General features: G+C 40.5%; 1 protein-coding gene across 5 annotated transcripts; it reads right to left on the bottom strand.

Moving 5' to 3' along the window:
* Positions 1-111,095: 111,095 nt before the first annotated feature.
* On the bottom strand, positions 111,096-286,995 carry LOC131139827 (MAM domain-containing glycosylphosphatidylinositol anchor protein 1). Of its 5 annotated transcripts, none has more exons than XM_058089733.1 (18): positions 286,534-286,995; positions 285,300-285,389; positions 238,366-238,505; positions 211,657-211,831; positions 173,210-173,406; positions 171,006-171,138; positions 165,517-165,786; positions 163,022-163,351; positions 162,117-162,416; positions 157,581-157,847; positions 156,336-156,484; positions 148,645-148,825; positions 145,822-145,845; positions 138,435-138,587; positions 138,183-138,344; positions 132,274-132,404; positions 114,821-114,938; positions 111,096-111,381 (listed from the first exon to the last, which is right to left on the bottom strand). In XM_058089733.1, exons 2-18 carry the CDS (start codon positions 285,364-285,366, stop codon positions 111,296-111,298), a joined length of 2,883 nt encoding a protein of 960 aa, XP_057945716.1. In that variant the 5' UTR covers positions 285,367-285,389; positions 286,534-286,995; the 3' UTR covers positions 111,096-111,295. The 5 variants fall into 5 exon arrangements, with proteins under 5 accessions (XP_057945716.1, XP_057945719.1, XP_057945718.1 ...); XM_058089736.1 differs by having other exon boundaries at positions 114,830-114,938; XM_058089735.1 differs by having other exon boundaries at positions 163,025-163,351.
* Between the last annotated feature and the right edge of the window lie 1,363 nt (positions 286,996-288,358).

The raw sequence follows: 288,358 nt of genomic DNA, 5'->3' as shown, positions 1-288,358 counted from the left end.
AATAAATCAGTCAATCAGTAATAAATAAGTAAAATAATAATAAAACAGCAAATAAGAAAAACATAAGAAACCACATACAGTTGGTAGAGAAATTATTTTTTTCAGATTCAAATGTACAGTATTAACAGTTATTTAACCTTTAACATGAACATTAATGAAACTTAATAATTTTACCCAATTAGCAAGTTAGCATCGTACTCAGTTCCATCTGGGAGCAACGTCGTAACTTTAACAACATGTTTGATGAGATGCTTTATCTTGACGTGTATTTTTGTTTTATTCCAAATCATTTCCTGCATTTATTTGTATCCAGCGTCATAAGCCTTTAGCTTCATTGCTAATCCAAAGCAAAACAGGGCGGGGTAACAGGGTAGGGTAACAGTATGGGCGGGGCAAAATCATGTTGATTGTGTCCGGTGTGCACACAGCTTTAAGCTGTCATTTCAAGATTAAAACTTTGGTATCAAGGTGGGGGCCTCAAACTAGCGGCCCGCGGGGCAAATGCGGCCCGCAGGCCGTGAGTTTGAGACCCCTGATTTTTTGAGAAAGGTCACGCTTGTAAGACACGGTGAGACACAAACAAACGTTCCTGTCACAGTTTTTCAGTTTTGACATTCCTGTGCTGCTCAATCCTGGATAGACGCTATTTGGCAATGGTTCCTTCATGCTGGATCGCTCCCCTTTTGATGCCTGTACAAACACCGCAGCTGTGACAGCGGCCTCCAAAAGCTTTGATGCAATTAGCCAACAAAGTGTGAAGCAGAAATCCTTTGTAGCTGTACTGAACACACAAAAAAAGAGTGATATCACAAAAGGATGCAGGGATGAGTTGACAACGGCCAAGGCTCGGTCCCCCCGGGAGCTGCTGCGAATATTTTTTTTTAACTATTGAGTACACGTTTAGAATGACACATGCAGTGGAAAACATTCCTTTTTCATGCCAAATACCTCAAAATCATTTATGCTCATGTATTGCGACTCACATAGCAGCACAATGAAAAGCAACACATTACAAATATAAGACCATCACTATGACCTGATGTCAATCACATGACTCTATTACTATGTCTATCCGCAGATTTGTATAGATATCGTATGTTTTCTTCAGCGACGCATATATCAGCAAGCAGGATGAATTATTCCGGGACATGACAATATGCCAACAATGTAACTCTGTTGGGAATGGAACATTTTCCACTTTGTTCTGGATGGGTACTGAAACGTATCTCTTCTTATCTATAACAGAGAGATAACACTCACAAGACCTTTCACTTGGAACAAAGACATTAAATAAATCTCTCTCTCTCTCTCTCTCTCTCGCTCTTACACACACACACACACACACACACACACACTTTCATTATGAGTCTCCCTTCTGTTTGCTGGCTGAGACACCCAGCCAAGATTAGCAGAAAGTAGATCAAACCAGTATACATCAACAAACAGTTAATTGGAACTTTCCTGATTATTGGGACCACATCCACAGCAGGAATATGACGACAAGGAACCCAGTTTCACTTTAGAGACAGCTTGGACTTTGCTAGACCTTGACTGGTGGGCTGAACTTTCTCTCCAGGGTTGACATTTCAATTGTTTGTATCTACGTCCTTTAATAATAGAGTGTAAACTTTACTTCAGAGCATTGTTTCACAGCTGGTATTATACAAGGTCCTAAAAGGGACGAGTCCTAATGAGTTTAATGTACTCCCTCCATACTTTTATCCTGTGATACTAGCATTTTAGCTGATCGGGTTTTAGATCCAAATTAGACATGATAAACAAAATAGGACAGCACAGTGATGGAGTGGTTAGCACGTTGGCCACACAGTCAGGAAATCAGGAAGACCTGGGTTTGATTCTTCGTTTGCATGTGTATGTGTGTCGGGTACAGAATTATATCCTTCGCAAAGTGCGCACCGATGTCTGCTGTCATTCATACTATATTTTTGACTTTCGCAGATTCATTTATCACTGTTTTTCCACATTCTTAAAATGTGTTCAAACTATGCATATTTTAGCTAATTTGATGTGTTCACTGTTGGTGGCTTGTTTCTCTCGTGATGTTTGAACGTCCTGAAAGACGAGAGTATATTGATTTTGTGTAAGAACTGTGTTTGTGTAATTATAATACACATGTACCGATGTAGGCTGCACGGTAGGCGAGTGGTTAGCATGCAGGCCACACAGCGAGGAGACCTGTGTTTGATGTTTGTACTCCGGTTTCCTCCCACATTCCAAAAACATGCTAGGTTAATTAGCGACTCCAAATTGTCCATAGGTATGAATGTGAGTGTGAATGGTTGTTTGTCTATATGTGCCCTGTGATTGGATGGCCACCAATCCAGGGTGTACCTCTTGCCTGAAGTTAGCTGGGATTGGCTCCAGCATACCCGCAACCCCATTGAGGATAAGCGGCATAGAAAACGGAAGGATGGACTCAAAGCTAAGCTTATTAAACGTGTCAAAGCATATTTCTCTCAAATATTGTTCATAAATATTAGCCTGGCCCTAATAAAAGGCCACTCCAAAATGCTCAATTTTACTGTACTGGGTCAGTTTATGTAATTTTTGGTTTTGTAGAACTGCACTGTATCATACTGAAAGCTAGTTCTGATATTTTGATCCAATCATTTAACTGAATAAAGTAACAGAAATTGTAGTCCACTGAGACAATTTGCTTAATTACTTCAATGTTCACCTTTAATCAGGAGGTTGTGTTATAAATCAGTAAAAGTTGCTAAAAAGTGAAATTGTATCAATCACTATTTCTTGAAAAGGTCAGAGCTATTCTGTCGAGTTTGTGAGTTTCATCCACATTAACACGGGAATAATTTCCAACTGGGATGATTTAAATGTCGGCATTGTCACAACAAAACAGAAAGAGTCTGTCTCTACCAAAATGTTAGCCAGTGATCAATAATGTTCAAATACTATGCCAGTCTTGTTTTTTCCTGTTGTCATCCTCCAAATGACCGTGGTGTAAATAATGGAGGAACATTTGGAGGTTTTGGTTTCTGTGGTTATTACCAACTTGATTCGCTGTTGCAGATCACCATCGACTGGGACAACTGTCATAGTTAATTTGACAGCAAAAACAGACACAATAGGAAAGAAGAAGAAGAAGAAGGAGTCTGATGGGCATTACAAACGAGAGGAAGCAGGAGACGGGAGTACGCTGAGGGAGGATGGCGTAAAGCGAGTAGAAAAAAAAACAGCGGGATAAGAGTGTTTGGTGAGCTAATTCCCAGATATCGACACTGCTTTGATTAGTAACTGGAGGGAAGCTTTTAATGATGGGTGTTCTTTAATCAAAAAAAAAAAAATCCTAACATAACACTGCCCACCCCGGCTGTCTGTTATGCAATCAGCGGCGATAATGAACCTGCTGTTCTCCTTCAGACTGTGAAGTTAATAGCTTAGACGAGTGTGTTCAGATATTAAAGTAATTTACTACCTTTAGCTGTCCTATCACTGCAGATTAAAACTTTAGTGATCCTTGTACAGCAAGACTAGCTCGGCTACCAGGGTATAATTCTTTTTTTTTTTTTTTTTTTTGCAGAGTGCTGATCTTGCCAGTGTGGAGAGACGACACAGGTGAGCAGTGAGACCTGGAGGGACAAACACATTAAAGCTCCGTGCATAGGAGGAAGTATGTGACGTGAGGGTTCGTCTTTGTGGTCTCCAGTGCTCTCATTAGGAGGCAGCCATGGCATCTTAGACACCCCCCCCCCCCATTTCCCAAGTGATGGAGAGCAGCTAATTGGAGGTCTATCCTGCACATCATGTCTGGTCAGTGGAACTCAGCTTGCAGTGGTTATGAGGGAGAGGGCAGAATGTACAGCTTTAAAAGAATGTTACACACCGATGGGGGTGATTGGGAAATTAATCAGTGTCGATAGCGTGGAATCAATTGTTGATTTATCATGGAGTGCGCTACTTGACCGCAACCAGCAGAGGCGCTGTTGATTCAAGGAGTACTCGCCAATCGTATCGTGTCTGAGCCTAAAGCACAGTACATTTGGCTAGTGTGAGTTACTCTACTGCACCCAGGAGCAGCATATGTCATCTCATTTAGTACAACTAGGAGACCAGAGTTCAATTCCACCCTCGGCATCAAAAACATGCTAGGTTAATTGGCGACTCCAAATTGTCCATAGGTATGATGTGAGTGTGAATGGTTGTTTGTCTATATGTGCCCTGTGATTGGCTGGCGACCAGTCCAGGGCGTACCCCGCCTCTCGATCGAGGACAGCTGGGATAGGCTCCAGCACCACTAGCACCTCCCTTGTGAGGAAAAGCGGTAGAAAATGAATGTTTTTGGAATGTGGGAGGAAACCGGAGTCCTCTGAGAAAACCCACGCATGCACAGGGAGAACATGCAAACTCCACACAGAGATGGCCGAGGGTGGACTTGAACCCTGGTCTCCTAGCTGTGAGGTCTGCGCGCTAACCACTCGACCGCCGAGCCGCCGACCAACTTCCAAATTGATCAAAAAAATTCGGAAGAAACTTGGAGAGGAGCCAGTTGAGGTGGTTTGGACATCTGGTAAGGATTCCTCCCTGGGGTGTTCTGGGCATATCCGCCCAGTGGGAGGCCTTGGGGAAGACCCAGGTCATGTTGAAGAGACTTTGTCTCTCAACTGGTCTGGGAATGTCCGGGAGAACTGGATGAAGTAGCTGGGGAGAAGGAAGTCTGGGTTTCCCTGCTCAGTCTGCTGCCCCCGTTTATTCCCTGGGCTAAGCAGAAGATGGATATTTTTTAAGAGAAAAAATCTGACACAAAAATTTCCAATATCAGTCAAATAAAAACTGGTAGATTACAATCAAAATAGGTATAATTTTACGTTTGATGACTCTATTTCATTGGTTATTATTGTCTTAGAATTAGCATCATAGCCCCTAATCTCCGTTTGCTATCTTGCTGCCAACCTCTAAGACACCAGAGAGTTTTCGTGTTACAGCTACTGGTGTGTGGGAATGACAGGAAGAAAAGTTTTGCCGTTGTTTGCTTGTATAAACAAAAACCAAACAAATGGTTAATCCATGAATAATTGAAAATGTGATAATTTGTTGATTTTATGAGTGGAATACTTGTTTTCTTGCCTTCTTCATCCAAAACGTCTATTCCTTCCCAATGTATTGAGCTAACAGAGGGAGAGAAGACTGGTTAATTCTGCCTCCCAACCCTGGTCAATACACAGGCTTTCCGTGTGAGGATATTTGATTAGATCTCAATACTCTCGTCTCTCTATTGCCTCCACTCCAAAAAACGATTTCATTTGGCCGCCGAGTGTTTGTGTGCGCTGGGGTTAGTCTTCAAAGATTAGAGTGCCGTTGGTGTTTTCATCGATTGTGACACTAAACTGCCCATTTACCAGAGCACATTTCTTACATCTTGTTCTCCCTCCCCAATTGCCAATGAATCAAAAGTGTCAGCGGGAAGAAAATAGAGCTCATTAGCTGAGCTTTCCAAGGAACCCCTCGCTCAAACATCTGACAGGCCAGCTGTGATCGATAGCTGTCTCTCTGGGCTCCGTGTGCCGCTTGCTTGAGCTGGTGACTAATCGGAGCGTCGCTGGGCTTCCAAATAGATCCACTCACTCTAACTGTCCTCAGAGATGTTCGACTTTAGCACCAACTGAGCATGTTTTGTTAAATCCTCTCGTTTTTTTTAATTTTTTTTTTACAATAAAACACAACAACCTGTTTGTCCAAATTGTAATGACATAGTGTCCAATCGGTTGATTAATGAGGGTGTCTTCTATTTGAACCCGATGCAGTCGAAACATATGAAAGTGTCATGTGATGAAGATTGTACCATTCTGACAACATGGGTGTACCCACGGCTGATGCTGAGTATATATTTTTACAAAGAATAACAGCATTATTGGGGCGGCACGGTGGTCAAGTGGTTAGCGCGCAGACCTCACAGCTAGGAGACCAGAGTTCAATTCCACACTCGGCCATCTCTGTGTGGAGTTTGCATGTTCTCCCCGTGGTTTGCTCCGTGGACTCCGTTTCCTCCCATATTCCAAAAACATGCTAGGTTAATTTGCAACTCCAAATTGTCCATAGGTATGAATGTGAGTGTGAATGGTTGTTTGTCTATATGTGCCCTGTGACCAGTCCAGGGTGTACCCCGCCTCTCGCCTGAAGACAGCTGGGATAGGCTAAAATTTTACTTTATTTTTGTTTTATTGTACAATGGTTGAATTCTCTTTTGCTTGTGTATGATTGAAAAGGACGGGACGGGTGGTTAGCACGCAGGCCTCACAGCTAGGAGACCAGAGTTCAATTCCACCAAATTCCGCCCAAAGACAGCTGGGATAGGCTCCAGCACCCCCGAGACCCTCGTGAGGAAAAGCGGTAGAAAATGAATGAATGAATGAACAGCATTATTTCATACAAATCAGGCTAATTTGTCTTAAATAATTAAAAACGACAACAGAAGACCAGATGATAGTGACCATGCATTAATGAAATCAGCCACTTCAGTTGCACCAACCAAAGGTGAGCGTGAGGATAACCATCAACACGGGCTGACTTATTGGCTAATAATGGCTAAAATGTCATCCAAAGTGTGGAAGTATTTTGAAAAGGTTAAAGATGACTCCATAAAAGTGAAGTGAAACTTGCGTCAGCAACAACCAAAAATAGTAAGGCTATTACACCAACCTAATTTTATATCCCGATGTGCATTTTTCAGATGTGTGATATGCCCATTTGTGTTTCAATTGTCCTCATTTTGTTTTCTGTGCCACTAAACAAATTAATATACCGATATCAGAGTTTTAGCTTTTTACTTTGAGGTGGAAAAAGTTGCAAATGAGACCTGCTTATTAGCAATGCCCTAAAAAAAAACATATGACACTCAACTATGGACAAAATGTAACTAAGCAGATTTGACTTTTGAAATCCTTATTCAGGACATCACGATTGCGCAATCAGGAGTTGACAAAATCCATAGAGACGTTATCCCGTCCCTAAAAAAATTTAATCTGACATTTGACCTCTGGTACCTCATCCGGGGACTCCGTTTCCTCCCACATTCCAAAAACATGCTAGGTTGATTGGTGACTCCAAATTGTCCATAGGTATGAATGTGAGTGTGAATGGTTGTTTGTCTATATGTGCCCTGTGATTGGCTGGCGACCAGTCCAGGGGGGACCCCGCCTCTCGCCCAAAGACAGCTGGAATAGGCGAAAATTGTACTTTATTTTTGTTTTATTGTACAGTGGTTGAATTCTCTTTTGCTCGTGTATGATTGGAAAGGACGGGACGGGTGGTTAGCGCGCAGGCCGCACAGCTAGGAGACCAGAGTTCAATTCCACCCTCGGTCATCTCTGTGTGGAGTTTGCATGTTCTCCCCGTGCATGCGTGGGTTTTCTCCGGGTACTCCGGTTTCCTCCCACATTCCAAAAACATGCTAGGTTAATTGGCGACTCCAAATTGTCCATAGGTATGAATGTGAGTGTGAATGGTTGTTTGTCTATATGTGCCCTGTGATTGGCTGGTGACCAGTCCAGGGTGTACCCCGCCTCTTGCCCACAGACAGCTGGGATAGGCTCCAGCACGGCTGTGATGCTCGTGAGGAAAAGCGGTAGAAAATAAATAAATGAATGAATGAGCTCTCACAAGAAAAAACCTTGGTGACCCTAAATATAGCTCGTAGTACATTTCAACATTTACACTGTATATATGTGATCGGTATCAGCCGATTTCACTCATGGATGACCGGGATCTCTATCGGCAGCATAAAACCCTGATCGGAATATCCCTAACGAAAACATATTCTTATCACAGCAAATCAAATCACCTACAGTGTGAATCGGGGATTGTAAGCCTATGCAGTGAATGATTCAGTGTTGCAGCAACCTCAAGGTCATCCACTGAATGAAAACTGCAGACTTCCTCTAAGGCATCATTCAAAGTCCGGCCAGAGAGCAGGAAGAGATATGTCTTCATTAGTTATTTATTTGATTCCCCCATGACATCTCTCACCACGGGAGACCGGTCCAGACAGGGAGTTGAATGACTAATACAAAACTGTTTCTACATCTAGGAATGAATAGAAACAAGTCTGGTTGAAATGTTTCAAGTTTTCATACTCATTGTGATCAAATTTCTAGTAAAAACAAATGTATTCTATACTTTCAATACTTTCATGAAACTCCCACACATTACAATAAGATCTAATATGAGTGTTGTATTAACATAATGTTGTTATATAAATAATAATGCACAGTTTAAATATGTAGATGTCACTAGTAACACACACCAAACCTGATTGCCAGGCACTATAATGATAATAACAATAATAATAATCATCATCATAATAATAATACTAATAACACCAACCACTGTTGTGGCCATATGCCACCTACGTCACTTCCTGTCCACACATCCGGAAGACATTTATTGACACACACATGAGGACTTATTTTCTCTGATTATATCTCCAATATTTGGAAATGTAAGTGTAAATGTGACTATAGGGGTGTTATTTCATGTCTAGAGAGCTCTCATAATGGTCACAATTGTATTTTTGTGACCATTACAAAAATAACAGATATGAATGTGAGTGTGAATGGTTGTTTGTCTATATGATTGGCTGGCGACCAGTCCAGGGTGTACCCCACCTCTCGCCCGAAGACAGCTGGGATAGGCTCCAGCACCCCCGTGACCCTCATGAGGATAAGCGGTAGAAAATGAATGAATGAATGAATAATAACAATTACATTAGTTGAATACTTTGAGTCCAAGTCCCTAATCAGAAATGTCAAAAGTCCAAATTGAGTTGCAAGTCGACTCCAAAGTCATCAAAATTATGACCCGAGTCCACATTGCATGACTGTAGTTGACGTCTCTGCTGTATCCTAAGACACACTCCCATCTAACCTGCACATCTTCACCGGGCAAGGTTCTCCACCCCACCCCACACCACCCCACCACACCACACCAAACAGTAGGCAGGGAAAAGAGGAGAAGAAGTGCTTCAGGTTCCTCTTATGTCCTGCTGGGTTGACCTCAGAGAGAGTCCCGCTGGGCTCCGGGCTCGAAATTAGCCGTGGCTCACTCTGAAGCCCCTGTTTAATATGCTCCTGAGGTATGGCGAGGAGGAGAGGGAGGAAACACAGAGAGGAATGATCAGTCATAAGAAGAAGAAGAGAAGGTGGATGAGACATGTCATGCTCAGTGTGTGTTTGCTCCGATGGAAGATGGAAACAAGCAATCACAAAGACGATATATGCAGAGACAAAGAAGAGGAATAAAGCAAAGATAATACGTGTGTGTGTGTGTGTGTGTGTGTGTGTGTGTGTGTGTGAGGGAGCGAGCGAGACGGGGGAGAATTAAGAGCAAACTTCAAGGTCTATCCTGAGTTGGCGGCTGCAGCGCCAGAGGACCTGAGCAGAATAGCCTTGGCATCGCTTCCTCGGCCAATTAATGTGAAGCTGTCTGGGTCCAGGGAAGCTATTAGACTGTGCAAGAGAAAAACACATTAAAAGGGAAGGAAGAAAGTTCACCGCTGCCTCATCACAGTGGTGCCTTTATGTAAAGATCCTTGTTTTTCTTGACTGAATAATAGTCACCGACCCCCCCACCCCCCACCCTCCCCCCTACGCTCCACTCACCCTTGTTTCAAAGCCTGTGGATGTGGGCAGAGCATCTTGGCTTTATTAACCATCTCACTAGAGACAGGACAAGCAGCCGCCTTTATTAAAGGATGCCACCCAAGTGGAAAGGAGTGAGTGTGGAGATTCAAATTGAGGCAGACAAGAACACACTGAGGCCGTCGCCTTGCTTAGTTAGATGAGAGGAAGAATTTGTGTTGATGTTAATCAAACAAGCAACTGTTTTTCTTGTTTAATAAGCAGAACTTGCGCTCACACGGAACTGTTTACACACACTGCCCAGGATAATTGAGTGTGTGAGAGTGTGGGGCTTGTGTGTGTGTGTGTGTGTCTGTGTTTGCGTTCATGGGGTAAATATGATGCAGATGTGCATGCAATTACGATGTAGACACACTCCTCTGGACTCAGTCAAAGTACAAATTAGAAGGAAAGGATACACCATCCATCTCCATATAAGCTTTAAATTGATTCTCTCAAACGTTATCACAATAAACATGATGGGAACATTCATTCATTCATTTTCTACCGCTTTTCCTCACGAGGGTCGCGGGGGTGCTGGAGCCTATCCCAGCTGTCTTCGGGCGAGAGGCGGGGTACACCCTGGACTGGTCGCCAGCCAATCACAGGGCACATTTAGACAAACAACCATTCACACTCACATTCATACCTATGGACAATTTGGAGTCTCCAATTAACCTAGCATGTTTTTGGAATGTGGGAGGAAACCGGAGTACCCGGAGAAAACCCACGCATGCACGGGGAGAACATGCAAACTCCACACAGAGAGGGTGGAATTGAACTCTGGTCTCCTAGCTGTGAGGCCTGCACGCTAACCACCCTCCACCGTGCAGGCCTTTTCAATCATACACAAACAAAAGGAATTCTGTACAATAAAACTAAAATAAAGTAAAATTATTGCCTATCCCAGCTGTCTTTGGGAAAGAGGCGGGGTACACCCTGGACTGGTCGCCAGCCAATCACAGGGCACATATAGACAAACAACCATTCACACTCACATTCATACCTATGGACAATTTGGAGTCGCCAATTAACCTAGCATGTTTTTAGAATGTGGGAGGAAACCGGAGTACCCGGAGAAAACCCACGCATGCACGGGGAGAACATGCAAACTCCACACAGAGATGGCCGAGGGTGGAATTGAACCCCGGTCTCCTAGCTGTGAGGTCTGCGCACAAACCACTAGACCTCCGTGCCGCCCTAGGAAGAAGCAAAGCTTATTAAATCCTACCGCTCCATCTGGTACTTTTACAATCAGTAACTGTTACATTTGTTCACTTCCTGCTTTCCTAATATAGTTTAAGGTTTTTTTTTTTAATTTTTTATAAACACAACAAGTGTTCCGTTTGCACTTCAATCTTGGTAAGACATGATCCCGTACCAGCTGGAAACACCATCTTGTTATGGGTTACCAACTTCATAGCTACTGGATCCGCATTGAAACGAAAAACTGGCCGACCTCGCACCGTCAGATCTGATTTAATTTTTAAAACATAATGAAACAGAATGGAATTATATGTACTTTTCGAAAATTAAAAACACTTTTTGTTTCTTTACTTTATTTGCCTTTTATTTAACCTACAAATGTCAGATCATTTTGCCTGACCCTGTATAAGGTATTCAGAAAATGCATTGGAATACAAGTTGTGATATGTAGTATTCTACACTGGTCAGTAGGTTTTTGTATATCTATATTGTTATTTATTTTTAGAATCTTATTTATACTACTATATTGACTAATACTATAGGGGTGTTGTTTTATCTCTGGAGGACTGAAATAACATGAAAGAATTTAAGTCAATAAAATTCCAATACAAAATTCACTTATCATGATTGGATGTGGAACCAATTAACCACGATAAACAAGGAGTTACTATACATAGACAGTATACCAGATAAGGTACCAACACCCCCCCACCCCTTCCAGTACTTGTATTGGCCTTATTAACCGTTTCATTCCGACCAAACTCTTTATTGTGCGATAAAGCGTCAATGTAATAAAGCAGCATTTAGAAAGAAATAGCTGTGGATAATGACCACTCTAATCTAGAGCGCTCGTATCATTCCCATCTGTCTCCACTTTGCTGGACCCAGCTTCCCACAGCAGATTGGCTATGGCACTTTGCTCTGATCTCGGATAGTTCTCCACTAATTTTTTATTATTTTATTTTTTTTAGACATGATACCAACTGATAAGGTGGACAGCTGTCTTTTACTGCTTTTCACACCCAGATCTTTTTTTTTGGCAATTTTCCTCTCTGACTTGTCTTATCTGGTCGCTATAGCTTGCGGGGTCTTAAGAGAGATTTGAGCTTCAGGTGAATTACCGTATTTTCTGGACTATAAGTTGCTCCGGAGTATTAGTTGCACAAGGCCAAAAATGCATAATTAAGTAGAAAAAAACATACATAAGTTGCACTGGAGTACAAGTCACATTTTTTGCAGGTAATTTATTTTAACTACTTGACCAAAACAGACATTACGTCCTCTTGGAAGGCAAGTTCTAACAATAAAAGAATAGAGAACAGACTGAATAGGTGTAAGATATGCTAACACAATGGTTATTCAGCTACACAAAAAATAAAAATGAACAGAAAAGGTGTCCAGTGTTTATGTAACATAAACAGTTTTTTCATTTATAAGTCGCTCTGGAGTATAAGTCGCAGGAACAGCCAACCTATGAAAAAAAGTGTGACTTTTAGTCCGGAAAATATGGTATATTCCCACAGTCTTGTTCATTTTGCCTTTTTCAAAAACAAATATTGGTCCAAAAATATTTTATTTAATAGAGGCATTTAGTTGTGTAAGCCCTGTTGACAAGGTGGAGGTATTATTATGAACTGTCAGCCTAAGGAGAAGCGGTGATTAAGGCCTGTGTTGAATCTGACCTCATTGTAATGTGTTCTCCTGCATCATAGAGTAGGTATAGTGGTAAGGAGCTGTCGGTGCTATAAAAAGATGCATTACATACTTCCACACGTCTGTGATACTATAAGTACAATATGTCTCCATCGTGATCTTTTAACCTGTGGCTATATGGAGCAGGAAATGCAGACTGGCTTCTGAAGAACACAGACATGAGCAGACTCAAGAACCGTATCCTCAAGGAACGCTTGTTTTTTTTTTGGATGAGTCACAACAGGGTTGATGCTACATCATTTTCCTTGCAGGTACAAAACATATAGTGGGGTATGAGGAAGTGACAATTATTCGAATAGCAATTGTGACCCGCCGAGAGTCAAGGCTTGGGTTTGATGGTGATAGAATGAACAAGCCAAGGTCCAAACCAATAGCATGTTGTTTCTTATCGTTCAGGGGCCTCATTTATAAAACGTTGCGCAGAAATCATACTAAAAGTACTAAAGTACTAAAAATTTCCACATTTGCGCAGGACACACCCACATTTTACCATGAATGGTCAATGCAAAGTACCTCATGAATGCTGCGGCCATATTTAATGAGCATAGGTTGCATTTCGCTGGGTTCTTTTTCATGCTGTGTCATCTAAATTCTGCATCTATGGAAGTGCCCAAATATTCAATAAATATATGATAAGATGGTTTGCTGCAAGGAAACAAAATGAAAAAGTAACATACCAAAAAGGGCAAAAAATTGTTTACAAATTTATATTTATAAGCATGTATGTGGTCATATTGAAATGTTTGCCTACATTGGGCGTGACGTGGACTGCCTCTAGGTGGCTTCATGTTATGCCTGAACTTAAGCCAAATTCAAAATGTTTTATAAACGGAACTGGATTTGTCTTTCGGTAAAGTTTCAATAGAGCTGAGGAAAGCAATATGAAATGATGGATGAAATTTATTGCACAGGAAATGAAAACAAACTCAATAGAGCTTTTTATCAGTGTGTGTGTGTGTGTGTGTGTGTGTGGTTGTGGTGCTGCTTTGCAAAGCTGTATATCTGAAGGAGAATTTACCAACCTAATAAAAACTTGAATGGCCATAAATGGACAATGGGACTTCCATCCAGGACTACCTTTATGAAATTCCATATTGACCCAATTATAAAACTGTATTTCTGTCTTGAAAAAGTTTTAAAAAATACCTTTTGTTTAATATTTCCGGCCTTGAGATTTATAAATGCAAATGAGCTGATGGCACCAACTTCTCCTCATGTGTGTCAGAGTTTATCTTCCTGTCACTCACACACCTGGACACCATTGACTTGGAGAAATGTAGCTGCAACACAGACATAGTGTCTCAAAGGGTTTAGCAAGTTATCAACCAACAGAGGAGGAGTTATGGTGCTAATTTTAAGATAAGCTAAGATATTTGAAATCCGTTTTATGACTACTTGGGATGTCCCGATCTGATCTTCAGGATCTGAATTCTTTCCCTTTTCTGTGCATTCTAGTGTGGGAAAATAGGTTTATATCAGCTAGCTAGCAACGGATGTAATGGGAAATATTTATTTTGATGCTAAAGCCCTCACAAAAAAACCTAAAAAAAAATACCAAGAGTATTCCATTTACATAACTGACTTGTATATTAACCAAGCTAGCAGCTAACGTGAAAAAATATTTTTATGTCGCGGACTGACACGACGCGTCGCTAATCGCTAGTCTCAACATCATTCACAGACGGAAGAGCGGATTTCGCGACAAAGACTAAACAAGATGCTTGTTTTCCATCAGCATTTTAAGTCAAGATTAAGATATGCCTTTATTCGTCCCTCAGTGGGGAAATTTGTAAATTTGAAAAAAAAAATTACCTGAGGACTGGGGCACACATATTGTGCTGGAAGACACAGCCATCCCAAGGACAGCAGACATGGTAAGTGTTGTAGCACTAGCACAAGTATGTGTATTGATGCACCTAAAAAAAGTTTCTGTAGTGTTTTAAATCATCAAAATACGGCACAATACTGTAACTATTACAAGTGTGTCCCAATGACAGCATTGTAAGCTAGCTCGAATTAACTGTTTTTCTCGTATTATAAGGCACAGAAAAGGGAAAGAAACATGTTCATGTTTCACACAAGGATTGGGAATGATAGGATCAATCCTATCCAATTTGATCAATCAAGTTGATCAAATTGGCTTGGAAGCAAAAAAAAAAATATTGTACTCGTTTCATTGACATAATTTATAAAAAAGATGGGTGGTCTGTTATTGGAGTTCAGGTTACATATGAGACATTGGTCGGTTGGTAGATGTCTAACGTTTTTATTATTTGCGCTCGTAGGTAAAGCGAGGCCATGAGGGTACGAGAGCAAGGCCCATCCCAATGAAGCATGATAATAACTTTGTTGTTCGGTGGTCCTGGGCCCGGCTGGCACAGGCGTATCGGTCATTTGTGTTGCCAAACATGCGGCGTCCCCACTATGCAGACGTACGTGTGGCATCAGGCCATCATATTGAAAGTCATCATCTCCTCTTCTGAGGTCATGGTCCTGTGCCACATATCGATGTATTAATCCTTGTAGGTTGAAAGCGAGTAGCAGCAGTATTTTGGTCGGGTTACTGTCAGGTCAGGGAAATGTAGTTGTGATGTCTGCCTAGGAAATGAACAGGCATATGGTGAATGACCTAAATTTGAACGTTGGAACTTGAACATTATAAATACTGCACCCATTTGGCTGTGCCTTTACTTTAACACAGGGGTCTCAAACACCCGGCCCGCGGGCCAAATGTGGCCCGCAGGACACTACTTTGAGGCCTCCACCTTGATATGAAAGTTTAATGTTAGTGCGGCCCACGCAAGTTTGATATGGATGCTGTATGGTATCATGTACCCAGAAAAAATTATTACGTTTAATTAATGTTCATGTTAAAGGTTAAATAACTGTTAATAGTTATCCTCCCTATCCGTGTGGAAGTGGTAAGTTTTTGGCTATTTAAGTTTAAAGGAAATAACTTGAAGGCTACCGTTTAGGTCGCTAGCTCTCTAGTTTGCGAGTTAGCATGTGTCTCAAGACCCTGCAGTTGCGCAATATGTTGTAAATAAAAAAATTATAAATGTGACTATAGTTGTGTTTTGTCATGTCTACAGGGCTCTAATAATGCTTTGTTCATTTTAATCTGAAAAAAATAATTTGTCTACCCACCAACTATATGTGGTTTCTTGAGTTTTTATTATTTGCCGTTTTATTATTATTATTATATTTATTTATTACTGATTGATTGATTTTCTTTATTCTTGATTTGTTTATTTATTTTTCATCTTATTTTGTGCAGAAAAATAAAAATTAAGATATTTGATAACAATGGAATGTTTTATCAGAGCTTTTATTGTAGAAAATCGGAACCAAAGCACTGAAAAAGTTTTTATATTTTTCTGTTTTTAATAAATGTGTTTTTTTGCGGCCCAGCCTTGCCCAGACCCTAGCTCCAGTGGACCCCAGGTAAATTGAGTTTGAGACCCCTGCTTTAGCATGTTCAACTTGTACATGTATGTGCATTAAAGAGGAATAATCCGCACACTTTCACACACAAAAATATATTTACTTTCAGTCTGCTCCTGCAAAGAGTGGTCCAGATGGCCCATTCAAAAAAAAAAAAAAAGTCTGGCAGTCGCATCTGTAGCCAGCAGGCCAGATGGAGAGAGGCACATACTTTATATGGGTTGAGCCATAAGAAGAAGTTAGAAGAACACACCAAACAACACACAACTAAAAGTGAGTGACAAGCTCACAACATTTAGTCGTGTTTGCATTTCCCCATATTGTTGGAACCATAAACATGGCCTCAAGTTGAGAGTGTATGTACTTTAAATCTTCAGTATCTTGTGGAGATCACTTTGTATGAGTTCAATACACCGGTAATTATTATACATATCTCAATCTCATATTTGCAGGCATAAAAATGGCTATAGGAATTAATCACCAGGGAACAACAGGGAAAGCAGGATCAAGTTGCAGGAATGCAGTGTTCTCATTTTGCATGTAAAAGGTTCTAAAGCGTAGATGAGCGTGGAACAATAGAACTGACCTAGTGTGAGTGACTTGCCAGCAATGTATGTACTTCTTACTACTTTACTCCTTGTACAAATACACAGTGTGTATGAATTTGCAAGAGATACCCCAAAGGTAAAATATACAGCAACACCCACATGGTGGATGAATGTAGACCTAAAAAAGTTTAGACATGTCGGATGACTTTGTGTTTGAGGTCACAAGGCTTTGCTGCAGTCATGGCTTAGAGATGATAGTTATAGCATAGAAGCGTGCTCCAGAGTGGGAGGCTGGTGGAGGGTCTCATATGCGCAATCTTTAGATATTTACACCTGCGGCGGCATGTATAATGAGCCTCACGTCCCAGAATTCTATAGCCACAAAGCCACGTATACATGGACCCAAATATTCCAATTGCATTTGGTTTATTTGCTCAAATGGAGAAGAATATAACCTTTGTATACGCCTCATTCCGAAAGAAAAATGCCAATCCGAATGAATTTATAATCGGAAACACAGGGGTGGAATATTCCTTTCCCCAATCCGATTGAGGTATCTTGTACCCGCTCAAACGGAAAGTTGTCAGGGTGCGTTCTTCTTCGTCGTCTTCTTCTGTTGTTTATTGGCGGTTGGCAAGCAGCTTTCGGTGTGCATTACCACAATCTGTGGAACATTAATTATAAAATTGAAATGACAATATGACGTAACACGCAGCTCGAGCCGTTCTTCAGTTTTAAAAATGGAGGCAAGCTATCGGCACTAGACTGCTGTGGAAAGTTTGTTTTTGATCCGAACTAAATTTCAAGACTGGACGAATGAAAAACTGGCAATACGGAGTTATTCCAACAAGTGAAAAAAAAACTCAGGGAAGTCGGTATCAAGTGATGTTGATGTTTACGCTTTACTGCGCATGCCCCATTGACTATTCTGTTTGATTATAGCAGCGCATGTAGACAAGAGATTGGAATATTATTTTCCATGGATACCATTGTTTTCGGAAAGGTCATTCGGAAAGATTCCGAATGGAATGGAAAAACTCCTCATGTAAACGTGGCTATTGTTTTCAGAAAAGTCATTTGGAAAGATTCCATTCGGAAAGACGATAAACTCCTCATGTAAACGTGGCTATTGTTTTCGGAAAAGTCATTCGGAAAGATTCCATCCAGAAAGAGGAAAAACTCCTCATGTAAACGTGGCTATTGTTTTTGGAAAAGTCATTCGGAAAGATTCTATTCGGAAAGAGAAAAACTCCTCATGTAAATGTGGTTATTGTTTTCGGAAAAGTAATTCGGAAAGTTTCCATTCGGAAAGAAGAAAAACTTCTTGTGTAAACGTGGCTATTGTTTTCGGAAAAGTCATTCAGAAAGATTCCATTCGGAAAGACGAAAAACTCCTCATGTAAACGTGGCTATTGTTTTCGGAAAAGTCATTCAGAAAGATTCCATTCGGAAAGAGGAAAAACTCCTCATGTAAATGTGGCTATTGTTTTCGGAAAAGTCATTCGGAAAGATTACATTCGGAAAGAGAAAAACTTCTCATGTAAATGTGGCTATTGTTTTCGGAAAAGTCATTCGGAAAGATTACATTCGGAAAGAGAAAAACTTCTCATGTAAATGTGGCTATTGTTTTTGGAATATAGTCATTCGGAAAGATTCCATTCGGAAAGACGAAAAACTCGTCATGTAAACGTGGCTATTGTTTTCGGAAAAGTCATTCGGAAAGATTCCATTCAGAAAGAGGAAAAACTCCTCATGTAAACGTGGCTATTGTTTTTGGAATAGTCATTCGGAAAGATTCCATTCGGAAAGAGAAAAACTCCTCATGTAAACGTGGCTATTGTTTTCGGAAAAGTCATTCGGAAAGATTCCATTCGGAAAGAGAAAAACTTCTCATGTAAACTCGGCTAGTGAAGTAGAGTCGGCAATTCCAATATCACTGATCATATCAACATCATATTGTTGTCTTCCATCTGCGTCTGTGCCTGTCATCGGTCATGATGCCCTCTTCTAAAAAGTACCACATAGACTGCGTATGAGACTACAATGGAGGGGCGATGTGATCCCTCCATGATCTGTTTTTGTCTGTCTTCACTCTAAAAAGTGTCAAGCCTTGACTTTTTTATGCCATGATAATATCCTCCAGATGGTGTAACAACATCTTCTAGCACCTTGTGCTAATGAATTCAAGCTGTCTTACAAACACCCGTCGAGCAGTTCATCAGCTCTGGTCAGTAGCTGTGGGTCAGTGCTGCCGCAAATAGGCAGGGTGCTGAAGCATGAACACACATCCCTGTGTGTGCTCTGTTTCTCTAGTGATAAAAGCTGAAAGCTATACTGCAAAACACCTTCATATTCGTACACCTTCACATTCTCAGGGCATTGACTCCATCGCAACCAGACTGTTTTTGGTTCTCATGCAAGCAGGCTTCATCAGTTCACCCTCATGACTGGGATATGACAGTTCTAGGTACGCCCCAACAAACAATGGTTTCATTTTTATGTTGTGCAAAATGACAGTCATTAAGATTGACTGAAGTAAGGACACTGCCGGCCAATGACAGTCGGTTTAGTGGTATCACTCTTGTTTGTATTCCAATCATTTGTAACAATGGTCATGGACGTGGCTGTGTTGTGTTTATTTGTCAAATGCTAAATTATTGAACCTTCTCGGAAGGGATGAAAGTGCAGCATCGTTTGTGGGAGATAGGTGGTGTTGCAGATCTCTCGTAGATGACTTCTCTCACTTTTTTTTCAAACCATCTGTCTTTTCTTTCCAGGATATCTAAATTTTTGCCCTCAAAAGAGTTCTCTTTGTCTTTGAGGCACAGTTAGACTGCGGAGTCATGACCTGAAGAGTTGGCTTGTCTGTGCTGTGACAAGTGTTTCCTCAGATTTAACCACGGAGCAATGGCTTACAGGAAATGTGTGTTCAGGTTTGAGGGAAAGCTAGCTTGCCTAAAGAGTTGCAGATTCCCGGGTAGCAAGAGAAAAATATGGGACTGTCTATCTGACTGACTATCCGCCCAACTATTGCTTGCTCTTCAAAGGATTTAGTCATTTTTGATCAACTCCTATACAAAAAAAACTAAAAAGTGGGGTTCGCAGTAATCCTGAAGTCCTCAGGACTGCTTGGGAATGTGACCAATCACAACAGACTGGGCGTGTCCGGAGGTGGACAATGGGTGAAATAAATTAAAACAGTTTTGGAAATCCAAGGAATCTGTGTGGGTTATTGTGTGTCACTGCTCTATAGTTACAAAGGGCCAAAAATGAGCATAACAGGTCAGTTTATAAAATGTTTTGATCCAATATGTGGCCTAAAATAACACTGCATGAAAAAAAACAATGTTGTAATAATAAATTACAGTGAACTACAGTATACTCCCCAGGTGTGTTTGCTTAAGAGGCTATTGAGGCTGCAGGCTACCTCAGCAAACCCCCGGAATGAGGATGGACAGCAACTCTAAATGTGCAGTGGGATGCATCCAAGAGGTGCAGACTGTGTAGTTTCGGTCTTTATATGGTACTTAGTTTTACATTATTAAAATTTTATATAAGTCTTTACAGAGTCTTTACAGAGTTGCTTTTATTATACACATGTTTCATTCTTTTAATACTTCACATGTTAATTTGCTAAACCTCCATTTCAGTTAAGTCTAATTTAATAAAGAAAACTGCCCAAACCCCGCTCGGGTCTGCTTTATTCTGTCCTCTGTGAGTAGTAAATCCCGTGGTGACATGATGCGTGTGTGCATGCTGACAAGGCATTAGGGAGCATTGCCAACCTAGCCTTCGATGTGAAAGCATTATGCAGGATTTCTTGTGTCCTGCTGAATGCAGGTGGGATGTGGGACCTACTTATTACAACCCAGATGTGCCTGTAATCCATCACTGTCTCCCCACTGCCCCCCATTGTACTCTTGAGGATGTCTGGAGCATGGCCCCCCCCAAGTGTGTGCGCACTTCAGCTATCTCATTTTTTTGCCGAAGCGTGCGTGGTAGCAGTCAATTCTTCTTTATGCGCATGTACTGTATTTGTGGACAGTTTGGAGTTCAAACATTTTCTGTAATAATATGTCTCAAATGTCAAATAAAATGCCTTGAGACTCCACTTCTTCGAGCTTATTAAATCCAGCAGTAAGTCTACCCAGTGACATATGGCAAGGCACTGACTCCTTTGCCGTCTTTAAAAAAAAAATGTCAATACAGTTTGTTCATTCAGAGGATAACCAAAACTAAAGAGAACAGTCAGGACTCGAGCAGCAGCATTCTGGACATACTACGGCTGTTTTACAGCTCTTTTATAGAGTGCGGTGAGAAGGCATGTTATAGTGTCTAGCCTGGTGGAGCCAAAGATTAGTCTCCCTAAATCTGGCTTAGAGACTATTCCCTTGACTTTGGCAATGCTTTTAATGTGGTGAAGAGCTGACTTCATTGATTTGATGTGGCTGTTCTGGGTCCATTATTACTCCAGATTTCTAACCTGATGATTAGGTTTCAGGGAGGTGAGCAATACCACTTTCTCTTTGTTTCTGTGCCCCAAACTTCAGGTGTGACACAAGTTAAACTTTTTGCAATGTGTGTGTTGCTTTACATCTGATGTAAAAGCAATGCCGCCTTTCAGAAAAAGTACATCATACTAACAGTTACATATGGTGGTGGTAGTGTGACATTCTGGGCCTGTTTTGCTGATTCAGGATCTGGAAGACTTGCTGTGAACCATGAATTACCTAAAAAATGCTACCAAAAAAATCTTAAAGCAGGATTTCCAGCCATGTGTTTGTTGCCACAAGCTGAAACCAAATTTGGTTCCGCACAAGGACAACAATGATTACGTTCATTCATTTTCTACCGCAATCCTCATGAGGGTCGCGGGGGTGCTGCAGCCTATCCCAGCTGTCTTCGGGCGAAAGGCGGGGTACACCCTGGACTGGTCGCCAGCCAATCACAGGGCACATATAGACAAACAACCATTCACACTCACATTCATACCTATGGATAATTTGGAGTTGCGAATTAACCTAGCATGTTTTTGGAATGTGGGAGGAAACCGGAGTACCTGGAGAAAACCCACACATGCACGGGCCGAGATGGCCGAGGGTGGGATTGAACTCCGGTCTCCTAGCTGTGAGGTCTGCGGAGTGCAGAAACTTACAGCCAGATAAAGACGTCTGCTCCTCTGTGACATCACAAAGGGGCGGTTTTACCACGCCTTTTGACACTGAGTGTTTTGAGCCATCCCATACTTTTTTCGGGCTCACTTCCAAATGCGCAAACCTCATTATCTGAAACATTGGCATCATTTAACACAAGAATACAACATTCTAACAACATTTATAGGTCAGAAAAGTGTAAAAAGCACAATAGGTCCTCTTTAAGATACTGCTGATATTGCTGATAATTGTTTACAATGAACACCTGTAGTTCATTTATTTCCTGCATCATAAAGCTATGAAGGTAATTCACATGTTAGTCAAGCACCTTGTCGCGGTCAATTCCTCCACTTCTGTGTACAGATGGTGAGCGGGCCCGTGGCTCATTATTCAAACTGCTCATTATTTACTCATTATGTGTCACTTTTCTTCCCCACACAACAAAAATAGATGATCTGTTTTGGTTGTCGTGCTAAGTAAGACCTAGAGCTTCGGAAAAATCTGCTTCAAATCAAGACGACCTTGTTAAAACTTCACCCGCGGAGATAAATTCAGCTGCACTCGAGACCTCTCAGGCTTTGACAGCCCTGGCGTCAATATTCTCAGGTTTCACTGTACATGAGAGGTGCTCGCTTCCTCCTCCCTTATCGATTGTGCTTCTAAAAGCCATAATCCTGTCTTCAAACGCCTCTCCGTCAGCTCGAGTGCTGCTAAAGAACAACAGGCAATTAGAGCGTCGAGTTAAGACAGCTTTTATATGCCACCGCCGTCCCCTCACTGCGGGCCTCTGGAGAGTGAGTAATGCAGTTTGGTGGATGTCGCGCCCACACAAGCCCCTCTCCCTGACACTCAGGCTGATTTAAGAGGACCATTAAAAGTAATCTTTGGCCCCCGCTGATCCAACTTGCCTTGCAATATTGCGGCGCGGCTTGCTTAAAGGTCCAGGCATGTTTTGATTGAGCCCACCTGATATAAGGCCACTTGAATGCTGAGTGGCTTGACAACAAGGTGTCAACGTGATCGAAACAATGTTCTAAGCAACACAACACAATTAAGCTCTTGGTTGAGTCTTGTCTTAACAAATAGCTTTAGGGTTCTTTGTGATTTAGGCTCCCGCCCGATCGATACTCAGATGTGCCAGTGGATTGCCTACCGCTGCCGCCCGAGCTAATGAGCAAGTAGTTACGTAGAAGCAGGGATCAATTTCATGGCACTTAAACCCCTTGCTGATATGCCGCTGGTTTTTCCTACATGGTTCAGTTGAAATCGGACGATGCCTAATTATTCCTCTGCCACTCCACTCGGACCGAGTCTGGCAATAATTGTCTGATCAATAAATCCTGTGTCAACTGCTAAGAAAGCAGGAAGCATAAAGAAGAAACAGAATGCTGCAAAACTCCGTCAGCGCACTTCCTCCTGGGGCTCATCTGTTACTGAATCAATAGAAACGATGACAGCAAACGACAACAGGCAATGTCATCTTTTATCCCAACCACCAAAGGAGCCCAGGTGGGCCAGCTGGAAGCTAACCATAGTGGACTTCTGGTTATAGCTGACCTGCCAAAAGTCCTCAACGTGCCTGGATAATGGGAAGTTGAGCGAGGGGTAAGGGTTCTGGATGGACTTTGTTCGCAGTGAAAGCGCTAGGAGCAGCAGATTGTGTCTCTGGTGGAACGGCTCAGCTGGAGCAATGCTGATGTCGGACAAAATCCAGCACGTTCTGATCACATCGTTTTTGCAAGTAGAATGTGAATCACTTTTTTTTACTTGTAGTGGAACAAGGGATCCATATATCCATCCATTTTTCTCATCTTTTACGGGGTCATGGGAAAAGCTGCAGACTATTTTAACTGACTTTGGGCCTGAGAAGAAAAACACCTCAGACTGATCATCTGTCAATAACATAGCCAACGCATAGAGAGACATACACCTCCCATGTTGACCCGAATATACATAAAACAGCATTTTTTCCATCTTATATTCAGGTCAACTAGACATTCATTCATTCATTTTCTACCGCTTATACTCACGAGGGTCGCGGGGGATGCTGGAGCCTATCCCAGCTGTCTTCGGGCGAGAGCCAGGGTACACACTGGACTGGTCGCCAGCCAATCACAGGGAACATATAGACAAACAACCATTCGCACTCACATTCATACCTATGGACAATTTGGAGTCGCCAATTAACCTAGCATGTTTTTGGAATGTGGGAGGAAACCGGAGTACCCGGAGAAAACCCACGCATGCACGGGGAGAACATGCAAACTCCACACAGAGATGGCCGAGGATGGAATTGAACCCTGGTCTCCTAGCTGTGAGGTCTGCGCGCTAACCACTCGACCGCCGTGCAGCCGTCAATTAGACATACAAAAAAAAAAAAATAGTCGATAGCGATTGGAATCGACCATCATTCAACATGGCATTTGTTGTTTATATGTTGTGTACATTCTGTCATGTGCTGCTTAAATCTGCGTGCAATTGTTGAAATGCTCACACCTCCCACCCCAAACATTCACATATCAGGCTTCTCGGTTGAGTCACTCTCATTGTCTACATTGCACACCTTTTTATATGAAATTAAACACAGCAGGCTGACCTTTTCAGAAATTCCAGTGGCTTGTTCATGCATCCAACATGCTGGCAAGAAAAAGAAAATGTAAAAATCTGAAATTATCTATCTGCATACATCATTCTCGGTTGAATTATCACATTGTGGGGATGTAGACATCAAAATACAAATGGATAACTAATAAAAATGTATAATGTTCATGAGATAAGACTATGCACAAGATTGTGTCCATGAGACCAGATTAAAATTGGGTGTACCCCACCTCTCACCCAAAGACAGTTGGGATAGGCTCCAGCATATCCATGACCCTAGTGAGGATAAGCGGCATAAAAAATGGATGGATTGGCTCACTAGAAAAGATATTTCTTACAGTATGCTTCAAGTATATTTCTGTCAGTTCTAATCGGATGCGATTTTAATTTGTTGTCTTTATGTGTTTATGTTGTGTTGTCGTTTTGTTTGCCTATTATTAGCTTCAAGATCCTAAATCATAACAACAGTGTCCTTGTTCCATACCTATAAGTAATTTCAAAATCCTATCAGACAATGAATGTCATTAAAAGAACTTTCCACAGTTCATTTAAGGACTAACAAAGTGCACTTCCTTTATGTTCAAACTAATTCGATGAAAGTATAAAGTATGTAAATCGACCGCTGAACAATCGATTAAAATACAGATACTTAAGTAAGAATACATATTTCCACTCGGATTTGTCCACCCACTGCCACACTTTATGCAGACTTTAAAAGTAAACCTGCAGTAATGGAGAAAAATGGCTGAATGGACACCATTAAAGTCATCACTGTCAGGCACCCTGGCAGGAATTAACACATTTCCAGGGACATTAATATGCAGCTTGTTACTAATAATTAAGGTCATCCAGCTTCATGCCAGCAGGCTAGTCCACAAATCTTACTTACTTTGCTTGATACAGCCCCCAGTGGGATGGTGGCAGAGCTGAGTCAGAGTATATTGCTGACCAATTACCGGCCCATCCCACCTTCATAAGCCATCCTCGGCTTCAGAGTGAGTGTTTAAATGTGCAAGACATGGACTATCCAAAGTATTATGTCTTAAGTTACTCCTGGCAGGAAGGAATAGCCTACAGATAGGGTTCTCAGTAATATCATATATCACTCAACTTCAACAATATGCTTTCTTACCAGTTGGCGTTAAATGTAGAAAACACAAGCTTACAAGGTAGTACTACAACACCTATAACAAACTACAATGTGTCTCTGTTGGATGGGTTGGAAACAATGGTATCCATGGAAAGGAATATTCCAATCTCTGGTCTAAATGCGCCGCTATAATCAAACAGAATAGTCAATGGGGCATGCGTAGTAAAGCGTAAACATCAACATCACGTTTTTCTTTCACATAACTCCGTATTTCCGATTTGCGTTCGTCCAGTCTTGAAATTGAGTTTGGATCAAAAACAAGCTTTCCGCAGCAGTCCAGTGCCGATTGCTCGCCTCCATTTTTAAAACTGAAGAACATCTCGAGTTACGTCATATCTGAGTATGCACTGAAAGAACACATCCGGGATAAATTTCAACAGGAAAAGCTCAATCTTGCAAATATTTTATAATTAAACTCGGGACATGTTTTATATAGATATATATATATTTTCTTTTTAAAGAAAAACTGGACTTAGATTCTGTTCCGCAGATGGCGGTAATGCCCACTGAAAGTTGCTTGCCAACCGCCAATAAACAACAGAAGAAGAAAAACACAACAAAGAAGAACGCACACTTACAACTTTCCGTTTGATACCTCAATCGGATTGGGGAAAGGAATATTCCACCCCTGTGAATCTGATTATAAATTCATTTGGATTGGCACTTTTCTTTCATAATGAGGTGTATAAAAGGTTAAATATTTCCGTTTGAGCAAATAAACCGAATGAAATTGGAATATTTGGGTCCATGTATACGTGGCTAATGCGTCTCTATTAGATACGATGTTCCACTAATTGTGCTTGTCATGTATTGATTATATACTGAATGCTGAATATGCATGAGAATGTTCACTATTTTGGTAGACCTTTATGTATATGGAAACTGATCATTTTGTCCAAAACATGGACATTTGCCGGTTTGTTTTTAGAAGCACTAGTGTAATATGCACACAATACCATATCCATCAAAACGTCCAACCATCCGCATGGTTGGGCGTTCCTGGAACACTTTCACCAGGGAGGAGTCCAAAGTAGATTTCCAAGCCACTTCAACTGACTCCTCTCTACGATGGGTCTGTCTACATTTACATCTGTCACTACCCAAAGCCTGTGGCCATAGGTGAAGGTATGCCTGTGCATATTCTCATTCATCCATGCTAAAGAGGGTGATATCATCCAAAATGACCGTCGTTGGTTGGAAGAGGTCTCTTGTATCCTAATGAGGTCCGTCATTTCACACCACCTCCTCCTTTAGAGAATAAATACTTGGGATCCTACATCAACTCCTCCTACTAAAGCTGTCCTATCTCTTCTGACTAGTGTTTTTTTTGAATGCTCTGCATGGATGTAGGTAGGAACGTACATAAAGCGGTAAATTGAAAGGTTCACCATAACAGCCAGATACTGCACTGACCAGCCTTCTGTTATGAATGGAACATTTTCCTCTGTGTGTTAGATAAATACTGCAACATGCTTGTGCTGATGGCCTCACAGCTAGGAGACCCGGGTTCAATTCCACTCTCGGCCATCTCTGTGTGGAGTTTGCATGTTCTAAAAGAATCCGGGTGGACTTTCATATTCATATATATCAGGGGTCTCAAACTCAATTTACCTGGGGGCCACTGGAGCTAGGGTCTGGGCAAGGCTGGGCCACATCAGGTTTCCCCCCCCAAAAAACGCATTTATTAAAAACAGAAAAATATACAAACTTTTTCATTGCTTTGGTTCCGATTTTCTACAAGAAAAGCTCTGATAAAACATTGCACTGTTCTCAAATATCTTAATTTTTATTTTTCTGCACAAAATAAGATGAAAAATAAATAAACAAATCAAGAATAAAGAAAATCAATCAATCAGTAATATATAAATAAATATAATAATAATAATAAAACGGCAAATATTAAAAATTTAGGAAACCACATATAGTGGGTTTATTAAAATTAACAAAGCATTATTAGAGCCCTGTAGACATGACAAAACACGACTATAGTCACATTTATACTTTTTTATTTACAACATATTGCGCAACTGCAGGGTCTTGAGACACATGCTAACTCGCAAACTAGAGAGCTAGCGACCTAAACGGTAGCCTTCAAGTTATTTCCTTTAAACTCAAATAGCCCAAAACTTACCACTTCCACACGGATAGGGAGGATAACTATTAACAGTTATTTAACCTTTAACATGAACATTAATCAAACGTAATAATTTTTTCTGGGTACATGATACCATACAGCATCCATATCAAACTTGTGCGGGCCGCACTAACATTAAACTTTCATATCAAGGCGGGGGCCTCAAACTAGTGTCCTGCGGGTGTTTGAGACCCCTGATATATATATTATGTTGCCCTTTCAATTCAGGGCTATAAGGAGAGGATTGTGTGTCGTGCTAGGCTAATAATATACCATCACACATAGTGTGAAGAGGAAGAGGAGGGCAGCATTGTAAGAGATTTTAAGAGTGTAAAAAGTGAGATCTGATCTGAGAAAAGTGGACGAAGGCTGAGATAGCAACCAAAAGAAATGATGTCCACCCATGCACTCATCTAATGGGAGACACAAATGGATCTACCTTTTATCCCAACGATGCACATGGCCATCCATAAAGGCTTGTCTAAGCGAAGTGGGGAGCTTACACACACACACACACACACACACACACACACACACACACACACACAGGGATACATACAGGCGGCAAACTCATTTATGCTGCTGTTTATTACGATTATGGCCAGATGAGCCACGGCGAACGTGATTTGGGTCGCCTCCCGTTTCTTTGACGCCCCTCATCATTGTCTGAGGCTCAGGTGTTTACCGGGCCCTCGCTTGGCAGGAGGCGCTGACACGCTTTCCTTCTCTGTCTTGTCTCATTTTCGCACGGTCGCACTCCTTTTGTTTCTTTTATCACTTACTGCATTCGCTTCAGTGGTCTCAGTCATCGTTACCTCGGGAAGGTACTGTTTAGAGTGTTTGTTACCTTGCAGGATTACACAAAAACTACACATTTAATTTCCATAAATCTCATGTACCACATGTATTCAGGTCTGGATTGATGAATGGTTGCACAATACGACAAAAAAACGTGATGGTCCACGAATCAGCCTGTATGTCACATACCCAAACTGTCCAGAATCAAAACATCTTTTCTTCTCCACCGTGAACCAAGATGTAGCCGACTAATTAGCAAACATGAAATTCATTTTTATATTTTCTTTATAGTTAGGCCTTGGCAGAGGTCTGCCCTCTCCTGTGTGCTATTGTGGTTTGATCAAGTTTTTGTTTACAGATCTATCCACTTTATAGGCTTATTCATGCACTTTCAAAAGGAGGTTGGGGTGGGGGTGGGAGGTGTTTCCAGAACATTTAATGATCCCAGCAACTGTTTTTTCCTGTGGTTTAATGACTCCCTGGCGTATTTTTATCACTCCGCTTAACATCATAGGCCTAATTTTAGGTGTAGCGCTTATCAGAACTCAGCTAACGGATCATTTTGGGTGCCCATTATTTTAAAACACCAATTACTGTGTGTGATAATTACCTTAATGGACAATTAAGAGAGAATAACTTTATCATGGGATAATTAGAGAATGACTGTGGCTAATAGAGGGGGAAAGCAGTTCCTTGAGGCGCTACAAAGCAGTACATTTCAAAGTGTGCTTCAAAGGGTATGACCGCTTTAAATTGGGGACATATGCATGGACACAGAACTGTGCAACTTCCTCGAGTTATTATTGTTGTGTACTGTTAGAGGAAGTTGTGACAATAACACCTAGCATAGAATAGCATGGAGTAGTTAGTTAACATTATTATTGCAACTTGCAGTCATTTCGTGACATACAAAGAAACAAATGTACTTATTTATTGGATATAAATAAATCACTGTCAATTTAACGCTCAAATATTTTTATTTATATCAACTTAAAAATTTGTAAATGGACTTTCACTTATATGATTTTTCTACCTTCAATACCGTCACAGTAGTACGGAGGATCGAACCAGCAACCTTCTGGTTGGGAGACCACCACTCCACCACCTGAAACATGCATTACTTATTATTACTATTATTATTATTATTATTACTATTACTACTTAAACATTATCCATTACTTATTAACCCTGATTTGTCTTAAATCATTCATTCATTCATTTTCTACCACTTATCCTCACGAGGGTCGCGGGGGTGCTGGAGCCTATCCCAGCTGTCTTCGGGCAAGAGGCGGGGTACACCCTGGACTGGTCGCCAGCCAATCACAGGGCACATATAGACAAACAACCATTCACACTCACATTCATACCTATGGACAATTTGGAGTCTAGGCTAATTAACTTAGCATGTTTTGGAATGTGGGAGGAAACCGGAGTACCCGGAGAAAACCCACGCATGCACGGGGAGAACATGCAAACTCCACACAGAGATGGCCGAGGGTGGAATCGAACTCGGGTCTCCCAGCTGTGCTAACCACTCGGCTGCCGTGCAGCCGTCTCAAATCATTATTTTACTTATTGTTCCTGATGCACAATATATTTTTTTCCAAATCGATACCAATAACGTTCTGCTTCTCAAGTCTTGATCGACTTGACTTGATTTGACCAACTGTACCTGTTGATTTGTCCTTATCAAATATGACACTACTACTACTGCTATCACTATTATCAGGAGAACCAAGAGTATCAGGAATATAGAGTGGAGCGAGTCCGTAGTTGTAGCCATGCAAACTGCACTATATTCGGACACATGTTCTGAGCAGCCGGTGTGCCTCTAAGGAGGTCAGTAGAACTGGTGGTATAGAGCGGAAGGAGCCACCTAGTGTGGCCGAGCAAGGTGCACTGCATTCGGGCACATGCTCCGAGCAGCTCCTGTAATGCCACTGAGGTCTCTCAAAAAAAGGAGCGCTTGATTAGTACTGATAATCTGGCCTTGTTGGAGCTTTTTTTTTTATTATTGGATACCCGAGATATTTTTTATATTATTGACCCAATATGTGTTACTTATTAATTTTATATCTGTCCATCTCTCTCATCAATTCGGGTCATAATAATGTTATGTTGTGTGTAAGTGAGTAAGCTTCGTCCAGGTGGAAGCTTTGACATCCAAACAGGTCTGCTTGAGGGGGTCAACTTCCACCCACCTCCACATCAACACTGCTGCACTTTGCTGGTTTTGTTACAGGTCAGTAAAACTGCCAATGGCTGTTTACCAAATATTTATACAAAATATTTTATTGCATATGCACGTTCTCCCCGTGCATGCGTGGGTTTTCTCCGGTTTTCCTCCCACATTCCAAAAACATGCTAGGTTAATTGGCGACTCCAAATTGTCCATAGGTATGAATGTGAGTGTGAATGGTTGTTTGTCTATATGTGCCCTGTGATTGGCTGGTGACCAGTCCAGGGTGTACCCCGCCTCTCGCCCGAAGACAGCTGGGATAGGCTCCAGCACCCCCTGCGACCCTCGTGAGGAAAAGCGGTAGAAAATGAATGAATTCATTTTATTGCATAATTTTTTGATCCATGCTGATTAGTTGCCAACTTTTTTGCTTTATGTGCCTGGACTTTTCTCCTCAGCTGTATTTGTTATGATGGGTAAGACAGTGGAGCTTTCTCTCCTTATTTGAGTTTTTCTTGACGATAATTACATTTGTCACCTGTTCTCTGAATTTTCAACTTTTACAGCTCCTGTCCTCCTCACCTCCTTCATCCTCCATTTTTACCCGCTTCTCACCCATCTCCAGTCATCTGATCCACTCCCGGTCTGTTTATTTGTGTTTACTCTCTGTCTCCTCTTTTTCTGCTTATCTTCACACTCTCCATCTTCACTCTTTCTCCCACCCTCAACCATTTCTCCCTTCTCATCCCCACTGCACTGCTTCCCCGGCACCTTTGGGAGCAGGTGGTAGAGGATGACGCTCAGCTTTGATTGCTGCTTGGCTGCGGGCATTCCCGGGGCAGAGTAGCTGCGCTGCTTCAGTCTGCTGGATGTACTGGTAAATAATCCCGACTGGGGAGAGAACAGAGAAGATCTGGAGGGGAGAAGGAAGAAGAGGCAGGGAGAGGGTGCACATGTGGAAGATGTTTCTGATTGCGAGTACTTTGTAGTATTCTTTTGTAATGTGACACCTGTTTTTGATTAGATTGGTCATGAAAGTGAGATGCAACATGAACAACCTCATAAAAGTACCTACAATATAAGAATGTTGTTAATTTTCAGTTAGCAGTACACAGTGGTAACGGTAAATTGCATTGACTGGCCACAACACTGGGTACTCTTGCACAGTTACACAAAGCGGCATCAAACATTCTGCATGTATGGCTGAATAAGCGTGGTAAAATATTACACTCCTCTCAATACTGTGCAGTATTTATGGTAAATAGTCTTTCACTTGCATAGCGCTTTTCCACCTCCAAGTGCTCAAAACGTTTACATTTACCTTCTGATGATGCAGCATCCGGAACAATTGGGGTTTCAGTATCTTGCCCAAGGATATTTAGACATGATCATGGGGGGACGTATGATCGAACCTGCAACCTTCAGGTTGGGAGACCGAGCCACGCCGCCCACAAATTGCACCCTGCAAACTTGTTTAATAATGTACGCGTTGCATTTAGCAGGACAGCGAGCACGATCGGGCATCAGTCACTGACATTTTTTTTTTTCTGTCGACTTGCTTCGGCTGGTTTGGATGGTGATATAAAACCAGTTGAAAAACTGCTTGTAGTACTGGACATGGTAAAAAATACAGTCAACAAGTCTGACATATAATTTCCATGTTTTCTTGAATGACCAACTTCACACAGGTCATTAAAAATAATGAAAGAATAAATTCTCAAGAATCAATAACATACATAACGCATACACAGTATATATATAGCTGAATAATAATATATATAGCAAACTCAATCCATGTCAATTTCAGACTTAAAATAATGTAATTATTCAAGCCCCACCCATTTCCGAGTACAAATACGGATACAGATAATGTAGATGGGTGAACAGATACTAAACAGATAATGACATACACACACACATACAAATATTCAGGTGCAATATATATATATATGTAAATGTATGTGTGTGTATAAAACTCAATTATACACATTAAATAATACTTGGGGCCAGAAGACAATTGGCATTGGTAATAATTAGAAGGATTTTTAGGAATTCCAGTCACACAAAGCAATTACTCTCCGAGGTCCCAAAAGTGAGTCCATAGTCTTAAGGTAGTTGCAGCCCACCCCCCTCCTCCGTAGAGACTATTGTGCGCCAAGTATAATTTGCACTGCTCACACTGATATGATATAAAAGATATAAAATATACATCATACACACATGAGGGCGAGCCTGATTAACATTTCAAATGTGATTAGCTTGCCCTTTTTAAATACTTAATAAGAGTGCAAACCCTAATTTGGAATAGAGCTCTCATGGCATAATGTCATTTTTATTAGGCATTCGTTTTACACATCAATTAAGTGGATCCAGATTGGTGTAAGTTGGAAACATGCAGTACACTTTTGGAAGACATTGTCAACTGTAAAGACGGATCCTAGTTTTGATCCTAGCCTAAAGTTATATCTACAGTATTTAACCATGTAAGTTACTGGGCTAGCTGTTTCTTTTTTGTAGTCCTTCTGTTGATAAGTTAGAAATTAAAATATTTCCAGAATGAAGAGAGCAATGTTTTAATAAGAGTGGGTGATCGAACATTCAATAACAAATACATACTTTATGTGTTATGTGATAATTCAACAAAGAGCAACAAGATGCAATTAAATTAAAATCAATAATTTGCTTCCACGTATTTAGTTTCCAGCAACCCGTTCACATTCTGACTCTAAGTGGCTTTTTTGTTTGTTTGTTGATGCCCATATTTTTTTCTGTGATGGAGCGTCCTGCATTTCCCCATCTGTTGTGCAGCTCAGTTTCCTCCGGATTTTTTGTCTATGAATAAGACATGTTCAAATAAACACACCACAACAAAGAACATGATAATACTCCATATCCGCTAACAATTCATTTTAGAGTATAATTATCCATTCGTTAGTATCCTCACGAGGGTCGTGGGCAGGCTGGAGCCTATCCCAGCTGTCTTCAGGAGAGAGGCGGTGTACACCCTTGACTGGTCGCCAGCCAATCACAGGGTACATATAGACAAACAACCATTCACACTCACATTCATACCTATGGACAATTTGGAGTCGCCAATTAACCTAGCATGTTTTTGGAATGTGGGAGGAAACCGGAGTCCCCGTAGGGTGGAATCGAACTCGGGTCTCCTAGCTGTGGGGCCTGCGCGCTAACCACCTGCCGCCGTGCAGTTGATTGCAATAAATTGTCATTTAAAAAAAAATGTATTCTCTGCTTAAAGGTAATGTCTTACCTCATCCATTCATCCATTTTTCTCCGCTTATCCGGGTCCGGGTCGCGGGGGCAGCAGTCTCAGTAGGGAAGCCCAGACTTCCCGGTCCCCGGACACCAAGGCGTTCCCAGGCCAGCTGTGAGACATAATCCCTTCAGCTTGTCCTAAGTCTGCCCCGGGGCCTTTTCCCGATGGGCATGCCTGGAAGGCGTCCGGGCCATGTCCCAAGAACCAGATTTGGCCGCCGAAGACCAGGTCACCCAGGCACCCGCCCTTGACCGCCACCCAACACACAATGCACCGGACCCTTATACTTGCCCCTGTAGGTGGTGGGTCTACGAGGGGGAGATCCCTTGTGGTTTCATTGCGCTGGGCCCGGCCGGGCCCCACGGGTGAAGGCCCGACCACCAGGCGCTCGCCTGCAAGCCCCTACCTTGGGCCTGGCTCTAGGATGAGGCGCCGGTATCCCACATCCGGGCGAGGTACGGTTCCTCCTCTTGGTTTTAGTCATAAGGGTCTTATGAATCACTCTTAGTCTGTCCCGTCACCTCGGATTTGTTTGCCTTGGGAGACCCTACCGGGGGCATATAGCCCCAGACAACATAGCTCCTCGGATCAGTCGGGCACTCAAACCCCTCCATTAAGATAAGGTGGTGATTCACGTATGTCTTACCCCTACTTTTCTATAAACAACATTGTTATGCATCGTAAAGCCACTATACATTTGGCTAACCCCGTCTGTATGTTTATTAAAGGCATTCATTACAGTCTAAATATAATTTGGAAGTGACAACTTACGGTTCTGCTACATTGGTTGATGCATTAAGTAGCAGCATAATTACAGAAGCCTTGTCAGAGTTTGTTTCGGACGATGAAATAATGTGATGAAACATACTGTACCTTATATTTCCAGATAATATACTGAACAAATGATCTGCCTGGATACACCCTGACCTTGGCCTGGATGACTAAAAAAAAAAAAAAAAAAAGTCATGCTGCTATTTTCACAGCGTGCTCCTCGTGGATATTTCTGTCCCGCCAGAATTCACTACATTCCACAGGCATCACCTCAATTACAGGACCTGCTGGCCCTGAGAAAAGTAAACCTGAGCCACAAGTGAAAAGTGTCATCAGATGAGCTGCAGCTGACATCTCATCAGCTCACACAAACTTCAACTATGCCGCTCGCAGACAGAAAAGGTCATCAGCACCCAGAGGTTTCTCACAAGCTAACACATTCACTCCCACGCTTCTGTCCCCTCTATACCACTCTTATTTTATTTGGTAAAATGTTCAAATCAGGCCATAACACAAGGAGCTCATAGTTTACCAAATGTTGCCAGGTTGCATTTTGTCAAGTATGAAATACGAATCACAGGGAGCTCAAACACTAAATTGTACTCAACACTTGACATTTTAGAATGCCCTACATTTAACTGCCTTTTGGGAAGCGAGTACCCAAGTTGTTTTTGGTAAATAACACTCTGAAATCACTGCATGCTTCAACTGGTCCAAAGCATCAGATTGTCCAAAATAGTTCTTGAGTGAATATGCCGTCCATATTGATAAATGGTAGACTGAATTGTTTCTCTGCACACCAAACTGGCGATAAGGACCCATGACTCAACCTGTGTCACTGTTAGAATAAATGTACATACAATTATTATAATGTTAGTTATCACTCTTATATCCATTTGCTTAGACAATAGAAAGTGTTTGAATGTGCTGAAGAGGGAATGTTCCCGTGACCCTGATCAGAGACCCCCAAGCGACCCCCGGGTCCTGGAGGTGCCTGGATGCGCCAACAGCAACCCTGCAGATGTTCATGTTAATCCTGGTAGAATGTGTCAAGATAAGAACTCATTCATTCATTCATTCATTGGACTAGTCGCCAGCCAATCACAGGGCACATATAGACAAACAACCATTCACACTCACATTCATACCTATGGACAATTTGGAGTCGCCAATTAACCTAGCATGTTTTTGGAATGTGGGAGGAACCGGAGTACCCGGAAAAAACCCACGCATGCACGAGGAGAACATGCAAACGCCACACAGAGATGGCCGAGGGTGGGATTGAACTCGGGTCTCCTAGCTGTGTCTGGTCTGCGCGCTAGCCACTTGACCGCCGTGCCGCCCAAGATAAGAACTCATAAAACAATAAAAGTAATTACTCTCACATATACACACACACATAGACAAACAAATACAGCTTGTGCAACTGCCCCCCCCCCCCCCTCTTAGAGTTCCATGACCATGTAGTAGGGACCCCCGAAAAAGAGAATAAAAAGAGAGGAGTGTGAACTGCATATTCAGAGTGTAGCGGCATGTCACTGGGTATGTGGTTTCACTCTCCTTGCTGCGAGTAACTTTGAATATTGTTATCTGTCCCTTCTGTATTTCTGTATTTAATTGTTTTTACAAGTGTCAAAAGGAGTTTGAACCTCACAGTCACAGGTGCTCTTTTGGTACACCTGGATCTTTTACCGTACAGGTTTATTAGACCCAGGTTGCCTACTGTTCTCGCCACTTTCATCATCAGGAACCTCTGCTGATGTCAGCTAATGGCCTGCAACGTCACTATACTATATGTGTGCTGTTAAGCCAAGATCTTGTTTGGTTGTAGGCTTTTACGTTTTACAAGAAAATGATAAATGCTCTGTTAATCCTTTCCAAAGAGTATAACATGGAGCCAATATTGAGGTATTGGTCAAAATTTCCATCTCCATTAGGAGACCTGTCATTGTAAAGTCGACAGCAGATGGGTTTATGAGACAGTGGTGAGTAGTATGTAGTTCCTTTATGAGTTTACTGTCTTCAGTCGTTTTTTTTTTTTTTTTTTTTACCATTTTGCAAAAGCTTGACTGTTTATCCGGAGTAATACATTAAAAACATGTTTTCACTGTCAAAATGTGGGAGTTAGCCTCGTTTAGTTCCTTCTATGCTATAGTTCCTGTTTCCATGCCCTTATTTTGTCACCACTTCCTTTGTTGTTCTTTTCTGTTCCCTGGCTGTGTTTGAAACCGCATCCTTCCTACTACTTATACTAACTCTTTGAGTATGCAGTGTGTCTACACTGGTAGTATGTGATTTTTGAGTATGCGAGAAGTTCCCTGATGCATACTGCATTCGCCAGAAATGCATTGTGGGTTATCATGTAGTACGCTGTAGTGTACTGAACGCTTTGCATACTGTCTGATGGATTGGGTATGCAATATGGAGTGTGGATAGTATTGGCATTGGAAGTATGTTGTAGTAAGTATGCGGTTTCGAACACAGCCCCTTACTCGTTTCACGCACCTGCCTCTAATTTTCTGTTCTTTATTTAGCTCAGGTGTGCGCTGCTTCCTTTGTCGGTTCATTTGTTGCCGTTATCCTGCTCTCTGCATCCTGGGGTCGCAAGGCGCCACTGACAAGCGCCACCGTGATATTCATAACACATTGTCTTATCACAGATGAAACAATGCCAGGCATAGTAACTATAATTAACCAATATATTACTATATTGTATGTGACCGTATTTAAAAACATACTTGCAAGTGATTAATCGGAATTAATTAATTTGAGTGAAATCTTTAATCATTTGATCGCTGTAATGCATATTTAAATTTTCATTTTTTACTCAATCAATCCTTGTTTTAGATTGAAAAATAGACTTAAATGGGTGAATTTCATAGCAAGTCATCTGACAACAACGCTGAAAAAAATTTATTGCTGTCAATGCTTTGTTGAAAACACAAAAGGTTATGATTTGGGATAAATTACTAAGGTTTTTTATTTATTTATAATTATCTTAGGTTACAGTTCTCATGTTATTGACAGATGTCATTTTCCTGTCATTTTGCATTTCAGTTATGCTGCCTAATTCTTCCAAAATATACATACACAATAAGCTATATACTTCAACAAACCAAGACAGATCGTGAAATGTATTTATTATGGATTTGCGTAAAAAAACGCATCTACTTGGAGTGACCACTAAAAACTTCATTCCATCTACGTCAGATCTATCCGTGTGCTAAATCACACTACAGTAATAACAATATTAAATAACGAGCATTGGCATTCCGCAGCTCAGCTCATACGTTTTGATTTACAGATGAAAAGAAAGGCATACATAAAATTGTCTTCAATCACAGCTCACTTAATTAAGTAGACATTTTTCAAAAAGGGAATTAGCATAAAATGAACAGCTATGAACGAGTAAATCACAGACTTAAAACATAGTAGCCAAGGAAATGGCGAGGACTCTCATCACTTTATTATTTTCAACAAACCTGTTATTGTTGTTGCCAAATGAAGTGATATGTGATTATGTGCATTCACAATTGTTTATGGATGAGCAGTAATATAAAAATTATGACTACAATGTCAAATTTGGGTCAACTACTCTGGAGAAGTTAGTTTATAAATTTATAGTCCATAGACTTATAGACTCTCACACCTTGTGAGTACATTTGATGATGAGCGCAAAGCAATAATAATAATGATATGGTCATTTTTGGCATATTTTCTTATCCATTTAAAGCTGATTGATTCGTAGATGTACCCCCTCCATTCCGCCCCCATCCCATGTCCTCTTTTCACTCTCGCAAATTTTGCAAAGTCGTGCAGCCGGTGGTGTAGCGTCTTTCAGCCTTGAGCGTACAAATGTCACCTCTCCTTCAGCAATGTCACATTGTTTGTTTACTTTGTTCATGTGGATTGCCAATGGCCTGTGGTTTGGCAACCAACCACTCGGGGAGCCTTTAGATGAAGACAAAACAATGTTTTTGCATTATAAATGATTTTCCAGAAATGTTTTTATATAATAAATCCAAGGATGAAGTCAAAATTACAAACAAGGCGGAAGTACCAAACAAGGATGTGAGACTGTACGGCTACACAAATGAACTAAGGTAGATGGTGGTAGACCAAAACAGACCAAAGGTAGACCAAAACAAAGTTAACATAAATGATACTGGGACGAGACCACAGCGTGTTACACCTAGAGAGGTAATAAGTTACGTCACTACTATACTAGAGATTATCACATACTACAGTATTAATTGGCCCTGTACCCTAGAAACCGCCCATGAATGATACGGTAAAAGGCCGAAATGATACTGTGCCAAAGCCCAGGGCAGTGATACTGATAAAATATAGAGTTTAACCATGTCCAGTATCAGCCCCCGTAGCTGTCCACTCAGAGCGCGCTGCTCTGGTATCGTGCCCGTGAAACAACCAATCAGAGAACAGCGCACAAGTGCTTAGTGCCTCGTGCTTCTCCAGTCACCAAAAAACCCAAACTTGATTAATGGAACTTTAATTGTCAGACATTGACTGTTGATAAAATATTATTGTTGAAATATTTTTGCAACTATTGTGTTTACACTGTTTAGAAATAATAATTTATAATAAACTGAAAATTTTCTGGAAACAAAATGGTCTTTTGATTAAATAGTACGTGATAATAAGCTCATGATTAAATTTAAATGATTGGATGAGCAAGGGAAGGGAGGAGTGCTTCGGCATCTGCAGCATCTGAAAAAAAAGTTATACCCCAAAGTATTAGATTCTTCTATATGGATTCTTTCCATTTGGCCGTATGTCCGGCAGAGCCAGAGCTGCACCGCACAAAGCTAGTGTGAACCAACAACAGGGATTTCCTGGCGGAACCAAATATATCCCGAAAGGGAAAATTCTGGACATATTAAAATGGACATTTTATGCTTTTACTGCTAATGATGCTAGCTTAGCAAACAAAAAAATATGTAAGGTTCAGCGACATTTTCAGAACAAGCAATAGTTCTCTCTGCAAGGACAGTCAAGGTCAAGACCAATAAAATGGCATCAAACATCACCGGTATGCATGAAAGGACTATCAAGTCGGTCTTCACATTAAAAGCACTGTGAATTACATCTTGTGTGACTGCAATGAAGAAGTAGCTTCCATCAACATACGTACCAGCCTCAAGTTTGTTTTCTAGAGATGAGATTATTATTATTTTTTTGGATGTGTGGGTAACAGCCAGTGGGCTAGCATGAGTTAAATTGGTATTGAATAAATATGAGCATGAACACTCAACACACACATAATAACAAAGATCACCTTTGTGCATTCACACCGAGAACCAGCAGGGTTAAAGAATGGGAACAATATAAGTCTATTTGTAGCAGCATTGGAGAAATGTTCATTTTTTTTCCCCGAGCACACAACCTTGGTCTAAATGTGTAAAAACTGTGTTCTTTTCAACACTATATTATTTTTCCACAAAAATAATATTTATTTCCAAAATGGATATGCATTTAAATAAAATATAATGTAGTTATTTATTCAAATTTGTCTTTTTTTTTTTTTTTTTACAAAATCATTGTTCCTGAAGTTTTCCATGGACTGGTACGGACATGCAGCCCAGTGGTTGGAGAACCCCGATGTAAACAATGCACAAGCATGCACTCTGCACTTTTATTGAGACTATTTGTCTTTACTAGAAGAGGGGGCAAACTGGCTCTTTTGATCGTAAAGGTTGCCAACCCCCGGTCTAGAAGTTGAATAGGACGATACAATCCTGTGGTTTTTTGTAGCCATTGTGGAGGTTAAAGGTGATCTATTATGCTTTTTCCACTTTTCTGACCAATAAATGTAGATAGAATGTTGCATTCTTGTGTCAAAGTTTCAGATAATGAGGTTTGTGCATTTGGAAGTCAGCCCTAAAAGAAGTTTAGGATGGCTCAAAACTCTCGGTTGTGATGTCACAGAGGGGTGAACTTCCTTACAAATCATAGGAAATCCAGCTGGAATAGGTGTGGGTTATTGTAACTGCTCTATAGGAGTCCTCAACTCAATACAGAGGGTCCAAAAATGAGCATAACAGGTCCCTTTTAAAAATGGCTGGACTTGTCAATCGACTGGAGATGTGCCATGTGGTACCACCCCGCACTGGAAATACGGCAATCTGAAACCAAAAGCGAACGTGATGAACCCAGTCAATACACACTTATCGGCAGGAACAATCAACTGAAAATCTGACCTAATTTTTTTGATCCAAATTTACAAACAAACTTTCTCCTGAACACCAGATCACTTGCTTTGAAGTTTTTGTAAACCGTAAAAGGGACGTGTTATCCAAACCGGCCCCGCCGGCTATCTCCAGGGGAGAGGGCAGTTTGCTAAGTAGTAAACCTGTGTTCTGTCAGGTGTCATTAAGGTCCAGTGGGACTCTGAGGGGAGCTGTCACGGCGAGGAGTAATGGATGTCTTCTTCACTGATTGCTAGCAGGGATGGACTCAGCACAAACACCAAATTAGATGTGACATCTTGATGGAGTCAATGCAGGAGACACAGCTGGTCACCAGAGTTAGATGGAGGATGGGAAGGCATGAGAAGTAGAAAAAAAAAATACAAGGAGCAAGTAGATAAAGGCAAATGGAATCCAAATAAAGAGGAACACTTAAACCCTTGCAAATGGCTAGCTGGTGCCTGTCACGGCTAACTTTGGGACTTTCACCATGGACTGGTTGCCAGTCAATCACATATAGATAAAAAACGACACGAATTTAGAGTCTCCATTTAAACTAACATGCATGTCTTTGGACTGTAAGGGGAAACTAGAGCCCAGAGTGAACCATTCATTCATTCATTTTCTACCGCTTATCCTCACGAGGGTTGCGGGGGGTTCTGGATCCCAGCTGTCTTTGCGCGAGAGGTGGGGTACACCCTGGACTGGTCACCAGCCAATCACAGGGCACATATATACAAACAACCATTCACACTCACATTCATACCTATGGACAATTTGGAGTCGCCAATTAACCTAGCATGTTTTTGGAATGTGGGAGGAAACCGGAGTACCCGGAGGATGGAATCGAACTCGGGTCTCCAAGCTGTGGGGCATGCGCATTAACCACCCTCCGCCGTGCAGTCGATTGCAATAAATTGTCATTTAAAAAAAAATGTATACCTATGGACAATTTGGAGTCGCCAGTTAACCTAGCATGTTTTTGGAATGTGGGAGGAAACCGAAGCACCCGGAGAAAACCCACACGTGCACGGCGAGAACGTGCAAATTCCACAGAGAGATGGACGATGGTGGAATTGAACTCGGGTCTCCTAGCTGTGAGGCCTGCGCGCTAACCACTCTATCCCCCAGAGTGAACCAATACAGGAGAATCCAGGGATATCCTGAAGTACCCTGGGTAGACTTCCACTGTGATGCCCAACATTATCTTGATTTGCTCCGTCTGGCTTTGCAAGGTAATGGTCCTCGTAAAGAGTTTTGACATCATTCCAACAAAGAAAAGACGGGAAAAATGACTGTTCAATCAGGTTCATTACACATGAATATCACTGGTACCGATACTGCGGGCAAAGGAGTTCCGTGCCTCGACAACATCACACAGCAACGACATCAACACCCTCAGATCACCTCGGATGAATCTGGAAATCACTGTGTCAGTCACCGGCCTCTGTAATGAGTGATGATTACAGGAGCTGACGTTGTGAAACAAATCAGATTTCAGACCAATTAAAAATGAATTGTTCAAAATGGGTGTTGACCCATACTGAATTGGTTGATTGGTGATCTTATTAAGCTCGTTTCTCAGCAACAAGAGAAGGCGACTCGCTGTCACTGAGATAGAGAGAGGATATAAACTTGGCAGCCGGTGGTGGTGTCTTCTGGAGCTGCAATATGTGGAGTACGATACTGGGACACCTGGCCATTACACCTACAGTAAGTGAAACTAATTGGTTATTAGTAGTGAACGAGTGCAGTGAACCCCTACAGCTGTGAATTTCTTAATGGTAGATTGTCCCCGATGATTGACCATTGACTAGTCCAGGGTGTGAGTCGACGTCAGCTGGGTTAATTGCCAGTTTTTGTTATTCTGAACCAGAATAAGCAGGATAAAATGAATGGATGTACCTTTCACAATTGCCCTTTGAACGAGTGGTGCCCAATCCGAAGTACGGTGTAGTCCACAACTCGCATAGGCTCCAGCTCACTGATGACCCTGAGCAGGATGGATGCAGTCCCTTGTACGGTTGCCCTGTGAGTGCATGGCGACCTTTCATTCTGGACTAGGTCCCCAGTTGACCATGACCAGGGTTGTCTACAAGATTTTGGAGTGTATCTTTGGGAATTATTGTCTGTTGATCAAAATTTGGGAATAATAGTAGGTATAATAGTTTCCATCTACCAGAGACAGGGAATTACCTTTAAATTATTTTTGAATTATTTGCTACAATGAGGTTGAAGTTATGTTGGTACAATGTGTAAAGGTAAACTCACCTTTATCTTTCGGTTGATCATATTTGACCCTATATTTCAGTATGTGGAATCAAACCATGGAATGGATTGAGTAAGGAACTCAAACAATGCACAACGATGTTTGCTAAATACAAGGATGAAGAGTCTTGAACCAGTCATGATGTGCTATACATATCACTATATTGACACTTACTATGGTACCCATTATGTCATTGTATTGTATGTGCTTTGGTACGTGACAAAAAAAAAAAATAATAAAAAAAAAACTTAAACTATATTAGGAAAGCAGGAAGTGAACAAATGTAACAGTTACTGATTATAAAAACACCAGATGGAGGGGTAGGATTTAATAAGCTTTGCTTCTTCCTACTCCTTTTGGACATGTGGAACTGTGAACTGATTATGGGATGCACTCAATTGTAATCTGATGCATGTTCAAATGAAATAAAACCATTACCATTACTGTTACCATATTATGGAATCCTGAGCAAATAATCACCCGCTATCTTGGACTGCACTTTAATTGGCCATTAAGTGGCCGCGGCCTTCATTAGTAGCATAGCTTTAATCGTTAGGAAGAAATGAGGAGATCTGAATTGAACAGAGGACAAAAAGAGGAAAGCTGGCTTGAAAAATCAGTGGATTCGAACAGAAATGGTCAAAATTATGATGGATGAAGCTCGCAGTGCATGTGCTCCTATGTCCTAGTGACATTTTCAAGTCCAGGGAGAGCGGCATGGTTGTCTTATGTTATATAGCAAGACCATGCTGTGAAACCTTGATCATTCTGTAACAATGTGTTGGAAAGAAAAATGTAACTCAAAGAAAAACGTCATAGTTAGATGTGTAATTGTTACTAAATTCAACCGCAAATTACATGCATTTTTTTAATTTGAAATTGTCTTTCTTTATTCATGATGACAGAAGTGAAAGGAAGTCTAACAATAGGTTATGACATTCATGAAAGACAAGGACAAAGGACATGACCATATCCCTTGGGAATGCTTTTAACGCACTTCCAAGGTTGTCTGCTCTCCTTTCAAGGAGCGCAGAGTGGAAACAAGGCCTGACAGCATCATTTGCCCGGCGGAACCTACATCAGACTGTTTCTTCTCAAGGAAGCGCGGGGGCCATTAAAAATGGATAGATCAATACATAAGAATACACGCACCTCTGGCTGTCTTTTTTCATGCAAAGACCAAGAGCACTGAAGAATACATTGTTGGAAAAAAGAAAAGCACAGCAGAAGTTAGAGCAAATGTTGATAAATACACTCCTGATCCAAATTTCAAGACCAGTTGAAAAGTTGCAAGAATTTACGTAGAATGCGAGAAGTGGAAGACAAAGTGGAATAGCCTGTTCATCGGCTCATCAAAATAGCCAGGCGGGCGTTGTGAACTGTAATGTTGTCCTGTTAAAAAAAAAACCCAGTCATTACCACACAGAGAAGGACCTTAAGTGGTGAGGGATGGCCCCTGCAATATCTCCACATAGCCATCTGCTGTTTCGATGCCCCGCCACAATCTGAAGTGCCATTGTTCCATTGACAGAATAAGCACCCAATATCATATTTTTTTTTGAAGATACAGTTGCACATGGAAACATGATGAAACTTATTTTTTGTGTTTCCTGGTATGTATTATTCTGGTCAATAGGCATCAATAATGACACACAATAATGAGACATTACCTTACACTATACTACCTTAACAGAATCAGACTCGCCTTTATTGTCATTGAATTGCATACAAAGAAATTTGTGTGCAACTCCACATTCTGTAGAAAGTAAAAATAAAATAAAAACAATAAAACAAATAAAAATAAGGAATAAGAATATAAATAAAAAAGTGGCAGATGCTGTTCAGAATAAATATAAGTATATGTAACCTATAACCTAAAACAATAACCTATACAGTAAACAAAATGTAGCATTGTACATGAATTTCACTTTGAATGAATGAATCTTATTGCACATAAATCCTGTATTGCACATTTTTAAGCTTATTGCACATAATAGTGAGATGTGTGTTTTAGTAGTGCAGTATTGATCATTTATGATTGTTCATTGCAGTGATGGCTTTGGGAAAGAAGCTGTCTCTGAGTGTGTTTGTCCATGGCATGTTCGACATGATGTGAAAAAAGTTTTTGCTCCAATTCCGTGTGGAAGTGGTATTTTTTTTTTTTTTGGGCTTCTTAAGTTTAGAAGAAATAAATTCAAGGCTAACTGGTTTTGGTGTACAATGTGGTGTAAAGAATGAATAACAGGAGTGTAAAGGTGACTATAGGCATGTTAATTCATGTCTACAGAAAGTCAAAAACATTTTTTTATGCACTAACTACGAAAATATATACTACGAAAAATAATTCATTAACATTGAACGCAATCAGGTCTGGCACCAATTATCTGTTGAACAAAATTTTAAGACCAGTTGAAAAATGACAAGAATGAACATTTTGCACTGCTGCATTGTTGAACTGCAAAAGCAAGGCCTCTCGAAGCGCCATTGTTGCTCAGGTTGGACGAAGTAAGACAGTTATTTGAAACTTCTTAAATATCCTGAGGGTTATGAAGCAAAAAAAGTCAAGTGGTAGACCACAAAAAATGTCACTGGCCCTTAGCCGGAGAATCTGTTATCTGGCTATCTTTGGTGCCGAGTGCAGTCCAATAATAAGAGAAGGGTTCTTTGTCTCCTTCAACGCGACAAAATTGCCCGTTTGCAATTTGCACGAGGGCACCAACGTTTCATTTTCTTGTGAGGAAAAAATGGAACCTTGACAGTCCTGGTGGCTTCTAGAAGTTCTGTGTATTACTCTACAATAATGTTGACTACAATTATACAATAGAAGTACCGTAGACTTAAACAATGATGATCTCTTCTTGGGAAAAAACGAACTTGAGCGTTTCAATATGAATTATGCCAATTTGTAGTGCCAGCCTGTGGATGGCATTTTTACATTTTTATTGCCTTATGCATATTATTCGTACAGTTCATGCATATATTGCCCTGAATTAATAGTCAGCAAAAGATCAATTATCATATCAGTCCTAAAGCCTGCTGGGAATTTTCATCATCAGTATATGTGACCACTGATGGCCCTCCAATAATAATAATAATAATTCATAATCACCTCTCCCAATCTTTTTTTTTTTTTTTGCATATGGCTGTGGTGAACTTTGACTGAGTTTAAAGTACTTTAAATATTAATTGCAAACATGTTCAGTCTCAACTAGTTTGCCGTCTCAAGAAGACAACCTGACCTTAGCTATGGGAAACTGGGCTACATCCACGCTAAGGCACAACTCTTCCAGGCATCAATATTGTGCTAAATATTCAATAGATGTACTCTACTTTCATCTCAGCAATGAAGTGAGGAAAGTAATTGATAATGGTTGTGTTTTTTTTTTTGCTGTTAAAATGCTTCATTCACCTTTTACAAATGCTGCAAGATTAAAGTGAGACGTAAATATTTTTGGCAGGACATATTGTGCTGTTGCCTCCAAAACTTGAAAGGATGAGATCAAGGATGCACGCTCTCATAAAAGCAACCTGAGAGCTTTGACAGGGATTGCATCATCAACAGCAAAAGTGATCAAAGTAGTTGGAGGAGAAAAAAAAACTTGGATATGCCGTGATACTGTACAACAAAGTCTTGGTCAATGGAAAATTCATTCATTCATTCATTTTCTACCACTTATCCTCACAAGGGCCGCGGGTGTGCTGGAGCCTATCCCAGCTGTCTTCGAGTGAGAGGCGGGGTACACCCTGGATGGCCGAGGGTGGAATTGAACTCGGGTCTCCTAGCTGTGAGGCCTGCGTGCTAACCACAAGTCCTAAATATCTACCTCCTACTGTAAACATAGACAATATATCCATCCATCCATTTTCTATATGGGTATTTTCTATAGGGTATGCTGGAGCCTATCCCAGCTGTCTTCAAGCGAGAGGCGGGGTACACCCTGGACTGGTCGCCAGCCAATCACAGGGCACATATGGACAAACAACCATTCACACTCACATTCATAATGAAGGTATTTGCTCAATTTTGCGAAAGATAAAAGCTAAAACAAAAACATAGTCTCAGAAATACAGACAAAAGTAAGATTCACAAAAAAGGACTAACATGACAACTGACAGTTAAGGTGGAAACATCGGGGCCGTATATGACAGCTTGCTTTGCAACAAAAGAAAAGCAGAATGTTCCAGACGCCTTGATGCCCCTGCGAACAAAGGAAAAGATGCCTTGATGCCCTTGCGAACAAACCAAAGCAGAAACACCATGAAAGAAGCAGTTCAAGCAAGGGCAGTGGCAGAAGCTGATTGGTCCAGGACTTCAGCCTCTTACACACTCTTCAGTGTATAAACGGCCGCGCAGGGAAAGGAAGGGTGCTTTATTGCAGCTGCTCTGTAATATGACCCGCTTACATGTAGGCATACAGGTACTGCAGATAAGCCTCCACACCTCCTGAGGTGTTCCAGACCTAGGACCGCTTTGAAGCTGAGCGGTACAGTATATTGATTCAAATGTGCTTGTCAATCATTTTTTTCTCGAGCATCTGTCATACAAGTGTTAAAAATTTTAACTGGGCCGGCGCCAGTTGGTGCCAGTTCGCGCCAATCACATAATCTTTGGTGCGAACTGGCGCCGGCCCAGTGAACTCCTTGCATCATTGGTGCAACTTGGCTCGCGCCATTACATTCCAGTGGAATCCAATAGGCAGATTGTTTGTGACATTTGGTTCCACTTGGTGGACACTTGGCACCGAGTGGCACATCAAGCAATTTAGAAAATTTTCTTGCCACCAAACTCAATTTTTGTCGGCGTTACGGGCCACCACGAGCCAGTTGGGAGGCAGTTTGAGCCACTGCACACCACTCGGCATCTTATTGGTGACACTAGGCACCACAGCAAATTGCATTGGTGCGAACTGGCACAAACTGGCACCGGCCCAGTGGACTCTTAGCATTAATAGCAGAATGCAAAAATTATTTACAAACTAGAAAATTGCATGATTGTGTGTCTGCTTAAGTCATATAACTGCAATATTACTACACAAAGGCAAAAGAAAAAGCAAAAAATTATATCATGTGTGACGGATTTTGTGCGATATTTGCAGTACTCCCCTGAAATGTTTGCCAAATATCAAATTGCATAACTTCATGAGTTCAAAATAGTAACTACTGAAGAAAGTTAGTAACAGAAAATGAACAAATAAAACCTAGTACATGTTTCGGCCTCACTTGTCCAACATTTACTGCAGATTGTCTTTATCTTCATAAGGAGTTTTTGAAAGTGCCTTCAGCTACTGTTGTGATGTGGTGTTTTATAAGTACAATATAATGATAGGTGAGAGCTGGTGTGCAGTTTTACCTTCAGTATTTCAACACTGACCTTCTCAAGCTGTTTTGTGTCACGCCTCAGGGTAGAAAAACTTTTTTAAGCCCTTTATTTGTCTCTCACCTTAGTTGAAAGGTGAACGTTTAGGTAGTGAAACACAGGCTGTATTGTGTCTGGGCTCTTGACTTGTTTTTACGACTTTGATTCCCCACTTAGTCAGTGTTTTGACAACTTGCTAAAGGGTGATTATTGCAACGCACTAGTACACACTACAGCTATGACAATGACAAAGCTACCGCCATTATCCCAACCTTCAAGACATGACAGTGAGCTTCGATAGCTTTGATTCTGAGCATACATTTTCTGTCAAAGACGATACTTTACTTTGACTGATATGCAATTCATATGGTGTGGGGGTGTCAATGTGCATATTGTGAGTGATGCAAGGCGCCTGCAAGAAGTGCCTCAAGTCTTGAGCTTGCACAAACATGCACAAACATCACCACCCACCATAGGATTAGTAATATGATAGGAAAACTTAAATGTGCGTCAAAGCAAGACTGTCAGGTCAGCTTTGTGCTCAGTTAAGATTACTCAACTCTATATGAGGTATGCCGCCCCTGGCTGTGTATCAGTGTGTTCACACTAAGAACACGTTCTTGACTTTAGGTGTGAAGTGGACCCAGGCACGAAGTTGGCAATACATACTTAATACATACAATACATTCATTCATTCATTTTTTAATGCTTATCCTCATGAGGGTCGCGGGGGTGCTGGAGCCTATCCCAGCTGTCTTCGGGCGAGAGGCGGGGTACACCCTGGACTGGTGGCCAGCCAATCATAGGGCACATAGTACCCAGAGAAAACCCACACAGAGATGGCCGACGGTGGAATTGGGTCTCTTAGCTGTGAGGCCTAACCACTCGTCTACCATGCAGCTTCACATATAATACATACAAGTCCCAAATATCTACCTCCTACTGTAAACATAGATAATATATCCATCCATCTATTTTCTATATGGGTATTTTCTATTCTATTTTATGGTATGCTGGAGCCTATCCCAGCTGTCTTCGGGCGAGAGGCGGGGTACACCCTGGACTGGTCGCCAGCCAATCACAGCGCACACATAGACAAGCAACCATTCACTCACATTCATACCTATGAACAATTTGGAGCGGGGAATTGAACCCAGGTCTCCAAGCTGTGTAGCCTTCTCTCTCATATGATAAATTCTAGGAGTCACAAGTAAGTACATGTAAGTAAGTACTGTTGACTTTTTTTTTTTACTACATGATAACTTTATTTGAGTTAGTTTATCCTTAATATGAATAATAAAGTCACTTACTTACTGTTTATCCTTAATATGAATAATAAAGTCACTTACTTACTGTTCACCACTTGGGGGCAACAGTGAACCAGAAGGGGAGTTTGATGTCAACTGACATCTAAAAGGTGACTTTATGACGTGGTTAACACACCCCCACTCTATAGATTTATACATACAAGCTAGTAGGTGGCACCGAATGACTTATCCCAAAACAGGTCAGAGCTTTTCTTCATGTCACTCACACACACAAAGCAACCTGGGTGGATCGTGTGATGCAAAAAAAAGTCTCAAAGGTTATTGGTAAGTTAGCAAATAGCAGAGGAGTTATGATGCTAGGTGATAAGAAATAGGATGCCCTTCTCTATTTCACTTCATATTTCACTGTTACAGGAAATGTGATGTCTTTTTCAAGAGTCGTCTTTTGCCTTAAGGTCATACAGTACTTGATATTATGTAGGACTTGAATATTGCCTTCCTTGTGTTTTGTGTCATAACAGCCTGCCTTAAAGGCCAAGCCCCTTGGATTGTCACATCAGAGGCTATTTATTACAAAAGGGGTCATTGGTATGTCCTAGATCCATCCTCCCACAGGGGTCCATGTTGTTCACCCTTTTTAAAACAGATGGTGGATTTGGTATTTAGGTGCAGGATCCCAAAAGCCCATGAAATTGTTTATATAGGGTACATCATGTCTGACTAACCTCGTCTGGTTCTGCCTTTGCATTTATTCATTCATTCATTTTCTACCACTTTTTCCTCACAAGGGTCGCGGGCATGCTGGAGCCTATCCCAGCTGTCTTTGGGCGAGAGGCGGGGTACACCCTGGACTGGTCGCCAGCCAATCACAGGGCACATATAGACAAACAACCATTCACACTCACATTCATACCTATGGACAATTTGGAGTCGCCAATTAACCTAGCATGTTTTTGGAATGTGGGAGGAAACCGGAGAAAACCCACGCATGCATGGGGAGAACATGCAAACTCCACACAAAGATGGCCGAGGGTGGAATTGAACCCTGGTCTCCTAGCTGTGAGGTCTGCACGCTAACCACTTGACCACCATGCCACCCTTTGGATTTATCTGACCAATACAAGGCACTCAAACTCAATTTGGGTTGCATGAAATGACATATGATAGTATTGCATGCGTATATTCTTCTAAATTTGTACTGTACTGTAGCAATACTACTGCAAAATGAGGGTAAACTGCAGTTGAATGTGTTGTTGGAGGAGGTATATGAATGATGTGTTCAATGTACAGACTTTGTCCTTTTGTGAAAATGCTGACCTGGTGCTCCAGAAGCTACGTATGTCCATGGCCGCCACAGCGGGAGCAATCAGGGCACCGTCTTCAAGCCTTTCTCTAATCTTCTGATAATATAGCTTACATCATGACAAAACAGCTAAATCCTTTTACGGAGGAAGTCTTTGTGGAAGAGCCTTGCTCACCACACGTGGAGAAGTTCATGAAAAAGCAAGAGTTCTGGATTAAAGACAACAACACAGTATGAGATGTAGCTAAAGCGTTGAAACCAGAGTCTGATGGCTTTTTTGCAGAGAAAGGATTTAGATGAAATGTTGGCTGAATCAGTGGCATCAACCACTCAGCGCGCCTCTTACAGTGTGATGTGATGTTACGGAACTTGAAGAAGACTCTACGCTGTCCCACATGGAAGAGAAAGGACAGGAAGTCTTCAGGGGAACATGTAGGATGGTCCAAAATACTGACATCATTCCATTGGAAGAAGCCCTTTGTGAGGCGGCCATTGTGAAAAACTTTCATTACCACACTTCATTCATGAAGGAAGCCCGCTGCAACATCTTCACACTGACCCAACATTAAGCTCCATTGTTTCATTGAAGGAAAAAGCATAACAAATGACGCCTCAACTGTGCCGTGTGGAAATATCTCAGGTGGGATGTCCTTGTCATGCCGGTAACGTTGGAAACCATCAGGACTGTCAGGGTTACATTATACAATTTCTTCTACCTTTCATTGTTTGGTGCTCTTGTGGTAATTCCAAACTTGCAATTTTGTGGCTGATCAGCTGAGTGGATTTCCTACTTGTAGGAATACTGAGTGTATGCTGAGTGGCCAAATAGGGAAGTAAGGATTCGAGCCATGAAGATGGTTGCTGGGCTCTGGCCTGCAGAAAGCCATGATTGGCTTTGTGGTGGTGGTGATGGTGGTGATGTGGCAGAGCTTATCTATGATAGCTGGCAGTGAAACCCCCACTTAGCATGTCAAGAGGCTGTTTGCTTCTTTACGCACAGGCTACTGTGCTACTGTGTTTTTGTGCAATGACAATAAAGGGAGTCTATCTAGGCTGTCACCGCTGATGAGCTATGAGTGGTGGAGGGTGGGGGGTGGGGGGGTGGGGGGGGTGAAACAAGCGGCGCAAACACGACGGAGGTACGTGTATTCATTTTCATTCAAATTACTCTGTGGGTCATATTTAACACAACACAGATTATGATATAAGACCACCCCTCTTTTTCAAGACCAGTTGAATAACAACTGGTAGATTACAATAAAAACATATTTCTTAGCTAGTTTGATGACATAAAAAAAACATATCTTAGCTAGTTTGATGACTTTGCGTCATCATCTTGCCATCATGCTTGCAAAATCAGTACCGCAGTGTTTGAACCAAAAAAACTAAGTTGCTATCAGTGCCTCATTTTGGTGCAAAATTAATTCGACAATTGCTTGAAAGTGATATTGTGAAGGTGAGGAGACCTGAGTTCAATTCCACCCTCGGCCATCTCTGGAGTTTGCATGTTCTCCCTGTGCATGCGTCTGGTACTCCGGTTTCCCCCCCACATTCCAAAAACATGCTAGGTTAATTGGCGACTCCAAATTGTCCATAGGTATGAATGTGAGTGTGAATAGTTTGTTGTTTGTCTATATGTGCCCTGTGATTGGCTGGAAAGCAGTCCAGGGTGTACCCCGCCTCTCACCCAAAGACAGCTGGGATAGGCTCCAGCACCCCCGCGACCCTTGTGAGGATAGAGGGTAGAAAATGAATGAATATATGATATTGCAGTAGTAAGTAATGTAGCATCCTGACAAAGGCACAAAGAGTCTTGATGCTCTTTTTAAACTTTATTGACGACCTAAACTCGCAAACGGCAGTGCTCAGTTCTAGCATGAAACTTCTACTGACCTCAGAAAGACCTCACAATCGCTGGCTATGATTTTCACTCTACTGGTATCACTGTTGCCGCCAGCCATAACATATCTGACTATGAAACCAGTGATGGCAACATTACTTTTGGCACAAAGCTGAAGGGATACCTGTATAAACGGAAATATACGCCTACTGATGTTCTTTCCATCTTATTTTGACTGATTTCCGAATGACACTGGATGTCTACAGTATAACCAATACTGTCAAACTTGTTGGTGTGACTGACAGGTTAATGCTCAGATATTAGAAAGGGTGACAATGAGTGGGGAAAAAGCAGCTGATAATACGAGAGATGAAGGGGATGAAGTGTTTCACCCCCCCAAAAAAACTCAATTCAGAGGTAAATTGCAAAACTCCAATGTTGTCCCTCTTCTGTAAGTATGAAGTTATTAGCTCTTTCTGCATCCACTGAGAATGTCTAAGATTAGTCTCGGATCGGCGCTCGGCATTGGTCCCTTTTGTGGCCAATTTGTATGCACTCCACAGCTGTTACCAGTAACGACAAAGAGGACAGAGAAAAAAAAAAAACAATTAGAGGCATAAAAGCCTATAGCTTGCGGCTCCACAGACCTCCTGTGCTATTATGGAGTTATTACAGTAGACAGTGATGTTTGAACCAGAGGATGCATGCATTTGAACAGATGAGCGAGAGATGAAAGATTGGGAACAAGAATACCAGAGATGATTTCCCACGTGGGAGAAAAGACAAAACAGGAGAGGAGTCAGAGAGGTGAAGTAAAGTTTGTCCAACAGTGCGGCCGTCGGAAGCGTTCCCCAAGATTGAAATCCCTGTTGTAGGTTCACACTAGCTCCGTGCAGTGCAGCTCAGTTTCCGGCGGCCATACGGCACAATGAAAATAATCCATTTGGGGTCTAACTTTTGTTCAAGCTGTGGGTTTCCGCAGCCGTCTAGCGGAGTCAGTGTGAGTGACCAGACCAGAGCTGCAATGGATTTAGTGTGAGCCCGGGGGTTAGTTAACATGGCACATCAATGCATAAATGGCTGCAGACACTAGCCACGTTTACATGGACCCAAATATTCCAATTCCATTTGGATTATTTGCTCAAACGGAAAGAATCTAACCTTTGTATACACCTCATTCCGAAAGAAAAGTGCCAATCTGAATGAATATATAATCAGATTCAAAGGGGTGGAATATTCCTTTCCCCAATCCGATTGAGGTATCGGAAAGTTGTCAGGGTGCATTTTTTCAGCGCATGCTCAACTGTGACGTAACACGCAGACGTTGCTCAGGTTTTGAAAATGGCGGCAAGCAGTCATCACTGGACTACAGCGGAAAGTTCGTTTTTGATACAAACTTTAAAAGAACTGAATATAATTGCAAGACTGGACGGACCAAAAACTATTATTATTAATTTATTATTATTTAATTTATTATTAAAAATTAATCCCATCCCCTTTACACCTCTTCTTCGCTGTCATTTTCCGCAGGATCGCATGGGTTTCAAGTTGCTGCTTTAAAAAAAAGCTGTCCCAACAACCGTGGTAATCACTCTCATCCGCCGTCTTCGATGAATCATGTGATGTTGTTTACGTTTTACTGCGCATGCCCCATTGACTATTCTGTTTGATTATAGTGGTGCATGTAGACAGGAGATTGGAATATTCCTTTCCATGTATACACTGTTTTTTGGAACGTCATTCGGAAAGATTCCATTCGGAAAGAGGAAAATCTCATGTAAACGTGGCTAATGACCAGCTGTCTGCTGATCAACTTGCTTCATAGGAAAAAAGAATACTATGGTGTCTGAATCTGCGTAGCTGCAGCACAACTTCCTACGTCATCTTTAGATAACAAACTATCCGAGACTGAATGAACAGCACATTTTTTAAAGTAACACAGTAACACAGTAAGTTAACCACACCGTATAATTTGTATATGTCCACAACAGCTATTTGTGTGTACATGTGGTGTTAACACAGCAACCATTAGCCTGTTAGTCACTGCTACATGCAACACTTGACTGCCTTGATTACAATGCACTGCTTGTTGATTGCACAGATCCACAGCCTCCAAACCATTAAAGCTTAAGGGGGAACAAATGGTGATTACATGATGATAATAGAAACTCCATTAACTCCATTCTTCCATCAACCCAAATGAAATGAATCATGTATAACAAGACTGACTGTACATGGATCTCTTATTTATCGCAGTTAATTGGTTCCAGACTCATCGCAAAGAGTGAATTCCTGCAAAGCAGAAGTGCTTATTTATACATTGTACAAAACCTCTTCATGACCTAAAATACCTAAATGAACTAACACCCCTGTAGTCACTTGTATTATCCTATATGGTTAGGTTAGGTAGATACTTTATTCATCTCCATGGGGAAATTTGCATTCGGTATATATGGCTGCACGGCGACCGAGTGGTTAGTGCACAGGCCACACAGCTAGGAGATCCGGGTTCGATTCCACCCTCGGCCATCTCTGTGTGGAGTTTGCATGTTCTCCCCGTGCATGCGTGGGTTTTCTCCGGGTACTCCGGTTTCCTCCCACATTCCAAAAGCATGCTAGGTTAATTGGCGACTCCAAATTGTCCATAGGTATGAATGTGAGTGTGAATGGTTGTTTGTCTATATGTGCCCTGTGATTGGCTGGCGACCAGTCCAGGGTGTATATACTGTATATCGACATGTATATGCTCTAAGCAAACACCTTATGGACATGGTTGGACGGTTGCTGCAATACATTCGGATGTGTCAGATCTGCCCCTTAAACAAATACAAGAAAATTGACCAAAAACTTTGTTTTGTGCCTTTCTACAAAGTTTTTGGAGACTGGTTTTCCCGTTGGAATCTACAGTATTATGCAAAAAAGTCAACAAATTCTGATTGTGAAATGATGTTCTGATGACCAAATACAATGAAAAGTATTTTTCAGCCTTACATATGAAAGGTAATCCTGTTTAGACTCTAAACTGGTTGGTACAATTCCGTGCCAGTCCAACTACCTGATTCACTAAACCTGTGAGTGCACGTCAGGTTCACGATTCACTGCTGAGCGAGTCTAGGTTGGCGAGTTCCTGGGTTCTTCCAGTGCGAAGTAATACGACGACAGAGAAAATAACGCTCAGTGGTTTGTGAGGCATTTTTTTTTCATAAGCATTTTTGCGATGCAAATGTATTATGCTTTTGAACACATATTGTTTTACATAACTGTCCCCAGCAACTAGCTGGAGCTATCCTCAGCACCAAAATCCGACGAGACCTCGGCTCAGGACATAAAGAGGTGAGTGAGTCGCTGTTGACGACTTCGCTGCCTATGGGGGTGTCATACAACTTCGTGAAAAAATCTGAAGTATCCCTTTAATATTGGTTGTGCAGTTTGCTCCTTAATACTAATAAAACATTGGTTCTGTTGCTGCTAATAAATGACCATGTGGCCCAAGAGAGCTACAATTTCTGTTTCATTTTCTCATGCACTCCATAGCATTAATTAATTAAGTTATTATACATAATAGAATCCTCTCTCCAATTTAGTTCTATCCTGTGGGGATGCTAGTAAATTACAGTTTCAAGCCCTTCCCAAGAAAGAAGTCATATGGGTCTGATATTATGTTAAATTGCTGATCGAATTTAAAAAAAAAGTACTAGTCAATGACTTATCATGATATGGATATGCCACATGGATACGAAACAGATAAGGCGTCCAACCACGGTGAGCCAATCAATAACTCAGCCAACATAACTCCATGCCAAAACCTCTTTAATTGCCTGTTCTCAGTGAATGATTTTGCTTCCGCTGAAGCCTTTAATGAGGTGTTGAATTTCACTGCAGGGATTGAAACACAGGCAATTAAAAGGGAGATGTACCGAGATGTACCATAGCCCAGGTGAGCTGCAATGATGGCTGGTACCAGATATTAACATCATCAAAACCTGAGGTCTCGGTTGCATTATTTAAGGATATATGAGCATTGAGAATGCAATAAAGGCTGGAAATTATCCAGATGTAATGTTTGTTTATATTATATGCGGTACTGTTCATTCTTTCAGAAATGAATGGAAAATGTATTCCTCTGGTGTGTTGTTTATTTCTTCTGGGCGAGACCTACATTATACATCAATTGTTTGTTGTGTAATTCATACCTGAACTATATTACTACAAATAATACACTATGATGTCTAGTTGGATTTGGTAACTGAGGAAAATATGGGAAGCAGTACTGGAGGCAGCAGAGATGAGGATGCTGAGGTTCTCATTGGGAGTGACCAGGATGGATAGGATCAGGAACGAGTACATCAAAGTGACATTACATGATAGAGGCCTTGGAGATCAAGTCAGAGAGGCCAAACTGAGATGGTTGGGACATGTCCAGAGGAGAGATAGTGAATATATTGGTAGAAGGATGCTGCGTTTAGCGCTGCCAGGTAGGAGGTGTAGAGGATAGGAGGACGTGAGCGTAGTTTGTGTGAGAGAGACAGATGTTGGATGGAGGAGATTGATTTGCTGTGGTGACCCCTGAAGGGAAAAGCCGAAAGAGGAAGAAAATTATGTCTGGTGGGATGCATTGTGTTTACCCACAACCATGCGTAAGTAGCTTTTATAATATTTTGATTCTCAGTACCTGTAACAATGCAAGAATAATTGCTTTAAGTCAAAAACTGATGGAAAATTCTGATGGTCCCATTTGACTGTACAAACTATTTTTATTTTAAACCACATGACATCTCGGAATCATAGAAAACAACATAGAAAAATATCAATTCCTTTGAAAATCTGAGCGCATTTTCTTCTATGCTATTGCTGTGACTACAAATCTCAGCATTTAGTTTGAGCTACATCCAGCAAAGATGATTAATGGAATACCTATGCAGTCTGATTGGTTCTCACAGGTGATTTAAAGGTATAATAATCCTTTACGATATTGCTCTGTGGTTTCCAGACCATTAAAACAGCGAGTGTGTCAGAGGAACACAAACAGTTCATTTAAAAGAAATTGCAGGACTAGCGCAGAACTCCTGAGCCAGACGCTGGGGAGCTGTTGCTCAGGTGTCACTTCTTTCACTGTTTGCATGGAAGATAAATGGCAAACATTTACGGTGGCCCATAGCTCACATGCCAAGGGTAATTCAGTTTTATGCATACAATTTAATCAAGCACGAATGTGGGCATTTACCTTGTAAATGAAAATACTTCACTTGTATGTAAGTGATGTAATGAACTAGGGTACTAAAACTGTTTTCAGCTACTATGTGTTAGGGGAAAATAAGTAATTGTACCGTGCAAGTGTTTGCAGGCTACTTCCAACTTCATAGAGGATGATGAAAAAAGTGGTCATCCTGCACAGACCGGCCCAATTCCGCAACCACGCCCCCCCACCAAGTGAGAGTCTTGTAGAGTATGTGAGTCAATCCACTCCTTTCAATCCACTAACCAGCTCGGGAGTGAGGTTTACCTAACGTACTATGGCTCTGCAACCCTAGCTGGCACCAGTGACACTTGTATTAAAATAGTCAAAGTTGTTTGGTATCTCCCTCACTTGCGCTGGCCAAATGCAGTGTACCTCCGGAACACTATGGGGCGGATTTTGGTCTTTAAGCTACATTTTGGACAACACTGATATACTGACTCAAGAAGAAAATCTGCACCTTTATCTAGATTCTCACCAATATGTATTATTTCTTGAATCTAAGACAGTATTGGAAATTTTTGTTATTTTTTCTGCAATTCTGGCCGCACATGTCCATGTTATGAAGTGACATATTGTGGGAGGAGCCAGCAATGAGTTTTGGAAGTGTTGCCATCATACAATTCGGTTGAGAAAACATTTTCATTGGAGGAGAACATAGAAAGCATAGAAAATGGTGCTGCAATGCTGCTTCAGGACTCAGAACCCAAAACAAAACGAGGGAAGCTGATGTCATTGCAGCAATGAACCAATGAATGTGTTGCTCAGACACAATGCCTTTTGGGAAAACCTTTTAAAAAAAAAAATATTTTTTTATTTTGTAGTCGTTTTGGGACATGTTTGTATATTTGTACATACATGTTTTGAAAATATATTTTTGTAATTTTAAAGTCTTATTCGGGCATGTTTGTATTTTTGTATAATATACCTTGTAGATGTTTAGTTGTGTGATGAATTTAGTGGTGTTGGTAGAATGTTCTTTGAAACATGACACAGTGACTCTTTTCCTGGTATATATATACTACATATACTGGCTTCCCAGGGGTTGGCTGTGCACTGATAGCTTGGGATTAGGGCTCCTGATGAAGAAAGAACAATTGTTTCCTCACTGACTTGTAAGTGGCACGAAATAGTAGTAGCTCTGACGTAAAGATAGAATTTTGCCATAATTTATCCGCACCGCTGTATAAGCGACGGGGATCAAAGTTTAAGAAAAAAATAGTGGCTTATATGCCTAAATTATCAGTACACAAAGAGCATTAACAAAATCTGGTTTGTTTACTTTCTCTAAATGTAATAACCCCCTTATACAAAATCAAATTTGCCACCAGCACAAGCATGACACTTTGATAACACTGTGGTAGCAGGCAGTCATTTAGTGTAATTGTAGGACAAGACCCGAAATAAAAAGATAAGTATGATCATTGTGAGAAATGCATGACACTGAAAGGAAGGTAAGCACCCCCAATGCACCATTGTCTCTGTTTGTGTTGTTTTCGCATCAGTGCTTCTTTCCAGCAGTATGAGGCTCTATTAGCATACTGCATTACTGAAGATAGCAACGGTGTTTGCTTTCTGCTCAAATTGTCCAAATAGGATTCATTGTGTCAATAAAAGACAGTTTCTGGTAGAGTTTGCTTTTGTGCAGTTAATACACTCGTAATATTAAGCAAAACATTTTAATTTTTTCAAACCCAAATTAACTCATGAGCCAAGTACCAATCGAAGTCCGGATAACAAGAGTTAACAAAAGCTCTTAAATTGAACATCCTCAAGATTGTATTATTACGAATTCAACCAAAATGTCCCGAATTTGATAAGTTAATTTCCGCAAAGTAGTGTTCTTTACTTATAAATCAAATATATTCATAGTCAGAGCATAGAAAACCAGTTTTTAGAAACCAGTTTTTAACTTTATTAGAGAATAACTGACTAATAACTGGTCATAGTGAACCACCAAATAGTGCTGATTTAATAGTTATTATATATATTTTTTAAACGTGCTGTGAAATTTGAAGCACAAAGTGGCAAGGGATGACGTCTTCTTAAAGATTAGCAGAACAGGAGGGGTACATTTTTGTGCTTTTTGCCGACTTTTGTGCATACTAATAAATGAAGTAGTGACGTCACGTACTGTAGGTGATATGAACACATATCTAAATATTATTGTTGTAACCCGTTCGCGATGATAGACCTGAGAGTTGCTCATAACTTGATTTAGAGAACCAATTTCCAAAACTTGCAAGGCAAGCAAACAGGACCGAATCAAACAGCATGTCAATAAGCCACCTCTCGGAGAAGTAATGGCTGCCTGTGCTCATTCTGAAGGTGACTTTGTTTTACTAATGGCTGTCAGCGGGCTTGTGTAGAAACTTGAATTGATTTGCAGTCACATTTTCTCCCTGTTGCTCTTAAAAGCCATGCATCAGTTAGTGCCGCGCATACACCGACGCCAAGGTCATTTTGAACGTAAGAATGATAGAGTCTGACATTAGCCCCATTGCTTCTAAATGGGCAGATGCTTTGCTTGGGAAAGTAGCTTGCCAAGTGTCTGCTTTTATCACCTAGTGGGGCTCGGCTGAGAGGAGTTGGCAGGGAAACTTGGGCCAGGAGTTTCCCAGCACATTTACTCAGTGTGGACCGTACCGTTTAGAGCACAATGGATGCTTTGTTTTGGGATGCAGGTGGATGCTGCTTATTTTATCATGTCTGCATTTCCTCAAATAGCGGCCTCTCGTCTAATAGACGCCATGTCTCAATTAATCTCAGTGTGTGCCTCAACCCAAAACAACCTGTTTTGTCACTGATATGGGGTCTAAATACCCCAATTCACACACACTCTGGTTTACAGGACCAGATTCCATTTGTTGCTCATCTAAACAGCAGCACCTACTGAGTAAACAGATTAAAAGTCAAACATTTGGATGTAAACAAGTTACCTGTGCAGTATTAAAGATGGTCATGCGTTATGTGGTCATGTTGCATCATGTTTTATTTACATTTTTTCATCCAGGCACCAATGAGTTATGCTCACTTCTTGTTGTTTTTCTGTATTTTCCCATCTAAAATGTATTTTAGTTGGCTTAAAACTGCAGTTTAACTTTCATTCATTCATTCATTTTCTACCGCTTGTCCTCATGAGGGTCGCGGGGGCGAGAGGCGGGGTATACCCGGGACTGGTCGCCAGCCAATCACAGGGCACATATAGACAAACAACCATTCACACTCACATTCATACCTATGGACAATTTGGAGTTGCCAATTAACCTAGCATGTTTTTGGAATGTGGGAGGAAACCTGAGTACCCGGAGAAAACCCACGCATGCACGGGGAGAACATGCAAACTCCACACAGAGATGGCCGAGGGTGGAATTGAACCCTAGTCTCCTAGCTGTGAGGTACCTACTTATTACAGATAAAAACTTATTTCCGTTTGCGATTAATTGTGATTAATTGTGAGTTAACTATGGCCGGAAATGTGATTAATTGCAATCAAATATTTTAATAGATTTTTTTAATCGAATCTCCTAGCTGTGATGACTCGGCCGCCGTGCAGCCCCAGTTTAATTTTACATACAAAATAATTTTGTTCATGGTAAAATCTGAATTGAACATTTACCTCAAATGTTATTATTATTTTCTATCCATAATATTATATCACGGTAATTTAATGTCATTTTAATTGTGGTGCCCAGGAAGACCGGGGATACAAATAAATCAACACTTTGTTTTCTCCGCACTGCAGTATAAACACCCCCCCAGGCCGCTATAGAATGAAATACAACATGAATAAGTGATGTGAAAAATGAAAAGATAAAGAGAATTTACATAATGAGAGTCCTTTTGTTCAGACTTATGGCGAGTTGTGATTTTTCATGATCCTTTCTTCATTACAGCCCACAGGAGTTTCACTCCATCTGTCGTTTCCAATAAAACATGAGAGCTCCATTGTCTCTCCTCCTCACTTCATTGACCGTAAAGTATAGTCAAGATGGTTGTCTTAACAGCAGTCATTTCATGCAATTTCATTATAAAGTTACACCATTCAAGATTATCTGTATGGACACAAACATCGGGAACTGCGTCCAAACAGAACCTTTCCTCCTCGTCTATTCCAGGTAGCTGGAGGAAATATGAGAGGACATGAATAAAAAGACGGTAAACACTCCTTTTGAAATCGGTGCGACAAAACGCCACAGATATTTGCAACCATGCTCATTTGTGTCATCATCATCTTATATATGTACAATATATGTCAGGTACTTGCTACCTTGCAAAATAGTTTGACCACAACTGCAATTGTTTTGCATCCGGTTCAAGCAGGACATGAGTTGGGGGGGCGGGTGGGGGGGGGAGTGGAGTCATTCCCAGCGGTCCAGACTGCTTGTTGTTGCTGGGCCAGAAGCAATCTGCATCTCCAGTTTTACTGAGCCCATTTATTGCTTTGTGGCTGAACTCTCACTCCAGTTGCCGAGTCGCCTCTTATGAGTCCCCCGCCGCATTTTCCAATCATGAAAATTGCGCATCAGACATGGGAGCGAAGGGAATTGGAGGTGTGGAGTCTTGGGATGAAGACGAGATGCACAAAAGATCTGGATTGAAAAGTAACTAAAGTATAACATATCATGATTTTACTGTTATTATTTTTAATTGTAAGGGCAAGCATGTTTTAGCCAATGAGTGAAAGTTATAATCACCACAATAAGGAAAATTATTCAAAATATTCCCAAAAATTACAAACAAGTAGCAACGTTTTGTAGTATTGTGGCTTTTATAAAAATATACTGTACATTGTTTCTTAAGAAATACCACTACATTGTAACATTGTTATTAATGATTAAATTATATTACATATTTTTATTAAATTATAATTGCATTTTACAATTATTTTACATTTAATTTTAAAATATACAAAATTATATTTAAATTTGATTATTATTAATATATATTAAATATTGATATTAACATTTTTTTATTCCATGTTTGTACAAAAGGAGCTGCTTTTACTTTTTACTTTGCAAACAATACAAACTAAATACAAATTAAAAAAAATCAACTTTATTATTGAAAGTTAATGATTTTAAAATGCAATATTATGCTTTTTCCCTCTTTCTTTGTGCCTCCAATAACATTAATCAGAAAGGGATTTCCAATTAACTGAACACATGTTGAAAGCTCACAACAAATATGTAGTTAATCCATGCAAAAATACTTAATAAGCTCCAAATGAAGCCATACTTGGCTTGGCAGTGACCCGTGAAGGCCTTTTCATATCCACTTCCCTGCCTCCACTTGTGGCCACCCTCTATTTCCTGTCAAAGTAAAGCACTATAATAATTGTAAAGGTTATAGCAGAGGGGGAATAAAACCAACAAGGATGAGGCAGAGGTTCCCTTTATTTGCCGCAAAGACCTGCTGTGCTCTCAATAATGCTCAGGTAATACCGTTATTATTAAAGAGGCAGGCCAGTGTTGCTTGGACTTAAAAGGGCAAAGCCAATCATAACCCACATCAACGTCATCATCATTCGTGAGTGTGCCGGGTGTCTTGTGTGTGCTTATAATAGTCTTAAATCATCTGAACTGCAAACAAAAAAAGATTTTGACACAGCTATTGGTTCTTAGTAGATTTGGCGAGTGGTCATAATGGTGACCATTGTATACAACAATGTAGGCTTTCAAAGTGAATTATTAGACAACAGCCACGTCTATACAACACAGTACGGTAATCCTTTACTTATCGCAGTTTATTAGCTCCAGTTAATTGCCGCGAAGATGGATTCCTTATTTACAAACTGAGTATTTCCAAGTTAGAGACTAGAAAACCTGTTAACAAGTTTGTTAGAGCCCTCTGGAAATGAGCTAACACCCCTACAGTCACCTTTACACTAATATTACCCAATATAGTAGACATAATAAGACTCAATAAGCCATTTATCCCTTTATGATTAGAGATAAGGGCATACTGTCAATTATGAAATTGATAAATATGATATCAGCAGGTTCAGAATTTACAGCAGTACTGCTGCCTGTCAATCATTCATTCATTCATTTTCTACCGCTTATCCTCACGTGGGTCGCGGTAGTGCTGGAGCCTATCCCAGGTGTCTTCGGGCGAGAGGCGGGCTACACCCTAGACTGGTGGCCAGCCAATCACAGGGCACATATAGACAAACAACCATTCACACTCACATTCATACCTATGGACAATTTGGAGTCGTTAATTAACCCGGAGAAAACCCACGCATGCACGGGGAGAACGTGCAAACTCCACATAGAGATGGCCGAGGGTGGGATTGAACCCAGGTCTGCGCGCTAACCACTCGTCCACCGTGCAGCCCCACAGTCAATCAATTCTTCAGATGAATCAAATCATCCATTGACAGTATTTTTTATACATACATGCATCAATGTTTTCTTGCAAAGTTAAACTTTTCAGCGACCAAAGAAGTCCTTCACTCCTCTCCCGTCCAATTTGATATTTTACTACTTACGGTCGCCAGGTAAACATAAATCTGCCAGCCAGTGCTGACCCTGTGTCGTTTTTCATTGCCCACTTTTTGTTTTGTCCCTGCAGGTCACTCTTTCATCTCTTCCTTCCTTCTTCATCTCTCGCCACAACGTTCCTGCCAAAGCAATCTGGCGTAGTTTCTAATTGCCGACTTGGGCCGGAACGACACCAAAATATCAAAGAAAGCATTCTCGGTGTGGAGAATGACAAGGTAGACGCGCTGGCGTGTAAAAGTCTTTCATATTTTGCCGTGTAGAATTGATATTCAAAGCTTCTCCTTCATTCAAAGTGTGTTAAATTATGGAGAGGCCGCTGCAGGTGACGTACGGTATATCTGCAGCCTGTGATTGATAAGAAGTGACTTTGACCGTCACCTTGCATGCGAGGGTGCTGCGAGAAGTTCTAAAAAATGTCCTCAGACACGCATTTATAAGATAACACAGACCTTAGCCAGTTGGAGTGTGCGCAGTGGAGGATTTATTGTGCTTGGGATCCTGAGAGGAAGTGCACACGCTCAGACATCACACATTCCACAATTAGTCAATATTGGTGCCGTCTGTTTGGATTTGATTCTCCTATCTTTATTTGTCATTGTTGAAGTGGTTATTAATGGGATGAGAAAAAAAAGATTGTAGGAGAGATAGAAGGAGAGATAATAGAAAAAAAGAGGAAAATATTCCAAAGTTCAGTGAAAGCGTGTGGACTGGTAATGAATGTAATCTGCATTTAGATGAAACTAGGTCATCCCTGGTGTGCGTTTGCTTCCACTGATGACGAATATTCCATCTTTTTTATTTGATTGTGTTTTTTGGGAGAAATACTCAGAAGTGGGCACGGACAAATGGTCGACCAATTTGTCAAGGATTCAAAACGAAATCTCTTGCAGGAAATAATGGAAATAAAAATAACACACCAACAGTAAAATATTTGCTGTGCAGTCAGCGTTAATTGGTTCCAGACACGACCGTGATAAGTGAATTTCCACCAGGTAAAATTAGTTACCTAGAAATTCAATAGCGTGGAGAATAGAAAGCCTTTTTACAGCCTGCTAAGTACACGTTTTAACACTGACTTTGATCGAGAGGCGCGGTACACCCTTGACTGGTTGCCAGCCAATCACAGGGCACATATAGACAAACAACCATTCACACTCACATTCATACCTATGGACAATTTGGAGTCGCCAATTAACCTAGCATGTTTTTGGAATGTGGGAGGAAACTGGAGTACCCCAAGAAAACCCACGCATGCATGGGGATGCCCAATGGAGAGTCAAACCCAGATCTCCTGTGGAGACGCTAACCATTAGTCCACCATGCAACATTACCCAATATAGTTGACCTATTAAGAGTAAATAAAATATAATATAAATGCACTTGTGAGCATTGTTTTTTTATTTCTTGCAGTGATTAATTCACATTACTGCCACCTAGTGACCAGAATAAATACTACATATCAACATATATACCGTCATTTACCGACTATTGAGGGTTAAAATAATATAAATATGAACTCAAGTTGATGGGCTGCATAGTGAAGAGTGTTTAGCGCGCAGGCCTCACAGCTAGGAGACCCGAGTTCAATTCCACAATCTCTGTGTGGAGTTTGAGTGTTCTCCCCGTGCATGCGTGGGTTTTCTCCGGGTACTCCGGTTTCCTCCCACATTCCAAAAACATGCTAGGTTAATTAGCGACTCCAAATTGTCCATAGGTATGAATGTGTGTGTGAATGGTTGTTGGCTGGCAACCAGTCCAGGGTGTACCCCGCCTCTCGCCCAAAGACAGCTGGGATAGACTCCAGCACCCTTGCGACTTTCGTGAGGATAAGCGGTAGAAAATATCATGAATGAACTCAAGTTGATTGAGAGAGCCTAGCAAAAAAAAGTTAAATATATATATTTATATACATATATATTTATAGCAGTTTTGGGAGTATATTTTCTTTTGTCCTTTAGCTGCCCGAAATCTGACATGCAAAAAAAACAAAGTATCATAATCTATTTTACTGCTCATCATCTGTATAGTTAACCCTGACCTTTTACATAGAGCCCTAACCCACTAACATTATACAGTATGAAAAATAACTCATGTCTTGTATTTTTCCAAGCTATGGTGCCAAAGTGCCTGTTCAACGAAGGCGGCTTTTAAAGCACCATATATCAACATGGTAACTTAGGCTATATCAAGACTTTTAGCTTAAGAGTCCACAATGATACATTTGTGCAGTGCTATCCCGAAATCCCATTAAAAGATGACTTGTGACTATCAGTTGATGGTCAGGATAGTCTGCACTGGGCCACCAGTTATAGGAAGGTAGGCTATTGAATGTTTTTCATTCCTCTGAGAATGCCAGATTATTTTATATCTCTTAATTAGGGCCCTTTGATGGACTGCTGGTGGGGGACAAAGGGTATCCCTGGACCCGGTATTTAAAGACCGACATCCTGACCCTGACATACCACCTCAGATTCTCTTTATTGCGGCCCTGAGTAAGTGCAGGGTCAGGGTAGAAATGACATTTGGGTTCATTAAGTGCAGGTTCAACTGCCTGCGTGGCCTGACGGTGCGTCCTGAGCAGGATTGTGGAATCATCACTGCATGTGTGCTGTTCCATAACATCGCAATGATGAAGACAAAACGAACACTTCATTGTGCCGTTGGTGGTAACGGAACAAAGACATCCAATGCTGGACCACCCAAATGATGTAGTCGTCCCGCGGCAAAATAGAGGCTGAATATTTCACACGCCAGTGGAAAATTAATCAACACTAGACATTCACTGAAAATGAATGCTTCGTTGCAATGGCTGCCTTTGCTGGGAAGGAAAAGACATAAGACATTAGTACATGTCATGTTATTTTTTAAATATGCCATTTAATGGAATACCTTTTTTTTTTTTTTTACACCCCAAGAGTTCAATTCCCAGTTTCAGTTTGTTTATTTGCAGGTCATTTTTCATGTTATCAAGTGCTAGGTTCTTTCTATGCATGCGTGGTGTGTATCTGTACGTTGTGTGAATTATTAAATTGAAAGAACTCTGTGAGGTTTTATGAAGCAATTTTACCACACCTTTATCTTACCCAAATAATGTTTGTTTTTGCGAAAAACTTTTCCTCCAATCCTTATGTTTTTAACCTTCTCGAGGCTAAATATAGTTGTACACCAGCACTCGTCCCTCACTCAACGAGCGTCGACGCCAGTATTCTTTTGAATACGCACATAACGTAAAGCCTTGACAAATATAGTTAGTAACCACCGTTACCGTATCAATTTATTCTGAGTGTAGAATTTAGGTTTTGTTGAACTACCCGCAACCCCAGTGAGGATAAGCGGCATAGAAAAAGGATGGATGGATGAACTGCATCTGGAGCACAATGCATATTTTATGGAAATAGTATGCTGTATTTCAAGCTGACCACTAGGTGGCCCCATTGACCTTTGTTGCAACTTCTTTGTGACAAGATTTTCCTATTACCAAAAAATGTTTTGATGCAGTTGATTGATGCCTCAGAGTGCTTATTCATCCAGCAAATGTAACGGGCTGAGTACTCATGCAAGGACTGCTGTGACATATACGTTTGCTAACATTGGCCTAATTCTTAATATTTCACACTGCATTTTATTCCTGGCGCTCAGGTCAGAAAGTGAGCAAATTTAGCGTATTCTTTCATCTGAAAATCGACATCTCTTGTAGAGAATTTAATCAGTGAATGCTAATGCAACTTCGTAGCCAGCAAGTTGTAGCCAATGCATATGGACTAAAAACATTGACTCTGACAGATAATTGACAGATAATTTAAAGTCAGCAGGGGTGTCAAACCCTTGCCATGGACGGCTGAGACAATGCAGGGTCACTAAAGCAGGTGATTTTAATGAGCAACACCTTCTTCGGTTTGAGGGACGGAGCTCATCAATCAAATCACCTGCCCGAGGAACTGGTTGGAGTGTCTCGACCTTCCATGGCACGAGTTTGACACGTGATTTAAAGTTTCCAGGAAAGTTAGGTGTGAAATGTGGGCGGAAGCCACAGTACCTGCAGAAAACCTATGAGGAGAACATGCAAACTCCACATGGAGATACCCAAAGACAGATTTGAACCCTCGAGCTCCTGACTCCGGGGCCATCATCCTAACCACCAAACCAGTTGCAGTTCCAGTATGTTGCCCTATTTTGATGATTTCATGATTTTTCTCAGCGCAATGATACACATACTTATGCTAGTTCTGTCGACAACAACAGCGGTGACAACACTTACAATGTCTGCTCTCTTTGGGATGGCTGTGTCTTCCAGCACAGGACGTGTGCTCCAAACGTAAGATAAAAAATGCTGACGGCAAACAAGCATCTTGTTTAGTCTTTGTATCGAAATTGAGAGCTATAGGTGTCCACTTTTCTGTCTGTGAATGACACCAAGGTGAGCGGTTAGCGATGTGTCGTGTCAGTTAGCTAGTATCAATACGCTAGTATCAAGGAAAGAAGTTCCGGTAGTGTTTTAAATGATGAAAATACGGCAAGATACTGCAATTATTAAATGTCATCATCAGTCTGACTTGTGCTCCAATCTTAAAGTAAAAAATGCTGATGGCAAACAAGCATCTTGTTGAGTCTTTGTATCGAAATTGAGAGCTAAGTATCCGCTTTTTTGTCTGCGAATGACGCTGAGGTTAGCGGTTAGCAATGTGTTGTGTCAGTTAGCTAGTATCAATGCGCTAGCATCAAGAAAAGAAGTTCTGATAGTGTTTTAAATCATGAAAATACGGCAAGATACTGCAATTATTAATCAGCGTACGTGCATGACCGCAGCATGTATATCAAACAATGTAAGTTAAGATAACAATGTAATGTTAAGCTAGCTTTTTCTTGTGTTGTAATGCACAGAAAAGGGAAATAAATATGTGTTCTTGTTTCACAGAAAGATTGTGACCTTTTTAAAGCTACAATTTGCCGACTATTTAAACCATCTATCCATCCATTTTCACACCCCAATCAATAGGGGGCAGTATATTATTAACATCAAAAAGTTCAGGTGTCTATCCGCGTTGAAATTTCGCTTCTAACAAATAAACAACGCACAGTGATCTCCATTTCCAAATTTGCCAATGGTATAAATAACTTTGTACTTTCAATATATTTTAATTGATTGAAGACACTGTGGGATGCATGGTGATTATCGACTCTATAATTGAATTAATATAAGCGGAATCGCTTGTGGTAACATTCCCAAATAGTATTTATTTAGCTACCATCTCCCAATAAAAGAGTTTCTCCCTACCAGCCCTTGACGTCTCTCTCTCTTTCTCTAATACACAAAGTCTTTGTCAGCCAGTGACTCAGTCTTTCTTCACCTGTCAGCCTCTTCTTCATACACCATCTCCATCCCTGCTCACGTTCTCCCTCGCTCTCTCTGTAGTTGTCCATCAGTTAGACGAGAGCCAGACATGCAGCTATCCTCGGAGGGTTAGACAGTGTCTGACAGCTCAGTGCTTGTTATCCTGGGCAGATATAGTGGGGACACGTTAGATTGCAGCAGTGGAAGAAGGGAGATGGTCAGAGACTGCACATGGAGCATATAAACAGCATCGGCACTCATCAAATCTGGGAGAATTTCGTCAAAATTGAATCATTCCCGCATTGCTATACTCTCAATATGGTCTGTCTTTGATTAATTGGTTCCAGGTTATGTATAAATTAAATATGTTTGTATTTAGAGCAAATAAACTCTGTTTACAACCTTTTAAATCAGATTTCAGCATCATTAGAGCCATAACCAGTAATTTTGGATGAATTATAGAGTGGACTCTCACTAAGGTGTTAATGCATGGCATTGATGTGGGTAATGCTACTCCTATAAAGCAGCATACTTACCGCTGTCCACCCACAAACAGCAGAAAGTAAATTACCTGGTAACTAACATTTTTGCTAAGCCCGGTTGCACCATGCTTGGTTGTACCAAAGTCTGACCAAACTCACAGATTTTGCACTGATTTCTGTAAAGCAAATGCAGTTACTGTGTCTGATTCCTTCCCTTTTCCCAGGATGGATGACTGCATTGACAGAGTTGGTTCTGCGATTATGTATTGCAAATTTCGATCTACTCAAGGGATACTGGTAAGCTCTAGCGGTGTGTCGGTCATGAACGAACGGGTCAAAAGAACTAGTTCTTTTTTATGAACGGAATGAACGACGAAAGCACCCCTAAAATATCCCTTCTGTCCGTTCAGTTGCAAATACTTTTTTTTGATTGGCTCGCACCTTGCTCTGTGGGTGGGTGGGGTTAGGTGACTGAAAGACCGATTCCGAGCGATTGACCGACACTTGTCGGCCGTTCATTCATGACTTACAGTTGAGTCGAAACGAACGTGAACATGAGTTAACGCACTGACTCGACATGGCTTACCGGGTCTATGCACAGGGGGAGATCACAAGCTAACGACCAATTCACCGATATGAACAAATCTTTTTACTGAATGAACCGGAATGATCCGGTTCACTGAAATGAACGTTTTTTTCCCACAATTAGTAAACTCCTTAACCAAGTTGTTAGTCACGTGACTAAAATGTGTAGTCCATCAATGCCGTTTGTGTGGAACGATGAGTGGGAGCAAGCAAAGTCTATCTTGTGCAGTGCCCCTGTACTTGTTGCACCAGATTTGTCAAAGACTTTCAAACTCGATGTCGATGCAAGTGCTACAGAGGACGAGGCAGTGTTGCTACAAGATTGTGCCGATGGCGTCAATCATTCAGTGTGTTACTTCTCTGCTGCGTTTTAGTGACATCAGTTAAACTACTCCAGAATTGAAAAGGAGACCTTAGCAATGCCCCTAGCTCTACAACACTCGTGTGTTCATGTCTATTTCCCGTTACAGTTTTCACTGACCTGGGCCCTCCTGGCCCAGAGCTACAACCTGGTAATCCAACACAAGAAGGGAGCTGACAACATTGTGGCTGACACGTTGTTCTGAATTTGATGGTTCCTACAGTTGGTGTGGATTTTTAGAACCATGCTTCAGAGTGGGGACACACATGCAAGGTGCATCCCAGGTGTGCTTAATTGGCAATCAGGTGGAACTGGCATAAAGGAGGCAGACAGCAAGCCTCTTCCTGCTCTCCCAATCATCACTATGTGTGTGGCCAAGCCAGAAATGCCCTGTTGTAGCTGTGTTGTGTGTGCGCAGCCATTTTGGTTTATCATTGTGTTAACTGCAGTGCTTAGTTTCGTTCAGAGCTCACTTTGCTTTATTTTTTTTTCTTCTGGTAAGTCTATTTGTGTTTCCCTTTTTGTATTCTTAGCTACTTTTGCTTCAGTAGTTGTTATACATTTTTATTTCTGGCATCTGACCTATCAGTGTGCTACTTTTCCCTTATACACTTTTGTTACATCCCATCTTACCCTAGACACTTTTGGGACATAACACAGGGATTTTTTTTTAAGTAACAACAAAATAAAAGGAAGTAAAATCTTACACTTTAAAAGTGGATTATTGAGAGAGTATAAAAACCTTGCCTGTCGCTGAACAATACAACAAAAGAATCCAAACTACTTTATGCTTCTGCGTAGTCACTATCCCATCCCTTCTGACGGCATCTTGATCCTTTCTAAGTTCTGCGTCAGGGTTCCGCACATGCAATAAAATCATGCAATTTTCTGCCATAACGGGTGCCGCAGTGTTTTCTAGGGAGTCAACTCTGACTGTTTAGCTTGATCGCATCCTGTCACTAATAAACAATGGCAATTTGCAACAGGCGGAGTCTGTTATTGGAATTGGAATGAATTAATATTTCTGAGTGAGTTGTGTGTGTGCGTCATGCTGTTTGCTCAAATATTTTAGTCTGAAAGATTAGTGGCTTTTTTACAAAAGTTTTAAAAAAATGTTGTTTTTAGATGATTTCACTTCAAAAGTAACATTACAGTTACCACCCGTAATTTGACATTGTGTTATACGGCCATCTTTGTTCAAGCCAAAGATGTTGTGACAGCATTCCATGCAAGGTGTTCTACAACACCACGGGGAAAAAGGTTCCTATTCATTCAGAGAGGGTAGGACCTGATAAAGAATGGAGTGAGTGAGAGAGCAATGGGCACACCATTAAGAAATAGCCTCTAAACTGCATCTGACAATGGTCGAGATTACACTGGAGCACAATCAACAAGGTAAAATGGCCATTTGAGAGGATGTTCAGGGGAATTGGGGTTCCTCTGAACGGAGCAAGAGGAATATAAAGATATACGTAGATGTATATCCATACATCCCTGCTACCACTGTGCTTTAGGACTTGAGAGCAAGGATGACTATTGAACGACAGGCTGTAATGCTTAACCATAGTGGTGTGTGATACTCTCATCTCTCGTGGAGAGAAGGTATGGTGATTCTATTTAAAGAGTGAGAGAGAGATGCACTTGGGAATGCTAATGTAAACGTAGCTGCATTTATATAAAAATGTATGTTTCAGCTTGGCAGTATGTAGAATGTCTTCATCATATTGATGCATCACATCATGCAGGTTTACATATGCAGTGGAACCATTATAGTTAAAAACCCAACACAAAACCCCAGTATTTCAACCACTGTCAGGTATGATGTCACAAAAGACCTCACTTAAAGCCACATAAGAGGATCAACAGCGTGTTTTGCTTTTTATTTGGCTCTTTGGGTCACTAATTGTTGTACAGGGTCACGCAAAAATGTTTTGACACATTTGTAGGTTAAATAAAAGGCAAATAAAGTAAATAAACCAAAAAGTGTTTGTATTTTTGAAAAGTACATATAATGCCGTTCTATGTCATTATGTTTTAAAAATTTAAATTGATTATGTGATGCACTCAATTGTAACCTGATGCATGTTCAAATGAAATTTAACCATTACCAAATCAGTTCTGGCGGAGCGAGGTTGGCCGGTTGATTTTCGTTTCAATGCAGATCCAGATCATGTTTACCAAGATTGAAGTGTAAACGGAACGCTCGTTGTGTTGCGAGATTTGAGATTAGTTTATTTTGATAAACGTTTCCACACTGAAAGCATGATGCTCATCAGTCCAATTCATGGCAGCAACTGAAAAGAAACAAAAAACAATGTAATTATAAAGAAACAAAGCGAAATGGCATTATATGTATGTACTTGAAAATTTAGTTTCCTTACTTTATATAACCTACAAATGTGTCAGATCATTTTGCCTGACCCTGTAGTTGTAGCCTAAGTCTCGGGAAGTAAAATGTAAGATTTGTGTTTGAATGTTTAATAGTGATATCACTGAGACGTATTTTTGGTATTAGAGAATTCAAGTTTCTGTAACTTGAAGTGGTTGAGTAATTAGTTGTTTTAATATAAGTCTACTTTTTGCTTTAATTGTGTATTTCAGCATACATTGATTGCTTGTTATTCCAGTGAAACAATGTCTATGAGACAAATGTGTGCATGTCACATTATGTACTTGCATTTTATGATTTTTTTTTTCCAATTGTAATTTTCTAGAGACTGATGAACCGCTGCACAGAAATGTATCTCTGCTACCTATTGCCCTTTTCAATCTGAAATTATGAAAACAACTCTTAAGTTGAAGTAATTTGCTCTGATAAGCCTGTGAAAGTGTTGATTTATAAGCCCTTCAAGCACAAAGTGCTGCTGTGACAAGTGTTGTCTTTAATATTACCATTTTTTTTTACCCCATCCGAGTGCATTGCCTCTCATTTTGCAGGCTGTGAGGCATAAGAAAGACCAGTGGAGCCACGATATTGGCAATCACACAAGCGCCTCAATATTTAATGAGTGCAGCAAATTAGCTATACAAAGCAATCTATTGCGCTTTTCCTCTCCCCTACTTTGCTGATACACGCAAACAGACAGGCGTATTACACACAGTGGTGTAGTACAGCTGAGCCTCTGCATTTTGGACTTTATCTTACTGTGCACAGAATTAAAGTGCCTGGCCAACAAATACGCACAGAACATTGACTGAAACAAGTGATAGAAAATAATAATAAAAAAAAACAAAACAGCTAATGAGATCCATTCTCATTTGTGTCTCATACACCGGTGTTATTTTCTAAGTGGGCACATGCAAACACGTGTGTCTAAGTAAGATGTGACAGTCTGCTGGTGAAATTGCTGTGTTGAAATTCTATATCCTTGTCTAAACAGCTTGTCCATTTGCAGCCTGCAGCGTAATCCCTGCACTCACTCAACTAAAGCTGACTCACTGGGCTCAGTCAGAGGAGGCTTGTTGCCCTTCACCAGCCAGCCTCCACTTTCCATTCGCTCCTGATGGCATAATTGAATAGATGGATGGATGGATAGATATATAGATAGATACTTGTACATATTTTCCTTCAAGATCCCTCAATATCCTGACTTTCCGTTTCAATTACATGACAACCTTGTGTGCCACTTCACTGTCTCGTCCATCTGCTTCCATTCATTAAGACGGGATTCGCCTTTCTGCTCTTCTGACATCTTTTCACATCGGGCTGCACATAGTAATTAAATGGGGTGGGAGGAGCCTCTTCTGACTATAACTGACTTCAACTTTTTTTTTTTAAGCTGAAGGTGACAAAGCTGGATTGCTCTTAGCGGTGTTCCAAAACGCAAAGGAACAATTTACATTTAATGTCTCTATCTCTACACATGGCACAGCTGCTGTATCATAAAACAGATGGTCCTGTGCTACAGACACCGTCTCCTCCAGCAGTTTATAGTTTTGATTAGCTTCACCAATAAAAAAAAATGTCAACCTTTACTCTCACAACTTGATTTTAAATCAGTCAACGATGTCTGTTGATATAAAAAAGTGTACAACACTTGCAATTACCCAATTCTCATTCACAGTCAATTGCAACTGGACCATCAGGTTATATTACGGTGTTTTACATCTCATCAGTTCACGCCACACACCATTCAGACTACATAGGGCAGCTCTAGTCCGAGAGCCTAGTTTTCCTTATTATGCACTCAGATTTCGTTGTATGCAATACGATGACAATAAAGGCGATTCTGATTCTGTAAGGTATTCCATTTATGAATAAGGAATAAACAAGGGATGGCTCTAAGCTCTATACAACATTACATGTAGTGCTGATTCAGGAAATGAGTAAGTGCATACATCAAAATGATGAATGATGTAATATTACATAGTTAATGAAATATTTGAATGCATTTTTTTTATTATCCACTTTTGGTTCCAACCCACCAGTTGAGAATCTCTGTTTCAGGCCACAGTGACAAAAATATTTGACTGTCCTGGAAAGCTGGTAGAAAGATAAGCCCATTAGAACACCTCGTCAAACAGCCTCGTCTGGAGTGTTCATTAGTAGATAAGAACAGTTAACCTTCACATTTAATGAACAGAAAAAAAACAAACACACATTCACTCCAGAAGTGCTCCTGTGTGAGTTCCAGCCAGAGAGTGGCAGATCCACATTTATGATACGGGCATTGAGAGGTGAGACAAGTGCGACAGACTGCTAAGAAGGACTCCTGGGGTGTAAGGGCAGCTTGTGACCATGGGAGGATTGTATGACTTGATTTCTTCATCAGCAGGTGTCAAGGTCCCCTGACACATGGACACATACACACACATGCAGCATGCAAGCTGAATGAAGCATATGCACACACACAATCACAGGCAAGGGCGGGTATAGGACTTCTTGTTCAGGTTACATGCTGTGGCAACCCTTGAACTGTCCATATGATCACTTTGGATGGGCATCGAACCTAATTTTCTGCCCTACTTATTCAATTGGTAATTAAATAAAAGTACACGTCTGCTGCTGCTTTTGGAGTTGCAATGTGTAAAACACATCACAGATTTACTTGATAACTCCAAAGCAAAATAGTAATATACACAAGGTCATATCTTAAATGTGTATTTTTTAAAAAATGTTTGCTAATTTGCTAACAACCTTTTACACTTATTTCCAGCGGGTCCTCTGCTTTTTCTGCATCTCTCCAGGGTTCTTGTTGCACGAAAGTAGGATTCAGCCATCAAGGATAAATGACTGAGCCGGGCTCAACCAAACCAGAATAAAAACGTCTAGACTTAATTGCTTACACAAAGCCCAAGACAAGAGGAGCAGACACGGATTCATCAAGCCAGGGGAAACCAATCCCGGAGCAGTGTGTATACGCAGCCTTCTTAAATAGACCCCGCTATCAATCAGACTTACTGACTCACCATGGCAACAAGAGTGGCGTAGTTTCCCCATGACGGAAGCGGAAATCTTCATAATGAATGATGACGATGTTGAAATAATGACAGTGGGTGGAGATGAATGTGTTAACAATGTGTAACAATGTGTAACATGTGTAATAGAATGTTTTTGAATTAAAAATACTGTCTTATATTCTGATTCTGAAAAATGAATTACAAATACATTAATCTAACATGTAAACGTTTGCATTAAAGCAACAATTTAATTGAAATGTGTCATGAATGTTATGTAATATAATGAATAAGATAACAAATAATATTCATTTCAGGGCGGCACGGCGGTCGAGTGGTTAGCGCACAGACCTCACAGCTAGGAGACCTGGGTTCAATTCCACCCTCGGCCCACCCTCTCTGTGTGGAGTTTGCATGTTCTCCCCGTGCATGCGTGGGTTTTCTCCGGGTAGTCCGGTTTCCTCCCACATTCCAAAAACATGCTAGGTTAATTGGCGACTCCAAATTGTCCATAGGTATGAATGTGAGTGTGAATGGTTGTTTGTCTCTATGTGCCCTGTGATTGGATGGCAAACAGTCCAGGGTGTACCCCGCCTCTCGCCCGAAGACAGCTGGGATAGGCTCCAGCACCCCCCGCGACCCTTGTGAGGATAAGCGGTAGAAAATGAATGAATGAATAATATTCATTTCATTGTATTTTGGATTTACCACAGTGTTTTTTTTTTTTGTTTTAACTTCATCATAGGTAGCTGTGTATGGATACACCCTTTTGGCATTATTTTGATGACCTCTGACTCACATTGACAGTGTTAACTCTGCAGTTACATTTGTTGAAAATAGCTGATTTGTATCGTTTTTTTTTATCTACCCTTATTGGAGCCCTTAGTCAAATCTAAGGTTCTCCGATTCCTTGCGTTTTTTTGTGCTTCCATGATCTATAACTATTTGCAAAAAGCAGACATTGTGAACTACCCATGAAGTGTCCTGTGTATGCAGTGCTTGTTTGCACAAAGCTTACATTACACACACACACACACACACACATACACATACACACTTTCCCCAAGGACTGAGCTCACGGTTGGTTATCATCTCTTTCTTTTTCTCTCTCTCCTCTGGCCTGGCAGTTACATTGAGCCTATATCCAGTTATGACTGGCAGAGTGGGAGTCCCTTAAGTAAACGATACAAATCATGCATTATGGATCCTCACTGAGGTAAACAGGACCCTGTGACCTTTCGGACCAATGGAGCGGGTAGCACAGGAAAGGTCCACCCAAAATAAACAGTAAAGCTTGGTTGCATTTTTCATTATACCAAGATGTGCTAGGAGTACCGTGATGAGGGACTGACAATATACAGTGGAGACAGGCTAGCTTGTTATGCTCGTAAAATGTTCCTGCGTTTACAAAGTCACTTTCAATTTTTTTACCAGCTATTTGTCAAACTAACTACTAAAAAAAATACATGAATAAATTGCTAAAAGTGTTTTGCTACAATTCTACTTAAATATGTACATATACTTTTTCATTGATGTCATATGAGGAGGTATTAACTATACAGATGACACAAAAAGATTAAAAATCAGTCTTGACGGGATCAGAAGATGGAAAAAAACAACGATTTGATCAGATTAGCGTCAAATTCAGTCACTTGGCACTATCTGGTGTTCTGTTCTTGGATAACTGTCAAATCACAAATGACGTGTGTGTCTGTTTTTTAGATGTTTCTTATGGAACTCATCACTCTCTATTACTAGCACCTTGACCTGAATATAAGACAATATTTTTCTCTATAAAAAGTGTGGTGGTCTTCCCTTCCATGATAGCATGCCAAGCCCCCATGAAGCGCCCCTGAGCTCCCATAATGAACTCATTACTTTGTCATAGAGTACTGTTTCATCAGGCATTTCCATGTAACATGATGTAAAAACACCTGCTATCAAATGAAATCCACATGGGCTACTGACCTACTTCCTTGAGAGATTTTTTTTCTGGTAAGTTTAGAACAATGGGTCCCAGAGTAGAGTTATAAAGGAAAAAAAAACAAAACATAGCCTGGGGTATTTGTCATTGTCATCAATGAGAGAGTAGCACATCTTAGGAATGTGTTATTGTTAGGAAAAACTCCAATCAATCCTATCAATGTTTCCGCTACTTTAATACAATTCACTTAAATACAATTCACACTCATTCATATGAAACACAGTTTATAGAAATGTGTGGCAAAATGTTACATTCCTAATGTGATTTCATCAATCCCTTTTTGAACCTCAACTAAAAATTGCTGATTGCTTATTTCAAAATGTTAATATATAACAAAAAAGTTACTTTTTTAATAATTTAAAGTCATTAATTGTTTTTCCATTGAGACTAGTTCCAATTCCTGGGAGGGGCAAGTAGAGGTGATGTGTTCTTTTTACCAAATTGTTACAAAATAAAAACTTTCACTTGCTCACATCCCCTCTCAGCTACTCACCGCTCCTCACCTTGCCCTCCCAACTGCAATGTTAGCCTGATCAGCTGATTCTAAATGAGCCCAAACAGAAAGTCAATCAACGTCCACTTCGGAGTGTCACTGACTATGATAGGATTCATAAAAAAACTGATGAATGGATGGATGGATCCTTAATGCTCTTGTCAGAACATGACATATTTAAAAAATGATTGGTCATATGAATATAACACTAAATATGTACATGCAATACATTAGCATGAAAGTCATGTGACCTAGACATATTATTTCACATTCAAAGTTTCATAAACACATATTATGAAGAATGTATTTTTAAATGTATACATGTATTATTATTATTTGTATTAATTTATTATGTAGAATTATCATTCATGGATAAGAATTGCAGCAACAAGGCAAAAAAGTAAGTCAACAATTTATTTGAAGGCTCATTAACACTGACAGTCTGAAGAGCATAAAACACCTCCTGCAATTAATGTGCGCTTTTACATAATGTTAAACATCAACACACCCACTTGTCCTATTTAAAGGTATTACCAAGAAAAAAAAAACGACCAATATTTTGGAGACACTAATTATCAGATTTTTCAACATAGGATCTTTTAGTATGTACAAAGTGCATAATTAATAAACCAAGAAACTTAAATGGCTTCTGGGATGTTAAGCATTAATTGCCTCTGAAAATTAACATATCCGCCCCATCGTTTTTTTTTTTCTTCCCTCCACTGTGACTAGAACACTGCGGAATACGTAGTGTGAAGAAGAGGCTTCCTCCGAGGGGGCCCAAAAAGGTCATGAACTCCAAAACTTTATGAGCAGAGAAGTGATTTTAATACACTCCATTAACTACTTGAAGAACTGTCACTCTGTTTAAAAAAATAGGCTTAAGTGTTTTTATGAGTGTGTGAACTTTCTTGAAGAACTATATGGAATCTGTGCAAAATGTTGGCCCTTTTCTACAGTGGCTATAGATTAACCATATAGAGCAGTGGTCTCAAACATGCGGCCCGCGGGCCAAATGTGGCCCGCAGGACACTAGTTTGAGATATGAAAGTTTAATATTAGTGCGGCCCACGCAAGTTTGATATGGATGCTGTATGGTATCATGTCCCCAGAAAAAATTATTACGTTTGATTAATGTTCATGTTAAAGGTTAAACAACTGTTAATAACTGCTCCCTATCCGTGTGGAAGTGGTAAGTTTTTGGTTTAAGTTTAAAGGAAATAACTTGGAGGCTACCGTTTAGGTCGCTAGCTCTCTAGTTTGCAAGTTAGCATGTGTCTCAAGACCCTGCAGTTGCGCAATATGTTGTAAATAAAAAGAGTATAAATGTGACTATAGTCGTGTTTTGTCATGTCTACAGGGCTCTAATAATGCTTTGTTCATTTTAATCTGAAAAAAATTGTCTACCCACCAACTATATGTGGTTTCTTAATTTTTAATTATTTGCCGTTTTATTATTATTATATTTATTTATTACTGATTGATTGATTTTCTTTATTCTTAATCTTATTTTGTGTAGAAAAATATAAAGTAAGATATTTGAGAACAGTGGAATGTTTTATCAGAGCTTTTCTTGTAGAAAATCGGAACCAAAGCAAAGTTAATTAATTTTTCTGTTTTTAATAAATGCGTTTTTTGGGGTTTTTTTTTTTTGGAAAACCTGATGCGTCCCAGCCTCGCCCAGACCCTAGCTCCAGTGGCCCCCAGGTAAATTGAGTTTGAGACCCCTGATATAGAGTTTACTTTCAATTTGTTTGGGTATAAGTCCTACCAATCTGTTGCAAGGAATATTAAGTAACATTTTAGAATATTAATTGTCATTTAAGTACAGAACACTATGTTAAAGAGAAACGTGCACTTCTACAGATAGCGGTCAGTGATCCGGCATTACAGATGACCAGGTTGTGAGTCATTGATCTGAGCAAATCAATAGTCAGCATGTCCATCTCTTGGCCACTCTCAGGGTCTCCATCTGTGTGTGTGTGTCGGTCATATCCTGTCCAAAGCCGTGGCTGGAGCCCATCATTGCACCCCAGGTGTCTGCCATCTGTGTCCTGCCGCTTTAGCGCTCAGCATGACTGCTTGCGTAGGAGAGCATGCATGTGTTTGTGTGATAGTGACCATCACATGTTGCATTTGTGGGTGTGTGTGTGTGTTGTGTGACTGTGTTCAAACCAGTCAGCGTGTGCATGCAGAGAGCTGTTGTTTACACACAAATGTGGTTTATATTTTATTCAAAGTTGGCCAGCACTGGTGGTGATGATGATGATGATAATGAAGTGGTAACAAGGTTCTTGTGGTTTTGGCATGATGCTGCTTGTGGGAGTGAAATGTGAAACATGTTGGTGCTTTGGATTGACTTTCTCATAAACTTGCGGCTCTTATACAACTTCACTTCTGATAAGTTTGCTTTGTTGTTGACTCTTATTTTTTATTTTTATTTTTTTGCAATAAAAATGATTCAACGTATTTTCTACACGATAAGACATAGACATTCTGTATTGTCATTGTACAATAACACAGCAGTGAAAATGCCAACGAAATGTCGTTGCCTGGCCCTCGTGTAATAAAAATAAATAATAAATAATAAATAATAAATAATAAATAATAAATAATAAATAATAAATAATAAATAATAAATAATAAATAATAAATAATAAATAATAAATAATGTGGAGAATAAATAGATTACAATGTACAGCATAAACAGTAATTTGTAAAAAATAATTTAAATAATTTAGAATAAATAACAATAATAAATTAAAGTTTTGGTGTGTGTGGCCAGGTAGAGGGGCTTATTTGGCATTTAGCAGTCTGAAGGCGCACTTAAAAACCTTTCATTTTCTAAAAAAAAACGCAGGGCGTTCAAAGTGACATTGCGACGGTGAACATAGAATAGAAGCAGCCAGGCTAGTTACGCCACCATCATGTGAATGGATTGTGGATGTTTGGGCTAAGGTGTCTGCTTTAATTTTGCAAAAGCCGGCATTATTGCTGAACAGCCATTTGGCAACAAGACTGACTCCAACAATGATGAGAGGGAACCCGACATGTTTGATGGCGAAATTGGCATGGGTGTCGTTGTGGGTGTGTTTGGATAGTGCATGAGTGCTGAGAGTTTGATTGATAGGAGATATAAGAAAATAAATAAGTTGCATATTTGGTCATTTGGGGGTCTTACTAACAAGTGCGAATATGAGAAAATTATGCTATTTATATAAATTGAAGAAAAAAAGTTTTCATGAGACGTGGAAAGGGCCTAATGGTAAGTCCACGCCTGATGTTACCACAAAAATTAACATTTTTAATCAGCATACAAGTGAATTAAAGCATGTTAATAAGAAATATTACTGACCCTCATAATCAGCTTATATGTTTCCCTTTTTCAAAGCATATTTGTACTACTCCAAGAGTGTCACAATGTTATGAATGCATGCTTTGCTCATGCTTCTAGTTTGATTTACCATTGTTGTCACCTTCTCTGGGCAACTCTCTTCACCACAGCATCAATCACTGCAGCAACCATCATGCACAATGCTTGCACACCTCTAAGCAAGCATCTGTTGTGGTGTTACATGCATGTAATGTATGCCTGCTTCCATGAGGATCGTCCTTTGTGTGTGTGTGTGTGTGTGTGTGTGTGTGCACGCTCACACTCTGTTGTGTCCCCAATGCCCACATAGTACCTGCCATCAGAGTCCCACAGACTGCGCTGTGGAGCAGAAAAGTAGACGCACTATGTGAAACACCCACAGTCCTTTGGAATAGCTCACAGTGAGCATACATCACAGAGAAATGGCCTGGAAAAAAGACAGATTTAGGTTCATAAACAAGGATTCTTTTACCACAAACTGCACAGAGAGTGGGCTTCGGGACAATCAGAATTCAGAGAGATAATTACTTTGAGGAACATATGATTTCAAGTACAAAATGCATTATCAGTAATGGATAGTGCATGATATCACAACACAATTACAAATATATATATAAAGTATTATAGTGTGAAAAATGTGTAATATTTGTGGTTAGCACGCAGGCCACACAGCTCGGAGACCCGAGTTCGATTCTGATATCTGTATGGAGTTTGCATGTTCTCCCCAGGCTTAAAACTCCGGTTTCCTCCCACATTCCAAAAACATGCTAGGTTAATTGGCGACTCCAAATTGTCTATAGGTATGAATGTGAGTGTGAATGGTTGTTTGTCTATATGTGCCCTGTGATTGGCTGGCCACTTGTCCAGGGTTCTCGAACCTGAAGACAGCTGGGATAGGCTCCAGCACCCCCTGCGACCCTCGTGAGGATAAGCGGTAAAAAATGAATATTTGTTCATGTTGCCATTTGTGGTTTTAGTCACTATCAACTTTCCCTCAGCTCTCAGTATATTGTCTCTTGTACTGGCAGAGCATAAATAACCTCTTGTGACTTGAAGTAGCAGCGCATCACACTCTCTCTGGTCAAGCTTTGATCTTCTATTTCCCCGTGTGGCCGACGGACTGTCCCTTTGGCTCCCTCAGAGTCACACACACTCATGCAAGACTCACCTCATTGAAGTCCACGCTGTCATTGTTCCACGCTCTTTCCACACAGGCCAAACAAAGCACTTCCTGATTACGTATTATGAAAAGCATAGTGGCATGCTTTTGGAGGTCATGTAACGATATTGCATTTGTTAATGTATATATATGTATTTGTAAATAGGAATAATTGCTGTTTGGTGACCAGTTCAGGGAGTGGCGGGATCGTGTTTGTAAGAAAATAATATCATTAATGAGGAGTCCGCTGGGGAAATATTCCTTCTCCTCACAATGACAGCATTTCAATCACAGTATATGTCAATTTCCGTGGAGTTTCCACATTTAAGTAGCTGGCAATCACAGGGGCCGACACATAGCACTAGCTTACAATCTTGCATCTTTCAATCTCTACATTCATTCATTCATTCATTCATTTTCTATCGCTTTTTCCTCACGAGGGTCGCGGGGGTTGCTGGAGCCTATCACAGCTGTCTTCGGGCGAGAGGCGGGGTACACCCTGGACTGGTCACCAGCCAATCACAGGACACATATAGACAAACAACCATTCACACTCACATTCATACCTATGGACAATTTGGAGTCGCCAATTAACCTAGCATGTTTTTGGAATGTGGGAGGAAACCGGAGTACCCGGAGAAAACCCACGCATGCACGGGGAGAACATGCAAACTCCACACAAAGATGGCCGAGGGTGGAATTGACATTTCAAATAGTCTCCTCTCAACTTCATGCACATCTCACCCTTAACAATCTTTATGAACCCTTCCAGTCCGGCTTCCGTCCCCGTCACAGCACCGAAACTGCACTCATTAAAATCACCAACGATCTCCTCACTGCAGCTGACACCGGTTCACTTTCCATTCTCATCCTCCTTGACCTGAGTGCGGCCTTTGACACCATCTCACACTCCATCCTCCTCAGTAGACTCTCAGAAATTGGCATCACCCACACCCCCCTCCACTGGTTCCATTCTTATCTCACAGACCGCACTCAGTTCATTCAGCTTAAATCTTTCTCCTCCGACCCCTCCCCAGTCACCACAGGTGTGCCCCAGGGCTCTGTCCTGGGGCCCCTTCTTTTCATAACCTACCTTCTCCCCCTCGGCCATATCTTCCGTAAATTTAACATTCATTTTCACTGCTTCGCGGATGACACCCAGCTCTACCTCTCTTCCAAACCCAACTCTACACTCCCACCCCCCTCCCTCACCTCCTGTCTCTCTGAAATAAAATCATGGTTCACCCCCAACTTTCTGAAACTTAATAGCAATAAAACTGAATTCCTACTCATTGGCACCAAATCCACCCTATCTAAAGTTGACTCCTTTTCTCTCTCCATTGACAGCTCCTTAGTCTCCCCCTCCCCTCAGGTCAAGAGTCTGGGTGTCATCCTCGACAGCACTCTATCTTTTCAATCTCACATCAATAACGTCACCAGGTCTGCTTACTTTCATCTGCGCTCCATTAATCGTCTACGCCCCTCCCTCACCCCCCACACCACCGCCATCCTCGTCCATAGCCTTGTCACTTCCCGCATTGACTATTGTAACGCTCTCCTCTTCGGCCTCCCTCACAAATCCCTCCATAAACTTCAACTGGTTCAGAACTCTGCTGCCCGGATCATCACCAGGACCCCCTCATTCCACCACATCACCCCCATCCTGCAGCAACTCCACTGGCTCCCCGTGACACAAAGAATCACCTACAAAATCCTCCTGTACACCTTCAAGTCCATCCACAACCTTGCCCCCCCTTACCTCTCTGACCTCATCCACACTCTTAAGCCATCCCGTTCCCTCAGATCTTCCTCCTCCATCCATCTCACTGTTCCCTCTGCACGCCTTAGCACTATGGGGAGCAGAGCTTTCAGCCGCTCTGCTCCCCAACTCTGGAACTCATTGCCACCTGACCTCCGTAACTCTGCCACCCTTCCCATTTTCAAATCTCAACTCAAAACCCATCTGTTCAAACTTGCCTATTCCCTCTAACAGTTTCACATGGTCCCCCCTATCCCGATTTCTTGTATGCTTTTATTTATTGTTTGTTGTCTTTTATCTTGTATTTTATATTGGTGTTCTTATCTTCTGTACAGCGACCTTGGGTGTCCTGAAAGGCGCTTTTAAATAAAATGTATTATTATTTATTATTATTATTTCTACATACCCTTGGCAATGTTTAGTATGTGATGGCTTTCTTTGTGGAGACACTAGTTTGGTCAGTGCTTAATATTAGAAGTACTAAACAGTTAAGTGCATGTTTTATGCAAGCCATAGTGCAATGCATTTTTGGACTTAAACCAGTTAACAAGGGAATGTAGTCCGTATTTGTTGGACACCCCTGTTATAGTCCAATGCTCCTGTGCCTCTCCGGCTGTAATTTACAGTTAAAATATTTAGGTGTTTTTAAATAAAAATACAAAAACTGATAGATTTGACTTATTGCACTTTCTAATCTGCATATTTGGATCATTCCTTCAACGTTGGACTGCTTAAAAGCTCTTGGAGTTCATCAGTCACAAGATGCTGCTGCTGGAATAATGCAGTGATACTTGCCAGCCAAAGATCAATGGGTTTTCATTTCACGGGTCATTGATCAGCATGTGTGAATTGCAGTAATATAAAACTTGGGGATGCTGTTACGGCATCCTCTTTAATTACTCTCCCTGTAAGCGAGCTTGTAAAGCATTTTGTCATCCCTTAAATGTTGAGATAGATTATTTGTTGCCAAACCACGTGTGAAGCTTCGTCTCTCGCTGGGCAGTAAATCTGAAATGAAAGTAATCATAACGGCTTGGCGGTCCTCTGTTTAGCATATGGAATGAAGTGAAATTTAGGGAGCTGATTTTGTAATAGGCCTAAACATAAATCGTTAACTCAAAAATGAAAGCAGCACAAATGTTCATTTTAACTGCACAAAACAACACCCACCTAGCACCAAAAAATGAGACTATTTGTTATAAACGAGTAGCCGTTCATCTATTTGTAGTTTAAATAAAAATAAACTGGGTTAGCATGACCGCTTTTTTTCCCCCTTGAAATATGTTTTTGTCTTATTCCATGGTCCAGCATAAAACAGGCGTGCTACCTACGATGTAACATTTTTTTGTTAATTTTCAGTTAGCAGTACACAGACAGTGTTAACGGTAACCGGAAATGACTGGCCACAACATTAGGTACACTTGCACAGTAGCACAAGAGCGGCATCAAGCATGTTGCATGCATGGCTGGCATAAGCGTGCTAAAATATTACACCACTCTCAATACGTTACAGTATGCACCTTGCAGTCCTAAACTATATCATAAGTTACGCTGTGCATTTTACAAGACAGCTGGCACGATTGTGCATCAATCACTGATTGTGTTTTTGGCTAGTGATTTAAAGTCAGTGCTTTCGGGAAAAATACAGTCAACAAGGTCTTAATCAAGACTTGTTGTCAAGGCAGATATAATTAATAAGTGTATATGAACAAAGAAAATAACGATGCATACGTTTATGGTACACCAAACAGTTGCTACAAAGACTGAGGATAAAAAGTGCAAATCACTGTCAAAACAAGCTTTTGATAGTGTTGTCTCCCTGTTGCACGCTCGCTACGAGATTTCCTGCTGGAGCACTGTGCGGAATGGTGATTTTCAGATTTTTAATTAAGGCCGTTGGTTATGTCTTTGGCTTGAACACAGTAGTAGCATGGTGGAGCGCTGTTTGCCATGGAGCAAAGCAGCGGCTCCCTCACGCTGCGTCTCATTAGAGACACTCGCGGGGCCTCATCAAAGATCTTCCTTTTTCTCCTCGCTGCCACTTCCCTGCCTCCCTTCCCTTCTTCCATAATGTGCCGTTTTCCCTGCGCACTGCTCTCTACAGCTCCAGGACATGCTCTACAAAGACTCCAGCAAAACACTCCTCCGGATGCTAACTTTTCACTGTTTTGCTCCAACACGGAATCACACAGTGTCCAAGTTTGCAGACACTGTTCCAAACGGTAATGGTCACTTAAATAGGTAAATGACTGAAAGAATGACACCAGATGGAACTGGTTTTCAGGATGGTTGAGTTGTTCAGGCATATGGAAGGAGACTAGAGTCCTTTTTAGATTAGATTCAACTTTATTGTTATTGCTCATGTCACTGGTACAGGGCAACAAAATGCAGTTAGCATCCAACCAGAAGTGCAATTTTATAAGTACCTTAGGAGTAAGTAAATGTAGAAAAAAATGGACAGATCTATGTAAAAAAAACTACAACAGGCTATGACTATAATACAGTGAGGATATGTACAGGGATATAAATGACGATAATATGGCTATTGTAGATTATACAGATTATAAACAGTATGGATGTGACGATATATAATAACAGTAATATGTACAGTATTGCAATGAAGTGACTAGAGTATGGCTATTGCAGATTATATAAATTATAAACAGTATGATTTATGAATGCAACAAGATATTACAGTAATATGTACAATAGTGCAATATGTACAATAGTGCAATGAAGTGATTGGTGGGGGGGGGGGGTGTAAGTAGTGAAAGGGGTGGGCAATGGGGGGCAGAGTTCAACAAGGAGACAGCTGTTGGGGAAAAAGCTCTTCCTGAACCTGGTGGTTCTTGTCCGCAAGCTCCTATAGCGCCTCCCTGAGGGTTGGAGGGCAAACAGTCTGTGCGCTGGGTGGTATGAGTCCTTAGCAATTTGTGATGCCCTCCTGAGACAACGCTTCCTGTAGATGTCCCCGATGGCAGGAAGTGGGGCTCCGGCAATGCGTTGGGCAGATTTCACTACTCTCTGCAATGCCTTCCGGTCCGCGACAGAGCAGTTCCCATACCAGGCTGTGATGCAACTGGTTAGGATGCTCTCGATTGTGCATCAAATTTGCACAAAGAAGAGGGCGTTTGGGAATCTGCATTCTCCCAGTGTGGGTCTTGGAAGGAAGTTGACTCTGCACTAGACCCAGAACATGCTGAAACGTCTAAAAACACTCATTTAACCATTGATGGAAACAGAGCTTCTGAAAGTGTGAGTGTCAGAAAACATCAGGGGTGATGCAGTAGCTTGAGAATAACAAAAACACAACTTAACTAAGATAACTTCAGGTATGTTCAAAGGCAAAATGAATAGATTTTTAGTTCCTAGGGTGAGAGAATAAACACAGTCTGGGGTGACCAGGTAAATATACAAAATATGCTCTAGGAAATGAGTTTTTCAGGGAGGAGGACAGACCGCAACTGTATTTTCTCTGAAGAGGGGTGGGCTCAATTTATTCCACACTTTGAAAACCCCTGCTTGAAAGGACATTGCTTGGAAAAACACAGACCTTATACCTATTCAATCCCTCATTAACATTCCCGGTGTGTGACTGGCAATATTGTTGCTTTTGTTCTAAATTTGTATGCGCAAATTTAGAGATATGCGGTCAAGGGAGGTCTGTGAGGCGTTTTCTATTTCTTAGAATGATGCAAATATAATGTTTGCAGGACAGTGTGTCACTTTTTATTTAAAACATTATTATTTTGCTGAAAGGACAGGAAATAGAGAAGTCATAAAATGATGCAGGCAGTACTCTGCAGCATCTGAAAAATGTTCCCTGCAAGTGTTCTAACAGAACCGCAAATAAACAGTTTATTCTCTACAATATTCTGTGCAATTAAAACTCCATGAATGACAGCTGAAACCAAAAGGTAACACCATATAATACAATAACAAACATTTTCCAGCCAATAATAACATTCTATCTGCACGTTTTTACTTTTGTCAGGCTGTTGCAAAACATAAAGTATGGAAATTAAAGTACACACAATTAACAAAATAAATGAAATCATAAACCAGGGGTCGGCAAGTCCAAAAAAAAAAAAATGTTGCAGCTGAGTGCAACACTCATGCACAAGTTTCCCATGGTGGCACAGAACCGGGGAAGTTTAATATGACCAACTCATCACACATTTAAAGCAGCGTTACATGGGAACCCACGGGAAGTCATTAGCTATAACAGAAAAGATGACCAGCCCTTGTCGGTGGTGAGTAAAACTAGCTTTAAACACTTAATTATGCCTAGCCACCTCTATATTATGGATAAAACTATACTCCAGGCGAATAGAAGGAAATAAAGAAGTACATGTCATTTTTTTATTGTGTTGGTTGATCTCTTTTTGAGTAACATCACTTGATCAAGCTTTTTCCAACATTCCACACGACAAAATAATTACTAAAAGTATTTATGATCCATACTCGGTATCGACCGATGTTTAAATTGGAACTAACCTCAAATTCGTACCTGTTGGTTCGTATGCTAAATAATTAGGGGAATCATTGGCCATCAACCATACTGCCCATTGCTGACATATATTATGCAAATGAATACATAATACTCGGCTGACTCACTTGAATCAACATTTCAAGTCTGGTCAGACATTGTGAGCCATGCAGTAAGAAATGGGGACTATTTGGCTGTTTGCTGTTTTCTTCCCAAAGTTTATTGACACTATAAATAAATGATGTTTTGAAAGTCTTTGGTGCTTGTCTATGTTTGTGTTTTGAGTTTATCTGAAGGGTGTGCATGTATGTAGAAGACAACATGAATAAAGGTTATGGGAAGCAGAGAAATATTTTTTTTAGTCGCCAGCCAATCACAGGGCACATATAGACAAACAACCATTCACACTCACATTCATACCTATGGACAATTTGGAGTCGCCAATTAACCTAGCATGTTTTTGGAATGTGGGAGGAAACCGGAGTACCTGGAGACAACCCACGCAGAACATGCAAATTCCACACAGAGATGGCAGAGGGTGGAATTGAACTTGGGTCTCCTAGCTGTGAGGCCTGCATGCTCATCACTCATCCACAATGCAGCTTGGCTGTAAAATAGTGATCCTCAATATGTGGCCCGTCAAACATCACCTTTGTGCATCTAAAAGTGCTCGTTCATGCAGTACTTCCTCCGCTCAGCAGGGGGCAACAACAATGATGGCTCGCAAGAACGACAAAGTCTAAAAAGTACTATACATATACCGTATATAGTAAATGTGTTCGATTTTTCATGATACCAATTGTCTTGAGGACTCTTGCCATTGAGTGTTTTATCTAACTACTCAATGAATCAAGCAAAATAATCGATCGATTCCGCGATTACTAAAATAATAGATAGCTGCAGCCATACTTTGAACAATTGCTAACTTTGAATTTCTATTGAGGCTGCACGGTGTTCGAGTGGTTAGCATGCAGGACCCACAGCTAGGAGACCCGAGTTCAATTCCACACTCGGCCATCTCTGTGTGGGGTTTGCATGTTCTCACTGTGCATGCGTGGGTTTTCTCCGGGTACTCCGGTTTCCTCCCACATTCCAAAAACATGCTAGGTTAATTGGTGACTCCAAATTGTCCATAGGTATGAATATGAGTGTGAATGGTTGTTTGTCTATATGTGCCCTGTGATTGGCTGGCGACCAGTCCAGGGTGTACCCCGCCTCTCGCCCGAAGACAGCTGGGATAGGCTCCAGCACCCCCGCGACCCTTGTGAGGATAAGGGGTAGAAAATGAATGAGTGAATTTCGATTGAAAAGCTAAAAAGACACAAGTACTAGAATTTGAAAAAGGACACATGCAGCAAATTGCGAATACCACGAATATCAATGACCAGTACTTTTCTTATATGTGGGTCAACATGGCATTAGCAAAAAGTTCAAATTAGAGCGATAAAACATGTAGTACTACAAAGGAACAGCTATTGGAAGAAGTAATGCTGAAAGTTGAGAGGAAACAAATAATGTAAAACAAATTAAAGCATGCACGCCCTCCCCATGTCACTCTCCACTTTGTATTCCTCTCGACATTCTCAGCAAATTGCTCTGAGACTTATGAAGGCAGCCTCCCCCCAGCACAGTTCTCACCTGGGAACTGCTCCGGGTCTGCGATCTTGCCTCATGCACTTCTAACTTTAAATGTGATGCCATCAGGCCAGCCAATTAAGCTTTGTGGTCTCCACCAATCCTGCCTCTTTTCTCTTGCAGCACATGTCGGTAATGCAAATCGGGTCGAAAGCTTGTCCCCAAAACAGGCTGTTTTTTTTTGTTTTTTTTTGTTAGACCGCAGCAATCTGACATGTATCTGATGTTTAAAGAAGAAAACCAATGCAAGGTTTTTTTTTTCCACTGGTAATAAATATCTTGGCATCTGAGCATGTCACCACATGGCCTCAGGCTATCACAAGTCTAATTATGTTTAATCCCAAGTCCTGCATATGAATGAGGAGGTTATCTAACACTGGTTGTTAACCTTTGAGCACTAAAAAATATACTGGTAAATTACACTTAAGTGCAGCGAGTATATAAAGCCCAGAGCATCTTAATGGTGCCCTTTGAGACTAAAATTGAAATTTCATTTGTCCGCAGTGGCTCTTTGCAACTTCAGCTCATTTAAAATATATATTAAGAAACACAAAGTATAAAGTGTTGCACGGCCAAATAGAATATGCATCTCTCATTGATCTGTGCGCCTCCCTAGAATCGTTGAGTCAGCTGAAGAAAAAAAGCAAGTTGTGTATATTGAAAATAAGCTCCTCCGAGGGTTAAGTACCGCTCTCCTTTATTCACTGGATACCTGCCCACACCTGTCTTATTGTTACCTACCACATGTACTGCCATTTATATGAGCAGGGAGAATTGTTTTCCCCGATATAAAACTCTCATCTACGTTCATGGTCAGTGTTACTTTGTGCAGCGGCAAGCTTTAAAAAAAAAAAAAATAAAATCTTGTCCTTATTTGCTCCTTTTATTCCCTTGCACATTTATATTTAATGAGCTTATAAAATATGCTAGCAAGATCTCATAAACTGAACGAATACGCAGCAGTATTTGAAGTAAGATTAACCAGTGCTATAAACTGTCATTGAATCCATTTAGACGTGCCATAATGCATGGATGCTGTATAGGAATGGACTGTGGTGGTCTCATAGGAGTTGGAATCCATATCCTTATTTACCCAAATATGCCGTCTCCCTTTTTTGTGTCTACTGTGAAGAAAACAATCTTTTTTTAAAGTCAAAATTACTGTACTGACCTGAATATAAGACTATATTTTTTCCCTCATTGTTGGCTATTATACAGTGTAATAGCTCAGTGTATTGTCAGTATAATAACCTCTCATAGGGGCCTTCAGGACTCGGACACACACAACACAATCAGAGTTGCACAACATCTACATATGACTCATGGAGGTTTGAGTTTTGAGACTTTTTTTGCAGTTATAAATAAACTTGATTTGACCTGTATATTTCCTTCTGGGCTTTTCCTGGGCTTTTAACCAAATATATTGTTCTTAATATTTAATACCATTTGAAAACCTTGTCAATTATGGGATCATTGACTACTTCTCCCATAGCAAAATAACATTTTTTTGCAAATACAACACCGTGAACTATTTACAATGTTTACATTTGCAACTGAACGTTGTGTGTGCTTGGTTTGCACGCATGTACATGTGCATGCGTAATCTCCTTCGCACAACCCGGTGAGATGCCTTTTCACTTCCTGGTTGCTGTGGTGTGTTTATATGAATGGGAAAGATGTAGGCCAAACACTTATAAAATGTACCTCTGCCACCTTGTGGCTGTCTTTTATTGTGGAGTTGTATCATTACCTCTTTGTGCCTTTCACACGGAAAAAACGTTAAAAAGGACGTTATTGTTCCCTGTAAACATGAAATAATACCCCTATAGTCACTTTACACTGATATTACCTAATACAGTAGACATGATAAGGCATAATAAATCACCATCAGCAATGGGGAAGATCCTTGTTATTGTATTATCTTGAATGTACTGTAATGTGGGTGGATTGAGCATGGCATAAAAAAAACCCCATCATCTTATCCACCTTATGATGACGTTTGTCACACTACAACACTACTACTAGATTTGTTTACTTCACATTGGGCAACGCTTATATGCAGGCTATGGGATCTCTGAAGCAACACAAGAGACGGATGCTGCTATAAGCCGAGCAATATATCAAGCTAAATAGTTAACCTTCAATTTATTTATACTAAACGTAAACATGGGTTTGAAACTGAGTGGAGAAGAGGAACAAAATAGCCAAAAAACACCACACGATAGAGACTGTGATGTAGCAAGGGATGGCTTGTCATGGGGGAGAAAACAACCATAAATAACTATATATTGCTTTTGAATTATATCCAATTCAATTTGAACATTTTAGTCAAACATAAAAAAATGAAAGTGGAATCATATCAGTTTCCAAACACACTTTATCGTGATCAAATTGTGATGCGGTATACTATACATACGACTGTTTAATCACCTAATTGTTTTTTTGTTTTTTTTGTTTTTTTACACATGCATATCTTGGCGAATACCATTTTTTTATTGAAAGTGTGGGAATAAGCCCTCAGAACAAAATAACTGTAAGAAGCGTGAACACATGAGTAAGCATAATGAGCACTATCCATTCCATCTCCCTCCACATTTATTTCTTTGCTGGAAGCTTCATTTGCACCCTGTAATTAACTCTGCATATCTCTCTCTCAATGTGGAAATAAACCACAATTTAGCTCAGAAGGCAATCTTTTGTGTGTGTGTGTGTGTGTGTCATCCTCAGTGTTTGTGTGTGGAGGCTAATGGTAAAACAAGCACGAGGTTAATAGGACCAGAATTAAAAGTGAGATTAGATACTGATTAGCTGGAGCATTGCAGCTCCAGGCAGATGCGAGAAAAGAAGAAAAGCTGTGCAGAAGCAGACATTAAACTCAAAAGAAGGAACGTGGAGATGAAAAAAAGACAAAAGGAGCAAAGATGAAGAAGTAGAAGACGAGAGTGCGGATGAGAGTGATGTATTATGTGTGAATGGGATGTTTGTAGCTATTAAAAGTGAGCCCAGGGAAGAGCCAATGCTTGCTTAAAATAATGATGTTACCATTACTACATAGACGGCCGTTGAGGAGGGGGAAACCTTCACCAAGGAAGCCCAGATTCTCTACATCGGCAACTGGGGAACTAGAACAACTTGGAAAGCTCAAAATTGGACCCAAATGTGTTGTTTGACCTGGAAGTGACTATTTACATCACCATTTTTCCCTCTCCTCAGCTACTCCGTACAGCTCCAATCGGCGGATCCTGAGAGTCCAGGAGGTATCCCGACCAATGCCTGAGCCAGTGGAGAAGCAACGGTTCTACCCGAGCTTCGAGTAGACTTACTAGATTTACTAGTGCTTCTTACCATTATCTCTCATTTCAAGCCACTTGTACCAGCAATCTTGTCCCGGTCACTAGCCAAAGTTCATGACCATAGGTGACATCAGGGGCACTCATGCGCTTCCTCTGCCACTCATGGTTGCCGTTGGCCAATTACCTGTTCTGCTGGGCTAATGTATTGTCGGTAAAACTTTAAATCACTGATGTTTATTTATGGTAATGGTAATGTTTTTATTTCATTTGAACATGCATCAGATTACAATTGAGTGCATCCCATAATCAGTTCACAGTTCCACATGTCCAAAAGGAGTAGGAAGAAGCAAAGCTTATTAAATCCTACCCCTCCATCTGGTACTTTTACAATAAGTAACTGTTACATTTGTTCACTTCCTGCTTTCCATAATACAGTTTTTTTTTTTTAAATAATGCTGGATATGACCATACAATGACATAATGTGTACCATAGTAAGTGTCAATATAGTCATATGTATAGCACATCATGACTGGTTCAAGACTCTTCATCCTTGTATTTAGCAAACATCAACTGCTTGTATTGTTTCTTAAATTGGCTTGAATTTAAGTCGTATTTAGTACTTGGCTTGTAGCTTATTTTATAACATGTATTATTATGTCGGTGTTTGTTTGCTGTGTGATGGATTTAGCACTTTTTTTTTGTAAGATAGCACTGTGAGTCAGACTGTTTTATTAATTAATACATGCTGCGATTTCTGATGGTTTGACCAGTGACGATTTGACAGTTTTTCACCAGGATTTGGCAACATTCTTACCTCCCTTGATAACATATTTTCTTAAAAGCGACTAGCAACAACATGAGAATGAGCCCTGTGATATATACTGTTATTTTCTTAGTGGAAAAAGTTACTGAGGTTTTTAAAGTAAATGTAACTCCAGATTTTTTTTTTTTTTTTTTTTTTTTTTTAGTGTAGGGTCCAGCTTACCCGTGACCTCAATGACAATGAGTGGTCTAGAAAATGGATGGATCATTGAAGTGTTTGTGCAATCCTGCCAGCAGATAAAGCAATGTCCTTCAGACCAAGCTTTTTGGCAAAAACATTCATTTTGTTAAATGACCATGAACAGTTGAATGAAAAGCAGATTCAAGCCTTCACTATTAACAGATCTTTTTTTCTTCTCTCTTTTACCTTGTTAAGCTGTCCAGAGTACTGATCAAGGACTCTATATGAATAGGACTGATTACTAGGCATCCACTTCCATAGTACACCCTGCGTGGGTTTGGCTGCCGTGAACTCATCAATGGCACACTATTAAGCAATTAATTTCGCTAATATATGATCCAAAAGAACAGATTTGTCATTTGTGAAGTTTTTCAATAACAAAGACGGTCATAAAAACATCAAACTCCACTCACTATCTTTCAAGTTCCATATCAATAATCTGCAGGCCAAAGTCACTCATATGCCAAAAACTACCCTGGTGAAGATGACCATCATCCCAATGGTCATCTAAGAAATGGTCTCCAAGTGTGCCCTGAACGGACTGGATGTTCTCTACCATTCAGACATCCAAGTCCTGAGGGCTTTAATAATAGTCAAAAAACATATGGAGAAGGTCATAAACAGGTATTCTATGGCTTAAATACGCACATATTTGCTTTATAAATAAGGAATCTTACTTTGCGGACGAGTGGTTAGCATGCAGGCCTCACAGCTCGGAGACTGGAGTTCAATTCCACCCTCAGCCATATCTGTTTCCCAGTGCATGCGTGGGTTTTCTCCGGGTACTCCGGTTTCCTCCCACATTCCAAAAACATGCTAGGTTAATTGGTGACTCCAAATTGTCCATAGGTATGAATGTGAGTGTGAATGGTTGTTTGTCTATATGTGCCCGGTGATTGGCTGGCGACCAGTCCAGGGTGTACCCCGCCTCTCGCCTGAAGACAGCTGGGATAGGCTCCAGCACCCCCACAACCCTTGTGAGGATAAGCGGTAGAAAATGAATGAATGAATGAATCCTACTTTGCGGAAAACTCAATATTAATATAATGCAGCTTTTCTTCTCCAAGGGTTATGTAGTGTTTTTTTTTTACTTGTTAGAAAAACCTTGTATACCTCTCCACAGAGCATGCTGTAAGTCAGAGCCATCCTCATTGTCTACATCTTCCCTTAATAGAAAGCACCTTCTCCTCGTCATGTCCACCACTGAGATGCAGACGGAGGTCAAATGAACCCGTTCACCATTCTGACTGTGGTATTGAGAGATTTGTCAGCGTGAGACTCCATTTCAGATCCCTGTCGATTGCTCGGGGAATGGGAGTGAATGACAAAGTTGTGCGCTTTTGGGAGGGGGGTGTCAGAAGGGTTGTCACTACGAAGCTGCTTTTTGCAGACAATACAATTCTGAACAAAGTCAGAGGCCATCAGAACTTGCTAAACCGAGTTGGTTCATTCTTTATCACAATTAATAATGTTTAGCGGCAGGATGCATGAATTCAGTCAGCCCAGTCTTTGTACTTTAAGTACTACGTGTTAATTACATATTCAGGGGTAAGTACTACGGTTGTCTTTGGACGATATTGTTATCTGATATCTACACTACACTACACTACTTTCTTGCTGATATCAGATCAATATCAATATCATATATGGAAATGAAACTATCGTATCACTTGTATTTTATTATATTTTTAGAAAACACATTTTTCATCCATGGGGCTTTAAAGGGGACCTATTATTCTAATTATTCGGCCCTTTTTATTGAGTTGTGGACTCCAATAGAGCAGCTACACACAATAACCCCCACAGAAAGCTTTCTACATTTTCCAGGATATGCACCTATTCCTGCTGTATTTCCTTGAATTTCCAAAACATTCTGACATACGGCCTGCCTCCGGGAACGCCGGGATCAGTTCCACTCCCAAGGTCTCCCGAGGACTTCCAGACTACTCTCTGAAACCAAGTGTTCAGAGCCATCCCATACTTCTTTCAGGGTTCATTTTCCAAACGTACAAACCTCACTATCTGAAAGTTTGGCATCGTTTAACACGATAATACAAAAGTCTAATAAGATTTATAGGTCATAAAAGTTGAAAAAGCATAATAGGTCCCCTTTAACATATTTGAAAACTCACCAAATGTCCAGAGCATTTGTATTTTTATGCCTTTTAGGGGAGTGACAAAATATTAGTGTCTTCCCCAATGTCTTCCCTCCAAGAAATCTTGTTTTTTTATGTGTGCTCAACAGTCATTTGTTGAGAGGCTTTCCATTTTTGTATTACCATAACAAATTGAATTAGAGCTGATGTAATACCAATCCGTGTTTGGTCTCCTAATGAAGGATCGTGCGAGAGGAAGGAAAGAACTACCCATGTGTTCTTAAGGGCTCGATTGAGAGTTACTTTGGTTACTTTCATAAATGATTGTAATTTCCCACCCTTTCAGTGAGTAACTGAGAAAATCAGCAGAAAGAATAAAAAGAGCACTTGCTGTTCAGTGTGAGAATCCAAACATAATTACACGAAATAACATATCTCAACAGTTTTATTCTATTTACTGTAATTTATTTTGAATAAAGTGTTCCACCATGTCAAAGAGTGACTTTAGGTGCCCTACACATCGGTTCCTATATTTCTTATGGAAACATTGTTTTTAAATTAGAGCTACTTAAAAGTCATTCAGTTTCATAGAGTGGGTTGTTTTCCACTGTGGAGATCGCAGTTATATATCAAACTAGATTAAGAAAAATACTTTTTCCTCCCCTTTCAAGGATTCTGAAGCTTCATATTTACACGCTTCCTTAAATATCAAGGAAACATGTAAATATAAAAATATGAAATACTGCACTTTTATGTCTGGGAACATTTGGAAAATTCTCCATCTCATGTCACGCTGGCCCCATGCGGAGATAAATTGACGTTCCACATCGTCCCCGGCCTCTACAAATTTGCAGTCGTTTTTCTCCTGTGTGGATGGAATTTCCAATTCATTGTGCTTCACTTTAGTCAGAGAGGACCTACAAAGTAACAAGCAGGATGTTGTTTTTCTTGCCTCATGCCACCATCCATGTGGGGTATGAGGTCGAGTTCGGCACAGCAGAGCGTTGCGGTGAGCATGTCTTTGTTTCTGAACCTCTAATCTACAGCCTCACTCCTGTGTCTGTCGGAAAGTGAGTGTGTGTGTGTGTGTGTCAGCGTTCTCTCAGCTCTGCCAAAAAAAAACTCGCCCTGCTCCATTTGCTCCCAACCAACGTTCTAAAAAAACAAGCAGAAACTTTGATTGTTTACTGATTGACAATATGCATCAAACTTAATATATAATTTCGCAATTTAATAAACTGCTTCTGTTCTGAATATTCTATCTTACACAGTGGCATATACACTTCATACACTCACATATTTGGTATACATGAAAGCAATATGTATGAGTTTGTCATGAGAAGCTGCAAACATACAAAGCAATCAAAATATTTATAAATACAGAGATAGATACAAACTGTTTTGGGCTACTGTAGAATATATTTAGCATCCTGGTCTCTAGGTGGCAGTAACCACATAAAACAATGAGACATTACCTGAAATTATATTGCCTTAAGACTGCATGAAATTAGCCATGACATGTCCTATAAAAGTTAATCTTCATCTCCACGGCACCGGCGGTGCTTCTGACAAAGTGTGTGCGACAATGAGTGCTCCTCCTCAGGCAGGCGAGGTTGGAGGAGCCTACTCTTTGAGTTCATACACGGTAAGTCAGTGGTCTCATGAGCCGCCAGTACCTCCTAAACACTTTTCAATTAGTTCTCCAAAGACCAATCACAGCAGAGTGGCCGTGCCTCGAGCCGAGCCCTGGGTGGAATATATTAAAAATAGACTGTTTTGGAAATCCAAGGAAATATAGCTGCAATAGGTGCAGATTTTGGAAGTTTTTTTTCTGTGTAGGTTATTGTGTGTAGCTGCTCTATAGGAGTCCACAACATGACTGTAGTTCATGTTATATTTCCAGAGTTATATTTAATATAATTATGATTTTTAGTGGGATATAATCAGGGATAGTCCTAATTTAACCTGTGTTTACAGGTAAGGCAGGGGTGGGCAAATATTTTGAGTTAACAAAATTGTTTGGGGGGCCAGAACATATATTTAACACACACACTATTTTATGCTTGAAAATTTCCTTGAATCCTAATTTCCTAATTTTATCTGTAAATTGTTATACTATCAGCTGTATGTTCTCATGTCCCTTTTTTCAAGAGCACTTTAAACATCAGACCACATCAAAATATGTCATTTCATTTTACAGTTTTGTTGTTTTTTTTTTTTTAAATAAATAAGACATCCGACTTGCAAGTCATTTTGCCAGTTTGTATGTTAAAAGTTGAAATACTTAGAAAGCAACTAGCGAGCCGGATTCAAACATTTGGTGGGCCGCATGTGGCCCCCGGGCCATAGTTTGCCCACCCCTGGGTTAAGGTATATTGCGGCCTTATCTAGGTTTTGAACCCACATGTAGGGTGTAACATGGAGTGGTCAATTAATATTCCAGTGGTTATAATACTATATTAAGTTCTAATATTCTCCAAATTATAAACCTTGTATTATAAACCTTGTATAAATCCTTGTATTAAGGATTAGGGTATAATTTGGGTATACCTACTTGGATTTAGGTTTTCAAATTCACATTTTAATTTTGTCCACTTCATAACGTGGTGTCACACCACATTTGGCCAGAGGTCACCAGATCCTGTAACAAAAACTTTTCCAAGAACATTTTCAATAACAGTCACACTGACGACGGTATTAGCGTTTATCTCTCTGTCAGCGCAGCAAACATACTCAACGTAGCGTTTGTTCTCTATCTGCTCCACGCTGATGCCGACTGCACAGTTTAGACGGATTTAGTGCTTGTGTGTGTGATCACATTGATGCAGGGAATGTGCAAACAGAGAACAGATAAGAGAGTCATTTAGTCACAGCAGATATGAAACTAATTGACCAGTAAGAAGATCACTGGATCTCTTGTGAAGGAGAAATTGGAATTGTGGGAAAAGATACACAAGGTCACAAAGTAATGGATTACAACTAGCGCCGTACTATCTGCAGGCAATTATATATTTATATGTCTTTCAATGGAGGGGGGCAAAACTTGCAGGATGCATTGAAGCATTTAACAAAAGCCCTACATAACTTCTATTCTGTTTGAGATGCAAATAGTAAATATAGCCATAAATGAGCAAGAGTTGATATTCTGTCACATCTGTAGTGGCGAGAGCTGAGCAAAAATCGGCAGAGGAGCGATAGGAATCAGGGAAGAGGAACCAAATAAAACATGAGGCCTTTAAGACACACATTTTGGGATGAAAGTGCCAGTAAATGTCCGCCACGCTTTACCAAAGCTTTATTTATAAGACAAAAGGCAGTTTAGTTAAAGGATGAGTCCTTTAAATGAATTCCTTCTGAATGGATGATGAGACACACCCTGGCGTACCAACCTATATGTGGTACAAACACAATCTTTTAGAAATAACACTATTATTTATTACAATATTACAATTTTATAGGATTTCCCAGCATACTTAAATGCAGCAAATTGTACTTTATCAACATGACAATGAGGAAGTGTCAATGCAATTACGAATTGGACTGAAGACGTGTTTTTTGGAGTTGGAGTTGCTGCTGTCAATGTTTTCAGGTCCAAATAAAGTTATAAAAGAGCGTCAGACTTTGTGTGACGTTGTGAGGAGCAACACTGTGCCGCCGTTTGTCATCATAACAAACAACTGTGGCTTGCCATCATGCATATGTTTTAATTACACTAATGGATGCAACGTAATTTACCATGGGTAACGCTGACACCTAGTGATCAGTGTAGAATATGACATCATTACATCTTTAACTGTGTCTTCTGAATGCTTTTATTTGTAGTTTTGTTCATGTAATTGTTTTCAGGCTTGAAAATCCTTAACTCATTCATATGTTTTTTTTTAACCCGAATGCTCGCTCCCAAAAACTTATTTATATGACAAAAAGTGTGTGATGACACATGCGAACAATAAAAGAGGTCACTTTTAAGCCAAAAAACAGCAACAAAATGACTGAAGTGCATTTGATAGGAGCTCGGCATGGATTATTTGCATGTATTAATACGCCCTACCGTAAGGAGGAAGTGAGAGAGAGTGGAGAAGTGTAGCGTGCAGAAGGTTACGCATTGTAAACACAGTTCCAAATATAAAAAAACTGCAAATAGTTCATGGTGCTATATAAAACAACCCTTTTTTGTGTTGTTTGTGTTGTGGTGAAATGTATCTTTTTCACTGTTTTTTGTTGGGAGCTGATATTTCCCTGAAATTTACCGATGTTCTACTGCTGATTACTAAAGAACGAAAAAAGATAGTAACACATTTTTTTTTTTTTTAGTCAAATCTTTCTTTTGGTAGGTTCCATGTTTATACCGCATAGCCATAGAACATAATTAAAAGTTGAAATATCAGTCAAAATGTCCGGTACTGATGGGCTTGAATTTTGAAAAATGGCTGGGATTGAATAACAAAAAGTACAATTTGCTTAAATATGGATATGCTTTGACTAACAATAGGCTGGATTTAACCATGAAACAGCAATCATTTATTCTTATTTCTTTAATGGAATTGATCAGTTCGAGTTTGAATTACTTTACTTCATAAATGAACCAAATTCTATTTGCTAAAATCTTATTATAATTATTACTTATTATTCAGTTTACGTATTTCGCGAGTTTTCAATTATATCTCCACCAAATATGCAGTCCCTTTGCACAATGCTAATACATCCAGGGGATTCTAGAAGGCTAAAGCTAAGGCTAAACCAGCATGTACTACTAAAAATATGTATAAACTTTGATCAAACTGAAATTACACTAAATGGAAAATGGATCATTATTGTCTTGTAAATCCAAATGTGATTAAACTAGCTTCCTGTTTCCTTTTTTTTTGTCCTTTTAGTCTAGAATTATTGCATGACCTTGCCGAAATGCGGGACAGGCCGATCAATAACTGTGATTATTGCAGCAATGGGAGTCACTTTAATTTCAAGTGGATGCCAAGGAACATCAGAACTAAAAATGTTGCTGATTATTATTTTTTTTTGTTGTTGCCAGTTTTAGGATCTGCGGGCGCACAGTTTCATTTATTGAATTCACATTGTGCATAGGAACAAACTGTACTTTCTTGGCTCTGATGTACTACATAATAGATGAATTCAACCATCCAAGACTGTGATTTACTGAAAAAGGAGAGCGATGATTAGTTAATTGATATTACTAAGAATAAATGACAAGCACGTCAAATTATGACGTTGGCTGTGCACTTATGAACCATTTGGCTGCCTCGAAATAAGACAAATATAGTTTAGACGATGTAGAGATAGACACCTACCATAGTGGAACACATTCCTCTCACACTCATTGTCTGTTAGAAATAAACCCTTACTGATGAACGGCCTCACAGCTAAGAGACCCGAGTTCAATTCTACACTCGGCCATCTCTGTGTGGAGTTTGCATGTTCTCCCCGTGCATGTGTGGATTTTCTCCGGGTACTCCGGTTTCCTCCCACATTCCAAAAACATGCTAGGTTAATTGGCAACTCCAAATTGTCCATAGGTATGAATGTGAGTGTGAATGGTTGTTTGTCTATATGTGCCCTGTGATTGGCTGGCGACCAGTCCAGTCCTCTTGCCCGAAGACAGCTGGGATAGGCTCCAGCACCCCCGTGAGTATGATACTCAACAGCACTTTTGATATTGTCTATATTCTCCTCTTTTGTCATCATTTTCATTCTCCATTTTCATCCTCTTCCACTTTTCCTTTCCCTCAGCCATATATCCGCTTCTTCCTCTGCGTGGGTGACGCAAGCGGTGACATGAGCTAACACGACAATTCCTCAGGGCAGAGAGAATTTCCCGTTTGGGACTTGTTTCACCTCTACACATGTATTAGTTATATTTGCTGTCAGCTATACATCCATCCATTTTGTATGCCGCTTATCCTCACAAGAGGGTGCTGGAGCCTATCCCAGCTGTTTTTGGGCGAGAGGCAGGGTACACCCTGGACTGGTTGCCAGCCAATCACAGGGCACATATAGACAAACAACCATTCACACTCACATTCATACCTATGGACAATTTGGAGTCGCTAATTAACCTAGCATGTTTTTGGAATGTGGGAGGAAACCAGAGAAAACCCACGCATGCACGGGGAGAACATGCAAACTCCACAAGGGTGGAATTGAACTCGGATCTCCTACCTGTGAGGCCTGCGTCTTAACCACTCGGTCACCATGCAGCCTCTCATTAACTATCAGTAATATGGAATTATAATTATTACCTTGGTGGTACCGTTATAATCACCACACAGCAAACAAACAACTCCACACAGAGATTGCAGAGGGTGGAATCAAACTCGGGTAATAACAGCAATTTGGCTAACAGGGTTGAATGTTGTATGTGTACGTGTGCACGAGCCTCGAGTGAGTGACAGCCACAAATGCCACTCCCCCTTTTCAGGTCGAATGACAAATCTCATTCAGTTTTGTTCCTAATTGTGAAAAATATTGAAATTGTTTTTGTACAAGCTGTTCTGTCAGTGCTGGTGTTTTTATATTATCTCAGTGAAAAAGACGACAAGGGACAGCACCTTTACGGCGTCTTGCAGTCCAACCAGGATGGTTTTCATGGTCGAGAAGCCACAGACGTGTGTGGTGAAAGAGAAACGATATGAGAGATGTGACCTTTACAGAGTATTCAGGTCATTTTCAGTCTTTTATAGCTCTCATGAGAGGCTGAAACATTTATCAGAACAATTCCACCTTTTACCTTCAGATCCGCCTTTTCTTTCTTTCTTTTTTTTTTTTTCTTACTGTGGAAACATTTAAAGACGGCACAGGAGAGTAGTGATTGATGAATAATGTAAAGAGGACAGTCGTAAGGATGTTCAATTGTTCTCCCTTCATGCTTGCAGTGTCTGGACTAACACACACACATTAAGCGGGACTCGGGACACCCTGGCCAACATGTAGAGTCAGAAGGGGGGTCGTACTTTTGGAGGAAATGATTCGAGACACCCATGAGCTTGATTTTAGATCATCAATGCTGCGTGCATGCTCGGTATGGTACGTCACTCACCGTAGACGTACATGTGTGGGCATCATACGAGGCTCGTGCAGCCCACTCACTTGATGGGAAGAAGGGCTCTGTTCGAGAACCGGAGTGCTGGCAGGCAGAAGCCACTTTCTTTGCTTAGACAATAACCTCAAAAAAAAAAAAAAACGCCAGGAGAATAATTCACTTTGGTTTCACTTTAGACTTAAATGCAGCCTGATACATAAAGTACACAAAGTCAGATCAACGTCTGGTGAGTTTGAGTATATGATCCTCCATCTTGGCAGGCAAATTCAGTCATTCATTACAAATACGCTGCTAGCTAGTGCTAGCAGAAAAAAATAAAACAAAACACAAATTAGCAAGAATAAGGACGTCACACTTGCATTCTTATTTTTCAACCCTGTGTATTGAGTTGTGGACTCCCATAGAGCAGCTACACACAATGACACGCACAGAAAACGTTTTAGATCTTCCAGAATCTGCACCTATTCCAGCTGTATTTCCTTTTTCTTGATTTGAGTTTTCATTTATTCCACCCAAGGCCTGTCTTCGGGCATGTAATTGGTCACACGCCCAAAATGCGTCCTAACTACGAACCATATAAGGAAGTCAGCGCCTCTGTGACATCACAAAAAGGGCAGTTTTACCACGCCTTTTGAAACCGAGCATTTTGAGCCATCCCAAACTTCTTTCAGGGCTCACTTCCAAATGCACAAAAACCTCATAATCTGAAACCTTGGCATGGCTTAACACGATAATACAACATTCTAACTACATTTATAGGTCAGAAAAGTGGAAAAAAGCATACTAGGTCTCCTTTAAAGAGGCTGAAGAAGGTCAGGGTGTATAATAAATGTTCCTGCACTCAGACAGTACAGGAAGACACACTGGTGGTGGCCTTATCTTAGGTTTCAATTCCTGCAATAAGAACATATTTTAAATAATTGGATTTATACGAAAAATACATTTATAATCCAGTTCAATGGACAAATATTTATTTTATGTTATTAGTTGTTTTTGTATTTTTCATCATAAAGTCTCACCTCCCTGCCCTTACCACGTCACTGCACTTACGAATACAACCCGGAAAACGTTCTCACTCTGGTGCACAAGCTTAAAGGAAAACTGCACTTTCTTAGAATTGTGCTTCAAATGACCAAAACACTGTAAGTTATACTGTAAGTCACGTTACATGAATGTGCCTGTTACTACATGGTTACTCGGTAGGTATTTTTAAACGGCATTATAGGCAGATTAAACGCATTGTTGATGAAAATCTGCCAAAAATCTGCCTTCTAGAACGTCCCGAAAAAAGGACATCTGTGTTCTTGTCTCACATTGTGGATTATTGGCAAAATCTCAAGAAAGTGCAGTTTCACTGTGACTTCTACATAAGCTTAACTTTCACTTTCCAGTGGAGCAGAGCGGCTGCTATAAATACTTTCATTCTGGGCTTTTTGGATGATAAGAGTCCAGTGCTTACTTCTCTGTGGTCCCAATAACCAAGCAGAAAGCCAGAAAGAAAGATATACATATAATAGCTGACCATATACAGTAGGAATTCAAAATGAAACATCATCCCATCAAAGGAGCTGCTGAGCCACAATAACAAAATATTTAGGGAGTTAATGTCCTTGCAAGTGGGAACCCAATCACACGCATTGGAAGTATAAATGATGACAGTAGTTGTTTAGACGCTACAGAAGACCTTGATGTGACACCCTGAAAGATGTGATGTGGCATTCATTAGACTTCATGCACAAATTAGCCATGCGCCAGCAAGCAGCTTTGGAATTAAAACTCATTAGCAAGCAAGTGTGTGTCATTTATTAGGTCCTTAGCATTTTCATTAATCCCCATGTATGTTCAATCCAACACACGTTCGATCCATCACTTTAGGAGGACAAAAGACAAAGAATACAACATTAGTTGTAGTGCAAGTAGTAGAATGTAAAGATTGTAAACCAAAGCCATAAGTGACCATAAAGTGTTGTGTTTATCGGTTAATGTTGAAAATCCATGTCAAAATTTTGCCTGGGTTTGTCAGTTGACGTACAGGTTTTATCGTGTTGTTAACGTACTGAGAGTCCAACTGCATTCTAAATAATTTTTTAGAACTTTTTGGCGTCCTATATATAGAAACAGGAAGCAGAAGTCAGCTTCATCACCTAACGACTGTATGTCATCAGAGGCTGACTATCAAAATTGTTAATACAAATTGTTATACATATATGTATACACCAATTCTAAATGCATGTAAATGACAGGAATACTGTAAATGAAGATGAAGAAGCGACAGTTTCCAGAGAGACGATGTGGCAGCAAGATCAACGCAGACACCACCTTCCTGTTTTGCCATGAGTTATTTCATGAATTCAATAGCGTTTCTCACCTTCTTTATCAAATGCTGGCACTTGGAACTTTTTTTGCTCCATTTTGGGTCGCATTGCAACCACGAAATAAAAGAAAAACAAAGCCTTGAGGTGAGAAATATTCAAGAAATCCAAGAGAATCATGGCAAAACACAAAAGGGGGGTGTCAATGTTGACCTCGCTGCCGCATCGTGTCTTTGGTAAACAGAACCTTAAACTTTCATTAATTAGAATTTTTTTCTGCTTGATTCAGGTAGCATTCGTTTTGGTTAGAGTCAGACCTTCTGGAACAAATTGACACTAACCAAGGTTCCACTGCACTTGGTTTGGTTGATTATAAAATTCTGTGTTTCTAAAACTGATGATGATATAATGGGATGATAAAATGCATGAGATAACTTTGAGTATATCTGTACCACATGTATGCTAGCAAGGTTGCACGGCGGTCGTGTGGTGAAACAGACCTCACAGCTAGGAGACCTGGGTTCAATTCCACCCTTGGCTATCTCTGTGTAGAGTTTGTATGTTCCCCCTGTGCATGCATGGGTTTTTTTCTCCGGGTACTCCGGTTTCCTCCCACATTCCAAAAACATGCTAGGTTAATTGGCGACTCCAAATTGTCCATAGGTATGAAAAAAAGGTAATTTATGTACATAATTGTGTTTGTGTAATTAAAAAATGACATTAGTATTGTGGATTATTGGAAATAATCGGAACACAATTGGAACTAATTTGGTGCAACAGGTAATGGTCAGATGTATTAAAAAAGAACAAACATAAGCTCATTTATTAGGTGTGAGAAAACGATGGAGATCCATGTAAATTCCCAGTAAGTGCAGTCGAGAAAAAAACACACAAAAACAGGACACATGCTAGTAACTTCAGGTCTGCTTGCTTTGCTTGGTTTAATTCATCCATCTGTAGCGCTTTGTCCAAAATGACCAACAGACGCGGGAACAAAAAAAAAACACAACGAACATAGCTTGTAGTTTGGAGGCAAAACATAAGTTAAAAAAACATAAAGGTCATCAAAAATGCGACGCGGCACAAGCGAATCAAAGCAAGGAGTGATGGAGATACCAAAGCAAATACAGTATACGACCATGAATGATTCAAAAGGCTGCAGGCGCACTCACAGTATAGACCTGCAGGATTAAACGCATCGTATTACATCAAAACTCATTCATGGGACTCGATGATGAAATCATCATAAGCTATGAGTTATGCAGCTCCAGATATGAGTATTGCTTGATTTTTAACAATCATATCATTGTTCTTTCTGAAACGCAAAGAATAACCCCCAATTTTGGAGATACTTGCTTTTCATTGGGCAGCTGTGATATTTAAAGGAAAACTGCACTATTTAAAAATGTTTGCCCATCATCCACAATCCTTAGAATACACAAGTTTCTCTTTTCTGGGCATTCTAAAGATACCAAAACATATAAAAAGAGGCAACTCGTTACTGCATGTAATAGCACACCGCCTACAAAGACCGGTATTAAAACACCTCCAACAAGGTTACATGGTTTTATATATAGACCTGCTGAAAATCTCAAGACCAGTTGAAAGAAAAAGTGCTACAATATACATTTTGTACATTTGGACCTTAATGAGGTTTTAAGTAGAGCTTCATTATGCCATAATTTTAAGACCACAAGCTATAAAAGCCGAATTCTGCTAAAATGTTAATTTCTGTCAGGCATTCACACGGTCATGCCCTCCAGATGGCTAAAGCTAAGAAGCTTTCTCTTTTTGACCGTGGTGGAATCGTTGAGCTGTATAAGCAAGGCCTTTCCTAGCATGCCATTGCTGTGCTGCTGAGGTTGGACGCAGTCATTCTACATTTTTTGAAAGATCTTGAGCGTTATTGGAACAAAAAAGTCAAAAGTTGGTAGAGCCAAAAAAATGTGTGTTTCAAGACCTTGTGTCCTTCAATGCCACACAAAACTGACCGTTTCGACTTTACCAGGGAACATCAAACATGGGACATTGAAAGGTGGCTTCCAACTTCCAGCATGACAAGGAGATCCCAGGGGTCCATCAGGATCTGGGGTGCTTCTTCATTCAGCGTAACACTGGAGCTTCAGGTGGTGCAGGGTCGTCAAACGGCGGCTGGTTCCATGCGGATGTTGCATCGAGCATCCCTCATGACCGAGGGCAGTCTATGTGGGTTCTTCAACAGGACAACGCTGCAGTTCCCAATACTAGCTTGACCACGGAGAATAACATCACTCAATCCCGAATGATCCACTGATTTAAATCCCATAGACAAAATTTGGTTATGGATGGCAAGGGAAGTTGACAAAAACGGCCATCAGTTCCAGACAGTTGATACCCTTCATGACGCCATCTTGACCACTTGCAGCAATGTTCCTGATAGCTTCCTGGAAATACTCGCATCGAGCCTGGCCAGAACCGATCTTTGAAGTTATTAACAAGAACGGTGAAGCTACTCACTACTGAGCCATACTGACTTAGTTTTTGTTCTGGTTTGGAGAGTTTTTTGTCATTTTTAAGCGATTGATCAGCTGATAAACAGTCAATTTCTGTTGTTTTTGTAGCTCTACTTAAAACCTCATTAAGATCCAAATGTGCAAAAGGTATTCTTAGATTTTTATCAGGTCTGTATATACTTGTGACCGTGTAGTAACAGGTATTCTTGATGACATGTAATACTGACAGTATTTTGCTGCATTTTGGTCCTTTTAAGTATTACCGGAACGTCGTCCCTGGACGCATTGATTTCGCATTGATCAACTCGCCGGTGTGGTGTGGCAAGGTGTCAATACACCATTAAACTCGACTAAACTGTACGTGTTCGTGTCTCACATAAGGATAGTGGATGATAGGCAAAATCTTCCTCAATGTGACCGTTGACAAGACAGACATTCAGCGTGAAAACAATGTCGGCAGATTCCGTACTTCCGTAATCGGCACCACACAGCAGCTACATACTGTACACATGAGTCTCTTCAATGACGTGTTCTCTGGAAAAACACATTTCCTTCTCTTCAGTCCGACCTGTGTTGCGCTTTCTCTGATAGACGTGTCACTCATTGTCTATAAAGAAAAAATATAAAAAAAAACACAGAATTGCTGCTCGGACAAACTGCAACACCACATAAAACCCAAAGGAACAACAGAGGTTGTATAAATGTTGTGCTTCTTTAATTTTAGTTCATAGAGTCCTCTGCTGTACGGCTTATATTTAAACTTTGCTTATATTTAATATATAGTGATAAATGTACACGTATAATCCATACGGATCTTGTGGCCAGCAAAGAGGCTACCAGAAGCATCCTTCTTCTTCCTCCGTTTGCGTTTCATTCATTCTTCAGTTTCTTTCATCTGTCTCAGTGAAACGGACGCATTCGCCCGGGTTATTTCTCTCTTTTACCAAGATCCATCCCTGGAATCCTGTTTCTCTCGTTTTATTCCCTCAGATCATCTTTGGTAGAGTGTCCGACACGTTTGTGTGTCTGGAGTGGTAACGTTGGGGGGGTGACGGGGTTGTGGGATTTGGGTAAGGTTTGGGTGGTAATACATGGAGATGAGGGACACTGACATGGCTATGAGGGAATCTAACCGACTAATAGAGGAAATATTAGCCTTAAATACATGATTACGTTTGTTAGAGTATGTGTTGAAATAAAGCAAAAAAAAAAAAAAAAAGGATGTTTAATGCTGGCATGTAAGAACGGATGCACAAAGGACAAAGTGGACAGAGAGAGAAAGGAAGGGAAGTCAGGGAGTTGGGTCGAGAGAAGACGTAAAAGAGCGCGAGTCAGGGCAGTGTCTGTCAGCACAGACAGAAGGTGGCGCTGCAGCGGCCGCTCATCATCTGCACAGCAGTGCAAGGATGCAGGACAGGCTGAAGGTCAGCCAGCTGGCTAATGGGAGTGCCTGCGATCCGCCGATCAGGACTACGACAGAGAAGAAAAGAAGAGAACCACTGAATTAGTTGTGATCGATTCTATTAGTGACTTGGACATATTTAGGAAAAAACTAGAGACTGTATTGACCCGACTATAAGAATAAATAAAACTTTGAGGAAGAATCTGGGTTCAGAGCTTTTCTTCTTGTCACTCGGGAGAGATGCAGATGTGACACAGCTAGTATGTTTGCAAACAACAATAGGAAAAGTCATGATGCAATTTTTTAGGTAATAATGATCAAAGTAAGCTGCACGGCGACCGAGTGGTTAGCGCGCAGGCCTCACAGCTAGGAGACCCAAGTTCAATTCCAAACCCGGCCATCTCTGTGTGGAGTTTGCATGTTTTCTCCAGGTACTCCGGTTTCCTCCCACATTCCAAAAACATGCTTTTGGCGACGCCTAATTGTCCATAGGTATGAATGTGAGTGTGAATGGTTGTTTGTCTATATGTGCCCAGTGATTGGCTGGCCACCAGTCCAGAGTGTACCCCGCCTCTCGGCCGAAGACAGCTGGGATAGGCTCCAGCACCCCCGGCGACCCTCGTGAGGATATGCGGTAGAAAATGAATGAATGATAGTCGACTGTATTGGGTAGTACTAGTGTAAGGGTGAGCATAGGGGTGTTATTTAATGTCTACAGGGCTCTAATAATGTTTAAAAAAGCATATGTACACAGGTTTTCTATACTTTAACTACACAAATACTTCATTTAAAAATAAGGAATCCTTTTCATTCATTAATTTTCTGTGCCACTTGTCCTCACTAGGTCATGGGGGTATGCTGGAGCCTACCCAAACTTTGGGCGAGAGGCAGGGTACACCCTGAGCTGGTCGCCAACCAATCACAGGGCACATATAGATCTACTCACATCATACCTATGGGTCATTTTGGCTCTCCAATTAACTCAACAGGCATACATTTGTGTGGGGAACGCCTGTGTGGCCAACATATTAATCACTAGGACACTGTGCAGCCCAATAAGGAATTCTAGTACTTTGTGGAAATTCACTTATCACAGTCGAGTTTGGAGCGAATCAACCGCAATAAATATATATTTTTTATTGTGATCTACCAGTTCATATCATTTAAAATTCCTCACACCTGGCCAACATAAATTGAGCTCAATCCTTTTGATAATCCTTATGTTATCTCACAGACAGAAGTGTCTTGCAGCGAGCGTTCAGCCGCCCGCCTGCCTGATAATTACCCATCTGCCTGCGCGGAGTGTTCCTGCCTGCACACAACCTGCAGGACACCCTTGCACACGTCTTTCGTCTTCCTGTTTACGCCTTCATCCATTATTCAAAGCATCCGCCAATGTCTGTGCATGCACATATGTGCCCGGTCTCACACAAGCGAATGCAACCACGCGTGCACCGGTGTTGCATGAAAGGAATTGATCTATAAAAAACTTTCTCTAGCAAGGTAGCGGGTTCTTTATTGTTCCAAGGATAATTGATAAATGATGAAGGGATAATGAAAAGAGTTGTGTCGCTGATAAACTTTCCGACTGTTAAAGGAAAATAATTTAGCAATGATAACAAGCGATAACAGGGCTGCACGGTGGTGAGTGGTTAGCACGCAGGCCTCACAGCCAGGAAACCTGAGTTCAATTCCACACTCGGCCATCTCTGTGTGGAGTTTGCATGTTCTCCCCGTGCATGCGTGGGTTTTCTCCGGGTACTCCAATATGTATAAGTATGAATGTGAGTGTGAATGGTTGTTTGTCTATATGTGCCTTGTTATTGGCTGGCGACCAGTCCAGGGTCCCCCGCCTCTCGCCTGAAGACAGCTGGGATAGGCTCCAGCACCTTCCGCGACCCTCGTGAGGATAGGCAGTAGAAAATGAATGGATGAATAAGTCAATTATGTTTTTTCCGAAATATTTTAATAACTAAATCAAATGTTTCGCGGTTGAATGACATCCAAATGTAGGGTTGCCAACTGTCCCTTAAAAAAACGGTAATGTCCCCAAAAGTAAGTGTCCTATACTCAACAGAAAAAGGCCACATTTTTCCCCTATGACTGAGAGAATTAAAAAAAATTGCCTGTAAAATATCAATAGATTAGGGCGGCACGGCGGTTGAGTGGTTAGCACGCAGACCTCACAGCTAGGAGACCAGGGTTCGATTCCACCCTTGGCCATCTCTGTGTGGAGTTTGCATGTTCTCCCCGTGCATGCGCGGGTTTTCTCCGAGTACTCCGGTTTCCTCCCACATTCCAAAAACATGCTAGGTTAATTGGCGACTCCAAATTGTCCATAGGTATGAATGTGAGTGTGAATGGTTGTTTGTCTATATGTGCCCTGTGATTGGCTGGCGACCAGTCCAGGGTGTACCCGGCCTCTCGCCCGAAGACATCTGGGATAGGCTCAAGCACCCCCGCGACCCTTATGAGGAAAAGCGGTAGAAAATGAATGAATGAATATCAATAGATTCTCTGCCACGGGCTAATGGGCTGCACAAACGGGTGATGACAAACGACCGCGATTGGCTAAAACTCAACGCCAACGCGCACAAACACTATTTAATAGGGTCGGCCAATGAAGTGTTTTTCAAGACGTTGGCAATCCTGCTTGTATTGTATCTCAATAGATGGTCCAGATCTAGCCTTTGACCTACAATTGCAACAAATGTGAAAGCTTTTCTTTAGAAGCAGTGACCAAGGTGATAAATGTGTGCCAGAATGTCAGCGTGTGTGTTTGCAGCTCTTTAAATGGTTCAACTGCTCCTTAATCTTGTTTACTCTTTAATCTTATTTACTGTACTTTACTCTTTGTGGATGAGGGTCTCTTCTATCACACACTTCTACACACACACACACACACACACTCACACACACACTCATGGTCGTTTCCCTGACCTTTTCTCCGCTTTTACCCACAGGCCCGCCCCTCAGGCGAATGTCGTCTCCACAGTAACATGCACTCAACCTCTGTAACACACCATCATTTTTGTTCCACGTGTTCACCTTTAAAACACAGCACCCAACTACGGGTACTTTGAGTGGAGAATACTTATTGAGAGCAATATTATGAACAGTTTGTCTCCACTTCTTTCCCTGCAGAGGTGTACTAGTAATAAAGTAAAGATGGAGATGGAAAACAGGTAGGAAGATGCTGCGTGGGTGAGAAAAGTTCTAGAATGAAATGAAAATGTATACACAGTATATGCAAATATTAACATAGCTAAGTTTTATTCAAGTCAAATAAGTTTTGCATCTTTTTCAACACCCAAAATCATTACTTAATAATCAAATAAGGTCCATTAGAGTACTAATTATAGTGAGGATATTTATCTATTTAAACCACATAGTTCTTGACTACGGCGCATACATGTTTTTCATCATAGACAAAATTCCTGATGTTCTTTTCCATATTCTTATAGTCATGTCTGCCCTCAAAACCATTCCTAAGTCTATCTATCTTACCTGTCTTACCTGCGCTGGCTACAGTGTTTTCCTGCTTGCATTTGCCTATGGTGATGGACACGTCGTCGATAGCGATGTCGCCCTCAAAGCTCGGCCCTCGGATTCCTTCAAAAACAATCTGAAAAAAAAAAGAGACAGTGAATATTTTAATTGTGTTTTATAAAACACGGTGGAGAAACCAGTGTTTTGATATGTATGCAAATGATGAAGTTTGAAGTGCTGGCAGGGTTTTTAAGTGTTTACACGCAGAGACTGAAGCAATTTGTGGTCCAATCCAACATTGTAATCATAATCAATATTGTGATCACAAACGCCACATAATTCAGTCAAAGAACACGCAAGACATGCAAACAATTTCACACTGACAACGCCAAGGATGAAAATTGGAATCGATCACTAGCGTCAGATGCTCACGAAAACTGATGAAAATGTTCATATGTTCAATAAATATGACTGTAAAAAGGCAATAATGTGTTTTGTTAACTATGAGCTGGAATAAAGATTACATTAAAGGGTATTAACTATGCATTTTAATAAATATTGTTAGAATGTTGTAGTATCGTGTTAAATGACGACAAAGTGGGCCGCATAGTGGTCGAATGGTTAGCACAGTCAGGAGACTGAAAAGATCTGGGATTGAATCTCTACTTGGGCATCTCTGTGTGGAGCATCGTCTCCATGTTCATGCATGGATTTTCTCCGGGTACTCCGGTTTCCTCCCGCATTCCAAAAACATGCATGTTAGCTTCATTGTCAACGCTAAATTGTGAGTGTGAATTGTTGTTTGTCTTTATGTTCCCTGTGATTGATTAGTGACCAATCTAGCATACTACCGCTGAAATAGTCCGGAAGTCCTCAGATGTGCTTGGTAGTGTGACCAATCATGGCTGGAATAAATTAAAACAGACCGTTTTGGAAAGCCTAGGAAATACAGCTGGGATAGGTGTAGGTTCAGGAAGATCTCAAAAGCTTTTTGTGCAGGTTATTGTTTGTAGCTGCTCTATAGGAGTCCACAGCTCAATAAAAAGGGCCAAAAAAACGAGCATCATAAGTCCCTTTTAAAATTGGTTGATACTGAAATATCACAATGTGAATACAGGGCTGCATGGCGGTCGAGTGGTTAGCGCGCAGGCCTCAAAGCTAGGAGACCCAAATTCAATTCCACTCTCTGTCACCTCTGTGTGCGTGGGTTTTCTCCGGGTACTCCGGCTTCCTCCCACATTCCAAAAACATGCTAGGTTAATTGGCGACTCCAAATTGTCCATAGGTATGAATGTGAGTGTGAATGGTTGTTTGTCTTATATGTGCCCTGTGATTGGCTGGCGACCAGTCCAGGGTGTACCCCGCCTCTCGCCTGAAGACAGCTGGGATAGGCTCCAGCACCCCCTGTGGCCCACGTGAGGATGAATGAATGAGTCAATCGTGTTTTTTCCGAAATATTTTAATAACTAAATGAAATGTTTTGTGGTTGAATACGGCCTATAAATCAAAACATATGTCTATTTAAGCTAGGGTTAGGGTTAAGGTTATGAATGTAAAGGTGACTATAGAGGCGTTAGTTCATGTCTAGACGGTTCTAATAATGTTAAAAACTGTATTTACAAGGTTGCAAACAGATTTTCCACGCTCTAACCATGAAATATTCCATTTATAAATAAGGAATCCTACGCTGATGAAATTATCACGGTCTGGTTTGGAAGCAATTAACCGCAATAAATGAGGGATTACTGTACTTGTGATGCATGCATTGGTTTGACAAGCCAACATGTTAACTCTTCACACTAGAGGATCATTTCGTATCAACCCTGATCAATCTGAAGCTGGGAATCACCCCCCCTCCAAAAAACATAAAAACGGACTCACAACTTCCAGGGTGCATTCATCTTTTGTGCATCATTCGACAACAATGAAATAAAAATAAAACAACAAAAAAAAAAGAAGAGACTTGTTTACAAACTTTCCCGCGACTTTCCCATTCCAGCCAGCAGCCATCTGGTTTTGACTGACAGTCTAATTACTGTGGTAAGCCAAGGCTCCAAAAGCCCATCGCACCCAGCTAATCAAAAGCTGAGCATATTCTGCCTGGAATATACTGGGGGAGTGCAAACAAACAAGGAAACTACTTTGTTGTAGCATAGTAACAATAATAGTGTGACTATAGCTGATATTGGCAAAGTTTACTATTAGAAAATATGACAAAGTTATCTTGTTTGAGGTGTAATGATGGTTCATGCTGTAACAGTGGCTTGACTAACAACAATCAAACACAATGTCCCTCAGTGTCCCTCAGTCCCGTCAGTGTCCCTCCACTAGTTATTGCAGCCTTTGTCTACTGGTGTGTGTTTAAAATGGAGGAGTTTGCTTCCATAGGCAACTGATGCCTGTTTGACTATAATGATAATGATAATACAAATTGAAAACAAACACTTCATGCACGGTGGTAATTTACTGCTCCCGCTCCCCAATACGTGCCATCGCATCTCCGACCACCACCAAACATTGCAGGAAGCTCTGAACCAAATGTAAAAGACTTAATATTCAGCCAAAAATGCATGCAATAGAGCGTATTATACAATGGAGCAGAAAGTACGCCATGTTGGTAAGCAAGCAAGCTGAGCTGGGCTAGGCTAGGCTCTGAGCTGAATGTAAAATAAAGTGACGCACAGGGCGTATACTTTGATTTTCACCCCAACCTAAAAAATGCTAACCTCTTATAAAAAATAAAAAATCAGGTTAATATGTCAAAAACTGTAGTTAATGGAAAAAAAATGAGGTATTTAAAAGAAACAAAGCTTCTTGTGACTCATGTCAACATGTTATTCTATTTTCTACTATAGTAATTCACATGCATTTGTGTATGAAATGCTATAAAATTGTTACAAGAATGGGATAGGGTACAATTAGAGCCGCTTAAATATATATATAGCGAGTGAGTGAATCATTCACTTCATTGTGAAGCGTTTTAGGTCCATGGAAAAGTGCTATATAAAATCTAAGCCATTATTATGATTGATTTTTAGTACTTGACACAAAATCCCCCAATTTTTTGAAGGAGTTCGGAAGGCCCCCGGCTCACCGTGCCACACTTTGAAAAGCCCCGGTTTACCATCATGTATGAATGACCTTCATCTGGTCCTATTTGCTTTGTAATTGTGTATTATTATTATTATTATTACAACACGTCTGCATGCCTCAGTGAAGAAGTCAAAGTTAAGCTTGTTGCATAATTATAGACAATACAAAAATAATTGGGAGATGGAAATCCATAGATTAACACCATGACCTTGACAAACAAGCACAAGCTCCTTCAGCCTGCATAATAACATGAATAAGCTGCATAACAAAATAATTTTCATCACTTTAATTAGTAAAATAATTGTACAAAAGAGGTAAAATGGAAATAAATCCTCAAAAACGGTATATTCCCTGGTCTGACGCTGCAAGCTACACTCCAAGTAACACATATGCGTGTGTTGTCAGCTATCCATCCACCTTATACCACTATACCAGGGGTCGGCAACCTTTCCTATCAAAAAAGCCACCCGCTCGCTCACTAAAGGAAAATAAACTGGAGCCGCAAAACATAATTAAAAATAATATAAACTTTCAAAAATTTATACCTAATGCCAGTATCCCATGATTTTGATTGACTGCCAGATTTAGAGGGAACTTTGGGGTATCAAAGTAGTTCAGAGGAGAAAAAGCGGAGTTGATCGAGTACTCTTGCTAGCAGCGGATCTTGCTAATATAGAAGATAAATGTACATAAATATCTGTGTAAATTAAATGTAAACTGTTTACATTTGTTGACAAACATGTTTACTCTGGCCCCAACAAGTTCAAGTGTTGAATACTTGAGCATTGCGAAGGGAGCCACAACAAAGAGTCTGAAGAGCCACATGTGGCTCTGGAGCCGTGGGTTGCTGACCCCTATATACACTATACAGTCTGGTCGGAGGGGCAGCTGCCTAAACTGGGAAGCACAGACTTCCCTCTCTTCGAGGCATTCCCAGGCCAGTGGAGAGAAATAGCCTTTCCAATGTGTCCTGGGTCTTCCAGAGGCCCCCTACCGGACAGACATGCCCTGAACACCAACTCAGGGAGATGTCCAGGAGGTATAGTGACCGGATGCCCGAACCACCTCATCTGGCTCCTCTCAATGCGAAGGAGCAGCAGTTCGAAGGGAGAGCCCAACCACACTACAGAGAAAACTCAGTTTTCCCAACTTGTACCCGCTATCTTGTCCCAAAGTCCATCACCATAGGTGAGGGTAGGAACGTACTAGATCGACCGGATCTTCACTCACTCATGAACAAGACCCAGAGGTGCTAAAAGTCCTGCATTTGGGGCAAGATCTCATCCATGTGACACTCCATCCTTCCGACTATTACTAACCAATCATAGCCCAATGAAGCCAGCAGGACCGCATCATCTGCAAAAACCAATCCAATCCTGCAGCCACCAAACCGGAACCCCTCAGTGGTCTGGTTGCACCGAGAAATTCTATCCATAAAAGTAATGAACAGAACAAAGTGAAAAAAGGGCAGCCCCGGTCGTTCTCCTGGCGGTAGCCGTCAGCTGCCTCTGGAGTCCTATGAGCCAAAAAACGCCCATCTTAACAGTATCCCTCACTGTTGATGTCCACCAACACCAACATGTTCTGGGATTACTGCCACAAGAGGCACTGACCACTTTCCAGCCACAGCTCCAATCAGCCACCTCAACAATGGAGACACAGAATGTGGCCCACTCTGACTCAACGTCTGCTGCCTACCTCTGAAAATGGGTGAAGCTCTCCCAGAAATGGGAGTTGACGGGGGACTCATCTATGTTTGGGCTTGCCAGGTCTGACCGGCATCCCCCACATCATCGGAGCCAACTCATCACCAGGTGGTGATTGGTTCACAGCTCTGCCTGTTTCTTCACCACATACTGTCGGCTAATGATACTAATTTGGCAAAGTTTACGACTACCAATGTTAATTATCATTGAATAAACAGTCTATATATAGCAACAACACAATTACACCATGTTTGCTAAATACAAGGATGATGTCATGATGTGCTATACATATCACTATATTACAGTTACTATGGTACCCATTATGTCATTGTATGGTCATATAACCTCGAACTTTGGTACGTGACAAAAGAAAAAAATTAAACTATATTAGGAAAGCAGGAAGTGAACAAATGTAACAATTACTGACTGTAAAAGTACGAGATGGAGGGGTAGGATTTAATAAACTTTGCTTCTTCCTACTCCTTTTGAACTGTGAACTGATTATGGGATGCACTCAATTGTAATCTGATGCATGTTCAAATGAAATAAAACCATTACCATTACTAATTGTCGGCAACTCCTCTGAGACTCTGTAGTTTGGAGCCCAAGACCAATTTCCATTATGTGTGTCATTATTACAACCGGACTTCATGCAGTGATACATCAACAGAAACTGTAAAGCCATCCAATGACTAAACTTGGATAGTGCATTCCGACTGACTTAATAAAGTGGCTTAAAATCGTAAAAAGTGGACATATCACGATACATTTGGTCAAGGTTGAAATTAAATATCATGTTCTTGTATAATTTGTCCAGGGGCGGCACGGCGGTCGAGTGATTAGTGCGCAGACCTCACAGGAGACCAGAGTTCAATTCCACCTTCAGCCATCTCTGTGTGGAGTTTGCATGCGTGGGTTTTCTCCGGGTACTCCACATTCCAAAAACATGCTAGGTTAATTGGCGACTCCAAATTGTCCATAGGTATGAATGTGAGTGTGAATGGTTGTTTGTCTATATGTGCCCTGTGATTGGCTGGCGACCAGTCCAGGGTGTATCCCGCCTCTCGCCCAAAGACAGCTGGGATAGACTCCAGCACCCCCGCGACCCTCGTGAGGAAAAGCGGTAGAAAATGAATTAATGAATGAATGAAGTTATACCAGGTTATATGAGATGCACTGTAAATAGACGTAAAAATGAGGTTGTGGGTCAAAGAAGGTTGCCGCTGTCCTTATTGTGCCTGATATATAAGCTTGGCATTCACCAGTAATTACACAGTGAAAAAAAAAAAAAAAAAAAAACTTCACTCGCTGGAATGGTAGACAGGCTCTCTTTTTCAATACATACGTGTAAAATATGTTCACTTTAAAGTTCTTGTCGGAGCGCCGTGTCACCAAGGCTATGTATGTGTGTGTGTGTGTGTGTGTGTGTGTGAGACTTCAGGATCAAAGCAGCTGCAGTAAAGTTTCAAGCCGAGCTGTGAATGTGTCGCTTTGTCGAGCCTTGTAACCTTTAACGTTGCCATTGATGTGCAGTCTCCATATAAGAGGGGACATGGCCTCGAGGGAGAACACCAAGTTGGTGGAAAGTGGAGGAGAGTGCGACTTAGAATAAATAAAGAAATAAATAAAAACTACCCAGGGTACTGAACTCAGCACGAAATACAGATGGCCTCTGGGTAATCTGGAGAGCAAGTAGGGGCCATCTCCATTGATTCCGTGTGTGCACCAAGATGTCCTGCTTTCTAACTTGGCCTCAGTCAACACCTGATATCAAGGCCAACAATCCTATCTGAGTCAATTTCAGACACGACGCTGATTGGCATGCTGGCAAGAGCAAGACAGATGGCGCTTTGCTGGAACAATAACAAGCTATTGGTGCAGATCTGCTGACTGACGATGCAAGGTAATTTTGAAATGTGCACGCCAAGCTAAAAACAAAAACAAAAATGTTTTGGTTCCATCCCTACCCGCCAAGGTGCAATAAATGCAGAATTAAGCACAAAGTAGCTCATAAAATGGAATGAATTTACATTACGTTCATATCCACAGTGTATGCATTCTTTGGGAAGTAGTAAACAATTTAAATTTGAATTCATCCTCAGCAGTTGGCTCAAGCTGTGTTTACACTAAAACCTTTATTTATGCAAGCCATTGCACGGGCTCTTGTATTTTCCGAGGGACAGGAAGGGAGGCTGTACTCAAAGACATCTTTTACTTTTGTTGGCAGCCCCAACAAAGCAAGGGGAGCCGCGGAGACGAGTGGAAGCACCTCAAAGGCCTTTTGCCATACGCAGTCACAGTCAGTACGACGCAAAAAAAAAAAAAAAAAGTTAGCATTCTCCACAGAGATGTTCTCCACATGAAGGATACATGAAAGAAACGTAGATGTGAGGTCATTCGTGCACACATAAACAACATTTGCTTAGAACAACTCAGGTGGGGATTCAGAGAAACGTGAAAATGGTTCTGACATTTGCAATGCTGATGACATAACCAAATCATTATTGAATCCTGCTGGAATACATAGAAATTACCGGCGGTCTGTTCTGCAACACTGGTCAAACTCCACTTTGGTTTGGATTTAGGAACACATTTTCCCCCGTTTTCAGTTATTTAAAAGGTTTTTGTTGTATTTCCAGTGTACGTTACTACATAAAATATATCTATGATATCTTTGATGTTTTACTTTTTTTGTGCATAATTTTTTTGTTTTACTTGTTTTTATTTTGTAAACCAATACATGTACGTAGATACAGTATGCTAACAAGTTGTACATATTTACAGAAAAAAACTATGACAACCCCTTGATCACATGACACACACACTAACCAATAAATAGCCAACAGGAAGACACTCACCAAAGACACATGGGGAAACACTTGCTGCACAGGCACCAACTACTACTACCTATGAGCATTTCATATATTGTAGATTGAACGGAACTGGCCAGTTTGGTACAGGAAATTGATGGCGAGCTAAGCGAAGGAGGCCTAGAGCCAAGACCGGCTTGGACTCCAAGTGGATGAACTGACAACCTGCAGCTAACCTGAAACTGTTCCCCCAATTTTTCCCCCTTTTTTTTGGTCACTACCTCTCACAACGAAGTCCTCCATTATTGGGTCCCCAAGACTCGATGGACTAATTGTCAGCGGAACCATTGTGAATGTCACACATTGCATACTTGTATATCCGTGTAAATAGCACCCACTGAATGGCCATTCAGGTACCATCTTGAGCACTTAAACTTCGAACCGTAATTGTCACTGTATGACTTGTATTTTCTTTTTTGTTGTTATATTTTGGGGTTTATGCTTGTAAATATCAATAATACACTGCCTAAAGCAAACTCAGATTTGTGTATCCGGGTCATTTTTCCTCTCTCCCTGAGTCTTACCTACCTTCTGATCATAGTCAGTTATTTTCCCCAACAGTCAACTAATTACAACAAATTAAACACTGGTTACAATATATTTCCGAGGGATGAGTCGGATATAAACGAGCATCCGTTACGGATAAGGCATTTTTGGCCGAATACGAGTATGAAACGAGAACATGTCGTCATTATCCATATTTGTGTTTTAAAAAATACTTGTTATGTATTCAGTAAGTCTTCATGCTTTGTGATTGGCCAGTCACAGCCTCTCCTGAGGCCGACTCTGCAAGCGGCAAACACAGAGGACCTCAGCAGTGCCGCATTCAAGGACAAGGTGCAATTGAGAAGTTTAAAACGACTCTACATTTGTCACAATGCCTCCACTTATTATTAGGTTTTCTTCAGCTTGCCTCTATTTTGGTTTATTTCTATACTTGGTGAACTCTGTAACATGCTGTGCAGTCATGCACTGACTGGCCGCACAGGGGCGGCATCAAGCATTTTGCATGTATTACTAAAATATTACAGCCCTCTCAATATGTTTCAGTATGCGCGTTGCAATTTTCAACTTGTTTAATAAAATACAAATAAAATACATAAAATTTAAATACACAGTGTTTTTAACAGCGAGAACGATTGTGCATCAGTCACTGTTGGAGGTGGTTTGACTGGTGGAATGTGAATAACGACGAAAATAATATGATCTTTACACATTTGAGATATTTTGAGTGCGCTGCAATGGGTTAGTCTCAATTTCATGAGGTTTTACTGTTTTACGTTATTTCAGAAGTACAGTAATTTGCTCTGACACAATCAAATTCCACTTGTTATTGTCCTTAAGTTCAGGTGACAGGTAAGACCAAAAAAATCACCTTCTTAAATTGGAGCAGTATATCAAAATTAAAGGGAGGATGTCTAGTGGAATGCCCAGTAATCATCTGCAATCATGCAACTAACTGCAAGCTGTAAATTTACACAATGTCAGCAGCCACCACGGACAGCGACAATCAATTAGGCACCGAAAACATGTATTGTTCTTACTAAAACAATGGCTTTTTCACAGGTGGCTCTCATGTGATCAATCCGAGAGAATAGGTTAACAGGGGTCATTCGCAGTGGCTGAACTCAACACTACTGACATTTAACATTTATCTGACTTCCCCAAAAAGATCAAGCGAATGAGACATACACACAGGCTGAAACTTAAAAGGGCAACTTCTCCAAGTTTATATGTTAATGTCGGTGTAGTTGTCACAGTGACCATGAAAAGCCTGTGAAAACCATGTTGACTCCCTGGTCATGTCCTTTAGAGTCACTAAAACCGATGTACCTGAAGTAGCTGGGGTGGAGGGACCTTCTGAAGGTAGACATTCATTGACTAAATCTTAACATTGTTGAGGTTTGGTTGTGTGCTCGTCATTTACAATAGCTTCATAGAATAGAAGAAAACTAAACTGGATTTTAGCCACCAACAGAGTTCAGTTCATTCATTTTCTACCGCTTATCCTCACGAGGGTCGTGGGGGGTGCTGGAGCCTATCCCAGCTGTCTTAGGCCAATCACTCACATTCATACCTATGGACAATTTGGAGTCACCAATTAACCTAGCATGTTTTTGGAATGTGGAAGGAAACCGGAGTACCCGGAGAAAACCCACGCATGCACGAGGAGAACAAGCAAACTCTACACAGAGATGGCCGAGGGTGTAATCGAACCCTGGTCCTCCTCGCTATGAGGTCTGCGCGCTAACCACTCGACGACCGTGCCGTATTTATTTTTTAAATTTTCAATTGGAGTTGAACAGCTGCTGTGTTAATGTCCAAGCAAACGTCCGATCAAATGTACTTAAGATTTGTCAGATTAAAACAGATAATTTCACAATTGAACCCTTGTCTCCTAGCTGTGAGGTATGCGCGCTAACCACTCGACCACTGTGCAGTGCGTTCAGTTATGTAATGTAAATAAACAGGAAGTTTAAAAAATACATAGAGTAAACTGCTTCTTACTACTGTATCTACTATTTTAGGAACCGGCTGTAACATTGAGCAGTTACCAAGCTGTATTGCTTTCGTGTACAGAGTTCTTGCATCACTAATCTTTGGTAGCAGTGATCTCTACTTCCATACTTTTGGCATCGCCACACTACAGGGTTCAAGTGACACAATCCAATATTTTTTTCTTCCATGTGGATCAGTCGGGAGTGTACAGAAAAAAAAAAACATAAACATTCAGACTGCATAAACCTTCCCAATACAAACCTGGATGTCATCAAAATAGGTCAATGTATCATCAATATAAGCACACATCTAACTGAATAATACACCCACAGTAAATGATAGGGTTACTTGAAAATCCATGTAAACAACATAAACATATGCAACATATGCAATGATGTTAATAGAGTCATGCTTTGCAATATCAACACCAAAAAGAAACAACTCTGATTCGTTCAAGTAATTCCCATTGTCAACAACAGGCAGTTTAATCATTATTATCGATTGCAGCGCAACCAACACTCACCCCCGACAGAGTAAGAAGGAGCGATAGAATAAGACAGCAAGGAGGATGAAGCTGGATGGTACCGGAGGCGAAAAAAAAAAGAAAAGTGGAGAGGGAGAAGTCTGACGGTGGAATGAAACGTTGGGCCGTGTGGCGGAGGGAGAAATGGGATTCACCCTGCGGCCCCTGATACATAACAAAGTTTTAAGAAGGGTGAGAAAGTATGGCAGGGAGGGTGAAAGTAAAAAAATTAGTTTATCGGCTCACCTCATATGGCCCCTGCTGGGTGTTACTTGTGTATGTTAAACAGCAAAAAGTATCAAAAATATCATATTTACGGATTAAAAATGTAGGTTTTAAATGCATATCATGAAAAGAAATGACCAAAGGATAAATGTCAACTGATCAGTATATATTATTGTATTAATTTATAGTATCAAAAAGCAGCGGTTAGCGCAGCACCGCCCCATGAGTGAGGGGAAACTACCGCTGCAGCTAAAGAGCCTCATACACAACATCAATCTAAAAGGTGCTAATATTTTGGGTATCAACAATGTTCAAATTGAGCAGTTATTAGCACTGCCGATTAATCTATTAGTCATTTGAGCGAATACAATTAGTTCATTAATAGCGCTGCTACTACATGCTAGAAAAAAAACAAGGAATTGTGGGAAAATATCAACTTGTCTTTGAACTGCGCTGCATTACAGACATGAGAGATGGAAGAGTGTAATGTATGCTGCCGCCCCCCGCCGGTTACCAAGGAGACAAGACTCCCCTCGCATGCGTCCCTGTCATCCATCTTGCTTTAGGAGTCACGAGCACGATGAATATTTAGATGCAGTAATCACTTTATTGATGATACTAAAACATGCGTGCACATATTTTGCTTTTCTTCTTCATGCACATGCTACTCAGGGTGCTTACATTTTTTTTTTAATGACCCCACTGTTGAACCCAATTTAATACATTCTGTAATGTGGTACAATTTGTCTAACTGGACAGCAGCATGCTGTGTGGAACGTTAGGAAACGTGCTATTAAAGGGGACTTATTATGCTCATTTTTCGACCCTTTGTATTGAGATGTGGTTTCCTGTAGAGCAGCAGAAAACTTCATAGATTTTGCAGAATCTGCACCTATTCCAGCTGTATTTCCTTTCATTTGTGCTTCCTGACAAAATGGCCTGTTTTCATTTATTCCACTCACGGCCCCGCCTCCGGGCATGCCCACTCTACTGTGATTGGTCTCACTGTAAACCATATAAGGAAGTCCACCCCTCTGTGACATCACAAAGGGGTAGTTTTACCACGCCTTTTGAAAACGAGCGTTTTGAGCCATCCTAAACTTCTTTCAGGGCTCACTTCCAAATACACAAACCTCATTATATGAAACTTTGGCACCGTTTAACACAAAAATACAGCATTCTAACTACATTTATAGGTCAGAAAAGTGGGAAAAGGTCCCATTTAAAACCACACAATTCCTTATGGCTTTAAATGCAATATACTAAGTTCTATGTGAAGTATTTCCATAATGCCTCATATTAACTCTCTAGCAAGATCTCAGTGTATAGACTGGCCATATATCTCATCTAGTTTCATATTATCTACATACTGTATTGTATATAACTCTGTTGATTTTGTGAATACTTGGGTTGTTTATATTGTTTATTTTTCTATATTGTGTATTTTGTACTGCTTAACTGACTCTGTACTCTTGCTGCTGTGCAATACAAATTTCCCCACTGAGGGACGAATAAAGGCATATCTTAATCTTAATCTTAATCTTAATCTGTATGTACTGTATGTCGGTCACGTTCAGAGTATACACGCTAATGATATAAGTCTGAAATTACGCTGTCAATATAATCACTGAGAAAAAAAAACTAACAGTGAAATGTGTGCTACATGTTAGCCACACGTGATCACACCTGATCTTGTATGCGCACAAGTTTACTTAAGGCGCTCATTATATTGCTCAGTCAATACAGTGCTGACGCTGTTTAATATCCCAGAGGAGCCATGAAACATGCCCACTGTTTCTGACTTTACCGAATGTTCCCCCATAAAGGTGGGAAAAAAAAGGACAGAAACATAGTTAATGAAGAGGCCACGCAGCCCCAAGCGTAGGCCTTCAGTCTACATTCATCACGGATTCGATTTCCCCCTTGTGCACACTGAGAGAATCAGGAATCATTAGAACACAACTTGCAGGCATCCTTTGCTCATAAATAAGCATGTTAATTGGACTGTCATAGCTAATTGCTGCAGGGGATAGGAGACTGGTGTGTGTGTGTGTGTGTGTGTGTGTGTGTAGGTGTGTGTGTGCGAATCTGTATATGTGTATGGAAATGTAATTGAATGTAACATGGCGCTTACGCAGGTGGATGTGATTTTATGATGCTGCATGAAGACAGATGTGTGATTAAACAATGTGTGTGTGAGTATATCTTGTTTTTCCGTGTTAGTCGGATCGAAGGAGGTGACTAATTCATGGGGACGAAATACCGGGGTGCATGGGGATACACCATAACTGGATCTAACATTTGATTTTAGGATGCTGACTATCATTTAAAAAAGGTCCCAGAGGAGCAATAACAGCGTATTGAAAGCATGTTATCCAAAATCTAACCTTGGTGCTCGTAATTTGAGAGTTTAAAAGGGCTTTTACCACTTTTACCAAGCCCTACCGGGAACGCGGCGTTTTGTGTCGGTAACTTCAATGCTAATGAGCTGTGCCTGTCCACACCTGTCGCCGACAGAGTGGCTCCTAGCTGTATCGTGCTACTTTATCCACATTTTACATATAACACGTACTCTTAACCTGCTGAGTAAAAAGCCTGACAAAGGCTTAAGCTGCACTTGAAACGTGCTTATTTTTTGCAGCGTTCAATCAGCGTCACATCATAAAAAAAATTGGAAATTATTATGTTAAGTTTAGGAAAAATAACTGCAAATAAAACCTTGCACTCACTAAAATAAGTGTCAATGATAACAATTGTGATGATTGACTAATAAAGACATATCTTATCTTGATTTAGACACATTATAGATATGAGTACATAATTACCCGAACATTGTATTCAGGTGGAGTAATTTAGTTTCTTGCTTGAAGCCGGTGGCGGACACAAAAGTGAATGACTGTTATTGATCCCTGTATTTCCTAAATAGCATCTTTGTAGCAGAAGTAGTGTATGTAGGTAAGTTCTATGTGAAGTATTTCCATAATGCCTCATATTAACTCACTAACAAGATCTCAGTGTATAGACTGGTCATATATCTCATCTAGTTTCATATTATCTACATACTGTATTGTATATAACTCTGGGAAAAACTGTTGATTTTGTTAATACTTGGGTTGTTTATATTGTTTATTTTTCTATATTGTGTATTTTGTACTGCTTAACTGATTCTGTACTCTAAACTGAGGGACGAATAAATGCATATCTTATCTTATCTTATATTCCACTGCAAATCATTTTACAGGATGCAATTACGGTTACTATCAGAGCCACTCAATAAAACCATGATATTTGTTCCAGGTTTTTGTGTGCTTTTTTTCCCCTCCAACATCCATAATTTAATCATCACGATTCATTTGATCATCGTTAGAGCTCAACAATGTAACAATTTAATATCTATTTTACGTAGGACTTACAATGTCTACTACGTACTACATCATTAGAGAGAATATCCCGATATCACCCAATATGAGATTTTTATGCTATTGGGCCAATAATTATGGATATTATCGACATCCCTACTCATAATATACTGTAATATATGCAACAATATATCAAAGATGTCACATCGTGTGGTTTGTTTTTTAAGCATGTAGGGGTACTGAAGGGGTCTGAAGAGGTACGCGACGGTGAAATGTTTGGGAAACAGTGGAATAGAAAACCTGTTATATCCACTCCACCCAACGAAATAGACGCAATATATCACGTACAACAGGGGTGTCAAAACTTTTTCCACCGAGGGCAGCATACAGAAAAGTCAAAGAAGCGTGTTCTACTCAAAACAGCCACGAGTGTTTATGAAAGTGTGAGTTATTGAATGATATGCATGGTATAAAACAACGTGGACTTGGGTGGACTTGCTTCTGTTCCTCAAAACGTGCAACTTGTCAATGCTACCATGACTACTACAACAACAACGATGAAGCAGAACAGTAGCTCAGTTTCTACCAGCCTGCGTCCGGACCTTGTCCCTACCTTAGCTATCGCCCGGTGGAAGGGGAGTAATCTCTCCACCTTAACAAGCAGCAAGCATAACACATTGTGAACACACTCAAATGGCCCGAGTAGTACCAGCATGCTCTGCTAAACCACAGTTCCACTCACACTAGCTGACGAGTAAGAGATGGCTTTCCAAGTCAGGTGACCGCTTCAGCGAGGGGCAGGTTCGTGAGGAAATACAAACGTTCCATTTCTTCACAGCTTTTCATTTACATTATGTCAATTTTCTCGAGATTCCGTGTTTAACGCCACAATCACAGGACCCTACGCATAACACTAGACTGCGATTTTTCCACCATTTCTGGTTAACTTCTGCAGTTTTTATTCTGTGAAACACTGCTTTGTCCAAGACAGTAGCTTTACCAAGTGTTCAAAGTAAGAAGTATGCAACAGTTAAGTATTATATTTTTAGACACGGGTTAGTTAAAGATGGATCACGGGCCATATTTGCTGGTAAAAACGAAAATGACTAAATTCACAGCTCCCACATTTATGGTTGAGGTCCAGTTTATATTTTAAGATGTGTAGTGAAGCCTTTTTTTTGTTTTTGTTTCCAAAGCTGTCCTCAGGGGGCATTTTGTTCCTCAGGAAAGAGGTTCTCCCTTCTAACGTCAAGAACCTACAAAAGAAACTGAAGTTCACGGGGACAGAAAAATACCCGGGTCCCAGAATGCAACTCAGTGAAGTAAGCCCTCACAAGTACACTTCGACAAGTTGTAGCATTTGGTGGAGTTTGAAACAAGGCTTTTGAAACAATGTCATATCGTAGGAAGGTGTAATCTATTTTCATATCTGAAATAAGCATAAAACCCTGTTGTCCATCCTGAGATCAGCACATTCTAGATGAAGCAAATAATCCTCTCGCAGCTTGCATGCAAGAGCTTGTTGCTGACTTTCAGCAGAAAAAAAGGAGCTGAATGTTTTGCTCAAAGGTCCTCATTTATCAATACGGCACTCTATCCAAAAATATCCCAATGCTATTTGTAAATTGATGCAATGCCATCACTGCCAGTAGGTGTAGTCCGCCCTCTCATCCGGAAATAACCCGGGATAGGCGAGGATAAGTGATTGAAAATGGATGGATAGAGGGTACAATTCCAGTGTGCAATCCTAAAGCCAAACTTAAGATTTTGGCACAAGCAGTAATATGGCAGATGCTTTGAGATTTGTTTACAGCATTTACTTGAATTGATTTAATGACCTTGCTAACAGATTGCTACTTTCACAAAAAAAGATTTATGATCTGGATATGTGTCAACTCCATGTGCAAGCAAGCAAGCTCAAAATTAAAGTTCTAGAACTTTCCCTTCACTCTTTAGAAGCTCCTCTGTATCACTTGGTGATGAATATACCTATGAAAAATTTATCAAATTCCAAACAAAAGTCTGAGGGCCAGGTTTTTTTTTTCCCCTAAAAATTCCCTTTATTCCAAGCACCCTCCAGAGTACAAAACCACCTCTTTTTCTATCTAGGCTGCATAGGAGGCCTCCCTCTTGGGAAAAATACTGAAGAGAAGAACTCTCTAGTAGAGGAAATCTCCAAAAGATGAGAGAGTTGACAAGAAAAGCAAGCAATGCTAAGAACATAAAAGCCGACCTGACAGTCGGGTTGTAACATGTACCCGGCCTAAAGCCTGACTTTGTCAGTCCGGAGGTGGTGTTTTGGCGGCGAGCAGTAAAACTAAACATTTTAGTCCTTTCTGTCATGAGAAAACAAGCACATTGGTTGCATACTCTAATCTCACACCAAATTTGTAAAATACTTTCCCACATTGGCCAACACCCAGGCAGAAATAATGAATCCAACCAGGCAGCAGCGCATGGACTTCTGTGCTACCTCAAAACAAGAAGGTTCAAGTTAGGACAGGGGTCGGCAACCTTTCCTATCAAAAGAGCCTCCTCGCTCACTAAAGGAAAATAGACTCGAGCCGCAAAACATAAATCAAAAACATTATCTTATAAACTGCAAGCACAAAATTGCCAGTATTTACTCCTCCTAGTACTACTACTAGTAATAGTAGTAATAATATTAATGATAAAAATCACCAATAATCACCAGTGCCTGTAAAGTTAGTTTTGGTCCACCGTAAATGGAATGGCCTAGTGATTAAGGTTGTAGACAAGTGTGAGATGATCTGTTTTAATCTGACAAATCTTAAGTACATTTGATCGGACGTTTGCTTGGATATTAACACAGCAGCAGCTGTTCAACTCCAATTGAAAATTTATAACATAAATATCCAAATGAGGCGGCACGGTGGTCGAGTGGTTAGCACGCAGACCCCACAGCGAGGAGGACACATTTTCGTTGAAGCCACCCCCACTTCCGGTTTATGCACCGCCTACTCCGAGTACAGATACAGAAACAGATGATTTAGATGGGTGAACAGATACACATACATATAGTGGTGTACTCGCTCATCCCTAATACCTATCATAATTAAGCAAAAAATGATTTGTGTATTTTTTTTTTCACTGCGGGATGTTTTTTTTGTTGTGTGTGTTGAAGATTTAAGAACTAAGCAACAGTTTTATGATGTTATGATCCCTTGGGGCTTACCTGGAATGGTCCACTGGGATTGATGTCAAAGTATGCTTTCTTCCAATTGGGGCCTTGGTGTCCTGACTTGGTCCATAACAAGGTATCCACAGATGCAATGCTCCTCACTCTCAGGAGAACATTTAGAGTGCCTGGGAAAAAGCATACATTATCACAAAATGCTTTAACTAAATACAGCAACCCAAATAACAAACACAAGGTTTGTGGTGAAAATTACATATACACACTAATATGAATATCGAAACATATAAAAATATCATATTAAATGCACACTTTTCCTCATAATATCCACAGGGGCAACGCAACAAACTCAGCAACTTGCCATATTCTGATAGCAAAAATCACATGGACGTGATGGAATTGACTCACTTTATGAAATATATAGAAGCACATAGCTTCAACTCCAAGGTCATATACTGCTTGTAGACGACAAAATAACAGCAATACAGAAGACAGAGAATGAAGATGGACGACTGCCCTGATCAGATACTGTGACAAAATGATGTGATATAAATATTTGGAGAGGCACTGACCTTCCATACTAACGTTTAATACCACTGCCATGAAGTGATTCATTTATATTATGAAGGCAAAGAATGACACTGTGAGAACATAACACAACACAACACAACACAACCTCCCTGGGCTCCGATAAACAAGCTCACATCACAAGTCCTCCGACTCTCTCCGGTCTCAAAGTTGTTCAAGAATCATTCATCTTGTTAGCAATTCCCAGGCAGCTCTTAAGTGCAGTATTAACCAAACATCCCATCTCCTAGCACATTGCATAGGCAAGCAGAGGTGCAAAGGTATTTTGTATGTTACCATTGGGGAGTGTGTGTGTGGTTTTTTTTTTTTGCGTGAGTTTGTAGATTTATGCCTCCATATGCCCACGAACGTTCTCCTCTCTCCCGGGTGACATTATTTGCATCTTTTGGACGTAATGTGACTCAAGTCTTGAAATAATCAAGCTGGTAAGTCGTTAACGTTGTAATGTAGTCTGTCACAAGAGAGGTGCGCCAAGGGTAAGTGTACTGTTACTATTCATACCCTGGAATACATTTTGAGTTGTGTGTTTTTTTCATTTGTTGGATGGGTATCTTTTTGATGAAAGTGACAAAACACAAGCAGGGACAAAAAACAACAACAATTGCAATGATAATAACAGAACAGAAACAAACAGGACTACATCAGCAGATGTCAATAGCCACGTATACATGGACCCAAATTCCATTCGGGTTATTTGCTCAAACGGAAAGAATGTAACCTTTGTATACACCTAATTCCGAAAGAAAAGTACCAATCCAAATGAATACATAATCCGATTCACAGGGGTGGAATATTCCTTTCCCCAATCCGATTGAGGTATCTTGTACCCGCTCAATCGGAAAGTTGTCAGACTGCGTTCTTCTTCGTGGTGTTTTTCTTCTTCTGTTGTTTATTGGCGGTTGGCAAGCAGCTTTCGGTGTGCATTACCACCATCTGTGGAACAGAATCTAAACACTTCTATCCGCCATTCACAAGTCCAGTTTTATTAAAAAAAGAAAATACATATCTATATAAAACATGTGCCGAGCTTAATTATAAAATATTAGCAAAATTGAACTTTATCTTTTCCTGTTCCCGAGTGCGTTCTTTCAGCGAATGCTGACATATGACGTAACACGCAGCTCGAGGCGTTCTTCGATTAAAAAAAAATGGAGGCGAGCAATCGGCACTGGACTGCTGCGGAAAGTTTGTTTTTGATTCAAACTAAATTTCAAGACTGGACGAACGAAAAACTGGCAATACGGAGTTATTCCAACAAGTGAAAGAAAAACTCAAGGAAGAAGGTATCACGTGATGTTGATGTTTACGCTTTACTGCACATGCCCAATTGACTATTTTGGTTGATTATAGCGGCGCATGTAGACACGTGATTGGAATATTCCTTTCCATGGATACCATTGTTTTTGGAAAGATTCCATTCTGAAAGATTCCATTCGGAAAGAGAAAAACTCCTCATGTAAACGTGGCTAATGATGGTTACAAAGGGTCACAATGGAGAGGACAAATGATTAAACAGCCTCAGCTATATTGTTGAAATAAAACATTCATTCATTCATTTTCTACCGCCAGCCAATCACAGGGCACATATAGACAAACAACCATTCACACTCACATTCATACCTATGGACAATTTGGAGTCGCCAATTAACCTAGCATGTTTTTGGAATGTGGGAGGAAACCGGAAGAAAACCCACGCATGAACATGCAACATGCAAACTCCACACAGAGATAGCCAAGGGTGGAATCAAACTCTTCTATCTGTGAGGCCTGCGTGCTAACCGTGAGAGGAAACCGAGTTCTCACCAATGAGATTATCGTGAAGTGATTGCTTAGTGATGATGAACCACAAGTCACTCATCCATTCATGATGTATTCTACTCCATGTGACATTTGGAAAAAACATAAAGGTGAATGGAAGTACAACATGCATTGTAGAAAAACACAAATACTGATTCCCACCTTCACCTGACAGACACAACGAAGAAGAGAGGTCTATTGACTGTGGTAAAGATGAGTATCAGGGAAGATTCTTAGAAAAGCACAGCTCTATTAAGGCTGCAGGGTCCACACACACACACACATATAAAGACAAAACACACAATAGCTGTGCAACTTTTAGATTTCTGCCGTGTAGTAATATGCTGACATCGATTCTCTCCCCGGTTTGACCCTTGTGCGCCTTGAGGCTTCTGAAAAAAACACACAACCCCCCCAAAAAACAAACATGTCTCTTGTGACATGCAGAATGTAAGGGTATTGAACAAACACGTACATAAGCCAGCTTGCTAATTGTTAATATGCAATATGGTTAATTGTTTAATGCCGTTTAACGTTTAATGTCGACCAAGTGCAACACATAACGTTTCTTAGTTTTTTAGCATATGCCAAAAAAAAGTTTCTCCTGCCGCAATTTAATTAAAAGTCTTAACCATACAAGTCAAAGAACATTTAAATAAGCGTTCGTTTGTTTTTTCCATCAGTGTGATGTCAAAACAATGTGCCAGTTCCAAGTCCGCCTGCCAGTGGCACTGTGCAAAAAAAAAAAAACAAGCCAAACTAAAACACGAGTGCTGCCATAGAAACTGAATTAAATGTTTCTGGTTAGCTACCAGAAGATCCCAGTGAAGACGGTAAACTGGTTATGTATGGTGCACTGGTTAGTATTTCATAAGGGAATGACGCACAGCATATATAGTACATGAGTGCTTTTCAATAATGTACTGTCTCTTTAGGTGCTTGAGTACTTGTTCAGCTGTAACAGTTCTTTTTGTGTTGATGGCCTTTCCTGCAGCTCTCTGCCTTTGTCACATCCTTACTATTTTAATGCATCCTGTCTGCTTTCATGCTCCATCAACATGTTTTTTTTTTTTTTTATCATCCTACCACTCTTTACTTGTTTCTTCCTCCTCTCCACTCTCATCTCGTTGACCACCTCGCCGCCCAACCCCCCCTCTGTGTTGTTGCCTCAGCTCGTTCTCGATGTTGTCGTCAGGATCCTTGCTGCGTCTGCCTGGCCGGAGCACAAGCTCGGCCAAAGCGAGGCAATTAAAGTGACAACAGATTGGAAGTGAATGGGAGAACAACAGTGCAGATGAAAGGGAAGCTTGTAGAGAGGAGCAGGGCATAAACTGTGAACAGATTGTTCTAATCGGCGGCAAGCGCTGGGTGACAGATGTTGCCTTGTTTGGAAACACCAGTACAAGACCACCAGTAATGGGAACTTTTTATAGACGCCTGGAAGAAAACGCTCCTGTTTCTTGTTGAATTTATGACCTCTTTAAATATGTTACTCTTTATGTTTATGTCCTCACTCTCAAGTCTTCTTTAATACAAAAGCAATTCAAGAGCACAGAAGGTTTACACCTGTTTTTTATCTGTGGGATCAATAATGACTGGTCTCATGGATTGGACTGCATATGTTGAAAGCTACAGGTTCTCAGCAACTAGGTGATATTTAAAAAAGAGATTACCGTATTTTCCGGACTATAAGTCACACTTTTTTTCATAGGTTGACTGTTCCTGCGACTTATACTCCAGAGCGACTGATAAATTCATTCATTCATTTTCTACCGCAATTTGGAGTCGCCAATTAACCTAGCATGTTTTTGGAATGTGGGAGGAAACCGGAGTACCCGGAGAAAACCCACGCATGCACGAGGAGAACATGCAAACTCCACACAGAGATGGCCGAGGGTGGAATTGAATTCGGGTCTCCTAGCTGTGAGGCCTGCGTGCTAACCACTTGAACACCGTGCACCCTGGATTTGGAAAAAAATGTGGCAAACTTTCCCAAGGGAGTGCATCATGCTGCTCAATCTCACAATGGAATGCATTCATCTCTCACTGAACCGCAGCTACCCAGTGCTGGCTGCACTTATGCAGACATAGAAGACAGCGCTGGTACTGTTACCATTCTGGACTGTTGGCAAGACATTTGTATTACCTTCTATTTGGACAATAATAGCTGCATGTTGACTCATTTTAAGTACATTACAATAAAATACAAGCTGTATACTACTTGTATCTATGATATTGTTCCTTGTAATAAACATTGTTTTTGTTCAATCCTGTGGAATACACTGGTACTTAACTTGAGCTACTACACCATTCAAGACAGCAAGTACCTTGCAAACACAAGCAAGAGGAGAGGCCATCTCTGTGTGGAGTTTGCATGTTCTCCCTGTGCGTGCGTGGGTTTTCTTCTGGTTTCCTCCCACATTCCAAAAACATGCTAGGTTAATTGGCGACTCCAAATTGTCCATAGGTATGAATGTGAGTGTGAATGGTTGTTTGTCTATATGTGCCCTGTGATTGGCTGGCAACCAGTCCAGGGTGTACCCCGCCTCTCGCCTGAAGACAGCTGGGATAGGCTCCAGCACCCCCCGCGACCCTCGTAAGGAAAAAGCGGTAGAAAATGAATGAATGAATAACCATTGTGTTAGCATATCTTACACCTGTTCTTTATTCTTTTATTAATTTTAGAACTTGCCTTCCAAGATGACGTAATCTCTGCTTTGGTCAAGTAGTTTGTAAAATAAATCACTCGCAAAAAATGTGACTTATAATAATACCCTTAAAAAAAAATTACTTAAAAAAATACTCTGGAGCGACTTATGCGACCTAATTATGCATTTTTGGCCTTGTGCAACTTATACTCCAGAAAATACGGTAATTAGATTAATTACAGATCATAATTAATTTGCCTATCTATGTTTTGTAATCCCTTCACAACGCTAATTGAATTCAGTCCATGTTAAGCTCTAACATTGTTGCATGTTAACCTGTGGTGCCAATAGTTGAGTTTCCAACACCCACAATTTGACCTTTTTGTGTTTGGGCTTAAGAGTACAACTGGGAGTACTTCATTATTAGAGTAGAATACTTATGAAGGCAGACTACCAGTATGTGCGTGTTACTGAAAGTTTGTTTGCACGTTTTATGATGTGTGCGAGTCTTATGATGCTCTGATGGGAAAAGGTGTGTGTTTGTAAACATTTTTAGGCTCCAGGCTGTATATGCCTTCTAGCTGTGTGACAGTGAATATTATGATGAACAACTTTCCCAAGTGACTGATTGTGTTGTGTCACTGCTATAAATCACAACACCTCCTATCTCCCTTCAAACACACACACACACACTTTGGTGGCGAAAAAAGAACTCTTGACACTCTTCCACCTGCATTATTGTCGACATGTCAGTTTCTGCCATTGTGGGTCAAGTACAGGGTTCTGACTGGGACAGAATGAGAACCTTTACATGAGCACAGAAGAATGTCACTCACTTTATCATGGATGCTCTCAAGGGGGTTTAAAGAAGTGTGTGCATACTGTATGTTCTGTACTTTATTCCGGTCTACTCACCGATGTGTTTGCCCTTCATGTGGTAGTAGAAGGAGACGCAGTAAGGGACTCTGCCAGATCCCTTGGGACCTCTGACCGTGGTCACATTAAAAAGTGGAGACAGTAGACGAGCTTTGTCCCCTTGAACACGAGGTCGTGATGCCTCAATGTACATGTAGTAGCCTGAAAATAACAAACATTCATGTAGTCGGACCTGTTATGTTTATATTGAAATGTATGTATTCATAATCATTTGCCTTTTTTTATTCGCACCTTCTTTGGTTCCGCTGCGGTCTGTCTCCGGACCGGTGTTGGCAGATCGTTTGGGATTCTGAGTCAGGTGATTCTGTCTCGTCCAGTCAAAGACATCACTACGATCCTGAGAAAAACCGCAGATCCTCTGATCCTCAAAACCACACACGTGATCTAGTGTGGGAAGATGGGAAAACAACAATGATATAAATGAGTTAGATCAAGGACATGATGTCGGAAAAATAACTGATCATGAATATTGAAAGGCTGCACGATGGTTGAGTGGTTAGTGAGCAGGAGACCCGAGTTCAATTCCACCCTCGGACATTTCTGTGCTTTCTCTGGGTTCTCCGGTTTCCTCCCACATTCCAAAAACATGCTAGGTTAAAAAAAAACATGCACAGACCTCACAGCTAGGAGACAGGGGTTCAAACATGCACATTAGCTTCATTGTCAAGGCTAAATTGTGAGTGTGAATTGTTGTTGTCTTTATGTTCCCTGCGATTGGTCGGCGACCAATCCACGGTGTACCCCGCCTCTCGCACTAGCATACCATCCATCCATCCATATAGATGTAGGTTCAGGAAGATCTCAAAAGCTTTCTGTGCAGGTTATTGTTTGTAGCTGCTCTATAGGAGTCCACAGCTTTATAAAAAGGGCCAAAAAATGAGCATCATAGGTCCCTTTTAAAATTGGTTGATACTGAAATATCACAATGTGAATACAGGGCTGCACGGTGGTTAGAGTGGTTAGCGCATAGGCCTCAGACCTAGGAGACCCGAGATCAATTCCACCCTCTGCCACCTCTGTGTGGAGTTTGCATGTTCTCCCCGTGCATGCGTGGGTTTTCTCCGGGTACTCCGGTTTCCTCCCACATTCCAAAAACATGCTAGGTTAATTGGCGACTCCAAATTGTCCATAGGTATGAATGTGAGTGTGAATGGTTGTTTGTCTATATGTGCCCTGTGATTGGCTGGCGAGGGGTAGGCTCAAGCACCCCCTGCGACCCTTGTGAGGATAAGTGGTAGAAAATGAATGAATAAATGAATATTGAATGGTGGAGAGGTTTGGCATTTCATAACATTTTTCAAAAGTCACACAAACCCGAGGTTGACCTTTCAAAGGAGCTCACATCAATTAGCTTTACAAGGAACCCTCATAAACGGTTCATAACCTGAAGATTGAAGCACACAAATTAGAATACCCAATTATAACCCAATGTAAATAACCAAGCCTATATGGTCAAATCTTGCGCAATCTGGCACAAACCATGTGGACAAATTGGACCAAAGTGTGGCATCTTCCAACCTGCCTGCTGCACAGCCTGAATCATCCTGATAGATTGGATGGCTTTATGAAGAGAACTTTGTCCAACCTCCAACTGACCCAACTAGAAGGCAAGTTTAATGAAAAAGCCTCCTATGTCCGTGAGTGCTTTGTATCTTGGGATGTACATGGGTTAAAAATCAATACTGGCTCGCAGCTCGCCAGGAAAATGAATCAGGCCCTGACCCGGATTACCATCAAAGTATGTTACCCTTTTTTTTCCTGTTTCTAATTCAAACCACTGACCCAACTCCACCCTTCTCACTGTACATGCTCACTCTGAACCTAGACACGTCTTCCCGATGAGCAGCACACTGTGACTTTTAGTGCTTTTCTTTGTGAGGAGTAGAGGAATTGGAAGAGGACCAAGTGCACTTTATCAACTGATTTGGACAGGAAACGCTCCTAGAATGCCACTACATAGATCATTGCAGGAAATGTGTGCGCAATTGCTGACGAGGACTGCACCTTCAAGAAGGGAAGAAGGGGAAATTTAGTGTCTAGTATGTGTCGGCGCAGTACGGTCAATCATTGGAAGTAAAGTTGGTTAAATGGTCAAAGAACTCGGAAATGACAGGAAATTATTGCCCAAAAGTCGAACCAATAATTATATTTAGGGACATTACCGGTCTTGTTTAAACAAAGCATAAAAAAGGAAAGTGGTGTAAAAGAGAGGTAGTAAATACTACAATGATTCATTCATTTTCTACTGCTTATTCTAACAGCCAATCACAGGGCACATATAGACAAACAACCATTCACACTCACATTCATACCTATGGACAATTTGGAGTCGCCAATTAACCGAGCACGTTTTTGGAATGTGGGAGGAAACGGGAGTACCCGGAAAAAAAACCACACATGCACGGGGAGAACAAAGTGGAATCGAACTCGGGTCTCCTAGCTGTGTGGCCTGCGTGCAAACCACTCATCCCCAAAACAAAACATTCATTCGGTCATTCATTCATTTTCTACCGCTTTTCCTCACGAGGGTTGCGTGGGTGCTGGAGCCTATCCCAGCTGTCTTCGGGTGAGAGGCAGGGTACACCCTGGACTGGTGGTCAGCCAATCACAGGGCACATATAGACAAACAACCATTCACACTCACATTCATACCTATGGACAATTTGGAGTCGCCAATTAACCTAGCATGTTTTTGGAATGTGGGAGGAAACCGGAGTACCCAGAAAAAACTCCACACAGAGATGGCCGAGTGTGGAATCGAACTCGGGTCTCCTAGCGTTGCAAACCACTCATCCCCAAAACAAAACATTAATTCAGTCATTTTCTACCGCTTTTCCTCATGAGGGTTGCAGGGGGTGCTGGAGCCTATCCCAGCTGTCTTTGGGCGAGAGGCGGTGTACACCCTGGACTGGTGGCCAGCCAATCACAGGGCACATATAGACAAACAACCATTCACACTCACATTCATACCTATGGACAATTTGGAGTCGCCAATTAACCTAGCATGTTTTTGGAATGTGGGAGGAAACCGGAGTACCCGGAGAAAACCCACGCATGCACGGGGAGAACATGCAAACTCCACACAGAGATGACCGAGAGTGGAATTGAACCCTGGTCTCCTAGCTGTGAGGTTTGCGCGCTAACCACTCGACCGCCATGCAGCCGTAAATACTACAATGTATGTAAATACTCCATGCTGCTAATACACACTAAAGTTGCCAGAACGCAGAGGCAGCCTGGGGAACCTGACTCCATTAAAGCTTGTTTTATGCTTTCTATATCGGCGAGGGCCTCATGACCAAATCACGTCATTTTCACACCTACGCCCCCCCTTGAGTGGCCCCCTTCATGCGGAAAATTTCCGCTCCAGCTGAAGTACAGAAATACCGGCAGTTATATGAAGCAGCCTACTCAGACACACAGTAGTCTAAGCATAAAGAAACACTGAAATAAGTTGTGTTTTAAGTGAAGGTGTTTGTTTGCCTTTTGTAGTGCCATGGTCAGCATGCCTTTTGTAAGCACATTTTCCTGCCAGGCTACTCTGGTGGGAAGAATGACGACCTGTGATTGCAGCACTCCTCCTATTCAAAGGACGAGCAGGCCACCTTGTCTTCCTTTTCTGTTGCAGCAGCAATAAATACAACACAATTCCTCTTCTTTGAGGGTTGCTATGTTGGAAGTTGCTCTACTTGAGTACCAAGGTAAATGTTTTTGATACACTGACCCCTGCAGTTTGAGAGCAGATGCCACACGGACTCTCAAGCCGATTTCTGTGCATGTCGTTCATGGACCTTACATGTAGGTATAAGTCTTGCAGTATTTGCAAAAAAAAAAAACAAACTTTGAATGGTCTGCACCAATGTGTATTGCCAGGGTAGCCTGAAGCACCTCAAAGCTGTTTGTTTGCTGTGTGGTGATTATAACGGTATTACCTCCACCAAGGTAAGAATTGTAATTCTATATTACTGATAGTTAATGAGCTGCATGGCGGTTGAGTGGTTAGCAGGCAGGCCTCACAGCTAGGAGATCCGAGTTCAAGTCCACCCTTTGCCATCTCTGTGTGGAGTTTGCATATTCTCCCCGTGCATGCGTGGGTTTTCTCCGGGTACTCCGGTTTCCTCCCACATTCCAAAAACATGCTAGGTTAATTGGCGACTCCAAATTGTCCATAGGTATGAATGTGAGTGTGAATGGTTGTTTGTCTATATGTGCCCTGTGATTGGCTGGCGACCTCTCGCCCGAAGACAGCTGGGATAGGATCCGGCAGCCCCCGCGCGACCCTCGTGAGGATAAGCGATAGAAAATGAATGAATGAATATATGTTCATATTCTCTTTACATATCATATCAGCTGCTGCCAGGGTGTATTTGTTTTAGTATTTGTTTCAGGGGGCTAATCTATTACGCTCCCTGCTCTATTACATGAGCTCATTTCAATTTGCACCGTTGTTTTCGCCGTGTTCCAATCTACAGTTGTTTTAATGCCGTCGCCCTGGCAGAGCTGAGTGACACCCGTGCCAGACAAAGGCTGCGTTGCGTGCCTCTTAATGAAGAAGACAGACGGCATTCAGCCGACTGATAAAGACAAAGAGATGGTCTGACAGAGGTTTGAGAGACCGGGAGCGTAGGGAAAAGACCTAAGATAAGATGTAGTTTTAATGCTGCATTGGAGAAAAGTGGAAAGAAAGGACATATTGGAGGAGCTTATGAGGTCTGACCTCAGGAGACCAAAAAGGAACGCAAACAAAAAATATGGCTGACGTGCGCAATAAGCTTGTGTTTGTTTGTGAGGAAACAATATGACTGTCAGCAACAACAAACTTAATCGTTTTTTGGAAGCATAAGTCACTTTTTTTTTTTTACATTGTAATGAATTTCCATGAAGGACAAGTTACATTAAATGTCAGCATCGACATATTTTCTGTTGTCTTTCGTTCGGCTTTTTCCCGAAGGCTGGATGTTGGGATGTAGGCTGGAATCTGGACTCGCACTAGCTACACTGAAGGCAGCAATATATACGACTATTGAGTACTGCCTTGTTTTTTTTCCGATTATTGTGAATTTCTGCCAAGTATAGAAAATCTGCTCAAAATTCTAATTTTCTGTCAGGCATCCACACGGCCATGCCCTCCTGATGGCGAAAGCTGACAAACTTTCTCTTCTGGTGGTCGGATCTGCATAAGTAAGGCCTTTTAATGCTGAGGTTGGACACAGGAAGACAGTCATTCAAATTTTTTTAGACTCTTTTTACATTTTTTGATGGTCTTAAACTTTTAATGAGCTGATAAACAGCCTATTTCACTTTTTAAACTCCTTTTCCAAAGTGCTTTTTGTCACACTCCCCTTCTTGCTTTTGCATATTGTACCGCTACTTAAACCCTAATTCAAATCCAAATGTGAAAAGAGAAATTCTAGCTATTTTTCAACTGGTCTTATGACTTTGATGAGGTTTGTATATTATGGCATTATATTAAAAAAACTAATGTGTCTTATTTATCAACTATTTTGTTGTGCTTTGGTTTGCAACAACATGGAAATAATCAGTATAACGCAACTACTCTTACATGCAAATGTAATAACTATAAATAATTATGAAAACAAAAGGGGCTGCATGGTGGATGAGTGGTTAGCGTGCAGGCCTCACAGCTAGGAGACCCGAGTTCAATTCCACCATCGGCCATCTCTGTGTGGAGTTTGCAAAAACATGCTAGATTAATTGGCGACTCCAAATTGTCCATAGGTATGAATGTGAGTGTGAATGGTTGTTTGTCTATATGTGCCCTGTGATTGGCTGGCGACCAGTCCAGGGTGTACCCCGCCTCTCGCCTGAAGACAGCTGGGATAGGCTCCAGCACTCCCTGCGACCCTCGTGAGGATAAGCGGTAGAAAATGAATGAATGAAAACAAAAAGAACATAATGCACAGAAATCAATAAGGAAATTAATTTTATATGAAGCTTATTACTGAGCCGAATGAACATATGAGCACATACAGCATGAGATTATGCACCAAGCAAAACTGCACAGCAGCACAGAGCTAACATTATTAAACCTCACCTCTGTGCATTTATACACAGCATTAACATTTGTGAACAAAGACAAGGTGAAAGGAAGAATGGAATTATGCACACCTGTCTGTGCGGCCTTGGAGAAAGTCTCAATCTGCCTCACACATGGTGTGTTCAAGGAACACCAAACAAAGGGTCCGAGACGCATCATTCATGAAAGCATAAATGTGCTTACATATGCAAAATTAGGGTCTTGCCAACATAGTCTGTGCATTCAATGTGCAAACAAATGACACCCTCTTACAGCTCAGTAAACACACTCATTATGCAGAGCACCATGTAAGAAAAACAGCTACCATTTAGCTCTAAACGATCTGGAAAAATCTTCAAAATTAAACACTCTCAATGCAAGTCATCATCAAAGTTATTTTTTCATCTAATGGACACAGAACAATGAACAACTTCATGCTGTCACCTTTCTTCAGCACAGTGCGACTTACTTGCTGTGGCAGTTCACATGAAGCGTTTGAGTATATTACGTAAATCTCAGTGTTCAGCACTAATGTAGTCAAGCCATTTTTACATTTTTATTCATGTACCCCCTTCGGCCTGATAGTTATGGCTAAAAGCCGGGGCCCCGGGCAAATGCCTGGTTTGGCTGTCGGCAAGCCCTGCCTCTGACCATAAGCTTACTTTCGTCAACAAACAAAAATGAGGCAAAGATGTTGACAGAAAGGTAATTCAAACCTAAGAGAAGATAAAATATTAGTCCAACAAAAGGAAATTTTAGATCAAATCATATCTAATTATCAGATGTAGCCACATTACATCATCGCCTGTATGGAAAATACTGTATTTGATTTAAGCTTGCCACCTTATACAAGGCACAGTATGGTTTTAAAATACAGTGTCCTCCTCCTTGAGGTGTGTTGACTGGAGTCAAACAGTTCTTCCATCATAAATGTAGCACCAAATGCTGAAAAATATCGCCTTTGTCATTCTTGGACTCCGCCAAAAAAAGAAAACTTGCACGCTAAACAATAATATATTCACCAATAATGGCTGCCATTCCCTGACATTTTAAATATCACGACAATTCACAATCATTGAATGCTTCTTAAAACGCCATTCCCACACTCTCCTCCCTCAAGAAACCACAGCAGATCATCCGAGTCTTTACAAACATATGCTGGCAATTCTTGCAGATGAAAATACATTCATTCATTTTCTACTGCTTATCCTCGCGAGGGTCACAGGGGTGCTGGAGCCTATCCCAGCTGACTTCAGGCGAGAGGCGGGGTACACCCTGGACTGGTCGCCAGCCAATCACAGGGCACATATAGAAAAACAACCATTCACACTCACATTCATACCTATGGACAATTTGGAGTCGCCAATTAACCTAGCATGTTTTTGGAATGTGGGAGGAAACCGGAGTACCCGGAGAAAACCCACGCATGCACGGGGAGAACATGCTAACTCCAAAAAAACGCAAAAAAAAAAAACCTTGCTAATTCTACAGCCTGGTCCCCAATCATTTCATGGCGACAAATTATTGATTATGAGAGATTATTATGAAATGTGGAAAATGGAAGCATTGAGAGAGACTCACCTGAAGGTCTTGGATAGGTGTAAGCTGTAAGAAAATAGCAAAAATAGTTAACAAGTTAAATATGTCAAAAGCCCCCAACTACCATCAACATGTCATGGAAGACCTCTCAGTTCAGCATGCATGGTATCATTGGTCCTACATGTGTATTATGCTTTTTCTTTGGCTTTTTCAAAACTTACTTTTAAAATAAGGGGCAGCCTCACCAAGAGGTATTGAAAGAAGAACATACAGCAAAAGCTATAGTTAAGGTCTACAAACCAACTTTCATCAGCATAAGTATCAATATCAGTACCATTAACGTACCTTTACATCACTATATGGTTGGAATACAGGAAGTGAATAAATGTGGTTGAACATACATATGGGGGAGGGGTAGGATTTAATAAGCTTTGCTTCGTCCTACTCCTTTTGGACTGTGGAATAGTGAATTGAATGGTGTGCTTTAACCTGATGCATGTTTATATAAAATGAAACCATTACCATTTTTTTAATGTTTTACCACAATGTTAACTTCTTTTTATGCTTGTGTGACGGCGTTTTGTGTCATTATAAAGCAGTGCTTCTCAATTACCCCCCCCCCCTCCTAACCAAATGGAGAGCATACAAGCGTATTCAAGAGTTAAATTGCTTACTGAGTACTAAAAATGTGTACATGTTGGTAGGTCTGCGTTAAAACATGTACCCTTATGATTCTAATTTTTAAAACCAGCTGAAAAATTGCTTGAGACGGTTCTTAGTAGAGCTTCAAAATGAAAAAAACAAGTGAGAAGTGAGTAAGACATTTTTGAGTAAGCAATTCATTGCAAAAAAAAAATGAAAAAAATAACTAAAGTAGGTTGTTGTGGATCCAATGTCATTCTGTAAGGTATTCCCACTGTCATGATGTCTGGATGGCAAAGGCAAAAAAGCTTTCTCTCTGACCACAGTAGGATTGTTGAGCAGCATAGGCCTCTGGCGTGCCATTGCTCTTCAGGTTGGACATAGTACGACAGTCAGATCCTGAGGGTTATGAAACTAAAAAAATGTCGCCGACCCTGAGCTGGAGGATCTTTTTGGCTGTCCGTCAAGACAGGGGACGACCCTGGGCCGAAATGGAGATTTTTACTGTGTTACTGGTGCAGAGTGCAGTCCAATTATCACCAGACGGCATCTGCAAGAAGATGCTTTTAAGAAGAAAAACATCTTCAAAGTCCTTGTCAACTTCAGTGCCACAAATTGTCTGTTTGTAATTCATGAGAGCCCCAAACATGGGAGATTGATTTTCTGATGAGAAAAAAAAAATGTAACCTTGATCGTCCTGATGGCTTCCAACGTTACTTGTGTGACAAGGAGATCCTACCTGAGATGTTTTCCACACAGGACAGTCTATGGAACTGTGAAGCTTCAGGTTGTACAGGGGGATCAAACGGCAGCTGACTGTTTGGAGATGTTGCAGGGAGGATCCCTCATGATGGAAGGTCCTCGTCTGTATGGTAATGACTGTGGTTTTCAAGAGGACAATGCCCGCGTGACAGAAGACTTCTCCAATAGGAATAACGCCACTCTTGGACCATCCTGCGTATTCTCCTTAACTAAATCCACTGTCAACATTTGGGGATGGATGTTTACAAAAATGGTCATCAGTGGTCAAATGGTGGATGCTCTCGGTGAAGCCATCGTCACTACCCAACATTCCCACCAGCCTTGTGGAAACACGACATCAAACATGCCCAAACCAATTTTTAACAAGAACAGTGCAGCTACTAATTAGTGAGTACTTTTGACCATTTTATTTTTATTTTAGGGAGGTTTTGGGTTTGTTTGAGCTATGTTTTAAACTTTTGATCAGCTGATGATTTCAGTTTAATGGTTCTCACAATGAATTGCTTACTCCGTAAAGTTTTGTGTCACTCATTTTTTCTGTTTACATAATGCTAGGAGTCCACTCTGCCGGCGCCAGTTGGTGCCAGTTTGTGGCAAAGATTATGTGATTGGCTCGTAGTGGCTCGCTGTGGCTCCAAATTAATGTCCGCTCGGCATGTGGCCATGTTGCCGTTATTCGGATTCCTATTGGAATCCACTGGAATGTAATGGTGTGAGCCAAGTTGCGGCAATGATGCTAGGAGTTCACTGGGCCGGAGCCAGTTCGTGCCAGTTCGTGCCAAAGATTGTGTGATTGGCGTGTCGTGGCTCGAATTAATGTTCGCTCGGCATGTTGCCATGTTGACGTTATTCGGCGTCACAGTGAGCCACTACGCGTCAATCCCACAATCTTTGGCGCAAACTGGCACCAACTGGCTCCGGCTCAGTGGACTCCTAGCATCATTGGCGCAACTTGGCTCGCGCCATTACATTCCAGTGGATTCCAATAGGTGGATTGTTTGCGACATTTGGTTCCACTTGTTGGACACTTCGCGCCACATGCATCAAGCAAAGATTTTAAACATTTTGAAATTTTCTCGCCGCCAAACTCCATTTTTGCCGCTGTTACGGGCCACCATGAGCCAGTTGGGAGGCAGTTTGAGCCACTGCACGCCACTAGGCACCTTATTGGCGACACTAGGCATCACAGCAAATTGCATTGGCACAAACTGGCACCAACTGCCGCCTGCCTAGTGGACTCTTAGCATTATGAAGCTCCACTTAGAAACCTGTTAAGAAGATCCAATGGTCCAAAATGTAAAAAGTAAAAAGAATTGCCTTATTTGAACTAGTCTGCAGTTTTTACATATCCATATTTGTATTATTTTTATTTATTGTTTCCTTTCAACTATCCCATTCTGAGAGGGATCGGTTTGACCTTAGAGGTCCTACTGTAAATTATGACTTTATTTGATCACTCACGCTCTGAATACTGGATGATACGGCTGACGTATTCCCCAGTGCTGTAGGTGGTGATGGGAGATAGTTGGACCTCATAGGAGAGTGGGATTCTCAGGTCCGGAATGATGTAGGACATCAGCACCCCCTTCTCTGGCTCCTTGCCCTTGAGGGCTATTTGCTTCGACAGCAGGTTCTGCTTGTTCTGCATTTACACAAGTGACCAAACAGCAAGGGAGAGACATACAAGCTTAGATGTAATGTATATAAACATCTACAAGGGTGAAAAGAAACACTACACAAGGAGGACATTCCAAACAGTGCAAAAGAACAAATAGGATCACAAATACAAGAAGATATAATAAAAGCTACACTTGGAACATCACTGCTGTCTGGATGCCTTTATGTTTCTTATTCCCTCCCCCGCCACACACTTCCCTTCATCCTTTGGATGTATTTTGCAGTCTTCCCAATCCCTTTCCTTAAAAATACTTTCAGTTCAGGATTTACACGGATCACAAGAGCACCAAGTGTTGGGGAATGCATCCAAAGTTGGCGTAAGAATCTCCCAGCTACACTGACTGTTGCTTCGGAACAAAACTAATAAGTTAACAAGGATACAAGGTTAAGCATGACATTTATTATAAAATGAACTCAATTCAAATGCGATTAGATTAGAGCATCCCTGATCAGAGTTCTACAGAAATGTACTTTGTGCTGGGGATAACCACTAATGGCATTGTATTGATCAGCATATCCTCATATCATTTTATTACTGTGCATGCCCTTCACATTTACATTAACGACCAAGGGGAATCAGTATGAGCCAATTCTGGTTGTATTGCTTGCATGCGGATTGTCAGACTGTTTTTAGTCGAATTTTTTTTTTCAAAAAAGAAAAGAAAATCACCTAAGTACATATATTTGAGGAATGACTATGAAATAAATACAAAAATATGCTAAGAAAGTAGTCCCTTCCCCATGCAATGTAGCAGCTATCACCAAATAGAGGACCTTGGTCCGGATACGGACCCATTGATGGCCCTTTAGGGCCCCATAAAGTATTAAAGTGAATGGGAACTATAATATATTAATGTTAACATATAATACTGCTCATGGGTGGATTGCAATAGCAGATTTTGGGCATAATGGCTTCAGTTATTACAGTTAATACAGATGAACATAATGATTTTGTTACAAAAAAAATGATATTTGTGTATTACTGTTTTGGATTTTCTTAAACTATATTTTGACATTTTTTAATTTAGTTTTTTAAACTGTGCATGGCCTTCACATTTAGAGGGGTTGGAAGTTGTGAGGAAGTTGTGGCTGTAGAGCACCATTAGGGAAGATGGAAGGAAGGAGAAATATGTTTTAACAAGGATACAAAAATGCTACAGCAGAACTGTGCCAGGACATCCAAGAGGCACGGTAAGAGGATGGAAACATGCATGACTCACTTAATAATTGTGTCCAAATTAATTGGTTAATCATTTTTGTCCACTGTATTCCAAAATATATATTTTTAATTTTCCGACACCCAAGTACCTCATCAATTAATATCCCAATCTTTCTCGTCCCACAACACATGACATAACCCACTAGGGGTTAAGCCCATGTATCTTAAACTGTATAGGCAGGTGTAAAAATGCTAATCCATTCCAGCTGTTTGTCTTTTAAAACTAAAGTACAGCAGGTTTGTGTGTATTACATCAACACCATTTTAATATTGCTTTTGCTGTGTTAGTCCACCCCCGGAGAGAAGGCTCCATTAGCTGTGTATCTGCCTCTGATCCCAGCTACTTAAAGACCTGACAGTGAGCTCCCTCTAATGCATTAGGTCAGCCACTCGACCGTGACACACTGGTACACCCACAGCATGCCATTATCAGGTAATGCATGCAACATGGTGTGTGTATGTGTGTTTGTTGGCGGGCTTGTGTGTGAACCAGTTAAATGCACAAAAGTGCAAGGTCCTTTACATAGTGAGCAGTCTGAGAAGTAGACACTGACATACAGTATCTCACAAAAAGTGTCGCCCTCGCATTTTATCAACCATTTTATTACCGTATATCACCTCAAGGGATGGTACTAAGGAACTTGAATGCAGTAGTCACATAGAATAGTCATAGAATATATAGTAGATACCCTACAGATTCTCAATTGGGTTCTGGTCTGGATACAAACTTGGTCGCTCCATCACCTTCCTCAGCAAGGCACTTGTCATCTTAGAGGTGTGTTTCCCAAGGGAGGGGTTCAAGCTCTGCTTCACAACCATTTCTCTCAATGAACCAGAGCTCCCCAGTGCTGGCGGGACCCATGCAGCCAACCATCATTCATGTTGCAGGCTTTTTAGACAATAATGGCTGTGCATTGACTTGGTGGAAAATAAATATCTACTGCTATAAGAGCTATACACTGACTACTTTAAAGGGGACCTATTATGCTATTTCCACTTTTCTGAACTATAAATGTAGTTAGAATGTTTTATTCTTGTGTTAAACGATGCCAAAGTTTCAGCCAATGAGGTTTGCACATTTGGAAATGAACCCTGAAAGAAGTTTGGGATGGCAAAAAACACTCGTTTTCAAAAGGCATCGCAAAACTGCCCCTTTGTGATGTCACAGAGGGGCCGACTTCCTTATATGGGCGTATCTGTGGGAAGATAAGCACTCTGCCCTTTAAAGTACTATATCCATGTTTCATTTCTAAAGTATGGTCCCTTGAGAAGCGGTTGTTGAAATGTGAGGCTGTACTCAAAAGCATCAATTCTTGCTAGATTCCTGACTGTGCCGTCAATATGTTAACCACTTGCCACCGTATGGTTTTGAAGTTATAATTCTTGCTCTCGATGAGCTTTTTCAGTGATGCGATGCAATTTTCTATCACCCTCTCACCTACAGTATGTTGCCTGCTAGAGCAAAAACAACAAAAAAACTGCAATGCATCTGCAAAGTGGGCCACACTTCACAGCTGATATATTTTTTATGTATTTATTTACCAGTTCTAATGCACATTCATCAAGATTTCCACATCAATGTAAATATGCGAGCACGACGTCCCACATGTAAACATTTACACACTGCCAGTGCATAATGATGTGGAATATACTGTAGGAGGAAAGCAATGCAGTCGCAATGCAATATGTATAAAGTGTGTGGTAGCTAAGAGAGATGAGAGATGAGTCAGTGATGCAGTGCAATCTGACACTCAGATGTGAAATCGAAGTTTTTCAATGGTAGTCAAGGTCTTTAAATACATGCGTATGTGCACAGTTGTAAAATAAAAAGAAAATGACATAAAAGACAAAAAATTCCTGGGTGTCTTTTTGTTTTTGTCATTGTACTTTATTGAGCAAATCTCCACTCAGTGCCACATTTGCAGGCATCGGTGGAAGTTAGTTACTAATACTGGAAGTTACCAGCAGAAATGACAGTCAAGTGTATTGGTATGAGGTTAAGTGGGTGGCTTGCTTTATTAATAATGTTATCGTAGTGACATAGCAGTTATGTATAATGTTAGGCTAAATTGTTTTTGTAAGAGGCTGAATGGCACAGCTGGTCACAAATAATTAAATTCATTATAATATATATAATTAAATATAATTCTTGTATTATTATTATTATATTATTATCATCATTGTGGCTGTATGGTGGACGAGTGGTTAGCATGTAGGTCACACAGTCAGGAGATCGGGAGCGACTCCAAATTGTCCATAGGTATGAATGTGAGTGTGAATGGTTGTTTGTCTCTATGTGCCCTGTGATTGGCTGGCGACCAGTCCAGGGTGTAAACCCATCTCTAATATAAGTGGCACAGAAAATAGATGGATGCATCATCATTTTTTTTTTTTTAAACAATACTCGCCCTCACAGTGTCTGCCGAGAAACGCCCGGGTCCCAAATGTACTTTTTCTCACAACAATTCAGCCAATATGTTTTCCATGATGGATCATTTCCATGTTTGCAGAGACAACAATTGTAAGAATGTGTGAAAGACAGAGTGAGAACGAGAGTGAGAGAGTCACACAATGGAAAAGAGACAATTACGCTTATGAAATAAATAGGGATTGACAACACAAGAGGAGGCAGTCTCTTTAAATAATAGAAAGTGTGAGGTTAATTATTCTCTTATCCTCCCTTAATGGCTGTCTTTCATGACTGATCCAGGAGACTATGAGTTGTGTGTGTGTGTGCGTGTGAACAAGTTATCATTTGTGCACGCAGGACTATCTGTGCATGTGTTGGAATCGAATCTCTGTGGGGTTTCGAGAGAGAGTCGCGTTTGTGAGACTGGGTAATGTCCAAACATTATTCATTTATAACATTTAATGTACACCTCTAATTCATCATGAATAGTTTTGTTTAAATTTCTCATATATATGATAATAGGATGTGTGTTTGCATGGGAGAGTTTGTATGATTGTGTGCGCATGTGGGGAGGAGGACTCGACTATACGTGTTGTCGGCTCTTCCAAAATATATAGAAGCGATTTTATTTTTTCCCAAGAAGTGACACGTGTTGATGGAAGATTGTTAAATGTACTCATATGCTGTTTCTTCTCACATTCAAAAAAAACCTTTAAAGGTCCTCAAATCTCCGAAAATCCACTGAGATATCTGAATCATTAAAGTACAGCGTATTAGTGTCACACTGAGGGAAAATAATATTCAGGATGTTTCTTCTGTTAGATAGATTGAATAAATTAATGATGCATTTTTTCACTATTCTTTAGTCATACAGTATAATATGGAGAACATCATACAGTATTGTGTTCATTCATTCATTCATTTTCTACCGCTTATACTCACGATGGTCACGTGGGGTGGGGAGGAAGTTGCCTATCCCAGCCGTCTTCGGGGGAGAGGTGGGGTACACCCTGGACTGGTGGCCAGCCAATCACAGGGCACATATAGACAAACAACCATTCACACTCACATTCATACCTATGGACAATTTGGAGTCGCCAATTAACCTAGCATGTTTTTGGAATGTGGGAGGAAACCGGAGTACCCGGAGTAAACCATGCACAGGGAGAACATGCAAACTCCACAAAGAGATGGAATTGAACTCGGGTCTCCTAGCTGTGAGGCCTGTGTGCTAACCACTCGGCCGTTCAGCCAGTATTTTGTTCAGTGATATGAAAAAATCTAAAAAAAGGGCATTGGTTGTGTGTATTTTGACATTCAGTCATAAGCGCTTATTATTGGAATTTTTGTATGTTTTTAACAAAAAAACAAATACCCTAATGCAGCCATCACCAAATGGCGTACCTTGGTCCAGATACGGACCCAGATATGGACCCGCGACCAATTCAAGTGAATGAAAAGTATAATAATAACATATAATCATGCTCACGGAACGATCACAGCAGCAGTTTGCAGGCATAATTACTTCAGTTATTAAGGTTAGATGACAGTAAATGCGTTGACATCACTCAAAGTGAATGACAGAACCATGGCTTGCTGAAAAGTAAGAAAAATTGCTTGAGACAACCAAACATTTAAAAGTGAATGGACAGACCAATAAATGTTCATTCTTTATGAATACAGTGCCAAAATGCTGTATCTCATATTCTCTGAAACTGTAGTGCTGGTCAAAAAGTGCAAATGTGACACACAAAAAAACATATAATTCGAGAGGAAGTATCCACCGAAGTTCCTTAAGGATTTTAATTTTTCCTTAAGGAGCAAAACAAACCTAAAAAAAACAACCATTCACTGATGAGTTGTTAAGGTTATTGTTATTATTTACTGTATATACTAGCATCATTTTGCAAACACCAAATGTCGGCAGCTCTTCAAACAGAATGTAAATGATAGAATCCTCTTTCTCCCACTGAAATGCGCATTTCAGTCATAGTGAGGCATTACCCCATTCCAGAATTAAAATGGTATCTTCTTACATCATGAGTGGGCAAATATTTTGACTCATGGGCTGCATTGAGTTAACAAAATTGTCTGCGGGTCCAGAACACATACTTAAGACACACACTATTTTATGCTTATAATTTTCCTTGAATTATTTGTCAAATTTTATCTGTAAAAGTGTTCTACTATCAGCTGTATGTTGTCATGTCCCTTTTTTCAGGAGCACTTTAAACATCAGACCACATCAAACTATATCATTTCATTTTACAGTTTTGTTGTTTTTTTTTTTAATAAATAAGACATCCAACTTGCAAGTCATGTTGCCAGATTGTATGTTAAAAGTTTAAATGCAACTGGCGGGCCGGATTCAAACACTTGGTGGGCCGCATGTGGCTCCCGGGCCGTAGTTTGCCCACCTCTGTCTTACATAATCTCTTCAGCATGTTATGATTTGTGTTATTAACTTGTGGTTCATCTTGACTTATGTTGTGTTTACTGACAAGATTTTCGGATGCACCTCAAGGACAAAGCCCATTTCTTATTTGAGCGCACACTGCTGATTGCAGAAATTGACGCCTGCCACAATGTGGTTGGGCAGCCTGATTATTTTTGACTTTTATTAACAGTCCAAACCCGGCAGGGCTCTCCTTTCTCTTTAGTGCTGTCACAGCTCAGATGTATGCGCTGTATGTATCTACTAACAAACAGTAGGAGGCCACTGTGGTTGACATACAGTCCACACTTTGAGTATAAAGTACAATATAAGTTAAAGCTGACATGCGTAAAGCGTGCCAGTGAAAAGTCAGTCAGTCTTTCAGTGAAGACGTCTGCTCTCCAACATCTGATCTGTAACCGTCTCGATGCGTCCCCCGAGAGGCCCACATCATTAGGCATGTGCTAAAAAGATGGAGTGCTTAGGCGTTAAGAGGATGAGCTGCGGAAAAGTGTTGCAGAAATAGATGGCTTGTGAAATTGATATGGTATTACTTTACGATGTTCTCCTAGTCTATTTAATAGTCGAGGGGACCACAGAGATATGCTGTTTTTCCTTTAATTTCCATCTTATTTCGTCCTTTTTCACACCGTCTCGCTCGCAACTTTGCTTGTGTTCTTTTACCACTGCTTCCGCATTTCCACTTAACATAAATACGCACTATACTTATCTTGAATATCTGTCAAGAAACTGCCGCTTCAGTTATTATTTGAAGCGTTTAACAACATTTAAATGTCATTAGTCTGTACTTAGAAAAAAATAAGACAGAAGCACAGGTGCACGGAATGCATGCATGGAAATGGTAAACAAAGGGAATAAATAAAGAAACGAGGCACACAATGAAAATGGAATCTCAAGGAAGGACAGAACTAATTCTCTTCCTCCCCATAGAGTCTTACTTAATTTGGCCGGCATCCGAGTATTAAAATAGGAGGAGAATCAGCCATTCAGCTGCACAAAAGCAAGCTGGCAAGCTCTGCATTCTGGCTCGAGCGCACACACACATGCAAACTGAAGAAAGGCGGTCTTGAGGGCTCAGTGGAAAAAAAGGGGGTAATTACTCTGATTAAAAAGCATGTAGCCACTTAGATTACATTGTAATAATGGTACTGTTTCCCCACTTTCTGTTGAAAGGCATTTAATTGACTATGTGTATTCAACATCATATTATTCAGAAGAGTTGTCATATGAAAATAAACTCATTGACAGTTGTGAGCTTCAGCAGAGAACAAGAGGCGGTGCCATTGTTCATCCAGCGGAAGTCCCCAATTGATTAATTACATGTTGCTTTCTCTCTCCATGTTTGCTTGCAGGCACCATCCACAAATGGTGCATTGCAAGTTTTACCTCACCTTTCGGACAATGATCCAGTAGCCGATGATTCCATCCGTGGCTTCGGGTTCCCTCTGGGTCCACTGCAGGTTGTAAGAGTAGTTGTTCCCTTTCAGAATCCTCACCGGGTTGGGGGTGTCAAAGTAGAATTCAGCATTGTAAGGTTGTGCTGTGAAGAAGAAACATAATGAAAAAAGATAGAGACACTCCATATTGGCTTTCTTATTTGTACTTTAGTTTTGCCCGTCCTTAGTATTCACGTTTTGTTTCCTTTTATTTCAGTTTTCTTTTGCCTGATGTGCAGATGCTTTGTGATCGCTCTTGAGCATGCAGCTGGGTAGTCAGTGCTACTATTTAAGAGGAGCAACATTACACAGGAAAAGCAAAATTCATTCATTTTCTACCGCTTATCCTCACAAGGGGTGCTGGAGCCTATCCCAGCTGTCTCCAGGCGAGAGCTGGGGTACACCCTGGACTGGTCGCCTGTCAATCACAGGGCACATATAGACAAACAACCATTCACACTCACATTCATACCTATGGACAATTTGGAGTCACCAATTAACCTGCAAACTCCACACAGAGATGGCCGAGTGTGGAATTGAACTCAGGTCTCCTAGCTGTCCGCACTAACCACTCGTCTGACGTGCACCCGTGAAATAAATTGTCTTTGCAAAAAAAAAAAAAACTTGCTAATTCTACAGCCTGGTCCAGCCAATCACAGGGCACATATAGACAAACAACCATTCACACTCACATTCATGCCTATGGACAATTTGGAGTCGCCAATTAACCTAGCATGTTTTTGGAATGTGGGAGGAAACCGGAGTACCCAGAGAAAACCCACGCATACATGGGGAGAACATGCAAACTCCACACAGATATGGCCGTCGGTGGAATTGAACCCCGGTCTCCGAGCTGTGAGGTCTGCGCGCTAACCACTCGTCCGCCGTGCAGCCCCCAAAAGGTATAACATTCACTGCAAATTGCAGATTTACAATCCGAAGGTGAAATTCATACAGAACTAGTTGCTCTGTGGAGCACGGTGCGTTTTGTTGAGGGCTCACTCATGCATCGATATTATTATCAGCAGAAAAACTGTCACTCGCTGAGACCTCAAGAGTCACGCTGCACATCAAGTTGACAGCTTGGAGTTTTGGCTCAATGCATAGCGATTTTTAACTTTTATTCCGTGGGCCCTGGTTCAAGCCCAGACAGGTTACAGCTACACTGACCACCAAATCACCTACTTGACATTGACTCACCTGAGACATTAAATCTGCACGTGGATGTCCCTGCACTGTTGCTGACTCTGCACTCATAAGAGCCGTTGTTGGTAGGTTCCAGCTTGAACTTCAGCTCAGGGGTCTCCTTCAGATCCGGCATGGGCATACGGATGAAGTCGCCGTTGCGGAACCAGCGAATGTCCGTAATACGTGGTGGGTTGGAGCGCAGGACAGAACACCTGAGGGTCACCATCTCAGAGTTCCTTGCACGGGTATCCTGATATACCGGATCCAGAATGGGAGGATCTATAAAGACAAGATCATATGTTTTAGATTCGTGCAATCCAATATGGCTGCACCGACCATTCATAGATAAACAGAATGCAGATTGTTGATAACCGATATTATCTCACTAGTGTCCAATTCTTTTGTCATCATGCTTGGTTTTATTCTAAAGGTTCTCACTCCTTTGTGTATTCGCCATCCCAGTAATACCATGAGACATCATTAGAGTCCAAGAAATCATCCATCTTGCATAATATTATTACCATAAGTGATCCTGTATTTTCCAGAAAGCACAATCCCATCTCTGCAGTTAACCTATGCTAACCAGCCGTAATTAACCTGCCGGCAGCCTTGTATGCCGTTGCGGTTAATGACTGACTAGCTGCTGTTGCCCCGGGGTTAGCGAAGACACAACACAGGCAAATTAGTCTGCCACAAATCACCAGGCAGCAAGTTCACCCCCGGCTAATCATTTGGATAATAGACACTCTGCTAATGGCGGTATTGCCTTACGGACAGTGATGAGATTGTGTGTTCGGGCCCCGAGAGGTGAAGCGGCTCGGCTACAGTACATTATGAGTCGCGTTTATCAGATGCAGATGTAATTATACTCTAATCGATGTAATTTAGAAGGGATGGGATGGAAACTGAAGAAACCAGTAAAACACACGCATACTCTCACCATTACTATTAGTAGGTAGGGGGCTGTTATAATAAGGACCTAGGAGAGCCACCATGCAGATACATAATGTCGGAGCAGACGTGATGAGGGATGGATGATTTGTGAAGGGTCATCTTGTAATCCTGTGGACTGATTAGTGTATGGTCACATACCGTGCTGCTGTTTATAGGCACATATATGCATACTGATGCCTGTTTGACTTTAGCAACCTGTGGCAAGGGCACACAGAATAACTTAACTGTGGAGGAGAGAGAGGAGGAGGTGAAGATTTTAACATGGAGACCTCTGTGTAGAACATTTGTACATTCATTCATTCATTAATTTTCTACCGCTTTTCCTCATGAGGGTCGCGGGGGTGCTGGAGCCTATCCCAGCTGTCTTTGGGCGAGAGGCGGGGTACACCCTGGACTGGTCGCCAGCCAATCACAGGGCACATATAGACAAACAACCATTCACACTCACATTCATACCTATGGACAATTTGGAGTCGCCAATTAACCTAGCATGTTTTTGGAATGTGGGAGAAAACCCACGCATGCAGAGGGAGAACATGCAAACTCCACACAGAGATAACCGAGGGTGGAATTGAACCCTAGTCTCCTAGCTGTGAGGTCTGCGCGCAAACCACTCAACCGCCGTGCCGCCCACACTTATACATACATTGATAAATAGTACATGTTAAATACAGGAAATGTCATATTTTGTCCACAAATTGAAACAAAAACTAAAATAATGACGGCAGTTGTAATTGCTATAACTAATCATTTATTAGTTATGCCAAATAAATTGCAGATTTCAGTTTTTATGTCAAGAACTACAGTTCCCATGATAGTTATAGTGCAGAACCAGGAAGTAGTGAATTTCCGAAATCATCCAACTCCTGGATGACTACCCGAAATGCTTCATTGTCAGAGCAGACAATGTGGGTTCCAAGCAGATGCAGACCATCCACTGTTCTCTGTGTGGCAAAGCTGTGGTGCTGATGGGTAAAAACACAATGATGCGCAAAGCTATCCGTGTCCACCTGGAGAACAACTCTGCTTTGGAGAAGCTCCTGCCCCATATTAAAGGAAACTGTCGATGTTGATGCAAAGTCATGTCGACGCAAAGTCATATGCAACAATAAGTAACTTTGATAAAATGTAGAATTACTACAGCTTCCGTGGTAGCTGTTGAACTGTATTGAAAAATGTCATGCTACAAGGTTTATAGTGTGCGTAAAGCACGTAATGCACGCACTGCCGTGTCTATTATCATTCATCACATATTCCACCGCCGGAACAGCAGCAGCAACCAAGTCTAACATTTACAGTAAACAAAGTTAAAAAAAATCAATTTAGAGAAGGTGGCGGCGTGTGGACAGGGAGGGGGTACGGCAGAAGAAGACAAACGACAAGGAAAGTGCAGCGTGAAAGTGAGTAAAGTCGATGATTGAATATGAGCGAGAAGATGTGGAGAAGGGATGACCGGACCAGACAGACTGAGAGACAGAGTGAGAGAGGTCCTCCCTCCGTTAGCTGATTGATGATGATGAGAATGGCAGTGAGGAAGAACAGCCAACTGGGATGGAAAGAAGAAGAATAGCATACAAAAAAAAATAGAATGAGGGTAAGACTGCGCAATAGATACTTAATGGTGTCCGCCATCAAAAATAATGGCGTCTTTCCCTCACATTGATTAACAGTGCTAAATGGACAAACAACCAAAAAAAAACCAGCATAATGAGGCACAAATTAAGGATGTGAGAAATGAAGACAGATCTGTTTTCCAACACGTTTCTGGGCTGTTGCTGTAGTGTTATCTACCCTGCTCGCCGCTTGCAGTGTTTTCCATCGCTATAACCTGACAATAACACTTTTTTTTTCTTTTCTTTGCACCTCACCATCCATCTCCCCTCCCTAATGCCACTTTCCTATTTCAGACTCGTTCTTAAACCTGTTTTTCGTCCTCTCGCTCTTGCTGGTGTGTCCGTCTCATCTCTATGTTTCTTTCTGCAGCCAGAGTGGGGTGGCCACCTGGTCCATTAATCAGACTTGGCCAGTGTGGACAGCAGAGTTCACACAGTGTTGCCCTTCCGCCCCGCTTGCATTAGCAAGCCCTGTAAATCCGTGTGGAGGGAAAGGAGCACAATGGAATCCGGTAATTCAAACCGCTTCATTCTGCCCTGGGTACATCTCATGGACTGTACATCTTGGCCTGTGTGTGTGTGTACCTTAAGATGTACACTTCAGCTCCAAATTAGCCATGACATGGACACATTTTTTTTTTTGCAATCAAGTGATTGCTTTATTTGTTGAATGGGTATCCTTTGGCAAAAAAATGAGGAAAATGCTGTAGGATGTTATGTTAGAGATATGAAAAATCATTTCATTAAATGAGTCATATCTCTGCACTGATCAGACCATTTCCTGGAAAGGCAATCCAAATGATGTGTTTCCCACAGGACTGCAATGACATCATTTTATAATTGCCATAATTGGCTATAGAGCATGTAATTTTAAAAACGGCAAAATAAACCTGTGTGTTATTAATTATGAGTACTATTAGTTATGATACAATTTAGCTTGGTTTGTTTGTATATTTTATGGGCCTATAAAGAAAAGCAATGCGTTACATGTGTTAGCTCCCACATGCTAGCTGTTTTTTTTAGCTGTTTCAGATGTGTGGTCATGTTTCACATTAGGATTGTGGATGTTTTTTTTTTTGTTTTTTAAAGAACAGTTTTTCTTTAAGAACACAGTTAGACTCACGCAGTGTTTAATAGCAAGATATGTGAATGTATAAGAGGATAAAATTTACCACTTCCACACTAAATGGGAGCAGAGCTTTGTTTTTTTTTTCTCAGACATGAGTCCCAGTTGTTAGCGTGCAGGCCAGACAGCTAGGAGACACGGGTTTGATTCCCCGCTCGGCCATCTCTGTGTGTAGTTGTGTAGTTTGCATGTTCGTGTGTTGGTTTTCTCCGGGTATTCCAGTTTCCTCCCACATTCCAAAAACATGTTAATTTGCGACTCCAAATTGTCCATAGGTATGAATGTGAGTGTGAATGGTTGTTTGTCTATATGTGCCCTGTGATTGGCTGGCGACCAGTCCACCTTAGTTAGCGACCTTAGTTACGATAAGTGGTATAGAAAATGAATGGATGGATGTCCGACATGTCATGGCTGACTCCATGCAGTGTCAAAGTGATCTAATGTCATGCCTCATCAAAGTAACATTACTGACACAGAGCGACCAGAATATTACATATAATTTGTCTTTCGTTACTTTTTCACTATTATATACTAGCCATGAAAGAGCAGTCATTTTTTAACTTCTGCATTTTCAAAAACAGCAAGATTTGAGTGATGGAGCAATGTTCGAACTATGACGTAGCGGGGGACGACTAAAGGGCACTGGCACAGATTGGAGACAAAGTCAACACAATCATTTGTCGCCTAACACCTGACACACACTTCTTCCCCTGTTGTGTTGAAAGCAATTGTCACTATCCAACAAGAACTGAATTGACCTGACTATAAAACTGTCTGTCTTATATTCATCATGTAACTATTCCCAATGCATGACATGATTTGACTTTTTCTAAAAGTATCACCATGGACACTCACACTGCACATTGAGCTGAACCTGCGCCTCACGCCGCTTGATGTTCAATCCGTTGTAAGGAGCAGTCTGGCAGCGGTAAGACCCCATCATGTCCCGGCTTACATTCCTCAGCCTCAAGCGCCCATCGGCTGTCTCCACCACGGACTTCCCCGACGGCATCAGCAGGTCCTTTTCTGTGCGGGACCAGAGGATCGGCGGACGTGGCTTGCCTTCCACCACTAAGCAGACCAGCTCTGCGTTGCCGCCTTCACGTGCATTGACCACCTGACCTCCTGGAGGGAGCGCCAGCATTGGGGGAGAGACTGGAGGGGAGAATGCAAAAGACCAATAAGAATGATACATAACCAACGGTAGGCTAAAACATTTGCACATAAGGCGAGGGCGATGGGAAGGATATGACAGAAGAGACGGACAGTGACATAAAAACCGCAGATGGTGTCAGGCCGTTAAACTCGAAAACAGAGACAGATGGCGTGTAAAAAGGTACCCAAAAAACTGACGTTAACAAGGCAGATTTTATTGAGCAATCAGGTCTTTTTAATGCAACATGGGAACCATGAACGCTATGGCTGCTTAGCGTTGAAAACTAACATTGTAGTTATTGACACATCAAAGTAGAAATTTGTTGGCACTGAATTGTATAAAAAAGATGGATGGATGGATAGATTCCACTTGATGGATACAATTTTACTGCTACTACAACTAGTACCACTACCAGTACAACTAATAAGGATAATGCTAATAATTACTGTATAATACTGTATAATATTGTATAATACTGTAGTCTATTTTCTTGTTTTCGATGTGACTTTAGCAGACAGATAGCTCAAGTTTGAAAGTCATGCAAATGCAAATGTGTGACACACTGATGGACGGATCAAACAGGAAGCAAAAAGAAAGATCTCACCACTGCTCTGGGAGATGTTGACATCCACTCGGAGCTCCGGCACGCTGCTGCCAGGAAAGTTAGCCACACAGCTGTAAGTGGCCAAATCTCGGAATTTCATGTCCACGATCTCCAAGCTGCTGGTGCCGGGCGCCATGTCGGGGTCGCTGCGTAGCAAGATCAGGCTGTCTGAGTTGAAGACCAGAGCACCGTTCTTGTACCAGGTGTAGTTGACCTTGTCCTGAGGGGTGGCGTCCACGTGGCAGGACAGTTTGAGGTCACGACCCATTTGGATCGTCTCGCTGTCCTTGTTGGAGTCCGGAGTAATTTGGAAGGTCAGGTTGCTCATGGCTGTATGATGTCGAATAAAGAGGGAGACGGGTTAAATGAAAGTTGGTTAAGAAAATACGGAAAAAAACACCAAAATCTGGAACTTTGTAACATTTTGGACATTCAGGAACAGATTAATTGGCGAACAAACACATCGCTTAATAAGGTTTTTAACTTTAAAATGTCTATATGCAATAAATTATGATTAATTATGAGTTAACTCTGGACAGCAGGTAATTAATCACAATTAAATAATTTAATCTTTTCACAGCCATTTATTATTGTTATGATGATGATGATGATGATGATGATGATTATGATGATTATTATTAATAATAATAATAATAAACAATAAACAATGATTATTATTATTATTTATTAATTACTGCTATTAATATCAATAATAATAATAATTGCTATTATTAATATCAATAACAATAATTATTATCATTATTATTGTTTAATAATAATAATAATAATAACTATCACTTATTGTTTAATAATAATAATAATAATAATAATAATAATAATAATAATATAAAATAATACTTCAGTAATCATATTTTAAAATGTTTAAAAATACATCAATCAATCTAAAAATGAAATATTATGGTTTAAGGCTTTAATAAGATTTACATAATTCATCCATAAAGGTTTCGGGACAGAAGAACGTGATATAAATGGTTTGAGGCATAAGGATGATGCAAACTGACTCAAAGCGACAAAAAGGAAAAAAAAGGCTATTATTAAAGAAAAAAGAGTGAGAGGAGAAGAAAAACGTGTGACATAAAAGGGAGCCGAGTACAGAATAAAACAGCGAGAGAGAGGAACAAAATCAAGGACAAAGAGTAACTCTCACAGTGTCACATTTAATTTTCACTTTCAAAAGCTGCACTTCCCCCCAAAAGATTTCAGCGCTGAATACAAAACAGCTCTGTGTCCAAGCCCAAAAGGAAGGGAAAGGCAGCTAACAGTTTAGATTACTTAGATTGGAACATCTTTTGAGCCTGCCAGGTGAAGTCACGTCATGAGACACTGACCATATGTTTATCGCTGACACACATTGCTAACTGGCAAGTGCAGAGACAGTGCTGAGAGTTGAATGTGTGTGAATTCTCCGGATATGTGTGCACTCGTTCCTACTAAACTCGCTGTGCCCGCACACACACGCACACACACAAGCACACGCACACACAGACACACACACACTGAATGTGTCTCATTTGCTGTCTGGTTACCTGTGTTGGTGCAATGATGCGTTCAGGACCATTAGGTTTACAGGAGAACACTATCCTGCATACAGTGTCTATGTCATTAGAAACAGACGAGACTGTCGCTAATTGCTTCCACTCCGCTCTGACTAATTGGAGTGAATAAAGATGATTAAAGGGACTAAAAATAGCTGCAGGGGAGAAGCCATGGAAGGTATCAGTGGCGGAGGATTTTGAAAAAAAAAAAAAAAAAAAAAAAAAAAAAAAAGAGATATTTAACCATGCCGTTCTCATCGCTTCTCTGTAATGACGGCTCAGCTGCTTGTGTGAAAGACATGTTCATATCTAAGGCTACAGTAAGGCAATGAGTGTGGCTCACTGTTAATTGGATGTAATTAACCAAGCAGTTTCCCAGGGTTGGTTGTACTATCAGAGCTACGACAAAAATAAAACAACTATTTTAACGTTTTCCCATAATGCATTGCCTTCGAGCAAAACATTCATTGGTGACTGTCAGGGTGCTGCAATGATGTCAGCTTCCCTCTGGTGGACATATGCCATTTTTTCCATTATAAAATGGGTATGAATGTGAGTGTCAATGATTGTCTATATGTGCCCTGTGATTGGCTGGTGACCAGTCCAGTCCAGTCTTGCCCGAAAACAGTTGGGATAGGCTCCAGCATACCCGAGCATACCTCGTGAGGATAAGCACTACAGAAAATGTATGGATGGAACATATTGGTACTTATACATTGGTATATCTCTTTGAGTGTTAAGTTGCTGTGTGATGATTTTAGCATGAGTTTAGTCAAAATGTTATATGGAATATGACCTCCTGCAATACCCAATGGGTTGACAAGCTTACTGTGAGTTTTTTTCATAGCTCATGATTGGTTCCTGTCAAAGAGCTGCCTGGTCCTCACCGACATGCCACAATATGCAGTATAAGCGGTAGGAAAAGAATGAAACACTTACTTCTAACAACAACGTTGACATTCTTGCGAGCAGGGTTGCCCACATTGTTTACCGCTGTGCAGTTGTAGAAGCCAGCGTCCATTGGCGTGACGGCCCGCAGTATGAGTGAGGCGCCCCGAACTTGGGCGTTGAGGGGAAGGGGTCCCGGGTAACGTGACCACATAACATTAGGAGTGGGGAAACCTGCAGTCACCTCACAGGTGATGATCACATCCTGTCCGGGATCCACCACCACTGTGTCATCAACAGATAGCCGGACCATCGGAGGAGCTGGAAAAAGATGGAACTTGAGTATATGCAATTGCTTTGCTTTGCAATTGAAGAAACTGATTTTAATGAAGCCAGGTGGGATAGCCTCCAGCATACCACCACGACCCTAATGACCTTTTTTTTATCCTTGTCTTGTGTTTCATTTTACACTTGCAGTATGTGACTGTTAAGCATAATAAGGATGGGCTGACATAATAAGGATGACTCTGTAAAAGATTATTTCTAATTCCAGTACATCCTATGTCAAAAAATTCCAAATCTAAACAACATCCTTAACATCCCAAAACCAATTGTGTTGCACCTTTGAGGCTTTTCTGTGGATAAATTATTTTCTAAGACTGACTTCATATTAAAAAGCTACATGCTTTCGGAGTTGTTAGTATTATGCTTGCAAAGTAATATTGGAGAATACAGAAGGGGGGGATATACAATACAGTCCAAAGAGGATTCCAGGTTTTTATCAACCTGAGAGAGAATTAATCCTCACTCCGAGGCAGACTCCTCATAGTACAGAAGCAATCCATTCCTCTAATAGTTTTTTTTTTGTTTTTTTTGCAGTACATCCACTCAGCCAATCTCTTTTTCAACCAACAGCAATCGCCGAAATGAAAGAGGCACATTAAAAAAAAAAAAATACAGACATTTCCACTACAACATGAACATGTGTAGATGCTTACGTCTTTTAATTGGGTGACAAAACTGTGCAAAGAAGCAAACTATAATGATGTTATTTGTCTGGGCCGATTCATTTATTCACATTGTTTTCTACCTATTTCTTTTTAAGCAGGTTATTTCTTCCATGGGAAAATAAGCTTCCCCTATAATTGAGAAAACACTCTCACACTGTAGCAAACAACTTTAAAGCCGTAAATTTAAGCAGGCACAACTGACGAGTAAATCTGTTCAATTCAGTCCTTCATCGATTACAATGAAACTCCTTTTTCACTATACCTTCCCTCTAAATGTGGACAAGTGTGCAATAAATATGCTGAAATCAATGGGTGGCAAATCTTATTGTGTTCCCACTGTAAAAAGTTTAGTTAATCTATAGTACTGGAAAAACATTTGGTCAGGACACCTACTGTATGGCTTTTATGTTTATGAAGCAATAATTCTGTAACTGTATGTATGGTCTTCCTTCTTGTTTTTTTATCCCTCAAGGAGCAATAATGAGCTGGGGCTTTAGATGAGGCCCATACAAAGTATTATGCTGTTGAAGCTGTTTTGGTACTATTTTAACATTTTTAAAAATTTAATCCTGAATTGTACTACAATCAAACCTCAAAGCTCTAATGTGTTTTTCCCCCCCATTGGTTCCAATGGGAAATAGAAACAGTCCCATCCCAAAGTCAAACTGCCCCTATCATAAAAACTTGTATCAACTGTGCAATCATGTTTTAAATACAAATTTGACATTATCAATTAAAATTCTGAGATTTTTTGTGACTTTCGAGACGCATAGTCTCCAAAATGTTGAATGGTACAACCTCAAGGGAGTTCAGCTTTTGAGGTTCCGCAATACTTGGTGAAACGTTATCTGTAAATGTCAAAATGTTGAACATTTATGTGGTCTATGCTTTGTCTTTGTCTGTTTACAACAAGTTTAGTCATTGGCACACCACTGGCATACAAAATTATGCACCACTGCAGAGACAAAATGTGTGCAATTGTCAACATGGTTTCAAGTCAATAACTTCAGTTTTGTTGTTAAATTAGGTTTAAAATCGTGGGATAATGTAAAAAGCAACAAAAATTCTGCCTGGGGTTTCCCAAAAGCTCAGTTTTTACAGACAAAACTCTACATGTACCAAGGCAAAAATACATATAAAAACATGCATTTTCTATATATTTGTATTTGTGTAGACAACGCCTTAGCATGTATTTTGGGCCCTGTCCACACAAATATAGATAGTTTAAAAATTCTACTTGTGCGGATAGAGATTCTTGTTGGTGTGGACATGACCTTAAATGACGCACAAATCCCATTGTAGATCGTATAAAAACCGCCTATGGGCTTTACAATGTCATCTTGCAGACCATAAAGTCTTGATAACATCTATAGTTTTTGTTTCCAATGAACACTCCATCACATAAATGTCCACCACATGTTTATCTACCCAACGATATTTAAACAAAAACCCGTCATTTCAAAATAGAAAAAATGTTACAAATAATAATAATAAATAAAATAAACAGTGTGATGTGGGATCAAAAAATACGAGAGAAAAGAGATAAGTGAATCAAGTGAGGATGTGAGAATTACAGCTTCAATTTCCTGGGGATGTGTGGGCGACAGAGGGATCAGCCGCAGCTCTTCCCCAAACTAATGGGATTTGTGTGTAGCGCAGCAGTTTACAAGCAGGTAACAAATGTCTCCGTCTTCAAAGCTCGCCTTCTCTCACTGTCCTCTCCATTTTCCTTCTGTCAGTTCGTCACTGCTTTACATAGTTGTTACATTCATACGACTTGATTCCATTCAATATACTTCATATCGAGCCAATACAATAGACAACGGATGCTACTTCTTGACGTAATACACTTTGAGAGTATAAGATAGATCCTATTTTAAATATTAATGGTTGGTGAAACAGAAACCATTAAGTGGTCATAGCAGTTATCTTATAAGTATAGTTTTTTTTTTTTAACTTTTCTATTTTGAGGCTTTATTTTGGACGTTGTGAGTCAGAGGTACTCTCCTCTGCACACCTCTTCCATTTTTAAATAGTGTCTTACCCTCTTATTGGCCAGGGAACTTAAAGAGGCGCTCTAAATGGACCCCAAATGACCCCTGTGAAGCCACATGACTTCTTTCAGCCAATCAGTAAAAAACTATAATGGCAATAATGAAATATTTATTGGCAAGAGCAGTCGATGAAGGAATTGACTTTCGGACAATAGGGGTGAAGGTCTGTATCCCGCCGAGGATTTGGGGATTGCAGTTGGTGGGTTATTAATATGCTTTCTGGTACTGCTATGGTGCCTTTGCGCAAGGCAGTACCTTTCTTGGCTGCATGTGACTCGGTGATTTGGATTTTGTTTTAAAAATATTTAATTTGTGGGTGGCACGGCGGTCAAGTGGTTAGCGCGCAGACCTCACAGCTAGGAGACCAGGGTTCAATTCCACCCTCGGCCATCTCTGTGTGGAGTTTGCATGTTCTCCCCGTGCATGCGTGGGTTTTTTCCCGGGTACTCCGGTTTCCTCCCACATTCCAAAAACATGCTAGGTTAACTGGCGACTCCTAATTGTCCATAGGTATGAATGTGAGTGTGAATGGTTGTTTGTCTATATGTGCCCTGTGATTGGCTGGCGACAGTCCGCCTTTTGCCCAAAGACAGCTGGGATAGGCTCTAGCACCCCCCGCGACCCTCGTGAAGAAAAAGCGGTAGAAAATGAATGAATATTTAATTTGTCCTGCCTGTGGATTTGACCACTTCTGTTCCAACTTTCCTTTCCTTTCCATTGGATGCCAGTTTTTTAAACATAACGCAATGAAGAGAAGGGATTTAACAGCAATTTCTCCTGTGACTTCCCCTTCATTTGAACATGTCAATTCAACATTTATATTTAACATTTTGTTGTGTCACTCATCATGTTGCCTAACCCCTACAACTTGTAATCCACACATCCCTCCTACCCCTCCACTGTTCCTATTGTGGAGGAAAAGGGATTTGGATGTCAGCCATCAGTAAATGGTAGGCCGGGATTATGATCTAAAAATCAATCAATCCCCTTTGTACCACAGCGGTGATGCAGCAGCGATGGCGTGACCCAGTTGGGGAATCTAATCTAAGCGGTGAGTGACGCCACAAGATCACGCAGAAGCTCGGTTACTCATGCTAATGCTAAAGCATGCTAGCTATTACAAAGCAGCAACTTCTTGTTTTTAAGAATCTCCTTTTTCCCTGTGCTACTTTGTTCATATATTTCATTCTCACAGCTTGTTTATTGTGTACTTTAATGTCTCTTGTCATTAATTTTATTTTCTCAATTTTACGATGAGACGAAATGGGAATTTAATTGGTAGTGTGTTTCCTGTCGCTCCTGTCCCTCCCTGTAAGGTCCAGACAGTTTGTTTTGGCAACTACCTCCTTGTACCGTGTTATGCTTGTGTTCATGTGTGTGGATTTTTCAAGATGGCAATGCTTGAGCGTGAGTACCTCTGTGTTCTTTATCTTACATGTGTATAAGGACTTAGACATACTACGTTTAGTTTAAAGGCAATAATGACTGGTCTGAGTCAATTTCAGTAGGTAGTAAATATATACAGCGTATACAAGCTGTACACGGACTACTTACTTATATCCAAGTTAAGTGTATTTGTCACAGTCTGCATTGTTGCCTGTGTACAGTTGGTTTTGTTTTACTTTGTAAGCCTCAGTTCCTGCTTTTTTGCTCTTATTTTGTATTATTTCCTGTGTTGGTCTGTCCTGTTTTTCACCACTCTTACGTTCCCTCCTACGCGCACCTGGTAGTAATTGTTGATTGTCGTATTTAGTTCAGTCGGGTGCATCTTCCTTTGTTGGTGCATTGAGCATTTGACATGCTGCATGCCTAGCCTACTCTCTTTACCATAAATAAACTAAAGTTTTTCCCTGAACTCGGTCTTCATCTCTGCATCCTAGGTTTGCAACACATCGCTCGCAAGCCACGCTGTACACCGTGACAGTAGTATTGCCGGGTGACTGAAATGTGAAGTGGACTCACCTTTGTGAAATCCTGCATATGTAAAACTAAAGTCTTTGTATAGCTTTACAGAAAACGAGCTTTACAAAGTCAGATGGTCGGCATTAGAAACATGTAAAAGGAAAGCATAGAACAACAATGATAATAAAGAGAAATAACAGAGCAGGCCTTTCCCTTGCAGTGTATCAGTTTGACCATAACGAGGCTGACAGAGCTGTCATTGACAATGTTGTTGCTTGTAAGAGAGTTGCCGGGCGGCGGTGTGGAGATGGATAGAGTGCTGCGGACTGAATTGGAGATAACAGGCAACGTGACAACTGAATTGCAGCTGACGGCCCTGTGATGCCTTTTCACCAAGACAAGTTGACAATGTTGCGTACTGGGAGGTAGGCGAAAGGAGAGACAGAGTAAATTTGAGGGGGAAGTCAAAGGTTGGAGGAATCAAGAAGGAGAGACAGCATTGAATAATAATAACGAGGACGCATGTGGAAATCAAGACCACAGCGATGTATGCATATCTGGCCTTTTTACTTACATGTGGCATTTGTGAGCCTGAAGGTGACTGACTTGTCTTCAATGTTACACACATTGCGAACCGACACCTGACACGTGTAATCAGCAAAATCCTTCGTTCTCAGGTTTTTCAGCTTCAGCACCTTCGTCTCACCCTGGATTAGAAAAGAAAAACACACATTTTGAAATTAAAGTCACTGTACTGATATTTTCCTTTGATGCTGGAGCTCTGTTCACTTTATTCTAATTTTCTCCCAAAAGTGAACTGAAATCTTTTAAATTTTTGATGAGCCGTGGTACAATAAACAGACACACTAACAAACACACATGCCCCAATTATTTCTACAACCCGACATTGGATGAAAAAAAGTTTTAATGTGATGTGGTCAGGAAAATGAAAGAGGTTTGTGAATCTTTCCAACTGTTTTAGCAACTGCTGTGGGCGCTCGATACTGTATATGTGGATGTTGGGCTAATCAATTCTTAGCCAGTCTGGACGAGGACTCTGCTGCCAGGACAATTGAACTCAAGGGATTCTGCTTTGTGCTCGACTGATGCTCTGATAAACAGAGAGAAAAGGAGACGTGCTTGTGTTCTCAGAATAGGGAATCATGTTGAAAGACTTCTACTGTGTTTATAGCAACTTACTTATAAGACACTGATGGTCGCTTGAGCAGGAGGGCAAATTAGGTCATTCTTACTTAAACAACAATAGTAGCACAGTTGGTAAGTGCACAGATGTATTACAATTTTGTGGTGTTGTTAGTTTACTTGTTAGATATACCATTTGTCAGAGAGGTAGGAAGGTTGGTGGTGCAGTTGTTTGCTGGTTTTCACAAACTGTAGACAGGAAGGATGGCCAGCCAATTGGCGGATAAAGAAGTTGGAAGGCAGCGGGCAGGTAGGCTGGTTAAATGGTTAGTAGGTAGATTGGATGATAAGATACTTAAGGCAGTCGGAAGGTAGGTTATGCGGGTGGTTGTTCGCTCATTGGTTCAATAGCGCAGTATTTACAAAGATTAGTAATTAGGGAAGTTAGAAGGAAGGGGGGTAGGTATGTTGTAAAGTAGACCAGCAGTGAGTAAGTGGTCAGAAGAGAAGTATATGGTCAGTTTGTAAGTAGGAGGTTTAACAGGTTGGAAGGATCAAGAGAGCTCAGTTGGGTGGTCAGTTGTTGGTTCTTTCTTTCAATTGTTTTTTTAGTTTTGGCGTTCTGTAGGTCCATCCATCCATTTTCTATACATATATAGCCAATCGCAGGGCACATATAGACAAACAATCATTCAAACTCACATTCATACCTATGGACAATTTGGAGTCGCCAATTAACCTTTCATCCGTGTTTTTTGAATACAAACTCCACACAGAGATGCGGTGATTCGAACACAGATCTTCCCGATAATCTGACTGTGTGGTCAACATGCTAAGCACTCATCCACTGTGCGGCCTTGCATTCTGTAAGTAAGAAAGTAAATAATTTGTAGGTAGGGAGGTCAGCCATTTGCTGGATCGAGTGTTGAGAGGTTTAAAGGTAGGGCTGCTGACAGGTAGGATGGTGGGCTGACCAGTAGTTGGCGGTTGGAAAGTCGGGTAATTAGGGAGATTGGAAGACAGTGAAGTAGGTAGGTTGAGTGGTCGACTATTGGTTCATCGTTTCAATTGTTGGTGTTGTCAGTCTGTAAAAGATAAGTAGGTTGGTAGAAAGCTAGGTTGGTAAGAACATAGGTGGTATAGGTTGTTTGTAGACATAGAGGGCAGACGGTCAGTGTGTTAGTCAGATAGTTATTCGGTAGATCAGTATAGAGGTTGGAACGTTAGTAGGCAGATATGAAGTTCGGGACAAGGAACATAGAGCGATAGCGAGAAAGATGTGTGAAATGATAAGTAGGTTGATAATTAGGTGGCTTGAAATGTAAGAGGTTAGATAGTTTAAGTGGTTACTGTTTCACGGGTTTGACTGTTTGTTTTGTTAGTCTGTAGGTATGACGGTAGGTTATTTGCAGGTAAAGGGGTTAGCCGGTTGATCGGTGGGTTGGTTGGTTGGTTGGCAGAACAGTCATCAGGTAGTTAGGTATGGAGGTTGGAAGGTAATTTATTAGATTAATTATTAGATTAAGATTTATTAGACGTCCAAATGTAGAGTGCATCGGTTGAATGGTAGGTATATGGATAAGTGGGTTGGTTAAATGATCACTAGGCAAATATATGTATAGGCTAAGCAGATACCTGAGTGTAAAGAGGCTCATAGATGTCCACGCCATTGTCTTTGCTTTGCTCAATGAGCATGTTGGCGCGCTTCCAGATGAATCGAGCAGGCGGGTTGGAGTTGACGGTGCAGCGCAGGAACACTGTCTTTTCTTGGTAATAACTTCCACGCACGTCACTGATGGTCTGGTGAACCGTCAGAACTGGAGTGTCAAGGTCTGTAAAAATATATATATATGAAAAAAAACCTTTAAAATTCATAGCCAAGTTTAATTTGCATTGATGTTGTGTTCGCGAGTTGGCTAACCACACTGACCAACAGTCTGTCTACTGATCATGACTTCAAACAAGCACACATGTCTAATCTGTTTTTGTTTTTTTTGACATTTGCCTTTCTTGTTTTTACTTTCATTTGCTCTGTTTACTTTTTACACTATTTTCTTCTCTTGGTCATTTGTCTCACATCTGACAATTTGTTTTGCATACATGTTCATTTCAACATTGACGGTGTTTTTCACACAGCAAATACAATTTTAGTATTGATGCTACTATCACTCCTCATCACCATCCATCCTTCTTTATACATTACCTCTTCTCACATCTTGGCTACATTATTTCACAGCAACTTATGTGTATGTAATGCACTCTAATTGAAATATGATGCACGCCAAACATGATGGAAACAGAAACACAAATCCCTCATTGTCATTGTCGCTGCTGCGCTCTTCACTCTATCATGTGAGCAAAGCGCACGCAATGTGCAAAAAAGGGAACGACTGTCCTGTACATGTACTGTACTGATTGCATTCTTGATCTGACATGTACAGATTAACATCTTACAGTACCATGTTAAAAAGGGCAGGGCTGTCACGTTAGGGTTGTGTTACAGCCACAAATAGGCACATACACATTTTGAATACAAAGCCTTCAGTTGCAGGCGAGCACCACAATGGAATATAAAAAAACACTCAAAAATTGTAGTTATGATGTAGAAAACAATGACTGTACTGACTGTACTTTTCCTTAACCTCTTTACCTCCTCCCCAATGTACAACCAGTACAAAAGCAGATACAGTGGATACATCACTTATCGAGTCATCCAATAATGTACATTTAAAGTAAAACCCAAGCGTGGTGTACTGCGATTGACCCAGCTAAGCTGCTTAGTCCAACGCTTGCTCTACATTTACTCTAGGTCTGTTCGGTTGAGATTTTCACAACACTCTCTGAAGTGTTCACCTGTTCTCCCTCCCTTTGATCTCATGGCGGACACCCTCATAAAACGATAACGGCAACCCACCGCTCGCGACAAAAGGCTCAGCAGGAGGTTACACGGGCGAGGTACCAGCGGGCACTCTGAGAGGCGATGCCAGCAACAAGTCTTCAAAAGCTGGGTACCTATCAAAGGTATCTGCTCTGCCTTGTCTGGCATCGCCATGTATGAAGGAGATATGGCACAATAGCAAGTCTGAGTGTGTGCAGAGTTGTTTTTTTTAATTTTATTTTTGGGAATGCGTTCAGGCACACCTGTTCTGTGTGCTTGCCAAACAATTATTTGCAGCACAGGGGTACTAAGTGTCTAGCAGAAGTATGTGTGTGCGACAGACAGGAAGGGAGGGCTGCCCTTCTGTTTGTTTTTGGTTCTGTCTGAGGAAGACTGACAGATACACAAACACACAGAGACAATGTATTTTCAAGGAAATCACTGGATAAATGGACACTGAAGAGTCATGTCATGGTTAAGGATTATGGTATTTCATAAAGTGATGTGTATCAATTGTCTTGAGAAGTTTTCTTTTCCCTAGACATGAAATAACATGTTGTCACTTTTACACTTATATTAGTGTCTACCAACAGCATAGACATTCTTCTTTCTCTTTGGGCTTTTCCCTCCAGGGGTCGCCACAGCAAATCAATCGCTTCCATCCAACTCTGTTTTCTGCATCTGTCTCTCTCACACCAACTACCCTCATGTCTTCCATCACTACATCCATAAACCTCCTCTTTGGTCTTCTTCTATGCCTCCTACCTGGCAGCTCTGAAAGCAGCATCCTCTCCTCTGGACATGTCCGAACCATCTCAGTCTGGCCTCTCTGACCTTATCTCCAAGGACACTAACTTGTAATGCCCGGCTGATGTACTTGTTCCTGATCCTATCCATCCTGGTCACTCTCAATGAGAAACTCGTCACTAGCCACGTTAACATGAGTTGTTCTCTTTGTCTTTCCGAATGACCTTTCCGAAAACAATGGTATCTATGGAAAGGAATATTCCAATCTCTTGTCTACATGCGCTGCTATAATCAAGCAGAATAGTCAATGGGGCATGCGCAGTAAAATGTAAACATCAACATCACATGATACCGACTTCCCCAAAGTCTTTCACTTGTTGGAATAACTCCGTATTGCCAGTTTTTCGTTCGTCCAGTCTTGAAATTAGTTTGGATCAAAAACAGTCCAGTGCCGATTGCTCGCCTCCATTTTGAAAACTGAAGAACGTCTCAAGCTGCGTGTTACATCATACCTGAGCATGCGCTGAAAGAATGCACCCAGGATAAATTTAAACAGGAAAAGATAAAATTCAATCTTTGTAATATTTTATAATTAAACTCTGGACATGTTTTACATAGATATATATTTTCTTTTTTAATAAAACTGGACTTGTGAATAAAGTATAGAAGGGTTTAGAGTCTGTTCCACAGATGGCGGTAATGCACACCGAAAGCTGCTTGCCAACCGCCAATAAACAACAGAAGAAGAAAAAACTAAACGAAGAAGAACGCACCCTGACAACTTTCCATCTGAGCGGGTACAAGGGGAAAGGAATATTCCACCCCTGTGAATGCGAATATATATTCATTCGGATTGGCACTTTTCTTTCGGAATGAGGTGTATGAGTAAATAAATGCAATTGGAATATTTGGGTCCATGTATACGTGGCTACTGTCTCTAGATCAAACAACATGGCTGTTCTCACCCCACTTTTGAATACGTACCTTTCTTTCATTTTAGCTGAAACTCAAAATAACTACATTTAGAGATGCTTGTGACAAGACAGCAAACGACACGATCCTATAAAGTTCTACACCACTACAAACTACAACCACAACAGCAAGGTTAAGTGTTACAGTAAATTAATACTGCTCTGGTTATGCTAATGAAACTGAGCATTATTTTTGTTTAAAAAAACAACACACAATTTGTTTTGTATTGTGTTAGATTGTGCAGTTCTGACGGCGACTCTGTATAAACTCCCAAGGTGCGCCTAACTTAGGTAGTTGTGGCCCTCAGGTAAACAGAGGCACGAGATGAAACTGCAAGTGTACAAAAAAAACTACATGAAACTTTAATGAAGCCTCTGATTTCCCCCCAGTCTTCCATTTTAAACACAGCTAAGATCAGTTTCACTCCAGCTGCTTTAGTTGGCCACGGTGTTTATGTCAGTTTAGCGTCTTTATGAACGTTATGAGTGTTACCTCCTGCAGTGTGTTGGACACTTTGTGTGTGTTTTATTTCTCTTTCTCATTTTCCTCTGCAGAGTGGTGACACACCTGGAAGGTGCATCCCAGGTGTGATTGCGATTGTGATCAGGTGACGCTGGCATATAGGAGGCAGACAGCAAGCAGTGCTCTTTCGCTTCTCTCTCTCGCTCTCTTGTGCTGCTCTCCTCAAAGTGTTGCTGTGTGGGTGACTAAGTGTCCATGCTGTGTTCTGTTTGCTGCGTGCTCAGCCATTTTGTGTCAACTATTTTTCTTTCACTAGTTTCTTTTGCATCCTGATGTTGAGGATTTCTTTTTGTTTTCGTCCCTAGTTTTGTGGGGATTGTTTTCAGTTGCTCCTGGATTAAATACTTTATTTACGTTAACCTGCTAGTGTGCTATCTTTCCCTTGACCGGTATTTTCTTTTTACACTTTTGTTACGCCCCGTTTTTGCCCTAAGCACTTTTGGAATGTAACACAAGATTAACATTCATAGTGTGTAATTAATTTTGTTTAAAAATAACTAAAAAAAAAAAGTAAAAAGAGTGATTCAACAGTTGCATATACAAATCAATTAAAATAAGAATATCAATTTAAAGCATGCATCTTGCAATGTTATACTTTTGATCGGTCAAACAAAATAAAAATAACAAACCCACAATACAATACACACCTGATCAAAAGTTTAAAACCAATTGCAAGAATTTACATATTGCACTGTTGGACACTAAGGCGGTGCTAAGTAGAACTTCAAAATGCCAAAAGAAGTGGGAATCAAACAAAAAAAATCATAAGCAATTAAGCAAACAACCATTAAACTGAAATAGACTGTTCACTAGCTGATCCTAACTGGTAGTTTTGTGGCGTTGAAGGAGACAAGGGCTTTGAAAACTTTATTTTATTTTTTGGTCTTAAAACCCTCCTTTCGCGGCTGCACTCAGCACCAGTAACAACCTCTGTTTGGGTCGAGGATGGCCTTGACAGCCAGGATTGGTGATCTGGGAATTTTTGGAGGGGTCTACCACTTGACTTTTGTGTTCCATTACCCTTAGGATTCTTTAACAAGTTTAAAATGATAGTATTAATGTGTCTAACCTCAGCATCAATGGTATCTTCTCCTCTGTTTTTGCTGACAATCTTTGTAAATGACAGTAAAAAAGTGAATGTTTGTCAAAAAAGGGTTATAAAAAAAAGTCACAATATTGTTCCTGCGAGATGTCACAGCATGTAACGCTAAATGTTGTAAATGTTTCCTCAGAATTCAAGCATTTTGGCCATAAAATATTGTGTTTGATCTAGCGGCCCCACGCTATAACACATATCTGAAATGATGTGGTCCATCAGCACTGAGCACAGTGATTTCCTGAGAAATAATAATCCATAGTTTCATTCACGCTTGACTGATTGTGCTTTTGTAACAAGTTCACTGTGTTTTTATAACAACTTGACCTCTGCTCGCCATTCGCCTTGCAGGAGGACGCTGCCTCCGCCTCCAAATCCTCTTTGATTTCCAATACCATGTCCTGTTCTCTAATAGCACTCAGGGAGTCGGCGGCCATTAGGGGAGCAAAGAGAAGATGACAGGCTCAATTGAGTGTGAGCGTGTCATGGAAGAGAATTAGGGACCGGTGTGTGCAGTCCGTGTGTAGGAGTGAGGAGTGATTATGTGACTCAGGTGTGTAGTAACGAGTTTCAGAAACTGAGCACCAAATGTACTTCTCTGAGTAAACAAAGTTCAATTTATGATGATTCATAGAAGGTCACAGTCCATCTCGTATGAAGTGATTCAATAACTTAAACAGAAACTTAATTTATTAAATAAAGATGAAAACGGGATTGCCTAGCCCTGACAGTGACGTGCATTAACCACAGATACCCATCATTAATATATTTTAATTAAAACTGACTGCGTTGTTTACTAAAATTATAAAAAACATTATACAGTGTTCCCTGGCTACATCACGGTTAGCCTTTCACTGATTCGCTGTTTCGCAATTTTGAATGGATTTTTAACAACATATGAGCATGCATCATGTTCTGTGTCCTTGTGGTGTATTAGAGCAATCTATTGCTGCTCTGGTATATGTTTGATATTGTAGTTACCACTGCTACCAGTAGAGGATATTGTATAGTCATGTTGAAGACACGTGTAGCGCCATCTCATTTGTGTGTTCAGTGGATGATAGCTGGCCTAATATACAACAGTCATTACTGGCTAATGGAGAACCTGCCCAGTGTGTTCTGATTGGTTGTAGACCTTTGTCAACCGACCTCCTGCTTGAGTTGCTTGCTGACCGCTAATAAACAATAGAAGAAGAAGTAGCTAAACCGGCTAAATGAATCTTCGGTTCAAGAAGTAGGACGACGGCAGGAGGAATATGTTTTAACAAGAATACAAAAATGCTTCAGCCGAACGGCACTAGGACGATGCATGGTTAATATGGTGAGTCACTCAACTTATTGTGTTCAATCTAGTACATGGACCATGAAAAATCTAATGAAATTTCAACTTTAAGAGCATTTGAGTTGAGGCCTCAGATAATTTTGCATTAGCTTTTTAGCTTTTGGCAACATTTTCTGCTATAGTTATTACAAAGAACGAACCACATTATATTAGCATATCACGCAAGCCTCAGCACACTTCACTAAATTTGGCGACCGGTTCCAACTTCAACAAAGAAGTTGGCAAATACAATGAGTTGTCACGTATTCACTTTTTAAACTTGAATGTTTTTTTCTTTTGGTTGTATTGCGGCAAATAAGGAGCAACCTCAACATTGGGATGTCAGGAGAGGACAAATGCGAGAAGAGGAAGTTACTTCATCATCAAAGTACAGCTGTTAGTTTTGTTGTTGTTTTCACATTTACTAATTTATCAGTTAATTGGTAGACCATGATAAGTGAATTTCCAAGAAGTAGGATCCCTTATTTATGAATATTTATAGTAAGATCACAGAAAACCGGTTCATGAACCTGTTTATGACCTTCTAAATACAAATTTTAACATTGGAGCCTTCTAGACCTGAAAATACCCCTATAGTCACATTAAAATTACAAATTAGATTTTTGACAAAAAAGTGTGGAAAATACATTTATAACCACAAATCTGCATGATTTATAAATTAATGCATGTTTGAAAAACTGTGGTAGGGTTAATTGCTCACATAGTTAATTAAGGTTTTATGATGGCAACAGTTACATTTTTTTAAATATGAAAATGACTTATGTACTTTTGAATTCAGTGACCCAGAATGTATTATGTTGAAGTAATATGCCAACTAAGTAGCACAGAATTATGACAAAGTCTGGTAAGAAAGAGAATCCATAGTTGAGGAATCATTCAGTCTTTGATATTGTGTGCTTGCTCATACAGGAGCCCTGCCTCTCTTTGTCAAAACCATACGTTAAAAAGACATTGTTATGCATAGCTAACCACACACACACATTGATAAATGATCACTCCTGCATTCACACACACGCGCGCACACACACACACACACATACACACACACTGCCAAATGCAAAACAGAGGCAGAAGCCTGTGCCTGCAGGGGGGCAGACTTGCCATTTGATCCAGCTTCGCGTCTCGTCAATTATTCAGCATTCTGCTCGTAGACATAGCGCTAAAGAGGCCATGAAACATGCACAAAGACCACGTTTGGAAATAACAAGAGCATTGCCTGTATTTAAAATGCAAGACGGGGAGTAAAGATTGATTTATGGATTTGGGGCCATTTTCTATATCATTTTTTTTCAAGTCAGAAAGAAACATTTAAATAGTGAGACTGGATGTCATCAATATTAGGTTTGATGTTTACAAAATACACCAGAAATGTAAACAGTGAACTAGTTATATATTAAAAATATGAAATAAACAGGAAAAACTTGACTTTGTTTTGCATATTTTCCACAGTGTATCCATCTACACATTCCAAAATGCACAAAAATGTTAAATTATGACATTATTCATTAAAAGAAACATTTTAGTCAGTTGCATCATCAAGGAGCAAAAGACTCCCAAGTACGTGTTTGCCGCGCTCATAATAACCTTGCATCATTTAGTGTTGAAAAGATTATTTTTAAAGGACAGTAATGGAATCTACATGGACAGATGAACAACAATCACCTGTCAGTTGAGCTGTGAAGCATCTTTGTTACATTTTGTATCCTAAAACATAAAGCATCTAAGTGTTTGCTTGCCAAGAACAAATAAAGTCTTCATCCCAAATTTACCATAACACAATTTACTCTGAGCCAGTGCGTTATGTACAAGGCATAATTATGCATTGGTCTGTGACGAGGCTGCAAAAAGGCCATTAAACATTCATAGCGGAGTGACTTATTATCTCGGGCAGTAAGACGCTCATTTGGGCTTTGTTGTTTACAGTGAGTGTTGCAGTGTCTCTGCGCAGCGTTGGAGGGTGTTGACGAACAAGGAAGGAAGAGTTTGCTCCCCCGGCATTCAGGTGCACACTTTCATGAATAAAAACATGCAGTCGCTACAAATAAGCGTGCAGTCGTTTCAACTCATGGATTGCGAGGCTGCAGGCATTGGTGTCCAATTTACTAATTATTAGATAATGTGGATAACCCACATACAATATCACTGTTCTTACATTTACAAAAGTGAAACCCAGCCTTTAAAAAAAGGCAAACATTAAATATGTTTACTATCATGCACATGAGACATCAATACATATATAAAAACAGCTAAAAGAGGCAGCTAAGAATGCATGTAATGGGACACAACTATTTCACCTATAAAGCCTTCTGAAAAAACCTTGAAAAAAATAACCGGCAACAACGCTCCATTTTACATAATATTATATAGAGTATTAACCACGTTACAGTTGCTGTTTTCAACATTGTTAGCCTAAGAACTACGACTACGTTACTAGCATAGTGACACCTAGCCACACCACACCAGCTAGCTACACCCTCGCTAGCTAGCAACTAGCTTCACCACACTTCATTTCACTCACAATGCCTCAAACCAAAGTTTTTGTGCTTGGAAAAGTTAACACTTAGTGTAGCATTAGTTTCTATCTTGCTACGTGAAAGAAAGTTCCGGTAAAGCAAAACATTGTAAGTATTACATTTATTATGGACGTTATTATGGATGTGCCTGTTACTACATGGTCACAGCATGGCTATAAAAGGTGTTTTGTAGGCATAATAGGTGTGTCCCATCACGTGTGTTAATTAACTGCTTCTTTTTTAGCTGTGTTTATATCTTTTAAAACACGCAAAAAAGAGAAAGACGTGTGCTAATGTCTTGCATAATGATTGTGGCTAATTGCCAAAAATCACCATTCAGTCTCCGAATCCAACCAGCCAAGGAAGCCAACTTCTGACACCATTTTTTTAAAGAATCACCAAATCATTTAAACACCACCCTACAGTAAGCCAATATTATAAATAAAATAGACACATTAGTAAAGTAGAGAGTAGATCAAAGAAAGTAGATCAAATACTTTGTGGTCATGAATGAGAAGATCAGAAATGCTTTGTGCTTCTATGCAGCCAATGGCTGCTCTCATCATCAAGCATATCTACTGTGGCTATTTGCTTGTTTTTCCCTTATCTTCTTTCTTCCTATCTTCCTCATCACACACACACTTACTTACTACAATTGTCATTGTAATGTTGACATTTTACCATCATTTTTTGCACAGTGTTGCTGATCAGTGTTAACGCTGTTGCACTTTTGTTTCTTGATGACTTTTTGTATGTACTGTATCATTTTCTGTTGCACTAGAGTGACCTCACTACCTGCTAAAATTGGCTTGTGTATTCTTAAGAGACTGGGCGGATAAAGATGATTGGCAGTCTACTTCAAGCTGAGCATATATGCACTTAATTTGATCATAGCTTGGCATAAATCAGCATTTGTAGCACAGTTATGCACTTGAGAGTTGATATTGTTGATTATTCCATACATTTTTAGTGGTAGACTACATCCATTTTCGATGCCGCTAGGGTCAGCTAGCTCAGCTGTCTTTGGGCAAGAGGCAGGGTACACCCTGGACCGGTCGCCAGCCAATCACAGGGCACATATAGACAAACAACCATTCACACTCTCATTCATACCTATGGACAATTTGGAGTCGCCAATTAACCTGACCTTTTGAGTTGTAGACAAAAAAACACAAATATGAACATCCATGAAATCCATGTTACGGTATTGCAGCCACATCTATACACAAACAACTCTAAAATAACACACACATCTCAGTACTCTCGTTTCAGCCCGTGGGAGCATGAAACAAGAAAATCCTTGCATGTGCCTGTAAGTCCTTTGTGAAGTTATGGGAGGAGCATAAAGGATTAAGAATGCCCTTCCAACACCGTCTGTAGTTGTAATGACTTCTGGGTCAAGGTGTAACAGATGGCATCCATAAGCCTGCTTTATACTGTGGCTGCTGTTCTGATGGAAAACTGTATCAAAAAAATATGTCTAGGTAGCTGCTCACTGTAGGTGGTTCATGGAACACGCAGACGGTACATGAACTCAGCGTTAGGTACGTCTTCACAGAATGTCTTTTTCAAAAACAATAACGCTTAGGGTTTATTACATTTCTAATATAACTTGTGCAGCGACGTGACAGTAGAGATTCAGCAGCATATTAGAAACAGCTCTCAGATGATGCATTGCAAACTACACTGCAAAAACTGCAGATCTGACCAAGTGTAATAATCTTATATTTAGATTAGAAAATCTACTTGAACTTGTTTTAAGTATAAATTGATTATCTAGTGCTTTCTAAGGAAGATCATTTGACTTAATTCAAGTAAATGTCACTTGCCTTGTCTTGATAAGCATTTTTGTCTTTGTTAGAGTTATTTTTGACTAGATACAAGGCACGTCTGTAAACATCCACTAAAGTCTTACTTAAAGTACTAGTAACTCAAGAAAAAAACATCTAATTTCAAGCATCAGCTGTGGTTAACATTTCCCCAGCAGGTACATTCAGGCAAAAACAGACGCTTAAATTTTCATCTCTTTTAATTATTATCACACAGACTTTTATCTGGTCTCTTTAAGGAAGAGATGTCTATATACAATTTTTTTTTGTTTTTAATTTTTAAATATTGGCCAAAAAAACATAAAAAAATAAAATGTTCTTAAATTGTTCACATATGTTGACCTGCTACATCATAACGCCTCACCATGGACCTTTCCCGAGTTTACCACTTGTATTTACAAATTCTCTGGCTTTTAATGTCCAAATCAGCTGTTAAAGTGTGAATTTCCTACTTCACGAGGACATCCAAATGCATCACGAGCCACGCGCCAAAATTAGCAGTTGTGGCTAGCGGACCTTATCGCATCAGTTCACCAGAGAGCCAAGGTGGGGCAGCGACCAAGCAAGGTAAGGTAGAAATTCGATGTAGTTAAACATCAGCTAACCAAGAGAATTGCCAGTCAAATTAGAAAGGCATAGGGGATGTATGGAGGGGCGCTCCAAATATAACAAGTTGACAGAATAACTTAATGAACTGTTAGCTGATTTAACTTTGTTAAGCTAGCTCGCTAACTGCAAAACCCGTTTTGCTAGCTAGCTGCCTCGCTGATGGGGTGTGTACAACGACTGTAGCTAATTAGTCTCATGTAAATAAACTGTCTGTAGCTTATACCAGGTCAACTGACATTAATATCATGCGTTTTCCTTTGGTGTTCAGTAATTGTATCTGTTAAACCTAGCTAACATTAAGGACTGCCTCAAGTCGCATGGCGCGAAGGGGATTTGATATGATAAGGAAGGTTAACATTAGCCAGTTGGTTGTGAGTCTCAGCAATGGACAAAATAATTTCCGTCATATTTATGTTTGTTGTTATTTTAGTTGTTTGTTTGTTTGCTTTTTAATGACATGAACTCTTTTCCCGTTTACTGTAACTTGCAGATTGCTTTTTCATTGTGAGATGGAGACATTAGATGAGGCAACTGTGTCACTCTTACAAGGTAAATGTCATGTAAATTATAAAGACACCTACCCTCAGCACATATTTTTAGACACACCTAGACTGATGTTAATAATATTTTTTTTAATGTAGTATTATTGATTAATATCTTCATCATCCACCAAGACTTTAGAATACCAAAAAGTTTCTAAGATGTGGTGGTCACTAGAGGTTTTAAACACCACTAACACCTTTTCATGTATACATATGACCCTTACAGTCTTGTTTTTCACTTGTGCAACGGACATGTGCTTTTTATATCCCTGCAGCGACAGTGTCGAGAATATTGTAGATTCACCCCGACTGCTGTTGCCACACTATCCAGCCAAACTTTAAGTTTGCTTGTCCAATAACAGCAAAAGCTTTTATTTTACTCTTATTTTACTAAAAATGCATATTGTTTCAGGGATATACACACTAAACACATAAACAAACATACGCTGTCGCTCACTGATACAGTTTTTCCATGATTACACTACCTTTTTTGCCTTTTATGTTGACTTTTCAGTTACACAATTGCACAATACTTAATGTCACAGTCAAATTGCCTAACAGCAAGAAAGACAATGCAGTTGATGTGTCCATATTGTTTTTCAGCAGGACATGCCATTGCTTTGTTCAAGGCACTTCCTTCAATGTTCCCTTCTCCAATGCCCCCACCCAAAAAGCTTGGACCAGCATGTGAGGCACTGTTCCATGTTCTTGAGGTGAGTTTGCATCAGTATCAGTATCAAACTGAAAATGAAGTTGATATGCGTGAAGTTTAATCTTGTTCTACTTTTTGTCTCTACTTTGTTGCTCTCAGCCATCTGAGGACCCCAATATGTTTCTCCAGAGACGGCCCATCACCAGTCCGGTCTTCCTGGTAGGATCTACTAACCTTCTCCTGACCACCTTACCTAAGGAAATGATTCATGAGGCTCCTCTGATCCTCATGGGGTGTTATTACACCTTCCACCTCACCTGCCCCAAATGTGGTGCCACTTTGTTAGCCGTCATCCAGAATGAGGTACTGAAGGACAGTATTCACGAGCGTGACCCCTCTGAAGACAATCTTTACCTTGGTCCTTGTCAATAAAAGCATGTTTTTTTTTTCCTGAGAGCATTGTCTTGTTTCCTTATTTTAAGCATGTGGTCTTATTTAGCAACCTAAAAACAAGAATTTAATAAATCTTGTTTTAAGTCATTTGATGCTAAAAAATACCCTAGTTTTGAGTGATAATAAGCTTCTTTTGCATTAACCAAGCTTAACTAGATTGCTTGAAATGAGTCTTTGTGATCTTATTTCAAGATTGTATGTGCTATACTGACAGTCGGACAGAGTGACTTGTTTTAAGACATCTTAGCAAGTGAAATTCACTTACTGCACTGGCAGCCAAATTTGCTTGTTTTAAGCACAAGCATGCTTATATCTAGAATATTTAGCCTTAAAATTGACAGGGCATTTTTGCAGTGTACAATAATAAACATAGTTATATTAATACCGCTCTGAACCATCCATGTGTTCATCTCCCTGTATGTTACATGAAATACATCATGAGCATTTTATGAGTGAGAAGGGTACAAACTAAATCCCACACACTGAATCACTGCACATGCCAATGAATTCTAATTATGTATGGCGTTTTATTTAGTGTCGCGAGACGCAACATTAACCCCGTTGAACTAGCAACTGTTGGCAAAGAACAAAAAGGAACTCCCTTAGAGTATACTCAGTGTTTTACTGTCTTATGACTAACATGTCAAAGGTTCAGTAATTTTCACCAAGAGCCAATAACATACCTTACAAGAATGTCCTTAGGCAAGACATTGAGAACCCAACCGCTTCCAAAATAAGTAGATAATAGTTCTGGTGTAACATCTAAGTATAATTTGGAGCCTAAGGGCAAAAATGATTTTTTTTTCTCCTCTTAGAAATAAACATTTAATATTTTAACAAAATGGCTTGCTCTTTCTTGTATTGTCCCTCCCAGTCCTGCAGCCCCTTCTTCGACCATTAACGATTATTTATCATTATAACCTTTGGCTATTTGGATGTCCCATTAAGAATTAATTAGCTATGGACAATGGGTGGAGGATTTAACATGAGCCTCTGGTACCTTCAAGGCAGAGGTCAGTCCTAACTACTGAACTGTTTTTTTTTTTCTCTGTGAATAATAGTGACACTGTATCAGTCTATTTTATTTTAAAAAAATCTAAATTTTTGACTGACAACTATCATAAAATGTTATTCAAAACAATCAGTTTCCAATAATTTGATTGGATTTGACCTCCCAATCAAGAAAGTTAATCTTTGTTGTTATTGTTCTGAACTTTCCCATGCAGATGTCAACATCTCTGCAGATTGAAGCCAAGTGCTACACTCCATTTTGCCTCAATTTCTTCAACATGTGATTTAATTTTCCAAAATATAAGAATATAAGAATTGCCATCTCGCCTGTCGTCAGCAACGCCAGAGTGGAATACAGTTCAGCTCATCTCCAGATGACTGGTTCCAGTGCCTCTCCCCACCGAAGAGGTAACATTCTACATACCAAGAGCCGAGGATTGGACTGCCAAGGTCACCTTGAGGTACCGTGTGTAGAACTTATTAACTTCCACCTGAATAAAAGTTTCAACTTTACCAAGATGGATCTGCTCCAGACCAAAATCCATCTTATCACAGGCCTAAAATATATGTTTGTTTTAGTATTATACGCTGTAGTCATAGTTGTGTCTTCACAAGAATCTACTTTTCCCACACACATGTCTTGATGGCTGACATCCATTAAATAATATATTTTGGACTGAAACATTGAGATTGTTGAGTTGCTGCAGTCTGTCACAAGAAAACAAGTTGTGTTATCCGTCCTTCCTACGCACATCGAATATCTAAATGCAATTTAAGGCAGGGATCTTATTCATGTGCAGCTGGGATGGAGAGCCCCAGGCTGGCAACCTCTCCGCTAGTCATTAACACCATGAGAGACACCAAGAAGGGTCATTGAGTTGTTGACCTGGAAGGGTCAGAAAATTCCATAGGATTGCAAGACTATAATTACAGGGTGATAACTGGTGTCATCATCTCAATCGTGATGGGAGTGTCTGACCAGGAATCAAACAGTTAACATTGATACAAGCAAATTTCCTGTCTGCTTCATCCCGGTGTGAGAACACTAGACTATTATCTACAAACTTTCAAGGATTGTTTTACAGCTATTATTGTTTAACACTGAAAGTCACACACAAAGTGGGGTAAAAAACAGTAACATAATTACTGAGCTACTGTGGTTGGGTAGTCAAATGTAATTGTTCTCAAAACACAATCTAACAATACAGTGATAATTTAATATTTGCTGTATTACAGACTATCCATGATACATGACTATATAGCCAAGCCTTTAATTACAAGTCACATGACAGGTCGAGTCAAGTCCCAAGTCGTAAAAGCTGGGAGTTTCAAAGTCCTTAGAAGTCATGAGCACTGTTTAGTCAGTCAGTCATTTTCTACCGCTTATCCTCATGAGGGTCACAGGGCGTGATGGAGCTGTCTTCAAGCGAGAGGCGGGGTACACCCTGGACTGGTCACCAGCCAATCACAGGGAACATATAGACAAACAACCATTCACACTCACATTCATACCTATGGACAATTTGTAGTCACCAATTAACCTAGCATGTTTTTGGAATGTGGGAGGAAACCGGAGTACCCGGAGAAAACCCACGCATGCACGGGGAGAACATGCAAACTCCACACAGAGATGGCCGAGAGTGGAATTGAACCCTGGTCTCCGAGCTGTGAGGTCTGCATGCTAACCACACGACCGCCGTGCAGCCCGAGCACTGTTAAGTGTTTACCAAATAAAATGAGGCTATATAACATTGAAATAATGTTCAAATGTATGCACCTTACTTTATGGGAGGAAACATTTATTATGACTACTTTAATTATCCCATCTGCTTATGTCACAGGCAGCAAGCGGTGAAGGGTGATGATGTAATGAGAATCAAGTGGTATCCCATTTCTTAGTGGCTTCTTCTCCTTGGCTCTCGGTTTTAAGGGGTAAGGGAAGGGCTAAGACGAATGGGAAGGGCTGAGATGTAAAATTGGGATTCAGGCTTAGTCACAGAAAGAGAGTACTGGCATAGCCTTCTGGATTTAGTTAGTGCAAACCAGTACAACAACAAATTAATGTCTGATGACATTCAAAATATATTCATTTTACCTAATTAACTGTGTGTGTGCACATGTGAATAATGTCCCACCACTGTCCAGCAGGTTGGGGCTCTTAGAAATGTAAACCACACCCTCAATTGTCTTCTTAAACCTGATTGGACCTTAAGCATGTGACAGATTATATCACAATGCAAGAGTTAGCCCCCGAGACAATTCATTTAGTTTTCTGTTTATGCTCTTATTTTTGGTTTCACATCTTGTTTTGCCTTTTTTTTTGTTTTCCCGCTTTTCGTATCTCATGCACCTGTTCCTGATTTCACCCCCGTCTATTTAGTTCAGGTGTGTGCTCTTTCTGTTGTTGTGGATCATTGTCATGGCTTTGCCGTTTTTTTCTGTTGGACATGCAAGTGAGTTGTTCTGCTGCATAGCATCTCCATTAAATGCATTTGGGTCCGCATCTCTGCATCCTGGGGTCGCTACACTACACCGGCAAACCAGTATGTGACAGATGTGTTGTCCTGCTGGAAATGATACAACAATGGCTACGTGACTGGATACTTTGATTGGTGATACATTTTTTTCGGTATTTTCATACTTCATCACACTAAAGTCGGAGTCGAGTCCGGAGTCGTTGATGTGAAAGTGCAAGTTGAGTTGCAAGTCTTTGACGATATTGTCAAGCCGAGTCCAAGTCATAAAATTTTGTGACGCAACTCAATTCCAAGTCACATTAAAAACAATCAGAAGCATTGACATTCATATAGAACGTAAATGTGAGTATTTGTTCCATAAAATTGTACTAATATATTCCCAACAGTCTAAGTATGCCCCTTGGCTGTATTGCTTCCAGTACATGTGTGTTAGATATTTTTGTCCAGATTTTATCTTGCATGCATTGCCATGTTAATGTAATCTACCCTGGGCTTCCAAAATCACTCATATTGGTGCAGGTCACTAGCAATGGGGCTGTTTCTTTAAACAATCAGATTTGACTCACAGGCCCACAATATGGTCAGCCGCTTTCCATCATCTGATTGTGATGATGAAGTGATGATTGGCTCCCTTCTTGATAGTTTGAGATCTGTTTCTAAAATTCGGGTTCCCTCTTTCAGCCACAGGAGAGGAAGAAGGTATTAGAAATCTGCCGTCTCAGCACTCTAAATAAATACCAAAGACAGACATATTCCACCAGGATACTATTCTTACACCATCCATGGCTTTCTTTATTCCGGTTATATTTCACTCCATTTTTTTTACACTTGGATATTTTTTGTGTGTGTCTCATGGCCTTCTAATCCTCCAATCTCTACCCCCATCTCCATCCTCATCCTATTTCAATTTTTCTATCTGTGAGAATGCCCTGAGGCACCTCCCATACTTTATAACGCTGCCTTCATTACCCAGCCCGCTGCAGCTGGCCATAAATGAAACAGAGAAGACGTGGTTGGAGTGGAGGCTTGCACAAGAGCAAGGAAGGAATTAGAGGAAAAGGAGTGGGAAGGGTCGAAATCCATACAATGAGTCAATTGTGGAGGCAATAGTAAGGATGGATATGGAGCAAGAGACCCAGTGAGTATGAGAATGAGAGGCTGATAGTAGGGGGATGAGAAGAGGCGCAAAGCCATAAAAATCTAAGTTTGAAGTTATTGGAAACTGCATGGAATGAAAAATGTCATTGCCATAAAATAATATGACAATTGCCTTGATCTTATGGCACTGATGAATACGGATGCCACCCAGCAGAGCCTTTTAGATTTGGCACAGCCTTCCTATCTGTAAGGGCAGCCAAATATATTAAATGACTCAAAGATCCACCATTGATTATTGAGTTTATAGATGCACAGCTCTAATGTGCATCTCTTTAACAATCTCCCGTGGTGATGGCTGAAAAATAGGATCAATAGGATGTATTTTTATATAATAGAGTGACTCCATTAGTATTACTTTCTATGGTTCCCACTCGATTCTCGTCTTGGATACGATTCACTGCAAGGATTCACACCTCAATGAGTTGTAATCAAAATACTTTGGATATCATACAGTATAATCAGTGACATGTGAAGTTCATGGCTACTGTCAAAAGAAGAAGGCTGGGTTTTTTTCTCTCTATGGAAAGACGGCTATGACAAGCACCTTCCAGTTCGCGCAGGGCCCCAACCCTTCAAGATGAGACTGTTTTTTCAACCAATTTTGCTAAAATATTCTTATCGTGAAAATGTGCCCAGATTCTGTGGTGATGGCTAACACAATAAAGTAAGCGTGTGTGTCACTGTGCTGTCGGTAGTGTAATGGTATTTTCCACTGTGTCCTTGGATCAGTGTGGTTATTATTACTTAAATTTAATGTTAATAACCAATATTTGTGTTGAACATCAAGGTATCTGTTCAGTGGCTGCTTGGTATTTAAAGGGAAATAGGACTCTTATTTCATGAAATTCCCTGGACACCTATAGATAGTGCATAACAATACACATAATCAGCACATCTTGCAAATTTTACTTGGAGGAGGTAACAAATAGAAGATTACAGGAATGAAACCAAAGCAAAGAGTTTTCCGTACTTTGATTTTATATCGCTCTCATGTCACTCCAACACATCATCAATAATTGTCCCAGAGGGTCCATACATTTCCGTAAACTGACCTCATCTTTGTAGTGGTAAAAAAAAAATAAGTCGCTGAAATGTGATCACGTACATTGACTGGAGGACAAAGTGTTGTATTTACTACCAATTCAAGGGAATGCCAATTTAGCAGGTTTTAATTCCCTTAATTAAATCATAATGTAATGTAATCTCTAGTTAATGCTTCTCAGCAAACATTGGTTGTACAATATTTGACTGTTTAAAAAGGAATCATTCATTCATTCATTCATTTTCTACCACTACCAGCCAATCACAGGGCACATATAGACAAACAACCATTCACACTCACATTCATACCTATGGACAATTTGGAGTCGCCAATTAACCTAGCATGTTTTTGGAATGTGGGAGGAAACCGGAGTACCCGGAGAAAACCCACGCATGCACGGGGAGAACATGCAAACTCCACACAGAGATGGCCGAGGGTGGGATCGGGTCTCCTCTCCTAGCTGTGTGGCCTGCGCGCTAACCACTCGATCACCGTGCAGCCTGCATCAAAATGGTACTCTCAAAATTGACACAGTATTACCTCGTATATGATCCTTGTATATGCATTTACATTACTTTTTATTCAATGTTCTTTTTTTTTAATCGGTTTGTCTCCAAATCTAAACATGATTTAAAAGTCAAATCTTACTTTAAAATGTTGAAAAGTAAGATGAACAGTCATTCTCACATGGACTTTTATCTACCTCGGCATGCGCTTCTAAATGTCATTTGGGCAAGTTAGCTGTTGGTGTGAAACTCAGACGTGTTACACTTACTGTTGTTTACACTGAACTCATTAGCAGCATAAATGCAATTAAAAGTAAATGTTGCACATCAGTGGCAGATGCTGGTCTTTGAAACAGGGGAAGCTTTGTGATTTTCATTTAATAAGATTTTAGCAACACTGTCTGCTGCCACTGTGGCTGGGATAACTAGCAAGCTACTCCTCCCACAACGGTGATATGATTTCATTAATGCTAATTATACTCACATTCTAAAGTCGACACATTTAAGTTTAACAATGCATATTAGCTCAATTATTTTGTTAAATTCCAATTTCAATTTCCTTTGCAGTTAATGAGCAATCACCACTGTTGTACACGCTTGAATATGCTTTCAATTTAGACGTACTTTCCTGTATTCCGTCCCAGCTCACTTACATGCTTCTGTTACGACACTAACTTCCCCTGCCTCACCATGTTGTGGAGGCGACCTGAAACTGTCATGACAACCTATATCATATTTTATCAGTGACTCACCACACAAGATCATGGCGCGTGGACACCAAGGGTTTTGGTGGGAGGAAAATTGTTGTAGCATATGTGCATGCATGCATTCCTGATGTCACTTAAACTCATTCTATCAAACCTTGGTAACTGTACAAGAAAGGATGTAAGCACACATCTATCTATACTAAGAGTAGGTCACCTATACCGTACTGCGCCTCTTACCCTGAGACACTCATCCTTAGAGACACATCATGCACCCATTTCAAACAGACATGCCCTCCCCAGATGTCTGAAGTGGTATCACGCATTTATCACGACTCTTGTTTTGACATAAAACTGTCACACCACTTTACTTTAACTTTAATTAATTGCTGCTTAAATGTTTTTTTTTTAAGTAGAGCTACTCTATTTATGGGTGAACAACCACTTTCTGTGTAACTTTGAAATGTGGTGTTCCTCTAGGTTTGCTTCTCGGACCCCTTATTTTTTGACAGAAACTCACCCTATGCCAGCTTTTTTAAAAAAAAATTTTTACATTTTGACAGAAGTCATATGCTAATCTTAAAGGGATAGTTCAGATCATACCGTGAGCCGAGTTCTGGTCAGATTTCGTTGATGAGGAAAGTTGTTGTGGGGCCACTTAAGAGATTAGCTTCTTAAAATGGACAGGCAATGGCGTGCAGTGATATGACATGGAAGAAAGTAACGATTGTAAAGTCTGATAGTAATCGCCTGTCTTCTATAGAATTCCTACCTGAAACATAAATACAAACACTACATGCATACATGCCATTGAATTAACAATAGGATTCCACAAAACCAAAAAGAAAAAAATAACCAGTTATCAGTTCTCCTCAACTGCAACATAAAAGTAGAGAAATAATCAGACTTTGTGTTAATAATATTAATATGTCCTCAAGAATCTCCAGACAAGCATTCATCATGCATGTACGTACTGCTTTGATGCTAACACTATTTTGCAAGAAAATGGATAGCTGGCGTTTCACTGACCTTTCAGCTTCAAGTGAAAATGAACTACTCTTACATCATACCTGCCAGCCATGTCTTTATGTTCTCTCTTCTCAGTAGGCCTTGCCTTTTTTGCCATCATGAGTCTCATTGTGGTGCCAATTATACTAATATTCTCTGAACATTGAAACACCAAGCACACAGGTTGCCCATTCATCTATGTAAATAAATAAACACATCCTGTAAGACTTTTCACCTATACGACAAAGACATTTTGGCCAATGAGGGCCATTAGAAAACAGGGTAGACTATAGGATACTTGATACTTGTCTGACTGAAACTGGTCACCCGTAGCTGATAATTTTGAATGCATCATGCGGACTGGACTGAACCCCCTTGGGGGCCAGGCATCTGACACCCCTGCACTAGGCCAGTAGTACCATGCTGGAAATTGGGTGTAAGTCCATCATATCCATCAGTACATCATAATTCAATGTACTAAAATATACACACCACTTGCATGCACCTTTGTTTGAATGTAAACATTCATTAATTCATTCATTTTCTACCGCTTATACTCACAAGGGTTGTGGCGGTGCTGGAGCCTATCCCAGCTGTCTTAGGGCGAGAGGCGGGGTACATCCTGGGCTGGTCGCTAGCCAATCACAGGGCACATATAGACAAACAACTATTCACACTCACATTCATACCTATGGTCAAATTGGAGTTGCCAATTAACCTAGCATGTTTTTGGAATGTGGGATAAATTAATGTGAATGAGAAAACCCATGCATACACAGGGATGACATGCAAATGCCACACAGAGATGGCCGAGTGTGGAATTGAACTCGGGTCTCCTAGCTGTGTGTCCTGCGTGCTAACCACTTGGTCGCCGTGCAGCCTTTACCAAGAACAACATATTTTAAATTGGATGGAATGAGTTAATGCCTGAAGAGTGCAGAAATGGCAGTCAGTTGTCAAAGTGTAAATGTAGCATGTCATATTAAGCATATGTCTGGAAAGCAATAGCACACTGTTTGTGATTTGTGATCTTCACTACCATCTGTGCATCCATCTGTCTGTCTGTCAAGCTGCAGACAAACTCTGAAACTCAATGTGCACTAATTGGGGACCTCTGATTAGATAATACTAAAAAAAAGACCTCATTAATTGTGTGATATGACTATTGTAAGATTTCATTGATTTCCATTTTGTGCGCACATTCAGTCCTCTTTGTGCTTTTTAATGACATTGGTCATGCACTCACTGTGTTGTGGGCAAAATGCTTTGGAAGCATACGTGTAAAAGATGCTTTTATAATTTAATTTCTAGAATCGTTACATTTTTGAAGGGGACCTATCATGCTCATTTAAGCTTCCTAGATCTTCCAGATTCTGCACCTCTTTCTAGAGTGTTTCCACTGATTTCTGTTTAATTTACTCCACCACCAGAACCTCCTGTAGGTACACACACTCTGCTGACTCTGTGTAGGTCCGTGTTTAGTGAGTGCAGGCAATTTGCGGGCCATATAAGGAAATCCGGCTTGCACCTGTAAAACCGTGCAAGCATTCATTCATTTTCTACCGCTTATCCTCATGAGGGTCGCGGGGGGTGCTGGAGCCTATCCCAGCTGTCTTCGGGCAAGAGGCGGGGTACACCCTGGACTGCCAATCACAGGGCACATATAGACAACCATTCACACTCACATTCATACCTATGGACAATATGGAGTCGCCAATTAACCTAGCATGTTATTTGAGATGTGGGAGTACCCGGAGAAAACCCACGCATGCACGGGGAGAACATGCAAACTCCACACAGAGATGGCTGAGGGAGGAATTGAACCCTGGTCTCCTAGCTGTGAGGTCTGTGCGCTAACCACTCGACCACTGTGCAGCCACCGTGCAAGCAGTGCTACCCAAAACTTCTTGCAGGGGTCACATCCAAATGCGCAAACCTCATTATCCGACATTGATAATAGGTCCCATTTAACTTATGGGCTTATCAGTGAACTTAATGCAGGCCTACACAGAAAGTCAAAGAAATGAAGATCGGTTGGACATGGTAGAATGCCATTGTAGTTAAAAATAATGTGTGTATTTTAACCCATTGTTGAGGTTAGAGCCCTGGCAACAGGCTGTTTAATCAATATTAAATACATCAGTGCAGTCCCAGCAATGCATGTCATGGTGCATAACATCTTCACCCATGAATTGATTCAACTTTGCAAATTATTTTCTGTAATAGATGGAGGTGTTTAGCTTCAGCACCTTATGTTACGCTTTATTGAGGAAATGACACTGAGCTAATTTCCAGTGTGTGTGTGTATGTGTGTGTGTGTGTGCTGGCAGGCAGGCTGTTAAAAAGCTGCTCACTCATAGCCTGTTACACATTAAATCAGCAGTGTTCAATAGACAAAAGGTGATCCCCCTCAGCGGTGTGAAATACATTCATGCAGTATTGCAATTATGTCACCATTGTAGCCCGCACTTGGCGTGTCTGAAAAAAAACAAGTGTGGTATGTGAAAATCAAGGTACTAACTGGAGCCTGCTGTATGGTGCTCTATGTGACTTAAAATGACTTTTTACTTTGTTTTTACCAATACCGAGCAGCAAGATGTTATAAATGTATACCTCTTTTTACCAATGAAATGATCACAAAAAAAACCTTTGGTTTGAACCCTCAATTGTGACAAATCATATCAACTTAGAAGACTGAATAACCTCAGTATACAGTAGGTGAATCCAACACACTTGGCCAACAAAGTAATGTTAATGTGTAACTTGGCTTCAAGAGGAAGATTAGCAAAATTACTCCCCTCCAAATTTAATAAGAAATATTTTTTTTCTGTATTGCAACAGCTAAAGATCAGTCTTTACACAATGTCCGATAACAACAGTTCAGTTCCTACCACACCTTTGCATAAAATTCATCCAGTTGCTGGTCGATGAAGATAAAGGCGATAAAGATGAAGAAGGTAAAGATCCAGCAGAGGTGAAGATGATGATAGTGATGGATATCCAGCCGAAATGGAGATGAGGAAATGATGATAGGGAACTCAACACTGACTGTAATTCAAAATCCTCACAAAAAAAACCCAGCCTGCACAAAACATGCAAAGCAATAAATGAATATCCATTAAATATTCGATACAGTTCACTAATTGTCCCTTTTTTATCGTCTGCATCCATCAATCTATTAACACCATTCAGAAATACAATTTCTAATAATTAGTAATATTATAATATATATATATAATTCTAGTAATATTTATGCACAATGCACTTTTTCAAAATAAATTCACCACAATATACTGTAAGTCAACTTACAAATGTCAATGACTCTCTCAACTCTCTTATAGCAACTTCTAATACTCACTCGGCACAGTAACTGTGGCTCTCAGGCAGGCGTCTGTTGATCTTTGTTCTAACAATTAGTTGCAGGAAGTAAAACAATTCCTCACTACACCACACGGGGGCGCATTTCAGCAACTACTAACATTCACCAGCACAATTAGACCATTGTGATTATTAATTATTTAATTAATTTGCTATGCTGGGTTCCCAGGCATGCTGGAGCCTATCCCAGCTGTCTCTCGGTGAGAGACGGGGTACACCCTGGACTGGTCGCCAGCCAATCACAGGTCACATATAGACAAACAACCATTCACACTCACCTGTGGAAAATTGGGAGTCATCAATTAACCTAGCATGCATGATTAACAACACGCGCCATATCGTATGTTAACACCAGTAATGACCAAGGCTAAATTGTGGCGTACATGTTCGATATCAACCAAAAAACAGGCTGACCGAGGCGGATGCTAACCGAGGTTCCACTGTGAAAGCAAGAGATTAATCATGACACATTATTTATGTAAGTGTAAACCACCTGGTTCGACCAGCCCCTCAACCGAAGACTTTTGGAATTGGAGTCGAAATTGCAAGGCGTCAAGCTAAAAGCCAGGACCGTCAAGTGTCAAAGAGTGAGGTTTACTAACGTAGACTCGCACAGCCACAATTGATTGTATCCGTTACACTCACCCACCCAAAACTCTCATCTGGGTCATGGCACTAATTTAACCCACCGGATTCCGCCAGCCCCGTGCACCGCCGTGGGCTCGAACCCATGATATTTCAGAATGAAAGTCGATAGTGCTACGCGTAGGGCTAAAAGAAGCCTGGAGCGTCAACTCGACGTCCAGCATGGCTCGTAAGGTTCAGGGAGTGAGGTTAAAAAATGTACACCAATGTTAAATAAGCATGGCAAAGATGGTTTTATAGCTAGCACTTGGAATTGGATGATTGTGTTGTTCATCCTAAGAGCATTCAGGCATTTGGCATGCTAAATAATACAACTGAATATATAAGATTTTGTGTCGGGAAAAGTACATTGAGTGTATTAGATACAGTAGTTGAAAGGCACGTAATGAGGATAAGTGACATGGAAAATGGATGGATGGTGTTCAAAGGCAAATAATGGCTCGGTGTGATGCATGCATGCAAAGACACTTATAACACGCCCAGGAAAGCGATGCCCATTGAGAGCCAAAAATAGCTCCAAGGCCAGTGGGCTTCCTGTGGGATTTCCACCTGAGCAGAAGGCTAATTAATTAGCCCTAATGTGACACAATGCTAACAGAGATGCTTCTTCCCTACTTTTATAGTATTACACAAAGCACCGTTGAACTTTTGTGTCGACTTCAGGTCAAATCACAACCTCATTTTATTATGTTTTTTTTTTTTTTTTTTTTTTTACTTTTATGCGATGACAACAAGAAGTCAAGCTGAAGGCTACAAAAAAAATCAATGATGCATTCTTGACAACTTGCGAGACAATTCCAGGGAGGAATCTCAAAAGTTGATGAAGTCTTCCCTATGGGCATTGAGGGACAAAAACTTTTTCAAAAAAGTAATTTCTCGAGAAAAAAATACTCATTTAATAGTTACAAAATAAAATAACTAAATTCGACCTAATTTCTTCACTAAAGTTGTATAAAACTTTCCATTCTCAAATGTCACCCGACCTCAATTCAGCCGGCCCCAAAGGATTAGGTATATGTTTTGCTTTTGGCTTTAATTTTTGTGCCTTTTTTTGTGCATTTTTACTTAACGTCACCATCCGCCTCATTGTTTCTCAACAAAGTTAGACTTAAACAACAACACCACATGACTTCTCACTGGCTTTAATAGGAATGAGCTTGTTAGAAACCAGCATCCGTCACGGATAATGCATTTTTGTATGAAACTGGCACAACTGTCAATTATCCATATCCGTGGTAATGTATTCACTCTTTACTCTTCACACTCTGCGATTGGCCAGTCACACACGATGGCCACCCATGCAGCCAGCAAGTCTGTGTATTGTATGTACTTCCAAGTGTGTGCTGTCAACTGCAAAAACAAGACATTACAGTTTTAGTGAAGGAGGAACTTTCACTGCGTGCAGGAAAGCAGTCACTTGTTGATCATATCAGATGGCTATCAGTTGCAGGAACGACTCCGTGATGTATGTCCTGTCTCACTCATTTACTTTTTATGTTTGTATGCATCGTAACTCCGAATTCCCACACGGCATGCGTTAAAAAAAGATGAAGTGTTTCTTTTGTCATACAAACTGTGGACCGTATAATTTATGGGCCTGTGAACAGCACATTGTAGAAAAAGTAACTAAGAAAAACATGAAAGTAGGAGATAAAACTACAAAGTCTGACAGATCACTTACACACATACACAGTACATATAGTATCGCTGTTTACCAAGCAATTAATATAGCAAATTATTATCATTAAGGCTGCACGGTGGAGAAGTGGTTAGCACGTGGGCTTCACAGCTAGGAGACCTGAGATCAATTCCACCCTCGGCCATCTGTGTGTGGAGTTCTCCCCGTGCATGCATGGGTTTTCTTTGGGTTCTCCGGTTTCCTCCCACATTCCAAAAACGACTCCAAATTGTCCTTAGGTATGAATGTGAGTGTGAATGGTTGTTTGTCTATATGTGCCCTGTGATTGGCTGGCCACCAGTCCAGGGTGTACCCTGCCTCTCGCCTGAAGACAGCTGGGATAGGCTCCAGCACCCCCGCGACCCTCATGAGGAAAAGTGGTATAAAATAAATTAATTAATTAATTTCTCATTAATTTGTCATTTCTCATGTTAATTTCAGACTTAAAATAATGCAATTTAAGTCCAGCCCATTTCCGGTTAGCCAAGCCCACTTACGGCTCATGTGTCACCCATTTTCAGGAAAATGACACCAATTTTTCCGGTTTATCATTAGAATAAATCACTGCATTTGTTTATTATTAGATCTAAACATGTCTCCATTAAAACTGTGTGCAAATGATATATATTGCATATTTGTAGAAGACATTTTGTAGAGCAAAATTTAAGAAAACCTATAGCTACTTTTCTCACTGAGGAGGCGATGACACAGTGCATTACATCTTTGTTATTTTGTCTTTAAAGTTAAAGTTTTCAGTTTACACTTACCTGTACAATTACTGAAAGTTATGGGAATAATTCAAAAGCCAAACAAATCAGAGGTCGACAACTAGTGATGAACCTCAAGAGGTACCACTGTACGTGCATTTCGGTGCACTATTTTGGCTGATACTCTTACATAATGCAAGTCACAAGACGACAGGAAAACGGTAGCAGCTTGAGGGCAGTAGGCCACCCTGAAGTAAGCACTTAAAATCCCATCTATTCAATAAGACAAAGTGCATAGAGATCAGGTAAAGAAGTGCGCAGTAAGCTTGTGATCATTACACAGATGCATTCTGACAGCCGCTTCATTAAAAGACCATTTCAGTCCAGACAATTGTTTCTGCATGCATGGTCCATTTACAGTGCTGCGCATTACGAGTGCTTTTATACCAGCCATTTTTCACATCCCCCAATTGCCTTTAAGGCTTTTAAATGTGCTTTATCTACTACCGTGGCTACGTTCTGGTTCATCCTTGTGTACTGTATAAACAGTTCCCATTCAACACGTTTGCTATTTGCTGTTGATTTGTGTAATCATACATTCTCAGTTCCAATCACAGCAACACAGCTGTGGGAGGTAGCAATATTTTGAACGTAATTTAACATACATAATTACGACTGTATCATGTTGGAGGTCTGTGGAGCTGGTCTGTGGGTTGAGTTTGACTGCTCCCACCATCCTTCGCCTGTGCTTATCAGATTTTTCTTGGCCGGCCATTCCAGGCCTTAACAAGTTTTCAATTTCCTCACTATGTTCCTCAGAGTGGAACCTGACAGATGAAATCTCTAAGCTAGCTTTTTGTATCCTTCCCCTACACCATGATGTAGAACATGATGTTGCTTTCAGGTCATTTGACAGTTGTTTTGAGGCTACTATGTTGCTACTCTTCAGAAAAGATGCAACTAAGACTCCACTGGGCCGGCGCCAGTTGGTGCCAGTTCCCGCCAATGCAATTTGAGGTGGCGCCTAGTGTAGCCAATAAGGTGCCTCATGGCATGCAGTGGCTCAAACAGCCCCCCAACTGGTTTGTGGTGGCCAGTAACGGCGGCAAAAATTGAGTTTGGCAGCCAGAAAATGTAAAATTGTTAAAATCTTCATCGCGCCAATTGCTCGCAAGTGTCACCAAGTGGAACCAAATGTCACAAACAATCCGCCTATTGGAATCCACTGGAATGTAATGGCGCAAGCCAATTTGTGTCAGTGATGCTAGGAGTCCACTGGGCCAACGCCAGTTGTTGCCAGTTCATGCCAAAGATGATGTGATTGGTGCGTAGTGGCTCGCTGTGGCGCTGAATAACGGCAACATAGCAACATGCTGAGCGAACATTAATTCGGCATCACAGCGATCCACTACGCGCCAATCACATAATCTTTGGCATGAACTGGCACGAACTGGCCCAGTGGACTCCTCGCATTAAATACCCTTTCTCAATGTTAAGATAAATACAATAATTCTTGAAAGTCAATGTACTAATTTTGACACAGTCGGCGCTTGCAAATGCATAAATAATATCTCCATATAGATATGTACAAAATTATTTTGTTTTCTCATAAAGCTGATCCAGCAGTGATCCATTAAAGTTGAATGTCATGAGAGAAGGGAATACCCCAACCAGACGTTTTCATCACATGAGTTTAAATATCAAAAGATGAATTTAATCAAAAAATATGTATTCATGAGGAACAGGACAATAGCTACCTCGCCTTTTCATATTGACCACCTTTCCATATCTACACCATATCTCATTCAGGTAAAAAAGGCCACTGTACGGGGCATCAACGGAATAAATTAGATTTGAAAGGACATATTACATACATACATCCCCCGTTTATTGCGGGTACTTGTTTCTAGGCCCGACAGTGACAAGTGAATTTCCATGAAGTATGATTCAATATTAATAAATGCAATATGTTCATAGTTAAATGAATAGAAAGCTTGTTATGACTTTATAAATGTGTTCTTAACCAATATTAGAGCCATGTAGACATGAAATAGCACCCCTATAGTCATCTTTACAGTTCTTATTCTTCGTTTACTTTGCATAATTAATGTGCAGGCTACGGGATCACTGCAGGGACACAAAAGACGGCCATGGCTACTAGTTAGCCTCTAATATATTTGTTATACAGTTCACAGAATAGGAGAAGAACTCATTTTCATTCTGTACAGTTGTACACAGTATACGGTAAAATAAGGGCTATTTTTCTCAAAGGTAATCAGACCCTCTGGGATTTTGTAGGCTTTTTTTGTGATTGTTGTGGCCGAAAGAGCCTAATTTTGCTGCAAAAGTTGCAATTTTTGAGGCTTGCGTCATTGCATCAGCTTGAGATTTATTAAAAACACCATCAGCGGCTACCTAAGAGTCCTTAGCTCCGTGGTCTGTTCTGTCGTCCACAAGCTGCAGACATTCCCTGTGTACCCTTTTTACACTTGAGAACACAAATTCCCTTTTATTTCAGTGTTATAGACTATAAAACAGCACTTCCATTGGTCCTTGGCCATATCTGTGATGTGGTGTATTCACAATTTGCAACGCTGCGCACCTTCTGGCCAAAAAACAACGCTTTCCTAGTGAGAAAAGCCTAAGGATATGTCCACATTATCAACAGCATCGCACTCAATGTAGCATCAAGACATGATAGCGTGCTTCAAATCTATAGTTTGGTCACACACTTTTGACTGTAGTCGCTCTTTGGAAGTCTGGCACTTCATACAGTAAGTATTCAGTCAAACATGACATCAAGGCAAGATACTGTGAAATAAAATGTAATAAAACAAAAATATTAAGATGACGCACCCTTTGAAGAACCATAAAGGAGATGCAAGGGGAAGTTGTTAGCAATTTATTCAGACTGGCTTCTCATAAATGATGATTTACTTTGGATGTGATTCTGTGTTTGCATTTAGTTTTAGTTGTTTTTATCTTGTTCTTATTTGCTGTAAGTTGTTTTTACTCTTGTGAAGCACTTTGGGCAACGTTGATTTGTTTTGATTGGAAAGCAATACTGAAAGCAATTTGTGGTGTGTTAAAGGTATTGTACATGTACTATGTCTCCAAGGTAGCACCATGTTTCCGAGAGTATGGGTTAGGGTTAGGTGCCAGTCTGTTGAGTTGGGGTGTACACAGTCCATGTTATTATCCAGGGGACAGGACAGGATGAGTGATGGAAAAAACAACTTGTTCGGGTTAGCCCTGATCCCCCTGCTTCCTCTTACACAGCCTGTGGCACTTTCCTACTATTACAGCACAGGAGGGTTGAGGCTGAGGTTGGCCGGGGGTGGATGCCTAACTTCTATTGTTATCCTGGTGTTCTCGGGTTTTAAATGAAAACTGAAAACTGTGCTGTTTGGAATTTTGCCCATCATCCATATTTGTTATGTGAAATATTATATACTGTATATATAGTACATGATGTGACTATAAAGGAACCAAAACTACTTCCTTGGGCACATTGATGTCTGTTTGCGACTACTGATCATTCATGGAAGACTTTGTGAAAGCTGCTGATAACGACTACTTTTGGACAAATAAGGATCCGGAATCTCCGATCGGCCAAAATCAGGGGAGGAGGACCATATAGATATCGACCGATTCTTGCTTTAAAACGCCGATCCCCTTCGCCGATCAGCTCCGCCCCCACTGCAGAATCCATAACAAGCTTCCTGTCTTTGTGAGAGGGATATAGGCTTTCCAAGATGGCTCAATAAACAAGCAATGCTATCAGTGTACGATAACCCTGACAGTATAGCAGAACTGAGACTAAATCTATTTTTCATCGAAAATCATCCAAAAACATATGACATATGCGAAACAGGGGTAATCCAAAATTTTGTTTTGACTGTGCTGTTTAAGAAACTGAGTCACTGTTGCTGGTTCACTTCCAAAGCATGGAGACAAGGCACTACCTTATGGAATGTTTACAATGAAAACACATTCCCACCAATAGAGTACAGTGGGACGTGTATTTTTCAAATATCCTGATCCAAATCTAATCATCTATTGGTGATTGATCTCAGTTGACCTGTAATAAATAAATAAAACATTGTGCCAGTCATTTGAACGGCTCTTTGAAAGGAACGTCAACAGACGGACCCGCCTCCCTTCAAAGAGTCATCATCTCTATATCAAACTGAGCTTCTCCACAGTTCTGCATGTTATATATATTTTTTTTTAACTTGAAGCCAGCCTTGAGCTCATCGTGTACAAACCACTAAATGGATACTCAGTCTCACGATTCACAGTGAACACTCTGTACTGCAGTAGATTTGGAAAACAGACCTACAATAAAAGGTCCAAATGCCATGATGTGCTCGTTCCCTGTGGTGGTGGTGGATGAATGATGTCCTAACATTTAATGAAAAATGAAAAAGTAATGATTATGATTTCATGAACATGATTTAGCTACATTAGGAAATGTTTTACATTTTAAATAATTCACCTCAATCCCACCCCTTCTTTTGTTTCAACAATTACTGATTGTTCACTTCTAGTGTTTAAATATTCTATATTCTGAACCATTTCCAGTTCAGTCTGATTGACTGTTGAAAGAAGTTAGCAAGTGTTCTTTCTAAAAAATGTAAAAAGCCACGGTGAGGCTGTGCATAAAGCGAAATTGGTCTTGCATGAAAAGATGCAGCCCTAAAAAAAAACACTTGCAGAGGGAAAACTGACGATGACCTTCATATAGCCTTTAGAAAAAAAAACAAAAAAACTGTGACAGCCATGGCCTGGTCTATCAAAGAACTGTGAAAAGTGTTCCAAAACAAGGACAGGGTGAGCATTCCTGAATATCTCTTCTGTCTTTCATCTCTATGTGCTTCATTTTAACAAAAGGAATAAAATGTACAGCATGAGCTAACTAATTGATGTTGAAGATTGTTTGTAGAAATAAATTCTAATGAGCTAAGAATGCATGTCAAACATAGAAACATTCAATTATTTTCTACTGCTTATCCTTGTGAGGGTCGCGGAGGTGCTGGAGCCTATCCCAGCTGTCTTCGGGCGAGAGGCGGGGTACACCCTGGACTGGTGGGCAGCCAATCACAGGGCACATATAGACAAACAACCATTCACACTCACATTCATACCTATGGACAATTTGGAGTCGCCAATTAACCTAGCATGTTTTTGGAATGTGGGAGGAAACCGAAGTACCCGGAGAACACCCACGCATGCACGGGGAGAACATGCAAACTCCACACAGAGATGGCCCAGGATAGAATCGAACTCGTTTATCCTACGTGTGGCCTACACGCTAACCACTTGTTCACCGTGCAGCCCCTAATAATAAGACATTTCTTTGACAATTTGGAGTTAGCTAGCATGTTTAGCATGTACCCGGATAAAAACCCACGCATGCACGGGGAGAACATGCAAACTCCACACAGAGATGGCCGGGGGTGGAATCGAACTCGCGTCTGGTGGTATAAAGAAACCACACAATCAGTTGTTTTCTACATGAACCTAGAAAACCTAACAGTGGATGCAAAAAGAATGAATAAAAAGATGAAAAAATCCAAGAGAATCAAGGCCTCCTTCAACACGCAAATCATTATAAAATGTGCAAACTGAAGTGAGCGACAAAATGTGGCATTCGAAAGGGCAATCCGGAATCCCGACAAGAGTAAAAAACATGTAGCACAATGCGATGAGCAATGGTGAAGAAAGCATGCGTGTCGGCACGGTGATTCACTATTTTTGCCTCTAACCCGCTAAAAAGGTCAAGGTATCTTTTTAAGACGCACTCAACACAAAAAGTTAGCTACCTTTGTTTTAGAAGCAGTATGTGTCAGTCTGTGTTCTTCATGCTCCAGCTAGGCCGCGTTTGAAGTGGCCAGCGGAGAGGCTACTAGCACCCACACCCATGGATTTTAGCCCCCTGTGTTAGAGTCTCTCAAGCATGCAAGTACAAGCCTGGTGGGGAGGGGTGCCAAGGTTACACAAATTTCTTCACAATGTCTGTTTACATGATCATGCAGCAAGATTGTGTCCAAAAAAATGTATGTGACCCAATGTTTTTTGTAGGGCCGACTCTCCCGGCAAAGAACTGTACTATGCATGCCCCCCCCCCACCACCACCACCACAAAGGAATGCCCACACTTCACTGTCTCTAGCCTAGTTCTATCAGATGGACTCTCAGGGGTCCCCTGGCCAGTCGTGACACTTCAGCTTTCCATTGGTCGTCCAAAATTCTCTGCAAGCCACCTCAGCTAGCCTTTACCATACAATAATACAATTACGGTACATTTGCAGTATTCATGATTCAATAACAAGTGCAAGGTGAAATCATCAGCTAAACGTCAATGTGAAGATTAGTATTATGAAAACACTTCCAGTGCACCAAACATGATATTCAGTTAACTACCAGCATAGCATAGCCATTCAGAATAATCAGAATCAATTTTGTCATCATCAATAATGATAATGATAGAAAACCATTGGCCCATGGAGACCGCCACTTACCTGGTGCTGTCCAGAGAAGAATATCCACAGGGAACCCTTTATTTATTTAGTTTGTTTTCCTTTGCGAATGCAGTATTATTTCTTCATCCGAGCTAAATGCATATAACATTGGTTGGGTCTCTGAACCAAGTCCATCCCATCAGTAGAGGCTACTTCTGAGTTAACCCTCGTCTGCTCACTGCCCCACTGTCTCTGTCATTAGGGTTCCAGGTCATTGGGTCATCAAGTGTGATGGAGGTCTAAAGTGTGTCGTGTGTTGCATTGCATACAGTACAACTTTGCATCAATGATATTGTGTCATAATACTGTGTTATATGTGTTTCTTTTGGAACTGCACAAAGGCAGATTGGCAGAAGAAAGTCTGATAAATGATAATGAAGCCCATGCTGATTTAACCAAGGATGAATTCAGGGCGAATGGACAAAACGAGTATGATTGAGGACCACAGACATGAAAAAGAAGGAGACAAAAGGTCTAAATAAGCACATAAATATTACAATTCACTTGGCCATAAGAGCTTCCATCTCAGAACACAATTTGCATATTGCTTTTCCTTTCTTGAAATCTTCTGCTCATTTTCTGCTCTTTTTTTCAGCTCCATCTGCCATTCACTCTCTCCCTTCTCGGCTGCCCTTGCACACCTTTTGAAAGTGTAAGCAACGTCTTTTATGTTGTGTGAGAGCTTTGGGTCATGCTCTGAGGTACCTCAAGTGTACATGCAGCTCATATATAAATGATATAACCGGATTAAGTCATAAGTTAATGGTGTGACTGCAAGTGACAAATGGCAATTCATTATCTTCAAAAAGTAGCTAAAGATATTAAATGTTCTTATGCTAACCCTAAAGACTATTCTACAGACAAATACATAAACAAATATGTCAAAAACGTGAGTAGCCCTGATATTTGATTATGTCTTCTCAAAAGCCAATTTTATGTGAATAATACAATATATCCAAGTTCATTTACAGTGGAACCTTGGTTAGCAACATTAATCTGTTCTAGAAGGTCCGACTCAAACCAAAACGTACTAAAACCGAAAACATTTTTACCATAAGAAATCATGCATATCCGATTAATCAGTTCCGACATATTTTGTTTCAATGAACTGAAAATTTACTGTATTTTCTGGACTATAAGTCGTTCCGGAGTATAAATTGCACAAGGCCAAAAATGCATAATTAGGTAGAAAAAAACATACATAAGTCGCACTGGAGTATAAGTCACATTTTTTGTGGGTAATTTATTTTACAAACTACTTGACCAAAACAAATTCTAACAAAAAAAGAATAGAGGCTGAATAGGTGTAAGATATGCTAACACAATGGTTATTCAGCTACACGAAAAATAAACATGAACGGAAAAGGTGTCCAGTGTTTATGTAACATAAACAGTTTTTTTTTTCATTTAGAAGTCGCTCTGGAGTATAAGTCGCAGGAACAGCCAACCTATGAAAAAAAGTCTGACTTTTAATCCGGAAAATACGTTAATAGCCAATCCACTGATATTGCATTTGAATACGGTAAATGATGACCTCGTTATGAAACAGTAAAATAATACACTGACAAATCCATAACTTTCAGCATCCACATAACTTATTGTGACTTTTTATGAACGCATCTACTCCCCGAGCAGAATAGGGAGATGTATGCATGTTTCTCCTTGTGTGGGCGTACGTGCATGCGCTCAGGTGATTGTCCCAAAGGAAGTAAAGGTGCATGCAGGGTTGGAGACCTACGGCCAGGCATGCCAAGCTGTGAGAGAGAAACCCCAACTGACCCATGGTGGACGCACACATAAACATACAGTTCTACTGTGTGATATGTGGCTATGAAAAAGAACGAAGAAAAGCTAATGAGACATTAAACAACGAGGGGTGCAAAAAGGAAAAATGAAGTTGAAGAGAGCTAATGTGGGAAAGACAAAATGGATGCATGAAAGAAGCAATGTGAGCACGGAAACTGTTGTTTGTTCCGAACCGCAAGTAACAGCTTGTTCTGCCCTCTAGTACAATGACTGGTTGGCTGGCCTCACGCAAACTTGAGGACATGTCAGTGCATCTACCTTTTTAGGTGCTTATTCACTTATTTTTCTCTCAGTTCTCAAATGTTTGCTACTTGTTTATCTTTATAAAAGGCAAAATCCACAAGAATACAGGGATTAAAACAAAAATTTTTAGTTAATGAGGCTATGTAAATTGACTTTTTAGAAAATGCTGGCAAGGAAATCACTAAACATTCAACTCTACACTAACTTTATTTCCACTACATGGTAGCTACTTGTCTCAATGCAAATCTACTCGCTACCGAAACTATTAAATTGGCAAAAGCAAGTAGTATCAGGTCATATTTCTCATACCCGGTCAACTGGAAATGACGACAATATAACACAATGCTAAATATTGCAGTTTAACAATACTGTCTAAATATTTATGTCTGACGGTGTCATGCAGCAGAAAATGTACATTTTTTTGGCCATGGACGGTGCATAGTATCTCCTGTTCTTCCATTCTGCCGGCCCGGGCTAATTGTTATATCGTTTTAGCTCTACAGCCACCCCGAGTAGGAAGCAGATCGCTACCGTTCCTGACCCCGCATTGGTGGGGGAGTGGGATGGGGAATTGAACAAGCATTGGCCGTCAGAGCTGGTTAGCCTCACAGAGGTCCTGTCACTACTGCGCTGACAGTACAAGCCGAGCGGGGCCTCCAGCAATTACCAGGTCCCCAGTGGATGGAAAGGGGGGTAGGCACACTAGTGCCCGGGGACAGCTATGAGCAGAAAGTGGGAGTGGGGGGTGAGAAAAGGAGGGGATGCTTCATTAAGAGGTGCAGTAGGGTAGTGGATAAACGACAAACGTGGTGGTTGAGTGTGAAGGTTAAATTGTTTGATTTAGGAGCTTTGATAGTTAGTGGACTGTGCACAAAACAGCACTGAAGGCAAGATGAATTAAGCAAACATACTACACAGAATTGATTGTTTTGTTTTATAGGCCCTTGGAAAATAAGGCTTTTTTTTCTATTGTCATCTATAAAACAGCAATTTAAAGGATTGATTCAATGGCAGGAGCTGTTTGGGGAAAATGAATAGAATTACATCCAAGTGGGGACACAAGTGTGCAAGTGTGTGTGTAAGGGTGTATGTTAACCTGATGCCATGACCTGGTTCCTGACTCACGGGAACAGTGGGGCAGTGACACAAGCAGCAGCACGGGACCCCTACAACACTACAATGCTTCTCAGTGGTCCCATTTAAATTCAATGTAACGCCCTCCAGCCATATCATGTTTGTATCTCGACATCATGATAGCACTGGGTGCTGTGTTTTGAGGATATCAGTGGCATTGGTCCCATTGTCAACAAATGACACTATTTGGGCTGTTTCTAACCATGCATCTTTGGCGATCTGGTGCAGATATGAATGCAGCGAGTGTCAATGCAATGCATCAAACGGAGAAGTAGAAACTTGCTTGATAGTACCATAATTTTCCATCAATCTGGCTCAAATTTTAGGGTTAGAGTTAGGGTTTGTCAGTCCCCTAAAGATTCATTCATTCATTTTCTACCGCTTTTTCCTCACAAGGGTCGCGGAGGGTGCTGGAGCCTATCCTAGCTTTGGGCGAGAGGTGGGGTACCCAATCACAGGGCACATATAGACAAACAACCATTCATCCATACCTATGGACAATTCATTAATTCATTCATTTTCTACCGCTTTTTCCTCACGAGGGTCGCAGGGGTGCTGGAGCCTATCCCAGCTGTCTTCGGGCGAGAGGCGGGGTACACCCTGGACTGGTCGCCAGCCAATCACAGGGCACATATAGACAAACAACCATTCACACTCACATTCATACCTATGGACAATTTGGAGTGGCCAATTAACCTAGCATGTTTTTGGAATGTGGGAGGAAACCGGAGTACCCGGAGAAAACCCACGCATGCACGGGGAGAACATGCAAACTCCACACAGAGATGGCCAAGGGTGGAATTGAACCCTGGTCTCCTCGTTGTGAGGTCTGCACGCTAACCACTCGACCACTGTGCCAAATTTTGGCTAAACACTCTAAAGTTACAGCGGGTGCTTTGCATTGATTTTTTCAATTTCAAATCAATCTGACTTACGAGGTACAGATACACATAGTGTATTTGTCTGAAAAGAGCACAGTAGGGGTGCATGTTTTGCCAAGTTTTCACCCGTTTGTGTGCAGACATTCGGGAGTTACATGAATCACATTCACAAAGAGTAAAGAAAAAAATAGGTGATGAGATTCTAATGTGAATGTACGTACTTTTAAGTGCTCTCATGATCAGAACCCCCAAGGATAAAATAAAAAAAAAGCCACGAAAACAAAAAAACAAGGTTCCCAAACTATTAAAGTATCTGTGCTTTTAGGTTGAAGCATCATTGCAGATACTTTTTATTCAAATATGTTGTTTTTTTCCATGTGAAAAGGCAACATAAACACCAAACAGTATTGAGTGTTGCTAATGATTAATGTGTAAGACAAAAAGGGCCGTTTTAATGTAGTCAGACTATAGTTCAAGTGATATAAATAAGTCTGTAAAAAAGTGGGCCTTACATACATAATGCATCTTCTCATTATAGCTGGTTGTAATGTGTAACCATCTTATGAAGGTGACCTGAGAAGCATTGGGTTAGGGGGCCCGTGCCACCCGGACTAACTGTTGCAAAAATGTAATTAATCCCAGCTGACTTCACTTTTTACTCAGGAGCATCTGACGCTTTTCTTTGGCAATTAGACCAAAGGGTGCAGCACACACCTGCATTATCCCTGCATTTTACCAGCAGGGATATTATTTTTTAATGTGTTGCACCCTCTTATCTGTACTCCCAGATAGAGAAATTCTACTTGATCCAGCAGTCATGCTTTTCAACCTCTCCACCATAAGTCATCAGATACTCCTGGAAGCCATTCCCACATCTCATCATTCCAATCTGTCTTTCATCTCTCTTCCGCCAATCTCGCCACTATCATCTCATCCCTGGTTTAGCCATCCTTCGGCCGTGGGAATGGCTCTACCGTGAGAGTCAGCTCTATGTGGAAGGAGTGCTCCTCCTCTGAGTCCACTTACACTGCACATCTACACGGATGGACTTGATGGCAGCCACCCCCACCCCGTTGTCAGCTTTGCAGTAGTAGCGACCCCCCTGCACCCTCTGGATGCCCTCGATGCGGAGTGTCTCGTTGTAGATGGATGTCTCCTGGAACTTGTCTGAGGCGCTGCCGGCTGTCTTTGTCCATCGTATCTGGATAGAAGTAGAGAGGACATTCACACAGTCAATCAGAAATCAATAGAATACACAAATATGTAGACTTATGTTATAGTTTCATACATCCGCTTATCGGAGGCTATCGCTGCTAACTTATGGAAAAAGGAGGACCCTGGACTGGTTGCTATCTGGTTACAATTACACTGGAGCCTTAGTTAGCATATGCCCTGGTTAGCATATTCTTCAGTTTACATCAGTAATTGAAAGATTTTGTATCGGATATACATATTTACTGATAGGTATACAAAATGGTGTGCATCTTGCTCTCCTTGTTAAAGTAGAGCAACACAGTGTTAACTGCATTTTGATGCAATGTTAATGCTACATGCTTGACATCGCCTCTCATAAAGGAAAATCCCAATAACGAGTTTAAGGCTGATATCCGGACGATAATTATTGGACATTCCTACTTATAAGTTTACCTTTCTAACCACACAGTAAGGAGATCGCAAAGACCTGGGTTCGTAACTCATGTGCATGTTCTCCCCGTGCATGCGTGGGTTTTCTCCGGGTACGGCGGTTTCCTCCCACATTCCAAAAACATGCTAGGTTAATTGGCGACTCCAAATTGTCCATAGGTATGAATGTGAGTGTGAATGGTTGTTTGTCTATATGTGCCCTGTGATTGGCTGGCGACCAGTCCAGGGTGTACCCCGCCTCTCGCCTGAAGACAGCTGGGATAAGCTTCAGCATCTCCCGCGACTCTCGTGAGGATAAGCGGTAGAAAATGAATGAATGAATGTTATCGTTATGTTATAGCAAAGTGGTTTTCTAAGTGTGAGACAGATGTCCACTGAGTGGTGCCAGAAGATTTAAGGGGAGGCACAGCAGCTTGAGAAACATAAATAATTTTTTTTTTGAAACTTCAACAATGATTAAAAGCTAAATTAATGGAGTCTGTGAGTCTGGTTTTGGGGAAGGCTCACCGTGCTACATGTTAAATAAACCTTATTTCTTCCAAACAGTATTGAACAGTGCTTAGCTAAAGAGTGCCAAACAGCGTGTGTCAAATGGATAGTCAAACAGAGGTCTTCCTCATCTTCGTCTTGAGAATTAAAACCACAAAAGTTGTCCTTTGAACAGCATCACATTTTCTTCATCACACACCTTGTCGGCCTCTTTCCCTTTTGTTGTCATTCTTGGCGTCTTTCGTCTCGAAGCAAATTAATACAAATAATCTGTACTTGGTCCAATTAAAGATGTATCATATCAATACATGATCGCTGCATAAGATATTAGCATCCATTCCACTACTTCCTTTAGCTGTACTCTAAGCATCATGGGAACTGTTGTTCTTTTGCCCATCAATTAATGTGCAATGCACCCCAAAGACAGCTGTGATAAGCTCCAGCACCCTTGCAACCTTCAGTATAAGCGATACAAAATGAATGAATGAATGTTTACAAAAGCAAAGGAAACTGGTGATTAGACTCTTCATTTGAATGTCGAAGAGCAGAGAAGCATGACTTAATAAGAAAAAAGTGACAGGATGAGTGCAAACCGGTCATGAAGTCATTAGATTGTCTGACTCACTGATTAAAGTTTTTCCTTTATTACTTGTGGGGATAAAATCAGCTCGGGCTGCCGAGTGACACTAAGCGCCGAACTTGTGGTGTCCATGATGTTCAACTCAGACCATTTCTGACAAACTCTATATGGCTTTCCGCACTTTAATTATCCCATCAGGCCGCGAGGATGCTGCTCAGCAGACAGCTCCATGCCTAATCTACCACACAAACATACACTCAAGTGATACACGACAGCCTCATCAGTGTTTGACTTTTATTCTTACTTGCATGTATGTGTGTGTGTACATCCCATTAATCCCCATTAACCCTTCTATCGGTTATCAACCTCTATGAGGCTATCAGCGCTGTCCTGTAGAGGAGGTCACAGAGGATAACGGGCAAAAGTCACTGGTACAGTGTGTACGCTCCAGCTTTTCTGCTCTCATGCGGTGTCACTTTGCATGTTCACCCCCGTGTCGAGCGCTGTTCAGATGTGTGTGTGTGTGTGTTAAAAAGCAGGTTATATGGATTAGTGGATTATCAGGGCCTGTGTAAACACTCCCTGTCTGTTGATTCAGCTCTGTTTGTGGGAGGGATTTAAATGAGGCACACTGCCATTGATCCAACTGGCCAAGGTGAGCAATGAACCAAACTCTGTGCGTTCACGCTTTAGTGAGTCCTCTGGTAATTCACAAAGACAGTGTGAAAGTGAGGTGTCCATTGCTGTTCTTTTATAGTACTTCCAACTACAGACTAACAGCGAGTAGAAAATGACCTCACAATACAATAATGTGAATAGATTCCAAAGTATTAACTTAAGGTAGAAAGGGATTTTTTTTATTCATATTTGTAGTCATTAAGTGTCTATTTTGCTCTTTTGCATTAACTCATGGTAAAGCTATTACCGTTTGTGTATACCGAAGCACATTTGTAAAATCCTGAAATAGCGAGGCAATTAAAGCAAAAACACACAAGCTTTTAGTGCCCTATCAACCCAGGAGAACGCTCCAAGATTTTATGCATACTGGCGACTCCTAGACTTTTTAGAAGTAGAATGGCAGTTAAGGCCTATATTTATCAGCCTCCTTGGTTATGAAAGCACGGAAAAACAACCTCTCTCTATTCAAAACTCACCATTTTGCTCAAGTATATAATTACACTGATATGTATCAGAGACTCGTCTGCATGTTCTTTGCAATGCAAAAACAGCATCAGGATTAATTAATATTTACTAAATAAATAAGAGTGAACTATAGATAATGCAGTTTGGAATCACACTGAGATGAACTTACCAAATTTGAATAATTTATTAACTGCATTTTAGTCTTTTTTTAGAAATGAAATCAGCTGAAAAACCCCTGAGTAGAGTTTAATTATATTTATTAGGAACGTGTAGAAAATTGATACATTTTTTTCATCGTGAGGTCTTGATTTTGCCCAATGCATTTTTCATCACACGGACATGAAGTCGGACATTTTTTTCATAGACTATCGTTTCCTTCATGGTAAGACCTGTTTAATTGTTTTAGTTAACAAACAATTCAACTATCTATAGCAGTTAAGGTTGTTCTGCATTACTGCAAATGACCAAATCTGCCAAAACGGAGTTATAGTGTTAGTAATTGGAGTTTTGGAGTCAGTCTACATTGTCTTTGATTTTAAAATGGGTTTATGTACATGTCTGATATGCACAATGTTCTTGCTATTACAAGATGCTGACAAAGACGGCGTGTTGCAGGACCTTGCTGTTCAAAGTCTGAAGATCTACAATGTCAAAGGATCCAGACAACATCGGTTTCGTGGTGAATGTTCAAGTTCAAACTGCTCTGGGTATCTTTCCAAGGGCTTGCTCCCTGTTCTTTGGGTTGGTGTATGCTGTGAACCTTACCTATCCAAAGGAGCTCAGGTACACGTTTGAAGCTGGATAGTTAAAATCTCTCCCCCAAAAAGTGAACAGCCTCAACAATAAGCTTATGGCTTAAGAAAAGGCACATTTGCTAATCAAGAGGGAATCGACAAGTCACGATCAAAGACTTTGAGAAATGCTTAAGTTTTAGTGAACTTAGTTAACATTCGGGCAATTTCCGTCAACTTTGGATTTCTGCATGTTTAATTTTTCTTGCAGTACATTAAAAGGGTTATGTTGAATTTGAATGTTATTACACTACGATGGCCCCATCCATTCAGTAACCATCATTTCTAAGGACATGGCTTTGCATCAGGTTTAGGTACATTTAGGTCTCTTAGGTTACATTTTGTGGAGGGTTCACCACTGAAGGGCGAAAATCTGCAGGCTACAAAATTTTAGTGTGTTGTAACATATCATTTGCACTTTAAATAAGCTGCTTTTTGTTGTGTTCTGGCTTTCAGATTGGTGTTGGAATAGGAAAATAAGTGTCACAGAGTCAAGGGCCCCAATACAGTGTTTTCTCACTTGATCTGGTATCCGTTCGTCGACTATATTTCGATTATAACCCAACCTTTCGAGAGAAATAGTCACTCCACAGAGCCTGGGTTGTGTTCAAAGTTTCTTCTCGCCTTCATCGCCAAGTAATTGCTCATGTAGCGTTCAGTTGGTTTCTCAATTCATTTATGAGGCGTGTGATCATAGACCTACTTCATGTAGGATGACTCTGGCGCTATATAAATAAAATAGAATTGAACTGAATTGAATTAAAATAGATCACACAATTGAAAGCTGAGCTAATATGGATAAAGTACTACATGTCTTAAGACAATATGGAGTAATCAAAATTAATCAAATTAATTAATCAAAAGTAATCAAATTAGTCTACCTAATCCAGGGGTCAGTAACCTTTACTATCAGAAGAGCCATTTTACCCCCAAGCTCACTAAAGGAAAATAGACTTGAGCCACAAAACGTAATTTATAAACAATAGCTTATAAACTCCATCTTACAAACTTTGAATCGTTCTTAATTTGACCAGTTTTTACAGCAGAATACAACAAATTGCTGTTTCTCGCAAAATAGCATGAATGTAAGCCAGAGAAGCAACGAAGACAAAGGCATCTGTCCATGCAGAATTAAAAACTACAAAGCTCATTTTTTTTTCTTGGGGGGTTAATATCCAGGATTCATTCATGGTCTCACAGAAAGCCTGATTTATTTTTTTAACTCATTACAAAGATGCATATTTTCTCCATCCGGGTGTTAAAGAAATACTTGAGCATTGTGAAGGGAGCCACAACAAGAGGCTTCAGAGCTACATGCGGCTCTGGAGCTGTGGGTTGCTGACCCCTGACCTAACCCCATTTTGCTAAATGTTAACATGCCAATCTACTTCATAAATTGTGATAGAAGTTTTCATTCTATCTAAATGCTAAATGTCCATTGTATGCATGTCTGAAAATTGACTATATTAATGCATTTAAATATTGAATATTATTGTTATTATTACTACAGGTATTATTGCTATTTGTATTATTGTTACATGGACTGATGATGTCCTAGCTGTCACTTGGTTGAATACTTGGTGTAGGCTAGATGTTATAACCTTTTCTAAATCAAAGGTGCATCTATTTGTGTGCATGAGATCTATTGGCTGGTGTGTGGGTCTGTGTGTGTGTGTGTATGAAAGAGCAAGACTAAAAGAGAGTGATATAGTATATATAGAAGAACGCCTGTCAGCTATGTGGCGGCTAGAGAAAAAGGTGGTGTGAGTTCCTCCGTCGGGGATGGCAGACGAAAGCGAATACAGTGGAGTGCTGATAATGTGAATAAAAGAGTCATCTTGAATGTGATGCAGATGACAGCCAAGCAAAGAGTGCAGCTTTTGTCAGCCCTGCGACACCCGCCAGCTGAAAGCCATCACCTGTATGCGCTTTCCTCCTCAGACCTTCTATTGCTCTTTCTCTTCTCTCGTTTCCTTCAACAAGTCCCATGTGGACATCTTTCAGTGTTATCATCTTTTTAATGTCTGGGGGGCCTCTTTTCTTCTTCTTTTTTTTTGCCCTTTACAAAGTACAGCCAAGTCCAACTCTGTATTAGATCTTGAGTTGAAATACACTTCAAATTTAAATGATGCACATTCCAATAGACATGCACACACATTGTTAAAAGACTTTCCTTTTTTAGAGCCTGCTCTTAACTTTGGAGTATAATGTGCTAAGAAGGTATGGCATCCCCCTGGGAGATGACTCAACATGAAGCAGCAGGCGTAATTCACTGTTTCTGCATTCAGCTGTGATGTACTCATACGTACGTACGTTTCAATATGGAAATGAATGAAGACTTGTAGAGCATCGCGGTTGGGGAGGTGCGGGACTAGCGAGGGACTACTTTGTGTGTTAAACAACACATTTTCCTTCTTAAACAGCTGCCAAATTCCCATAATGGCATCTTTGACACTACCCTGATGCATCATAACACTGCCAGAGTTACAATAACAACAGCAACAGATGCTACACTCAATGTGGAAAAATACTGCATTTCTTAACTGGGTCTATGCTTACTTTATCTTAACTTTGTGGTTAGATAAAAGTCGTTCCAGTAATGGAGGGGTGCATTTCTGACTTTACAGTTCTCTGCTTGTTTTTATGAGACCGAAGGCGCCACCATGTCCCCCCAGTGAAACGCATATGATGAACACATTAACAAAGGCAGGCATGTAAACCTTCCATTAGTGGTCTGATCTGTATAAACATTTGAAAACCATCAATGCACATTCCAAGTCATCACTGCAACTCTGTATGCTATTTAGACAATATGTCACAATTCTTTTGTGTACAGTGTTCCCTCGCTACATGGTTTCAGAGAATTTTTTTCAGTGTTTTTTTTTTGTTTTTTTTTGTTACGTGCTGCTTCTGGCTTCAACAACAGTTTAGCGGATATTTCACGTTCATGTTCACAGAAACATTTCAAACTACTACATTTATATAGTAGGTCAGAAATGTGGAAAGAGCCGAAAAGATCCCCTTTAAGACTTTTTGACTTGCGAGCCGCATTAACAAAATTGATGTGGGGGTCCAGACTATATATAACAGTCCACCTGAAATCTTTGTATCTGTAAAAGTGTCATTTAACCTGCTATATGTGCTTGTGTCCCTTTTTCAGGAGCACTATGTAAACAGCACACCACATCTAATAACCAAATTTATTTAAAAAAAAAGCTACCTAAACCATCAAAAGGTTGGCTCAAGCCAAGTTTCAATGAAAAACAAGTGGGCCATATTTAAGCACTTGGCGGGCCAGATGTGGCCCCCGGGCCGTAGTTTGCCCGCCCCTGCTTTAAGATGACACATATACTCCATTCAAAGAAATTAATTAGGGAAAAAAACCTAAGAAAATTTTATATACACTCTCTTGACCTGTCCCATGTCTTCTTCCATTGGAACGTCCCTTTGACCCTCCTATGAGATATCTTTTCAGGTGGAAATTCCCTCTCCTCTGGAAGAGACTATAAAACTTGCCTCATCCAATCTGATGATTTCCCCCTGCAGTGAATCAATATACGCTTTCAAAAGCTTCTTGTTGGTTCCGTCGCATCAAGACACTTCTAAGGAGTCGCATGACTTCCTTTTAGCAAATAATTTCCAAGAAATCATGTGCTTGTTTACAGCATACCATCTCTTTTAAAAAATAGTGTGACCAAGCTTACAGTCACTTCCTACATCATTAAACATCTTGGTTACATCAATATATGATATTTTGTGGCATCAAAATGTTTGTATTAGGTCTACAGCATTTCTTATATTTGGACACCACATGATGATGCCTGATGCCAACCTATTTATGGACACGGACAGTCCTTTTAATGGGCAGTCCAGATGAAAGGTGACAGCGTTAAGTTGTTCATTGTTCTGTGTGCGTTAGATGAACAAATGAGTAAGTTTGATGATGATGTTTTGCATCTTGAAGATTTTTCCATGTCATTCATATTGTGTGCTAAATGAGAGCTGATCTTCTTACATGGTGCTGTGATTAATGGGTGTGTTTTCTGTTTGTTGACTGAATACAAACACTATTAGAAAGCTAAAAAGTCCCCAATTTTGCATTTATAGTTAATTTATGCTTTCAGGAATATGTCTTCTTCAGATGTTGCGGCCACCAAGTGTGATGCAGAATTACTGTATGTGCACGACTTTCTCCATCGCTGCACAAGACAGACAATGCAATTTCTATTCTTCCTTTCATCCTTGTCCTTGTTCACAAATGTTAATGATGTGCGTAAATGCACAGAGGTGAGGTTTAATAATGTTAGCGCTGTGCTGCTGTGCGTTTTGGGTTGGTGCATAATCTCATGCTTTGTGTGCTTCTATGTCAATTTGGCTCAGTAATAAGCCTCATATTGGATTCATTCATTCATTCATTCATTTTCTACTGCTTATCCTCACAAGGGTTCCGGGGGTGCTGGAGCCTATCCCAGCTGGCTTCGGGCGAGAGCCGGGGTACACCCTGGACTGGTCGCCAGCCAATCACAGGGCACATATAGACAAACAACCATTCACACTCACATTCATACCTATGGACAATTTGGAGTCGCCAATTAACCTAGCATGTTTTTGGAATGTGGGAGGAAACCGGAGTACCCGGAGAAAACCCACGCATGCACGGGGAGAACATGCAAACTCCACTCCAGAGATGGCTGAGGTTGGAGTCAAACTCGGGTCTCCTAGCTGTGTGGCCTGCACGCTAACCACTTGGCCGTGCAGCCCCAACATAGAAACAATATTTATTAATTCCCAGACAAATAGATGGACCTGGTAAGTGGGTGCTCTACAGACAGTTTCAAAGATGTAAAACCACAAAACGTAGGTATAAACAAACCACACAATCAGTTGTTTTCTACATGAACCTGGAAAACCTAACAGTGGATGCACAAAGAATGAATAAAAAGATAAAAAACCCGGAGAAAACCCACGCATGCACGGGAAGAACACGCAAACTTCACACAGAGATGGCTTAGACTGGAGCCTCATATTGAATTAATTTCCTAATGGACTTCTGTATGTTATTTGTCTTTTGTTTTCATAATTATTTCTAATTTAGTTCACGTTAATTGCATTGTACTGCTTATTTCCATGTATTTGCAGACCAAAAAACCATAAAGATCACAGTTCACCACAGGAATATAGAAGGTACATGACTTCCAGTCACATCTCAGAAGTATTCCATGATTGAAAAGTTCTTGATGCTAAAACTAGATCCTTTCCTGTAGTGTTCCTGCAAAGCGGTTTGTGTAGTGACTTTCCAAAGCATGTAGCATGGCCCGGGTCCTGCTGCTTATGCTAACTGGATAAACAGACCGTACTAGCACTGCTAGATGACCTGACACTCCAGACACCATTTCAACATTAGCTTGGAGGAAATGTCTGTCGCTATAATGAATGTGTCGACAGTCGACACCATTAGTTCTTAGCCTCTGCCATCTTATGCAGCACCACTGAATTGAAGGTTAACTTTAAGAAATAGGGTATATTTCTTTGAGAGCTCCATTGCTGCTGGCTATAGTAATGATTGCAACTGACAAAGTAGCAGCAGACAGCATTTAGCATGTGTTCCACAGCCGGTCAGTGTGGACTATATATGCCCTGCATACTCCACCATGTTCTGTATTGATCATGTGGTAAAATGACACTATATTGGAAGATCATAAATCAAGCTTTTTATATATCGGCCAACTCCATAAAACCTGGTCCAGAGGCACCAAAAGGTTGAGGACTGTTGTTGGGGATTTTCCATTGCTTCGATTCTGCGTCATTAGGGTAAGCTTTGGGAGCGAGGCGGGGTACAACCCGGACTGGTTGCCAGTCACCATTCACACTCTGATGGACAATTCAGAGTCTCCAGTTAAACTAACCGAATATCTAAACTCCACACAGATATGACAGCAGATTTGAATCCTCGTTCTCCTGATCGTGCAGCACAACATGCAAACCACTATCCACTGTGCAACCGCACATCAACATCACCTCTCATATTTGCTTTTATTTGCGTTTTTCCCTCTCTAAAAATCATACCTTTTCTCATCTTTCCCTCCCGAGTCCCACTCCCTGATTCCCTCTGACATTCTGTCCCTACATGTAAAAATATCTGTCTTGCCAAACACACATACACGCACAGCTTCTTGTCTGTGAGGTGCTCACTTCTCTCGTCAGAGTGACACATCACAACGGGATCCAGCAGATTCTGCCCCAACTGCTGTCAGACCTATTTGCCCTGCTGTCCAAAGTGCAAGCTGTCAACACCAGTAAACAAAACGTGGGAGACCTTAATAGTGAATTAGCATTGACTGGCGTCAATAGAAAGGAGGCAAGGACAGTTTTGACATCACTTGCTCGCTGTCTTCATAACAGTGACGGTCACGGTAGCCCGTGTTATTTTGATGATTCTTATTATTGTGATTATTATGTTATGATTGTGCCTGTGGTGAGATAAACCACAGTAAAAAGTCGGCTGTTCGTCTCATCGAACATTAATGTAACTTTTACCGACACCTAGTGACCAGCGTAGAATACATATATAGAAAACATTCACAATTTGAATGCATCTTCTCAATGCATTAATGCAATGTAAAGCGAGGGGGAGGAGCGAGCCAGCGTAGCGATGTTGATATATAATCCAGTCTCAATCACTCTTGTTTATATGTTATCATATTTTCTCGGACTATAAGTCACACTTTTTTTCATAGGTTGGCTGTTCCTGCGACTTATACTCCAGAGCGACTGTTTGTTACATAAACACTGGACACCTTTTCTGTTCATGCTTATTTTTCGTGTAGCTGAATAACTATTGTGTTAGCATATCTTACACCTATTCAGCCTTCAACATTACTCATTGTTTGAATTTCTGGTTACATACTAACTTAACATGATGATAGAAAAATGCTATTAAGACCTAATGTCATAGTGCTAACCTGTACACTGATGATGGACACTTTCTTGCAAGGTAGCTAGTTATTCAAGGACATATCAGCAAAGTCAATGAGGTCTATAGGGGTCGAAACCCTTGATCACCAGTTAATCCGATTAGATACATGCATTTACATATCTGACAGGGTAATTAAAAGTCGATAATCTAGCAGCTTTGCAAATGATTGCAGAACAAATAACAGAGGAAGGATCAAGAATCAAATCTGTAGATTTGAACTTAACTCATGTTGATGTTCCGTGCAATGCAACATTACAAGCAAAGAGTATAGAGTATAGGGCCCAAGTATTCAACCGCCTCCTTGATTGACATCTTGCAAAGCACCAGTTCTTAGAAGCCCAGCGCTTTTCCCGCCGTGTTACAAAGTTGAGAATCCTTTCTAAGTCTCCCTCAGTAAACCAACAAAAGCTTTGCTGTGCCTGTTGTCTACTTTTTCTTGAACGGTTTTGTTGATGTAACGCCAGCGGAGTCAACGATACAGTGCTTTATCCATCCAGCTGGCTCACTCACCGTGAATAGGCTTAAGATGGTAATCCTGTTATCGGGGAATACTACTTGGCGCGGGCGCAGAGCCACACACAGACATACAAACACATACGCACACAAATGCACAAACAGGGAAGCACAGCGGCTGCATAATCTACTGGGAGCACAAGTGTGGAAAAGCAAAAGTAGGCTGTTGTGAAAATAAACGGGTTGCAGGTTAAGATAATGGATAATGAATGTTGATACTGCAAATGAAGGTTAATTGTTTTTGCTGACTTTTTTTTAACAAGACTGGATTTACGCTCAAGGTCCAAAAGTTATGAGATTGCTACAAATATACCTCTATTTTTATAAAGACAATTTGCATGTACTCTAGAATGTTACAAAGAGTCATATGATGAATGGCGATTAATTACAAAATCCTTCTTAGTCATGAAAATGAACGTTTTGCATTCATGGCTGTGCTTGCTAGTTACTCATCTTTCTAACCTGTGAGTTTCTAAATATAGTTTTTACAGATTTTTGTGGATATTTTTTTGTGTGCATTATATATTGTAGGGGCGGCACGGCGGATGAGTGGTTAGCGCGCAGACCTCACAGCTAGGAGACCAGGGTTCAATTCCACCCTCGGCCATCTCTGTGTGGAGTTTGCATGTTCTCCCCGTGCATGCGTGGGTTTCCTCCCACATTCCAAAAACATGCTAGGTTAATTGGCGACTCCAAATTGTCCATAGGTATGAATGTGAGTGTGAATGGTTGTTTGTCTATATGTGCCCTGTGATTGGCTGGCGACCAGTCCAGGGTGTACCCCACCTCTCGCCCGCAGACAGCTGGGATAGGCTCCAGCACCCCCGCAACCCTCGTGAGGATAAGCGGTAGAAAATGAATGAAAGAATGAATAAATATATATTGTAGTTGTCACTGTACAATACCAGTGAATGTTGTGTTATTGTATTGAATATGACAATTTCTTGGCTTTGCTGTGTGTTCATGCCTGCGTATGTTTTGATCTGGTTGGTGTTCTGGTCATGACCCCCAGGGGGGCTCAAAATAACACCTCAGTTTCCCTCATATTTACCTATGACACAAGTATGACTGAGTAATGTCAATTTGTTATTGTTTTTGCCTTAAATTTGTGTACCAAATTGTCTAAAAACATGGTAGAGTACCCAGAGCTGTGTGAGAAATTTCAAGTCAATCCGAGTAATAGGGTCAAACTTGGGTTGATTGTGATAACAGCGCTAGAATTTGCTAGAAAAAAGTGGTGCATAGTTGGACAAATGTACACTCTAAGCATTAACTTTAACAAACAAACATGTCCATACAGTCGTGAAAAATGGGGAACAGAGGAATCTTCACATGATCTTCATGTAAATGTATCTTTTATGTAGAGTAATACAACTTTGCCATGTTGGTGCAAAGGTGGGACAGCCCGGCGTTCAATAAAACTGACTCGATGATATTGAACACGCCTTCCCTCTCTTTAACCTTGCCATGCAATACAAATGATTGCATTGGTCATTCTGCTCCTGTAATATGACTCCAAAGCTGTGGTAGCATTACAGGAAGAAGAGGACTCATCCTTTTTTTTTTTTAGGATGATGTACGTACACACACATACACAGAGTGATACTAATTAGCACAGTGATGGTAAAATGTGTTGCAATTCGAGCTTTAAGGTCCTATAATGAAAGTGTCAGTGATGATACACAATTGAACATAGACTCTATTACATTTGGACATACCCTCAATAAGTCTCAGTGCAACAATCCACAATTTAATATAGAGTGTATGTTCAATTTTTTTTCAACTTCCTAGTATATCGACATTCAGACCTCCTTTATTATTTTAAGCCTGAGAGAGGTGTCTGTGCAAAGTGTGTTACCACAGCAGCAGACACTCTCGACACTACCCAATATATACCGACGCACTACAGAGGAGCCAAGCATAGGACAGGCACTTGGCGCACATCATATTCAGTGTCTAGGCTTTTTATTTGGGTTCAAATTAATTTTATTCATGACCTTCGATGCCACTGAAATAAATTAGTATATTATCTCTTTTAAATATAAAAAAAAGTTAAATATACTGTTCAGTCTTCACTCACGGTAGTCTCTCTGCAGCTTGGTTAGCACTTCCATCTCACGTTCCCCATGAAGACAGACGGTAAACATGGTTGATGCCATCTTTGAAGACCTTTATACCGTCTTTTCTGCTGTTCACTCTCGCTATGCAGCCTCTCCACCTTTTTTCACCCATTTTTCCGTGAGGATATCCGATCATTTGACGCAGCGAAGAGATGCTAATAGGTGCTAACAGCTGCTCCCGAGTGTCAATGGCTCAAGCGGCAAGCTACAAACTTAATGAGATGAACATCCATAGCTGCACACTTTCTTAAGGGGTCGGTATGGCACAAAACAATAAGGAAGTAATAAATAAAGCACTATTAAACACTAAAAAAACGCTGCAAGAGACACGGAGCTGACGTACCTAGCTTGCGCGCGGGCGGCGCCATTTTGAAACATGAGACCTCCGCATCAAATCCACATTAAATGAACAATATGCTTGTTTTTGATATTGTGCTTAACAGAAATATCGATATTTTAAGAAAATATCAATAGGAAAGATTACCTAGCCCAGCATTAGGACAAGCTGCTGTGTGGGCATCTATTTGAATTAGTGAACAAAATGCATTGGTTTTCCCTTAGCCAATCAGTACTCAAGGTAGCACTGTAATCCTATTCAGAAGAATCATGCAAAAAAAGTAATTTTTCATTATTCTGACTACAGTCTGTCCCTACTAAATATGCTCATTTTTGACTGAATACCAACATATTACAAGCAAACAATCCAAAATGAGCAGCAGATGTTCCATCATTGCCCAGCTGCTTATTAGAAGCACAGAACCCTGGCGGACCTTTCCTAATTGACGTCACTGATGTATTTTTACCAGATCAGGAAAATCTGAGGTCAAACATGCAACAGTGAACATTAGGAGACATTTTTCCCAGCTTAACTTGGCTTGTGTCTCTCGCTTATTAGTCCTTTACACCGTACACTATTCATCACTTTGCTCTCTTTAAACTTCTTAATTAGAAGTTTAATCTTTAACGCGTGGAGCACTGCCTTTGCCAAATTAAAAAAAAAAAAAAACATGACGTCATGTGGACTCAAAGTTTATATTTTTAATTTAGGAACAAATGTGTCCAGACACACAACGTGCCCGGTCATTAGCGTAATGCAAATGTGCAATATTTACTACCTCAATCATATTTATTTTATTTAACAAACTATTACAATACACTCATATGTGACTTTACTCATCTGCATACACCAGTCATTATTTGCACTATGACCCATTTATCATTGCACTAAAATTAATATATCTGCAATATGTCTGCTCCTGCATATGCTCCTGTGCAATACTATGTGTATATATTGGATATCTTGTATATATCTTGTATATATCTTGTTAAATTGTCTTTTTTACTCTACTTTTGTATACTTTGTTTTTTTTTTTTAACTTGACTACTGCACTGAAAGGAGAAGCTCTCCAATCTCGTTGTACATCTTGTATAATGACAATAAAGGCCATTCCATTCCATTCCATTTTTGGCCATCCAACCATCACATTCCTGATTTATCTCAATGATTCCACTTCCACTGTTAGATATGTTATGTATAGACTTTACACAATAAACACTAGCGTTAATCTAACTCCATCTCTCCTCCTCTCCAGCCAATCAGAGGTCAGCCGGTGACCTTGTTTGCATCCACGTCATCTTGTCACCGAGGTCTGTGCAGCCTCACGCTGCCACCCGATCAGCCCGCTCTCATCCTCGCTATCGATCGCCTTCCACTCAGCCCTCAAGGACGGAAATCCAAACCCATATTCCAAACCACAGCCCCATCACAAACACACACACACACACAGCTTCTTTCGTCTCTGCCTCTCCACTTTGCTCTTTTATGGTTTGCTCCACCTTTCATCTACACACACACACACACACACACACACACACACACACACACACACACACTCGTCTCAAGGTTGCAGTGACCAGAAGACCCATGAATAAATAATAAAGTGGGCAGGAATCACTTTCACAAAAACCATTTACTGTCCTATTGTGTTCTTGAAGAGGCCATGTGTGTGTGTGTCTTAGTGTGTGTGTGTGTGTGTAACAAGAAAAGCTTTGTGAGTGAGACTAGAACGTTTTGTTAACTAAACGCCTCGCTGTCCTGGGAGTCAACTTTAGTCATGCAAAAAGCTTGTGACCTTTAGCGCTCAGTCTTCCTTCCTTGCTTGTGTTCTTCTTCCTAACCTCCTACCCCCCCCCCCCCTTTGCTTCTATTGACCCTTTTTATGTTCTTCTGTAATTTTCTCCTCTCCACATTCTGACCTTCCCATGCCATTCCATCCTTCTTCCACCCTTGGTTCCGTATTTTCTCACTTTTTTCTGTCTCCCTCCTTTCTTACATTCTACATACATGTTCCTAATTTTATACCTTCTTCCCTTTCCCCAGTTCCCATCTTCTACCCCTTTTTTATTTTTCCTTCCCATCCCAATCAATCTTTTCCATCTTTTTTCCTCCCGAAGTTCCTTCTGTCATTCTTCCGCCTTCACACCTCCTTTGATTCCATTCTGCTCTTTCTAAACGACTGCCCTCCCTCCATTTGTCTCACCTTTTTGTTTTTCCTTCCCCTTCTTTCATTTCCATTCCATTATTTGCTTTTTTCTACCTTCCTTGCTGACTTCTTTCTTACCTATTTGTCTTCCTTTCCTTCACTTCTCATTTCAGTCATTTCATTCAATGTGCCTTATGGTGCCTTCTTTACTTTTCTTTTACTTTTCTTTCTCATCAGTAATTCATTCATTCATTTTCTACCGCTTATCCTCACCAGGGTCACAGGGGGTGCTGGAGCCTATCCCGGCTGTCTTGGGGCGAGAGGCAGGGTACACCCTGGACTGGTTGCCAGCCAATCACAGGGCACATATAGACAAACAACCATTCACACTCACATTCATACCTATGGACAATTTGGAGTCGCCAATTAACCTAGCATGTTTTTGGAATGTGGGAGGAAACCGGAGTACCCGGAGAAAACCCACGCATGCATGGGGAGAACATGAAAACTCCACACAGAGATGGCCAAGGGTGGAATTGAACTCTGGTCTCCTAGCTGTGAGGCCTGCGTGCTAAACACTCCGATGCCGTGCAGCCCATCTGTAATTGGTTGATTTAAATAAGATCTACCTCTTCCAACTCCTTTTCGGACATGTTGAATACTGCATGTGTTGTTCCTGAAATTTAAAAATCTTCATTTTATAACATTCTTTCCTTACTTCCCTTCCTTTCCTCCTTCACTTCAAACGTCCAATTAAAAAGAAATATTAAATAAAAAGCAGTAGATGTGTAGCACTATGATGTGTAGAAGATAGAAACACAATGGAAAAGGGATGAACCTGATAAGAAGGATGAAGGGGAGGAGAACATGAAAAAAAGGCCAAACAAGGACTTCCAAGTAGTAAAGTGATGTGCTGTGAAGAACTGCAAAAACACGTGAAACAAAAGATTCAGTCAAAAAGATGATTAAAATCCTCGGTGGGTGCACCGAGCTCTCTCTCTCTTTTCAATCCAATCTAGCTCAGGCAAAGGTAAACAATCGCTCTTGATAAAGGATTGGACAAATCCTCAATCAGCCTCATTCTGGCCAAAGCAGGTCTTTACTGGGCCGCCCTCACCTGCCTAAATTGGATCCTGCTTCCTAAAGCAAATGGAAACGTCTGAATTGTCTCAGAAAGACTGAGAAGACCAAAAAGGACACAAAAACACTCCTAACCGGGACATCTTCTGATGTTAAATAGAGACATTAAATGTGGTACATTGCTGTTCCAAAGCCACAGAGGATATAGATCAAATATTCTTGAATGAAGGAAACCACAGAGCTAATAAATTAACTAGGAAGCTCTTAAGATTCCGCATGGGGCCTTCATCAATAAATGCATTCAAGTGTTGTCGGCACAAATTTGTTGGGGTATTGTCTCTCTGATGGCTGAATACATAGAGAATTATGAGGGCGCACTTGATAAACTGGAATGCAGTCATAAATAATAAAGAAGCCAGAATAGACTGTGGGATGGCCAACACCCACAGGCACACACAAACTTCTGTTAAGAACAATAAAAAAAAACAGAAAGACATGCTAAACTTTCTTTAGAGCAAGTTTTATATCTTCTTCACTGCTGGATTATTCAAGTAAATGATTGAAGATAAATGTTCATTCATTCATTCATTTTCTACCGCTTTTCCTCACGAGGGTCGCGGGGGTGCAGGAGCCTATCCCAGCTGTCTTTGGGCGAGAGACAACCTGGACTGGTGGCCAGCCAATCACAGGGCACATATAGACAAACAACCATTCACACTCACATTCATACCTATGGACAATTTGGAGTCGCCAATTAACCTAGCATGTTTTTGGAATGTGGGAGAATTGAATCCTGGTCTCCTAGCTGTGAGGTCTGCACGCTAACCACTCGACCACTGTGCTGCTGAAGATAAATGTGTCTAATTTTATTAATGATACTTGCACATTAATTGATGGGAAAAGAACAACAGTTCCCATTATGCTAATATCACGTTTCTTATGTGGCGATCATGTATTGATATAATAAACCTTTAGTTGGACCAAGTACAGAATTATTTTTATTAATTTGCTTCAAGGTGAAAGACACAGAGAATGACAACAAAAGGGAGAGAGGCTGACAAAGTGTGTGATGAAGAAAATGTGATGCTGTTCAAAGGACAACTTTCGTGGTTTTAATTCTCAAGACAAAGATGAGGAAGAACTCTGTTTAACTATCCACTTGACACACGCTGTTTGGCACTCTAACAGTGCTAACTAAGCACTGTTCAATGCTGGTTGGAAGAAATAAGGTTTATTTAACATGTAGCACAGTGAGCCTTACCCAAAAACACTCAGAGACTCTATTCATTTTGCTTCTAATCATAGCTGAAGTGTTTTTTCTTTGTTTCTCAAGCTGCTGCTTAAGTCTTCTGGCACCGCTCAGTGGGAATCTGTCTCACACTTGGAAAACCGCTTTGCTATAACATAACGATAACATTAATTCATTCATTTTCTACCGCTTATCCTCACAAAGGTGGTGGGGGTGCTGGAGCCTATCCCAGCTGTCTTTGAGTAAGAGGCGGGGTACACCCTGGACTGGTCGCCAGCCAATCACAGGGCACATATAGACAAACAACCATTCACACTCACATACCTCGCCAATTAACCTAGCATGTTTTTGGAATGTGGGAGGAAACCGGAGTACCCGGAGAAAACCCGCGCATGCACGGGGAGAACATGCTAACTCCACACAGAGATGGCTGTGGAATTGAACTCTGGTCTCCAAGCTGTGAGGCATGTATGCTAACCACTCATCCGCCGTGCAGTCTATAACGATAACATAATTCCAGAAAAAAAATCACTAAATCAAGCTGAACTATGTAACTTCTTTTTCCTGTACCTATGTATGATAGTTAAGAATATTAAAATGTTCTTTTAAAAAACTGCTTCTACAGTTAATAAAGTTTTTATGATGGCCACAGCTTGAGCCCGGAATGGTTTCATTACATTCCCATTATTTCATACGGGAAACATTTACTCCAATTTGCAAGCAAGTTGCAGTTTCAAGGTTTTCCAAGCACATCTAATCATATTTCTACCTTCACAATTCAGATTCAAATATCCATAGCATTATAAGGAAAATAAATTCACTTTTTATTGGTTCATAATCATTTGCTTTTAAGTTCGCTGATTTTCATACAATATTTCTACATGGTGGTTTCAGTCACTTGAGCTGCTCAAACGGAAAAATACTTAGCATGGCAATGACACATGAACCGAGAAAGAGGAGGATGAGGAGGTATAGAAAGATGTAAAGGATGGCTGAATAAGAGCTCGGGTGACGAGCATCACATTATCAATACAGCTGATGGAGTGCAGTGGAAAGTCAGTATGCCCAAAGGGAGACAGTGGAGAATGCTGCAGTTTGCTAATCTTGCACAACACTCTGGCGCAGAGGTCAGCACAACTTCCAATCACATCCAGTCTACTTTGGCTGTTCCAAACTCAAAGTTATTTGGAATACATATCATCATTTTGTCTTGGCGCATGATGTACAAAACTACAGACAAAACTTGACGGAGAGACAAATATATGGCTAAAGTTACACACAAAACATCAGAATTAAAATTGCTGTGATGCCACACAAGATAAATTTAAGTAGAAAAGGTATTAGGAGAAAAATAGAATAGGACCCGTTCTCCAAAACCTGACAAGGGAGCAAAGCTGGAATAGGCCCTGGAATTTTTGGTTCAGACTGACCTTGTTTGTTGTTTTTTTTTAATTGGTCACAAAGCCTTGGACTGACTTGACATGTCACGGCAGCAATGTGCATCCTTTGCTCTGCCAGCTCACCCTCTCTGTTGTGTTGTTTTTAAAACAACCATCAATTGGCCCATTATTCATCAGCCCAACAGGAACATTTCCGGTACAAAAGTCCGCCCTTCCAGGGGAGTCAACATGTAATTGAATTGCTCTCAAAACAAGCTTATTTATTGGGCAGTCTTCAATCACTGCTACATCCATCTTAAAAACATGTAACAACAAAGCTTTAAAATGTTAAGTTATTAAACAATGTCAAATAAAACCTTGCATTCACCTAAATTAATGTAGGTCGCTGATAATTGTGACACCACATGATTTTTAGATATCAATACGTAAGTAGATGATGCATTGTCAGCAGACATTGCTAGTGGATGCTCAAAAATTGAAGCAAAACTGATGGTATAAAAAAAGGTATGAAAAATAAGAGTAAATTAGTAGTTTGAGCTCTAATCAGGAATTGAACCGACCATCTCTGGGTGTGGATGCAAGCGCTTTACAGGCTGTGCCATACTAATAATCCACAATTGGCGTAGCAGTAGGACATTCGTAATAAGCATAGTGTGAGCTCCCATTATGATTTTTCGGCACTGCTCGTTAAATGCATAGGTGTTAACATTATGTGTTTAATGTTGTGTATTTGTTTTTTTTGTCATTCTGTGTACATAAGTAAATCTTTAGGTTAGCTAATGCCCTAATTTGTTGATAGGCGGAGATGATAAGATTACAGTGACTTCTGTCTGATGTAATATAACTGCACACAGCATGATGAATGCATAAGCAGGAATTGAACCGGGCACCTTTGGGTTGGGAAGCACATATTTTATCAACCAAGCCATGCCATCATTGTCGAATCCACAATGTGATTCAATAATGGTGAATTTTAAATTTTAATTTTCACCAACAGAGGGTGCCATTTAAGTTGGCAATTTATTTTTAATGGGAACATTTTCACAGAAAATATGAAATTACGCTAGGTCTCTTATGCTAGGAGTCCACTGGGCAGGTCACAGCGAGCCACTACGCACGAGCCAATCACAAAATCTTTGGCGCAAACTGGCACCAACTGGGGCCGGCCCAGTGGACTCCTAGCATCATTGGCGCTACTTGGCTCGCGCCATTACATTCCAGTGGATTCCAATAGACGGATTGTGTGCGACATTTGGCTCCACTTGGTGGACACTTTGCGCCACTTGGCGCCACTTGGCGCCACTTGGCGCCACTTACATCAAGCAATTGATGCGGTGAAGATTTTTCATTTTGACATTTTCTTGCCGCCAAACTCAATTTTTTCCGCCATTACGTGCCACCACGAGCCAGTTAGGAGGCAGTTGGAGCCACTGCATGCCACTAAGCACCTTATTAGCGACACCAGGCACCACAGAAAATTGTATTGCCATGAACTGGCACCAACTGGCCCCAGTCCAGTGGACTCTTAGCATTAGCCTACGTTCAAACTGCAAGGTATGATGCCCAATTCAGATTTTTTTGTTCAAATCAGATTTTTTATATGGTCATTCACATTATCAAAAACTTGAAAAGACTTCATGTGAACACAAAGCGGGATTGTTGCAATTCCAAGGATTCTGTATAACAGGAGTGGATATTTTTAAAATAAATGATTAAGAAATAGGGCAAGTTTGTGCAAAACATGTTTGCGACGCCTGCTCAAGGCAGCGTGTGGGTGGCAGGAGTGGTGCGAAATTGCCGTGAGCCGCTATACTGACACTTTTTACACAACATTTTCTGATGACAAGAAGATTTACCTACATCCATGAGTATCTTTTTCCAAGTTTCACACGGTAAAACACGGCTCATTTGAAAAAAATCTGAATTGTACTTCTCACAGACATGATAAAAAACAGTGAAGGTAGACTTAGTACTTCTGTACAAGATAAAACTGTTTGTGTGTATAATGCTTTGTTTTCTGATCACATCAATGCACATTGTGTTAGCGTGTGCAGGAACACCTCAGGTCAAACAGTATCATCCACAGGTATGTTTATCTTCAGGCGAAACATGCATTAAACTTTTTTTAAACTCTCCTCTCTCCAGTTATCTTTTATCATTCAATTTCATTTTATTGTCCCGCCACTCTCTTATCTTATAATGTCTTCATCTTATTCTATCTACTATATATTCTAACACAGGAGGGTTTCATTTACCAGGTGTTTTATTCCTTACTATATGTTTCATTCAGTATTTTACACACTGTTGGAGATAGAAATAAACAAAACAGGACAACAAAAGCAATGTAATAAAGCTTTGTGTTCCCTTTGGGTATATACTGCACCTATATTATTTCCTGGTATTGTTTTTTCAGCTCTTATCAGCTTAGACTAGTATGCTGAAGATTTAATCAGACCTTTTCCATTGTTGCCGCCTCCCGTAAGTATACTGTATCTACTATTTGTAAAAGCAGAATTTTAGTTAAAGCTCTTTATCACACTATGATTGTAATTATTATTCATTCATTCATTTTCTACCACTTTTCCTTACGAGGGCCGCGGGGGGTGCAGGAGCCTATCCCAGCTGTCTTTGGGCGAGAGACAACTTGGACTGGTCGCCAGCCAATCACAGGGCACATATAGACAAACAACCATTCACACTCACATTCATACCTATGGACAATTTGGAGTCACCAATTAACCTAGCATGTTTTTGGAATGTGGGAGGAAACCGGAGTACCCGGAGAAAACCCATGCAAACTCCACACAGAGATGGCCGAGGATGGAATCAAACTTGGGTCACGTGGCTATGTGGCCTACGTGCTAACCACTTGGTCACCGTGCAGCCCTAATAATAGATAAAGATATTTCTTCAGTTTTGAAGACAGAATGGACTATTTGAGTATTGCCATTAAAAATCATGTAATTTAATTTAAAGCAATAACTTCTGAGGATTTGAAATATTACCATGGAAACCCTTAATCATATACTGGTCTATATAAACAGTCTGGTGCCTGTCCTTCACACGTCCTGAACAAATACTGTATACTTTCATTAATGCGATATATAGAATATATTATTTCCGCATGTTTTTGGAATGTGGGAGGAAACCGGAGTACCCAGAGAAAATCCACGCATGCACGGGGAGAACATGCAAACTCCACACAGAGATGGCCGAGAGTGGAATTGAACCCTGGTCTCCTAGCTGTGAGGTCAGCCCATTTTAATTATTACAATTATTATTATAATTGGATTAGTTTTTACACCATCAACACTGGTATAATTATATGATTATTATCGTTCAAATTCTTCGAGTAAAAAACAAAAATACACCAGGCAAAACGTCCTGTACACACACACACACCACTTACGTATATATAAACACAAACAGAAGAGAACAAGGAGTTGACACACGGGGCTCTGTTTTATTCATGTTGATGTGATGCTAGTGGACATGCACCCGCGAGGAACACTGCTTTTCTCACCTAACACACACACCCACACACAAAGCACACAACCCCTCTGCTAGCTCTCCACCCAGGAGTTCAACACAGGACACCAGATGTTTCCAGCAATATCTCCTATTTGCTCTATTTTGCTCATTTCCCCCTCAGCAAAGCAGGTTGTTGTTTTTTTTTTTATTTTATTTGGGTTTGTTTGTCACAAGGCAATTTTCACAGATTTTTCACCAAGCTGGTGTAGCATGCCACGCAAAAGGAACCAACGGGCAGTTGTGTTCAATGCTCAATAGAGAGACCACTCCCAGCTGGGATTCCCTCAAGGGACAGGGTGGGGGGGGGGGGGGGGGGGGGGGAGTAGCTGTGACAGAAGCGTCAATCATTCCAAACAACACTTTGTGCCTGGAAAAGAAAGTCATCTGTTGTCAGGGGCAGTGTGTCTAAAGGTGCTAATTGCTCGTGATGCTGAGTCATTTATGTGAGCATGAGCTCCGGCCTATGGCTCATCAGTGATGGAGAGGATGCTAGTAGGAGACAGTTCAAAGAGGTTGAGGCCTGCCAAAACCAAAAAACACTACACACACACACACACACACACACACACACTGGTACCCAAGCCCAGAAATCCAATCAGACCAATACGGGGAGCTTTACAGATGCTCAAAATAGTTTTTATGGAACACAATGTTCTGTGTGGAAAAGACAGGAAGCAGAACTGCAGGTAGTAGAGATGAGGATGCTTAGGTTCTCATTGGGAGTGACCAGGATGGATAGGATCAGGAACAAGTACATCAGAGGGACGTTACATGTTGGAGATAAAGTCACAGAGGCCAGACTGAGATGGTTCGGACATGTCCAGAGGAGAGGATGCTGCGTTTAGAGCTGCCAGGTAGGAGGTGTAGAGGAAGACCAAAAAGGGGGTTTATGGCTATAGGAGAAGGAGGACATGAGGGTATTTGGTGTGAGAGAGACAGATGGAGAAGACAGGTTTGGATGGACGAGATTGATTTGCTGTGGTGACTCCTGACCGGAAAAGGCGAAAGAGAAAGAAGAAGAAGTGTTCTGTGTGCCTGAAGCTTTAATGCTAAGGTGCCCTGTTTGCCCACAAAAGTGTTTGGCTCCAAAAAGTGTACTTTATGCATGTTTTAGGAACACAATGTATCTCTGCACTTGTCCAACATAAAAGATGTCAAATATCACATTGAACACAACCCAACAAAAGACCAACCAGTACCAGCCATTTTAGAGGATTGTGACCGATAGTTTGTGTTGTAGGGCTACATAATGTAAAATTATAAAAATTATGAAATTATTACAAAAATATTAAATTTTGTTTAATTAAATTTTATTAACTTTTATAAAATTTTATTAAATTTTATTAAATTATTAAATGTAAGTAAAAATTCCGTAAGTTTCATCGAAAAAATTAAGTACATAGGTACGTTTCAGCAAAATATTAGTCCTCAACAAAAAAGGGAGAAAAAAAAGATACATTTCACTTTGACACAAATAACCCATATTTTTTTCACTAAAATATCTAAACATATAAAAAAAAATAACAAAAGATTTTTGTTTTACATCAATATAACAATTGCACTCAACATGATCTCTTCTATTGTGGGCTTGTATCATCACCTCTTTTTGCCTCCCATGCAAAAACAAAAACATACATATACTTTGGGATGGGTGTTCAGGTTGAAAATAACCTATAAATACGTAGTTTTAGTTATAATAATAAATGGTTATAATAAATACATATAACAAATAGTTAAGGAGTGGGACGGCAGCGTAGCTACGTGAGCTACATTACAGTCACATTTTAACAGCAGCGTCATGGTAGTTTAACCCATGAAGAAAACTCTGATGTCCGACAGTCAATAGACCTCTAGAATTTACATTTAGGATGTATATGGATGTATTAGGATGTATATGAGCATCCTTTCCCTCAAATGTAGGGGAAATAAATGAGGGGGACAGTTGTTTCCACGTAAATGTCCATGCACTTGTTGCATCTTTTTTTATTTAAATAATATGTGCATTTTATTAGTTATTATGGTAAAACCCATGTTAATAAAGCCATGCTTAGCTACCGTGTGCATGTTTTAATGCGCAGTCACTTATATTGCTCTCCCTTATGAAACTTTGAAGGTAAGTGGTACTTCATTTGTTTTGCCCCCGTCCACCGTGCTATGTTTGTGTACACTCCATACCTGAGCATTCTTCACTACATTTTCCTATGCAAAGTACGATTGAAAGTGATGAGCAGTATGCTTGCTAAAGATGTGCGGTATAACCAATGTCATCATTTCTCTTGCCAGTTATTAATGATAAATGCCACATTACATGAGAAAAATTAATCCTCATGAACTACATTGTGGGCTGCACGGCGATCAAGTGGTTAGCACACAGACTTCACAGCTAGGAGACCAGGGTTCAATTCCACCCTCGGTCATCTCTGTGTGGAGTTTGCATGTTCTCCCTGTGCATGCGTGGGTTTTCTCCGGGTACTCCGGTTTCCTCCCACATTCCAAAAACATGCTAGGTTAATTGGCGACTCCAAATTGTCCATAGGTATGAATGTGAGTGTGAATGGTTGTTTGTCTATATGTGCCCTGTGATTGGCTGGCGACCAGTCCAGGGTGAAAATGAATGAATGAATGAACTACATTGTTAGTGAAAAACCGACAGCACGAGGAGGCTATCTGGCACGCACAGAAAAGAGAAAGACGTGTGTCCTTGTCTCACATAGGGATTGTGGACGATGGGCAACACTCCAGTTTTGTGACCCATGAAGCCCCTACGTAAACATTTGTTCTTCCTCGCTTGTCTCCAGTGGCTTTGGAATGCGAATAGTTACACATTTCAAGTGAAGCAGCAAAGTGAATAAAAAGAATCCCACAGTGTGTCATAACAATTGGCTTTTCTTTTAACTCCCTTTTGGTCGCACGGAAACAAAGAAGGCAAAGACTGGGAATGTCAGATGCCTTTAGTGGTCACCTGAAAAGCTGGAACTGGAACACTGAATATGAAGAAGTGAATTTTTAGCCATGGAAGGCCAAGTTTTGCCTGTAGCCGACCATTAAATATGTTTACATCTACGAGGTGATGCTTGACCCAAACTCAGTGAAACGTTGCAGAATTTAACAAGGCGCCAATGCATCAGCGTCAATATCCCCGGGCTTTGCTGTTGTTGTTTATGAAAAGCAGCACTAATATGAAAATCACACAACTATATTTACCTCCACTAAGAAACATTTCTCCATCAACATCAGGGACCAACATTAAAATCAAAAAGTCCCAAGACACTTTGTCCAAAAATGTACCTCCTACTCCTTTTTTAGACATGTTCAACTGAAATGTAACCACGGGATGTTCCTTAATGTAACATATTAATCATGTCTGAAACAAATAAACCATATCATACCATGTTGAAGACTATAGTGAAGGACATCTACAAACACCAATGACAATGCAAAGTGAAAAAATGCATCCTCAACTTTAGAATCACTTTTGGAAATGACTGACTTCATTAAAAAAAAGTGGTTATGGTTTTGGAATAGTTCAAGGCCACTACTATGCACGCTCTTATTACAGATTATAGTAAGGATAAATGCCTTTGACGTCGCAGAAAGGATAGAATTCCGGGATGTAATGACAGTTGTGCTCAAGGTTATCAGTGTCTATTAACCTTAGTTTGAAAACTTTCCATTAAAAAAGTGCATATTTGTGCTCCAAATAAAAAAAACAAATACGCCAGATGTAATAGCTCACCTGTGGTCTCGGGTGTCCTTTCACGATGCACTGAAGCACAAGCGTGTCTCCCTCTTTGATGGTGTAGATCCTCTCGCTGATGTTATCGTCTTTGACGTTGCACGCAGCGCCCGAGTGCACAATCTGGGCGTTGGCTGGCGCTGTGGGCATACACACAAACGGAAGAAGAAGAAGTGGAGGAAAAAGACATTAGAATTGGTAAACTCTTGAAGCAGGCAAAGGTGAAAAAATGCAAACTGTAAAACTTTTAAGTTTCTTGCTGAAATAATATATTCTATATATATATTTGTTCCTCAGTGTTGTTTCTCCAGCCTTCTGATTGACTAAAATGAGTTTAGGAATCATGCTACTTTGGTGTGCAATTGACTGCAAAGTATATGTATTTGTTCAGGACGTGTGAAGGACAGGCGACAGACTGTTTATATAGACCAGTATATGATTAAGGGTTTCCATGGTAATATTTCAAATCCTCAGAAGTTATTGCTTTAAATTAAATTACATGATTTTTAATGGCAATACTCAAATAGTCCATTCTGTCTGTGAAGTTTAAGTGGGTTTTCTCCGGGTACTCCGGTTTCCTCCCACATTCCAAAAACATGCTAGGTTAATTGGCGACTCCAAATTGTCCATAGGTATGAATGTGAGTGTGAATGGTTGTTTGTCTATATGTGCCCTGTGATTGGCTGGCGACCAGTCCAGGGTGTACCCCGCCTCTCGCCCAAAGACAGCTGGGATAGGCTCCACAATATTGTCCACAATGCATGAAAATGCAATACTAACTATCTTGAAATAAAGCACATGATGCATATTTTCAAGTTGACTTTATCACTACAATGCAAGTCCCCTAAAGGCCTCCAGTGACCTATGAAGAGCCCTGGCTTGCATGCAATTAGCATCAACTACCCTCTGAGGGGAGACAGACGACAGGAAGGGGGGAGACAAAACAGCGGGTGAGGAGGGAAAAAGGCCAGATCAGAGTGTTAACCCCCCCACCACCCCCGGACAGGTGCAGAAGTCGGAACAGCACAATGATGTGATTAACATCGATACACGCAGAGAACAAATCCTCACGGGTGTTCAAACAATTGTTATCATTGAACAGACAGCGAGCGGGTGGGTGGCCTGTTCACCTGAAAGCTTCAAGTCAGATCAACTGTGATGGAACGCCTCAACCCAGTTTGGGAATCGTGTGTCTGCTTTGCCAAAACAGCCAATACACTGACTTTCATTTTAAAGAAATGCTAATAAAAACTGTGGATTCAGGGGTGCACTCGAGACCTAATGTTCCTTATATTTTATCATCATCTCTGTCAAATATGATTACATAAACGCTCAGTGAGTTGCAGCCTTCGCAAAGAAAATACTGCACAATTTCACCTTTGGAGATTTTTTTTTAATATAGTTAAATAAGGTCAACAAAATGTTACAAGCACTTTAAAGTTAGATGCATAAGACCGAAGCCTGGAAAAGCATTAACTGTGACTGAATGTTCATTCATTCATTCATTTTCTACCACTTATCCTCACGAGGGTTGCAGGGTGCTGGAGCCTATCCCAGCTGTCTTCTGGCGAGAGGCGGTGTACACCCTGGACTGGTCGCCAGCCAATCACAGGGCACATATAGGCAAACAACCATTCACACTCCTATTCACAACCTAGCAAACCCACTCATGCACGGGGAGAACATGCAAACTCCACACAGAGATGACCGAGGATGGAATTAAACTCGGGTCTCCTAGCTGTGTGGCCTGCGCGCTAACCACTCGGCCGTGATTGAATGTGACAGAGATATAAATAGTATTGCGATATTCACATTTGAATGAATTACGCTCAACTGGTGAGTTAAGCATGTCAGCAACTTTACCTTTAAAAAATATTCAACTCGTACAGACAGAATTATTAATAATCAATAACCCCTTCATGACACCCATCCCAACAGTGTTTGCGATCATTTCCATGACTTTATCTGCAGGGAACTGGATCAGAACCAAGAGGTTAGGTTCCCTGCTTGAAGGGCATGTTGGTAGCAGTCGGTGTGGGAGGGAGGGTCATGTCTTATGTGTAAAGACTGCAGCTTTACATATGCCGCGTGCGCATCAGCATACTCTCAGATCATTTACATGCAAGCTTTCAAAGGACGGCGCCATTAAAAGTTGGTTGCGGACATGTACGGTAATGCTGTATGATAAGTTCAAAAGACAGAGAGCTGATATAAATGGTGAATAATTGTCTCCTTAAAGCTTATTGGCACGTCTGCATTAGTTTGCCTCTCCGGAGAGAGCGAGGTCGGACAGAGCGGCGCCTCTTGTCTGATCCCACCTCCGGCAGCTTGGCAGCTTTAGCTGTCTGATCGGCGGGAGGAACGACGGCGGAGAGAAAGACATGCAGGAGAAAAAGAAATGCAAGAGTGTGGGAAGACAAGAGGCAGGCGATGGAGAAAAAGGGATGAACAAACAACTTCAGACGTGTATTCCCTCTAACATGTATGATCAGTTTTTTTAGTTGATTAGCATGTTTATCCAAAAAAATCATCATCTACAACAGGGGTCTCAAACTCAATTTACTTGGGGGCCACTGGAGCTAGGGTCTGGGTGTAAAATAAAAAAAAAATAAAATAAAAAAATAAAATACAATTAAAAATAAATAAACAAATCAAGAATAAAGAAAATCAATCAATCAGTAATAAATAAATATAATAATAATAATAATAAAACGGCAAATAATAAAACCTTAAATAACCACATATAGTTGGTGGGTAGACAAATTATTTTTTTCAGATTAAAATGAACAAAGCATTATTAGAGCCCTGTAAACATGACAAAACACGACTATAGTCACATTTATACTCTTTTTATTTACAACATATTGCGCAACTGCAGGGTCTTGAGACACATGCTAACTCGCAAACTAGAGAGCCAGCGACCTAAACGGTAGCCTTCAAGTTATTTCCTTTAAACTTAAATAGCCAAAAACTTACCACTTCCACACGGATAGGGAGGATAACTATTAACAGTTATTTAACCTTTAACATGAACATTAATCAAACGTAATATTTTTTTCTGGGTACATGATACCATACAGCATCCATATCAAACATATTAAACTTTCATATCACTACCACTAGGGGCGCTGTTGATTCAGTGTCAACTAGCTGACTGTCTAAAAAGAGTGAAATTAACTTTGAAAGTTTTCCTCAAGTTGTCCTAACTTCGCTGAAGTCTCCCAGCGCCCCCCTAGGGTCGGCCTGCCTCAGACTTAGAAAACCACTGCTTTACAAATAACAATGTATTGTGGCTCAAGCAATCTTAAAAATCAATGACTGACATGTAAGAACAGCCAATGACATCGCAGTCCAACGACAATGGAAAACAATGGAAAAATTAATTGTTTTCTTTACTAAACATCCTTATTAGTAAATTTTATGACATCTATGAATTGCAGCATAATAGCTTCTCATAGTAGACCTTGTTGACATGCACTCACATAGCACAATCACAGTTGTACAACATTTGACTGATGGAAAAATAGCTTCTCAAAAGAAAAATACTTTCTTTTGGTTGTTCTGGGCTCTTGATCCATCTTGCTGTATTATTTACTTCCATTTGAAAAAAATCTTTTAAATTGTGTGACTATTGATTACTTCTTCAATAGCAACACGGTCCAAAGAACCAGGAAGAAAGGCTAAGGAGAAGAAAGCTAAAACCAGTCCAATGAGGTTAGAGGTTCAATCCAAATAAAGACAAAAATGGATCTGCATATTATTTGATCTTTTTTTTGTGCACCACTCTAATCCTCTTTCGTTGTGTATCTTTATAATATGTCAAAAACAAGGACCCCGGGCCGGACGTTGGACATCCCTCCCCTAGAAATCAAACATTTAGATTACTGTATGTAGTAAGTAAAATGTCATCATCACAACTTAAAAATGTCAAAACAGAAAGACGGTCTTGACCCTCTTTTATTATGTTATCATAACCAATAGGATCTCTGCAAATCCTGAAAATAACCAATCCTACACGGTGCTGTACATTAAGTCCCTCCTGTAAATAAACACTGCAAAATCTGTTTATAGACATGCATCAATTCCATTGAGCATAGCAGGCAACCATCACTCACTGGAAGATGCTGTGCAGGAATCCAATCCATTCAACTCTGTTCATCCATCGGATACAAAAAAAAAAAAAAGAAAAGTCCCATTGGATGCTGATTGAATATACATGGTTGGAAAAATTAAATGCATATTAGTTATGTGTGAAACAGAACAATCTGCAAAGAGCTGCAATGATTCATTGATTCCTCGCTGCCTGCCATGTTTGTTTGTGTGCACGAAGAGATGGGGTGGGGGGCAGGACATCTCTCTTGAAAACAAATGATGAGGTTGTTTAAAAACTGCTGGTTGTTGAGTGTGTGTGTAATCCTGACTGAAAGCGTCTGTGTGTATGAATGTATGAATGTATGTGTTTCGGTCCAGGAATTCCCGCAGAACGGAACATGACTGATAGGCGTACTTTATATGCTTTACTTTATGGGAGCCGCTTGTGCATGCATATGAGCTCTGTCTCAATTCGCTTCATTCACAAGAGGCTGTTGAAACACTTTGGCTCTTCCCCCTTGCGAGCACGATGGGAAAGGAAAGAAAAGTGTGGGCCTCAAACTGTGTTGATCCGACAAATCCGAGCTTCCTTTGTCGCATACCAGCAGACAGACAAACATAGCTGGTGTCATGACCCCAATTGAACCACCACAGCCCCTTTCATGATGGTTCAATTGGGAGCTCTGGATATCAAAACATGTGTGGTGCATTGATTTAACATTTGACCTGACTACTAAACAGACACTACCACACATTCAACTGCAAATTGTTGTGTATGTGCTGTATACATACTCGGCCTCAACTATAGACAAGTTTACATGAGGAGTTTTTCCTCTTTCCGAATGACTTTTACGAAAACAATGGTATACATGGAAAGGAATATTCCAGTCTCTTGTCTACATGCGCCGCTATAATCAAACAGAATAGTTTGAATGGGGCATGCGCAGTAAAACATAAACATCAACATCACGTGATATCGGCTTCCCCGAGTTTTTCTTTCACGTGTTGGAATAACTCCGTATTGCCAGTTTTTCATTCGTCCAGTCTTGAAATTTGCTCGCCTCCATTTTTAAAACTGAAGAACGTCTCGAGCTGCGTGTTACGTCAGATCTGAGCATGCGCTGAAAGAACGCACCCGGGATAAATTTAAACCGGAAAAGATCAAATTCAATCTTGCTAATATTTTATAATTAAATTCGAACATGTTTTATATAGATATATATTTTCTTTTTAAAGAAATCGAAAAGCTTTAAAATGCACACAGAAAGCTGCTTGCCAACCGCCAATAAACAACAGAAGAAGAAAAACACAACAAAGAACGCACCCTGACCACTTTCCATTTGAGCGGGTACAAGATACCTCAATCGGATTGGGGAAAGGAATATTCCACCCCTGTGAATCCAATTATATGTCCATTCGGATTGGCACTTTTCATTCGGAATGAGGTGTATACAAAGGTTACATTCTTTTCGTTTGAGCCAATAAACCAAATGCAATTTGAATATTTGGGTCCATGTATACATGGCTATTATTACATTACAGAGGATGCCGTGTTTGCTACAGGACTACAATCTAACTACGGCACTGAGTTGTGTTTGCATATTTGGCCATGACACAAAACACAAAGCATCCAAGTTAGGTGCTGTAAAGCTTTCCACCCTCATTCCAAAAACATGCATATTAGGCTAATTGGTGAGTCTAAATTATGAGTGTGAATGGTTGTTTGTCTATATGGGCCCTGTGATTGGCTGGCGACCAGTCCAGGGTGACCCCGCCTCTCACCCAATGACAAGGGATTAAAAATTACAAATATTTTCATAAATTTACATCTAGTACCGGACTAGAATGCTCTCTAGAATCAATTCAAGAAATGTAGCTGACTTTCCTTTGGGAAGATTGCAAGGTTGTAGGAAATGGGAATAAAATCAATAGTATGAATTGATTGATGTATAGTGTCCAATTCAAGAGTAACACTGCTTATGTAAAATAGTGTAAGATGTCAATTTATTATTATTATTTACATAATAAGAGAGCATAATAATCAAAAATAAGAGAGCATTTCCAACGGGATGTACACAAAAACAAAAAGAATCAAATACTGTTGTTCAATTACAACCCATAAAGCCATGATTAAAAATAGTTTCCCAGAACTCCAAGCAATTTTCCCAGCTCGGTGGAGGTCTAACTGGGATTTGGAAAGGCTGTGGGTTAAACAAAGGCTTACAGAATGTTTTATTCCCAGAAATTGTAATCCATGACAATAAATCCACTCATATAATGCTGATCAAATCAAGGTTACACCCTGGGACCAAACAGAGGAGCCATTGTAGCAAATGTAAGTCATATCTTCATCATCCAGTGGCTGAATGAAGCAACATCAAAACTTTGGACAAACTGAACTTTTACTTGAACATGGGTGCTGCCGCTCCTCCAGGATGTAAAAGATAAAGCAAGGCAGCGTCAAAGACATGAGAATGACTTAGATCTTTGGCGAATAGAAGATGAAGATGTGAGGAGAACAAGGAGTGGGAGGAAGATGAGCAAGGAAGTGAAGAGGATGAAGATTGAAAAAAAAAAAAGTACAATCCACAATGTCTGTAGGTGTTAAGCATGCTGGCTTTGATTATGAATACATTCAGGCTAGGCAGGAAGTACATGCAAAGACAGTATTAGGTTGTTAATTAATGTAAATGTAATAAGATGAACCAAAGCACACAGTAAAACACAATAAGGTACAATAGGTTCAAGAAAAGAACATGAAATGTCACATCTCAGTAGGGTATTAGGAGCAGTTCAAAAGGTTAGATGTGGTCTCAGCTCGGCCTGTGACCATAATCAATAAATCAAAAGGAAAATAAATTATAACGCCCTCAATAAATTGACATGTGTATGTACATATGTGTGTGTTTCATAGACTTGTTTCTCTGTACCACACAGGCTGGATGACAAGAGGGTTCACTCTGCATATGTCTGTACACATTGGTTCTATATTGGAATGAATGGAGGGATGAGTGAACCAATAAGTTCCAGATCAATAAGTGATAAGTGAATTTCTGCTAAGTAAGTTTCATTACGACCCGAGTGGTTAGCACGCAGGCCTCACAGCTAGGAGACCCGAGTTTGATTCCACTCTCGGCCATCTCTGTGTGGAGTTTGCATGTTCTCCTCACGCATGTGTGGGTTTTTTCCTCCCACATTCCAAAAACATGCTAGGTTAATTGGCGACTCCAAATTGTCCATAGGTATGAATGTGAGTGTGAATGGTTGTTTGTCTATATGTGCCCTGTGATTGGCTGGTGACCAGTCCAGTGTGTACCCCGCCTCTCGCCCGAAGACAGCTGGGATAGGCTCCAGCACCCCAAGCAATAAGCATTAGAAAATGAATGAATGAAAAGTTCCCTTACTAACTACTGTAATATTTTGGTTGTTAGAGCATAAAAAGCCTGTGTATGACCTTCTAAATATGTTTGTAACATTATGAGAGCCCTCTATACATGAAATAACAGACTCACACGTTGCTACGGGACAGTTTTTTTATGTTTTGTTTATGTTTTTTCCTGGACCTAGTGACCAGTGTAGAATACTACCTATCATGTATATGACTGCATCTTCGGAATGCGTCATATGTGAATTTGCATTGAAAATAATATGTAAAAATCACTTAATCACAACATTAGTCTTATTGTTTGTAAAATATTGTGAACTCCTATTTGATTCTCGCACTTCCTGACCTGAGCAGAAAGCTGACCAATAGCAACAAACAAGAAAACAAAACACAGGTACTAATACGACATGAGAACTTAGTTGGCCACTCAGGTATCACATAGACTAGATTTAGTGATAGCCTTTAGCTACCTGGCCCATCCTGAGTCGTACATTGTCCAAAATGAACAATGTTCTTCCTCATTAGTTGTTTACCTCACCAACATTAAATTAAACTGAATGAAACTCTTTACTGAAGACATGACTGCATTTAATGAGAAATGACAACCCCTTGTTGTGTAATTGTGATGTTGCTTATATTACACTTTTACATCTCCTGCTATGTTATATTCTCCCGTGGGTCCTCTCAGTTGTGAGAAATAAGAGGACACAGGACAAACGAGCAGACTAGAACCATTAAGCGAGTGTTCCCATTTGCTCTCTTACAAAATTCCCACCAACCTCTGGATGTCTCAGAGCATCTGGTATCAAGACGCAATGATGTGCACATAAGACAGAAGATATAAACAGCTGGTGAAGAGATTCAAAACCACAGCATAGGTTGAACTCTCTATTTTGGGTATGTGTGCGTTGAGCCATATGCCACCCAAACCTCCTTAAGGTGGAACATATGGTGATTCCGTAGCTCGGGTATGATGAGGATAGACACGGAAGAATTGTCCATTTTCCATGACTGTTCCCGTGAAGAAGAGGAAAGTGGAGGCGGCTGAGGCCAACAGGAAGATAACCTCGGGATGACAGGAAGGGAAGACTAGAAGGGGCGTAAGAGGCACTTTATTTCGGAGGCAAGATGTGGGGATATAGCACGGAGGTCATGAGGCCTGCATCATCTGTCTTGCCTGGCTGTCGACATGACCTAATTCTACTCCACCATAATACGGCAACTCATTTTTAATGACACACACGGAAGTGGATAACGAGGATGAGTGCATGAGGGAAAGGAAAACGCAAGGAAAGAATTCTTCCTGTAAGTGCAGGAACGCTGAGGAGTCGTCCACCATGCAGCAGCGGTCAATCCAGGTGAAGTGGGTGGAAAGAAGGAAGATAAAAAGGATGCGGTAGAAAAGAGCGTGAGTAAAAGGTCAGCGTGTGTGGATGGGAGAGGAAGAGGCGTTGGAGGATTGGATGTTAGGTCAACTTCAAAGATGGCGTGACAACGTAGATGAGGTCCAATAGTAGGGGTGCGATAACCTAGAATAATTAAGTGCTATGCTCGTGGTTAGTTCAAGGGAAAAAATCTAACCCCTTTTCTCCTGTCTGTCACTAACTTGTAAACAACTGTGGCGTTGATCTAGTGGGATTTACCACCTGAGGGTCGACGACTTTCGTTGAAGATTGTTGAAGATAACGGCTTTAGTCGATGAGCAACCCCTTGGCACGGTTTGTACTTCTGAGCCGGATCTATTTTTTTTCAGGTTTTGTTAATAGTAGCAATGCTATATTTGGTAAGTCCAAATCTACAGGTACAGGATGTCAAGTTCAACTTTGAGTCATACTGTCGCTACAGTTAAGTATAAATTTTAAAAAACTGGTAGTCGGTATCCATGTTGAGATACCCCGACACCCCAAATTCACATACAGTAAACCTCGGATATATCGGATTCAATTGTTCCCACTGGTTTTGTCCGATATAAGCGAAATCCGTTATATGCGTATACCGGAAAATGTCCGTTTTACGCATATATCGGATTTATATCCGGTATATGCGTAAATCGGATTTTATCCGTTATAAAAAGGCACTTCCTTGACTATGTTTCCAATGTACCTGGACGTGCAGGCAACGCTGCAAACGCTGCAAATGACGTCGTATAGCGGCCTGTCACGATTCGGCGAATCGGAGCGCCACGATGCGGCCATCCAATATATGCGAGGGAAATTTAATGGAAATGCATTGGAACGGGACTGGAGATTTTGTCCGAAATAGGCGAAATCCGTTATAAAAAATCCGATATATGCAATGAATTTTTATTGGAAATGCATTACAGAAAAATCGGTTCTTTTTTATCTGTCCGTTGTGAGCGAATTTCCGATATATCCGAATCCGATATATCCGAGGTTTACTGTACATGTATCACATATGTCACATCCGATGATGTGTAATTAACATACCATCAAGATCTAAAGTTGTTGAAGCACCATCAAGCACCATGTCTTTTCTTTTATGTTGCCCTTGTAAAAATGGTGTTTTCTCTCATATAACGGTACAATTCACTTCAAAGATTAATTTTCGTTATCCATCGTCTATGTTGCAATGAGCGCTGGATACATATTACCGGGTCTTTTAAGCTTTTAGTTAAAAAACTGCTGGATTTACATGCAAACACATCACTAATAGACTTGGAGTCTATTTTTTGCATGAGACGCACGTGTGTGCCGGTTGGTGTGAATTGCCAGACTGATTTCAAAGTGTATGACGCTTTGCTACGGGGTTAACCAACATCAACTAGTACAGGATCTATGATCTAAAATACCTACAAGATCCTCCAGATTTTCAAACATGACCTCAATACCCTTGGGCAATTTTGTCTTACAAATCAATAAGAGGCTTGGTGATTTCTGAAATGTTGGCAATTCGCTAAAGAAGGCTGGAATGACTCATGGATATTTGACCTTGGCTACCCTCGCCATCTCTGGGCAGACATTGTCTAATTTAAATAAAGTTTGTTCCTCTCAGTTATTACACTGGTGCGTAGTCGTGGACCCTGTATATGTGTAACCTTTCTGAACATAGGGTGAGCATTATCAGGGGTGAAATTATGAATTATAAACCTTTTCTTAATAGCAAGCTATGTTTTAAGTCAGGGTTTTTAAAAGTATAATGGTGCCTTGGTTAGTGTCATTAAGTCATTAAGAAAGTCAGACTCAAACTAAAACAATCTCTAACCAAGGTAGGCTTTTTAAAATTAATCTGTTAAAGACATTAATTTTATAGACAATAATTATAATTTTATAACGATGCAAAAATAATTACAAATGACAACTAAACATTTAACGGCACTTTTACCTCGCTTTGCAAAGAGGGAGGAGGAGAAGAGGAGGCTGTGCTTGGAGGGCAAGCCCTATTTTTCCTCCACCGTTATGGCACTCATGAGGCACTCGTGCAAAGTTTTACATAACAAAAATACAATACTACAAACAAGACACATGAGGAAATGAACATTTAACATAACTTCGGGGACGTCGAGTCAGTTGACTAAAGTCATGTAACAGCTCCTTGTTGATGTTGCGACGTGGTTATTTAAGTATCACGAGATTTTGTACAAATAGAACAGTTATTCATGTGCGCCAAATTGTACGCTAAGTACATTTTGGATGTAAACCAAAAAACGCACTAACCGGGGCGAATGTTAACCAAGACACAGCAGCTTGACAAAGTAAGGAATATGCCAAATGAATAGATTTTATTTTGTTCAGTTAAATTGCAATCTGGATCCGATCTAGATTTTATATACACACATAATTCAAATCCAGTAAGATTTGGCAGAAAATAAATGTAAGAATTGTCCCATTTCATAACATAAGTGTTTGAAAGTTTGGCTCATTTATTTAAGATGAGCACAATATGTATTAAATTGAGCTTAGCCATCATCAAAACCCCCCCAAATGAAATATGTACACCCATGCCAAGGAGAATCTCATTGGCGAGAAAATAAATATGACAAATAAAAGAAAGACAAAGTGTTAGATCAGTCAAAGTGACAGAAGCCGCAAAAACCAAGGTCTAAAATGACACAGTGAAAAAAGTGGCAGAGAATAACGAGAACATAGAGATCAAGTGGCAAACACGGTGGCTTATATGAGCCTGTCAACACAGCTCAACATAGGATATTAATATTAGTCTCACACATACCCACCGGAGCCACTTACTAATTGATGAACGCCGCATTGTTAATGTGTCACTGTGAATTCAATGCACACTTTTTTCAGCAAGTTTTAATGAAGAGTCGGTTATGACTTTGAGGCGAGACTTAAAAGCCGTGACACCTCGTGGATGTGATGGCAGATGGATATGTCATGATGGATGGAAGTTTTTTTTTTTTTTAATTCAGTCATTTAATCATTCTGTGGTTAGAACAAGATTAGCGACAATGGTTGAGTATTATACTCAAGAAAAAATCTAAATTGGAAAACAGATTAGATTACATGAAATGTCATTTGAGGATTTAGTTTGAATTGCATTCACCTGAAAGAGATGATGAGTGGTTAGCGCGCAGACCTCACAGCTAAGAGACCAGGGTTCAATTCCACCCTCGGCCATCTCTGTGTGGAGTTTGCATGTTCTCCCCGTGCATGCGTGGGTTTTCTCCGGGTACTCCGGTTTTCCTCCCACATTCCAAAAACATGCTAGGTTAATTGACGACTCCAAATTGTCCATAGCTATGAATGTGAGTGTGAATGGTTGTTTGTCTATATGTGCCCTGTGATTGGCTGGCGACCAGTCGAGGGTGTACCCCGCCTCTCGCCCGAAGACAGCTGGGATAGGCTCCAGCACCCCCGCAACCCTCGTGAGGAAAAAGCGGTAGAAAATGAATGAATGAATGAATGAAAGAGATGATATTTATATCTCCATGTCCATAGAAAACTTGCCTTTCATTCATACACAAACCATTTAAGGTCACTGATAAATCAACTGTAATTTTGTTGCTTACAGGTAGGAAAAACATATTTCATAAATTTCTCACTACAGTAGAAGTAGTATAAATCAGTGGGAGTACATGAATAAAAATGATATGATAAAAAAAATGATAAAAATAACAATTAGCATCTAACAATCTTCCCATTGTACACTCTGGTTCTCCCGGTCACGATAGGTAGGTAGATAGATAGGCAAGACATAACACTCACCTTTACACTCCTATTATTTTTTGTTTACGCCATTTTGAGCAACTCTTACATGCAGGCTAGCCGGCCGCCGCTTTAAGCAATGGCATGCTAGTTCATCTCCAATTTATTTATTCTAAACTTCAGGGCTTCAAGCGGAGTGGGGTAGAATAACAAAGCAAGATGCCACAAATGTACCACTTCCACACGTAACAGGAGAACTTGCCACGACTGACGGAGGAAAGGTAATGTCTCGTCAATGTTACATTACTGACTCCTACTGATCACAACACTACATATGACATATGTCTTTCAACATTTTTGACCAATAATCAACCAAGAAATTGATCAGTTATTAATTTTTCATATTTTAATATTAATATTATGGTAAAAATTGATTCAATTTGAATGTGTTTCAATTAGAGTCAGCCCCTCTGGAATGGATTAATGACGCTAACCAAGGTTCCACTGTACAAGTTTTATGAGCGACTACACCCTGACTGGCTGCCAATCAAGAACCGGGCACATCATCTAAGCTCAAGAGTGTGACGAAATGCATGCATCCCACTTCCCATGTTTTATCGTTTGACTCCCATCTCTTGCCACTTCCTTGCCTCTTCTTAATATACTCATCCAAGATGAGACTATATAATATCGACTACTCTCACACTTGCTCGGCTATGGCTCATAAGCTAGAAGTAATTAAGGAAAAAACACTCTCATGCGAAAACATAATGATGACATTTTTTTAATTATTTGGATAAATAACATTAATACTGTGTGCTATGTACCTGAAAAGCATGTCACTTTTTCAATAAAATATTGCATAATAACACTCCCTGCCAAATGGAAGAATATGATCTTGATGAAGTCTGAAGGTAAAAGAGATAAATAGAAGAGGATGCTGGGAATCAGACTGAATGTGACAAGCTTCCATACTACAATACGTGAGTTTAAAATCAATATGCCGTTTGATATTTATACCCTAGGAGCTGACTAAGGCGATAAAGATTGGTTCGCCCACAGTGGTACATATCAAACATGTAACACACCTGTCCATATAGGTATCTATACTTAATGCCCAGAGGGAAGAAGCATCTAGTGCTGTCTTGATGCGTTCAAAACATGTTTTTTTTTTTTTTTTTAGTTCATTCTCATTTCTCTGAAGAGATGACACAAACTCGACCACATTTGCAATACAAACTGTGAAATGCACTCTGTGGCTAAATGTATTACAAAGGCAGTGATTCATCGAAGATGTGTTATTTAACAGCACGTATTAAATATTCACCGGCAGCTGAGAGCAGGCAGTCTGGAAAAAAGCTTGTGGTTGGTGATGTTCTGTGAGATTTTTTAGAAATAAGAGAGAAGACTAAGGAAATAAAGTAAGGAAGAGGGTAAAAGTACCGATAGATGGATAAATAAAGCAGACACGAGTCTAGACAATGATAACCACAGCTTTATGATTGACTGGTGTCTAGTGTCAGCTAGGGATAGGTATACAAGCGGTATAAAATGTATGACTAAGATGGCCACAAAACTCTTCATACAGATGTGCTCTTTTTTCACATCACTATATATATATATATATGCTTTGGAAGGCACTGACCCGCTATACTGTCTGGCACTCACCAACACGGCTTTGAAGGTTCAGGGAGCGAGGTTTATTTACCGACATACACTAGCATCTGTTTCGCTCACCCCCCAAAACCTCACACTCATCCGGGTCACGGCACTAATGTAACCTGTCTGGTTCGACCAGCAACGCGCACCTTTAGAGTGAGAGTCAAGAGAGCCTTAACCATCAACTCAACACCTTGCACGACTTGGGTTTTTAGTATCATACACGCGCACATCCATACTGGCTGGCTGATACTGGCATCCATAAAACATATGTAATACAGATATCAGATATAATATACGAAAAATGGTACGGGAAATTAGTTGAAATTAGACGTTTTTTGCTTGATGCTGGTTATGTTCTCAACCGGCACGGTGTTAGTCGATACAATAGGTTGCACATATATATACTGTACAATAGAGGCAGCATTAATTATTCCTGGCATCCATAAAACATACATGTATTACAGACATCATATATAATATACGAAAAATGGTATGGGAAATTAGTTGAAATTAGATGTTTTTTGCTTGATGCCGGCTATGTTCTCAACCGGCACAGTGTTAGTCAATACAAGAGGTTGCACATTTATATACTGTATTACAGAGGCAGCATTAATTATTCCTGACAACCATAAAACATACATGTATTAAAGATATCAGATATAACATACAAAAAATGGTATGGGAAATTAGTTGAAATTAGATGTTTTTTGCTTGATGCCGGCTATGTTCTCAACCAGTACCGTGTTAGTCGATACAAGAGGTTGCACATTTATATACTGAAAAACAGAGGCAGCATGAATTATTCCTGACATCCATAAAACATACGTGTAATACAGATATCAGATATAATATACAAAAAATGGTATGGGAAATTAGTTGAAATTAGACATTTTTTGCTTGATGCTGGCTATGTTCTCAACCGGCACAGTGTTAGTCGATACAAGAGGTTGCACATTTATATACCGTATAACAGAAGCAGCAACAATTATTCCTGGCGTCCATAAAACATACATGTATTACAGATATCAGATATAATATACGAAAAATGGTATGGGAAATTAGTTGAAATTAGATGTTTTTTGCTTGATGCCGGCTATGTTCTCAACCAGTACCGTGTTAGTCAATACAAGAGGTTGCACATTTATATACCGTATAACAAGGCAGCATTAATTATTCCTCTGGATGTAACTTTAGCAAACATATCTAAAAGTATGAGCCCCTTAGAGCTCTCATCTTGTCATTCCAATACCTCTGTAGTTTCACTCTTGGTTAGACGAGTGTGTGTATGTGTGTGAAACAACAACTGACTCTTTTGAAGTCTACTCTCTCTTGTTGTTAAAGTGGAAGAGGATTGTTGAAAGCCAGAAAAATGTTTCCTAATTTGCTGAGAGGCGTTCTGACTGAATTAATACACCAGCGGCGGCGGTGGCGCAATTGATGCAGCGATTCTCATTGCAACCACTGTTAGTGTCATTGGGCACAATATAACGAGGTCCAATATATTAGGGAAATATGCCTGTATGAAGATAATAACGCTCAGTTTTTATACCGTATATCCATTATGATAATCTTTATATTGAACACATTTAAAAGAAGAAAAGAGGACAGGTGAGGACAGATTTCAGCACATCATAACGACAGAATGAATGAGGGAGCGATATGTGATAAATCATTCCATACTGTAAATCACATAATTACATCCAGGCACAGCCATCATAAAATAGTCTATAAGACGGGCAGATAGAGACGCAGGACATTGAAGAAATAAGAAGTGTAGAGCAAGCGATGTGCCGTCACTGAGTAAAATGCCACCCAGTCTGTCACATATCTCTACAATATTAATTACACCGTGCCACGCTGCTGAATAATGGAACAGTCCTATTTAACCAAACTGAATTATTTAGACGCTGCTTGGCCTCGTGTATATAACCGGATCAATAAGCAGCGAGGCACAGGTAATAAAATTCCGAAAGGAAACCTGGAGGATGACGATGGGGCTCACCTGCACTTCCAGCCAGCACCACACACACACATAACGAGTGTTTGGAAAGGTTGTGAAAATGTTGTATTTTCGTGTTAAACCATGCAAGTTTCAGATTGTGAGTTTTGTGCATTTGGAAGTGAGCCGTAAAATAAGTTTGGGATGGCTCTGAATGCTCGGTTTCAGAGTTTTTTCTAACACTGGCTCTATGTGACATCACAAGGAGCCGGGCTTGCGCTGTAGGCCAGATACGCTTTAGGACTGTCCTCCTCACAGCTCTGCTTGGCTCTGTTTACAGTTGTTATCTATGGCTCCCAGGAACTATTTCCACAAGGCAAGCTCAGGCAGAAGTGGTTGGAGTTGGTGATTCCCAGCAAGAGAAAAATATTTTCATCTGTCAACGGAATTCCACACAGGACTGTTTTTTGTGAACATGTATGTAAAACAACAAACTGTTGAAGCCAGAAGCAGCATGCTCTGGCCGAGAAAGGTGCATCAATGTCGGACACACTATGCCTGAACTCAGTAAACGTGGACCTACGTTCCTTTCCAAAGGCTTTATTCATTTATTATCAACTCCTATACCAACAAAATTAGAAAGTGAGGTTCAGCAGTAGTCCAAAAGTACGGTACTTGGGAGCGAAGTAAACAAAGCTGGGATAGGTGCAGATACTGGAAGATCTAGAAGGTTTTCTGTGCGAGTTATTGTGTAAAGCTGCTCTATCGGAGTCCACAACTCCAATACAAAGGACCAAAAACGTACCATAATAAGTCCCCTTACTTGACACTTGTTTGTTTTAAAGACAAAATGTGTGCTTAAAATTTGGAGTCTGTGGAGCCAAGCAAAAAAGTGAAGTAAAAGGGACTTGATCACAGAAATTTCGCAGAGAAAGGTGCATTGATGTCGGACACACTATCCCTGCACTCAGTTAACGTGGACCTGCGTTCCTCTCCAAAGGCTTTATTCAAGGCTTTATTTATTATCAACTCCTATACCAACAAAAATTAGAAAGTGGGGTTCAGCAGTAGTCCAAAAGTACGGTACTTAGGAGCGCTTGGGAGTGTGACCAATCACAGCAGAGTGCACCGTGGGTGAAATAAATTAAAAACAGATTTGGAAATTGAAGTAAGTAAAGCTGGGATAGGTGCAGATACTGGAAGATCTAGAAAGTTTTCTGTGCGAGTTATTGTGTGCAGCTGCTCTATAGGAGTCCACAACTCCAATACAAAGGACCAAAAAACGTACCATAATAGGTCCCCTTACTTGACACTTGTTTGTTTTAAAGACAAAATGTTTGCTTAAAATTTGGAGCCAAGCAAAAAAAAGTGTAGTAAAAGGGACTTGATCACACAAATTTCAACAACTTTTGTTGAGAGCTGCAAATGAATACTCTGAAAAACTGCTGAAAAACAGTGCATACACAAGCATTGTAGTCTAATCACAAATTTGCTGAGTCACACACAAACACACAACACAAAAGAATATTCTTGCTGTTGGTCGAGACTTAATGTTCACTTTGGCCAAAACGCTGCGCCGGGAAACAAGTTTGAGCCAATACTGACATTGGCTCACATTGCCATTGACGTCAACTGAATGCTTGTTTGTGCTCAACATTTCGTATACTTTAGTTAGAAAAGCCCAGTGAGAGCAGCAGTGTTTGTGTGTTGGCTGGACACGACAAATCTCCTCCTGACTAATCACCACTACCTTCCACACCTCCCTGGGAAATCGATGTAGGCAAAAAGTTAAAATACCTCATTTAGAAATAAATCAAACAGTAAAGAATTGTTAAGTGTTGCCTGCGATGCAGTTGTCGGGTTTGGTTGCAGAAGATTTACTCACTGGGAGTCAGAAGGAAGAGCGCTAAAGGCCAGGCAACTAGTCTACCACCGTATTCTAAATTCATGCCTTTGCCTCGTTCTAAAACGTATCTCTAAAACAAAGGCAATTAACTCATTCGCTTTCCAAGTTGTATTTATGCCTTTTTTTTCCAACCCATATTTTATTTTATAGTATACATTTATATGTCTTTGTTTATGTTTCCACAGGTGATGATGCAACTCCACACAATAGAAGAGAACATGTTCGGTGCGGTTCTATGCCCAAAAAAAATAGCCTCCAAACTCTCCATGTCCATATTTTGTGTTGCGTGTGGGGCTGCACGGTAGACGAGTGGTTAGCACACAGACCTCACAGCTGGGAGACCCGAGTTCAATTCCACCCTGGGCCATCTCTGTGTGGAGTGTTCCCATGTTCTCCAAGTGCATGCATGTTTTTTTTCCGGGTACTCCGGTTTCCTCCCACATTCCAAAAACATGGAATTGGTGACTCCAAATTGTCCGTAGGTATGAATGTGAGTGTGAATGGTTGTTTGTCTAAATGTGCCCTGTGATTGGCTGGTGACCAGTCCAGGGTGTAACCCGCCTCTCACCTGAAGACAGCTGGGATAGGCTCCAGCGGTAGAAAATGAATGAATGAATGAATGAAGAATGATTGTCTGGAATGGATTAATGGGATTTACTTAATTGAAGTATTTTCTATAGTAAAACTTGCCTTTTTTAAAGTCATTTTTGGTTTGAGTCGGAATTTCCGGAACGGATTAATTATTTAAATTGCAGTTGACCAAACAAAACAGCTTTCGTGTACATTACATGAAGATATCAAAAGTAAATCTAGCTGAGGAAAACTGGAAATATTCATACAGTATATGCACACGATTTGCTGAAGTGTATACTATATACTGTACATGCTTACATACAGTAAGTACCTATGGAGTAATTTCATCTTCACTACCACTGAGTTGTCCTATATGAAGGACACAGCCATTTCCAAGAAGAGTGAATGATGGTTAATGTAAAAATAAAAACGCAGTAGCGAGCTCTGCTTGAAGCCACAACAAATCTTGCGCATATGATTGACTGCGTGTCTTGAGGGCCGTGTAAACTGATCAAGGCTGATCTCAAGTGTGGCGTGCTAATCTTAATGTACCAAAGGCTAAAAAGCAATCTACCAGCCTTCATTAAACGCTCGCAAAACGCTAAATTATGCTTGACTATTTCCTTAGGTTACATCTCTCTGTACAAAGTACATTCAGTGCTTTTTCAGTGCAATACAGTTAATTACCTTATTAAATCCTCCGATGAAAGTACATCAGAACATTAACTTGGGTTTTCCAGCTGCTCGGGTTCCTCACTCTGGTGAGGTACAAGTTTGCGGTGGCGTACAATTCAAAATGATATTTTCAGGAAAACAAGTCTCGACAGTAACTTCATTCATACTTCATGATGATAGCGTATCTCAAGCCCTAAGATCAGCAGACAAAATATTAACATGTTTATTTTTTGTTGGATTTTTGCTGTATTTTTTCCAAATGCTAAGTAAGCATAAACTCATTAAAAGCAGTAAGAATGGAGAATGGAGTTTGCTACCTTTAACAGTAGCAAAGGTCTTTTCGCACTCGCGCCCGAATGTATGATTGTTTATACATCTTTATATAAAAACGGTGCTTAACTTGGTTTGGAATACAATTCAAAATTCCATCAACATTCATTCATTCCTTCATATCATCGGGCGAGAGGCGGGGTACACCCTGCACTGGTCGCCAGCCAATCACAGAGCACATACAGACAAACAACCATTCACACTCACATTCATACCTATAGACAATTTGGAGTCGCCAATTAACCTAGCATGTTTTTGGAATGTGGGAGGAAATCGGAGAAACACCAGGGAGAAGATGCAAATTCCACATACGTAGAGATGGCTGATGGGTGGAATCGAACTCGGATCTCCTAGCTGTGTAGCCCATTCAATCAACATGTTTTATTAAATTAACGCATGTGCACCATGGCAAGCCAACTCTCTCTATGAGTTTTTATAACTTGTATAACTTTATTCCGACCTGAACTCATCAAGAGAAGTACAATTCCAACACCGTGTATGTATCTTCAACTCACAAACATTTTTTTACTCCATTCAAGTCTGGTGCTTCACCAAAGAATTACTGACACCTAGTGGCCAAGGTAGAATACTGTACTATATTCACAAGTCGGTAGTCATAATGGCTTATGCTGTATTTCTATTGTATGTAGTATGTTCATTTAACCACATTCATGCATTAAAATCATTTAGGCCGTAGTCAACCATGAAACAGAAATAATTTATTCATTCATTCATTTCTTAAAACCTGTGATACAGTGAGGGAGCGATTTTCAAAGCAGTATGTTGCGAGGGATGACTGCATTTCCAATTTGTGTGGGGGAACTACTTCCAAATCCAAACAAATAGAATGATCAGGATGGCCGTCTCTTACAGCATACACAGATATGGTCGATAAAAGTACATGAATATGTTGATAATTCATGAAGGTTCATGAAGGTTCATGAAGGTTCATGAAGGTTCATGAAGGTTCATGAAGGTTCATGAAGGTTCATGAAGGTTCATGAAGAATGATAGCTTTGTTAGCCCTCTATTCGTCCTTTATTCCGATACTGACAAAAATGCAATTAATTCTTACTTAGCCCAAGAATAACCTCTCAGGTTTTCCTGGAAAGCGGCCTTGTTGAAGTGAGACCCTGAACGCAACATAACAAAACTGAGTCGGGTTCAGTGTCTTGTTGCAGAGCTTCATCGGGAGAAAATAAAAGCAGTGAAAGGCATCCAACGGTCATTCTGTCCTTGGAAGCCATTTTGAAATAATGTAATAAAGTCTTTGCAAAATAATTTTCAGGTCAAACTCTTTAAAATGACAGATTTTTGTTAAAGCACTCCTGATATAAATATTGCAGTCTTGCGGTATATTACTCTAAGTGTGCACTTTGTTGCTACAGCCCCTTTTCTTGCTGCCCTCAGTCTCTTGAATACATTAGTGACGATAAATACAGTACAGCCCTGTTCTACTTCATTGTTGGTGTTTGTTAGGTGGGCGGTGCCCATTATTATCATAGAGCACTAAAGGGAAACGGTGACCTGGAGTCACCACGGCAACAATATGAGACAGTAATGTATTTATTACAAGCCAGCGCACCATCAAAGTTAATATGATGCTGTTACTTTAAGGTCAAAGAACAGCAAATTGCTGTCTCAAATCATTTTAACGCTCAAGGAATAAAAGTTAGCATGGCAAAAAGTCACATACACAACTACCCGAGTCTCTCCCTGCAGCCGTATCACCAACGTTCCCCGTCTCGGCGACCACAGGGTTGCCATGACGATTAACAAGACGTGTGAATATCCGAGTCACCGGCGCAAGAACCTCATGACTTTCACACGGGGGGGGCTCACTTGGCTAACAAATGGATTAATTAAAGCCTGCATTATGTCCGCGCTCTCTGAAAAACCTCGCCTGTGTTATTTTCACAGATTCAAGGTAAACACAAAAATTACTGGCAGGCACACACTAAATTAACACCTTCATAACACCCTCTAAATATTGTCCACTTGCAATTGCTATAATTTAAGTCTGCATATTAATTTCATACCAAATTGAAAGGAAAAACAAACACGATAAAACAGACATTTCAATAATAGTTCCAAATACCCTCGTTTATGGTCGTTAAGTAGGTCCTAACCGACCATGTTAAGTGAATATCTGCAAAGTAGGAGTCCTTTTTTTATACATGGAATATTTTTGTAGTTAGAGTGCAGAATACCTATTTAAAACCTGTTTTAACATTATTAGAGACCTCTAACATAAAGTAACATCTCCATAGTCACCTTACTACATACTACAGCTATAACATAATAAGCCGTTTTAGTCAGTAGAACTGTCGCAGTTGTATTATTATTATTATTATGATTACTATGCTATTATTATTATTATTATTATTATTATTATTATTATTATTATTATTATTATTATTATTATTATTATTGTGCCTGGCTTTTCCAGACAAGTCTTGTATCACCAAACATTAAAGTAAAATTACTGACACCTTGTGGCCGGTGTAGAATACTACACTCAATTTGACTGTGTTTCCTTCCTTCTTGCCTATTTTTGTTCGTTTAGGCATTTTTTTAGTTTGAAGATGCTAATGAGGGGAAAAAATAGTAAAATCTGCTTAAATACTGTATGCATTTTTTGTACTAATGGGGCGTATTCAACCACAAAACAGCATAAAATATTTGTAGCCAAGAAATTTCAGGTATGATTGTGTTATATTGTATTATTGTATTATTATATTGTATTATTCCACCACCATAAAGAATGAAACAGGACATCAAATACCCGTCTCCTATCAAAAATATTACAATTAAAAACAATTGTTCGAATAATTTGAGTACCTTGATTACAGAAAACTTTACATTTTTTTTAAATCTACTTTGAGGAATCGCTTACATCACCAACACCCTGAAGTCACCCACGCTGAGGACAAAGTGTTTAAAGACACGGGGAGATTGAATAGGTTGGTGAAAGCGACAAGGCCCAAGCAAGAGACTCGAACCCAGGTCTTCCCGAGAATTCACATGCAACAGGAATAAGGATTTTTATTGAGAGTAATGTGAGAAAAAAAATATGCGTATTTATAAATAAACGTATGCGTGTTTCTGTGTGTAGATCTGCTTTTCCTCCTCGTACCTTCACTGGATGTTTAAGCAGAAACTACAGATGAATAATGAGGCTATTACAACCACAGCGGACCACCAAGCACCGTCTGCTTCCATTCAATACACGTGCGTGTGTGTGGAGTGGGGGATTATGTTTGCATGTGTGTGTGTGTGCGTGTGTGTGCGTGTGTGTGAGAAAGCCCGTTTGTACAGTAAAAGTGCACGTGTCCTCATAGTCAATATGCCTGATGGACCCTTGTGCTACATTTTCCTTCTGTGAAACACCCCTGCTGGAACATCGGCGGTAATTCATTATTCAGTTTATAGGATGGGTCCTGTGGGGAATTATTCAGCATGTGTGTGTTTAAGGATGAATGTGTATGGGCACTATTTGTGTCTGATGTTTAAAAATGAAATACATAATGTTTCTATGTGTATTTCTAATGAACAGCCCAATGATATGTATGTTCTTTTTGGTGCAAAAATCTTATAGAAAGTTATGACTTTCTTTTTTTGTTTTATATTTGTGGTGCAGCAATATACGTAAATAAGCAAAAAAGGTATAAAAGAAAAATGGAATGGAATTCAATTTTTTCTTAATTTTTTTGTTAGTTTTTGTAGAAAAAACAACCCAAAATATAAGTCATTCATTTTCTACCACTTTTTCCTCACGAGGGTCGCGGGGGTGCTGGAGCCTATCCCAGCTTTCTTCGGGCGTGAGGCGGGGTACACCCTGGACTGGTCGTCAGCCAATCACCGGGCACCAAAATATAAGTTTTCCACAAATTTACTGTATATTCATTTTTGTAATTACAATGCATGACTTCTTGTGTAAAACCACATCAACAACAGTGCTCAATTCAACACACTGTATTAGGTCAAGGCGATATGGACCAAAACTCATATATTTAGGTTGAATATCGATATACAATATCTTACAACAAACAAAATAATAAAAACACCAACTACTTTATTGGGTATTATGAGTGTAAAGGTGACCATAGGGGTGTTAGTTCAAGTCTAGAGGTCTCTAATGACGTTAACTAAATGTATTTAGAAGGTTGTAAACAGGTTTTCTGTGCTCTAATGACAAAATGATGTCCTGTCATTTAGTCCAGTGAAAATTGACATATTTGAGTTACGGTTTCAAATGGTGATTAATCATAATTAATTAATGTATAAATGGCAATTAATCTATAAAATCATGACATCCCTAATAAATATATATTCATAAAATGATTTCTTCTCCAGTGATATGATATGAGGTGGTGATGCAGGGTGTGTGCAAACAATGGCCCGCGGGCCACATGCGGCCCACCAAGCATTTGAATCCGGCCCGCTAGTTGCTTTCTAAGTATTTTAATTTTTAACATACAAACTGGCAACATGACTTGGAAGTCGGATTTCTTATTTAGTAAAAAATAAAATGATTAAAAAAATAAAATTAAATGACATAGTTGGATGTGGTCTGATGTTTAAAGTGCTCCTGAAAAAAGGGACATGAGAACAAACAGCTGATAGTATAACACTTTTACAGATGAAATTAGACAGCTTTCTTAGTTTTTGTCTTTTTCTCTGTTCCTCGTCCGTGCCCTTATTTTGTATTCACTTCCTCTGTTGCTCTGTTCTGTTTTCCGTTCCTCTCCACTTTCTCCCGCACCTGTTTTCAATTTGTGATTGCTATTTAGTTCAGGTGCACGCTCCCTTTGTTTGAGAGTTCATTCATTGCCATGTCTTGTGTTTAGTTTGCCATGCTAGTGCGCCATCCTGCTGCCGGGCTGTGACATAAATAATAATGCAAAATTATAATCATAAAATATTGTGTATGTGTGTTTAATATATGTTCTGGTCCCCCGGACAATTTTGTTAACTCAATGCTGCCCACAAGTCAAAATATTTGCCCAGCCCTGCTTTAGAGGATGCTTAGTGACATCATCATGATACAGAAAGATGTCAGGCCGGAAAAAATCCGATGACGCATATGTGGAATTCTCCAAAGAGTGCCCTGTCTCTTGGAAGGTTCACCGAAACAAGTGGCAACTTTCTCTCGACTGACTTGACTCACGCTTGGAGTAAAGTGATAATGAGTGGCACCGCTATAAACAGACTCCACTTTGATTGCCGTTGTAATAAGAATTTGATAGCATCATGTAATATAGATCCCCACGTGAGCTGTGTGCCGATGCCGCTCGCTTCAAGGACACATCAGCAGGTTGACAGACAGCCGCTATCATACACACTGTCGTCAGGCGGGCTGAAATAAACCGACGGTTATCTTTGGTTGAATTGTGAGAAAGAGAATTCAACATTAACGTGTCAAATTTAGAAGAGAAGATTTATTGAAGTACCGGAGGACTCCATGCTTCTAAATATTCTCCTGTTGGTATTATTGGGAATAAAAGACATAAATTTAAGACGTCTTGTCAGGTTCAAGGACAACAACAACAACGACAAGACAACAGAAAAGCCTCGGCGAAACATCTGAAGGTGGTTGCAGCGCTTTAAAAAACGAGCCAGCGTGCATGAATCAACACCTTGGCAGACAGCCGACGCTCTGCTGAGGACCATTTATATTCCATCAACAAGTTTCAAATCAATTTGGCACCAATAAAGGAACATATTTTCTTGGGCTTGTGTTCAAAGTTGCCCGTGCCAAGCTGGAAAATGCAGCTGTTCTACAAGTGGGCATCTTAAGTGAAGATGAAAGTGGAAGAAATATTCCCAAAATACGCATTACAACACAGCACACCTCCCTCAGCCGGACTATTTATAACTAACACACTTTTCTATTTTATTATGGGCTCCAACCTTTCAAGTCAAACGCTCCCAAAGTCAAAGTCAGTTCAGAGTTTGACCCAACTTTTTGAGCTGTAAAGCTGCACAAAAACCACCTGTCAAAAGTTCCCCATTCATGCAAAAGTGGCTTTTTAATGTTCTTAAAGTATGATGTGTCCCAGTATCCTGTCTATGAGGAAGCTGTCATTTCCCTCACTTATTTGCTCCACTTTTAAGAGGCTCTCAAACGTCTGCTTTTGAATTTCTGAGTTTGAGTACACGCCTACTAGATCTGCTTTAAATAAATACATGCTTTACTACACATCTTAAAATAAGGCTTGGTGCTCTGCCAACAGATGTGGAGATGTCCATGCATCCATTTTCTATGCCCTTTATCCTCAATAGGGTCGCTGGAGCCTATCCTAGCTGACTTCGGGCGAGAAGCGGGGTAAACCCTGGACTGGTCGCCATAGACAAACAACCATTGACACTCGCATTCATACCTATGGACTATTTGGAGTACCGGAGGAAACCCACGTAGAAAACTCAACTGAGATTCAAAGCCAGATCTTACAAATCTCCGGACTGTGTGGCCCACATGCGAAACACTCAGTCTGGCCTCTCTGACTTTATCTCCAAGGCCTCTAACATGTAATGTCCCTCTGATGTACTTGTTTCTGATCCTATCCATCCTGGTCACTCCCAATCAATGAGAACCTCCGAACCATCTCAGTCTGGCCTCTCTGACTTTATCTCTAAGGCCTCTAACATATAATGTCCCTCTGATGTGCTTGTTTCTGATCCTATCCATCCTGGTCACTCCCAATGAGAACCTCCGAACCATCTCAGTCTGGCCTCTCTGACTTTATCTCTAAGGCCTCTAACATATAATGTCACTCTGATGTGCTTGTTTCTGATCCTATCCATCCTGGTCACTCCCAATGAGAACCTCCGAACCATCTCAGTCTGGCCTCTCTGACTTTATCTCCAAGGTCTCTGACATGTAATGTCCCTCTGATGTACTCGTTCCTGATCCTATCCATCCTGGTCACTCCCAATGAGAACCTCCGAACCATCTCAGTCTGGCCTCTCTGACTTTATCTCTAAGGCCTCTAACATGTAATGTCCCTCTGATGTACTTGTTTCTAATCCTATCCATCCTGGTCACTCCCGATCAATGAGAACCTCCGAACCATCTCAGTCTGGCCTCTCTGACTTTATCTCCAAGGTCTCTAACATGTAATCTCCCTCTGATGAACTCATTCCTGATCCTATCCATCCTGGTCACTCCCAATGAGACTCTCACCACAGTTTTTTAAACCTTTCCTTTCATTTTAGCTGAAACTCTTCTATCACACATCACACCTGACACTTTTCTCCACCTGTTCCATCCTGCCTGCACACGCTTCTTCACCTCCTTTTCACAATCTCCATTGTTCTGAACTGTTGACCCCAAGTACTTAAAATTCTCCACCTTCTGTATCTCTTCTCCCTGTAACCTCACTCTTCCATTTGGTTCCCTCTCGTTCACACACCAATGATGTTGGGAACCGCTTTTGAGGAACAGGTTTTCTATGTGCCAACTACAAAAATATTTGAATCCTATTTTGCGGAAATTTACATATCATGGTTGGGTTTCAGACCAATTAACCACGATAAACGTATTCGCTTTAAAGCTACAGACACACAAAACAACATGTTCCCACTAGGGCTTACAAAAAGCTCTTTTAAATTGTCAAAAATTCCAGCACCAAGACGAGGTGTTAACAATACACTTCAAATGCACTATTATTGTGGGAGCTCTGAGGCTTTGCATAAAATAGGACCTTTATGCTAACAGCCCATAATGAAATGGATGCTTAAACAACATGCAAAATGCACGGTCTTATGCATTTTTAATACCCCCACTGTCAATAAGCTTTAATTAAGGTGTTTCCTCGCTGTTAATGTTTTATGACAAAGTGACACAGTCCATTAATGAAAATAAATTAGTCGGAATCCCCTTTTGTCTTCATTTGAATCACATCTTCCATACATGATGAACCCATTCTGAACAATTCAATTAAATGTCATCATGATGGGTCAGGTTAGGTCAATATTGTCCTTTTAAGTAGGTGAAAAATTAAACATGCTGTAAATATCTGAAAGGAACTCAAGTCATTCACACAAAAAATGAAAGTGTGTTTCTTATAAGAAAGAAATTTTGATACAATTTTGTCTGAGGGACACAATTATATCAGAATTATGACATTATTCTATTTAACATTGATTGGAATGCTGTTGTTATTGTTTACTGTACTTCCACATAGCAACAAACAGCAATATAAATATGTTTTCTTCACTCCCATTTTGTCTGAGGGACACAATTATATCAGAATTATTACATTATTCTATTTAACATTGATTAGAATGCTGTAGTTATTGTTTACTGTACTTCCACATAGCAACAAGCAGCAACATAAATATGTTTTCTTCCCTCCAAATATAAAATTTGAGGCTGTTTTAAGTGGGAAAGCAATGACCAATTAACTCGCCCAGTGTGAGCTGCAACAACACACAGCATGAAAACAAAAAAAAATCACGTTTTGTCAGAAAACTTGAGATTCTTGTTCCAGCAGCCTCCACTCTATAGCAGCTGAATGGATAATAGATAACTTGCTCACCAGCCGAGCTCCTCGTGTGAACTTTATTCATATACTGTGTGTCAGGCTACGATTTCTCCATACGAACAGACAACAGCTCCTACATATCACAGCCGACATTATATGCAAACACAATTACATGGCAGCAATGCACCCTAAATCCTCCCCGCCTTTGTCCTTACAAACTCTTCACTCCCTCGCCTCCACCCTCATCATCTTTCTCTCCCTGCTTCCTCTCTGCGGCCCACTTCTGGGGAATGACGACGGAGCCTTCAATAATTCACTTTCTCTCCTCCTGAACAGGTTGTTTGCATTGCAGGGAGCTGCGGGCGCGAATAGAGAAGCAAGAGGAATAGGAAGAAAGATTAAAAACAAAGGGGGAATGAAGAATGAAGCGAAGATAGATGAGGACACTTAATAGTAGGATGGAGGATAAAAAAAAAAAAAAAAGAAAAACAGGAAATGGTTGGAGGGTGGCAAAGTGGGCTCCATCTGTGACACCTCATGTAGCCACTGTTGTCCTAACAGGTGAGATATACACCATGGCAGCAAGCCATCCAATTAAGACAACGTGTCGAGAGAAGGGCACAGCGGGTATCAGGAAGAGATGTGGACCGTCAGGCTGTGATGAGCCAAAGAAACAGGAAGCCAGCTGCTCTATAGCTGAAAACTGGAGCTATAAACTGTAGATGCTTTTCCTCTGTAAAATAGCATTAGGGAAACCACAGCACACTGAATGCACCAGTTGGAAACAACGTAAGTAGGAGAACGAAGGTCTCCCGTACTTATTTCTTAGTAAGGAGACTCATTTTATCCAAGAGGAGACTGAGGGCAGTGGGCAAACAGGCTGCTGGAGCAAAATGGAGACTTTGGACTTTCACCTTTTGACTTCTTTTTGTGCTTCCCGCTTATATCCCGTCTTTCCCTGAGTGGGCGGTGCCACGGGATGCATCTGCATGCTGCTTGAAAGGCTCCTGCTTTTATTTCCTAGACCTAAATTGACCTTTTACCCCTTTTTCTACTGTGCCTTTTACTTTAATTTTCTTTGTTGCACTGTCTACGTACCTACCTCTACATATCTTTGCATCTTTTTGTCCCTTTTTTTAGTTGAGAACTGATATTTTGCTGAAACAGGTCTAATCTTTTTTTTTGTATATACCATGTCTATATAGCCCAAGAACACGATATTCTGTGTGCCTTGAAAAATAAAAAAAAATGGCCAATACCGATATTGATACAGATACCGGCTTTTGGAAAATGACTGGGATTGAATGAGTTAAAGACTAGTTTTTGACGGGAACAGTGTCTGGCTCCGCCTTTGGGATTCTCACCTGATTGCCCATAACAATCCCCCTGAATTGTTGTGGGAGAATTTTTTTCTCCCAAATAAAAAATGTTCCACTTAATTTTTACCTTTCACACTTATTTTGCCAGCATGTTGTGTGTAACAGTAAATAGGTTTTCTATTACCGTATTTTCCGGACAATAAGTCGCACTTTTTTTCATAGGTTGGCTGTTCCTGCGACTTATACTCCAGAGCGACTTATAAATGAAAAAACTGTTTATGTTACATAAACACTGGACAGCTTTTCTGTTTATGTTTATTTTTTGTGTAGCTGAATAACCATTGTGTTAGCATATCTTACACCTATTCAGCCTGTTCTCTATTCTTTTATTGTTAGAACTTGCCTTCCAAGATGACGTAATGTCTGTTTTGGTCAAGTAGTTTGTAAAATAAATTACCCACAAAAAATGCGATTTATACTCCAGTGCGACTTATGTATGTTTTTTTTTTTACCTAATTATGCATTTTTGGCATTGTGCAACTTATACTCCGGAGCGACCTATAGTGCAGAAAATACGGTAATTCAATGCAAAAACCCTTACATTTATTGATTGATGATCTTACATCAACAGAAATGGATGTAGCTTGGCTAACCGTTCTAATGGGACATTGCTACGTCATTAATGTAAAATATTTTGATGACATCTTTATTTTGTCAGAACTTGCACGATGTCGTAAACATCATTTATAAGCAGTAAAACACAACACACTCATAAAGAGTTGTACTCACACAGCCACACTAGCATGCTCTGCTAAACTAAGTCAAACCCACTAGTTTCTATTCAAGCTCTGTACGTTTTTTCGCCAACATTTGCCAGTGATTCAGGTCGTCATTACGGTATTCCGCCATAACTTACATACTTTCCCAGACAAACATGTTGTGTGTGGGTCAACAGAGCCCTTTGCCCTTTACTCTATATTTTCCTGAGAATGCCAACTCAAATAAAATGCCTGACAGAATTTCAGAAAAGGTATGAAAAGGCTCAAATGCTTTATTGTGTCAAGTGTGTTTTCATGCTGCTCCTTATGTGACTGACTATTTGTGTTTGAACATTGTCTTTAAACAAAAAGCCAAAGTAGCCTCAATCACCCGTTTAGTACACTGACTCATTGCTTTTGGTTCACTTTCATTTTGGGAGCCTCCTGTCGATGTGGCTCCCAGGAAGCCTTTCTTCTTTTAGCTACTCTGGATCCGACCCTGCCCTTTTCAATGTCACTCTCACTGTGCCTTTGCATGCTTTTAATTTGAGCCTTTTTGTGCTGCCGAGCACCATTTTGAACTTGATCCCAGTCATTGTCAATGAACGGCTCCATTTTAACAAAGGTGGAGAGTCACGGCTTTCAGTTTGTCAGAATTTGCATGTTTTTGTTCGTCAAACCGCCTCGACCACAAGTCCTCAAATGCATTAAAGTCTAAGAAATGGGTGCTTAAACGCCCATTTTCTTGAATGTCGATGTTTAGTTCCCTGAGTCAAAGGGAAAGGTTATCACCTTTGCCTTATAGCAAGATTTTGAAAAACATCAGTTGTCACCAAACTATTCTTGGATCGTTGGGAGAAGTTGCTCTCGGAGGATGTTTTGGTAGCATTCTTTATTCGTGGCATTATTCTTGGGCAAAATTGTGAGTGAGCCCACTCGCTTGACACGCGGCCCACGGGCCAAATGTGGCCTGCAGGACACTAGTTTGAGGCCCCCGCCTTGATATGAAAGTTTAACTTGCGCGGCCTGCGCAAGTTTGATATGGATGCTGTATGGTATCATGTACCCAGAAAAAATTATTACGTTTGATTAATGTTCATGTTAAAGGTTAAATAACTGTTAATAGTTATCCTCCCTATCTGTGCGGAAGTGGTAAGTTTTTGGCTATTTTAAGTTTAAAGGAAATAACTTGAAGGCTACCGTTTAGGTTACTAGCTCTCTAGTTTGCGAGTTAGCATGTGTCTCAAGACCCTGCAGTTGCACAATATGTTGTAAATAAAAAGAGTATAAATGTGACTATAGTCGTGTTTTGTCATGTCTACAGGGCTCTAATAATGCTTTGTTCATTTTAATCTGAAAAAAATAATTTGTCTACCCACCAACTATATGTGGTTTCTTAAGTTTCTATTATTTGCCGTTTTATTATTATTAATATATTTATTTATTACTGATTGATTGATTTTCTTTATTCTTGATTTGTTTATTTATTTTTCATCTTATTTTGTGCAGAAAAATAAAAAGTAAGGTATTTGAGAACAGTGGAATGTTTTATCAGAGCTTTTCTTGTAGAAAATCGGAACCAAAGCACTGAAAAAGTTTGTATATTTTTCTGTTTTTAATAAATGCGTTTTTTGTTTTTTTTTGGAAAACCTGATGCGGCCCAGCCTTGCCCAGACCCTAGCTCCAGTGGCCCCCAGGTAAATTGAGTTTGAGACCCCTGCTCTTGACTGAGATGCAACCCCATTCATGACAGACATCAGGATGCTTTACTGTTGGCATGACACAGGACTGATGGTTTCTTCTCTGGGTACGCTTTTTCCAAGACCCCTCCCAAACAATCGGAAAAAGGATTCATCAGAAAAAATGACCCCAGGATCCAAATCCCTGTATCTTTGCCCAATACCAGTCTGTCACTGAAGTGGCTTTGCCGCCCTTCTTGACACCAGGCCATCTTCCAAAAGTCTTTGTGTGCCTGCTACTATTCCAGAACAAATTCTACCCTGGTAGTTCCCCGATCCTGCAGCTAAATCAACTTTCAGGGACACTCTAATGCCTTTTTCAACACAGTTGAACCTCTCTCCTTGACGTTCTTAATTCTTTATTTAGTGGCAATCTTGGTATGTACGATATTTGCAGAAAATGGTCATCACTCAAAGGCAAAAGGAAAACATGGTGGTTAAAAAGTGAAATTTGCGGCTCTGACAATGCGAATGGCGTCTTTAGGAAAGTGGAACAAGCTTACTCGGTCTCCTTGAGCGTTCCAGCCAAAGCCTTCAACACAACTAGCGGGCATAATATAAAATAAAAAAAATAAAAAAATAAAAAAAAATATATATATATATATATATATATATATATATAAATAACAAATAACAGCAAATCATCCACAACTGGAACATAACAGTTGGAGTCGAGGGCATAATATAAAAAAAAAAAATATATATATATATAGTATATATCTGTTATTTGCTGTTATTTATATATATATATATGCTGTTATTTATATATATATATATATATATATATATATATATATATATATATATATATATATATAACAGCAAATCATCCATAACCGGAACATAACAGTTGGAGTCAAGGTGAAGTTCCGGGTCGGACCGTCTTGTTTCGCCTCCTCTAGTATGCCGAATTTTAAAAATTGTAAATATTTCAATTTTCTGGTACACATCAGAGGAAATACGCCTTTCAGTGCTATTTTTTAATGGCAGAAATAACAAGATTAACATATTTTGGTGTCATGGTCACTTCAATGGTTGTGTTAAGTCTCACAGGAGTTTTACTTTCACTTTGATTTCATTTCATTAAAAAGTGGCTAACCTCTCTTCATACTTGAATGACATTTAAAGTTTAAATGTTGAAAGCTCATTCTCACTGTATCTAAACCTTTTTTTTTATATAAGGTACACGTCAGTGTCCATGCAGTGCTGAGACACACTCAATCAATTTCTGCAAACATCCTATTTGACGCCAACAAGTCAGTCAGGGCCATCAAATGTTTGTCATTTTACGCTATTAAACATGCAATAGCAAATGTGCATTCACCACTAGCACCCTTATTTATTGGAAAGGGGAAGATAAGCAGGTAAAGAGCAGGATAAGTACACTTGAAGTGCCATAATTGTCGTGTGACCTTGTCATTCAGACACAGAACGTAGGCTGACAAACTCTTAGTTAAAATCCAGAGTAAACGAAAGTGAAAAAAAATATTGGGACAGTCAACTCATTCAATACCAGACACATTTATGCGTTTTCATAATCCCGAACACCCGATCCCAAAAACAGATTTATGCGTTTTTGGTTTTTTTTTGATGATGCACCTCTCCACTAATGCATTTCACTTCAGAGCACTAATACATAAAAATGGCCACAGGGGGGCAGAAGTGTATTTGATAGGAGTTCAATAGGGATCAAGTGAATGGAAAATCACACGACACACACATGCACACGCGTGCACACACATAGTTCAGTGCCAAATGTGAAAATTTATGTTATATATGTGTTATAAATTGTTATTTTGAGGTTAAAAAAAAAAACCTTTTTGTGTTTACGTTGGTATGGTTTAGACATCAATGCTGTCACAAGCGTAAAAAATATGGGAACGCTTTCAAGAAATAACATTCAAGAAATGTTTCTAATTTGCAAATACACAGGCGGTGTTGGTATCGAACTCGCAGCCACGTTTTTTTTGCGCCTTCTTTGAAGGTAAAAATAATATTATTGCTCATTTCTCTGTCCGTTTTCATTTGTATGCATTTAGAATTAATTGCATGCAAAATAATAATTGTTAAACGTGTTTTGTGTTCATATTTTTGACAGTTGGGTCATAACAGTGGTACTGGTGATGACATAATAGACGGGCAACAGCTGACTTCCAGTTATGTTGTAAACAATGAATAACAGGTGTGTAAAGGTGACTATAGGGCTGTTACTTCATGTGTAAAGGTTTCTAATAATATTTGAAAGTCAAACAGGTTTTCTATGCTCTCACTACGGAAATTATTCAATTTATTAACATTGATATATATATTGTGAAATTCCTTTATCACGGTCAGGTCATTGGATTTGATGCTATTTGTTAATAAATGGCCAAAGAAAGGTATGTTTTCCTTTCCATTTTCTCATGCACCCCAAATCATTATTCATGTTTTAAAAATGTGTCACCATGTTAAATCAATGCAGGCTATATACCGGCATCCTCTACCCTCTAGTAACATACATTTCCTCATTATTTACTCTTCCCTCCTCTGTCACTTGACTGTTTGGTTGCTGTTCTCCAATGTCAGCCATCCAGCTATGGCTGTCTTCAGCTTTCAGCCACAATTGGAGCCCTCATCCTATATATGAACTACAGGTAAGTGGAGAGGTGGGTGGATGCATGCCACTGAATCAATCGCTGGATGATAGCGAGGGCCATGACAGCGAGGAGAGCGATAGTGGCTGTGAAAAAGTTAAAAGCCTGGTGAGGACGGAGGAGGAGTAATAGTGAGAAGAGTCTCTGTCAAAAGAGGAACTCAGGAGAAAGGACGGTAATGGATAACATTTATCTCTACTGTGAAGGGAAGAGGATCATACGGGAAGATGGCGGAGCCTCTGAAGTTGTAAAAGTCAGAATTTGATCAAATTTTGCCCGTTTCTGACACTTATTCCATAGAAGCAGCCTCAACAGAGCGTATTAGGAGAAGAACATGAAAGGGGAAGAAGAATCTTGTACACGGTTTATTTTCTTTTATTATATTATTTCCAATGAAAAAAATCTTTATTTTATATTATCATATTAAAAAGATGGTATGATGGTACAACTATTTATAGTAAATTAAATACTGTACTTATTTAGTCAAACAAGATTGTATATATGTATTAGAGAAAGATTAAATAAAGAAAAGTGATTCATGAATGGAAATACTAAACTATTAAAATTAAAGTAAACTATTATTGTTATTATTTATTTATTTTATTTAGCAGTTTCAAGCCATCCATTCATTTTCTCGACCACTTATCCTCACTACGGTCACCTATGCCAGCTGTCTTCGGGCGAGAGGCGGGATACACCCTGGACTGGTCGCCAGCCAATCACAGGGCACATATAGACAAACAACCATTCACACTCACATTCATACCTATGGACAATTTGGAGTCACCAATTAACCTAGCATGTTTTTGGAATGTGGGAGGAAACCGGAGAACCCAGAGAAAGCACATAGATGGCCGAGGGTGGAATTGAACTCGGGTCTCCTAGCCCTAAAGTACATTTGGATCTCTATTACAGTGGAACCGAGCTCATATTTACTGTATTTTGACAAACGCCACACAGAGATGCCCGAGTGTGGAATCAAACTTGATCCTCGCTGTGTGGCCTGCACGCTAACCACTCCCTCACCGCACAGTTCTTTTTCAAGCACTTTTAAAGTATTTCCATTCAAAATTCAAGCAAACCTGATTTTTGACATGTAAAGGTTGTCCTGGTTGGGTAGACCACAAGACGGCCAGGAGGAGAAAGATGGGGTTATGTCAGGAAAGCTACACCTCTCCTGACAACAGTGAACACATCACCAACTCAACATGTCAGATTCATGGAAACAACAACAACAAAAAGATGGTAACGTGAGAGCAGAGAGCAAAAATTCCATACACTTTTATAGACTTTTTTTTTTTTTAGCATCACAAGTGAGGGAAGAGGGTGCAACGGAGGGAAAGTGAGAAGGGCTGAATTATTGAGGCCAGACGTGTGTCGGGACACACAACGTAGATTCCCAGTGATGATGCCTCCCTGCTGTCACTAAAAGTTTACTTGGAGCCAGCAGACTGTGGTTGTTTTGTTGCTGTTAGTAGGCTTTTTGAGCAACCAGACATGTGGTTTTAACAGCCTTCTCCTGCTGTTTTAGGAGATAAAAATATTGAGTGGGACAGCAGCTACTTAACTTGAATGCATGAAGTACGCTCTCTAATCGTGGTCACTCCCAATGAGAACCTCCGAACCATCTCAGTCTGGCCCCTCTGACTTTATCTCCAAGGCCTCTAACATGTAACGTCCCTCTGATGTACTCGTTCCTGATCCTATCCATCCTGGTCACTCCCAATGAGAACCTCCCAACCATCTCAGTCTGGCCTCTCTGTCTTTATCTCCAAGGCCTCTAACATGTAATGTCTCTCTGATGTACTCGTTCCTGATCCTAGCCATCCTGGTCACTCCCAATGAGAACCTCCCAACCATCTCAGTCTGGCCTCTCTGACTTTATCTCCAAGGCCTCTAACATGTAATGTCTTTCTGATGTACTAGTTCCTGATCCTATCCATCCTGGTCACTTCCAATGAGAACATCCGAACCATCTCAGTCTGGCCCCTCTGACTTTATCTCCAAGGCCTCTAACATGTAACATCCCTCTGATGTACTCGTTCCTGATCCTATCCATCCTGGTCACTCCCAATGAGAACCTCCCAACCATCTCAGTCTGGCCTCTCTGACTTTATCTCCAAGGCCTCTAACATGTAATGTCCCTCTGATGTACCTGTTTCTGATCCTATCCATCCTGGTCACTCCCAATGAGAACCTCCGAACCATCTCAGTCTGGCCTCTCTGACTTTATCTCCAAGGCCTCTAACATGTAATGTCCCTCTGATGTACTCGTTCCTGATCCTATCCATCCTGGTCACTCCCAATGAGAACCTCCGAACCATCTCAGTCTGGCCTCTCTGACTTTATCTTCAAGCCCTCTAACATGTAACGTCCCTCTGATGTACTCATTCCTGATCCTATCCATCATGGTCACTCCCAATGAGAACCTCAGCATCCTCATCTCTGCTACCTCCAGTTCTGCTTCCTGTCTCTAGACCAAACAACACGGCTGGTCTCACCACAGTTTTGTAAACTTTTCCTTTCATTTCAGTTGAAACTCTTCTATCACACATCACACCTGACACTTTTCTCTACCCGTTCCAACCTGCCTGCAGGATTCTTCACCTCCTTTTCACAATCGTTGACCCCAAGTACTTAAAATTCCCTACCTTCTGTATCTCTTCTCCCTGTAACCTCACTCTTCCACTTGGGTCCCTCTCATTCACACACCAATGCATACCTCCATGGATTAGTTTCCAAAATAACCATGGCCCTCGCATGCCTTCATTTCTCAGTATGTGGCCCTCCATGGAAAAAGGTCTAAATGTTGCCCGTCTGTTTAACCTGCCCTCACACCAGGATCATGACAGCCACCACATCCAACTAAAAAAAACCTGGCCTCAACACCAGACTTTAATGTGTTTAATTAGTCATGAAATAAGGAAGGAGGGGGCCACACCTGACCGTGAAACTCACTGTCAGTTCACAGTCCAGTTAGTTTGAACCCTAGCAAGGGAGGGATTATTTATGGGAAGCATGACAGTGTCCAAAGTCGGCCTCAGAATGGTGACATCAAACTAAGGTGAGAGAAGGAGAGGAAGACAAAGCAGAGGAGCTTGAACGTGAAGGAAGTGAAGAAAAGCAAGAGTGACAAGTGCAGAAGGAGGCGGGCGCTCTGATGTGAGTTGTGTTCTCACCGCTGTTCACAAGCATCCTGTCATCTTCATGAATAAGTCACAGGCCAAATGTTGGCCTGCCTGTCAACTTCATGCACGCCAACGACGACACAACACACACACACACACACACACACACACACTTACTGTCGCACATGATTCTTTTCAGTAGTCATGGATACAATCCAAAAAAAGATTTACGACTTAAAAGCCTCCATTATTAACACATGAGATTATTATTTGGCCTTCACCGTCTATCAGATTAAAGCAGTTTAACGACTTAAAACAATTACTTTATAAGCCATTTATAACAGTGTCATAACTGAGTCAAAAATGAGGCAGGCAAATACAAAGCTCTCAAACCGGAGCCCTTAAGAGCTACTTGTCTGCTTCCTGACCACCCACTCCCAAAATGGTGTGTGTGTGTGTTTGTGTTTGGATGCTGCTGACTAACATCTCTGTGCAGGCAGACAAGAGCGAGGTGAGACAGCGATAACGAGAGTTCAGCAAAAGGTAAATGCGGCAGGGCGATGCATTTGCTTGAACTCTCTCATCATGCATGCTCAGGAACACCACCCTCATCATCATCATCATCATCATCAGAGAGCAAGAGTTGAACTGGCAAAAGTTGAACTGGCAAAAAGAATGAAAAGATATGGAAATCATTTTGTCCCTCATCTCCTTTTTTTAAACTTCCAGCCTAACTCAATAACGTACGTTTCAATCGTCTGCCATATTTATTCAGAGAAACTCTCCATGCCGCGGATATCAACTTAAGAGGAGTTCCAAAGCCAGGATGTTTGTTTGAAAGTCATCAACATTGTTAGCCAGAAGCTGTTCCTGAAAACTCAAGTTAGTATCACCGCACGCTTCGATGTATTCATATTTATTCAACAGTTGAGTTCAGCTTCACCAAAAAGTTCAGAGTGCAATGTTAATGTCATGACAAGTAGGAGAGTGAAAACTTTCCCATCATAGAAAAGTGCTCTTTGCTCTTCTTTTCATGACGACATCACATTCCGCTAAAACCGCCGCCCTGGCAACATCCACTCTGCTCTCGCTGCAGCTGTCTGACGTTGGTATTCACAAAACTTCTGTCCCGTTGCGCCGATCTTGTAACGATTATGTCTACCAACGTTGTAATATTTAGCTTTGTTTTTTCAGTTCATTCATTCATTAATTTTCTACCGCTTATCCTCATGAGGGTTGTGGGCGTGCTGGAGCCTATCCCAGCTCTCTTCAGTACACCCTGGACTGGTCACCAGCCAATCACAGGGCACATATAGACAAACAACCATTCACACTCACATTCATACCTATGGACAATTTGGAGTCGCCAATTAACCTAGCATGTTTTTGGAATGTGGGAGGAAACCGGAGTACCCGGACGGAGAAAACCCACGCATGCACGGGGTGAACATACAGAGATGGCCGAGGCTGGAATTGAACTCAGGTCTCTGCTAACCACTCGGCAGAAACCACCCGAAAATATGTCCAAACCATGTCAATTCAACGTCAATTTGCTTCATGGTGTCTGACCGCATCCCTAGATATGTATGGTATTGCGTAGCTTATTCGAAAAAAAATTAGCACATTTTTAATATTTTTGCCTCAATTCAGCATTTTGAAGCATAAAAATGGCTACATCAATTACAATACAAATCTAACGCATTAAGAAGAATATGTAGTATTCTACATTGGTCACTAGGTGTCAGTAATGTTACTGTAATGTTTGTTGAGACGCACAAACGACAGACTCGATCGCCGGAGCAACAGGCTATTGGTAAAAGTTTGAATTATCGCACCAATAAAAAAACAATTAAAAAAACACGGGCTACCTATGGACAATTTGGAGTCGCCAATTAACCTAGCATGTTTTTGGAATGTGGGAGGAAACGAGAGTACACGGAAAAAACACAGAGATGGCCGAGGGTGGAATTGAACTCTGGTTTCCTAGCCCAAAAGTACATTTGGATCTCTATTACAGTGGAACCTAGCTCATATTATACCGTATTTTCCGGACTATAAGTCACACTTTTTTTCATAGGTTGGCTGTTCCTGCGACTTATACTCCAGAGCGACTGTTTTGGTTAGCTGAATAACTATTGTGTTAGCATATCTTACACCTATTCAGCCTGTTCTCTATTCTTTTATTGTTAGAACTTGCCTTCCAAGATGATGTAATGTCTGTTTTGGTCAAATAGTTTGTAAAATAAATTACTTGCAAAAAATGCAACTAATACTCCAGTGCGACTAATGTATGTTTTTTTTCTACCTAATTATGCATTTTTGGCCTTGTGCGACTTACTATAGCGACTTATAATCCAGAAAATACGGTATTATGTTTAAATCCACAAAGGTAGTGACCGTGTTGATCTCGCTGACACATTGTTTTTACAGTGTTCATTTATTCTGTTTATTCATCCATTTTCTGTTCCGCTTATCCTCACAGGGGCATGCTGGAGCCTATCCCAGCTGTCTTTGGCCGAGTCAATCAGTCAATCAGAGGGCACATACTGTATCATCAAGACTTCATATTGATCTTAGTAGTAGTCTTCATCAAAGTTCTTGAGGTATCTTGGGTTCAAAAGTTGGAAGACTGGGTTTCTTGACTGCCAATCAGTGATACGCACACTCTTGTCATCTTTATTCAAGAATGCGATCCGTCTCCTTATTGCTCCTACGCTTCCTTGCCTCCGTATTTCCACATTTATTATACACTTTGCACCGTCCATTTAATCTGGATAGAACATAATCCTGGGCATTACACGCGTGAAGTGACACTCACAAGTGCTAACTCTCAACTTACTGAAGGATTAGAGGAGGTTCACTAAACTTCAAGACTCTCTCTCTCTCTCTCTCTCTCGCTCGCAGGAAGTGACTCTTCAACACGGAACGCAACACATTTCATAAAAACACGGAGTCACTGATACATCGTCATGACCTTGGAAGGCGTTTGTTAGAATGTATAACCAACTTTCAAGTAGTATCTCAGTGTGCAGCTTTACTCCTTAGCTCCTCCTGTAAATCCAGTGACCTAAAAAGACTTCCAGACTTTCTAGGTTTTTTTTTTTTTTCCTAGCCGGGCCACTGGCTCCCCTGCGACGTTAACTCTTCACATCCCCACAATCAGCACTTTTTTTTTTTTGGTGCCTTCTCTTTTCATGTCCATCGCCGCTGAGTTTGTTTGGGATGCTGAATATTGCCCTTTTCTAATAAGCATCCATAATTTATCCATGGCTCTGAGGCAGAGGGGGAATGAAGGAAGGAAGGAAGGAAGGAGGAAGAAGGGAAGAAAGGGGAGAAGGCAGCATTAAGCTTTAGATGATTCTAATCTTTTACCTCCCACAATATAACACCCACTCACACACACACATTCATTCATTTTATACCGCTTGTCCTCACAAGGGTCACGTGGGGGTGCTGGAGCCTATCCCAACTGTCTTCAGGCGAGAGGCAGAGTACACCCTGGACTGGTCGCCAGCCAATCACAGGACATGTATAGACAAACAACCATTCACACTCACATTCATACCTATGAACAATTTGGAGTCGCCAATTAACCTAGCATGTTTTTGGAATGTGGGAGGAAACCGGAGTACCCGGAGAAAACCCACGCATGCACGGGGAGAACATGCAAACTCCACACAGAGATGGCCGAGGGTGGAATTGAACTCTGGTTTCCTAGCTGTGAGGCCTCCGCACTCATCACCCTTGCGCCGTGCAGCCCTTTTCAATCATACACGAGCAAAATCGAATTCAACCACTGTACAATAAAACAAAAATAAAGTAAAAATTTTAGCCTATCCCAGTTGTCTTCAGGCAAGAGGCGGGGTACACCCTGGACTGGTCGCCAGCCAATCACAGGACACATATAGACAAACAACCATTCACATTCACATTCATACCTATGGACAATTTGGAGTCGCCAATTAATCTAGCATGTTTTTGGAATGTGGGAGGAAACCGGAGTACCCGGAGAAAACCCACGCATGCACAGGGAGAACATGCAAACTCCACACAGAGATGGCCGAGGGTGGAATCGAACTGGGGTCTCCTAGCTGTGCGGCATGCGCGCTAACCACTCGCACACCGTGCAGCCCACAAACACATTGTTCTTCATATTGCATCCTCTGCCTGAATGTCATCCGCATTGTCAAGTGTATTTTCTAATTAAATTAGAAAATTCCAGCCTTGTCAAATAAAAGAGGGACTGATTGATTGAATAGTAGATTTTTTTTATGTTGCTGACAATCTTGTTTCTCGCAGAAAAACATGCGAATTGTTTTATTAAGCTGTGATTTTAGTCAGGGAATCAAACTCATGGTTTAATCAAAGCAAGCATTAGGGATATACTGTAAGCACAGTCAATTTTAGGTCCAGTTTCAGTCTTAAAACAATAAACCATACTGACGACTACCTGAAAAGTGGTATATTTTTGAGCTGCTGGACCGTTGTTTGATGACTAAAATAATCTGAACAAGCTCATTAAGGTCGAGCCTTCTGTGTTGTCATGGATATAAACATAAACAATGTAAAAACAAAAGATTAATAACAGACCACAGGAATGATGGTAGATACTTTTTAGAATAAATGACTGTATTCATCAGTTAAGGATGGGAGGTCGTCTGCCTGCACGTTAAACACACCCTTAATTTGTCTCTGCCCCCCCCCCCCCCCCCCCCCCGCCCCCATTGTGCCCTCTCCTCACTCATCTCAGTCATCCCCATCCTCTTTAAAATGTTGTCCACATGTGGTGCTTGAATAAAGTAGCTGTTTATATTGTTAGAAGCTGTGCTTTCATTTTGCTGCTTGCTCAGCATATTATTTCTCCGTGTCATCCTGGTATTCCTCGTCCTCCCATTTCTTTCCCCCCTGTATGTCTGAGGTGGTATTAAAGGCAGAAAACGTTTCTATTAACCTGCAGGTCAGCAGTGGAGCCAGAGGACTATGGCCAAAGTGCTATGTTGACCATGGTTTACATGAGCCTTGCCACCTGGGGTTAAAGGATAACAGCGTTTAGATGACGTCTCTGGAGGTCTGATTTATTACCTCGTCTACCGTGCACTTACGCTTGGAGCCAACGGGTACCAGGTAGCAGGTGATGGTGGGCAGTTGGCTTGCAAGGGACAGACATAGTAGGGTATCTCATTAGAAAACGTATATGCCAGTTCTATTTCTGTCTTACATTAAAGGGACTGAGTAGATTGGATGTTTAGCATCTCTGTAAACCAAGATCTCTGAGGTTTGAACATCTATTGGAGATCTGCGTGTGGAGTTTGCATCTTCTCCCCGGTTTTCTCCAGGTACTCCGGTTTCCTCCCACATTCCAAAAACATGCTAGGTTAATTGGCGACTCCAAATTGTCCATAGGTATGAATGTGAGTGTGAATGGTTGTTTGTCTATATGTGCCCTGTGATTGGCTGGCGACCAGTCCAGGGTGTACCCCGCCTCTCGCCCGAAGACAGCTGGTATAGACTCCAGCACCAGTTAATTGGCAACTCGTGGCATTTACTGTTAAATATCCTTCAACATGATTCGTTTTCATACACTCTGCCAAACAGTGCACGTAACAAATTAGTTTGGTGTCATTATTTTAAAGTTAGTAAGGCACTAAACCACCAGTTTATTTTGTGTATGTGGGTGGTTTATTTGTACATGGAGTCATTAGTATCTATAAAATGTGTTTTTGTTCATATTTTTGTGTGTTTTAAACATTTTAATTGGACATAGCTTATTTCTTATGGGGGAAATCGATTTGGTTTTGGTACATCGCAGCTGACTGACATTTTCGAATGGATTAAAGACAAGGCTCCGTTGTATACGATATGTACTGCTATCAAATGTGTTGCACTAGTGTGATCAATGTCACTGTCATTGACTGATGTTATGTGGCAGACACACAATATGACACTATTGTAAGACAAAACACATTGTGATACTACGCTCCCTGCTGAGTTAGCAAACTGTTGCACACACACAGACACACACAGACACACTCCGACGTTTAACATCTGTGTACACACACACACACACAGAAAAAGAGGCTGACGGAGCTCCCCCAGAGAAGACAGCAGTAAATGAAGCTCATAGCCATAGAACGCACTGACATCAATCAGGCGTACATACGCACTTCACCTCCCAACGGACGTGCAGTCACATCTGTCCGCCGCAGCAAGTGTGAAACAATTACAACGTGAGGACAAAAAAAAAAAAACATTCGCATGCCAAATTGTTCGGCTTGTCTCCTCTTCTCATGATTTGCGATTGTGCCGCCTGGTGAAAAGACATCTGCCTTTCCAATACGAGGCGTGTCACATTCGGGGCGCCGCTATCACGCTAGCCGCCGGGGAGCCTGAGGAGGCCTGTGAACGCGGCCCAGTGTTGTTCCCACAATGCTGTCTTGGTTGTGATTCATCTCAGTCAGCTACTAAAAAGGCCACAGAAACACAATCAAGGCAGGATTACACCCACTGTGTGTGTGTGTGTGTGTGTGTGTGTGTGTGTTTGTGGCTCATGAGGCCACGATACACTCACACACACTTTGCCAGTGACACTGCTTTTGTCAGAATGCAATTTTAACCAGGACACTGCCAAGCACCTGGAAAATGTTTTGTAAGTTCCATCATCGTTGACACCTCCTCTTAAAGCTACGGTTTAACTTCAAAATGTGGCTTCATTCCCAACTGACATTTGTCAAGCTTTCCTGTACTCATGGTACTGTCGCAGAACTTTAAAACAAACATAAACATTCATTTTAGGACAGTGAATGAGATTTTTTTAGCAGATTATTATTATTACTCAATATAGTAGACTAAATGAGCCATAGTAAGACATAAATAAGACTAATGCTCGTGTGTGTTGCTGTTCCTAAGGGAGATGAGTGGTGGGCGGACAGGAAGTGACATCATGGGTGACAGTAGCCTGTGTTAGGTTTTTTTTTTTATTGGTGGGATAATTCAAACCTGCACCAAAAGCCCGTTGCTTCGGCAATTGTGCGTCTCAACAAACATTACAGTAACATTACTGACACCTAGTGACCAATGTAGAATACTACAAATCACAATTTCAATGTGTCTTCTTAATGCATTAGATTTGTATTGTAATTGATGTAGACGTTTTTATGCTTCGAAATGCTGAATTGTGTCAAAAATATTTAAAATGTGCTTAATTTTTTTTTCCAATAAGCTACGCAATACCATACATATCTAGGGGATTTCAGCTGAGTGGTTAGCACGCAGGCCTCACAGCTACGAGACCCGAGTTCAATTCCACCCTCGGCCATCTCTGTGTGGAGTTTGCATGTTCTCCCCGTGCATGCGTGGGTTTTCTCCGGGTACTCCGGTTTCCTCCCACATTCCAAAAACATGCTAGGTTAATAATTAGCGACTCCAAATTGTCCATAGGTATGAATGTGAGTGTGAATGGTTGTTTGCCTATATGTGCCCTGTGATTGGCTGGCGACCAGTTCAGGGTGTACCCCACCTCTCACCCGAAGACAGCTGGGATAGGCTTCAGCACCCCCGCGACCCCGCATCATTGCACTAAGGCAAAGCAAGACCCCTATTCATTTTGCATAACAAAGGAGAGTTAGCTCATATTGGTAGAAGTATCAATTCCCAATGAAACTATATGATTCTTTCAAATGTTTTCATGGTATTATGTCATAACTAGAGCCTTATTCATTTGTAATGTTATACCTCAAGAGACAGCCCAAGTTTTCGACCAATCACAGCACATGAACAAAGTACTGGAGATACCAAGAGTGAAAGATCATAAGAGGGTCCGATATTACACCGCTACTGCTATTGGGCAGCGGTCCAAGACTACTGAAGTATGTTTATGGCTTCTTCTTCATTGCTTTAGTAAACAACAGATTGTCAGCGCTTCTCCCCGCTATGGATCATGACAACATCGTGACTAAACAGATCTTGTTCTCCACGGCTGACACATGGCTTCAAAGCTACGAATCGGGTGGACCCAAAGTGACAGAGGCGAAAAGTCAGCCAATGTATCACACCACTGCAGTACGGAGTCAATGTCAATACATAGTGATCTGGTATTTAACTCCAGTTTATACGTCAAACATCATGGGTACAATAACAGCGCCTTGGATTCCCATCAACTTACTGCTCTCATCATGTTTACTGTTCAGGTAAATACTACATGACTACATGACTACCATAACTCCACCCACCAATTACCAGTACATTAGGACATAGTGTATATAAAATAACCAAAAAGGAAGTCTTGATCACACCTATACAGTATTCTACTTTATTTACATTTAATGATACAGTGGAACCTTTAAAGTCAAACACCCCAAAGGTCACACAGAGGTTAAAGCTGCTGTCTGTCATGGATGTTTAGACACTAGCGGTGGACCTTATTATTGTATATCCCGCCCTACTATGACTGCTAATTGTCGATAGCGTCATGCACGCACACAGTGGGCATTGGAATGAGTGACAGCCATTAAGCCCAACCCCCACTCCCACCCCAGCGAGCCAAACAATACATCAGTTCAGTTTTAACCAAAAATTGTGAAGAATATAGTTGTTTTTTTGTTCTCTGAAAGCACTTTTAGTGGCATATGCTAGCCGATGGTGGTGATCTTTTTATTTTGGGGGGGGGGCAAAATATGACTTAAAAAAACTAATAACTTTTTCAACTGTTATTTATTTTACCATAGTTTAAGCTCCCTCTCATTCAAGTTATATTCTCTAATGCACCGTGGTTAACTTACTTTTACACTTGCATGCAACTTGATGTCCAAATATAACTTAAGAAAAACAAAAATAAAGCCTTCTAACTGCTTTATTGCTTTATTACCCTTCACAACATCATCCAAGATATGTTCCAATATAACTTATACTACAATATAACAACTCTATAGAATAGATGACCTGTATTTCTACTACTACTACTGTGTATCTTATAGAGGGAAAAATTAATGCTTCCACTGTACACTTTTTTCCTGAAATGTGTTGATACTCTGCTGATCTCCCCAGAAGCAATCATTACAGCATATAACAAAGCTTTAATTAAAGCGATAAACAACAACTAGCTCAAGCAGTTGGAGCTCAGTCAGCTCAAACCGATGCACTGATGTACTGAAGATTAATATTAAAAAAAAAACATGTCATTCTTACCGTAAACCCCTTGGCAGCGAGCAAGCGGATAGATGCTAGAAAACAACAAAATCCAGAAAAGCTCCATGTTCAGCTCCGCTCCGTCATAACCTGTATAAGACACATGACACAACATCCGGCTGTCACTTCCAAGTCTGGACAATCCAAATAAAAAGCCAATTGTTTTTGTCCTCCTTTTTTGTTCTCTTTAAGGCGTGAAAATAATATTCCAGAACAAGCCCCCACGGCTGCATGCTACTACAACATTTCATTCAATTTAAAGGGGCGGGTAATTCAATCACAAATGGTGGATTATAGAAAGCTTACAAGCAAAGGCTGGGAGGGCATCAGAGATGGACACGGATTGTCTTGGTGAGCCTGTTAGCGTGACTGTCCTCTTCCACATTGTACTAAGGTACTGACGACAGGTGGATCGGCCCGGAAGGATGTGCTATATAACATGTTGGGGTCATACACTTGACCCAAAACACAATACTAATAACTAAATATACTTGCAGCATCTAATACAATCATTGTATCACAGAATAATGATCACCTCTGATGATGATGTGGGTCTTTGCATATTGTGAGATGTTTTTAATATTTTGACCCTCAGTAGGATGCTGTGTACTTCTACACCACATGCAAACTATAGCTATAAAACACTATATGTACATTATATTGTATGAAGACATACAGTAGGCTGCATCTTAAATACATTATTAGTGGGAAGCTAGTTTTGTATGTAGCACTACTTAGTATGCAGCACACTTTACTCCATATGCAAACTATATACATACTGTATATGACACTATGTTAAATGCATATTGGTAGTTTTTATTTCTAATACTGCCAACTGCAAAATAACTGTATCTTTATTAAAGCACATTTTTTGCTACACCTGTTGTATTATGTACATGCATAATGCAAGTGATTAATATGCCAATATAAATGTATTGTTTCTTTGCAACTGTAGTGGAAAAAAGAGTATTGCTTAATTGGAAATATGGGCATCATTTCCTAACTTTTGGAGTTATGACTCAAAAGTTGCATTGCGCAACCTAATGAAAGTCTGTATGAAATGTGAGTTTCTGCTATAATGACTCGGAGTGGACTGCAATACGACTATTAATTATTGAATTACTGGTTATAAAATTGAGACAATTAATTCGAATGAGGAAACGTGCAAGCAGAAGTGTATTTATATCGCAAACAGGGGAGGGAATAAGTCGAATAATAAGTCCAGTAAATCTACCTTGCCTCCGTAGGTGCGGTCCTGTGGGTCAGCCTGTTCCCCGGCGTAGCGCGCACTCCTCCCGGCTACGCTCAGAGGATTCCACCGCTGCACCACCACACCGCGGAGAAGCTCCACACCAAAAAAAAAGTTATAAATCCTCAAAAGAAATCACTTCAACGACTTCCCGGTTCAGTGAAAGATCTCCTGGATGTCTTTAACTTTTACACCAGACTCCTTTAAAATGTTTTCAAAATATAATCACTTCTTTGCAAAAGTGGAGCTGTGCAATGTGACACAGTCGTCCAATTGTTGTGTGCATGATGGAGTAACTCTTGCAAGGCGTGGGTGGAAGCGCTGAAACCTCGGCTCCTGAGTGAGGACGGAGGACGATGAGGAGGCTCAATCAGAGCCGTGTCTGTGGACTCCAAGCGATGCTGGCCAAGTGGAAGATGTGCGCAGACTGAGAACGACCGCCCCTGTCTGAGAGCAGAGAGAGAAAGGGAGAGGGGTTGGGATGAAGAGGAGGGGAGGAGGACAGAGGCTTACAGTCCTCTGTAGTGAACAGGTTGTCTGCCAAAGAACACCTCTGGAGGTCTACTCCAGATCTGTTCCATGATCACCATAAGGGGACCACCGCAAATTAGAAGAAAAGTTATTTACATTGATTATTAATCATTATTAACTCACCTTGGATCAGTTATTTAAAGACGTGTGCGATGTCGTCTCTTAAGTCCTCTTCTGTAAGTGCACTTCCTGGCATGGCCACAAGACGGCAGACTTTCAGCCCATTGCCACAGCGAAAGATGTTCATTCAGGACACCAACTCATTCAATCTAAAGAACTATAATAATAATAATTGTGCCATATACTGTATGTTAGATGTCAGAGATGGGTTTAACATTTAACAATATATATTTATTGCCATGAAGAATGTGCAGTGCATCATATTGACAGTGGTTTCTTGTCACGTCAAGGCATGATCATGACTCCAGGACACAGAATCAGGAACGTTGTGATTACATATTCCAAACATTAGCCCTACCACTCCTCCGTGAATCAGCACCTTATGGTCGTGGAGGGGTTTTTAAATTTAAATTTTAGCCATTGTCATAGGCAGACACCATTATGCGCTTGGTGTTAGCATGCTAAAATTAGCATAGTAGCATTTTTAGCCATTGTCATAGGCAGACACTATTATGTGCTTGGTGTTAGCATGCCAACATTAGCATGTTAGCATGTGGAGATCTATGGCACTTGGCACGTTGCTTTTCTATTTCACATCTTTTATTGAGCTCACTTCCCGACTATGTATGCATAAGGCTAAAAATAACCAATTACCTAAAAATGTCATCCAATACTTCTCTACAAGAGAGGAGAAATATGATCTCAGGGAAGAACTACATTTCGAACGCTTATATGCTAGGACTACGTTAAAAAGCCATAGCATTTCAGTATGTGGAATCAAACTATGGAATGGATTGAGTAAGGACCTCAAACAATGCACAACGATGAGCCAATTCAAGAAACAATACAAGCAGTTGATGTTTGCTAAATACAAGGATGAAGAGTCTTGAACCAGTCATGATGTGCTATACATCACTATATTGACACTTACTATGGTACCCATTATGTCATTGTATGGTCATATCACCTCGTACTTCGGTACGTGACAAAAAATTTTAAAATGTTAAAATTTTAAAATTTTAAATTTTTTAAATAAAAAAAAACAGAAACTATGTTAGGAAAGCAGGAAGTGAACAAATGTAACAGTTACTGATTGTAAAAGTACCAGATGGAGGGGTAGGATTTAATACGCAGCAATGTGGTGCATTACACGAGTGAT

Source organism: Doryrhamphus excisus, chromosome 12, assembly GCF_030265055.1.
Source record: "Doryrhamphus excisus isolate RoL2022-K1 chromosome 12, RoL_Dexc_1.0, whole genome shotgun sequence".
Classification (NCBI taxonomy): Eukaryota; Metazoa; Chordata; class Actinopteri; order Syngnathiformes; family Syngnathidae; genus Doryrhamphus; species Doryrhamphus excisus.
The sequence above is the reverse complement of the archived record's forward strand: the minus strand, read 5'-3'. Positions and strand labels throughout refer to the sequence as shown.

What these genes read in the sequence shown, in the direction of transcription:
- LOC131139827 (XM_058089733.1), bottom strand. Translation starts at nt 285,366, where the DNA reads ATGGAGCTTTTCTGGATTTTGTTGTTTTCTAGCATCTATCCGCTTGCT. An exon ending in AAGGACACCCGAGACCACAG is followed by an intron (nt 211,832 to 238,365) that starts GTGAGCTATTAC and finishes ACTTCTATCCAG; the next exon opens with ATACGATGGACAAAGACAGC. An exon ending in GTGCAGATTTAATGTCTCAG is followed by an intron (nt 156,485 to 157,580) that starts GTGAGTCAATGT and finishes TCTTCTTCACAG; the next exon opens with CACAACCTTACAATGCTGAA.